Source organism: Crassostrea angulata, chromosome 4 (genome assembly GCF_025612915.1).
Source record: "Crassostrea angulata isolate pt1a10 chromosome 4, ASM2561291v2, whole genome shotgun sequence".
In the NCBI taxonomy this organism is placed as follows: domain Eukaryota; kingdom Metazoa; phylum Mollusca; class Bivalvia; order Ostreida; family Ostreidae; genus Magallana; species Magallana angulata.
The window spans coordinates 15,821,581-16,048,438 of record NC_069114.1 but is presented as its reverse complement, the minus strand read 5'-3'; the positions used below and the strand labels follow the sequence as shown (position 1 = coordinate 16,048,438).

The 226,858-nt window shown below is 33.3% G+C and overlaps 15 protein-coding genes across 18 annotated transcripts; 9 read left to right on the top strand and 6 right to left on the bottom strand.

Moving 5' to 3' along the window:
* The first annotated feature begins 4,921 nt into the window (after window positions 1-4,921).
* Window positions 4,922-16,749, top strand: LOC128180306 (puromycin-sensitive aminopeptidase-like). Its single transcript, XM_052848283.1, has 19 exons — window positions 4,922-5,314; window positions 6,419-6,494; window positions 6,890-6,975; window positions 7,499-7,624; window positions 7,903-8,010; window positions 8,361-8,658; window positions 8,948-9,096; window positions 9,402-9,566; window positions 9,941-10,045; window positions 11,659-11,814; window positions 11,929-12,010; window positions 12,481-12,617; window positions 13,451-13,585; window positions 13,931-14,150; window positions 14,526-14,668; window positions 15,118-15,174; window positions 15,513-15,773; window positions 16,151-16,198; window positions 16,478-16,749. Exons 1-19 carry the CDS (start codon window positions 5,012-5,014, stop codon window positions 16,607-16,609), a joined length of 2,787 nt encoding a protein of 928 aa, XP_052704243.1. The 5' UTR covers window positions 4,922-5,011; the 3' UTR covers window positions 16,610-16,749.
* A 5,272-nt stretch (window positions 16,750-22,021) lies between these two features.
* On the top strand, window positions 22,022-42,347 carry LOC128180654 (delta-1-pyrroline-5-carboxylate synthase-like). The gene is made up of 16 exons (XM_052848791.1): window positions 22,022-22,170; window positions 22,315-22,453; window positions 23,782-24,132; window positions 25,042-25,173; window positions 29,025-29,132; window positions 29,504-29,656; window positions 32,232-32,450; window positions 34,458-34,620; window positions 36,821-36,964; window positions 37,177-37,394; window positions 37,541-37,678; window positions 38,232-38,427; window positions 38,789-38,910; window positions 39,725-39,911; window positions 40,190-40,285; window positions 41,356-42,347. The coding sequence occupies exons 3-16, from the start codon at window positions 23,791-23,793 to the stop codon at window positions 41,562-41,564; spliced, it is 2,427 nt and encodes an 808-aa protein (XP_052704751.1). The 5' UTR covers window positions 22,022-22,170; window positions 22,315-22,453; window positions 23,782-23,790; the 3' UTR covers window positions 41,565-42,347.
* An 11,941-nt stretch (window positions 42,348-54,288) lies between these two features.
* On the bottom strand, window positions 54,289-81,499 carry LOC128179871 (chitinase domain-containing protein 1-like). Of its 3 annotated transcripts, none has more exons than XM_052847537.1 (12): window positions 81,442-81,499; window positions 78,736-78,867; window positions 78,164-78,313; window positions 77,063-77,195; window positions 76,591-76,632; window positions 75,166-75,272; window positions 74,983-75,044; window positions 70,440-70,532; window positions 61,978-62,076; window positions 61,444-61,599; window positions 61,015-61,092; window positions 54,289-54,457 (listed from the first exon to the last, which is right to left on the bottom strand). In XM_052847537.1, the coding sequence occupies exons 2-12, from the start codon at window positions 78,832-78,834 to the stop codon at window positions 54,316-54,318; spliced, it is 1,161 nt and encodes a 386-aa protein (XP_052703497.1). In that variant the 5' UTR covers window positions 78,835-78,867; window positions 81,442-81,499; the 3' UTR covers window positions 54,289-54,315. The 3 variants fall into 3 exon arrangements, with proteins under 3 accessions (XP_052703497.1, XP_052703496.1, XP_052703498.1); XM_052847536.1 differs by lacking the exon at window positions 81,442-81,499 and adding an exon at window positions 80,405-80,493; XM_052847538.1 differs by lacking the exon at window positions 81,442-81,499 and adding an exon at window positions 80,436-80,458.
* LOC128179870 (ankyrin repeat domain-containing protein 50-like) lies at window positions 63,288-67,993 on the top strand. The gene is made up of 2 exons (XM_052847535.1): window positions 63,288-64,012; window positions 64,158-67,993. Exons 1-2 carry the CDS (start codon window positions 63,379-63,381, stop codon window positions 67,451-67,453), a joined length of 3,930 nt encoding a protein of 1,309 aa, XP_052703495.1. The 5' UTR covers window positions 63,288-63,378; the 3' UTR covers window positions 67,454-67,993.
* LOC128179872 (ADAM 17-like protease) lies at window positions 80,891-117,821 on the top strand. The gene is made up of 26 exons (XM_052847539.1): window positions 80,891-81,058; window positions 81,395-81,521; window positions 81,754-81,973; window positions 83,081-83,181; window positions 83,447-83,544; window positions 84,214-84,347; window positions 84,462-84,557; window positions 86,092-86,184; window positions 86,599-86,737; window positions 91,977-92,087; window positions 95,007-95,012; window positions 95,143-95,261; window positions 95,440-95,509; window positions 96,065-96,206; window positions 96,358-96,465; window positions 96,680-96,739; window positions 99,668-99,741; window positions 103,803-103,915; window positions 105,415-105,493; window positions 106,477-106,565; window positions 107,034-107,075; window positions 107,375-108,852; window positions 112,935-113,015; window positions 113,282-113,364; window positions 116,847-116,932; window positions 117,466-117,821. The coding sequence occupies exons 1-22, from the start codon at window positions 81,010-81,012 to the stop codon at window positions 107,459-107,461; spliced, it is 2,157 nt and encodes a 718-aa protein (XP_052703499.1). The 5' UTR covers window positions 80,891-81,009; the 3' UTR covers window positions 107,462-108,852; window positions 112,935-113,015; window positions 113,282-113,364; window positions 116,847-116,932; window positions 117,466-117,821.
* Window positions 117,822-120,040: 2,219 nt separating this feature from the next.
* LOC128182113 (uncharacterized protein K02A2.6-like) lies at window positions 120,041-121,129 on the bottom strand. The gene has a single exon (XM_052850727.1). The coding sequence runs from the start codon at window positions 121,127-121,129 to the stop codon at window positions 120,041-120,043; it is 1,089 nt and encodes a 362-aa protein (XP_052706687.1).
* Window positions 121,130-121,161: 32 nt separating this feature from the next.
* Window positions 121,162-125,103, bottom strand: LOC128182112 (uncharacterized protein K02A2.6-like). The gene has a single exon (XM_052850726.1). It carries the CDS (start codon window positions 125,101-125,103, stop codon window positions 121,162-121,164), a length of 3,942 nt encoding a protein of 1,313 aa, XP_052706686.1.
* A 396-nt stretch (window positions 125,104-125,499) lies between these two features.
* On the top strand, window positions 125,500-128,702 carry LOC128179368 (ATP-dependent DNA helicase Q1-like). Of its 2 annotated transcripts, XM_052846780.1 has the most exons (3): window positions 125,500-125,991; window positions 126,356-126,512; window positions 126,737-128,702. In XM_052846780.1, the coding sequence occupies exons 1-3, from the start codon at window positions 125,658-125,660 to the stop codon at window positions 127,899-127,901; spliced, it is 1,656 nt and encodes a 551-aa protein (XP_052702740.1). In that variant the 5' UTR covers window positions 125,500-125,657; the 3' UTR covers window positions 127,902-128,702. The 2 variants fall into 2 exon arrangements, with proteins under 2 accessions (XP_052702740.1, XP_052702741.1); XM_052846781.1 differs by lacking the exon at window positions 125,500-125,991 and having other exon boundaries at window positions 126,372-126,512; window positions 127,558-128,702.
* A 217-nt stretch (window positions 128,703-128,919) lies between these two features.
* On the bottom strand, window positions 128,920-131,022 carry LOC128182111 (uncharacterized). Its single transcript, XM_052850725.1, has one exon. The coding sequence runs from the start codon at window positions 129,943-129,945 to the stop codon at window positions 128,920-128,922; it is 1,026 nt and encodes a 341-aa protein (XP_052706685.1). The 5' UTR covers window positions 129,946-131,022.
* A 40-nt stretch (window positions 131,023-131,062) lies between these two features.
* On the bottom strand, window positions 131,063-132,906 carry LOC128182110 (uncharacterized; the record flags this gene model as incomplete). The annotated part of the gene is made up of 1 exon (XM_052850724.1): window positions 131,063-132,906. A coding segment is annotated over one exon (1,350 nt), but the record flags the coding sequence as incomplete, so codon positions are not given.
* A 1,457-nt stretch (window positions 132,907-134,363) lies between these two features.
* On the top strand, window positions 134,364-138,305 carry LOC128182109 (uncharacterized protein K02A2.6-like). The gene has a single exon (XM_052850723.1). It carries the CDS (start codon window positions 134,364-134,366, stop codon window positions 138,303-138,305), a length of 3,942 nt encoding a protein of 1,313 aa, XP_052706683.1.
* A 32-nt stretch (window positions 138,306-138,337) lies between these two features.
* Window positions 138,338-139,426, top strand: LOC128182108 (uncharacterized protein K02A2.6-like). Its single transcript, XM_052850722.1, has one exon. The coding sequence runs from the start codon at window positions 138,338-138,340 to the stop codon at window positions 139,424-139,426; it is 1,089 nt and encodes a 362-aa protein (XP_052706682.1).
* A 10,061-nt stretch (window positions 139,427-149,487) lies between these two features.
* On the top strand, window positions 149,488-184,079 carry LOC128180124 (ADAM 17-like protease). Its single transcript, XM_052847988.1, has 19 exons — window positions 149,488-149,616; window positions 149,734-149,829; window positions 150,867-150,959; window positions 157,486-157,624; window positions 161,702-161,812; window positions 164,740-164,745; window positions 164,876-164,994; window positions 165,175-165,244; window positions 165,763-165,904; window positions 166,056-166,163; window positions 166,378-166,437; window positions 169,667-169,740; window positions 171,130-171,242; window positions 173,111-173,189; window positions 176,330-176,418; window positions 176,879-176,920; window positions 177,223-178,408; window positions 182,440-182,479; window positions 184,023-184,079. Exons 1-17 carry the CDS (start codon window positions 149,488-149,490, stop codon window positions 177,307-177,309), a joined length of 1,557 nt encoding a protein of 518 aa, XP_052703948.1. The 3' UTR covers window positions 177,310-178,408; window positions 182,440-182,479; window positions 184,023-184,079.
* A 2,792-nt stretch (window positions 184,080-186,871) lies between these two features.
* LOC128182107 (uncharacterized) lies at window positions 186,872-201,627 on the top strand. Its single transcript, XM_052850720.1, has 17 exons — window positions 186,872-186,880; window positions 187,128-187,224; window positions 187,310-187,406; window positions 187,613-187,682; window positions 187,806-187,890; window positions 188,630-188,723; window positions 188,816-188,882; window positions 189,006-189,090; window positions 189,920-190,013; window positions 190,221-190,290; window positions 191,110-191,194; window positions 192,926-193,013; window positions 193,903-193,981; window positions 194,226-194,358; window positions 195,779-197,830; window positions 198,024-198,146; window positions 199,346-201,627. Exons 1-17 carry the CDS (start codon window positions 186,872-186,874, stop codon window positions 199,594-199,596), a joined length of 3,579 nt encoding a protein of 1,192 aa, XP_052706680.1. The 3' UTR covers window positions 199,597-201,627.
* Window positions 201,628-207,174: 5,547 nt separating this feature from the next.
* LOC128182106 (uncharacterized) lies at window positions 207,175-214,277 on the bottom strand. Its single transcript, XM_052850719.1, is given in 3 exon segments — window positions 207,175-207,240; window positions 207,242-207,927; window positions 214,232-214,277. Coding segments are annotated over 3 exon segments (798 nt in total).
* Window positions 214,278-226,858: the final 12,581 nt, after the last annotated feature.

Genomic DNA, 226,858 nt, shown 5'->3' with positions numbered 1-226,858 from the left:
CACTTATTGATTGCATGTACAATGATTATGTATATTAAGAAGTAAGCTGTAAGGGCCTCTGAATCACCGGGAGTCATGGTCTATCACATTTTCAAATCAATGAAGAAAAAAAAAAGAATTTGTTTCTGTCATTATATAATCTGAAGACAAAATGCACTCTGTCATAAAGAGTTAATCAAATAAAATAGACTTTTTTCAACGATAATAAAGTCTATACTAGCTGTAATGGCAGCAGCTGTATTAAAACTACGAATACAGGATTATGTTGAATGGATAAAGAGAGCATACTGAACCCTGCTTTCAGCTTCATTCAATTGCAGTTAAGTTTTAAAATGATATCGGATTGTAAACAGTGGGGAAATCTTGAGTGGGGGAAACGTTTGCAAATTTCGCAGCAACGTAAAGATCGATCGAATTATTACCATTTTAGCAGAAATTTCGCAGCAATTAACGTAAAGTATTATCACCATTTTAGCAGAATCTAAACATTGATACCATAGCTTAAACATTACAAACACCAAATCTTTGTAAGTTTTCCAATTCCACAGCTAAAATTCAAAACCTAATTCCAAAAATATCTCCGTTCAAAGGAGTAGATGGGAGTAGATGTGTTATGATCAAAGGGCAATAACTCTTATCATTTTTCCTATAAAACACAAAGATATTGATATTTTATAAAATCATTTCCTAATACCAAAGGAGGAATGAACAAAATACAAATTATGATGATAATAAATAGACCATTGAATTGAACCCTTGATCCCTGCATTTCTAGTAAAGTTCCAAAGGATCATGCAACTATCAAATTGGAAGGTCTTTATATATATATTTATTAATTATGTGCCTCAATAAATACAATGGTCCCTAAAATAAACTAAAATTTGCAATAACAGACCAAAACAGTAAAAGAAACCCAACAAAAAACAAGATGAAAAACATCCATGTATTAGTGCAAGTTTAAAAATTAGTGTCATCAAATGTCAATGAGTAATTAAGGCAGCTATTACCGGTAGGTTCTAACTTATCAACAAACTTACTTCGATCTTATCATGACTAAGTAACAAGTCTTGTCATGTGCATGGTTCTTGTAGCCTTACCTTGCGAAGCATCCAGATTTGAGATCCACTCGTCCCTTGCCTAAGTGGCTTAAAATCACATTTTATTAGATTTCTCATGACAAGATTTACATGTTGTCAAAATGTGCAAATTTTAGCAGCTTAAATTGAAATAAAAACCTTAAAAGTTATTATCTAATGTTTATTGCACATGTTAGTTGATAAAAGGGTATAAATACAATCATCTGGTTTCAGAGAATTGAATCGATTTTTTTAAAAGGGGTCGGTAATCTATTTCCAAACCTTTCTATTGACCTGGCCAAGCTTAGTGCTGAGGGTTTATATTGATCGTTTAAACTGCCCTACATTGAAGATCCATTGAAAACGAGTACATTTACATTCAGTTTGCAAATGCGTTTGGTCATTAACTGTTATGAGTTATGAATCTATTTTGATAACTGTATAAACAATGCAGCTCCCAGACATTCGATCAGTAACAAAATGACTTTAATCCAACATTTCCAATTTTATATCCTCTCTCCTCTCTCTCTCTCTCTCTCTCTCTCTCTCTCTCTCTCTCTCTCTCTCTCTCAAAACTGTTGTGTTTAAAATCTTTCTCTTAATCTTGCATGAGACTTGATCTTGTGTCACATCTCTCTTGTGTCACTATTCTCCCTTTCTCTTTACTTAAATTCTTGTCATTCAACTCTTCTTCTTCTTCAGATCTCTCTCTCTCTCTCTCTCTCTCTCTCTCTCTCTCTCTCTCTCTCAAAGATTCAACTATCTACAAGTTAACACCAAATCAATTGATCTATACAGATTTAAATCCTGCTGAATATTGTCTGGAGTTTCTTTAAATACCTAGTAAGTATTTTAGTTTCCAACTCCATTGAACAAAATATACCAACAAAACGGACGCCATTTGTTATTTATTCTTAACTGCAAATTTAATGACAAGTTTCTATATGTCTTCCTCTCAGTGTGCACAATTCAGAAATTAATTGAATAAGTTTGTATTGATCATTCAGACGAAATACGTCCCACAATGACAATAACTCCACATGTTTAATAGAAAGAAGAAGGACTCAAAAAAGGAAAGCTCAACGTAGACCAAATACAACATACATTGACAACCATGATTCACAGAACGTGTTAGTCATTCATTATTTGAACACTCTAAAAAAAAATCAACCCAATTGAAGTCTGCTAGGAAAGCAACAGAATGAAGCAATTAAGTTTAACTGAATACCACAAATCATGCACTATATCATTTAAAGTCTTCCTTAAATAAGCAAATATCTTACACGTTTGCTAAACCACCAAACCCCCCCCCCCTTTCCCCCTTTTTTGCACGTACATAAACACACACAAATGCACACCAAATGTGGTATTCACCTACCTCAAGTGTGAACCAGTCCTTTGCTGGCATCTGTCTTGTTATGAAGAAGTTTATTCACATTTGTAACGTTCTCAGAATTATCTTCACCCTGAAATCAAGAGGCTCTTAACTTTATTTAAATTTCTCATGAAGATTTAAATATACAGATTATGTATATAAGGTACCAAGCACCATGGAAAGGCTGAAAGCATTATAAGCAAATAGAGATATATAGTCACAGAGAGCATTCATGTGAATTTTTAAAAAATATTAATTCAATGTACATGTTTAAAAAGGAAATAAAAAACATTAAGGATCGATCAGCTAAAATCTGAGACAATGCAGTACTGTTGAACCTTTGTAATCTAAAATTAAATATACAAAGAAATTTTTCCAACACTATGTTATGTCGAGTACAATGAACTCTATCATCCACCACATTGTATAATAATAACTGTTTGATGTGACATAATAATATATTTTGAAACTTGCTTATAAAACAAGTGTTGTACAGTTATACCTCTATCACTCGACACTTAAATTTGTACCGTAATAACCAGATGAATGGTCTATAAATTGACTCTGTACCTGGAAACTTATTTATCCAAAACTATGTATTTAGTACAGTTAAACATCTATCATCCTAGTGCACTAATCTGTACAGTAAAAGCTGTTAAATCTCTGACACCATGTTCAATGATATTGTCATTTCTTATGTTATGTACACTATATACAGTGAAACCTGTCTTATCTGACACTTTATAGAGTGTCATCTGACTTACCCGACAGTACTTGTACAACATACATTTGTATAATGATACCTGTCTTATCTGTCGGTGATAACTTTGTTCAGTGGGACTAGTCTTATAATTTACAGCAATTTGAAAAAAATGACTATTAATAGTGACTATTTCAGAGATTACATTTACTATACTCTATGAACTTGAAAACTGTGATTCAAGATAGTCACTGGCCCACACTCTAAGGAATTACAAATCTTGTGCCAATATCTCATCTTAAATAAAGTTTTCTGGTAAAAAAAACCAAAAAACAAAACATTTTAAAGTCACAAACTTCATGAAAATTATATTTAAAGATTCAATAAAAGTTATCTAATCTGCAGCTGGTCATTTTTATTTTCTTTCAAACTTGTAATGCTCTGGAACTTTTTCACTTTGACGGATTTTGTTGAGAGATCGATGCTTGTTATCATACATTTTGGACTCAGACCTTAGTGTTTTAATGAATAAATAGATATATAGGCACTGTGAACTAACTCTCTTGTAACAAATCAACACTTTAAAAAAGTGATTGTGAATATTAGCTTCACTTTCCAAAGTGTCACACCATAAAACATATTTGGTCGGAGCAATTGGAATAATTTTAAAGGGGTACGGGTGGAGATGATCATGGGCTTAAGTTTAGATTAGCTAGAGGTTATATAGATTGTCCCAAGTTATTGCTTCCATCAATTTTTGATGATTTTTAATAAAAATACACGTACCTGAGAAAGAAATACAATTGAAATCGATGAAAGCTAGGGAATATAATATCCAAGATATCTTCATTGAACAATTATCCCTTTTTACTCATAAAATTTCACAGGAACGAAAACAAATTTCTTACGGAGATTTGTAATGGGAAATGCTTACATCTTATCTCCATTTGGAATACACTCGGAATACATCGCGCAATTTTTTAACATTATCATCCGGGCTTATTAATGGCTGAGGCAATGCAAAATCTCCGTAGACTTTCAATTCTTGGATGTGTATTGAAACCTGAAGCGGTAGAGGGGGCGTTTCAAAACAGATAATCTGGACATTTTTCATATTAGTGGATGAAAGTAGTTCGAGCACAAAGGTATTCACTATTATTGAAATATCAAGCAAAAAGTGGTGGAAGCAAAAACTCGGGACAGAGTACAGGAAGCAATATGCTGTTTGGATAGGAGCTAGATGACAATGAAATGATTTATGAACCTTTCCCAACAGTCACACTATAAAACATTTCAAATATCAAACATATCATAAACTCTTTTATAGATAAAGAAAGACAAGTGCCTTACATGCGCAAATCCCACCCCCTGGAAAATTTAATTTTATTAAATTCACATGGTAAAATTATTGCATATATGCATTAGACCCCCCTCCTCCAGGAAAAATTTTCTTGATCCCCGCATACCTTATTGTATGAAAAATGTATGTGCATGAGTGTATTCCATATCTTACCAAAAAACTGTCTGTTTGTTTACACTGTATTCAGGAAGTTGAAAATGCACTATAATTTTAAACTCCATTGTAGAAGAATGAAATTATTTCAGAATTATGACATACTTTCTACTTGAAATTTCAGTACATAATCCTTAGAATGAAAATTCTGCCTTCACAAATTTTTAGGAATAGATTTGAAGCCTATTTTCACGCACTATTCTTTTACGGATTTATCCACTTTAACCTGTTTAATTTAAAGTTTAGTATTCGAAAGCTGTATCCTGTCTAAACCCACGTGAAAATCTTATTGTGTAAGCTTTGGTAGAAATAATTCTTTACCAAGTTTGCAAATTATTTCATGCTTGATGTCATTGTTGAAAGTTGTTTTCAGGTTTAGCTTGCCAAATCTTCCGATTTCAATAGCAGAACCAGCCTATCTAAAACCTACTCAATCACGCGCTTGGTTTTCATTCCGAGCAAAAGCGGAAGTTGTTTTAGGCACTTCCGGAACAAATCGCTGTATCAGACGACATACATATTGCACCATGCCAGAGAAAAAAGAATTTAAAAGATTGCCGACGGACGTGAAGCCCGAGAATTATACTCTTCGGCTTCAGCCAGATCTTGATAAGTTCACCTTCAAAGGACAGGAAACAATTGATGTCAAGGTAGATAAATTGCATTGTTTCTATCGCAGATGGACCCGAACCGGCTTTTTAATTTATTGGATTTTTTAAATATATAATACTGTAATTTAAAGCAACATTTAAAGCAATATCGGCGTTTAGATTCCAAATAAGGTTGCAAAGAATCTTACTTCATTAACACCCCCTTTCCCTTCCCTATCAGAATTCCTAATTTTCCATGCAACATAGATATTTTATCAATGGTTGCAAAAATGATTGCACTTTAAATGCATTTCTCAATTTTAGGAGTTTTCCCTTTGATAGGTTTTTTGTTACACTGAAATTAATTTCAATTTAGAAAATTACAACAACCCCTCCGAATAGAAAAATCAATGTGATGTGTAGTTTATGTGATCCTCATGGGTTTTTTTTCGTCTATCAACGCCTCGGAATTTTTGCCAGAATTAACTTCCTCTTTGCAATTGCCAAGTTGATTTTAAAAAACTTTAAAAAAAGATAAGTTGTCAATGTGGTGTTTAAATTTAACTATGTTTATAGGCATTTGATAGAAAGCAGTTCAATACCTCTTTTATTTAACATTTGGTACCTGCAGATCTAACAAACTAAAGAATGAAATAAACAATTTTTATACACAACTTTTGGCACAGATTGAAATTTGAAGAGACAACCTTTCTTTCTTTCACTGAGCAATTTAATCTGTATGTCTCTCTCTATATATAGATTTATTCCCATATCATAAACATGATATTTGGCTGTGTAATCAATCTGTAGTGTTTACTACAGCTACTCCTGCTATATAATGTAGCAGCTGGAGCAGCTTTCAATATATAGCCCATATCAAAAACCAAAAATGTACATTGGTTGACTTATATGTATAAGAATATTAAAGTACATTTAATAAGAAGCTACTGCAATTTGCAGATCCTTGCTAACTTGTTGAAAATGAAAAACTCAAATATATGTAATGTTCATTTAATTTTTTCCTTATGTGTTAATGGTTTTTTTTTTTTTGGGGGGGGGGGGGGGGGGGGGGGTTGCACTTGTGATAAATCCCAGCGATTTGTGCCCTGTTTTTACTAAGTATTTTATGATGTGTTTTACATCTAATTATTTGTATTTTATCAGGTTCTCTCAAGCACGACCAGTATCACCCTGAACAGTGAGGAAATAGAAATTCAGTCCGCTTGTTATAAAGCTGCAGGTATAGTATAATTTACAATATGACACATAAGCCAAACAAAAATCCCAAAGTAAAGAGATATTTCCTCCTTTTTGAAAAATAAAATGTTAGTGTAGAAAGATATTGAGAAGTTAAAATGAATTTTAAAAAGGAAATGTCTGGGTCTTCAAATTTAGAATGTTTGAGACAAGGTAATGATGACTTTTGACAGATGCCTCATAAATCACTATGAATTTCCTCAGACTTTTGGATAAAAGTTTAAATTTTTGGGTAAAATTCTTGAAGAGCTAGATGATCTTCAATTGAGTCATCATTTCAAAAATTTTAGATGTGGTAAGCTGAATCTTCCAAGATTATTACAAATTCTGATTTTAAAATTGCAAACCTATGCTTATTTAATATCTTCTGTTGTACAGATGCTGGAGACCAGAATTTAAAAGCAGAGGTGAAATTTGAACCAGAAAATGCTTCAGTGGTTTTGTCATTTCCCAGTGCTCTTCAGGTAACTGTTCCTGTTCAAGTCCCCATTTTATCAAACATCTGTAGATGATGATGGAGAAAATGACATTATGGTATTGCTGGATTTTAGGGAAATTAAATAGTTTGGTAAAGAAATTGGGATCAGCAATGAATACTGGAAATGAAATATATCTCTAACATGAATCTGCATGCACAATATTTAATTGGGAATAACTTTTCTAAAACTTTTGAATATGAGAGACATTTAGAACCATTCTAACAAGAGCTTGGACTTTTGGAGGTTGTGTCAAACAGCAATGTGATGTAGGCCTGTCCATTTCATTGCTGGCCACTCAGGCATGGCTGTATGAAATCAACGAGATTTGTCTGACTTTTGAGCAAAGACTGCATAGTCTGTGTATATTACACTTGAAACAAGCATCATTTTTATCAGCCAAACAAGTTTCATAGAGTATACATCTGCATGTGTTATGCCTTTTGTGGTTGGTTTAATGATTGCATATGGACCATTATGTTAAATTGTTGCCATAACCCTGTGATTGTAGCCAGGAAGTGGGCAGCTGTGCATTGACTTCACAGGAGAGCTGAACGACAAGATGAAAGGTTTCTACAGAAGCAAGTATTCCTCACCTTCTGGAGAGGAGAAGTATGGAGCTGTCACACAGTTTGAGGTTCATATTCATTTATTTATATGTTTCCTTTGTATAAATGTTTCAAAGATCTTAAGAGGTTTGAAACAACAAATATTAGAGAAATTCTTAAAATTTGCTAAATTTAATATTCAAAGAGGCTTGTACTTATACATGAATGTACAAGGCCAAAATGTATCAATTAAACAAAAACTTTTTGTTTCAAATTCAGTACCTGTAATTTCAATATCAACCCAAACATCTGGCCTGAGAAATTAAAAATTATTTTTGGCTGAGCAATTTGATTTTGCATTTTGTAGGCCACAGATGCCCGTAGAGCTTTCCCTTGCTGGGATGAACCTGCTGTCAAGGCCACATTTGATGTTACCCTGGTGGTTCCAAAAAACAGAGTAGCTCTCTCCAACATGGTGAGTCCACAATTCCTATGTAAAGGCTTTGTTGACAACATTCATTAAAAAATATATTTGTTGCTATATTTGATCTGTTTGATGAACTGGAGACAATGCCTTGCCGACAACATTCATTTGAAAAACATTTAATGCTATTTTTTATCTGTAGAAGAATCTAGAGAAACTGAATTTGCTGTAATTTTTTAATACACTGTAAATACATTTACCTGTACTTTTTCAATAAGCATGATATGCTATACTTTTCTTTATATATTTTCTTTGATTACGAGAAAGAGTGCGCTTCTGTATTTGTTTTAATATTGAAATGTTGACCTAATAGCATGACATTGATTGATTCAACATTATAGCCAGTGAAATCGGAGAACGATCTGCCAGAAGACAGCACCTGGAAGGTGGTCACCTACGAGCGGACCCCCATCATGTCCACCTACCTGCTGGCCTTTGTTGTTGGGGAGTACGATTATGTAGAGGACAAGGATTCGGACGGGGTGCTGGTCAGGGTCTACACCCCCGTGGGCAAAAAGGAGCAGGGACAGTTCGCCCTGGAGGTGGCGGTCAAGACGCTGCCATTCTACAACAAATATTTCCAGATCGCCTACCCCCTCCCCAAAATTGACCTCATCGCTATTGCTGACTTTGCTGCAGGTTTTCTGTCATTTATTGCACACATTTAACAGAAATCAATATTTTTTCAAGTTTGACAAAATTATTGAATTTATTCTGAGAATGAAATTGTTAGAATTACCATAGCATCAGATACAAAGAGTTAATCATGAAAGGTAATTTGTTACACAAGTTTTTATAATAAATGCTAGTTCTCTAAATAACATGTGAGACTTACTGAATAATTATATATCTTTTTATTGTACCAGTAAATGGAAACTTGCATGTGATACATGCAGAATTTTGACCAATCAGATTGAATGTTTATTAGGTGCGATGGAGAACTGGGGCCTGGTGACATATCGAGAGACAGCTCTGCTGATTGATCCTAAGAACTCCTCCTCCAAATCCAAGCAGTGGGTGGCGCTGGTGGTGGGGCATGAGCTGGCTCACCAGTGGTTTGGGAACCTTGTCACAATGGTAAGTTTGAGTGACTGGACAGTAATAGGAACATGAAATCAAATGTTTCTCTGCTTGATGATGGACATTTAGTTGCATTGTATTACCCTTTGATTTTAAATATATCTGAAGGTATGTTCTTTTGTTGATTTCGTCGTTTTTCTAAATTTGTACAAAAAATTAATTTCTGTGCAAGTAAAAAACATTTACATCAAGAGTTCTGCCTCACAAGACAGATTATTATCTCAAAACATGGTTGATTGTAATATGTTCTTGTTCAAAAAATTATGCAGTAAATTGTACTGAATTTATTCCTGTGTTTCTAGGAATGGTGGACTCACCTGTGGCTTAATGAGGGCTTTGCCTCCTGGATTGAATACCTCTGTGTGGACTACTGCTTCCCCGAGTTTGACATTTGGACACAGTTCGTGAACTCTGACCTAGGCAGAGCTCTGGAGATGGATGCTTTACACAATAGTCACGCTATAGAGGTAGGGAACCAGTGAAAGCATTGTAGGCATTAAAATACAAAATCTAGTAAGTTTTTCCAGCTTTGCCTTGCCTTCTATGGATGTTACCAACCAGACACATTTCCGTAGATAGTCAGTAACACATGTACCTGTATTATGGTGCTTAGGGAGAAGTTTGGTTGCTGTAATATTTACCTGCATACTTAAATGAGAAAAGATTAAGGAAATATTGATGTACAAATTGTACATGTATTTAATTGACAGAAATACACATGTTGTTCAAAATGATTCATTGTTGATAACATCTACTTTATTTTAACCTTTGCATTATGATCAATCTGGCTTTATAGCAGGTCAACCAATTACAAATTTAATTGATTTGATGCTCCCTTCAGATCCCAGTGGGGCATCCTGATGAGGTGGATGAAATTTTTGATGCCATTTCCTACAGTAAAGGAGCCTCTGTCATCAGAATGCTGCACGACTACGTTGGAGATGAGGTATGTACCGTATTTTTCGGGGCATATGCCGATGTGGGGCATAGGCCGAATTGCTCATTTTCAGACAAAATTCAGGAAAAATCCATAGACTAGCCGAATTGGGGGAGAGGCCGATTTTCAATCGATGATTACTGTGGTGAAAGTATGACCGCTGCATGATGAAGGAATTTAAGTTGTCGTATTAAGTATATACTTTCAGAATATCGATGTAGAAAGTCAAAAGAGTAATTAAAGTTATTAAATTTGCTTAACATATGTATTTTAAACATTTAAAAAAAATATAATTGTGTTTTGTGGTTGTTTGGTCTCTTCCGTATTCGTCGTTATACATCGTTAGGTATCGTAAATTTACATAATGTAAATTTAATTGCAACACCAACCTCCGTGGTACTGTCTGATAGAACTAAGTATGATATTTTACCCAACCTTTTATATTTTATTAAAACCTTACTGCTCAATTTCATTTAATCAAGTAATACTTTGAAAGCTACTTGTAGATCGGGGTATGGCGTCCATTAGCTCAACACGTGGTTTCATATTCAAATAGAGTTATCCCCCGTAATCGCATGAATGAGAAAACGAAATACCACACATAAAATATTTAATTTGTGTTTTTTTTCATTAATAAATTAAAAAGTGACTTGCCGTTATGCAAAGAAGTTGTAATGTTAAAAACACAATTAATGCGGTGAGGTGTAAGGGTGTACACTACGTGCCCCCAGGCTGTGTAAATAGTCACGGGTTTCACACCTTTGTATATACACACGACACCAGAATACCGTTATTTCATCCAACAGAAAATTAACTGTAAAAACACAAAGCATTGATATATTCTGCACCCAAGACCAGTGATTCCCACGAACGCAGACAAGAAGAAATTCACAAAAGTTCCGTCATATTTCATTCTACCCGGTTCCGTTTTTTTTTTTACTACGCATTAATAGTTTCCAGGGTTCATACATGAACGTGGGGGAAAAAATTCTTTTGATTGGGGTTGTAAAGAAATACCTCGTACAGTACTGTACATTTTATTACTCGCAATGTCATTACAAAAATTATCAACGGGACAACTATCAGAGACGTATATACTAACGGGCTCTGTTATATCTATGTATCTGCAACTATCGAACAATAGTTCAAACGGACGAAAAAAAAAACAACAACCCTGATGATAAACTGCTAAAAACAGTGGATTTTAAATTTGACTGTTTAATTTTTTCAACTTTGAGCCTATGATTAGCCGATCCCGGGGGATAAGCCGATGCTCGCGCATTGGAGAAAAAAAATACCGGCCTATGCCCCGAAAAATACGGTAATAATGGGACGAATCCTGTTGTATGATAAAGAAGTGCTTGTCTGATAAGGTGGGTAATTATTTACAAGGATGTTACATACCTGTGTTGAAGAGAACATACTAAGTGGTACATTTGACATGCATTGTGAAGGCGTTTGTCAAACAAATACAGGAGGTAAGTAATTAGTAAGACTACGTCGGAAATGTGGTTAATACATACAATGAATTCCCAAAGAAAAGGAGGGGGCAATATGTTTTAATACATGATATAATTCTTAAATCACCTTTTGGTATACCAAAGCTTTTTATTGTTTTTCAGAGCTTCAAGAAAGGAATGAACCAGTACCTGACAAAATTCAAATACAAGAATGCAGTCACTGAAGATCTGTGGGAGTCCCTTGGGAAAGCCAGCGGAAAACCGGTCCTTGATGTGATGACAACCTGGACCAAACAGATGGGGTACCCCGTGGTGAAGGCAAGGAGCTTACATTGTAGATTTTCAGTTTCATAAGTCATTAAGTGAGAGGTGCAATGAACTTTGAATCAATTTTTTTTTTACATATTCTGATGTAGATAATTCTATTTTTAGGTCAGTGAGAAACAAGATGGCAGTAACAGAGTTTTGACCTTGACCCAAGAGAAGTTTTGTGCTGATGGAGTACAGAAGAAAGGTAACACTGGAGTGACTGTATGTTGTGTGTGTTGGACATTGTGACAAAAGTAGAATGTTTTTCCCAAGTAATAGAGCTGTCCATTATGTATGAGATAAAATTACAACTGAAAGAATGATAGCAAGTTAAGAATTGTGAATCCAAGTTATCAAATAGTTACTGTAGTCTACATATAATTTATTAGATATACTGTGGAATCATTAGAATTCGCGGTGGCTCAATTTTCATGGTATTCGTGGATAGCCCACCCCCACGAATTTAAATCCTCAACGAAAACAATTTTAGAAAGAGTTATCTTTGTTGCTGAAACAGTAACCGACGCATCCACGAAATTACATCCCCACAAATCAGCAAAAAAGTCATAATCCACGAAAATTGGCCCCCACGAATTTAAATGATTCCACAATATCAGATGATAGTTTCACTTGGTAATTTGTGTAAGGTTACATTCTGTTATGACTGTATTTTAGAGGGCTCTTTCTCCTGGATGGTGCCAGTATCAATCAGCACAGCCAGCGATCCAAAGAAAGCTGCTGTAGTTACTCTGCTGGACAAAACCTCAATGGATGTCACAGTTCCTAACGTCACCCCAGACCAGTGGGTTAAGGTAGGTCACATTTCTCATTATCACTCCGGACCAGTGGGTCAAGGTAGGTCCCAGTTCCCAATGCAACCCAAGATCAGTGAGTCAAGGTAGGTCCCAGTTTCCAATGCAACGCTAGACCAGTGGGTTAAGGTAGGTCCCAGCTCCCAATGTCACTCCAGACCAGTGGGTTTAGGTAGGTGACCGGTCCCAATGTCACCCAGACCAGTGGGTTAAGGTAGGTGACAGTTCCCAATGTCACTCCAGACCAGTGGGTTAAGGTAGGTGACAGTTCCCAATGTAACCCTGATCAGTGGGTCAAGGTAGGTCCCAGTTCCCAATGCAACCCAAGCCCAGTGGGTCATGGTAGGTCCCAGTTCCCAATGCAACCCAAGACCAGTGGGTTAAGGTAGGTGACAGTTTTCAATGTCACTCAAGACCAGTGGGTTAAGGTAGGTGACAGTTCCCAATGTCAGCCCAGACCAGTGGGTTTAGGTAGTTGACGTTTCCCAATGTCACTTCGGACCAGTGGGTTAAGGTAGGTGACAGTTCCCAATATCACCCAGACCAGTGGGTTAAGGTAGGTCAAAGAGTCTAGTGTAGCACCCCAAGTTAGTTTGACAATAGTATTTATGATATATATGATAGTTGAAATTTAATTACTTTAAGTTAGCATGGATAGCAATAATTAAATTTTACGTTAAAAGAATTTGTAATTCAAATGTTTACATTGATATGCTCTGATTTTGATCTAAGACTTGATATTTCACTTCATAAACATTAAAGAAGAGAAGGTTTTTCTTGATTTACTACCTATTACCTATCCAGTAGTAATTGACCTCCTTTATCTATTTCAGGTAAACTGTGAGTCTGTGGGTGTGTACCGGGTCCAGTACAGCTCAGAGACCCTTGACAGATTCATTCCTGCCATCAAGAATAAAACTCTGCCTCCCAGAGACAGGCTTGGTCTGCAAAATGACCTCTTTGCACTTGTAAGTGGATGTTTTGTAGACCCCAGTAAAAAAATGGCTTTTGAAATTATAAACTTGTAAATTCAAAGTATCATACTGTGGGGATTCCCCATTATAAATCTCCGTAAGAAATCAGTTTTCGTTCCAGAGAATTTTTCTGAGTTGAAAATATTAATGCGTGAATGGAATTATCTTGGATATTTTCCCTTTCACCTATTTCAATTGTACTTCTTTCTCAGGTGTATGTATTTTTATCAAAAATCATCCAAATGTGCTGCAGAAATATCTTGGGACAGACTATAGTACATTTCACTAAAGATTGATTTAAACTGTAAAAGCATAACAATGCCTTCCACTATATTTCAGGCTAGGGCAGGGATGATCTCTACTGTGGATGTTCTGAAGGTGGTGGGAGCCTTCGTCAATGAGGATGACTACACGGTGTGGAGCGATCTCACGGGGAACCTAGGACAGATCAGCATCCTGTTACAGAACACGGACGGATTCGAGGACTTCAAGACCTTCAGCAAGAAACTGTACAAACCGGTGGCCCAGTCTCTAGGCTGGGACGCCAAGGAAAGCGAAGGTTTGTCTGCCATCTATCTGTAAGATCTGTAAATAGCTGTTTATCGGTCCATCAGATTATATTATTTGTTTGTTTTTACTTGCTTGTATGCGTCTATTGATATTCTTACTGCATCTTCAGATGATGCATTTGAAAGTAATCTGTTGTGATTCCTAGGGTGTTTTTAATTTTGATATTGGAAGTGCCCTCTATCTATCTACATGTATTATACCATGTACACTATAAGCATACTGGTCATATTACTAAACAAGATATTAACATGTACTAATATGTATGATGCAATACTAAGAATACTTCATTGTCATACTGAGAATAATGACGATAAACTAGATATTTGCCTGAATGTACATGTACATGTATAAACTTATGTTCCAGGTCCGTTAGCGGCCATGCTTCGAGAGTTGGCTCTGACACGGCTAGGCAAGTACGGTGATGAGGAGACAGTAACAGAGGCCCGCAAAAGGTTCGAAAATCACGTGTCAGGAAAGGTCCCCCTCCCTGCAGATCTGAAGGGACCAGTAAGTACTGGGTAGATTAACATAGATACAGTAAAATTTTCTTATTGTTTCTAAATGTTTTTTAAACCAGTATATATACTGTAGAATCCTAATTAAATGCGAGGAATTAATATGCGTGTAAAATCGCAAGAAGCACATCTCGCAGATTTTAAAATCTCGCTTTTATTTTTTTAACAGATGAAAACTAGTTAATTTGGGGTTCTCGATATTATTTTATAGCGATTTGATGCAAAACTGTCGAATCGCGGAATTAAGTACTCGTGAAAAATAAGGAATCTACAGTATTAAAAGTTAAAATGTCTATAAAATTCAACACAAAAAGTTTGTGTCATAAAAAATAATATTGATATCAGATTGGTATGGCTCCATACCATCTCCATGTTAATTGTTTGTCCTTGTTAGAATGGAATTTGTAAACAAATTCTCACCTGTCCACATATCATTTACAGGTGTATTTGACGGTGATGGTCAATGGGGATGAAACCACATTCAATCAAATGATGAAGGTAAGTAAGAAATAAAGTCTCTCTCTCTCTCTCTTTCTCTCTCTCTCTCTCTCTCTCTCTCTCTCTCTCTCTCTCTCTCTCTCTCTCTCTCTTTGAGATTGTACAATTTAAATATTTTGCACTATTCATTTTCAAATTAAAAATATCACTCTTATTGGGAGGTGATTTTCTTAACTAATTATTGATTAAATCACACTAAGGATACACTTTACACATTAACTAAATCAAATTCACCAAAAAAAAAATAATCATTGCACAGGAGATAACTTTACAAATAGGGAAAACTTTGCAAAAGGTGGGGTTGTTCCTTACAAATGTCTGAATTTTTCTTTACTTAGTTGTACGACGAGGCAGACATGCAGGAAGAAAAAGTTCGCATTAGCCGCTGTATCGGATCCATCAAAAGTGACGAACTGAAGAAGAAAGTGCTTGACTTTGCTATGTCTGATAAAGTTAGATCCCAGGACACAGTGTTTGTGATTGGCGGAGTTACGGGAACTGTTCAAGGCAGAGAACTCTGCTGGCAGTTTGTCCAGGACAAGTGGACAGAGCTACACGAAAGATACAAAGGAGGATTCCTGCTGTCTCGACTCGTGGAGGTAACATTTCTTTGTAATATATTGTACCGGTACTCTATTCTCTCCTAGCTGCTTAATACTTTTAATCAATTTTATTATATTCTTTTTCTTTGTCTTGTTAAATTGGAATTTTGTTTATTTGTGACATTCATTTTCTGATGTTTGTTACTATTTTTTTTTTTAAATCATTATCTGTTTTTTTTTAAATTGCTGAAACAGATTGTATTTTCAAAACAAAAAAAAACCTAATTTTTTATATCACCTTATGATATTTACTAATGGGGACATAAATTTCTAAAACAATATCATCAAATTCCAATGCAATCATATTTCTGACACATATTAGTTTTTTCTTTTTTTATCAATAATTGAATGAATTTTGTGTTTCATCTTGCCAGGTTTCCACAGACAACTTTGTAACAGAGGCTCGTGCTAAGGAAGTAGAGGTAAGCTTCACAGTTTTGGGGTTTTTTTTTGTTTTTTTACCAAAAAACATGTTGAGAATTGACAAGAAACATGTATTAACTTAATAGATTTTACATTTGATGATAAGATTATGGTAATTAAACTGATGTCTCTCCGATCCCCATTTACACCAATGTTTTATTAGGCATTGGACTCATTAAAATGTTCAGTTAGATTTTCAGATAAACTAATGCATGTATTGTCAAGTGTACATTTTATATTTTGTCTATATAATCTAAATTGCTTTAATGTCTTTGCAGAAATTCTTTGAGACCCATTCTGCCCCAGCAGCTGAGAGAAAGATCCAGCAGTCCGTCGAAAACATTCGACTGAACGCCAAGTGGATGGAGCGCGAGTCCACGAGTGTGCTGAAATTCCTGCGCAGTCAGTGAAACTGAAATTGTACAGGGCAGCGACCAAAGGACCAAGATCAGAATTAGTGGAGTTATTTATGAACAAATAGTCATGTGAAATTTCATCTTGTCTTTTCTTTTCTTTACAATATTAAAGGAACATTTATAATTGTTGTGCAGTCCTGTAGTTTGTTGTGATTTTAAATCTACTTCAATACAAAGTTAAGAAAATATTTAAGGTGGTATAGGACGTTTGTCAATATTAATGTGGAATATAGTACATTATCATAGAGATACTTTCACTGGTTTGAAATTTTTAAATTTTATATTAATTACCCCAAAAATACCTTTTAAATAAGAAAATATTTAAGGTGGTATAGGACGTTTGTCAATATTAATGTGGAATATAGTACATTATCATAGAGATACTTTCACTGGTTTAAAATTTTTAAATTTTACATTAATTACCCCAAAAATACCTTTTAAAAAATTTTTGGAAAGGTAAAAATTTTAAAATCCTCAACGGGAATCACTCATGGCTTACAGATTGGTAGTGATCCATCTAACCCACCGTTGTTACGTGTAGGTAACAATTTTGCGGAAAAAAATAAAAAATTACGCTTGATTGTTTATTTCGATAAATAGTACATCACAACATGGAGGTGTCCCATACCACCTTAAACTGATTGAGAAAGATATTTGAAATTTGATTTTGAGATTTTACTGTATTTAGGCGTGATGGGCCACTTTGTTTTATATGAAATTAAAATTTGTAAATCAAGTGTGAATGAATAAAGTGGATTTTTAAAAAAAATAATTTGATTGGTTTACTGGACAGATTTCATTCTTAATCATGTTCTAGAATCTATGAAGCTGAAAAATGTTGCAAATAAATATTGCTGTACATATCTTTTATAGATTCCAATTGATCCAAGTTAGAACGTACACAATATTTTTAACATTTTCTGTGGCTTTATCATCAAAAACTATTTTGTATCCGACTTGGTGTATAAAATATTTTTTATAACATCTGCAACTAACTTGAAGGATACCTGCCTGGTGTGGAATGGATTGACTGTAGAGCTATTTGGATCTGAATATAGAACATTAGATTCATCCAAGCTGTTGGTTTTTTTGTTTTGTTTTTTGGGTTTGTTTTTTTTTAATTTAACTTTTGAATTCATCTTGATATTATTACCATATGCGTATCGGCACGTCTAAACTAAATACACCTCTTAAACGAGTATTTCCGACTCAGAGTATCAGTGGGCTATTCAGAGATATACATGAATGTAACTATTCCTCGAAGCTCGTTTCCTGTTGTCGACAAATTAAATGTATATATACATGTAGTTGTCACAGGTACAGGTTCATTCCATTTCGCCAGGTGTATCTATTTTTAGAAAAGGGTACTTCCCAAACTAACAATAAAATACCTGAAACCTATTTGCCATCATACTATCATGACAGCAATGTTATCTGGATAGGTCCGGTGAGATCTGCTTTGAATTAATGGGCCAAACGCATTACTTTAAATATAGAAACAAAAACTATAATTTTTAAATATATATGTTGAGTTATGCAAATACGGTCGGGAGATCAAATCCAGTTGGGGCGAATTACATTACAGTCATTACTTTCAAAATTAACATGTTGCCGATATGCATTGCAATGCTTTATCATTACATTTAGCATTACCGCTAAGCCTGGTCGGGGTGACCAAAGGGCTTTATGATAGATTTGAACACCCCGACTGTATCATGGTTTTTTTGTTTACTTACATTTATATAATTTTCACCACATAAATTATTAACATTTTGACGTTATTTTTTCGTTCATTTCATATAATTTATGCTACCTTGATTATCACAGACTAAGACAAAGGGGGAAAAACATAATATATTATATTTTCCCCCGGTTTCTTAGTCTGTGATAATGTAATGAATTACGAACTTTACCATGAAATTATAATTCGCCCCAAGCCTGAAATGATGTTATTATTTAAACAATAAAATGCTTTCTTTGACGGGGTATGAAGGTCGCGACATTGCAGAAAAAATACATTATGCGGGTTATGTAATTTTTGTCTGCAATGATCGCTACCTTCATAACCCGCATGAATCATCTAAGAAAGCATTTTATTGTTTATACAAGTATGTACACCTTTGTTTCAATAAATTAAAATTAATGTTAATGTACACCAATATGTCAGCTAAAAAGAAACAGCTAGCCGAATCGTCTCCTATGGGAATTTGACTCTGACATCATCATGATTATTTCGTGCAGTCCGTGATTAGGCGGAGGCGCCAATTTCAATTGCTTTTATGACCTTCTACGTCACAGGTCAAATTCCTCCACCTTTTTAGGGTACTTCTAACGATGTTATTTAAACTAAGGGCATGCTACTTGTCAAACGACAACACTCCCCTTTTCCAGAGGAACGAACGATAACTCCTCCTTTTGTATGCACAGGGTCTGAAGCATGCTGTTGAAACATTACATGTATATATGTGTATGAATAATTAATAGATGCGCTGGTAATGAATGTTTTAAGAACAACGGCAATTGTATACTTTTATTTGAAAAAAGGAAGATTAGAAATTAAGATAAATTTAATTGATTCGCGCAATAATCTAATACATTTTAGATAGTGGCTAATTAAAACAACAAGTGGGTGTGAGGTCTTGTTTCATAGGGACCCCAGCAGCGGTTTTGTGTAGGCTCAAAATACATAAAATTATGTCAATTTGATATTTCTAAAGAAAACGTTATAGAACACTTAAAAGTATATGAACGTTCTGTAGAATTGATGAACGAAGATTATCTTCTTGTGTTACAAAAGACGTAAAAATATTATTTCTGATGTCTTGAATATCAATGAGGTTGCATTCACTCTTTCGAAGCTTCCGAAACACGACTTCTGGTGAGAGAATGCATGGGTTGCATAATGAAGTATCCCGCGTCCTCTGAAGAATTAAACTACTGTACTCGCCCGGGTATAATTACCGCATCCGTTCTTCAGATTCTACATGTAATTAACAGTTTGATGGCTTCGATGTAAATTTCAAATGTTACCGAATAGTTTTGGATAAATTTTAAATATGTTGTAAAATGTGAGCAACCCGTTAAGCTTCTTTGTACAGAAAGTCTACTCTGTGTGTATTGCATATTACCATGAAAGTACGGTTCCATTTTCCCCCGGCAATACTATTTCGGCTCTCATGTACTCAGACTTTTTGTCATTTATTGAGTGTATAGTTATGAATAGTTTATTCCTCTTAAACCGCTGCACAGAATTTCCAAACCTTTGTACGAAATGTACATGTTACCTGGATAATCCGGTTCCATTATTTTTCTGCGAAATTTTGCACTTCTGAATGTTGTTGAAGACAAAATTATATTTGCATATTTGCTGACATACTTATCTCGTGAATTGCAATCAACTTTTCGTAAAAAAATAGAAGAAATCATACCTGGTGGATGTTAATTTATCAAAATATCTCTAAAAAAATTTTTTTTTCCTTTGATCATTTTGCTTGAAATTCATAAAACATAGATGGTTTATTGGATTCATATTTTACACGTACCTAAAGATTATTTAAAGTCATAATTACTTCAATAAATCTTCAGGTACGTTAAAGGCATACGATTAATTTTGGGAAAAAACGCATGCTTTTTTTAATCACCTTTGTATATATCCTTCACTACTTTTTACACACAAATTCCATTTGCCACATTTGATAAAATCTAGTAAACATGCAATTATCCACCCCCCCCCAAAAAAAAACAACAACAAAAAAACCCTACATTTACGTTTGCATCTCATGGGGTTAAAAACAACTTACTTTTCGGAAAGAATAGTGCCTTTTTTTAGGCAATTAAGGTGGTATGGGACATTTTCATGTTTGACGTATCTTTGATCATAAATGTTTTCTCTCCTGAAATTCTTGCCTAACATTTAACAGTGTAGAGCACTAGGTTAGATGGTTAGCTATACGAATCTGTACGTCGTGAGTTCGAAACCCGCTTAGGCTTTTATAACTTAATTTTACCTATCAAAAATTATTCAAAATTAATTCTTTGAGCAAATATTTTCTACCATAATTTTGTTAGGTAATTTAAATAATGCTTCCACCTATCAATACTCTCAGGACTTTGATTTTTTTCTTCCGTTGCTGTAAATAGGTGCTTATATGTCAAAACATTTATCATATGAATTCGTGTACATATATGGAGGCACCACCAAGATAATAGACCTAAAAAAGACCTTGGGGAAGTTACTATATATATATATATATATATATATATATATATATATATATATATATATATATATATATATATATATATATATAGATATAGATAGATAGATAGATCGTTAAAAATTCGTATATATATAGATCGTTAAAAATTCGTATATCATTGGAGGTGTAATATATCTTTTCTTGCATGTCAACATACTAGTTTGAATATGTTACATGTTCACATAATTATCTTGAATGCAAACATATTATCTTGCATGTTGACATGCATGCACATTTAATGGTTGCACACAAGGGGCAGATTTAAATGCGACCATAAGCGACAATGGGAAAGATAAGATTATTGATATTTTTTCTATAAATAAATATGCAAATCTTTTGTTTTTAATGAGATCCTACTATAGCGAGTATTGGCTTTAGTTGGTTCTTGAAACAGGCACGTAGCATCGTTTTTGAAAGTGGGGGGGCCAGACTCATCCAAAAAATCTTGACAAGCAAAAAAAAAGGAAATTCAAAGTTTCCCAAAATCTTCAAAATCCTAATCCGTGGGGGGGGGGGGGGGGGGGGGGGGGGGCTAGCGTAGTATATAACTTCAATTTCACTCCTCATTTCCTTATTTTCATATCATTTTTTCACATACTCCCAAAAAAGTGAGGGGGCCAACTCCATGATAATTCAATTTTTTATATGTAAATTTTAAAAAATTTGTTGCTGCGAGAAAAAGTGGGGGGGCCAGGCCCCCCCTGGCCCCCCCTGATGCTACGTGCCTGTGAAAGTGATCGGGTCAATGAACTGAGAACAGCTATTGACCTGGGGGGGGGGGGTATCCGAGGTCACTAAGGGTTAATAAACAACCCGTCAATCCGGACTAGACAGGAGCTAACGTATATTCATGCTTGGTCAGTTTGAATTCAAGAGGAAACTGTGTTCAAATCCCAAATTTGCATTAATAAAAAAATAATTCTTTAAATATGCTAGCTCTTGGTTAATATATAATCAATGAAAGGAGAATTAATATATTAACGTTAGGCCTATATAATTGTTGTATTTTGAATTTTGTTTCCCACGAATTAATTACGCGTCTGAGAACAAAAATTATGAATTTTTGGTTGCAGGATTTATGCACCTCTCTCTCTCTCCTCTCTCTCTCTCTCTCTCTCTCTCTCTCTGTTTACAAACTATCATCAGTTGTCTGCCCCTTTCACACTGAACCGAGTTCATTCCGGTGTCACACCGGTTCTAGGAAGAAAAAGCCAACCAGTATTTATACGAAAAGTGCCTTGTTCTTTAAGCAGTGGATATTATTCCATCGCAGGGGCCAATAGACTAGATCTATAGGTATGCATTTAAATATTTACGCACTTTGATAATAGTCTACATCACAAACAATGAACAGCTGATTGCGCGGTTTTGTCTGTGCGCATGAAAGTTCATCGCATTGCCATATGTAATATGCATTTTGATTTTATTTTAAATTTCTAGACTGGAGAGTTACTTGGTCAATTGGATGCTAGATTTACGAAACAGAAAATTTGCAACAGACATGGTTGATCGTATAGAGTGTAGACTTTAGCAGTAATTTAATTTGGCGTCATCTTTGAACAACGGAATTTTCACTGCGGTAAGTGGAAAATTCGATATAATTTCTTTCGCGGAAGATCGATTGAAAGATTGCACTTAAAACGAGACAAGGTTGGATTAAGACAAGCTGTCTGCCATTGTTGTCAAATTGTTCATACAGTTGTACATTGTTTGGACGACTGTACAACATCAGCAAATTACGCATTTACAGGGCCTGAAACTGGCACACATGCAATCGTCGATGGAAAATTTTTGCATTAGTCACTTAAAAAAAGAGTCGAACTTTAAAAAATATTTATGAACTTATATTTAACACGACAATCACAACTTGATTTAATTTTTTAATTTTATTTTAATTATATAAACTCCTGATCTAATTAAGAATGTTAATTATAGCCTTAATTAGGCTATGACCCCCCCCCCCCCTTTTCAAAATTCACCGACCAAGGAAGAATGGTGTGTCATCTCCAATCCAGCCCTTCGATTAACTCATAATCACTAGCTTTCATCATTCAATGCAATTTTCAGCAATTGACATAAATATTAAATTAATTACTATGATATAATCACTATTATCATGTCCATCCGTAATATCAGGCGACCATTACTGTAACTATGTAAACAATCACTCGGTGCTGTCAATTTGGGAATCACCTTTCCCCAGGTACAATATCATGAGAAGAGTGAATGATAGGAAAAATGGCTCTTATCTTTTCGGACTTGCAGAAGAAAAGATAACCCTTCTCTCTTCCTTTTAACACAGGTCTCCCTTAGACTGAGGTTTAATATTGATCATTTGTCTTGACATTTTACAATTTTTTTAACAATATTATGAATGCAGCAAATTTCATAGAACTTAAAATTGGCAAGATGAGTTGAACTTTCAAGGGGTGGATCCAGGCACATTTTCTTGAAGAAGAACTACCTTGAATGCACTAATTTGTGATCATCACATTTAATACTAATCCGAGATTCCTCTGACTCTAACCCCCGCTTTTATATTAATTGGGACGTGCAATAAAAGCGGGGGTTAGAGTCAGAGGAATCTCAGATTAATTTAATACCTGATTACTTTTACATTGATGAAGTTGCATTAATAAAAAAATAATTCTTTAAATATGCTAGCTCTTGGTTAATATATAATCCGTGCATGTTTAGTATAGTAAGTAATAATTCTGCAGAAGCATACATGTACTAATGTACATGTTAAGACACCTTTAAAGAGATTGTGCAGTCATAGACACCCTGGCCAATATGTTTTATTGTAGGAGGTGGTTTTGATGGGAATTTTAAGTCAACACTTGAAGGTACCTGAGTTAAGTTTGTGAAGATTTTGATAAAGATATACATCTATAAAGTTTATTGCAGGCGAAAATCATGTACTACAAAACACTCCTCAGTAAGTCTGGCCAAAGACTGTGTCAGGGTTTGAGCACCAGGTCTCTGGTCTTGGCCTCTACAAGTTCATCGTCCAATCAAATCTCAGCTTTCTCCAGTCTCGCAGGGGGCGCCTCTCCATCTTCCCAGTCCCTTCAAAGGAAATGGCGTCTGGAATCTCGGGCCAACATCTCGACGTCTCAGGTCATGCCGGCTCAGGCCATGTTCCGTTCGGACCTGGTGAATTGTAAGCGAGTGGTCATTAAGCTGGGGAGTGCCGTCATCACCCGTGAGGATGAGTGTGGGCTGGCCCTGGGCAGGTTAGCCTCCATCGTGGAACAGGTAAGAGACATTTAAAGAGCTGTTTTATAAAAAGCTTGGACTTTCGTTGGGATGTAACTGTTGAAATTGACAGTGTTTCAACTGAAATATACAGCCCTTAATAAATTCGGATAGGTCTCTTAGTGTTAAATATATTCGTATCATATCTATTAGCCAATGAATTGACAGTTGACCTTGAGTAGATATGGCACTCATCAAAGAGTTTAATTAACATGTACTGCCCAAATTCAATGCTCTGCTAAAAAAAATGGTTATATTAGACCTATTACCCACAATAACAGCTGTACCCCTCTTCCACGGGGTAAACTAATTTAGTTTGATGAAGTTTTCATCAGTATTCATGAATTTAATAAAGTATCCCATTTTTGAGGATACAGTTCTTCATGGACAATGTTTCTGTCGTGACAAAATGATGTCAGATATTGGACATTGATGAACATTTGATTTGTTAGATATTCTGATCAAAGAAATACAGTCAAACGTCTATCTCAATCTAGATGGGACTGTTTAAAACTTTGGGATATCCAAGTATTCAAAATATGGAGGGTGAAATAGTTGAAAAAAAGGTGGTTGGGACTTACAAATCTCTTTGAGATATCAATTGTATTCGAGAAATCAGCTAGACTAGTGTTCGAGATATCGAAGTTCAACTGTAATGGAAATTGATGTGAAATAAATACCGATGAAACCACAATACAAGACTTTAATAAAACATTTGCTGTTACTTAATTTTTCATCAAACTGTGTCAACTTAACCTGCTGAAGGATAATATTTAAGTTACATTCTGGGAAGAGGTTTATGATTTCATTACACGGGCAGTCATATTAATTATTAGTTTTAATTATTACTTGTAAAAATGGGGGACAGATTAGCAATGAAGATCAAATGTTTTTTTTTTGTTGTTGCAGGCTTGCGAGTTGCACGCCATGAATAAACAGGTGATTATGGTGACTAGTGGTGCCATCGCGTTCGGAAAACAAAAACTCCATCAAGAAATGCTGATGTCCATGAGTATGCGACAGACTCTACATACAAGTAAAGTAAGTGTCCTAGTTAAAAAATCGCAATTAACAGAACTTGCCTTTTTTTTTTCTAATGCTTGGTTTGATTAAGGGTAAATATGTTTTAATAGCTAGAGTTTGATAAAACGTATGATTGTTTTAATATATATAGTTATTGCAAGTTAGTGATTAATTTTATAGGGTACAACATATCTCCTTATAGACATATTAATTCAGTTTGAATATATTATATAATCCATCTTGAATTGATAACTTTAGATCATTTTAATCTCATACAGTTTTATCATTCTTTATCGGAAACCAACAATTAGACTTGCATAGGACCAGATCAAGAAAATTAATAAGAACTTTTCTCGTTTTTATGAACATTTATAATTCTCATTCCACCATTGAGAAAACAACTTCAGTATACTGTTTAGTTTTTGTTTCGTGGAAGTATGAAAAGATAAACCATGTAATAAAAAAAAGCAAAACATGCAGCTTTTGATAGATGCATGCATATTATAGACATAATAGATTTATTAATAAAAGCCATATTTGACCTGCATTCAGAATTATAATCCATAAAGTATTGCTTACCAGTAGTATTTCTAAAATTCTTCCAGTAATCATTGTAAGTGAATGACATGTATATATGTGTGTGTGTATATTTCTTTCAGACATACGTAAGTACTGGGTTTCATTTTCTCAGTGCTAGAATTGGGCATCTTTTCTGCAATCTGAGAATACTGTGAGTGTCATTAGTCTAATTATAGCTTAATTGAGATGATAAAAGAAGAAAACAACAACTTCTAAAAAATAAATGATATGTGTCCTTGATTGCAGAATCTGTTTGCTTCTCTGTAATTGGTGAAAGCTTGCATGAACCAAAGCCTTTATAGGGGTGATTAAAATTCATCACTCAAGTCTTTTGAATAAAATTAATAGATTTGACGGTTTCGAATTGAAAGGTCAAAATAATGCATGTTGGGCATTTGGATCTATAGAGTAGAGATTACATTGTATGTGAACATATATAACTCTCTCTTATTTATGACCTTGGTATAAGAATGAATTTTTAGTTTCTCAGGAGCCATTAAATGCTAAAACAGTGATAAATTTCACTGTCACTTGGAAAAAGGGGAATAACTCATTTTTTTTGTAGTGGTAATTTAATGTGAGGTACAGCTCACTATATTGAACGCAGTACATATTTTAAATTAAACGTAATTGATTATTGTTAAATTTCCAAATACATGTAATATGAAGATTGAATAAAAATTGCCTTGTTTGGTTTTGAATTTAATATTACATGCAGATCAAAACTGACTCTTTTAGATGTACAGTAATATTATACTGTTAAAGTTAAATGTTGACTAATAATGGCTTGATTCCTATATTCCTCAGTACAAAGGTATGTTAATGAAGAAAATTGAGTTACCTCCAAAAACAGAAGCAAAAAAAAGCCCAAAATAAAACCAAAAAAAAAAAAAAGAAAAAACAAAACAAAGAAACAAAAAACCATGTGCATATTTTATTTTTTGAAATTTACTGGTAATTAATTACTTAGTCTCTGCCAGGAAAAAAAACTTAAGATTTTTTCTTTGCTTCAGAATATAATTATCCTAAAACTTAATTTGTGACTGTGCACACACTAGAGTATCTGAATGTCCAGCATATTTATAAATTTGCTAGATTCTCTTGGTGCAATCTAATTAAAATCAGCTGTTCTGATACGCTACCGCTCTCGAGAGCTGTTCTGATCGTGTATCAGCAGTCTGATTTTAATCCGATTGCTCATGGAGTAGATATTTGGAAAATAAAATTGTAGTTAGGCCAAAACAAAATTATTGTATGTTTGGAATTGCCTCCCCCCTTACAACCCCCCCTTTCTTCCTGGCTATTAAAATCTTATAAGCAAAATATAAAGGATTAAAAAAAAAAAAATTAGTAAAACTTTAAATTTGAAAAATACCCAAAAAAAATTCCCCCCCCCTCCCTCCTTGGTCAAAAGACCTCTAGGAGGCAATTCCAAACAAATATTTTTTTAAGGATGGACTTCTTTATTTGCACAAGTTTAACCTTTATTCTACATTTAAAGAAAACAGAAAGTATTATTATCAACTTATTTGGAATAAAATCTTGAGAAAAAATTTCCACTGGCTCTATCATTGCTAAAACACATACATGTATTTATCTTCAAGTTTTCCTCTAATTAAGCTATTTTGTATGTATATATGTAATCCAAAATTTTGCAATTTCTCAAAATCTTAAGTGAGATTCAATGCAAAATCATGAAAAAAAGTTAAAAATTTCCTACAACAAATACATTGTAATTTCATAATTGAATAAATTCATTTGAATCCCCTTTATCTTATTTTAATGGTAGACTGAAACATTTAGATTTCATTGTAGATGATTTGTAAGATCCATGTTAGGCTAAATGAAATTAATGTTTTGTTTTTCAGGTAAAACATTGATTAATAAGGATCATTGCAATATTGTAAAGGGGAATTGCTCATTAAAATTAAATTATCAATTTATGACCATGACCAAAATATTCCCTTTTGCAATTCTTGCAATAAAAATAATAACTTGACTGTTGCATGAAATTTTTGGCCCAAAAAACTAAGGATTAATTTTTTAAAGCCTAACCTGTCTTCATTCAATCAATAGCACCAATCATCAAAATACCCTAACCATTAATTGTACCATCAATTGTATCATCAAGCACTTTGCACTTGATCCTTCCATCCAATTATTAGTGATGTCACCTCCCCCCCCCCTCCCCCCAACCCAATCCAATCAATAATTCACTGCACAATTTATTCTTTGAGGTATCGGTAGTCTTTTATTTTTTAACACAAATAGCTGTACATACAATATTTCAGTCTGATAAAAATGTATGAGTGGTTTAAATGTAATCAAAATTCATTGCAATAAATAATCTTCTTGGTGTAATTTTGTTGTCTCATTAAAACCAGGTTGTATGTTAAATGGAACATAGTTGTAATTTTGAGACATTTCCATCATTTACAAAGAAGCCTCCATCAAATTGAATGGTGCATACTGATACATTTGTGTGAAAACTTCTGAAGAAAAGTGTATACTGTAGATTCTTAAAAAAAAATATTGGGACAGAAATTTTCATGAATTTCTTATCCAAATTATGTATCCTTAAAACTGTGAATTTTACTAATAAAATTGATGCCCACAAATTTAAATAAAACTGCAATTCAGTTATCACAAGAAATACTTCAGCTTTTAGGTTGACTTCCTTGATTGGCTGTGAATGTATTAAATGAGATCTTAAAATCAAAATGACATGCATGTGTATTATTTGCAAACTGTGGAATCATTAGATTTCGTGGTGGCTCAATTTTCGTGGAATTCGTGGGTACCTCTCATCCATGAATTAACAACTTCCACGAATTGATAAATTAGGGTAATAAAATCATATTTCCTTTTGTAGGTATAAGAAAATACACAAAATTACCTCCCCACGAACCTGTAAAATTTAAGCCATCCACGAAAAATTGGTCCTCACGAAATTAATGAGTCCACAGTAATACCTGGTAATGTGCATATAAAAATAAAGTTGAACGTTGATATATCTAACACTGATATCTCGAATACAATGGACATGTCAAAGTGATTCGTAAATCCCAACCACTTATTATTTTAACTATTTTACCCTCGAAATCTCGAATACTTCGAATACTCGGAGCGTTTAACCAGTACGTCCTATCTAGTTTGAGATAAACGAAGATTGACTGTATCTTCATTTGACGTCCAGCATTATGGTTCCATTAGCACTAACCAGTATATATCACCCACCCACAACCTTCTCTGTGACACTGTATATATAAGGTCTGTCGTTTGTCTTCCAGAGGCAGGGATCCCTGATCGAGCCCCGAGCCTGTGCTGCCGTCGGACAGAGTGGTCTAATGTCGCTCTATGAAGCCATGTTTAACCAGTATGGAGTCAAAACTGCCCAGGTTACGAACATAGTTTACATATATTTTATGATATGCTCGACTACTCATTTGTATGTTTGATAATTACAGTAACTCTTATCAACTAAAAGTCAGTTTGACAGGAATACATTTTGGTTTAGTTATGACAAGATGCACAGGACTTGCCATGTCAAAAATTGCAGAAACTTTGTTTTTTTATGAACAATACTTCTCATTAAGTCAACTTTAATCGATTTATTGGAATACACTATTCATGCAATGCAACTCAATAATTAAGTCTAGAGCTTTAGATATTTTAACGCTTTTGAAAACATCTTTTTAGGAAATGACAGAGTAGATGTGTAGAAATTCGTCTTTTAAAATCAAATTTTTGGTTTTATTATATTTATTAGGTTCTCATCACCAAGCCAGATTTCTTCCATGAGGAAAGTCGAAGGAACTTGATAGGGACGCTGAAGGAGCTGCTACAACTGAGCATTGTTCCCATCCTGAACACCAACGATGCTGTCGCCCCACCGCCCCAGATAGACAAAGACTTACAGGGGGTGAGTGAAAGATGGAGAGTCAGCTCAGTACTCTCTAAGTTGTGATGTACATACTTTTAGAATAAATGCGATCGGTACTGAATTTATACAAGTATAAACTACTGGGTTGAGCATTTTTCCCCTTACAGACTGGCCGCTATTCATTCGTAATAATTCAATTTTCTTTTTTACAAAAAAAGTTTAAGAAAGAAAATGTGCTCTCATATTAAAATATGTTGTACTAATTGATACTTACATTGTTGCAAAAAGCAAACAAGCGTACAGGTATATATATATACTGAAGACGTACTTTTGTCCGCGTGGTATTAATTTACGCTATGAACGCAGGCACAAATTTGCCGCGGAATTTTTTCCCAGTGTACTTAAAGTGCATTTTGGAATGAAATTTTGAAATTGCGTTTACATGAATAAGGATAATCGGAAGTTACTACATTATATAACACTTGCATATACGTGTACCCAATGTATATAGTTTTTATCTATGCAAACTGTCAAACAATTTTGTTTTGAGAATTCACATGATAAATAATTTAGTCTCCTAAAGATTTGAATTTTCTGTAAATTTACTTGCATGAAATTTAAACTTCTCCCAGCTTGAGATAACGGCACGTGTCAAACGACATATAGCCCCAAGCGGGTCTGTCTTTCAATGACCCAATTAACTAAACGCTATGACCCGTGTTTTTACTGCAACTTTTAGATCCCGTTGTGCTCTGACTTTTAATTGATAAAACTGATCAACTCATAATTTAACGACATGTGAACCCATAAATTGACAGTTAATAAAGATCACAAGACGATTTTAGCCAGCGTCGTAACATCTTGACGGCTAACTATTGACTACCTACAATTGTACAACCGATAATTACTGTTCATTGTGAACAGTTCTACAATTTAAGTCCAAAGTTCGACAAATTCTAGGTAATGAAAATCGCTCAGAACTAAATTTAATAATAATTATTCAAATGATTTTTTTTTTTTCATTTAAAGAATCCGCGTAAATTTTTACCCGCGGATTAAATTGATATTGTGATTCCGCGGAATTATGACCCCGTGGAAAAAAATATGTCTACAGTATATATATATAATAGGTCAATTGAGTCACTCAGTAACCTATTGCATTTGGTCTTTGTCCATCGTCGTACATCGTTCTTTATCAGCTGCAGTTGTCAGTAAACAATTTTACATTTTTAACTTCATCTAGAAAACTACAAAGTCATTTGTTACTGTTTTTGGTGTGAAGCACATTTTCAAAAATCTGGAGTTAAGGTATGAATAACCCAAGATTCCTCTGACTCATGACCCACAACCCCCCCCCCCCCCCCCCCCCTTCCCATTTTCATGAAAGAATGTTTTTCAAATATCAATTAATGAAAGCGGGTTAACAATCAAAGGAGTCTCAGATTAGGTTTTAGAATTAAAAATGAAGCTTAAAATGCGAATGTGAGACTCTCTCACGTGTCAATCTAATGGATATGGTACTCAGGTGACTGTCAAGGCCTGTGGGCCTTTTGATTTCTTACCAATCAAATTACTAATGCATTGAAATATTATAAAATAATTTAGGTTCTTGAAGGCTGATTTTTGGGGAGTGTCAATAATTTGGTACAAGGGGATGTATTTTGAAATTCAATTTTCTGAAATAATTCCTTTTCCAAGTGAGTGTGTTTATGAGTATTCCCTTAAGATTGAATAGAGTACATACAAAAGTGCCACCATTAAATAGAATGATTCCAATTTTGAGTATTCTTACTATCTTTACCACAAAGAAACTTATATTGCTACCTACTTTTATTTGCAACAACTTTATTTCATGATTTACTCGTGATAAGGGCCAGTTTGCAGTGATTAATTTTTGCAATCAAGCCTTTTAATCAAAATCAATGCCAGGAATATTAAAGGATTGGTTCATAGCAAGAAAAACTGGTACATGCATTAGGAACAAAAACTTTTCGCGAACCAAGGAAAATTTTCTTGCACACGAATAGAAGATAGTTTATAGTAACTTGTTTTATTATACTTTCATGTTAAATACTGAAATCTGATTGGTTTAGACGCAGTTGGTAATCCGTTCTATTACCCTCAGCATTAGCAACACACTTGGCAATGGGTAATACAACGAATTGTTACATGCGCGTAAATTATGCGCGTACTGTTCACCGTAGAATTCACTTCATTTCTATATAAAAGCAGTTAAATTTTCTTTAAAAATTAGACATTCAGTATTATTAAAATAAATAGTGCCTGTTTGGGAGGGTAACTGTTGAAATTGACACCCCTCGAAAACCATTGTCAACCTCCGCTTCGCGTCGGTTGACAATGTTTTTATTGGGGTGTTAATTTCAACAGTTACTTTCCCAAACAGGCACTATTTATATGATGGCAGTTAGAGGAATAGGCAAATACAACTTAATATATCTCTTTAATTAGATTAAGTTATCGGTAACTGAATACTATGAAAAAAACAAAATTGTTTTTTAATTGTATGATTCTGTATTCTATAGAAAAATTACTCATTAAAACAAAACACTTTTAAATATAAACCTTAAATGTAAATATCAAAAATGTTTTCCAGGTGATAAGTCTGAAGGACAATGACAGTTTGGCGGCCCGCCTGGCAGTGGAAGTCGACGCTGACCTGATGATTCTGATGTCAGACGTTGATGGCCTCTACACAGGACCCCCAGGGCAAGAGGGCTCCCGCCTCCTCCATACTTACTGTCCGGAGGTCGATGAAACCTCCGTCATCTTTGGAGAGAAATCCCGCGTTGGACTGGGTGGGATGGATTCTAAGGTGCAGTCTGTTGAACGATTTTGATTTTATCATGTGTACATGTATTTGTCTTCACCCGTTGAACTGAATAAGGGATTTTGATATGTTATGATGTGTGTTTATTTGTCAAGTGATTTTATTGCGTTTACTTTATTTCTCGTAACAGTTTTTTTGTTACATTCAGAAAATTATCAAGAGAGCGCTACTGTAAACCAACTTTTATTCGCGTGCGAGAAATTTTCGCAAGGTTAGCGAGAGCCTTGTCGTTGCGAATATTTCTCACTGTGAACCAATCCTTTGTCAATAGTTTTTATAACAATACAGGTGTGGATAAGGCTTGGTCGCGAACATTAGTCGTCGTGAACCAGTTTATCGGCAGTTAATCACGAAATAAAGTCGCCGCGAAAAAAAATTTGGTTTACAGTATTTTACAGCAAAATGAAATTTTGAAAAGAATACTTTATATATTGATTAAAACTTTGATATCCGTAATCTAGGTCTACATTTCTATATTTTTATACCCCCGCAAACGAAGTTTAGGGGGGTATATTGGTTTCACCCTGTCCGTCTGTCTGTCCGTCCGTCTGTCCGTCTGTCTGTAGACGCAACTTTGTCCCCCCTATAGAATTTTTTATTACTGCATGGAACAGTTTGAAAATTTGTGCATATGTTGAACACCATCTGAAGATGTGCACCTGCAATTTTTTTTAAGATCAGACAAGATTTAATGATTTTATGACTGTTTTCATTTTCCTTATTCTATATATTGTACACTAATGTTGAAAAGTAAGGGAGGTAATCCTTACAGATTTTATTAATTAATTAATAGAAAACACTCTAAAATATATTTATATAAATACATCCAGATGGAGTTTTTTGTCTTTATGTCTTAATTAATAAAAAAAAATTATTTTTTATAAGTATTCTATCAACTGACAATGCAAAGTTTTTGTTTGTCAATGATAAATTCTAAGGAGCTAATAAGAACATCAAAGACAAGTGTGGCTGAATTCATTTGTCCCAAGGGAGCCATTATCTGAGCCATGGTTCAGATGGAGCATGTGTTTAGGGGAAATTGATAATCTGTAAAGTGGGTGATGGTTTTGGGGCTATTTTAAAACTGTTTCATGTAAACCAAAAGGTCTATCATTATAAGGAAATAAATAATATAATTATTAATAAAGAAGTTAAACTATTTTTAGAGGTTGTTTAAATTTATTTGTCAAGTAAATTAATGAAGTGACCCTATTGGGCATTAATTTAAATGAAATTCAAAATTACTGATATGATTGTAGTGTTTTGGCAATTTTAAAATTGTTTGTAATATTAAATTTTCTTTTTTTACATATTTTTACATAGTATGGTAATTATGGTAATGTTTTGGGAGTTTATTAAATTTAACAAGTTCATCAAAGAAAATCATAGTCCTATGGGATCAATTTTCTGATATGGAGTTCCATTGTGCCATAGGAGAAAGTGAGGAAAATTTGAAACAACTAATTGCATCTGTCAAGACTCTTATTAGAAAGATATTGAAAGTTTTATCAACAGAAGAGCATTGCTTGGCTACCGGTATTTCTATTCACTGCAAAGGGAGGGGTTATTGTCATTTTGTTGGTTTTTCTTTAAATCAATTAAATTAAAAAAATATATCATCAAATACATACATTTGTAAATGTATTACTGTTATAGATATGTATTTACAGTGAAATTCTGACAATTTTGATTTTAATTTTTCTTTGTTAACTAATTTTTTTTTTTTTTTACAATTCTAGAAATTTTTTTTTGTATGTGTTCCAAACCTTTATTATTCAATTCAATTATTTGTCCCATTTGAAAATAGCCTAGTGGGGGTATTAGTCCCATTAGGACAGTTCTAGTTGTTGTTGCTTATCCCTCTATAGGAACTTTGACTGGGATATTGTGTCCTGCTAGCAAAACTGTGTTAAAAAGCCCCGTACAATCTTTTTGAGCATTTGAAGATCTTCAATAAGATTTGTTCTAGACAAGAATCGTTTGGTTTTTCAGGTGAGAGCAGCTTCCTGGGCCCTAGACAATGGTACGACTGTGGTCATTTGCAATGGACATGAAGACCGAGCCATCCACAACATTGTGTCAGGGAAAAACATCGGGACCTTCTTCACCAAGTCCAAAGTCCAGAATGCACCAGTTGAACTGATGGCCATGCAAGGTAAATTTTACAACTGTTAATTAATATCTCACTTTTGATCTTCTCACTTTCAATCCATATACTTGTATGATTTTGGGGTGGGGGGGGGGTGCTTCTAATATTACATTTACATAGAAATACATTGAAAAATTAAAGTTCCTTTGAGGAAAATAAGTACTGTAGGGTGTGAAAATGGTACTGAAGCAAGCTTGTATTTAATTCTTAGATTCTCATCCTAGCCCGCCCCTCTGAAAATGGCCAGACCCAATGCATTTTATTTTGTTTTGAAAAAAAAAAAACGAAAAAAAAATTTCGGGCAAAAAAGTTTGGCTCGGTACACAAAAATTTCAAAAAATTTTAAGTGGCTGCCTAAACATGTGCAATGGACTACCGTGTCATTTCAGTCATGTTTGTTATCATAAGGAAACAAATGTCTTCATGCATCAACAGTTAAGTCGAAATAAAATGGAATTAAAAGATTACAACTGGGTTTGTGTACTCATATGAGCATTTACAATTTTTAAAAAGAATAGAGCAGTTGTTATTTCTAGAACATGAACGGTGAAAAAGGTGTTTTTTAAAAAATAAAAAATAATAAATAAAATCTGCCCACCCGCCCCATATTTTTTGCAAATTAGAATGAGAATCTAAATATTAATTTTATTAACCGGGTTTTCCAACGGAAAAATCCGGTTATTAAAATGGTGAAAATGGCGGGCGGGCGGGCGGATGGGCGGGCGGGCGGGCGGGCGGGTGGGCGGCTGCCAAAAGGGTACCCTCATTGTACGGATAACTCCTCCTACAGTTTTCAAGATAGGAAGTTGTTCTTTTGCAGATCAATTGTACATATATTAGAGGTGTGCATATTGCTAGGATTTTGATTTCTGATAATTTATCGAAAAAATACCAGCTTTTGAACTTAGTCATTTTTTGGCAAAATGTTGCATATAGGGTACCCTCATTGTACGGATAACTCCTCCTACAGTTCTCAAGATAGGAAGTTGTTCTTTTGCAGATCAATTGTACATATATCAGAGGTGTGCATATTGCTAGGATTTTGATTTCCGATAATTTATCGAAAAAATACCAGCTTTTGAACTTAGTCATTTTTTGGCAAAATATTGCATATAGGGTACCCTCATTGTACGGATAACTCCTCCTACAATTCTCAAGAAAGGAAGTTGTTCTTTTGCAGATCAATTTAACATATATCAGAGGTGTGCATATTGCTAGGATTTTGATTTCTGATAATTTATCAAAAAAATACCAGCTTTTGAACTTAGTCATTTTTTGGCAAAATATTGCATATAGGGTACCCTCATTGTACGGATAACTCCTCCTAAAGTTCTCAAGATAGGAAATTGTTCTTTTGCAGATCAATTGTACATATATCAGAGGTGTGCATATTGCTAGGATTTTGATTTCCGATAATTTATCGAAAAAATACCAGCTTTTGAACTTAGTCATTTTTTGGCAAAATATTGCATATAGGGTACCCTCATTGTACGGATAACTCCTCCTACAGTTTTCAAGATAGGAAGTTGTTCTTTTGCAGATCAATTGTACATATATCAGAGGTGTGCATATTGCTAGGATTTTGATTTCCGATAATTTATCGAAAAAATACCAGCTTTTGAACTTAGTCATTTTTTGGCAAAATGTTTCATATAGGGTACCCTCATTGTACGGATAACTCCTCCTACAGTTTTCAAGATAGGAAGTTGTTCTTTTGCAGATCAATTGTACATATATCAGAGGTGTGCATATTGCTAGGATTTTGATTTCCGATAATTTATCGAAAAAATACCAGCTTTTGAACTTAGTCATTTTTTGGCAAAATGTTTCATATAGGGTACCCTCATTGTACGGATAACTCCTCCTACAGTTCTCAAGATAGGAAGTTGTTCTTTTGCAGATCAATTGTACATATATCAGAGGTGTGCATATTGCTAGGATTTTGATTTCCGATAATTTATCGAAAAAATACCAGCTTTTGAACTTAGTCATTTTTTGGCAAAATGTTGCATATACATGTAGGGTACTCCATTTCACTGGATAAGGGTTGACATGGATTATGGATACAGTTTACATAAAAGAAAACCCGGTTTGCTGTCACATTGACAGCTTTTCACTTGTATGGCCTTAACCCCATTGCGTCACTGATGGGTGCCAAGCAGAAAAGAATTGAATTAATTATGATTACTGATGTTCATTTCTTTAGCACGAGAGGGAGGTCGAGTGCTACAAACAACCACACCCAATCAGAAGCACCTGATCATCACAAAGTTGGCCAACCTTTTGTTAGAGAGACAGCGAGACATTCTTGATGCCAACAGCAAGGACATAGAGATGGCCAACAAGTCAGGTATGGAACACATTACAAAAGGCAAGCCAGAAAAACTCAAATTCTGATTAAGGTTTTGAGGCATGCAAATTATTACTTAACCGTTGAGGTGTTAAATGATTTGGAATGAAATTGTAAAATGTCATTTAATTATTGCACTCATTTACAGTACAAAAATGAAGATGAAAATATTTCTATCTCTTGTGTTTAAAAGAAACAATTTTGATTGATAGGTCTAGAGTCCACCTTAGTGTCTAGACTAGTTTTGAGTGAGAGGAAACTTCACACTCTTTATGAAGGCCTGAAGCAGATAGCCGATCAAAGCTCAGACATTGTTGGGCGTGTCGTTAGGAGGACATTGCTGGCAGATGGCCTTGAATTAAAACAGGTCACGACCCCTATAGGGGTTCTTCTTGTTATCTTTGAGTCCCGTCCAGACTGCCTACCTCAGGTGAGTGCTGATCTCTGTCTGTGTGTCTGTCTGTCTCTCTTTCTCTCTCTCTCTCTCAAACACAATGAGACTCACAAACATGGTGATTCTCAGGAACAATGAAAATCAATCTCTCTCACTGTTCAGATTTTTTGTTTTGTACACAGGTGGCAGCTTTGTCTATCGCCAGTGGTAACGGTCTGCTGCTGAAAGGAGGGAAGGAAGCGTACCACAGTAACCAGATTCTGCACTCGCTTGTCCAGGAGGCACTCGAACCGTTCGTTCCCAGGGAAACCATTTCACTGGTATATTTCTACTAGTTTGTCTTTGCTACAGATTTGTGAATACCAAGTTAAATTGAAAATTACATTTCAACGAGTGAAGGTGCCTAGACAAGCCATGTAAAGGAATTGAAAATATAACATGCAGATGTTTTAGGTGATTTGTCATAAATGGAATTCCTGTTTATCGTAAAACATTTCAGATACCATAACTTGTAAACTGAATCTGTAAAATTTATAGAAATCAAACTTGATAATCTTATTTTGGAAGGATAATTAAAAAAGAATCATTGGTAGGATGAAATAAGTATAAATTGGATACATTATAGGGCTTTTAAAGGCGACAAAGGTGGTTGATTTCTAATCGCTTCATTGATAGAACAAGCGGGTTCAAATTTCTTCATTGGCTAATAAACTATAAATTGAAATAATTTTTAAAAATCCTCTTCAACAGTGTAATTTATCTCCACTTCCAAATTATTAAACTATCATTATTATAACACCCCCTCTTCATTTTCTTATTATGCTTTGAAAATCTAGTCTGCTCTTGTATGATGTAGAACTGTCTGTTCAATAGGTAAGCACACGAGAGGAGATTGAGTCTCTACTTGAGATGAATGAGTACATTGACCTAATTATACCCCGTGGGTCCAACGAGCTGGTCAGCATGATCCAGAAACAGAGCCAGGGGATCCCCGTCCTGGGGCACAGCGAGGGCGTGTGTCACGTCTACATCGACAGGAACATTGACCAGGATATGGCTCTAGACATAGGTAAGCCTGATTCATAAATAACTATAGGGCCTTTATCTGAAAAAAGTAGAAACCTTTGTTTGATATTGATTTTCTCAATAAAATTAATGTGAGAAGAATATGGAAATAAAATTAAGTTTAAATCTTAGTTTGATATCTGTAGTCAGAAAATCTTTTATTAAAAAAGGCAAACCTTGGTCCAGTTGATTCCAAATCTTCATAGCAAAAATGTACTGTATCTAAAAAGGTACAAACCTTAGTTTGATAAACGTGTGGGTAAAATTTAGAAAGAAAAAAAGAAAATACAGAGAAAATGGAGATGCAAATTCTGTGTACTTTCTTCCAAATTGATATCTTGTTACGTTTTTGCCCTGATTTTCAGTGCGAGATTCAAAGACGGATTACCCAGCTGCTTGTAACGCCGTGGAAACCATACTGGTCAACAAGACCCACCTGAGGGCTCCATTTTTTGAAGATTTGTTTGACATGCTGAAATCCGAAGGGGTAAGTGCTTCAAATTATTTTGCATAAGTAAGAATATCATAGAAATTGATATAGAGTTGTATGTTCAATAGACATTGGGTGTATTCGTTTGGTCGATTGGAGAGCTGCAAGAGTAATCCTGATTTGCTCGTTTGCAGTATGGAGATCTTCAGTGGATCTCCATTGTCTACTTTCTAAATAGCAGGTAGACAATGGAGATCTGCTAGAGATATTCAGGTCCAATTCTGGAGGTAGCAAACGAATACACCAATTGTTTGAGCCAAAGTAAACAGAGAAATCCTATTATTATATTTAAATGGTTTGCATCGTTTGAGATTTCAATCTATATTGTATAATTAATTCTTCAAAAAATTGTAATTTTTTTGTATATGAAAATTTCAAACTATAAACAAATCACATTGATTATTGTGATTAAGAATAAAACCAAGAAAATCAACTGTCGACAAACCATGATAAGATTGTCAAAATATTTAAATATAGTTACCAAAAAAATAAATTTATTGGTTTTCGGGCTCCGGTGCATTCGGTCAAATGCTGAGACATTCATTAATGTTATTGCAATAATTAATGAAATAGGGAATATCACAACTTCCATTTTGACTGAAGATAAGAAAATTGAGTCATTATTCTTAGCAATTTATGCAATGAAAGTAAAAATGAAATACGACCTAACCTGTTCCATTACATTTTGAAATTTTTGGCCTGTTAACTAATACATTAATTTATTTTGGCCATAGAGCATTGTGAGTTATCAAAATTGTAATGAAACTTGCCGTGTCTCGTGCATATTACCATCTCCATGATTTTGATGTAGGTGAAGATTTACTCTGGACCCCGTCTGGCCTCGGCCCTGAAGTTTGGCCCCCCACCGGCCCCCTCACTCCACACAGAGTACGGAGACCTGTCCGTTACCGTGGAACTTGTAGACGATGTCAAGGACGCCATTCAACACATCAACAAATACAGCAGTAGCCACACCGACGCCATTGTCACTAGTGATGGTAAGTAAGACTCATTAAAAGAATTTGATAAAAAAAACTTTTTTATTGAGAACATTTAATTTATTTTTTTTTTTTTTTTTTAATGATGTGCACATTTTTTTTTTTACCGCCAACTGATGTAAACAAATAATTAAGGAAATTTAACATTTGTTTTTGCATGGCGGTAGATGTGAAAATGAAAGACTCAGTTTATAATTAATATTGGAAAGTAATCTCTAAATAGATGTAGCTTTTCAGCCAAAAATTGTAGGAATTAAAATCGATTTTTAAATGTTTAGATAACGTGGCAGAGGTGTTCCTCAAGGGCGTGGATAGTGCTTGTGTATTCCACAACACAAGCACTAGGTTTGCTGATGGCTACAGATTTGGACTTGGTAAGCACATATTTCCAGGGATGTATAAACTAATGGAATAGGCAACTTCTACATTTGTCATGTCTACTTCCCAAACTATCATGCGAGCCTTGACAAGTTTTTAAAACTCTGTTCAAACCTGGCCAGTAAAAAATGTCGCTTTTTATTAGATTTTTTCCACCTCTTAAAAGGCATATGTTTTTCATACAATTTTATACTCCTGCTCTAAAGGAGAAGGGGGTATACTGGTTAACCCTTGTCTGTCTGTTTGCATTTTTCTCAGCAACTATTCATTGCAGATGCTTGAAATTTTAACACACTCTTTGTTTAGGTATGCCATACATTGGGATATATTTTTGTACCAATCGGATGTCAACTTCCTGTTAAATGACAAGTTGAACTTAGTTTATTTTTGCCATAATTTCAAAACAAATTTTCGTCTAAGATTTCTCAGCAACTATTTACCGCAGATGCTTGAAATTTTAAAAGTCTTTGTTTAGGCATGCCATTTGTTGGTATCCATTTTTTTTTTAATACATGTGTAATTGGAACTTCAAATTCCTGTTAAATATCGACTTTGCTCAGTTTGTATATATTCAAATCAGAGCAGGGGTACTAGTGAGCATTCTCACAAATATCTTGTTAATCATACGTTGTAAACCAATTTAGACAACTAATAACTAAATGTTGTAAACTAATTTAGATAAAAAGAAAATAAATATTGATTTTTACTTAATCTTTGAAATGGGTCAAAAATGGGTCTTGGGGATTTAAGAACTTTAGCTTATGAAGTACAAATAACAATTCTAGAATAATTTTAAGATTGTTTTTTAAATTTTATAATGATATACCAAGTGATTTTGGCGAGACTTGCCTATACTGTTATTATATACGTCCCTGCTTTTTTAAAGCTTAGTAAATATGCAACAAATTATCAATTATATTGTTATCAAGCATTTACCCTCTGTGGTTCAAAAATCAGTCCCACTATGATCAATAATGAAAAAGCCACAATTTTGTTAAAAGCACGTAGCTTGTTTCATGGTTGATATATGAGGTAGAACAATATCAATTTGTATTTCTATATTTAGGTGCTGAGGTAGGAATTAGTACCTGCCGAATTCATGCTCGAGGCCCAGTAGGGGTGGAGGGACTACTGACCACAAAGTGGCTTCTTAACGGGGAGGGTCACATTGTGGAAGACTTCAGCAAAGGGAAGAAGGAATACATACACAGACCCCTCCCTCTGCCACAGAACATGATGGAGGAGGAGGATGTCAATGTAGAGCTCAAGGACTAGAGAGACAAGCTCTGATTGGTCAGCTGTTCATGTTTGAAAGATCAATAGATCCTGTGATTGGTTAAAACTTTAAAACACAGCATCTCTATCAAAGGCTGTGATTGGACTATTTTTTCCATGCCTGTCAAGATTTAAAAAGACAGCATGGGTAGTTTTTCAAATTTGTCTTCTGATGCTTTGTAAATGGTTCTACTTACTTTGTACCAAGGGCAGTTTTTCCAGCTGATATAAAGACACACTACACAAAGAAACAGTTGTACATTTGTATCTGTCTCTTTATCAGGATTAAAACTTACCACAACTTTATAAGCCACAGAAAAAGCAACCGTTTTTTTTTTCGCTTTCACTGACATTTCTTACTTTGGTAAATTTTCGTTGTCAAACTGAGAAAGTGCTATGTTTAGTATATTATATTTTGTATTTAAAAGAAAGTAAAACCTGAAATATTTTCAAGTTTAAAAACACACTTTCATAATAATTGCCTGTTTTGGCATGTGTTGTTGACAACAGATTTGTTTACCTTGGTTGTCAGGTTGTGCTTGTACACACACCTGTCTAGATCTGGATTGTATGAGATCTGAATCTCTGTTACGTTTTGTATCGTATGTAATAATGATCACACATTTTTTGGTCGCATTTTCTTATCAAAATTAACGCATTTATTGCTTTACAGGGTTGATTGATAAGGATTAAAGGAGTGAGAGTTCATTAAAGACGATACATTTTTTTGAAAATAAAGCCATTCTTTTGCTATGTATACTGAAAATAAAATATATCAGTATTGGTATGTTTTTTCTTCTTTTACAATAATTATAATATGTATACTTTATGCCTGCTATATAAACAGTTAGACTTGTGAAATTGCTTATCTGTGATGTTTAATGAATTTAACAAGGCTAATTATAACTTGATTGTTATTTCCATGTACACTGTGATAAAACGAAGTCCATTGAAATCCGGGTCCAGTTATTCATTTTGAGCCGTTTTTATAAAAAAAATATTTGACCCAGTACTTGATATTGAAGATCTTGTATTTAAATATATAATCTAAAAATTAAATACTTTCTTTGGGGATATGAAAGTAGCGACATTGCTGAAAATAAATATATTGCTGTCCTCAGCGGGTAACGTATTTTTTTTTCTGCGATTGTTGCTACATTCATATCTCGCATGAATCACCAAAGAAAGCATTTTGTTGTTTTATATTTACATCTACCAAGCATGATTCCCTCTACTTCTTACGGAAACTTATAGTCAATTCATATCGATTGGTCGAAATCTACAGCGGCTAAAACTGACGGGACTGAAATCGACACGTCCTGTTTATCGATTGGTCGTAACTTATAGCTACCTAAAAAAAAATTAACGTGACTGCACGAAACAATCATGATGATGTCAGACTCAAGGTCTCACAATAGACGATTTGGCTGTTTCTTTTAGCTAACGTACATCAGTACGTTAACAGTGAAATAACGAATTTTACTTACTTTATATAAACAATTTATCTTAAAATTAGTTAAAAGAAAGATGTAAATATAAACCCCCCCAAAAATGCTTTTTTTGATGATTCATGCGGGTTACAAAGGTAGCGATTATTGCAAAAATGGGTTAAGAAGGTAGCGATTATTGTAGAAAACATAACCCGAATGAATCTCCAAAAAACCCATTTTATTGTTTAAATGACTTTGAGCTCACCTTGATCAGGTTAGGAGAGGTTATACCCTCGGTGTCGAGCAAGTCCCTTGTTTCAGTTGATTCACCAAACTTGCTTGGATGGTGGATCTTGGCTTGCGAAAGAACAAAGAAGACTGGGTGCAGGAGGAGGTTAGTGTTTTTTGTGCAGGTAACTGTTTTGGAGCCTTTTGTAAACAACATCGATGTATCTTCACCAAACTTGGATGATACATTTAAACAATAAAATGCTTTCTTTGGTGATCCATTCGGAAGATGAAGGTGTCGACATTGCAGAAATAATACATAGTCCGCGCGTAAGTGGGTTGTGTAATTTTTTCTGCAATGATCGCTACCTTCCTATCAGGCTTTAATAGATGCTGAATGTGAGCCTTTACCTTTGGATGCTGGAGGAGATAACGATGTTTGGTGCAGGTTAAAGTTCATGGAGCAGGTAACATATCTAGGTAATTTAAAATTTTGGCCCTGGAGGTAACGAACATGTATTTGAATATGGTTGATTAATCTGGTTTATGCTTTAATGATTGATGCGTTCCAGAATTCTATCACATGGAATTGTGTCATATGATATCATAAATCATATCATGCTCTATCTAACAAAGTATGTAATATGATACAATTTCGTATAAATATTATCGTTTTATCGTATAATATAATGTCATATTGTAACATGATACAATATTGTATAATATGATACAATATTGTATTGTATGATACAATATTGTTTTATATGATACACTGTTCTTTACAAAATCGTATTGTATGGTACATTATCGTATAATTCTGTTTGAAGCAATATTGTATCAAATGACTAAATGTTGTAATATTAAGGTATAATATCGTGTCATATCATTTTGTACAATATCGTCGTATCATAAAATGCACTGTCCTCTCATTAGACATTATACAAGATCGTTTTGTTTCAATTGGTTCTGTTTTTCATTATATCATATTAAACAAAATCACATTGTATGTCTTGATTAAAACTTTTAGATCTAGTTAAATATTTTTCATTTTTTACAATACAAGTAAAGCGTGAAGAATGTTATATTCCCTTTACACAAGGATCGCATCTTTTATACTTCTAATCAAAAAATCTTCAGGGTCTTTTCTTCTTTCTGTGTTAAAACTTCGTACATTTTCTTGAACAAGAACATCGCACCATACATACACTTCATTACCTGCATGTTTTAGTCACTTTATTCTTTCTAAGATCTGACACTTGAGAAAGCAGTCGAAACTGCGCGGCAATCAGAAATGGTGAAATCACAGATCAAGGACGAGAGTGTGTCAGCTACAAACGTGGAGGCAGTTCGCAAGCACAGCGCTACAGGTCGCAGAGCAGAACAGCCGAGGCAGAGGTCGAGGTCGTGGACACAGATATACACATAGCCGTGGCAGAGGTAACCATCACAGGAGACAAGGTCAAGGGAAATGCAACAAGTGTAACCTACACCATGCAAGGGACAATTGTTTTGCTAGAGGCAAACAGTGCAGACGGTGTCACCAATATGATCACTTCGCCGTGTGTTGTAACCAGAATAGCATAGCAATCCGAGCCGGAAGAACCGTATGAGGAAACAGGATTTCTTGGATCTGTCACAACCTGTATTGACGATGAAGCAGCGTGGAAAGTAAATCTGAAAATCTGTGGAAAAACTGTTACAACTAAGATCGACTCAGGAGCGGACACCTCAGTTATGGGTGAACAGACTTACAGTGCACTCCAAAACCGACCAAAACTGGAATCTGCAAACACAGCTTTATTCGGACCAGGAGGACGTATCAACTATCTTGGAGTATTTACAGCTGAGACCAGTTGCAAGGGCAAAAACTTTGTATTTCCAATTCATGTTATCAAAGGAACAAGTAATCTGTTAGCACGATCAGCTGCATACAAATTTGGATTAATTCAGAAAATCTACAGTATTGAACCAAGTTTGTTTGGAAGTTTTGGACTTGTAGAGTGTGAGCCTGTCAGTATCACGCTAAAAGAAGATGAAAAGCCATACTGTCTAACTACTGCTCGTCGTATTGCATTCCCACTGATGCCAAAGGTTGAAGCGGAATTAAACAGATTAGAGAAGGAAGGTATCATCGAAAAAGTGAAGAAACCAACGAATTGGTGTGCTCCTATGATGCCAGTGTTAAGAAAGAATGGAAATGTGAAGATTCGTGTAGATTTCAGGAAGCTTAAGCTTAATGAAGCCGTGAAAAGAGAACATTTCATGCTTCCAAATCTTGATGATATTTCTCCGAGATTAGCAGGATCAACATTGTTTTCCAAACTCGACGCATCAAGTGGATTTTATCAGATTCATTTGCATCCAGACAGCTGACAACATTCATAACCCCGATGGGACGTTACTGCTTTAGACGAGTACCATTTGGAATTACATCCGCCCCAGAACTCTTCCAGCGCAAGATGACTAATTTACTGCATGGAATTGAGGGAGTGGAAGATATCATTGACGACATCCTGATTTGCGGGAAAACACGCAAGGAACATGACAGGAGGCTTGACACAGTGTTGTGCAGAATTCATGATTCAGGTCTGAAATTAAACCGGTAAAAATGTGAATTCCGTAAGACTGAGATAGAATACTTTGGACACAACATTTCATCTGAAGGTATCCAACCAAGTAGCAGTCGATTTGATGCCATCAGACAGATTGAAACTCCGCCCAACTACGCAGATTCATTGGTATGGTGAACTACCAAGGACGATTCATTCCTGATCTAGCCTCAATAATGAGCCCAATGACAGACCTACTGAAATCCAGAAATGCCTGGTTGTGGGACCAAGCGCAAGCTAATGCATTCAGTCGTGTTAAGGAATTACTTGCCTGTGCTCCAGTGTTGACATTCTATGATCCACAGAAGCCTATTGTCGTTAGTGCAGATGCTAGTAGCTATGGCTAGGAGCAGCACTCTTTCAGAAGGAGGGAGACAAATACAAGCCAGTGGCATATTATTCACGTAAAATAACTAGCACTGAACTAAATTATGCGCAAATTGAGAAAGAATGCCTTGCGTCCTTTTGAGTTTGTGAAAAATTCTTGCGCGCTGTGGTAGGACTGAAATCATTTAAGCTGCTCACAGACCACAAACCCCTCGTTCCTTTGATTAATACTAAAGATTTGGATAAAGCACCTTAACGTTATCAGGGTATGCTTATGCGACTACGGGGATTCAGCTTACATGCATAACACGTTCCAGGAAAACACCTTATTGTTCCGGACGCACTTTTAAGACGTCCGATAGGTAGATAATCAGAGTGATACCTATGCGGAGGAAGTCCATTTTTATGTTGATTCGCTAGAGAACTCAAGACCATTGACCTACAAGCTATTAGAGCAAATACAGAAATCCACAGGAGAAGACAGCATCCCACAAGAGGCAATCAACCACACATGAAGTCCATTTACAGAAGTGAATTGCGGGACTACTTTGCAATACGCAGTACACTTTCAGAGTCGAGAGGGCTACTTTTGTACAGAAATCGTTTTGTAATACCTGAGACACTTAGAAACAAAATTCTGAGGAACATACACGAGGGACACCTCGGACTTACACAATGTAGCTCAGGATTCAGCTTGGTGGCCTGGTATCACACAGGAAAATCGCAGTTTTGTTAATTCTTGCGAATTTTGCCAAACACACCGTCAATCGCAACAAAGAGAACCATTGAAGTTTACTCCATTACCTGTTAGACCATGGCAAAAAGTCGCTGCAGACCTTTGTGAGTTGAACGGAAAACACTTGTCATTGACTATTTTTCCAGATTCATTGAAATAGCTTTCCTACAGTCTATCACCAGTGCACATGTTATCGGGAAAATGAAGAATATATTTGCTCGATGGGGAATTCTAGAAGAGTTGGTATCTGATAACGGTACCCAATTTACCTCGGGAGCTTTTCACGAATTTGCAGAAGATTACAAATTCTGACAGACATTCACGAGTCCTCATTATCCACAATCCAACGGGGAAGCAGAAAGTGCTGTTAAGATCTCAAAACGAATTCTCCGCCAGGATGATATCTTCAAATCATTACTATCGTACCGCAATACCCCTATTGAAGCGACGGGTAAGAGTCCAGCAGAACTTTTGATGGGGAAAAAGCTACGCACAATTCCCATGATACCGGAAATGCTAGACCCAGAATGGATGGACCGTGATGACGTTTTCCTTCGCGATCAACAATACAAGGAACGGTACAAATGTAGTTATGACCAACTTTACAACGCGCAACCGTTACCCGAACTAAGCCAGGAGATTCAGTCAGAATCAAAACAGACAAGGACAAATTATATATGGCTTACTCAAGGAACCATAAAGGAAGGAGATACAAAAAGGCGAGCGTACATGGTTGAAACTCCCAGAGGAACATACTGCAGGAACCGCTGACATCTCCAGAAAACCGACAGACCTGTACACTCTTATTACAGTGAAGTGGTAATACCCTCCAAAACGTTCGTCCCAGATGCCGATCCAAATCCACCGGTCACCGATGAGGAATAGCGACCGCAAAAACAAAACGCGTGTGATATTCTTACGGTTCCGCAGTTGCCTGGAGTCACTCAAACGTGCAGCTATCAGACGTCCAAAGAACCCGGACGATTATGTTTGTTGAATGACTATTGTTGTATGAATGTCACACTGTTAGCCAAAAGGAACTTGTTTGAAATTTACTGTCTTTTCTTAACTGGGAGGGGGAGGTGTTTCATGTTTCATTCATTTTTTATGTTGAATCAGCTGTCTGTGTACCTCTGTGGTATTAAATGTCAAAAAAGGTACTCATTGATAGTGTTTTGTTTGCATTAACAACTTGTTTATACTTCTATATAATACCAAAGAATTTATCAGTGCAATTGGCATGTCATATTATTGTAATGTTGGAGTACAAGGTAAATGTATCATGTATTTCTTTTAAAAATTTTCAATCATTATACAATCAAGTAATAATTTACACAGATTTGTAATTTAACCAATATCTTGTGCATCTTCAAAGGACTTTTGGATTGGACTGTTCCTGATCTCCAAAATTATCTAAGTGAATCGTACATATATTGTGTACTTGAGAATTTCATTATTAGTAGATTCATCCTTTATATAACTGCAAAGAAATTTGGTAGTTCTTTAAACTCAACATTGCATTTAAAATACCGCCTTTTTCGAGCACTTTGTTTTATTTCTGTTGAAATAGATCAATTGGTCGAATGTCAACCTTTTCATTTTCCATACCCTCCTTTTTGTTTTTCAAGCTGTCTTTTTGCCTGATCCCTCCATGAGATCCTCAGATTTACCTCTCTGAGTAAAACAAAAAATTAATTCTCAGTAGTTTTCGTTTGTTCTTTTAAATCTGAATCAATCACTACTACAGTTTTGATAATCCCCTTTTATACCACTTGACTTGATTTCTATGTCTGTTGCAATGAGACTTATGAAGTGTGGATCAGGTTCATCACTTTGCTCCACTCGCGGTTCCTCCTAAATTTTAAGCATAATTAAAGGCGTCATAATTTGTAAAACCATCCAGAACAGGATCAAAATTTACTTTTTGTTCCTCGGACAAATTTAAATTGACTTCACTTGTGCCTCTTGCCCTGGTTTTCTCGCTTCGTTGGCTTTGAGCCAGTTTCTCTTTTTTTCCTGCCCCTCATTTTTGGGTCTTTCACTCGAAGTTTCCTGCTTGAAATTTTTAAAAAATTATTCATCTTTTGTATAACTGCAAAAATTTGAGTATAAAATGTAGTTTTTGTTTGATCTTTAAAATATAAAACAATATCTCTTTTCTTGTTTTACAGTTCTTCAGTGAGGTTAAGACTTTCTCGCATTATCACCGATGTGAGATTGGTTTGTTAAGTAATTGTTTTTCTGAATTATTAAGATTCAACATATTTAAATTGAAAAAAATGTAGCATACACTCTCTTCTTGACTTGACAATAGTACGCAGAGGGATAAACCGATCGTTAATTTTGAACGTCATAACTAACGTTTTTCAGACATCGTCTTCGATGGAAAAAAATCATTAATCGTGGGATAGTAAATTCACATCGGGGCCAAAATTTATGGTCTAGGACTCGGCACAGCATGTCCTAGACCGCAAATCTTGTCCTCTCAATGTTATTTCACCATCCCACACTCATTATAATGAATGATGCCCCCCCTTGTCTTCTCTAGCAGTCCCTCCTTTGTAGTCAACATCTTTCTTTCGTTTCTGAAGTTCTACGTGGGATTGTAGGTTTATCTCTATTCTTGATCTTTGCAATTTCTGGTTTCTTCCTATTGCACCGGAATTATTTTTTCCTTTTTGTCTCAGCAGTGGTTTTACAGTATTCACTGATCGAGTTTCAATTCTCGTCTTTCTTGTACTTTCATTATATTCATAGACATATTCTTCCTACTAAAAGTTTTGATCCTTCGCTTTAAATCATCCTGCTGTTTCTTTGCAACTCTGTACTGGTTTGCATTACTTTACCCTGATTCATTGTCGGTCTCTTCTGATCTTGTTATTCATCTTTCACCATTTTATTATTTGGATTCTTAGTTTTCTTTTGCTTTCATATAGTCACCTTTCATCAGCAAATCAGTTTCTAATCTAAAGCACATCTCTTTTAGTTTCTGTAATAATTTATCTGTTTTAAGAACTTTCTCATCCAATTCTTCTTCCGTCTTGTAAATATACACTAATTTTATTACATACAAGTAATTTAATAGTTAAAATAGTTCCTTTAAAGTTCTGTTGGTTATATGTGTGTGTGTGTGTGTGTGTGTTTGTGTATTATATATGGGATATGCGTTGGCTGTACTATATATGTATCACGTTCACAATACTTAATCCTATAATCAATTGTGAAAAGGGCCTTAGTATAGAGAAAGGATTGTAACATATTGCGCTGATAGACAGATACTTTTGTTTAAAATTTAATGTATAGTATAGGGCTAGATGTTGAGGAGGAGTGTAAACAACTGTGTCTTCTTATTGATTGTTAATGAAGAACAGATGGAAAAATCTCCCACCAGACTGTCTTTCATTTCAATGAATACAAACACACGATCCATGGTCAAAATATGAGGTATTTATCGATACTTTTGAAACCTCATTGTACTATTAATGCTGAGGATAACAACAAAAGGAAATAAAAGTAAAATTTTATTATGCAAAAGTCACAGCAAGTCATAAAAGTAGTCCAGTCCTTGTCCTATTTCCCAGATGGAGATTCCCGTCCCCAGGCGTTTGGACAGATCCAGCCTCCTCTGTAAGGATTGTAGTGTGGGGTAGTACACCAGACCGTGCCCTCGGTCCGTTCTGAAACGACCACGCCCATCAAAATGATTGAAATAAATGAGAAATGAACTCTGGCATAATATCACTGACAAAATCATACGCGGCTTAATCACAACATTATAAGTTATAAAGAAAACTGCAAATAACACAACAACGTAAAAAATTATTCGAAATATAAATATACTTCTTACAATATGATTCATTATTTTGTAGCAACATATATGCATAATTATATTATCATATTGCACTTTTTCATTAAAAAAAAATCTATTGAAATAAAAAACATAGGTAATCACAGATTACAAAGCTCACCGAGACGAGACACCACCCTTATGAGACTTCACCTTTAAGAGACCACCTTAATCATATTAATTGAAAATCATACTTTATGATCTTGGATATTCATGGATTCTGTTTTGACACAATATCATATATCATCTGTTAAAAAATTGTATGATAATCATATGTTCATTTGTTAATCAATACAATAATATAACATTAAATATTGCATCCTATCATATTTACAACATATATCATATAATACAATATAATAAACAGTGATGAGATATGATATTGTAACGTATGATATGACATTGTATTGTGTTATACGTTATTGTATTTGATAAAATAATACAATATCATTATATATAAAACAATATAGTATTATATTACAATATCATATTACATAATACATCATAACATTGAAACATATGATATTATACTGTATAATATAGTATGATATTGTATGATCATACTGTATTGTTTGTAATACATAATATGATATTGTATCATATGATACAATATAATTTGATACAACATTGTATCATATCAAATGATACAATATTATGTGATAAAGTAAAATATTATATAATACAAAATTATATTATACATATTGTATCATATAATACAATAATTTGTTTTACGATATCATACAATACAATTTCATGTGATGTGATAGTATATCATATTATATACCAATATCATATTATACAATATTGTATGATACAATATTATATAATATTACAGTATCATATTATACAATTTTATGTGATATAATTCTATATTACAGAAACTAATATCATATTATTCAATATCGTATGCTACAATATTATAGAATATACAATATTGTATCATAGGATACAATATTATATATTGCAATATCTACTGTCTTTTCTTAACTGGGAGGGGGAGGTTTTTCATGTTTCATTCATTTTTTATGTTGAATCAGCTGTTTGTGTACCATGTGACCTTTATGTGTACTTATGCGTATGACGTCACGTTTTCTGTAGGTCTGGAATAAACGTTAGAAATTGACGCAGGTGTTTTCTTGGTGCTCGTCTAAACAGCTCTGTGGTATTAAATGTCAAAAAAGGTACTCATTGAAAGTGTTTTGTTTGCATTAACAACTTGTTTATACTTCTATATAATACCAAAGAATTTATCAGTACAATTGGCATGTCATATTATTGTAATGTTGGAGTACAAGGTACATGTATCATGGATTTCTTTTAAAATTTCTCAATCATTATACAATCAAGTAATAATTTACACAGATTTGTAATTTAACCAATATCTTGTGCATCTTCAAAGGACTTTTGGATTGGACTGTTCCTGATCTCCAAAATTATCTAAGTGAATCGTACATATATTGTGTACTTGAGAATTTCATTATTAGTAGATTCATCCTTTATATAACTGCAAAGAAATTTGGTAGTTTTTTAAACTCAACATTGCATTTAAAATACCGCCTTTTTCGAGCACTTTGTTTTATTTCTGTTGAAATAGATCAATTGGTCGAATGTCAACCTTTCCATTTTCCATACCCTCCTTTTTGTTTTTCAAGCTGTCTTTTTGCCTGATCCCTCCATGAGATCCTCAGATTTACCTCTCTGAGTAAAACAAAAAATAATTCTCAGTAGTTTTCGTTTGTTCTTTTAAATCTGAATCAATCACTACTACAGTTTTGATAATCCCCTTTTATACCACTTGACTTGATTTCTATGTCTGTTGCAATGAGACTTATGAAGTGTGGATCATGTTCATCACTTTGCTCCACTCGCGGGGTTCCTCCTAAATTTTAAGCATAATTAAAGGCGTCATAATTTGTAAAACCATCCAGAACAGGATCAAAATTTACTTTTTGTTCCTCGGACAAATTTAAATTGACTTCACTTGTGCCTCTTGCCCTGGTTTTCTCGCTTCATTGGCTTTGAGCCAGTTTCTCTTTTTTTCCTGCCCCTCATTTTTGGGTCTTTCACTCGAAGTTTCCTGCTTGAAATTTTTAAAAAATTATTCATCTTTTGTATAACTGCAAAAATTTGAGTATAAAATGTAGTTTTTGTTTGATCTTTAAAATATAAAACAATATTTTTTTTCTTGTTTTACAGTTCATCAGTGAGGTTAAGACTTTCTCGCATTATCACCGATGTGAGATTGGTTTGTTAAGTAATTGTTTTTCTGAATTATTAAGATTCAACATATTTAAATTGAAAAAAATGTAGCATACACTCTCTTCTTGACTTGACAATAGTACGCAGAGGGATAAACCGATCGTTAATTTTGAACGTCATAACTAACGTTTTTCAGACATCGTCTTCGATGGAAAAAAATCATTAATCGTGGGATAGTAAATTCACATCGGGGCCAAAATTTATGGTCTAGGACTCGGCACAGCATGTCCTAGACCGCAAATCTTGTCCTCTCAATGTTATTTCACCATCCCACACTCATTATAATGAATGATGCCCCCCCCCCCCCCCCTTGTCTTCTCTAGCAGTCCCTCCTTTGTAGTCAACATCTTTCTTTCGTTTCTGAAGTTCTACGTGGGATTGTAGGTTTATCTCTATTCTTGATCTTTGCAATTTCTGGTTTCTTCGTATTGCACCGGAATTATTTTTTCCTTTTTGTCTCAGCAGTGGTTTTACAGTATTCACTGATCGAGTTTCAATTCTCGTCTTTCTTGTACTTTCATTATATTCATAGACATATTCTTCCTACTAAAAGTTTTGATCCTTCGCTTTAAATCATCCTGCTGTTTCTTTGCAACTCTGTACTGGTTTGCATTACTTTACCCTGATTCATTGTCGGTCTCTTCTGATCTTGTTATTCATCTTTCACCATTTTATTATTTGGATTCTTAGTTTTCTTTTGCTTCATATAGTCACCTTTCATCAGCAAATCAGTTTCTAATCTAAAGCACATCTCTTTTAGTTTCTGTAATAATTTATCTGTTTTAAGAACTTTCTCATCCAATTCTTCTTCTGTCTTGTAAATATACACTAATTTTATTACATACAAGTAATTTAATAGTTAAAATAGTTCCTTTAAAGTTCTGTTGGTTATATATGTGTGTGTGTGTGTGTTTGTGTGTGTTTGTGTATTATATATGGGATATGCGTTGGCTGTGCTATATATGTATCACGTTCACAATACTTAATCCTATAATCAATTGTGAAAAGGGCCTTAGTATAGAGAAAGGATTGTAACATATTGCGCTGATAGACAGATACTTTTGTTTAAAATTTAATGTATAGTATAGGGCTAGATGTTGAGGAGGAGTGTAAACAACTGTATCTTCTTATTGATTGTTAATGAAGAACAGATGGAAAAATCTCCCACCAGACTGTCTTACATTTCAATGAATACAAACACACGATCCATGGTCAAAATATGAGGTATTTATCGATACTTTTGAAAACTCATTGTACTATTATTGCTGAGGATAACAACAAAAGGAAATAAAAGTAAAATTTTATTATGCAAAAGTCACAGCAAGTCATAAAAGTAGTCCAGTCCTTGTCCTATTTCCCAGATGGAGATTCCCGTCCCCAGGCGTTTGGACAGATCCAGCCTCCTCTGTAAGGATTGTAGTGTGGGGTAGTACACCAGACCGTGCCCTCGGTCCGTTCTGAAACGACCACGCCCATCAAAATGATTGAAATAAATGAGAAATGAACTCTGGCATAATATCACTGACAAAATCATACGCGGCTTAATCACAACATTATAAGTTATAAAGAAAACTGCAAATAACACAACAACGTAAACAAGAGGCCCATGGGCCACATCGCTCACCTGAGGAACAAGAGGTATGATAAAATCACCTCAATGGAGTCATAATACAAACTATCTGGACAATGTACAATAATTCATGTAAATCCTGTCTAAATAAAATCCATTTTCCCCTGGATATTCTTATGTTTATAATCATTACCGGCAGTCCCTTTTCTAACAGGATGATTTTATAGTCATATCATATGTTGAGTATTGCAGATCTAAAAAAGATCCCTAACAATAGTTTATATATGGGATATAAACGTACATCAAACTCTGAACCTTCTCGTGAGGCCAAAGAATTGTCCTGGGGCCAAAGTCTTAACAATTATAAAGAATCATATGGCTGATTAGTTTCTGAGAAGATTTTTAAAGATTTACCCTATATATTCCTTTGTTAAACTTTGACCCCCCCATTGTGGCCCCACCCTACCCCTGGGGATCATTATTTTCACAACTTTGAATCTACACTACCTGAGGATGCTTTCACACAAGTTTCAGCTTTCCTGGCTGATTAGTTTCTGAGAAGAAGATTTACTGTATATAATCATATGTTAAACTTCGATCCCCCATTGTGGCCCCAACCTACCCCCAGGGGTCATGATTTTCACAACTTTGAATCTACACTACCTGAGGATGCTTCCACACAAGTTCCAGCTTTGCCGGCGAATTAGTTTCTGAGAAGAAGATTTTTAAAGATTTACTGTATATATTCCTATGTTAAACTTCGATCCCCCATTGTGGCCCCACCCTACCCCCGGGGGTCATGATTTTCACAACTTTTAAATTTACACTACCTGAGGATGCATCCACACAAGTGTCAGCTTTCCTGTCTGATTATTTTCTGAGAAGAAGATTTTTAAAGATTACTGTATATATTCCTATGTAAAACGTCGATCCCATATTGCGGCCCCTCCCTACCCTCGGGGGTCATGATTTTCACAAATTTGAATCTTCACTACCTAAGGATGCATCCACACAAGTGTCAGCTTTCCTGGCCGATTAGTTTCTGAGAAGATTTTTAAAGATTTACTTTTTATATTCATATGTTAAACTTCGACCCTCCATTGTGGCCCCACCCTACCCCCAGGGGTCATGATTTTCACATCTTTGAATCTACACTACCTGAAGATGCTTCCACACAAGTTTCAGCTTTCCTGGCCGATTAGTTTCTGAGAAGAAGATTTCTTAAGAGTTACTCTATATATTCATGTTAAACTTCGACCCCCTATTGTGGTCCCATCCTCAGGTGAGCTAAAAAGGTTAAGTTTACAATTCAATAAGTGGGTTTCTGGAAGAACAGATTTTGAAAATTTTCGTAATAAATATTGACAATTTTTTATACTTTTTTAATCTTTAGCTTTTAAGATCTGTGTACAAACATAGAATTGTGAGCAAATCTCTGTATCTTGCTTATAATTCGAAGCTTAACACTCAAATATGGTTAGTAAATAGAAATTGTAAACAACATGCACTACATGTATAACAAATAAAGAAAACAATTTATTTTTTCGAAATGAATCATATATATATACATGGATATACCTACATATTTCCGTTAGCGATATCAAACTCTATTTAAACTGAATAAACTAGAGAAAATGCCGAGCATCTCAACAATTGCATTAATCTACCATTACGCAAAAGATAATGCCGAATTACCGATAGAATGAATTGTATTTCAGTACCCCTACATCAGACTTTGCTTAATATGCGCAGGTAAACAGTTAACGTAACTGTTTGATTTACCGAAGTCTCTGATTGATTTGATACGAATAATCACGAAATACAGACGATAGTTTCCAGGTTACAAAACATAAATAATGAAAACGAAACGAAAATCAGAACAAGCTAACACCAACGTCATGTGTGAAAACTGTCAACGCATTGAAATATTTAGCCTCAATTTACTTCACAAAATCGGCACCAATATATTTTTCATGTTTCAAAACTTCCCTTCATACGCGAACTGTTGCACAACAAGCAAATTCATCATAGTCAGATCGACCCTTTTTCGTATAATGTCATGGCTGCTTTAAACAAAGAACCTCGTTTTAGAAGTATGGAATACGAGTCTTGGTAAAATGGGTATGCAAACCCGGGCCGTGGCAAAATAAATGCCAGGGCAGATCGGCAATCGTCAATTCCAAATACGCATTATTTTGCAGCAATATCTACAGCGAATACAAATATACTAGTCCATCAAATATCCTGAAATTATAATGAGATTGGCAGATTAATAACTGCCAATCTTTTGTTTTGCCCAGGCCAACTCTTGCCTACCCATTTTACCGGATGCCGAGCCCGATTGAAATACGCCTTTCCTTTATTATTATTTTCCTAATAACTTCGATTTGAAACAAAATTACCCCTTAATTTTTGCAATTTATATTTTCCTTCCCATAAGGATAATTTATGCTAAACTACGTTGAATTTGCCTCGGTAGTTCTTGAGAAGAAGATTTTTAAAAATGCACCCCCCTTTTTCTACAGTTTCATGGTTTTCTCCGCTTTGAATACAGATCGGACTTTAATTTTTGCAATTTATATTGGCCCTCCCATAAGGATGCTTTGTGCCAAATTGAGCTAAAAATTATTCGAAATATAAATATACTTCTTACAATATGATTCATTATTTTGTAGCAACATATATGCATAATTATATTATCATATTGCACTTTTTCATTAAAAAAAAATCTATTGAAATAAAAAACATAGGTAATCACAGATTACAAAGCTCACCGAGACGAGACACCACCCTTATGAGACTTCACCTTTAAGAGACCACCTTATTCATATTAAATGAAAATCATACTTTATGATCTTGGATATTCATGGATTCTGTTTTGACACAATATCATATATAATCTGTTAAAAAATTGTATGATAATCATATGTTCATTTGTTAATCAATACAATAATATAACATTAAATATTGCATCCTATCATATTTACAACATATATCATACAATACAATATAATGATATTGTAACGTATGATATGACATTGTATTGTGTTATACGTTATTGTATTTGATAAAATAATACAATATCAATATATATAAAACAATATAGTATTATATTACAATATCATATTACATAATACATCATAACATTGAAACATATGATATTATACTGTATAATATAGTATGATATTGTATGATCATACTGTATTGTTTTTAATACATAATATGATATTGTATCATATGATACAATATAATTTGATACAACATTGTATCATATCAAATGATACAATATTATGTGATAAAGTAAAATATTATATAATACAAAATTATATTATACATATTGTATCATATAATACAATAATATGCTTTACAATATCATACAATACAATTTCATGTGATGTGATAGTATATCATATTATATACCAATATCATACAATATCGTATGATACAATATTATATAATATTACAGTATAATATTATACAATTTTATGTGATATAATTCTATATTTCAGAAACTAATATCATATTATTCAATATCGTATGATACAATATTATAGAATATACAATATTGTATCATAGGATACAATATTATATTTTGCAATATCTTATGTAATAGTATCATGTGATAAAATAATAAATTAATAATACAATATAATATTATTACTTATTAGGTTAGTTACTGACTCACTACGGAAATATATTGGGTTGATCAATCTCATAGATGGCGAGGCGAAGCCGAGCCGTCTATGAGATTGATCAACCCAATGTATTTTCGTAGTGAGTCAGTAACTAACCTAATAAGTGTTTTGTTTTCCCCGAGAACTATTAAGCGACATATTTATTCACAAATAGCGATGATCATGGCACAGCCATGTATAAGATGCCTATCATCTCCTCCAATTTAACTCATTTAAACTCTTCAAAATTTTCAATCTCACCTTTCAAATACTCTTTAAAAATCTTTGCTTCACCCATGTTTACCTACAATGTTTTGTTGATATTCTATTTTAAATGTTTTCTCCCTTTTCTCTGCAGAGATTTGAGCAAATTTCGACGCTGCCATTTTGTTCTGCTCCAGACAAAACAATGTGACGTCAATATTCTAAGGGCAACTACTCTAATTTTAAATAATTTCAAAGGGCAACTACTCAAAATACTTTAAGAACTTACGGCATGCGGTTTATGTATTAAGTACTATGAAATGTCGTAATGATTTAGCGAAGCGTCGACCAATGATGGCCATATTGCCTAACATTAATTCTCACAGAACAAATATAGAGATATATGATGCAATCAAGTGCTATGTTTAAACCAATGAAAATGTGACATTTCAGTCCAAGGGAAAACAATATACAATATTGTATCATAATATACAATACTATACATAACGATATCATGATACAATATCATAACATAAGACATAATTTTTTTTTTTTTTATAATATTACATATGATATTATATTGTGTTATATTAAACAATATTGTTTCATACAAAACAATACTATATCATAGGAATCATGTTATATCATTTATCAACAAACACGTCTATCTATCGAGCAGGTTTGAGTGAGGAAGGAGATTTCTTTAGCATCCTTTATAATGGAGATCAGGCTCTGCATCTGAAGCAACCACTGCGTTTCATTTATAATATAGTTAAATCAACTATGCAAGCTATCATCTATAAAACATGTGACCTGTTCCAAAAAAACTAAACCTCATCCAGCATCCGAAACCTATGGCTCAGATTCAGCATTCAAACCTGTCAGGTGCATCAGTATAAATAAGACGCATCTCCATGCAAGTTTGGTGAAGTTCGAACCAGTAATAACCAAGATATCATCATCAGAGGGCACTAGCAATTAAAACTTTAACCTGCTCCAGCATCCGCATCCTATGGCTCAGATTCAACATCCATGCCTGTCAAGTGCATCTGTATCATAAGACACACCATCCATTCAAGTTTGGTGAAGTTAGGACCTGTAATAACTAAGATATATTTTTTAGCATCCTTGATAATGGAGATCAAGCTCTGCATCTGAAGCTTCCTCTGTGATTCATTCATTCTACAGTTTAATCAACTATGCAAGTTTGAAATAGTACTATTATCTATTAAACGTGTGACCTGTTCCAAAAAACTTAACCATTTCCAGCATCTGAAACCTATGGCTCAGACTCAGCATTCAAACCTGTCAGGTGCATCAGTATCATAAGATGTACCATCCATGGAAGTCTGGTGAAGTTAGGACAAGTAATAACTAAGATATAATCATCAGAGGGCACCCGTTTCAAAAACTTTTACCAGCTATAAAAACCTTAACCTCCTCCAGCATCCGAAACCTATGGCTCAGATTCAACATCCATGCCTGTCAGGCGCATCTGTATCATTAGACACACCATCCATTCAAGTTTGGTGAAGTTAGGACCTGTAATAACTAAGATATATTTTTAGCATCCTGGATAATGGAGATCAAGCTCTGCATCTGAAGCTTCCTCTGTGATTCATTCATACTACAGTTTAATCAACTATGCAAGTTTGAAATAGTACTATTATTTATTAAACATGTGACCTGTTCCAAAAAACTAAACATATCCAGCATCTGAAACCTATGGCTCAGACTCAGCATTCAAACCTGTCAGGTGCATCAGTATCATAAGATGCACCATCCATGGAAGTACGGTGAAGTTAGGACAAGTAATAACTAAGATATAATCATCAGAGGACACCCGTTTCAAAAACTTTAGCTATAAAAACCTTAACCTCCTCCCGCATCCGAAACCTATGGCTCAGATTCAGCATTCAAGACTATCAGGTGCATCTGTATCATTAGACACACCATCCATTCAAGTTTGGTGAAGTTAGGACAAGTAGTAACTAAGATATAATCATCAGAGGGCACCTGCAACAAAAACTTTAACCAGCTCTAAAAACCTTAACCTCCTTCAGCATCTGAAACCTATAGCTCAGATTCAGCACCCAAGCCTGCCTGGTGCATCAGTATCATAAGACACACCATCAATGCAAGTTTGGTGAAGTAAGGACCAACAGTAACTTAGTATTGCTATCAAAGGGCACCTGCAACAAAAACGTTAACCTGGTCCAACAACCCTAACCTCCTCCAGCATTTGAAATTTAGGACTCAGATTCAGCATTCAAGTCTTTCAAGTCCATAAGTAGGTCCAGATGCATCATCCATGCAAGTTTAGTGAAGATAGGACAAGTAATAGCTTAGATACAGGACCTGCAACAAAAACTTCGACGCCGAGGGTATAGCATAAGCTCCCCCTGACTTCGTCTCGGTGAGCTAAAAATCAGCAAGTTTTTAATGTTATGTTGACATCTCAGATTAACCATAATCCTTGAAAACCGTTTTAGAAATGAAACCATGGTATATTTAAAATATTGGAAATATTTTGATGAACTTTGAAACAAAACAGAAGAAAACATACTTATATTCAGCTATATGCTCTTCAGACTGAGGATCCCATTTGAACTTTGGTTTAAATTTCCTTAAAATGTCTATATATCTGCAAGAAATAAAGGGAAAATGATGCAAATAAGTATTCTTGAAGTAAATATGTCTCTTCAAGATGTTTATAAACCGTTTTTTTCAAATTTAATTTTGTCCACAGAAAAAAGAAATATAAAACAACATTTTGAATAAATACAAACTGAATTTTATTTGGAAAATATAACATACGACATAATTTTACCATGCTCTATAACAATAAAAGTATAAAAACATTCATAACAATTCTTTTTTACAAAGGTTTCTGAACTAAGAAAGATACACGCTAATAGTATTCATTCTTCTACAAAAAACCATTTTCAAAAATAGATGAAGGATTTACGTTAAAAAATTGCGATTAAACACTTACTGGTTCCCCACAATAGGACCACCCCCTCCTGCAGAATATTCATTTCCATAAAAATTCAACCCCAGCAAAATTTTCCGTCTGACTTGAGGATCATCGTCAGGAGCTAGTGCTATAACACAGGATTCCATCCACGACAGCGGGCTGTTCGGTCCTGGTCTAAATAAAACATACAAAACATATCGCGCCGAATTCCGTCATTAAAATTAAATATTAGAATAATATTGAATAATTCTTACTTTGAATTACAACTTGACCTGTATTATTTACGTTTTTTTCACTTGGCAACACAACAAGATTCAATTTGACGATTTATATATATATATATATATATATATATATATATATATATATATATATATATATATATATATATATATATATATAGTGAATTTACAAAGAGTTTGTTGGGGACTCAGTATAAGGTGTTTCTATACAATAAGCCTTCCCTTTTACCCTTTTATGGCTATAAAGGATATATAATATTAACTATGTAAACATTATATAAATCAAAGGCGACAGTATAAACAAACTTACCTTGAAGGATTAGAGAAATCGTAAGTCATTAAACTAAATGCATCCACATACGGAAGAAGCTCATCAAACTCCTTTTTGCCAAACATTCCGTCAACATTCCTACAATTAAAAAACATCATAATATTAACTTGAGTTCGGTTCTGATGGAAATTCTAGTGGCCATAATTCTTTTTTATATCAGAAATTCGTATATCTATGTCTTTTTCATTTACTATCAACCTCCTTTGGGAACAATCTTGAGTCTACTATATTCAATAAACCTAATGCTATTTATATTTATTTCTTGCTATTTGTCTCTGGGAGCGAAAATGCATGTATCCTTTTCCAATCACTTCCTCTTGAAACTGAATAAACCCTTATTTGAACACACCTGAAATGCCTTCACCCAGAAATGATATGATTAAAAAACAAAGTACATTTTCATAGCTTTCATAAAAAAGTCAGAACCACAGAATTGTGCTTATTTACACCCATACTTTTGGATGTTCACAAAAGTCTTCCGCGAAGTTACATTTTGTAATTCTAATAAATACATGACTCATTGCATTTTTTAAAAAAAGGACCGACACGTGAACGCGCACACTTAATGGCAAATTTTTCCTGCCATGCACCTTTGATGATACAATGCAGATAATTGCTGGCATAATTAATGAGTCGAAGATAAGCTTTACTGAGAATCCCAGGCAGAACAGACTTTATCTCTAAACAAACGATAACATCATTAGTTTAAAACAATGACATGAAAATCTGTGTAATCATAAAAAGTGTTGACGAAGATGTAATTACTTTTAATGAACAATAGATGACAATGGTAAGACAAACAATGCAGAAAACCAATTTCCAAAATCTACAAAATGCTTAATATTTTTATCAACATTTAAACAATGTTTGAATAAAGAAAATAAAAATATTAAAACGTGTAAATAAAATTTAATTCTAAATACCAATTACACTAACCTGTGGTATATATACTGATATGTGTTTAGATTTGAATTGAAAACAAAATTTTCCTCAAGACACGAATATGAATCGATTTAAACAAAGCGTTAAAATTCACATTCAAGCCGTTCAAGCATATACTATTAAATATAAATTTAAAAAGACATTTAAACTTCCGTAGCCTCGAACCAAACAGAAAAAATCAAAATGGCGACAACTAAAGAAAAATTTGTGTCAGACGAAAAGTTTAAAAACTACGTTAGTCTTGTAGTTGCCTTGAAGTTTACGAAGGATGGACTAAAAGATTACGTTCAAAATGAAATCAGTAAGTTTTATGAGCGTCTATCCAATAGATGTGCTGGATTTTTACCGTGCAACATAAGCTGCACCAAAACAAACCCAACGAAAGACGCATTGTGGTGCGATTCCTGCAAAAAATGGAGAAGCGAGTTCCGCCGACACATGCGCTATCCTGGACAAGTAAACCGTGTCAAATGGGAAATGTTTGACTCTAGAACATGGGGAAGAGACAGTACACAACAAACCCTCAATCAAATCATGAACGTTTATGTACATAAGTGTCCAAACCCGACAGAGTCAACAATGGATGACATTATCAATATCGTTTCTCTATTTGAAAACTGTTTATATTTTGATATTGGAAATAACAAAGCATTACTTGGGAAGGTCCGTACAGTTCGGAATCAACATTTTGCTCATAATAAGACATCAATGGTTGAGGAAAAAGACTTCAGACAATGTTTGAAAATACTTATTAGTGTTCTTCAGGAAAAATCAATTAAACATAATGAAAAGTGTAAGGAGGCTGTGCATGTACTTCATGATCTAAAAACTGAAAACCGATTTCAAAATAACCATGTAGTAGATCTTCAACAAGTTATAGCAGAGAAAAACAGAGAAAATACATCAACTAAAATAGAAAAATATTTTCAAGAGAAAGATAAAAGACACTTGACAGATAAAAGAATCTCTACATGGTTTATATGGATAGTGACGATAATAAGTGTTTTAATGTTTTTATGTGTTTTTTATTGTAATTTTCAAGAAAACATTTATAGCATATCCACCAATAAAGGTAAGAAATGTGTATTACTTGTTTAACTTGCACTTTTCATTCACGTCATAAATTATATATTTAATCTAGTTTGCAATCCATGCCATGTGTGCCATTTGATATAATGTGTAGCGCATTTGTCATAATTATGCATTTACTATTGTAGATTGCATTACAATGGATTTTTCGTTTCCATGGGAAAGTGACCTTGATTTTTCGTACTACATTAAGACACATGGAACTCTTATCGGCAGAGAATGGCTTATTGAAGATATTAGCTATCAACTACTGCATACAGATTACAGAGGTATTCTGATAGCAGCCGAAATGGGATTCGGAAAGTCGGCAATTGTGTCAAAAATCACTTGTGATAGTGACAAACTCTCTCCTGGATATCCCATACATTCAAAACTTATGTCAGTGCATCTTTGTCGCGTTGACTCGTATATTACATTGAATCCTGGAATATTCGTCAGAAACATGGCGGGGAGCATCGCAGTAAAATTTCCTGAATTTGGAAACATTATACATCTGGACAAAATGGCACAGGAATATCTTTTTACCAAAAGATGTTTTGAAGACCCCCGAGGATGTTTTGATTTTGGAATTTTAGGTCCACTACAAAAAGTACGAAATGTACCTGACACGATGATTATAATGGTTGATGCCTTAGACGAATGTATCGAGAGAGATAAAGACAATATATTTACCTTGTTGTATGAAAAAATCCCGCGTCTGCCAGCTTTCGTGAAATTTTTATTCACATCTCGAAATATTTCTCAAATACGAGAAAGGCTTCCGCCCGGGGTCATACTTTACAATAACCCAAGATTCAAAGAAAATGCGGAATTGGATATAAAACGGTATTTAGAGAAAAGGTTACAAAATGACACCATACGAAAACAATTGAATATAATTATGTTTTCTGAGGCAAAGTCAGAACAACAGATAAACAAACTAGTAGACATTGTTGATGGTAATTTTCTTTTCCTGATAAATGCCTTTGATTTTTGGATGACAAATGGAGATTTTCATCAAATACCCGATACACTTGAACATATTTACGAACTGAACTTAGAAAGAGTCTTTGGTAAATCACAAGATACTTTTGAGAGCGTAAGATCTTTATTGGAAATCCTGTGTGCATCTTTAAATCGGCCAACGGTAAAGGATGTTTATAATTATCTAAATCTGACAGAGCTAGACGACAAATTACATCTTTCTCGTCTTTTGTCTGGAGATTTGTCTCATTTTCTGACACGTGAGTCGGGGAGAATAGGATTTGCTCATAAACGTTTTGCTGATTTCATATCTTCAAATAAGAAATTTCTTAAAAAATATTATGTATCGAAATATAATGGTCATGTTCAAATTTCGAAGTACTTGATCACTAATTTAAAACATCGAAAGGAACACACATCTCGAATCGACTTCATATATATGGTTTATCACGTTGCAAATTGTCAAAACAATGCCCTTCAGAAAATGTTTAAAGAGGAAATTAATTCTCTACGACAAAGTGAAACAGTTCAATTGTTTGATGGACTTTTGCATGAAACGGTTGCTCGGTTAAATTCACATCAAACAATTAAATTGTTGATAGATGTCACTCCAGATCTCCAAGTAGACAGTAAAGACGAAGCGAACTCGCCGGCTTCTTACATTGCAGCCGCATATGGCAATGCTAAATCTCTAGGCGCTCTGTTTGAAAATGGAGCTGACAAGACGTTTGCAAGGTCGTCTTTTCTAATAAGGAGTTTATCACAGGAACTAGATTTGATATATACTTGTAAATATGAAGCTCACTGGGGCTACAGTTTAATTAACATAGCTTCACAAAATGGCCACGAAAAAGTTGTAAAGCTTCTCATACAAAATGATGTGGATCTACTTCATGAAAACGCAATTGGATTGAATTCCTTTCATCTAGCTGCTGAACATGGCCATTACCGCATTCTGAAACTGCTGATTTTATTTAGAGAGTCTCTCTGGATTCCCAGTTTGAATCATTCACTTTACCTTGCTGCAAAGAATGGACATGCTAATGTGGTAGAATACCTGCTTTCTTTAGGAGCAGTCGATGACTGCTTACCGTGTAATGGAAGTCTTTATTGGATACCCAAGGGAAAAGGAAGACTGCAAAGCAAAGGAGCAAGAGAGTTTTACTATGATCGCGATGAACATGATTACGTTCTGACAGATGATCAGCGTTTTCTCTTTTGTGAAACTGCATTAGAAATAGCAACGCAAAACGGTTATTTTGAGGTAGTAAAAATTTTGTTAAAAGAAGAAACAAACGCAATGACGTGCACCGACGCAAGGGGAAGAACTCCAGTCTTCACTGCAGCGGCATTTGATAGGAAAGATATTCTTCTTTATTTTTTGGATGAGTCTAAACATCTTTTTAATGCAAAATGTGAAGATAAGTTGACTATAAAGCGCATGAAAAGAGACCTAGGAAAATTAGAGATAAGAAATTACCATTTTAAATGCTGTAAAAAAGAATTGGCATTGCAAAACTTTCTTGCTTTGTATTCAACTAGTGAAACAATATTTGCTTTGTACAAAAATGGGTTGAGAAATTGGCACACAGAAGATTCTTCCGGTGCAACTCCATTTCACTATCTCTGTTGTAGTGGAGTGGAGCCATCTTTGGGAGGGATATTCGAGGCAATATTGTCTTATAATGACAAGTCACAAAATGGCTCCACACCAATACATAGTGCAGCAATATGCCGCAATTTTATATCTTTAGCCGTATCTTCTATTAGGCATCATAAAATATTTACAAGCGTAAAAGACTCTAACAAAAGAAATGTTTTGCACTATTTAGCATACAAAAATGAACAACAGAGTTTGATTAGTAGACTTCAAGATGCATTTAAAACAATAGGGTTACTTGATTTAATGATACATTCTGAAGATTCTTACAATTCACTAATGGCTGAACCAGACACTGAGGGAAGAACGCCTCTCCACTATTCAGCTATGTCTGGAAATCACTCTATTTTATATTCTTTGAAGTACAAACTTGATAAAAATTTGTTCAAAATAAGGGACAATAATGGAATGACAGTTTTGGATACTTTATTTGAACACATGAGTACAATTACACCAATTGAAAATAACTATATTTTGATTCTACCTCATAGATGCCCCATGTCAGCTATTTTTGAATTAATGGAATGCTTCAGTGAGCGCGTGCAAATTTTAGATTCATTTGAGTATTTTGTATACATGATTTTTAAAGAAACTGTCAATGTAAGTATTTTAACACAGAGAGATATTTTCTTGTATATGGAAACAGCTATTAATAAAAACAGAATATATACGCTTGCATTGCTAAAACATTTCCATCCAAGACTCTATAAAAATGCAATTATTCAAAACGGTTCTTATATCTTTGGACTTATTACTGAAGGACTAATAATTCCCGTTACTGAGACCACTCATTTTGAATGACATTGTGACAATGTTTATAAACAACAACCAGTCTGGAATTAATATGTCAGAGATGTTGATTGACAAAGACAGAAAGTATTGGACACTTTTCACAGAATTTAATCCAGTTGACTCTTTGTTCTTAAATAACACTTTAAATAATTTTCCGAAGTTGCCTACCAAAAAAGATCTGCTTACTTCAATTACATATGGAGGAAACATTGCTGCTTTAAAATACATCAAACCAGACAATAATACTATTTTTAATTTAACCTATTACATAGATATTGCTCCATGCCTTTCTTCTGAGCTGGTTCAATTTAGAAGCAAATTAAATGTAATTTATTATATACCATTTAAGAATGAATGGGTGGTTCAGATGGTAAGTTCCGATCCCTATTCACATGTCTTTTTTGTAGAGAATTTGAAAAGTATTTATTGGCCATCTTCGTATGATGAATTCCTCCTCAATGAAGTAGAACTATGTAATCTAAGTTCAGAGTTAAATTTTCTTCATAAAATGTATGCAAAGGGTTTTATTAAACTAGTAGAAATGCTGCCAGAAAAATCAAACCTTACAGCTTTTTGCATGAATCAATTGTCAGTCAGCCCGGTGTTCTTGGGTGTGTTTTTCAACCATGTTAAAATGTATGGTGGTAACACTCTTTTTTTAAATCAAAATTATGTAGCACTGCTGTTTAAGATAGTTTTAGATTATAAATCTTTTGTATTTCCGAAAGAGTCAGTGGCTTGGCAATGCAACAAAATTAAAAACACCAACAACAGAAAAATTTCCAAAAAATTACACTGTCTAAAGGAATTAGAAAAAGATGTTTTGAACTTTCTTACTGTCATATGTAAATTGAAAAATGAACAGTGCAAAGAAATTTTTAAAATAAAAGATATTCTAAACTTCGTAAAACCTATGACTTGGTATGATAAAGAAATTCTAAAACCTATGACTTGGTATGATAAAGAAATTCTAAAACCTATGACTTGGTATGATAAAGAAATTCTAAAACAAATTAGAAAACTAAAGAAACTGCGATATGCATACAAAGTTCCTTCATATAATGATCTGTACTCTAAAACATTGAAAAAAATCAATTCACTGAACTGTCTATGCTCCAACTGCAAAACTAGTTTTTCAACAGGGAACAGTATCTTATGTCTGAAATATATATCTGTCCTAAATAAAATAAATATCAGAATATCTAGCAAAATACAAGCATGCTTGCAGATGATTTTTCCTTTATCATACCTGATATATCATGAAACAGTTTACATTTTACCAAATCTAGCAAATCGAAACACCGTGGATAATGTTAAAGTAATGATTGCATATGCATCAGTACCAAACTTCCATAACAGTCCTATATTCAAGTACTGGGATGTTCTAAGATCTCAGTTTAATGACCCCTTTCGAGAAATGACAACCACAATTTTATCCTCCAGTACAACAGAAATTCTAAAGTGGGGCACTGTTAGGGCTACTACCAAAGAGGGCTTTTCTTTTGATAAACCTCTAACTGCTTATGATGAGATTTTAGGTGGAGATCAAAAGTAGCTCTCCATTAATTAGTTTCTAAAATAATATACAAATATTTCCAACTGCTCCGTTTTTATTTGAAAATGATTGATCTTTTAAAACACCACAATATGAAGTCCCGCTTTCTGTGCTCAAGCTCCAAATGTGTCACTTTCACTACATGTAGCATTGTATAATAATGCTGACATTTTGTGTTGTATTAGATGTAAATGTAATGTATATTAAGCATTTTAATGTTTTTCTGTTCTTGAATACACTGTGAGACATACTCTTTAATATTTTTCTTCTCTTAACATATTAACTGTGCATATTTTGTTCATTTGTTTTAGATTCATTTGTGTGTTTATCTTTATCAACATTTATGAAGTTTGAATCTAATAACAACAGCAAATTATAAGGAAAATAAAAAAGTAGTGTTTACATGTTGTTTATATTTAGTTTGTTCTTTTTTAAAGTAACTGAGCTTGATAAGCAGGCTGGATGGTCAAAATCCAATTCATTTTTGTTTAAAATTTAGGCAATTAAAATAATTGACGTATTGTCATAAAGGTTCATCTGACTTACTATAGTATGCTGCCAATGTTGTGTTATAAAATCAATTTTTATCATTTCATTTGAGAGGAATAAATAAAACTGTTTTACAGTTTTTCTCTTCACTGATTTGTCACATTTACATACATGAATACATTCAAATCCTTGTAGTTTGCATGGTCTGAAATGTATCAATAATGTTGAGACATTTACAATACGTTTTGGTAAAGCTTCACATATGTTCACAACCATAATGTACATGTAAGTGCAACAAAAATTTGTATTATTTAAGCATATGACAGAGTTAGCTGTGATATGAATTATCTCAAAAAATATTCTACATGAAAAGGTTCACAACATTCATGAGTGTAATGCCCAATGTTCTGCAAACAGTTACATGTGATTGATTGAGCTCTGACCAAAAGGATTTGTCTTGCAGTATACATAACATGCATAATAGATACAGGGATGTTCTTATATAAGCTTTTAAGAGTCTGAACCTAGACCTGAATGCAAATTGCTCTAGATGAACTAAGATTTTATTTACAAAATTATAAATTGGGCTGAGTTTGACAACAACCATCTGTTGAATTCCTGTTGAATATTAAACAACCACTTGTAGACAACAGTCCTGGATTTTTCTGGAGAAGGATAAGCATTCCTATGGATGTTCCAAGGAATGCTTTTGTTTTAAAAGTGGGTTCCAAAGTTTAATTTTAGGATTTTTTTTTAGAAATATAATAAAAAGGACCCCTAACCCCACCCAATAACCCGACCTTCATCCAGGTCGGTGCATTAATTGACATGAAAAAGACCTGAACCTGTTTTGTGTTAAGATTAGGTACACTTGTGAAAGCCAAAGAGACATACAAATATTCATCAGATATAATTGAACTTCTGAATGTATGAATCCTTAAAAACACTTACCCAGGATAAACTGGTGGAGGAATGACCAGAATCAAGATTTTACCCTCATTCTTGAAAAACTCTCCTAAGTGCTTAAGGAAATGAACCAGTTCTCTGAAAATACACAGCAGTTATTCAGGTATTTTGCGAGTGGAGTCCTATCTGTACTTGTGAATTTTAAATTTGATAGAACAAATCTCCAATTATCACTTTTCTCATACGATAGTTTAATTTTCCTTTTAGAATAATTAAGACACAAAATTAGAAACTTCCCCATTATTCCTTAAAACTGACAAAATTCACAAGTTTGGAATAGTAAAATGATAATTATAGTTCACTTTCACCCTGTTTTATTCAAGCAAAATATGTTTGAAAAAAAGATTTTTTTCATTTGACTTTTTCAAATGAAATTATTTGCAGTTATAATGATCTTTGAGCCTCAATTATGCTGGATATCTATAAATTATCCCAATTTTTTAAATTTGTACCATAAATCTGCCTTTTATATTGACAAATGTACTTAGTCTTCTAGTATTGATATTACAATCAGTTATTCAACAAAATTCTTGACTTAGTGGTTCCACGGAGATCTACTACATGTACATATAGGTAAGGGGGTTTGAGTCATCACTATAATTTTTTTGTTGTTGATCTCAACTAATATATCTATTCCATTGTTTCCATCGAGGGCAAATTTACAATAACTTTGGAAAATGCATGGATACCATCAATTTTTTAAATTTTTGTTTCATTTCATTTATTATATAAGTTTGAAGGACAAATAACATTTTAATGATAACAAGAGGCCAAGGGGCCACATCGCTCACCTGAGCAACTATTGCCTTAATTTTGATCAAATTAGCATTACAGTATCAAAATATCTTGACAACTAAGTACAATAGATCTTGGTAAAAAAAAAAAATCTGCCAATTTTTATCCACCTCTTATTTTTGGGTGAATACCAAGCCCTTTTTGTTGTTGTACCTGTAAGAAGATTTTTCTCTATTCCTATATACCCCCCCCCCTCCCCCATTTCGTGGCCCCACTTTTCTCTAGGGAATCATGGTTTCATCAAACTTAAATCTGCATAACCTGTGCTTTCACACTAAGTACTGAGTTTTGGACCGAAAATCCCAGGATATCTTTAAAGATTTTCTCTATATATTCCTATGTAAAAATTGAAACCACCATCACGGCCCCGCCCTATCACTAGGGACTGTGATTTTGCAAACTTGAATTTACACACCCGAGGATGCCTCTACACAAGTTTAAGCTTTTTCTGGCCAAATAGTCTTTAAAAAGAAGATTTTTAAAGATTTTCTCTATATATTCCTATGTAAAAATTCATCCCCCATTGCGGTCTCACCATACCCCTGGACTATTATTTAAACAAACTTGAATCTATTCGACCCCGGGATGCTTCCACTCAAATTTGGGCTTTCCTGGCCTTATAGTTTTGAGAAGATTTTTAAAGATTTTCTCTTCATATAAAAATTTATCCCGCCCTACCCCCAAGGACCATGATTTGAACAAACTTGAATCTACATTATCTGAGGATGGTTACATGCCAATTTGAGCTTTCTTGGCCAAATAGTTGTAAAAAGAATTTTTTAAAAGATTTTATATATTTCTATGTAAAACTTGATCCCACCTCTTGTGGCCCCACCCTACCCACGGTTACAATGATTTGAACAAACTTGAATCAACACTACCTGAGGATGCTTCCATTTTAATTTGAGCTTTCCTGGCCTAATAGTTTTTGAGAAGAAGATTTTTAAAGATCTTCTCTATATATTCCTATGTAAAACTTGATCCCCCTCTTGTGGCCCCTCCCTACCCCCGGGGACCATGATTTGAACAAACTTGACTCTACACTACCTGAGGATGCCTCCATTTTTTAAAGATCTTCTCTATATATTCCTATGTAAAACTTGATCCCCCTCTTGTGGCCCCTCCCTACCCCCGGGGACCATGATTTGAACAAACTTGAATCTACACTACCTGAGGATGCCTCCATTTTAATTTGAGCTTTCCTGGCCTAATAGTTTTTGAGAAGAAGATTTTAAAAGATTTTCTCTATATATTCCTATGTAAAACTTGATCCCCCAATTGTGGCCCCACCCTACCCCTGGAGACCATGATTTGAACAAACTTGAATCTACACTACCTGAGGATGCTTCCATTTTAATTTGAGCTTTCCTGGCCTAATAGTTTTTAAGAAGAAGATTTTTAAAGATTTTCTCTAAATATTCCTATGTAAAATTGATCCCCCAATTGTGGCCCCACCCTACCCCTGGAGACCATAATTTGAACAAACTTGAATCTACACTACCTGAGGATGCTTCCATTTTAATTTGAGCTTTTCTGGCCTAATAGTTTTTAAGAAGAAGATTTTTAAAGATTTTCTCTATATATTCCTTTGTCAAACTTGATCCCCCTCTTGTCGCCCCACCCTACCCCCTGGGACCATGATTTGAACAAACTTGAATCTACACTACCTGAGGAAGCTTCCATTTTAATTTGAGTTTTTCTGGCCTAATAGTTTTTGAGAATAAGATTTTTAAAGATTTTCTCTATATATTCCTATGTAAAACTTGATCCCCCTATTGTGGCCCCACCCTACCCACAAGGATCATGATTTGAACAACCTTGAATCTACACTACCTGAGGATGCTTCCACTCAAATTTGATCTTTTCTGGCCTAATAGTTTTTGAGAAGAAGATTTTTAAAGATTTTCTCTATATATTTCTATGTAAAACTTGATCCCCCTATTGTGGCCCCACCCTACCCCTGGAGACCATGATTTGAACAAACTTGAATCTACACTACCTAAGGATGCTTCCATTTTAATTTGAGCTTTTCGGGCCTAATAGTTTTTGAGAATAAGATTTTTAAAGATTTTCTCTATATATTCCTATGTAAAACTTGATCCCCCAATTGTGGCCCCACCCTACCCCTGGAGACCATAATTTGAACAAACTTGAATCTACACTACCTGAGGATGCTTCCATTTTAATTTGAGCTTTTCTGGCCTAATAGTTTTTAAGAAGAAGATTTTTAAAGATTTTCTCTATATATTCCTTTGTCAAACTTGATCCCCCAATTGTCGCCCCACCCTACCCCCTGGGACCATGATTTGAACAAACTTGAATTTACACTACCTGAGGAAGCTTACATTTTAATTTGAGCTTTTCTGGCCTAATAGTTTTTGAGAATAAGATTTTTAAAGATTTTCTCTATATATTCCTATGTAAAACTTGATCCCCTCTTGTGGCCCCACCCTACCCCCAGGGACCATGATTTGAACAAACTTGAATCTACACTACCTGAGGAAGCTTCCATTTTAATTTGAGTTTTTCTGGCCTAATAGTTTTTGAGAATAAGATTTTTAAAGATTTTCTCTATATATTCCTATGTAAAACTTGATTTTCTATTGTGGCCCCACCCTACCCACAAGGATCATGATTTGAACAAACTTGAATCTACACTACCTGAGGATGCTTCCATTCAAATTTGAGCTTTTCTGGCCTAATACTTTTTGAGAAGTAGATTTTTAAAGATTTTCTCTATATATTTCTATGTAAAACTTGAACCCCCTGTTGTGGCCCCACCCTTCCCCTGGAGACCATGATTTGAACAAACTTGAATCTACACTATCTAAGGATGCTTCCATTTTAATTTGAGCTTTTCTGGCCTAATAGTTTTTGAGAATAAGATTTTTAAAGATTTTCTCTATATATTCCTATGTAAAATTTGATCCCCCTCTTGTGGCCCCTCCCTACCCCCGGGGACCATGATTTGAACAAACTTGAATGTACGCTACCTGAGGATGCCTCCACACAAGTTTAAGCTTCTCAGGTCGAATAGTTTTTGAGAAGAAGATTTTTGAAAAATACCAACAAATTTTCAATAATTCTCAATTATCTCCCCTTTAAAGAGGGCGTGGCCCTTCATTTGAACAAACTTGAATCCCCTTCACCTAGTGATGCTTTGTGCCAAATTTGGTTGAAATCTGCCCAGTGGTTTTTTAGAAGATGAAAATGTGAAAAGTTAACGACGACGACAACGCCGACAACGACAGACAACAGACAAATTGTGATCAGAAAAGCTCACTTGAGCCTTTGGCTTAGGTGAGCTAAAAAAAAAATACTTTTAAGTCTGAGGATCGGATAACCTTAAAAGACATGGAACAATATATTGCCTAAATAGGTACATTTAAAAATCTAACAGTAAGGCATGCACAATTAATGTACAGACACTTGGTATAATAGTAAACTTCCAAATTAAATATTTTTACCCTTGTTCCTTAATTGGCCTTAAAATTGACTGTGGCTCTATTCAATGTATGTCTTATGGGGTATCCGAGTTTGATGTTTGTTTTAATATGGGATCCAAAGACATTGTAACACTTGGTCTACTGACTGGCATACCATCAATTTCCAAACATTTTGTCCATTTTATCGAAGGAAAATAATGATGGAAAGGAGGGGGTGGGGGGGTGGGGTGTGGTAATCAATATCTCATTTGTATACAAAGATTTCAGACACTAAACAAAGTTCTTACTTTCTGTACTTTCCACCAAGCTGTGACCAGATTTCAACCACTATTCCAGGAAATTTCTTTTTCTAAAAAAATGAACATTCAAGTATTCACTTCTGGCAATAACATTTAATGTTTGAAACCTCAAGAAATAAATAAAAAATGCAGCTACTGGTATTAAGGTATTATATGTTAGAATGCACATACTTTGATAAATTTGAGAAGAACATTTGCACAGTCTTCTATGGCACTTTCATCAGAAAATAAGCTTTCATAGTCTGATCTACTCCAGCCATCAAACAGGACTCTAGGAACTGAAATAACAAATGGGAACAATGAAGCCGTACATCGATAAATATCATTATACAATAGTAAGAAAGGGAAAAAAGGTAAAACATTCTGATTAGTGGGTCATTTGGACTATTCACTTAATGTTTTAGTATTCGATAAACATAAGTTCAACTCTACATATCTGACAATTTTTTAAGACAAACCTTGGGCATCACCAAACTGAACACAACAGATATACCTGTACTTAAAATATCTAGTATATTGAGCAAGTTTTACTTGCCTTGGAGAGGCTCGAGCTCTGTATATAGCTATATTGTATAATATTTGTTGAGAATTTAATTTCGTTTTATTCGTTGGCCAATTTATCAACGAAATTAAATCCATGATGAATTTTTAACCCAAGTATTAATAAATACAGAGTTGATACAAAATACAATTTAGAGGTTGTGATATCACGAAATTAAATACCATCGAAACTGTATTTGGTTTAAAAACAATGAAAGTTTAACCCAACGAATATATGTGCTTCTACAGTATGCAAATAACAATTAAAACTTAAAGCTGAACACTGCTCTAATTAGACACTATCCGTCATATTTCTCTTTCATCATCGTATACCTGCAACCCCTATATAAGCTGCAGACTCGTTAACAGTTTAAAGTATTTTGCTGTAGAGGTCTCACCTGTGAGGCTGTTCATCTTGCCTTGTTATGTTACTCAAATTTTATGCCCTTTTTTCAAGCCAGGAGAATACTTACCTGTACATCAAATAAACAGGTCAATGCATTTTTTACAAACAGAATATATGCACATAAAATAAGAAATAAATGCATAAAATCCAAAAACCTCGACAGGAACACTACACGTTTGCTATGATTTTCAGGTGTGCAATCGAGTGTAACAAAATCAAAGATTTATATACCAGTGTGACTGTGCCATTTTACAAGCAGAGTTCAGCTTTTAAGCTAAAACATGGAAGTTTACTTTATTCCCGGTAAAACAAGGTTTATAGCTAAACAAATCATCTACTGTATGCAGGGTTATTTTCGCCCTCGTGTAATTTTCACCTTTTTACATTTGCAAACGGTTTCGCCCCGTCTTGAATTCGCCTAGATGCAGTTGTGTTAACAGAGATATAATTTGCAATGTAGAGTTTGCCCAGTCTTAAATTTGCCTTCTGACAACGAAGGCAAAAGGGGCGAAAATAAAACGGGGCGAATATTTCCCTGTATACAGTATAAAAATATTAAGGTAGATCTGATGTATAATTGGTTGACCACCCAGCCTCCTCAGGTGATCATTAAATGGAATGTACCCAATGGTGAAAATGTAACACCTTACCCATTTCAGTTGATTTTCCTTTTGTAACATCTTCTACCCATCCTGAAAATGATAAACTCAATGCAAAATGATAACTATTAAAACTTCATCTCCATACATTCCTTGATGTTAAATATACTGTAACCACCTCCACAAACCTAATTGAAAAATTTCATTGCATTAATTCCTTCCTAACACCCATTTAATAAGCCTACTCTATTATAACTGAGGTTGATATCATATATATATATATGACATATCATGTTATTACAAAAACTATGTACCTTAAATAACATACATGTATACCCTTAAAGTAGGAGAAAAGCAAACTTAATCTAATGAACTAAATCAATATTACTAAAGGACCATTCAGTTACAAAACTAAATTATAATTAGTAAACTACCGTAATGATTTCATCATGCAGATTTCCTACAGTTTTGCAAATTTGGAAATATTTATAAAATCATTATACATCATTATACATCATTATACCCTGATCTATGTCGTGGTCTCCTTGTACAAAGAAAGTCCCGCCTTTCCTCCGTTTGATCTGTAACCATACCGGCGACACAAAGGAGAATTTTTGAGAGAAAATCTTGGCAACATCATACCCATGATTGTTCCACTGGAAAAAAAATATCACACAATAAAAATAACAAACAATAAATATGTACCAATTTACATGTATATGTGGTTTTATATAGATGTATGAATTGTTTGAAGGCATAAATTTAGCCCAATTAAATTGAATTTTATAAGGTAACTGTAATGTTGTAAGTGTATAACATACAAAGGATGGTTTATTAAAACAATTAAATTAAAAGATAAACTTTTTGAAACAGGTAGCATAATCTTTATATGACATCAGATTTGATGCTCTTCAAGTGTATGAATAAAAACAAGAGAAAGAAACCAACTAAACAAAACTGATACAACTGAAAACAAAAATAAAATGCATCCAATAGTAGGTGCTGGGGCCAGCATTATTTTACAGACTGAAAGTAATCAATTTGTTATTTTTTAATACTTCAAGTTTTAGATCATCATCATTCTTCTTTCTAACTAAAATGAAAGTGTTATCCTCACAAACATCACTTTCAGGCTAATATTAGCAACTTGATATCAGTATATAAATGGCTGTAACATATATTCAAACATAACAATTTCAAACATATAGTCAGACAGATTCAGCAGTGGAAAATTAATTAATTATCCATTTTCGTTTTGAGGAAAGCTTACGTGTACCAAAGCCAAAAAAAATTTCAATGTATTTTCTGAGGCACTGGATCACTATATGTCAATTGCTGCTGTATTGATAGTGAATTGCAATATTGAAAAAGGGGAATAGCCCAATTTAAGTTTAAATCTGTCATTGAGTTATTCCCCTTTAAAAGTAAAAAGAAATAGATGCCTGCAGCCTTATATTTCAAAATCTTTGGTCCGAGAACTATTATATTGATTTATTTGGCCCAAAAAGATACATGATATAAGAATTTCAACCCCCCTCCCCCCAAATTGTCCAAAAAGCCTGAAGCAGCCACTTCTTTATCTTACCTTTGCATAACTGTGCATGTATTTCTTTGGTATACTTACAGGCGTAACGTAGGCCAGAGTGACCCCTGGGAAATGTTTGACCTCTCTGTCCCTGTCACAATAGGATGCATGTTCCTTGATGATGTCTTTAGATTTGAGTTTTTCTGTGACCAGGCCTCTGTCTATGACATTAACTGAACTCAATGTCACCTTGTAAAATAGAAATGAATCTAAACCTAAATTACAAGAAATAAAAATCTATATCAATTAATATCTATGTTATGTTGCCCTCTTGTTTACATTGATTTGAACAGTGATTAATTAACACTGAAGGAAAAAAAGGAAACATTGCCCAGTCAAGCTAAACTTATTAAACTATAAATCAATATCAAAGACAGAGAAAAATTAACCCTCAGATATCATATTAACCAAGGAACACTGGAGACCATTTGATGCAATGGGTATTTATATACAAAATGGAAGTTGTGAATTCCATAGTGAGCCGACTATACATGTATACGTATGTTTTCAAACACTTTTAATTAGACATCTTTAAAAACCAGAGTTAAGATATTTTTTAGATGAGATGATTATAACAGGTAAAATAATTATAGCAGGTAAATTAAATATACCTCTTTTTGTTTTTCTTTTTTCTTGTCATTCTTTGATAGAGTGGCCCCAGTCAAAACCAACTGCATGAGAAGACTAATCCACAGAAAACTTAAATCCATTGTCTAATCCACCGGGGTATCTTTTTTATGCACCTGTCAAAGAAATCAACACATTTTATCATTTATTTCATAATAGAATCAGATGATCGATATCCTTCATTTTATTGTTAAATCAAGAAATTTTATAATAATTAAACTTTTAAAATTTGTAACTATCAGCATAATATTAATATAACAGATACATATCAATAGCATTTTATTTTTCGACCGTTTTAATCAGGCAATAAAAACACTATTAATAGTGTACAAATTTCAACTCCAGTCAAAGACAGCTTTGATCATGATCCTGGGGCCTGATCTAATTTATACCCCCAGTCCAAAAATTTACCAAAAGAAACAATTTGTAACAGCACCTTTGTGTATAACAGGACTGGCTTCTAGGCATCAGAGAAGTCTTAAAAGTAACACTAACTTACAGTATGATACTGTTTAGTAAATTTCAGACAACTCGACGTATACATTAAATATAAATGTTGCTGTAATACATGTACTACATGTTCACACTGATATATTACCAATACAATTAATGTCTTGTATATACCCTCTATAAAAAATGGTTTGATTATTAACATTCAATCTTAAATGCAACTGTTTTATAAATTTAAGAATTAAGTTCTGGAAAAGCTCAAATGCTTATAATATCAACTGAGATTTGGCTCCACGAGGATTGCCTCTCGCGATTTCAAGTGAAAATTCCTCACATTTATATTAGGAATCTACAGTATATAGTGTGTAAATGGATGGATAAAATAATAATGGACCAGTCCGGTATTCAAACCTGGGCCCATGAATCTTTTGCCAAGTGTTCAGTACCAACTGAGCAATCTGGTGCCAGTGACCAAACCAGTCTGAGCATCACATTCCTTCCCCCGTAAATGGTATCTTTTACATCTCCATAGTCTTTCCCCTGGCAGGAGTTAATCTGTCAGTTTCAGGGGTTGGCACAGCACCAAATGTAACAGGATATGGAAGAAATAATGACGGGCCAGACTTAATTTGAATCCGAGTTCCGTGACTCTCAAATCAGATGCTCTACCACTGAATTGAGCAATGATCTGGCGACGTCATGATCGAACTAGTCAGTTGACAGTACGTTACATTTGAAACATAATATTATACAGGCAGAAACAACTTTAGCGCTAGGCACATTCTCTTAATTTAGCTTTATTGCTAAATTTAGCTAAATGTAGCAATTTCAAAAAGCTTCACATTACTTTACATATAAATATAGGTAATTCTAACAAGAGGCTGGAATATTCTTTAGAATATCAAGTAACTTGCAGACATAATTGATTAGTGAAGACATTTTTATTCACTCCTCTACCTACAATTTTTCATTTTTGAAAAGATTTTGAATACATTAGTCAATCATTTGTTATGCTGTAGAACTAAACCATATAACTGTATATCTGATAATCAACTTATCAAGAAATAGTGCCAGACGTTATAGCTGGTTAGCGCATCGGCGCACAACAGGTGCTTGTACTTCTTGAAAGTCTGATTAAGAAGAAACAATTATCAAAGTTTCCCCGTCTTTTGGATTGTAATATACATCTACTATTACTTATACCTGTGATTTATCCCTGACAAACTCTACACACCAAATGAGCGCACCTCGGTGTTGAGTATCGTTTCTCTTGAGCAGACGAACTGTTCAACTATTTACCAGAAATATAGGCCTATACATGTAGGTATAGATCTTATTTGAAAGATAACAGAGCACAAAAAGTGGCCTTCTAAACTAGTATTTATTATAGTATGTGTATTCAGAAGAATTCATAAATATCTCTGTTTTTATTTTAATTTTTAAGTTTTTTTTAATTAAAAAAAAAAGTTAACGTTACATTGTGTGGATGCTTTTATAACAAACACAATAATAATACATGTAGAATCTTACAATCTTATGTATCTTATCTGATTAAATATTTAAAAATACATTCATAAAATAAAACAATTTTATTATAAATCTAATGTTATTTTTTTTTATTGTGAACGATCTGACAATCTGTAAACTATATATAATAAGTTTTGGGGTATTAGGCGAGCATATCAAGACGTGAAAATGAAAGTAGAAAATACCAGTTGTTTTCGTTTTCGTGTTGCGAGTAACAAAAGCAACTTATTTGGACCTTTTTGTGTTTCTGTGTGTAATGTTTCTAAATTCTAATAGGCAGTATGGAATTTTGTGTATATATATATCTACTCTGCTTCTCGTGTGCATACGGTGGGTACAGACAAACGAATCAAGGGTGTGGTCTTAATGGTGTTCTATCACTCAATCACTGTTTATTGACTTCTCAGGAGCACCACAGACCTAACGTCTCCTTTTTTTTTTACTGGGACCGGGGCTGAAAAATTTAGAAAATTAGCTTTTTTTTGGGGGGGGGGGGGAAGATTTAGGTAAATTTTCATAATCAAGAGATGCATGTAACGTTCGACTAAAAATTTTAAGAACTGCATGAACGTTTGAAAATGTGTGCATTTACTATATAAGTTTTGTGCAATTGCCAGGGGTAAATATAGAAATATAATACATATTGAATAATTTTACTTTTTGCAGCCTTTGAAGAGGATTTGTCATACTATGAATTCTTAAAGAAAACTGACCTAAATAGACGCGTTCGCAGGAGCGTTGATCCAAGGCCAAATGCAGCCATCCATGAAGTGTGGTTTGAAAGTTTTGGAAGGTGCATTGATTTTTTTTTATTAGATTAAATAAACTTTATTTAAATTTAATCATTTATAAAACATCTTATGCTCTTAAAATAATTGCTATTGATGAATTATTCATTACATGCAGAAAATTTCACCTATAGATCATGTAGATCTTGGTGACATCTCATTTTTACAATTTCATCAAAAGCGATGGCCAATCATAGAACCCTTAAAAAATAAGGAATCCTCTTTCATTACCAACAGAAAATTTCACCTACTATTGAAACCATCAGTGCCACTGTCCAGTGATTTTAAGGCCTCAGCTGTTCACAGCGATGGTTCAACCTCAGAGTTTGCGGTCAACAAGGACCTCTATTTTGAAGGGACCTCGAAGACAGACCCAGGGTCCTCAGTGCACCTCCAGTGGGAGAACGACCTGGCTATCATCAGTGTCAACACAAAGGAGGAAAAATATTTCTTTGAGGTAATCTAGCTGTCACATGAAATATGATAGTAGACTTTGATTAAATCTGGGAAATAAAGTAATTGGTTATCACTATAATTAACGATTCCCATGTATTTGGTCTATTTGTGAGAGTTAAATCATGTCAGTACTGTTGCAATTAATTTAACTAATTTGAACAGGTACAGTGACTGTATCATAATTTCTACGGAAAGATTGTTCTTTTAAAAATCCAAATTTATGAAAATGTAGGAGCATAGTAGGACCCATATTTCATCATGTTTCTTAATAGTCTACATCTGTCCAACAAAATTAAAGGGAGATTTTAAAATCCGCAAGATGTGCTTCTCACGATTTAACGCGGATATTAATTCCTCGCATTTAATAAGGAATTTGCAGTACATTAATATAGTATACAAATTAACATTGTATTTTACTTGCACTTTATTCTGAAATTCTGAGTTTCTGAAACACAGAGCCATTAGTTCTATACCATTTATAGTGGTAGATAATATTGCACACAATTGTCATATATATAATAATGCTTTACATAGCTATTAATATTACATGCAGTTCTCTAAAGCTCCAAGTGATGAAACCGCGGATTAAAGAAGAATGGTACAGATTTAATCCTATTTTGCACTTGCTGTTTAAAAGGGATTTAATTTTTTCAATAAAATTTTCACCAGAAATGAGTGGCATTTATTTATACAAAAATACCAGAATATTAAGAATTAATGAATATTTATTAATTAATAGATAATTACAAGGCTGATTGTACCTGACATCAAAAAAGTTCTTTTTCCCCAAGTATTTTTCTGAATTAAACTAAGAAGAATGATAAAATTTTTGAGTATAGTTTTTTAAATGGGAAAACTGTGTCCCCCAAAAGTCATTGCCCTCAATAAAATTCCCATCATAACTTTATCATGCTACATGTATTATCACATCGAAATGTGAAAATTTCAACTTTTGATTTTTAGGGCATATATTAAATTTTTAATCCATCCCAAATATCAAGGTGCGCAAATTTGAAGTAGTGCGGCCATTTTGAAGTGGCGAATAATTATCTCCCATGACTGTATCTGCATGACTTTATCATTAACTTTTTTTTCTCTGGGTTTTCAGCCTTCTTGGAGGCATTTGTCAGGACCTTCAAATGACAATATGATAGCGTACCGACTCTCGGACATGAAGTGGAAACCAGAGAAAACGACTATGGGAATTAGGTAAATTAAATTAATTAAGTATCAAATTAAGGGTCTAAAAGATTTTTTTCCAAAACTTTTTTATATTTCGATTACATTTATTAAAGAAGGATGAATAGATTGAAGTGAAAACTAGTTTCAGAAGTATTAATAATCTTACAGATATATCTTATCTTATCTTATCTTATCATGATGATGCATTTGCTTTTAATTAAAAATATGCATACTTAATTTTTCTCTCTATCATTTACACCCGGTAAAATTCTGTAAATCTAATATTTAACAGGGAACCACTGTGCAATGCAACAAGGGGAACAACTTTAACAGGGGCAGATAACTTAGAGGATGGGCTAAGGCTTTTCCCTATTTATGATGAAATGGAAAGTAAGTAAATTAAAGAGGAATTACTTAAAACAATATTTGACACTTTAAACAGGGTAAAGTATGCTATGCTACTTATTTTTTTTTTTTACTCTTTATTGTCACTATCACTGGTGTGTTGTCACAGATGTGTTGATGTAATTTTTATCTCCGCTAGCAAGAATAATTGTCTTGCTTGGTAACTGAGTGATAACAAATTGAAATCTTAATTTCTTAGCAGATTACAGTGACACTGTGACCTGTTTCAATTTTAAAATCTGGCTGGCAGGATTGGGTTGTTTTTTTTTTTATTATTAACAATAAAAAATTTGCATGGTCTCTTTCATACATTATTAATTTTTCTAGCTAGAGTTTTGTTGTTTCCATGTCGTAGGAAGAGTTATTGAGGGCTCTGATATCATGGATTTCTCTTATTCTACCAAAAAGTACAAACAGTAAATGAAACCTTAATGCAGCCAATTGTACATGTAGTAAACCGGTACCTGTCCAAATTACTTTGATCCTAAAACAAGTGTACTTGTCTGGTATATATTCTTTAATCAGACTTTTTATACAATTCAAACTCTTTTAGACAGCAGTTGTCTTGTTTCATTTGAAAAAAAAAAGGTACAGTATTCATAATCATTTTGAGTAATGTAGAGGATGAGAACGTTGTTCTGCGATTACTTGTAGGTCCCATGAGGCAAAAACGTCGGGCAATGTCGTACGTAGGAACCCACACTGTTTGCCGATTGGTCGTTGTTGCCGATTATTATTTCTTCCAAAATCTTGGACAGAGTGATCGAAGAACAACAGGAGAATATATTGTAACTAATCTTTTTGATAATTTTTTTGCACTGTGTTTTAAAAGAAATAACTTGAATTTAATGTATTTCAAACTATAGATACCAGACACATATTGATTTTACTATTATGTTTAGATTGGGATAATTGGCAGAGTAAATGCAATTTATAAGGTAACGAACTGGCCAGATTCAAACTCAAACATCAGGAATCTTGGATTTGAAATTGCAGAGGTAAGCTCTATATATTCTTAGATTTTAAAGTATTTAGCTTTTGCACACACTGATATATATGATTAATCAATTCAAAACTTAAAAGTATTGCATATAACATATATCTGCAAGTTAGGCATTTAAAATTACTAGTATAGAATGCAATGGAAGGTTATGTATTGCATATGAATTGTTTTTTTTTTTAATATAAAGAAAAAAGAAGAATATACAATCGTATATGATTGAATACTACATGTGAAATCGACAATATTTGCAATTTGATTATTTTAAAATATTTACATTCTACTGTGTTTTTCCATTAAATTCTGTGATCTTTAAATGCCTCTAAATAACTGTGTATTAATTAACATGTAATTTACATAAGTAGTTCCCAAACAGTGATTTCTATGTTATCAGTTAAAAAATATGTTTCAAACATGTTGTCAAAACACCATGTTTTACAATTATTCAACAAAAAAGTGGATTTTATTGTTTTAAACAAAACCTCAAGAGTTATTTTCCAGGATTATATTTTGAAATTCATGCTTATCGACTTCAAGTCAACAGTCTATGTTATAACCAGTTTTAACTGGATAATTATATAAAACAGTTGCTCATGCTGTTACTAATTTACTTACTTCATAATCTGCAATTTGTATCAATTTATCTAAGTAAATAATTGATTTCATCAGTAAGGGAATGTAAATATAAGCATTAAATGATTTATTTTCAACGTCGTCCTGTCAATTAATAACTGCCGTCAGTGAGCAGACAAGTTATCATAATGCGCTAACGCGTGTTTTTCAATTTGACTGCTATCTGACGGCAGTTATTGACCCGACGACGTCAAAAATAAATCATTTAATGCTATAACAATGGCCTTATCATTTAATAATTTAGACATTTTTTCAGTGTTTGCAACTTTAATATCATTATGTTATTTTGACATGGTTACAATTTTTAAAATGCATAGAGCATCAGGGGAAAGTTGTCATTTTCCTTTTAAAGGGACTTGGACACGATTTGAGATCAAAAATTTTATTTTTATTTTTTATGTATAAAATGGTGCATTTTAAATGATTGACTAAAATATTGAATGTTAAAGTCAAGTTACAAGCGAGATACTGATTGATATGTAAACAAAGCTCGAGTCTTATAGCTGTTTACAAAAAATGTAATGTAGAGAATAACCATTTCTTAGACAAAATGGCATGTGAAAACAATTTAAACTTATCCAATATCTTCATAAATACTATTATCAACAAAAGAAAAGTACATTTGATTGAAACTCACGCCAATACAACACAAATGTAAAAAATAATAATATTCGAGCTTTGTTTACAAAACAAAGAATTAGGAACTCTGTATCTTGCTTATAACTTGATATTTGACTTTCAAATTTTGACATAGCATTAGAAACTTCCTTATTCATCAGTTTAAACATTGAAAATGGAAAATTAAAATTTGAAAATTTTAAGTGAAATCGTGTCCAAGTCCCTTTAAATATTAATTCACACATAGGAAAAAAAATAATCTCGGTTTTCTATGGTTTCAGCTGATTGTGCACGACTCCTACACATATGTTCCTCCCCAAGGCCGCCATTACAACATGAGGAACCGACCCCAGGATATGGGACTCGTGCTAGATGTGAGAATCCTCGTCTATTAAACTAAACTAAACTTGGCACAATACGCCCTTTGGTAAAAGGGATTCAAAATTGTTAAAAAAAATTTGTGGTTCCTGGGGTCAGATAATTTCGTTGAAAGCAAGTTCGGGAGAATTTTAGTAAACATTAGACAAATTCTTGCATATATGTTCTTGGGGATGTAAATTCGTGGGCAATTAAGGGCTACCCATGAAAGCCGTGAACATTAATTGGTCTCCCATGAACAATGATGTTTCCAAAGTTTTATACTAATATAGTATTAATACTTAATTGTCGAGATACATTTTTTATTTGTTACTATAAAGCTGAGCTGATTTGATCAGAGTTGTGTGCGATGTGGCTACAGGGCCTCTTGTTACCGGTATATATCTATATATATTTTTTTAACTTTTCAGATGTTTGGTTGGGAGTATCAGAAGTTCTACGCTTTCTGTTTAGCTCACTTATTCACATATCAGTCGTTCCCAGGGAAACTAGGCTTGGCATACATAGCTTCGTGGAGGAACACTGATTTGGGGGGAATGTGTTCTCCGGGTAAGTTCTGTCTACTGTAGATTCCTAATTTAACGCGAGGAATTAATTTCCAGGTTAAATCGCAAAAAGCAACCCTAGCGGATTTTAAAATCTCGCTTTTATTTTTCAGACAGTTATGAACTACAGGAAATTATAATAAAATATTGCTGATCACGATTTTATATTCTCTTGATTTGATACAAAACACCAGAATCGCGGAATTAAGTACTCGCGTAAATAAGGAATTTACAGTATTCCTTTAGTTCTGTTTATTCCTTTAATTAGTACATTACAGGTGACCATAGCTCATGAAAATTGATGATCTCTAAGTTAAATTCCAATTTCGGTCAAATTTTATCTTTTATTTTCTTTTTTGTTCTTTAATAATAAGAAATTCTTTTTGTCAATGTATTGTATTGTAAATGCTATTTGTTCACCTGAATTGATTGAAGTTTGATGTCTGCTCATCCATTGTAATTAAAAATAAATTACAGATAAATTAAATAATTGAATTTCACTGCGGCTTAATTTTTTTGTATTTTTTTGTGATGTAATTTTTTGTATATAATAAGGGTTACTAAAAATCAAAACCAGTCTTAGTAAATATGTTTTATGTACACCTGATCCTTAATTAATAATAATTGGGGATGCTTTGTCTTACCTAATTTAAAAATATGAGGATTATATATATATGCAGGCATACTTGCATATGGTTTAGCAGTTGACAGTTTATATATATTGTTGATATGTAAAACTAATTAAATTGATAAAAAAAAGTATTGACCAAAAAAAGGAGTTGGAAAGAAGTTACACATGTAGCATCTCAATTTACTAATTTAAACATTGATAACATTAATTGACATCTATAACAGAGGGTTATCTTTTCTATTGATTTTTGGGAGTTGATTTTAATCAACTCTCCTATGTAGTTACTCAGACAAACCGAAAGTGAAACAGTGTTTGGACCTCAGCACAAATCATTGCTGCTGACAAGACTTAGTTATTGAAAATAATTGATAAATTCGATGTAATGTATGCTGAAGCATTGTTTTTCAAGGAAACTTATTTATAAGTACCTTGAAAATAGTCAGATTTTAAATGGTTCGAACAATTTAAATATTTTTTGTAGTCGTATGTATTCCTACGCCAGAGTTTAATATAGTCCCGTTCAACTCGACACTCGGCCGTCTCCGTAAATCCTTGTCGGAGATATACGGTGTCAGCCGAGCGTTTGGTTGAACGAGACTAGAGTTCAATATTGCTTGGATCCATACAATTTTCGAGAAATATTTCTATTACTGATACATAGTCTGATTGAATTAATTTTATCTTTAAATATTATTTAACATGATTCATATTGGGGGTTCTCGACATTCTTGTCGAAAAAGTCCAAAAATTCATATTATAAAAATGTGCGTAATTCAAATTAGAAACTACATGTACTTGTCATGCAAAATAAAATCAACTCCCGTCAGTTCTTCAGTACTTTGATTTTAATGTGTGCTATGATTTTGGTATGTCTTGCATAGTGTAAAAAAATTTCAGTATTCAGATTTGATGATAACTTCCTTATTGATGTATATGTGTACGATATTTAGATAGAATAAGGTAAGATTTCTAAGAGTTGCCTGTTTCCACTGTTTATGTATGGCTGTAATAACTCAAAGTAATGAAAAAGAAAAATCCTCTTGCTTTCCAAGGGAATTAAAATTATACCAATCTCACTATATATAGGTTCAACAATTGTTATGTAACTTTGCATGGGTAAAATGTCTCAGAAATCTTAATTTTGCATGTAATTTATGCACCTCTAGTACAACTAGAATCATGCATGAATGCACATTGAGCATCAAAATCCTTCACTAATTATCAATAATAATGTACTCTAGCTAAATCTTTAACCGTCCTGGACCTATCAAGTTCTACCAGTGTATCTCTTACCTTGGTTTTCAGGCAAATGAAACTTATTTATGAAATATGAATTCAGTATTTTGTAGTTGTATTATTTCTTATTATGTCACTACATGTTCAAAGCATGCCATGTTTAATGTTTAAAATTAAATTACTTGATTATTAATACATGTATAATACATGTAAGTTTTCGTAGGTTTTTTCAATAAAAAATTGAAAAAGAACTTTTAAATTAGTATGCATTCTACATCATACTGTCAGTGCGCAAATTTAAGGTTGTATAGGACATTTGTTGATATTAATGTAAATTAATTAATGAAGTAGTCCATTATAATTAAAATTCTTTTCTCGGTTTACAATTTTCAAATTTTACAATATTTATTAAAAAAAAAAGTTTTTAAAAATATTTGGAGTCAGAGTTAAAAATTGTAAAAACCCCAGCGGGATTCCAACTCATGACTTACAGATTCATAGCAAACCCTCTAACCCACTGCGCTATGCTGGTAGGTGACAAGAACGTGAAAGAAACTACTAATTACGCTTGGTTTTGTTGTTTATTTTGATAAACAATGCGTCACAATATGGTAGTGTCCTATACCACCTGAAGACTGTGTGTTTTTCAGAGTCTCAAATTATCATTTTTTTGTAAAAGGAAGAAAATAACACGGGGCGAAAATAGCCCTGTATTCAGTAGTTTTTTGCTTTTTTTATGTAATGATCGATACATATATTGTAATTTTTGTGGTTGCTTTTACTTTTCAGCTCACCTGAGCTGAAAGCTCAAGTGAGCTTTTCTGTTCAAAATTTGTCCATTGTCTGTCCATTGTTGTAAACTTCTTCTTCTCAAAAAACATTTGGCCAGAAAAGCTTACACTTGTGTGGAGGCATCCTCAGGTAGTGTAGATTCAAGTTTGTTCTACAGAAAAGTTGGGAGAAAATCTTTCAAGATCTTTTTCTCAAAAACTAGTAGGCCAGAAAAGTTGGGCCACAAAGTGGGTTTTAATTCGATCAGAGTTAGTGTTTGCTGCTCCGGTGAGCGATGTAGCACCTAGGCCTCTTGTTAATTTCCATGTAAATAGTCTTAACAGGATAAAAATTTTACTGATCAGTATCCAAATAGAAATACCATTTCATTTTTTAGCTCACCTGAACTGAAAGCTCAAGTAAGCTTTTCTGATCACTTTTTTTCTGGCGTCCGTTTGTCTGTAAACTTTTCACATTTTCAACTTCTTCTCCGGAACCACTGGGCCAATTTAACCAAACTTGCCACAAAGCATCATTGGGTAAAGGGGATTCAAGTTTGTTAAAATGAAGGGCCATGCTCAATTTCAAGGGGAGATAAATAGAGTTTATTGAAAATTTGTTGATATTTTTCAAAAATCTTCTCAGAAACCATTTGGCCAGAAAAGCTCAAACTTGTGTGGAAGCATCCTTAGATAGTGTAGATTCAAGTTTGTTCAAATCATTGTCCCCGTGGGTAATATATAGGGAATATATAGAGAAAATCCTCTTCTCAGCAATCAATCAGCCAGAAAAGCTAAAATTTATGTGGAAGCATCCTCATATACAAGGTAGTGTAGATTAAAAGTTGTGAAAATCATGACCCCCAAGGGAAGGGAGGTGCCACATTGGGAGGTCGTACTTTTACATAGGAAAATATAGTGTAAATTTTTTAAAATTTTCTTGTCAAAAACCATTTGGAGAGAAAAGCTGAAACTTGTGTGGAAGCATCCTCGTGTAGTGCAGATTCAAGTTTGTTAAAATCATGGTTCCCAGGTGCAAGGTGGGACCACAAATGGGGGGGGGGGGGGGGGGGTGGTTGTTCAAAGCTTACATTGGAATATATAGAGTCAAAATTTAAAATTCATCTCACTGCCAGAAATAATCAGCCAGGAAAGCTGAAACTTTTATGGAAGCATCTTTATGTAGTGTAGATAGTGTAGGAGCAAAACTTTACATTGGATTATAAAAATAGAATTTTTTTTAAAATATCGTTACATAGGATTATAAAAATACACAAACTAAAATATCTTTTTCTAATAACCACTTGCTTTGAAAAGCTGTAACTTTACTGAAAGCAACCTCAGATAATGTAGATTTAAATTCTTTCAAATCAAAATCTTGAGGAGTAGGGTGGGGCCACATGGGGATTCAAATTTAACATGAAAATTCACAAAATATGAAATGTTATAATGAATGGTTTAACCTAAATGGAAAAAAAATGGAATTTTATTTATACAGGATCTACTTGTATTATAATACATTGTTCAGATAGTTTGAAATATGACTCTGTTAAGCTGATTTTATCATACCGTTTGTTGCTCAGGTGAGTGATGTGGCCCATGGGCCTCTTGTGTTATATTTCCATACAGTTTTTTGGGAGTTGATTTTAATCAATTTTCCTATGCAGTTACTCAGACAAACCGAAAGTGAAACAGTGTTTGGACCTCAGCACAAATTATTGCTGCTGACAAGACTTAGTTCTTGAAAATAATTGATGAATTCGATGTAATGTATGCTAAAGCATTGTTTTTCAAGGAAACTTATTTATAAATACCTTGAAAATAGTCAGATTTTAAATGGTAAGAACAAGTTAAATATTTTTTGTAGTCGTATGTATTCCTACGCTAGATTTTAATATAGTCCCGTTCATCTCCACGCTCGGCTGCTTCCGTAAATCCCTGTCAGAGATTTACTGTGTCAGCCGAGCGTTTGGTTGAACGAGACTAAAGTTAAATATTGCTTGAATCCATACAATTTTCGAGAAATATTTCTATTACTGATACATAGTTTGATTTATTTAATTCTATCTTTAAGTATTATTTAACATTATTCATATGGGGGTTTACGACATTTTTGTGGAAAACATCCAAAAATTCATATTATAAAAATGTGCGGAATTCAAATTAGAAAATACATGTACTTGTCATGCAAAATAAAATATTATTGATTTTAAAATAAATAAACATCGACAAAATCATCTCCTGTCAGTTCTTCAGTACTTTGATTTTTACATATTGTTTGGAAAAAAGTTTGACACTGATGTGTGGCTGTATCAAAGTCAACTAGCAATCAAAGTACTGAAAGTACTGAGAGTCATCTCTTTTTGTGCAGTTTCATATCAGAACCTTCAGTACTTTTGAGTTTTTTTGTGTAAAGGATACAATCCTTTCTATTAAATTTTCTCATTTTTCATCTCATTTCTTAAAAACCATCATTACTCTTAAGTGACTCATCTGTGTACATCATGCATGAAGTTTATTTACAGAATTACAGAGTGACAAAAATATTCTATTGTTTAAGTTTGATCATGTGCATATCATTAACAGTGATACTGTTTTTTCTGCAGTGGCATTTAAGGACGGTAGAAAAATGGCAGCAAACACTGGACTCAGTACCTACCGTAATCCTGATGGAAGCCAAGCTCTCGTCCACCAAGCCACCATCACTACAGCTCACGGTCTGTCAAGCGTTTGTTTAAATCCATGAATGCATTAGAAATACATTAACTTTGATATCCCTTTTGATCTTTTTTTAATAGTAATTTCCCAAAATAAATCTAAATTGACATTGAAATGCATTACCTTTTTAGCTCACCTGAGCTGAAAGCTTAAGTGAGCTATTCTGATCACATTTTGTCCGTCTGTTTGTTTGTCTGTCCGTCTGTGTGTATGTCTGTCTGTCCGTCTGTAAACTTTTCACATTTTGAACTTCTTCTCTAAAACCACTTAACCAAATTCAACCAAATTTGGCTCAAAGCATTCTTATGGAAAGATGAATATAAATTGCAGAAATGAAAGAAAAATTTTCATTGAAAGCGGAAAAACCTCAAAACTGTAAAAAAAAAAAAAAAGGGGGGGGGGGTGCATTTTAAAAAATCTTCTTCTCAAGACCTACTAAGGCAAATTCAATGTAATTTAGCATGAATAATCCTTACGGGAAGGAAAATATGAATTGCAAAAATTATGGGCTAATTCTGTTTCAAATCTGAGTTATTACAAAAGTAATAAGAAAGAAAAGGCGTGTTTCAAGCAATTTATAGCATCCATGAGTCTTGGTAAAATGGGTAGGCATGATCGGGCCAGGGCAAAACAAAAGATTGACAGTTATTAATCTGCAAATCTCATTAAAATTTCAAGATATTTACTGACCAGTATATTTGTATTCGCTGTAAACATTGCTGCAAAATAATGCGTAATTGGAATTGACGATTGCCGATCTGCCCGGCTTTTATTTTGCCCCGGCCCGGGTTTGCTTATCCATTTTACCAAGACTCGTATTCCATACTTCTAAAACGAGGTTCTTTGTTTAAAGCAGCCATGACACTATATGATAAACGGGTCGATCTGATAATGATGAATTTGTTTGTTGTGCAACAGATCCTGTACAAAGGGAATCTTTGAAACATGCAAAATACATTGGTGCCGATTTTGTGAAGTAAATTGAGGCTAAATATTTCAATGCGTTGACAGTTTTCACATATGACGGTGTTGTTAGCTTGTTGTGATTTTCGTTTCGTTTTCATTTATGCTTTGCGTTAACCTGGGAACTGTGTCTTGTATTTCCTGATTTTTACGTATCAAATCAAACAGAGATTTCGGTAAATCAAACAGTTTACTGTTTACCTGCGCAAATTAAGCAACATCTGATGTATTAAGAAAGAACTAAAATGCAATTCATTTAGGCTTTCGGTAATTCGGTATCATCTTTTGCGTAATGGTAGAATAATGCAATATGTTTTGTTGAGATGCTCAGCATTTTCTCGAGTTTATTCAGTTTGAATAGAGTTTAATATCGCTGACGGAAATATGTAGGTATATACATGTATATGATTCATTTTGAAAAATAAATTGTGTTCTTTATTTGTTATAGTTAATGTTTCTTGTGTTTAATTGTTTACAATTTCTATATACTTACCATATTTGAGTGTTAAGCTTCGAATTATAAGCAAGATACAGAGATTTGCTCACAATTCTATGTTTGTACACAGATCTGAGGCCATTCATTTTTTTCCATTTTAAATGCCGAATAGGACATACCAAGTTAAAAATCTTAAGCTGAATGTAATAAACTCATGTGAACAAAATATGACTCAAACCTAGCAAAATTTTGAGCTCATCTTGCTTATAATTCTACGATTGACGCTGAAATTTTGGTTGATCATTAGAAATTCTATATGAATGAGAGTATGATAAATACTTGTACACAAAAAAAAAATAAAGAATGATTTGCTGTATATAACTACTCTCTGGGGCCCCCTCTTTATACAATGAATAATGTGAAATGTGAGTAAATAAAAAGGACATCGTTAAAACAGTTTCCATAGTTCTGACACATTTCTGTTGCGGGGATAAAAGAATTATCCCTATTCCTAAGAAAATATTACAGCGGAAAATTATCCTGGTTTGTAGCCATTTGTTATTTTTGAATAAAAATTAAAATAATGGGTGGGCCATAGTAAATTAGAGTGATGTGCCTGTCAATACGGTAACATTGATTTTTATAGCTCTTTAACATGTCACATGACAACATTTTTCATTCCAGTGTATTCATCAATCAAGTGTGAGTAAAGTTATAAAAGTCATGAGTTTACGCAAGGTAAACAACAGTCATTTAATTATAATGGAGAAGACAAATTAAATTGTTGAATATTTTTAATTTGAGAAATTGAGCGCATTGAGGTGCAATTTTCTTCTTCACATATATACATGTAGGATTTTTTTGATAAAATACAGTCAATAACTATTATATTTAAAAAAAAAATACAATAACTACTAGAAAGTAGTTGAGGAAGAAAATGTACCTATATGCTCTCATATATTTTGATCGCTTTATTAAGTGGGGGGGGGGGGGGGGGCAGAACGAAAATACAGGGAATTAGAAGTTATATAACAGTGTACCCCTACCAAATATTTAGTTCTATATCTTGCGTAGGATTTTCTTATTCTGTGTAAAAAGAGTATTTCATGAAGGTACAATGTCAAAGATTACGTGTATGCAAAAATAAGTGTAAAATTGGAATACTTTACAATATTTATTTTTTTGTTATTCTACCGAGGGCCATATACCACAATATCTTTTGAATGCTCATTGTTGCTCAGGTGAGCGATGTGGCCCTATGGGCATCTTGTTTACAGTACAAACTCTGAAGTAACTATATTTGTTTGAAGTTTTAAACCCATTATTTCCCATGGGTTTTCTGTCCTATTAGACGGACTTAACTATACCATTCTAAAATGTACTCTTGAATAAATTTGAATAAATAAATTTGTAAAAGCTAGCTGTTTTCAGTCAATTTGTACATGTATTTGTACTTAGAATCTGCAGTTATCAAACCTTTTGTATGAAAATAATTTTTTCTTCTTTTTTATATTTTCAGAATTTGGTGAGTATATCTGTTAATTCTTTTTATCACTAAAACTAAATAAAATACACAGCCAAATGTAATATCTTTACAGTATCATTCTGTTGTAGCCTAATACACAGATTTTATGGCTTAGTTGTAAAATTTGTAGGTCATAATTGGGGGAGTGAACATGACCCGGACACTGATAACTGCGCCCCCTCCACTTCAGACGGTGGCCGCTTTATCATGTATCCTTCCGCCGTCTCTGGATACGAAAAAAATAATCAGGTAGATCAGACTTGTTGAACATTTCACACTTCTACACTCCATTTCTCTAATGCATCCACATTTCCTCTGTCTTCTTTTTCCCATGTCAATTCATTTGATTTATTCTACTCCAACTGAAGCAATCAAAGAAAATGTTTTGTTTGCAAAATGTATGACATTGTACTATATTTTTTTTTAGCTCTTTTCGCCATGTAGTAAACAGTACATTTACAAAGTTGTAATGATGAAAGGATATGACTGCTTTAAAGGTAAACTATGTTAGATGTATGTGTTTTATTCTTTGCTGAGCAGCATTTGTATGTTAACATACATGTACATTGTTTCAACAAAAAAGCGTGGCATATTGGTTTGCGCTTGTCATTTTATCTGCCATTATTTGGTTGATTGGTTATTACAATTGAATAAATGACGCATAGTGATTTTGAGGGATAGAGGTAACAAGAGAAAATTAAAACTACTCATTCTGATATAACGTGTTTAACTAGTCTGTCATTCAAAAGGTGCTCATAGTCTGAGGTTTGAGCAGGAACCTGACATTTATTCATTAAATGCAGCAACATCTGTCCGACTGTGTACAGGACTGTATATTTCTGTTGAAACACCATCAATTTCAAAAAGAGCAGACCTCTGATAAAAAAACCACTTTCCAATTTTGACAGTCTATGAATATTTGTAAGCTTCTAATAGCAAATCAGAAAGAAAGTACACACTATTTGTTTTGATGAGCAAACTAGGTAGCTACATCCCACAGAAAGTCCAAGGTCTATTTGCTTTTTATTAATTTTTCATAACATTATATAAAGAGGCATCAGACTCAGGACAGGGCTTATGTGGTAATGGCCGTCTGGACAAGAATGAAGAATGTGATGCTGGCTACACAGGCGACAAATGCTGTAATGAAAAGTGTGAGTTCAGGGTCAAAGTTCGAGGTCAAATTCAATGCAGGTAAGGTTCGTTATACTAGTACTTAACTGTGATGTTTGAAAATCATTCATTCAATAGATTTTACTTTGTTTTGCAAGTATCTTTGTTGAATATTGAATTATTGCATGTTAATAAGATTTATACTTACCGAGATGTTCTTCTGACTTTTCAGCCCCATGAACTATGCTTGCTGTGTGAATTGTACTGTTGCACCGCCCGGTTATCAGTGCTTAGACCAGTTTGACGACAACTTTGATTGCAAGGGGAAATCCCATTGCAAGTATCCTTAGCAACGCAAGTCATTCGTTTTCTTGTATTTTTAGTGAACGTACTTAAAAAAAGAGGCATACATGTATTTCCTTTTAATGTAAAGGGTTTAAGAAGGCGTTTGGGACAAAATTACCTTTGTAATGCAACATTGGTAACAAGTGCTTGTTGCATTAAATGCCATTGTTGGTTTCAATATCCATTACCTTATCCTTGACCCTAATCAGTGGAGGCCTTACCTGTCCAAAAGCCACTTTTAAAGTCGACAATACCTCCTGTCTAAATGGGTGAGTTTACATCTACTCCAATTTTACATCATGTCATTGATTGGTGTCTAACATTATGCATTGCATTGATTGCTACCTTTGTTTTACATGTCATTTATTGCTACCTTTATTTGTCATACATGTTGTTGATTGTTGCCTTCATTTGTTTTACATGACATCACTGCTACCTTTATTTAACATGTTATTGGTTGCTACTTTTATTGCACTTTTCATTGATTGCTACCTTCATTCTACATCATTACATTGATTGCTACCTTCATTCTACATCATTACATTGATTGCTACCTTTGTTCTACATCATGCCTTTGATAGCTACCTTCATTTTCACGTGGCATTGGTTGCTACTTTCATTGTACATTACATTAATTGCTACCTACGTTCTTCATAATTACATTGATTACTACCTTCGTTCTACATCATTTCATTGATACATACCTTCATCTTTACATGCATTGATTGCTACCTTTTTTAACATGTCATTAATTGTTACCTTCATTTTACATGTCATTGATTGTTAGGTGAACATATGGTCAATGATTTATCGTTCTTTTTTTAGCATGTCATTGATTGCTACCTTCATTTTACATGTCATTGATTGATACTTTTAATCTACATCATGTCATTGATTGCTACCTTCATTTTACGTGCCAATGATTGCTAGTTTAGTCTTACACATCATTGATTGCTACGTTCAAACTACAATAGTCATTGATTGCTACTTTCAATTTACATGTCATTGATTCCCACCTTCATTTAACATGCTTTGAGTCCTTCATCTTTACCTTCATTTTACATGTCATTGATTGCTACCTTCAAATAACCTGTCATTAGTTGCCACCTTCATTTACATGTTCTGATTTCACTTTCATCTAATGTCATTTATTGCAACCTTCAAATAACAAGTTGATTGCTACGATCTTGTCACATGTCATTGATTGCTACCTTCATTTACATGTCGTTTGATTTGTCAGTGATTGTTTTTTTCGTTAAACTTGCCATCGTTTGCTACTTTCATTATATGTCATTGATTGCTACCTTCCTTTGCATATCGTTGAATACTACCTTCATTTGACTTGTTATGGTTGTTATTTTCGTTTAACATGCCATTGTTTGCTACTTTCATTATTTATGACATTGATTGCTACCTTCGTTTTTCATGTCATGGATTGCTACTTTATTTTTTACACGTCATTGATTGCTACCTTTGTTTAATCCGTCATTGCAATTGATCGCTACCTTCATTACACATGTCCGGGAAAGCTAGTTCGTTTTTTGCAAATCTCGCTTGTAAGTATACACTACTGCCGATATAGCATTGCTTTTCTAATTGGCACTAATACGACACTTTCTAATTGGTGTATATTTCAAAGATTCTGATTGCCGCCCATTTATCAAATTCATGAAGACTAACACGTAGAAAAAACATAGGATAAAGAAAGCTTAAAATAAAGTTGTGCTTGTTAGTTAAAAATACGTTTAAACGATGTTAGTGATACCCCCCCCCCCCCCAAAAAGTTTTCTAAAAGCAGGGAAGGGCGCATATAGTTAAAGACCACACAGATTGTTCTTCGCGCATCGAATGAAGTTATCAGTTTTTGTGAAGAAATTCGTAGGAAACTGTTTAGTGAACAAATATATTTTATGTTACTATTCACAATGTACAATATATGGAATATCGCATGAATTGAACAAACTGTTATCTGGCGGCAATAGTGCTAATTTTTGCCTCACAAAAAAAACTTGATTCAAAATGTAGATCAATTCTGGTTGACATGCCGTGAAATCCATTAGACGTGTTACACTATCTCTATATCCCTTCTCCTATTCACTTTCAATAAATCTGTACTGAAAATCTTTGAAACATCGCCATTACCTCCATAAAATAAAGAAGTGTGGTTTGTATGCATGTAAACCTGTGTAAAATAGCGACCCAATCTGCACGTGCATTTAACAATCCGAGGTGGGTAATTAAAGCGACAATCCGTCAATATCAATATTATATTCTTTTTCTGATGAATTTTGAGGTAAATTAATATTCCTACAGAGTAAGTTACAAAATACGGTTAATCACAGATTAGACTAAAATTGCGCCATAAATTACAAATTGTGCAGGATTTAGGGCACACATTTGTAAAAGTGAGTGTGCCATTGATCGATTGGTGTTATATAAAACGCAATTTCTGTAATTATTGTCAGTCTCTGTTGTGAATTTCGTGGAATAAGATAAAACAAAATAACTACTGCATCAAATTCAATTGATATGTTAAAAATGGTTGAATTTATCAAGGAAGCACAATGCTGAAAAATTAAATTGGGAACATGTTTAATATATTGATGGAGAGCGGTGTGTTTTTGTTAACACCATAAAAAACAAGAGTTGATTAATGGAGAACTCGGGATGATTTATTAAATATTTTGCAGTCCTGATAGAAACTTTTTAATTTTAACGTCAAAGTGGCACTTAGGAAATAAAATATCATTATCGCGTAAAAGTGGTCGGGTACCAAATCGGCCTATTAAAACGCTTCTATATTTAAACTGCAACCTGTGATTCGTTTAAATGTTACATCAAATAGACTGTCGTGATTCAACGCATTGCTATATCAACCGAAGCATATAGTATCAAGTGGGATTTTTGCAATAACATGTCATTGCAATTGATTGCTAACGTCATTATACGTGTCAGTGATTGCTACCATCAATTAACATGTCATTGATTGCTATCTGTAGTTTACACATAATTGAATGCTACCTTTGTTTCTTGTTATTGTTATTTTAGAAAGCACAATTAAATATTAATAAATAGTTCCTTTTAAATTTTTCAATTAATTTCTATCAAGTATTAGTACAATAATAATTATTGTATTTAAAAAAGGAAAACACACCAAAGGCCGTTAGCTGTGTTGATTGGTGTGGTTCTCATTGTAGATATGGGAAATGTAAAAATGGACAATGTTTGGACCCATGTAAAGATGTGGGCAGATATCCATGTCTCTGTTCAGGTGAATATACATTATTTGTTTTATTAGGGTCCCGCTCTGCGTGCGCCCTGTAGTGATCAGTCTGTCCGTCTGTCCACCAATCCGTCCGTCCTTCCGTCCAATACCCTGGTCTAACAAATTTGATGTTGACCTGACTGAAAGTCAATGCTCAGTTATACCCAATTAATAATTATAAAATATTCACCAGTTCATAATAAAGTAAAATTGAAATTTAATATACTATAAGGTCAAATGAGTGACGCAGGTAACCTATTCCCATTGGTATTTCGTCGCCTATAACAAGAATGATATATTTCTAAATTCTTGAAAATCGTTACCATTTTTTATTTGAAGCCTTTCTAATATAAGAGAAATTAAAACATAAATTTTATGACCTTACCTACACTGGGTTCACATGAGAGGAGCCAAATTTGCAAACAAAAGGCCAAATCTTCTTCTCTACTCCCTAACTTGTGGGACTAACTAAATTCGTGGTTATGAGATTCATGAAGCCTTCTACCAAAGTTGTTAATTTCATGGTCCTTCGGTCAGGGATTGAGACCCCATGGCTGGGACAATAATATCCATATAGTGAACATGTGTTTAATCTTAGAAAATACAATTCTCTTCACCCATAGTAATTTGTAAGGAACTAAATTCATGCATATGGTCATGATGTCGTAAAACCCACTACTTAAATGGTAAAATTCACGGTCTTTGGATATTGGGTTCAGGCACTTAGGCGGAGCCGTTATGAATATGAAGTGAACATGTATTTAATCTCAGAAAATCTTCTCTACTTCCATAATAGGAGAGGAAAAACTTAATGAATGCATGGTTATGATGTCAATGAACCTTTTAACTACCTTTCTTTTACCTATATAGCTGTAGTATTCAAGTGAATGTCAAAATCTGTTAATATTCTGAACTGATTCTTCACCTGCCCAGGAAGTACCTCAAGTACATGTATATCATAAGTTTTCCATTTCAATCCATATTGCTTGCATGAACTATATATATATATTAAAGAGAACGTAGCTGTTTTACATAATAAATAATGATGATTAAAACAACTTTTTAGCTCACCTGAACCGAAGGTTCAAGTGAGCTTTTCTGATCACCCGTTGTCCGTCGTCCGTCCGTCCGTCCGTCCGTCCGTCCGTCCGTCCGTCCGTCTGTCTGTCTGTCCGTCCGTCCGTCTGTAAAATTTTCACATTTTTGACTTCTTCTCAAAAACCGCTGGGCCAAATTTAACCAAACTTGGTACAAAGCATCCTTATGACAAGGGGATTCTAAATAGTTAAAATAAAGGGTTCAACCCTTTTTAAAGGGGAGATAATTACAAAACAGTGAAAATAGAGTGCATGTCTTTAAAAATCTTCTTCTCAAGAACCACTCCACCAGAAATGCCAATATTTACACAAAAGCTTGTATATATAGTGAAGATTCTAAATTGTAAAAATCGTGACCCCTGGACCAAAACTGGGGCCCCAGGCGGGGTTCAAAATTTAACATGGAAATACATTATAAAAATGTTTAAAAATCTTCTTCTCAAGAACCACTGCACCAGAAATGCCAATATTTACACAAAAGCTTGTATATGTAGTGAAGATTCTAAATTGTAAAAATCGTGACCCCCGGACCAAAACTGGGGCCCCAGGCGGGGTTCAAAATTTAACATGGAAATACATTGGAAAAATGTTTAAAAATCTTCTTCTCAAGAACCACTGCACCAGAAATGCCAATATTTACACAAAAGCTTGTATATATAGTGAAGATTCTAAATTGTAAAAATCGTCACCCCCGGACCAAAACTGGGGCCCCAGGCAGGGTTCAAAATTTAACATGGAAATAAATATGATAAATGTTTTAAAATCTTCTTCTCAAGAACCACTGCACCAGAAATGCTAATATTTACACAAAAGCTTGTATATGTAGTGAAGATTCTAAATTGTAAAAATCGTGACCCCCGGACCAAAACTGGGGCCCCAGGCGGGGTTCAAAATTTAACATGGAAATACATTGGAAAAATGTTTAAAAATCTTCTTCTCAAGAACCACTGCACCAGAAATGCCAATATTTACACAAAAGCTTGTATATATAGTGAAGATTCTAAATTGTAAAAATCGTCACCCCCGGGCCAAAACTGGGGCCCCAGGCGGGGTTCAAAATTTAACATGGAAATACATTGGAAAAATGTTTAAAAATCTTCTTCTCAAGAACCACTGCACCAGAAATGCTAATATTTACACAAAAGCTTGTATATGTAGTGAAGATTCTAAATTGTAAAAATCGTGACCCCCGGACCAAAACTGGGGCCCCAGGCGGGGTTCAAAATTTAACATGGAAATACATTGGAAAAATGTTTAAAAATCTTCTTCTCAAGAACCACTGCACCAGAAATGCCAATATTTACACAAAAGCTTGTATATATAGTGAAGATTCTAAATTGTAAAAATCGTCACCCCCGGGCCAAAACTGGGGCCCCAGGCGGGGTTCAAAATTTAACATGGAAATACATTGGAAAAATGTTTAAAAATCTTCTTCTCAAGAACCACTGCACCAGAAATGCCAAAATTTACACAAAAGCTTGTATATATAGTGAAGATTCTAAATTGTAAAAATCATGACCCCCGTACTTAATCTGGGGCTCCAAACGGGGTTCAAAGATTAACATAGAAATAAATATGATAAATGTTTTAAAATCTTCTTCTCAAGAACCACTGCACCAGAAATGCCAATATTTATACATAAGCTTGTATGTATAGTGAAGATTCTAAATTGTTAAAATAGTGACCCCCAGGCAAAAACTGGGCCCCCGGGCGGGGTTCAAAGTTTAACATATATAAAAAAATGTTTAAAAATCTTCTTCTCAAGAACTACATTGCAACAGTTTGGGATATTACTATGCATACATCCTTGGCAATTGTAGATTCTAAAGTGTTAAAATCATGACCCCCGGACTAATACTGGGGCATCAAGAGGGGTTCAAAGTTTAACATAGAAATATATAGGAAACATGTTTTAAAAAAATCTTCTCGCGAACTACAATGTCATTTTTTGTGAGATTACTTTACTTGGATCCTCAAATAATGAAAAATTTAAATTATAGAAGCGATCTAATACTGGGGCTCCAGGAGAAGGGGTTCAATGTTTCACATAAAAAGATAGGAGGGAACATGTTTAAAAATCTAATGGAGGAGAACTACAATGCTTCAATTTGTGAGATTACTATGCAAGCATTCTCAAATTGTAAAGTTTCTAAATTGTGGAAGCCGTGACCCCCAGACTAATATTGGGGCCCAAGAAGGGGTTCAAAATTAACATAGAAATATATAGGGAACATGTTTAAAAATCTTCTTCTCAGAACTACATTGCAACAGTTTGTGAGATGCAAGCATCATTGGCTATTGTAGATTCTAAATTGGTAAAACCGTGACCCCCGAACTAATACTGGGGCCCAAAGACCCCCAGACCAATACTGAGGCTTCAAGTGGGGTGTAAAGTTTAACATAGAAATATATATCGAAAATGTTTAAAAATTTTCTTCTTGAAAACTACAATGCTACAGTTTGTGAGATTACAATGCAAGGGTCCTCAACTAGTGTAGTTGTTAAAGCCAACCATAAACCCCGGACCAATACTGGGGCCCCAGAAAGGGGTTCAAAGTTTAAAATAAAAATAACATATGCTAGGAAATAGAATGTTACAAGGAACTGTTGTTCAGGTGAGCGATGTGGCCCATGGGCCTCTTGTTTAAAGTTGTTATTTTTTGTCATTAGCTTTAAATCTTTGATATGTCTATAGACATTTTTTAAGGTTAATGAATGCAAATGAACATATAATGTCTTTTAAAACTACAAATCTCGTTTGTAGTCAAATGATGTCATTGTTGTATCTCAATCCCAACCTATCAAGAATACAATGGACTTAGTCCTTGTTGCTTAAATCAAGGCCAGCTCAAGGTTATAATATAATTTAGGCATCTTAAAGGTTTATCAAAGAACCAGAAAAATTATTACTGTTAATACAAATACCTTTTTGTTTAGATTGGATGTATATTGATTTGTTTTACTACACAGGGGATGATGCATGTAAAACATGCTGCTACAAACTCAATACACAGCTTTGTGAGCCTTTATCAGAGAAAATTCTGGAGGATGGGAGACCATGCTACAATGGATTTTGTAAACAAGTAGGTTCACCAGATTCGATAAGTCAGAATGTGTTGTAGTACATACTTGTACTTTACTTTAACTTTGTGCAAGTAGCTAAGTTCGACTTATAAAATAAAAAGATAGAATAAATCAAACTGTATAACAGGTGTGTCACAATTAACCCAAAGTAAATGTAAGTCACTGGCCTCATATTGGAATTGTATAGCTTAACATCTTACAAATTTTGGATCAGTGTCATCAAAACTTGGCGGATGTAGTGTGTTTATGTGACCTGCACTTTTAATAGGTCCCTGTGGAATATTTTAGGAATCTAATATGTATTCCTTCTCAAATTGTGTCCAAATCACGATTAGGAAAAGGTGTGTTCAGGCTCAAAAGTATGTTACTATAGTGGTCTCTTGATTATTTACACACAATGTATTTTCTTAAGAAATAAAAAATCATCCCTTGACCATTATGAGGTGATAATTTTTTTCGGGGCATGGCCAAATTCAATAAATCCTGAAGGGCCTCATGATAGATATGACCACACTCCGACTGAAATTATTACCTCATAATATTCAAAGAATGAATCATCCTTATAACTTATATTTATATAGTTTTTAGCAGTGGTAGGTCTGGATTAAATATTTGAATCTTGACCTTTTTATGTGATTTCCATGTCATTATGCAAACCTTCTTGCGTCCCCCAACTATACGTCATTTGAATTTAATGGATTGTAAATACAAAATCGAGTAGTGTTATCATAAACAAAGACACTGTATTAAGTAAATATAATTATATAACATATCCAATAAATGTTTTGCATACTGTTAGACTGCACCATATATTCTATATGCAACTTGCTGATGAATCTTGGGTAGAAGTTGTGCCATATGATTCAAAAGTAGATTTCATTGACCTACTCAAATTTTGTAGTTTAAAATCTAAGCATCAAACTGCTGTAAGCCAACTTTTATTGGCGATTTCCCGATTTACCTGTGTTTTAACTAATTCGTGACAGCTTATTTTAGCGAACAAAACGAGATTATCCTGACAGTAACATAGCAAAGTCATCGCTAAATTTTCTCGCACGCAAATAAAAGTTAGTTTACCGTAAACTTGAAACTTGATAAGGATTAATCTATATCTAAAGTTTTATGTATAAATTTAAAGCAGACTTATCTGTATTATTTAACTTTTGTAGAAAACACAGATATTTTTATGTTAATATGTATAATGTTTGAAAACAATGTGGATTTGCTAGATGCACACCAGCAAAATACCAACACAACACATTCTTATTGCCCGATACATACGAGTCAAATGTGTTCATAGTTTTTTTTGTTTTCACTTATTCATTAGTTGCTATTGTACATTCACCTGCATTGGGATCAAATGGGTCCGGTAACCTTCTATACCAGGTGCCCTTTTCCAATCAGTTTGGGCATTGAAGTTAAACATTAATTTTGATATATTTTGATAATTGATGAATGTCTTTTTTCTCATTACTACACAAAGTCTTTACTCATTTAGGGAAAATGTAGAAAATCAGAGTCCAAACTGGTGCAAAGGCTGTATTCCATAATTCAGTCTTTGAGTATTGACTTTGTGGGTAAGTAATGTTAATTTGGCTCTGTAATTCCATTTTATTGGACGAATAATTTATATCTTAATATCTCTTTAGGAACATGGTTTCAAAAAACAAAGCATTGTAAATGATGTTTTAATTCTTATGTTAGTTTTTGTGTTTTTCTTTTGAACAAAAAATTAAATAAGTTGTAATTGTTTAAAAAAAAACGTGATTTTGCTCAGTGACGTACCTCAATACATATTTTTGCCTGGCCCTGCTGTCACCAAGTTTCCTCAAGTGAATATTCAACCTCAAGTCTGAGTTTTCACCTCAATACGTGTACATTTGTTTTGAGTATTTCAGTTGAAGACTGAGTTGAGGGATTAAAAATTTGGTGACGGTAGCATCTGATCTATTTTTACCCCCCCCCCCCCCCCCCCCCAAAAAAAATCACATCCAAAGTTTTTCTTTGAAGCAATGTTTTTCAATGATGAAATTTTTTTTGCTTTATTTGCTAAATGTACTATTTACATCTAAATTCAGTTTTTATTTAGAGAAGCAATTTCAGTGTTTCTATTTCTCATAGTTTCTCTTTTATATGTGTTGCTGTGGAATATTATATTAGAAGAAACATTTTTAAAAAGGGGTTGGGATTAACTTGAATGTGAAAACGTGAGCAAGGAAAACAAAGAAAAAATGTGGAAGTCTTAAGAAAAAGGGGACAATGCACCAATTGCTTTACCACTTTTACTCTAGAACTGTTGATGATTCACGCTAATACAAAACCCGCCAACAACATAAATCACCAGATTTGTTTTAATTCTTGATATATCTTATGAAATCTTCCCTTGTTTTTGTTAATATTTAATAATCAGCAAAAACTTTAAAGCGTTTTTGATAAATTAAACTGACTTTAATGAAAAAGTTGAACCACGCGTAGTATTTGGATAGAACCGATTTGTCCAAAATGTTTGAGGAGATATTTTTTTTGAGATGGTTCATTAATGAAGACAGGCCTTTTTCAGCTGAGTTTATGAAGAACAACATTGTGTGGACAGTGCTTATATTGGCGACCCCATTGTGGATCGTGGGTATTGCAATCATTAATAAATTGGTAAGTTTTCATTTGATCAAAAACTGATTGTATTATTAGGAATTGTCTATAAAATCCTCATAAAACCTCCAATATATATACATTAATATTAGGGGTGTATTAAGGTCATATATGTCAAAATATATGAGCATATCAAGACATTTTTCCATGATGGCTGCCGTGGGAGATTTTCTTTTTTGCATGCAATGAGGTGAAGGAGGATTATTTTTCTTGTGACCTAACTATCAAATTTAAGGAACATTTTTTTAAAAATCCAAAATTTGACAAATTGAAATATTTATTTTATATAATTTTGTATTTTCAGAATTTCACAGCTTTAAAAAGCTGAAAGAAATTTTGTAATTTGCTAAAATTTAAATACATCTAATTCGATTAGTAAACAAACTCATTCATTCCTGTAATTATTTACATGAACTACTAATAAATATACGGCAAGTACAGCATTGATATTTTACATGTCATTTACAGGATAAGAAAAATGACATGAAATCGGAAGGAGTAGACGATAAGGTATATGTATATGAGTTTTGAATCAAATTCGATTGAGAAACGATATATATTTCTAATTAATCTTTTTATCAATATTAGAATAGAGAAAAGATTTCCAGTTGGTGAGAAATGAACAAGATGTTTGTAATTTCTAATCAATATTTTAATATATCATTTATTGCTTTAAAAAAATTAAATTAATTGTGAGATAAGATTTTTATAAAGAAATTTTGATATGTGATAAATGTTCAACATATTAATGATTTTTAAACAATGTTAAAGTTTATCATTTATTGACTAAACTTTTTGTTTAATTGCAGGATGGAAGGATGAAAGCTTTGATAGCTGACGATGACAAAGTACTTCACGTCAGTCGACGTCCAAAACCTTTAGATTTTAGTACTTGAACAGTGAATCAAGATCATAACAATCAATTATTGTGATAAAAATCCTCCTTCTGACAATTAAGGTTGTTTTACTGAGAGAGAGAGAGAGAGAGAGAGAGAGAGAGAGAGAGAGAGAGAGAGAGAGATGTGCAATGTATGTTGACTTTTACATGTATCTGTATAATACATGCTGCAATTTTTGCTTTCATAAAATCAAATGTTAATTTTGATTTGATGTGTATATAAATTGTTAAATTGTAGGTTTTTTTTATAGATATAACTTAGATATAGATAAGAAATACATTTTAGACATCAAAATTATTGTTGGCTTGGTAGTTGTTTTATGAGGTTTAGTTTTAATTGATATGGATAACCTGTTCTACATTTTACTCTGAAAACTAGTATTTACCCTCAGTGGGCAAACTGGTGTCAACAAAGTTTTTTTTCTTTCAAGTACATTAATACAAAAAAGGTGATATGATAAACAAATCCATGTTAGTAATTGTATCTGTGCTCTATTAAACATCTCATTTTTAAGTCTCTTTTGTTTATAAACAGTCTAAGCAATGCGTGGCAACCAATCATTACTCATTATGCAAGGTGCAAAGGGAATAAAATTGTTTTGCGCGTGTAAGTTAGTCGGTTGGTGTGTCGGACTCTAAAAAAGTAATATCTATATATATTCAAAACGGTGAAATTCTTTCATTTGACGGACTCCAAATATGGTATATGTTTAATGACCCCTATTGATTTTGGGGTCTAAGGTCAAACTATTCCAGAAATCGAATAATAGACGGAGTGTTCAATAAATAACATAAGAACCGTTTGTTGTGCTAAATTCAAACTTGGTAGAGGGATGCCCCCTAAAATGATGATAATCTGCTTGATTATGACGTCACTAGGTCATAGTTCAAGGGTCCAACTTACTCTGGATATAGGCGGATATTAGGATATTGTCATTACTTTTAAGTTATAGCGAAATCATTGTTCTGATAAGATTGAAAAATGTAATGTCTTCCATATGTTAAAATTGTTTGTAATGAAAAGTTAAATGTAACATTATGATGTGGGATGTTTTATGTGTGTGTGTGTGTGTGTGTGTGTGTGTGTTTGTAAGCACCTGAATACCACTACACGAGTATGAATACACACGTTTTATCCCACTACATTTTTTCTTCCCACTACATGCACCCGTGTAGTGGGAAGTAAAATCGTTCGGAAACGTTATTTCTCATCGTACTTGATTCAAAAAATATAAAATTGTACTATGTTTGGGTTTCCGGTGTGTATGTGGATTTTTTGACACTCATCGTGGAGTCCATAAGAGTACTTTACACACTTTCCTCCATTGGATATAAATAGCGCATGCGCAATCGGAACTTCCTACTCGAAGATGGAAATAATTGTTTACAGTAAGTATCATTTTTTCTTCGATATCTAGGGAATTATATCATTCTATTCTAATAGATAAATCTGGTAAACGACTATAACAAGGTCAGGCATTGTCTTTCCTGTTAAGTTTTTCACTGATAAGAGAACACGAGATCTAATTTTGACATCATGCGAATGCCATATTCATAATCAAAGAAGGGATCGTAACTTATTTAGAATTAAAATGTGTCTATTTTATTTCAAGATTTATTTGATTATGGAACAGATTATTACTTATATTTTAAGGGATATATCAGTACCTTCTTAGTGGCCGAAATTCGGCCCCATTCCTAATCAGAAATAGGTGATATTTCCTCAATTTAGCGGTATTTTTCCCAACTGGTTAACACTGAGTCTATATTTAATTCTTTTAAATTAATAATATGTATTAAAAGCAAAATATGTGATCTTTTAACCTCAATCAGCATAGCTTTTATCATAATACCTGTTTAAAAACATTCTGTAAACATTGCCAACTTTTAATCCTAATTTCCTCTATCTTTCTAAAAATCATAATGCTGTGTTCTGTGGAATCGTTATGCTGTTTCCACATACATGTACTTGATTGATATACCTTTTCAATTGTACAATTTCATTAAAAATACGGATGAATTACGTTGCATAATTATATTAATAGAAACATATTAGGAAAAGTTACTTTAAAAAAGTGATTTAGTAGGAAATACTGATTTTTATCATTAAAATGAAAAGTATGAGTTTTCTCATGGGGTAAATTTCAAAATAAATGATATTTACTTAAGCTAATGGTGATTATTTCTTAATATTAGTACGATCTGAGATAAATTTGGGTACAGATAATGATCCAAAAAGATTTAGAGGGTTTCCTAAGTGATTAAGTGTACAGATTGATTTAAGAACGTTAAAATGAAAAGTACAGGTTTCCTCATTGGGGTCTAAGTTCAATAGGAAAGGATTTTTGCTTAAACTCTTGATGATTATTTCTTAACATTAGTGTAGTTTAGGATAAATTAGGGTACAAATATTGATTGAAAAAGATTTAGATGGTTTCCTAAGTGAATAAGTATACTGAATTCGTAACGTTTAAATTAAAATTATGGGTTTCTTCATGGGAGTCTAAGTTCAATAAAAAAGGATTTTTACTTCAACTAATGGTGATTATTTCTTAGTATTAGTGTAATTTAAGATAAATTAGGGTACAGATATTGATTTAAAAAATTTAGGGGGGGGTTTCCTAAATAAATACTATACTGATTTTAGAACGTTAAAATGAAAATTAAGGGTTTCCTTATGGAAGTCTAAGTTCAATAGGAAAGGATTTTTACTTAAACTAATGATGATTAATTCATAGTATTTGTGTAATTTAGGATAAATTAGGGTACAAATATTGATTGAAAAAGATTTAGGGGGTGTCCTAAGTGATCAAGTATACTGATTTTATAACGTTAAAATGAAAATTATGGGTTTCCTCATGGGAGTCTTAATTTAACAGAAAAGGATTTAACTTACACTAATGGTGATTATTTCTTAGTATTAGTGTAATTTAGGATAAATAAGGGTACAAATATTGATTGAAAAAGATTTAAGGGGTTTCCTTAGTGATTTAGTATATTGATTTAAGAGCGTTAAAATGAAAAATATAAGTTTCCTCATGGGGGTCTAAGTTCAATAGGAAAGGAATTTTACTTAAACTATTGATGATTATTTCTTAACATTAGTGTAGTTTAGGATAAATTAGGGTACAACTATTGATTGAAAAAGATTTAGATAGTTTCCTAGATGAATAACAATACTGAATTCATAACGTTTAAATTAAAATTATGGGTTTCTTCGTGGGAGTCTAAGTTCAATAGGAAAGGATTTTTACTTAAACTAATGGCGATTATTTCTTAGTATTAGTGTAATTTAAGATAAATTAGGATACAAATATTGATTTAAAAAATTTAGGGGGGGTTTCCTAAATAAATACTATACTGATTTTAGAACGTTAAAATGAAAATTAAGGGTTTCCTTATGGAAGTCTAAGTTCAATAGGAAAGAACTTTTACTTAAACTAATGATGATTAATTCATAGTATTAGTGTAATTTAGGATAAATTAGGGTACAAATATTGATTGAAAAAGATTTAGGGGGTGTCCTAAGTGATCAAGTATACTGATTTTATAACGTTAAAATGAAAATTATGGGTTTCCTCATGGGAGTCTAAATTTAACAGAAAAGGATTTGACTTACACTTATGGTGATTATTTCTTAGTATTAGTGTAATTTAGAATAAATTAAGGTACAAATATTGATTGAAAAAGATTTAAGGGGTTTCCTAAGTGATTTTGTATACTGATTTAAGAGCGTTAAAATGAAAAGTATGAGTTTCCTCATGGGGGTCTGAGTTCAATAGGAAAGGATTTTTACTTAAACTAATGATGAATATTTCTTACCATTAGTGTAATTTAGGATAAATTAGAGTACAAATATTGACTGAAAAAAAATTTAAGGGGTTTCCTAAGTGAAAACATACTGATTTTAGAACGTTAAAATAAAAAGTATATGGTTTTCCTCAATGGGGTCTAAGTTCAATAGGAAAGAACTTTTACTTATAAACTAATGGTGATTATTTCTAAGTGTTAATGTAGTTTTGGATAAATTAGGGTACAAATATTGATTGAAAAAGAATTAAGGGTTTCCTTAGTGATTAAGTATACTGATTTTATAACATTAAAATGAAAAGTATGAGTTTCCTCATGGGAGTCAAAGTTCAACAGGAATGGATTTTGACTTAAACCAATGGTTATTTTTTCTTAGTGTTTATGTAATAAAGTATAAATTAGGGATAAAAAATATTGACTGAAAAATATTTAGGGGGTTTCCGAAGTGAATAAGTATACTGATTTTAGAACATTGAATGAAAATTATGGGTTTCCTCATGGGAGTCTAAATTTAACAAGAAAGGATTTTACCTAAACTAGTGATGATAACTTTTTAGTATTAGTGTAATTAAAGATAAATTAGGGTACAAATATTGATTGAAAAATATTTAAGGGGTTTCCTTTGTGATTAAGTATACTGAGTTTAGAACGTTAAAATGAAAAGTGTGGGTTTCTTCATGGGGGTCTAAATTTAACAGGAAAGGATTTTACCTAAACTAGTGATGATAATTTTTTAGTATTAGTGTAATTAAAGATAAATTAGGGTACAAATATTGATTGAAAAAGATTTAAGGGGTTTCCTATGTGATTAAGTATACTGAGTTTAGAACGTTAAAATGAAAAGTGTGGGTTTCTTCATGGGGGTCTAAGTTCAACAGGAAAGGATTTTTACTTACACTAATGGTTATTTTTTCTTAGTATTAGTGTAATTTAGGATTAATTAGGGTCCAAATATTGATTGAAAATGATTTAAGGGGTTTCCTAAGTGATTTAGTTTACTGATTTTATAACGTTAAAATGAAAAGAATGATTTTCCTCATGGGTGTGTAAGTTCAATAGGAAAGGATTTTTACTTAAACTAATGGTAATTTATTGCATAGCATTTGTGTAATTTAGGATAAATAAGGGTACAAATATTGATTTAAATAAATTTAGGGAGTTTCCTTAGTGATCAAGTATACTGAATTTGTAGCGTTAAAATTAAAAGTATAAATTTACTCATGGGGTTCTAAGTTCAACAGGAAAGGATTTTTACTTAAACTAATGGTGAATATTTCTTAGTGTTAATGTAATTTAAGACAAATCAGGGTAAAAGTAGAGATCCAAGAATATTTATGAGGTTTTTAGAGTGAATAAGTAAACTGAATTTTTACCGTTGAAATGAAAATCATGGGTGTCCTCATGGAGGTCTATTTAGTTCAATAGAAAAGGATTTTTATTTAAACTATAATGGTGATATAGGTTTTTTTTTTTTAATAATCAATTACATGTACATAATGTATACTGATTTTTTCAAGTTAAAAGCAAAAGATATTGGTTTCCTCATGGGGGTCCAATACTTTACAAAAGGATTATTTTATATACTCACGGTGATTATTTCGTTGCATTAATGAACTCAACATGTAACCAATATTATTCTTCCTTTTTACATTTTCTTTTAGAGACTCAAAACCAAAAATTTTGTTTGCAAATAGTGACTGATGTGCCTTATGATGTAGATGTTGGATATTGTGCTTTTCCAGGTAATGAACAATTTTTTTCTTACTGTAAACAAACACATGCTTAAGGGAAAAAAAGAAAGAGGGATATAGAAGAGAAAGAAGCTTTATTTGTACTTAAGTGTCTATGAGTAATACTTTTACATTTGATCTGAGTGAGCTGAATTAAATTCTTTATATAATTATATATTACTGTATACAATATATATGATTATTAAGAAATTAAGAATGAACAATTAATTGTGAATGATACTATGCATATCTGAAATTTTTCTACATTTTCTTTTAAGAGAAATGGCCCAAAATGGAAAGCATCTGCAGACAATGACTGATATGTTTTTTGATGCAGATGTTTAAAATGATGCTTTTGAAGGTATCAGTATAATTTTTGTTACTTATTGTAAACAACTAACTATTACAAATAATAACAGAAAAAGAGAAATGCTATGTGTGTGTGTGCATGTGAGAGAGAGAAAGAGAGTGAGAGAGAGAGAGAGAGAATTAGATTAAAGGGGAGAAATAGTGAGATGACTTAATACAACTAATTTGTATAAATGAAGTAATTTTTCTATTTAGATATTTTACCTGAATGTCACTACATGCGTGTAAATAACTAAATGTGATGTCAATTTGAAAGAGAGAGAGAGAAGTCGATAGACACTAAGTTTGATTTAAAGGAATTAGATTGGAAGGGAGAGAGGAAGAGAGAGAGAGAGGAATAATTGAAAAAAAAAATGAAGTATTTTTGCTATTTGGATATTTGACCTGAATGTCACTACATGTGTGTAAATAACTAAATGTAATGTCTATTTGAAAAAAAGTCAGAAAACTTGATAGAAAATAAGAAACAAAGGAATTAGATTGGAAGGGAGAGAGGAAGTGAGAGGACTTATTAAAACTTTTTGTTTTAAGTGAAGCAATTTTTTTCTACGGAGATACTTTATCTGAATGTCACTACAAGTGTGTAAATAACTAAATGTTATGTCAATTTGAAAAAGAGAGACAGATAACTTAATAGAAAATATGAAAAAAGAAATCGGATTGGAAGGGAGAGAAGAAGATAGAGGACATGTTTTTTTGTTCAAATGAAGCAATTTTTTCTTTAAAAATGTTTGCCTGAATGTCACCACATGAGTGTAAATAACTAAATGTGGTGTTAATTTTAGAGAGAGAGAGAGAGAGAGAGAGAGAGAGAGAGAGAGAGAGAGAGAGAGAGAGAGAAGTTGATAGGAAATAAAAGTTGAAGAAATTAGAGTACAGGAATTAAGATAGGAAGTGAGATGACAAATTTCAACTTTTTGTATAAATAAAGGGTTTTTTGTTCTATTGAGATACTTTACCTGAATGTCACTACATGTGTGTAAATAACTAAATGTGATGGCAATTAGAGAGAGAGAGAGAGAGAGAGACAGAGAGAGAGAGAGAGAGTTAGAGAGAGAGAGAAAGAGAGAGAAAAAATGATAGAAACTAAGCTTGATTTAAAGGAATTAGATTGGAAGGGAAAGAGGAAGGGAGAAGAATTATTAACATTTTGTTAAAATAAAGAATTTTTTTTTCAATTTAGATATTTTACCTAAATGTCACTACATGTGTGTAAATAAATAAATGTGAAGTGTATTTAAAAAAGTCAGAGAAATAGATATAAATTTAGAGATAGAAGAATTAGATCAGAAGAGAGAGAGAAAGTGAGAGGACTTATTACAACTTTTTGTTTAAGTGAAGCACTTTTTTTCTATGGAGATACTTTACCTGAATGTCACTACATGTGTGTTAATAACTAAATGGAATGGCAATTTGAGAGAGAGAGAGAAAGAGAGAGAGAGAGAGAGAGAGAGAGAGAGAGAGAGAAAATAAGAGAGAAAGAAATCAGTTCGGTAGAGAGAGAGAGATAGATAGAGGATGTATTAAAACTTTTTATTCAAATGAAGCAATTTTTTTCATTTGACATTTTTAGCCTGAATGTCACTACATGAGTGTAAATTACTAAATGTGATGTTAATATGAGAGAGAGAGAGAGAGAGAGAGAGAGAGAGAATGTGGAGAAATGTCAATAAGAAATAGAAGATAAAAAAGTCAGAGTGGAGGGGAGAAAGGAAGTGAGATGACTTAATGCAACTGTTTTGTATAAATGAAGTAATTTTTCTATTTAGATACTTTACATGAATGTCACTACACGCGTGTAAATAACTTAATGTGATGTCAATTTGAAAGAGAGAGAGAGAGAGAGGTTGATAGACACTAAGTTAGATTTAAAGGAATTAGATCAAAAGGGAGAGAGGAAGGGAGAGGAATTATTAACATTTTGTTAAACTAAAGCATGTTTTTCAATTTAGATATTTGACCTGAATGTCACTACATGTGTGTAAATAACTAAATGTGATGTCTTTTTGAAAAAAGTCAGAGAAATAGATATAAATTTCAAGATAAAGGAATTAGATCGAAAGGGAGAGAGGAAGTGAGAGGACTTATTACATTTTTTTCTTCAAAGGAGGTAATTTTTTGTTGTTAATTGAGATACTTTTACTGAATGTCAGTACATGTGTGTTTATAACTAAATGTAATGTCAATTGGAAAATAGAGAGAGAATTTAATAGAAAATAAGAGAGAAAGAAATCAGTTGGTAGAGAAAGAGAAAGATAGAGGAAGTATTAAAACTTTTTGTTCAAATGAAGCAATTTTTTCTTTTGAATTCTTTTGCCGGAATATCACTACATGAGTGTAAATTACTAAATGTGATGTTAATATGAGAGAGAGAGAGAGAGAGAGAGAGAGAGAGAGAGAGAGAGAGAGAGAGAGAGAGAGAGAAAGAGAAAGAGAGAGAGAGAGAGAGAGAGAGAGGAAAAATAAGATAAAGAAATCAGAGTGGAGGAAAGATAGTAAGTGAGACTTAATACAACTGTTTTGTATAAATGAAGTAATTTTTCTATTTAGATACTTTACCTGAATGTCACTACACGCGTGTAAATAACTAAATGTGATGTCAATTTGAGAGAGAGAGAGAGAGAGAGAGAGAGAGAGACTAAGTTAGATTTAAAGGAATTATATCAAAAGGGAGAGAGGAAAAGAGAGGATTTATTAACATTTTGTTTAAGTAAAACATGTTTTTCAATTTAGATATTTGACTTGAATGTCACTACATGGGTGTAAATAACGAAATGTGATGTCTGTTTGGAAAATTCAGAGAAATTGATAGAAATTAAGAGATAAAATAATTAGATTGAAAGGGAGAGAGGTAGTGAGAGGCCTTTTTACAGCTTTTTCTTCAAAGGAGGTAATTTCTTTTTTATTTATTGAGATACTTTACCTGAATTTCACTATGTGTGTGTAAATAATGAAAAGTACATGTTCATTTAAAAGAGAGAAAGAAGTTGATAGAAAATAAGTTAAAGAGAAAGAATTTAAAGCGGAAGAGAGAGAGGAAGTTAGAGGACTTATTAAAACATTTTGTTTAAATCAAGGGATTTTTGTTCTATTGAGATACTTTACCTGAATGTCACTACATGTGTGTAAATAACTAAATGGAATGGCAATTAGAGAGAGAGAGAGAGAGAGAGAGAGAGAGAGAGAGAGAGAGTCAGTGAAATTGAAACAAAGTTAGAGACAAAGACATTTTGCAGAAGGTAGAGAGGGAGTGAGAGGAAATGTGTTCAAATGAGAGAGAGAGAGAGAGAGAGAGAGAGAGAGAGAGATCATGTAGAACATAACAACAGCAGCAATATTTGAACACTTCTATAAAGGTCAATTATACATTTCTAAAAACTTCCTTGTATAACAAAACATAACCTTTTTTTATAAAGAGTAAAACAAAGTAAACAAAATGATTTTTTTATGTTTTTTGTTGTCTTATGCTTTCAGGAAAAATATCCAAGCTAAATGAGGTTTGCTGAGAAAAGTGTTTGTCTCACATGGAAAAGCCATTGTCTAAGATTATACATATTAAGGTAAATGTATAAATTAAATGTTATTTCTTAAAAAGAAATAAGCATGAGAGAGAGAGAGAGAAATAAAGAGAGATAAAGAGAGAGGGGAGAAATAAAAAAAAAAAAGAGAAAGAGAATACAGAGAAAACTGCTTTTAGTTTTCATCAATATGAAGTTGATTCATCATTGATACACGTTTCCTGAATGTCACTAGATGTGTGTAAAAAAGGGATAACAGCATGAAACTGAGATAAGACATTAAAAAAAAATTGAGAGATAGGGAAAAGTTAAAATAGATAGAGAGGGAGATAGTGTGTGAATTTAAAGTGTAAAGTGAATTTTTAACTTAATGCCTCTACATGTGTTTTTCATTGATAGTTATGAGAGAGAGAGAGAGAGACAGAGAGACAGAGAGAGAGAGAGAGAGAGAGAGTGAGTAGTGATACCTTTTAGTATTGCATACAATCTGAAAAAAGTACATTTAAAAGTCTTGCTTTACAGAGATGAAACACATTCTCAGAATTTATATTTTGACAAGTATTTTTGTGTTGCAGCACCAGTGTTCAGACATAGGTTAACTTCCTAGATAGACGATTGAGGACCAATAGTGTCAACAGAAAAAAATCATGCCATGAATATTGCTTTAATCAATACTGGTTTAGAAATGATAATGAAACTCTGGTACATTTTTTATTGATCGTGTGGTTTTCATGTATTCTCCCAAAAATGAAGATATGAGAGAATTAATACACTTTTTACGTGTACATGTACGTGTAAATTCAGTACCATTGAAAGTTGGGTTATACAATGTACATATTTTGCTGTTTTAATGTTCCTAAACGATCATATTGCCTTGTTCATATTAATATTTAAATGTTTTAGTAATACTCAATAAAAAGTCATAGTCTAATGTAATGTCTTGATTACTTTCATAATCATTGATATTCATTTTTATTTAATGTATCAACATCACTACGTCAAAAAATACATGCAATACATCCAAAAAGAATTCCAGGGGGTTTATTCAGACGTTTATTTGAGTTTGTCGGGGGGGGGGGGGAGGGTCCGAGGCATATTTTTGGTAATTTTATAATGCAATTTAAAGAAATCTTAATTTTGCAGGGGGGGGGGGGGGGGGTTCAGACCCCCCTGACCTCCCTCTAGATCTTAGCATGAAATAAGCTTAGCTAATGCATGATCTTGTTTTTGTATATGCCTTGCAATATTATGTAGAAATAATCAATGTGATTGAGCATTTTGGTGTGAATAATTGCATGAATTTTTATATCATAATCTGTATTTTCACCATTAAAACTAGTGCTCTACTCAAAAGTTGTGCGGTTATTCTGTCTTTGAATAACCATACAGCTTTGGCTGAAAATGAAAGATGATGGATGCTTGTATATGCGTGTGATATACATGTACATGTAGGTAGAAGGGGCCTGTGATAGTTTTTCTCTTTCAATAACTAAACTGCCACGGTCCATTAGTTGTTCTAATAACAACATTCGGTTTTAGCTATTCAAAAATCAAAAAAATATTTGAAAAACAAATAATTGGGTTTATCCAAAGATTTATAGGTTTGTTACATGCACTTTGAAATATTTCGCACTTTGAAAAAAATTCAAAGTGTGTTACTAGTAATTTTGGAACCAGTTAAACGCGCTTTTATTTTTTTTTCAAAGTGCGTTGATATCGTCGATATTATAAAAAACTGTTCAGGATTTGGTCCAAATAATTGATACTTTTATTGACATACAATAACTGATTGTTTTAACCTTGGTTTGATATTGTTTAGCTCAATGGGATATTTTAAAAAAAGAGAATCCAATGCATTCTCAGCTTACTTTATAAACAGTTTCTCGATTCGATTTTTTTTCTCATAAGCTTACGTAGTTTGACAATTTACACAAGAACAAATCAGGAGTTTTAAATTATCAAAATATGACATAAACTGCATCGCGTAGAAATTGCCTTTTTCCTTTTTTGTCTATGCAGCAAAATTAATGTACTTCTTATCTGATACATTGGGCTATGTCAGAAACGTTTACTTCAAGTTGGTGAATATCATACGTTTTGGATAGAAAGATAAGGGGTAGGCAACCTTCTTCCTGAAATCAATTACTAGTAAATGATGCACTGGTAATTGACCTGTATGATTGGTTAACCCACACCCACCCCCGTTCTCAAAGACGGTTAATGAGATTTACTAGTGTTAACAATTCATCATACAATCAGCAAATTAGAAATTCAATTCCAGATTTTTCTATTTAAACATATTTTTTTAAAGTGCGTTAAGTGTTTCGATAATAAAAAATGTTGAAGTTCCATCATAACGCACTTTGAATTTTTTTTTTCAAACTGCGTTAGCTTAGTCCTAAGTTTCACGCGTTTTATTTTTTTTAAGTGTGTACTTTTCTCAAAGTTTGTTGCCACATACGTTATTTAAAATCCACTATAAATCACAAAACTTGTGTGCTATAATTCTTTAGAAACTGTACAAAGAATGTATGGTGTATCAAATCATTTGATAATGAGAAGATGGGATAAATAAGTAAAATTAATGTAAGTAGTCAGTTTCATGTGTGTATTTCAAACCTGACAATGTAGTGAGAATCATGTGTGTCTAACTGGTGGGTCACGTGGTCTGATGTAGTGAAGTTCAGGGGAAAACCCAAATTTTTAATATAATGAATTTACGAATTATCAGCCCCCTAGGCTAATAAGAGTAGACAGTCTTTTATAAATTTGCTCAAATTTTTTCTTCACGACCCTTAGAAAATAGTGTAGTGACTTTCTGGTGAAAAGTCATGTGTAGTGAGTTTCATGTCTTTACGAATATGTGTGTGTGTGTGTGTGTGTGTTAGAGAGGGAGAGAGATGCCTAACCAATAGCTTAATTTTTTAGCGACGATATTACAAAATGTAGTTTTTCTGATTCTCTTTTTCTGATTCTCGGGGTGTTAGGTTTTATGTGTTTATTCAAAACTCAACAACTAATGACGTAAGCACTACTTGTGCACAATATACAGGGTGGCACTAAATACATTATCTAACATCCCCCTTTCTTTAAAACGAAAGAAAAAAAAATGCACATTTCAATTAAAAGTTCATACTGTTTGTATGTATCTTAATTCATAATGAAGTCCTTGAACTTTGATGGTAATCTGGCAATTCTTGAGCTGCCACGCAATTTAGTTGAAGCATTCACTGCACAATTATTGTCACTTGCGGGAGATGTGTTAGTCTCTCTAGAAGATCCAAATGCGGTTTGTGGTTCTGGAGCAATAGGCTGCTTCACACTCTCGTACTGGGGAGGTTCATTTGTAATCATGAGTGGATCATCCTCCGGCTTGTAGGGTAAAGGATCTGTTCTTTCTGCATCATGAACCTCCTTGGTTGGGCGCATCTCTCTTCTGTTTCTGCGGTATGACTTTCCATCTAAGTCGATGAGGTATGACCTGTTCCCGAGAGACTGGGTACATGTTCCAAACTGCCAGTATTTATCATTTGGGTGTTTCTTCATTCGAACGTTTTGTCCAATCTGTAGTTCTGGAAGGTCCTTAGTATGTTTGTCATACTGCTGTTTTGAAAGTTGTCTCTTACGCATGATCTTTTCATGGGTATTTGTGCTGATATTTGGTTCAAGTAGAGCAGCAGCTGTTGGTAAGGAATGTCTTGTCCTCCTAGACATCAGTCTTTGGGCGGGACTACAATTCATATCCTTTGTAGGAGTGTTTCGCCAATCTAGAATTGCTTTCCAGATATCAGTCTTGCTAGAAATACACTTCTTCACTAATTTCTTTGCAATTTTCACAGCAGATTCCGCCTTGCCATTAGATTGGCTGTGATACGGTGATGAAGTAGAATGTTCAAATTCCCAATCACAAGCAAAGGTGTGAAAGTCTGCAGATTTAAACTGAGGTCCATTATCAGAAATAACGGTATCCGGAATCCCATGGCGAGCAAACTGTTGCTTGAGACAATCTATTACGGTCATTGCTGATGTGTCTGTTAGGATATCTAGCTCAAAGAAATCACTAAAATAGTCCACAGTAACTAGATAGTCTTGGTTTTGGTAAGTGAAGATATCAACTCCTAACTTTGTCCATGGTATTTTTGGTACATCATGTGTGATAAGAGGCTGCTTTGATTGTTGGTCCTGCATTTTGTTGCAAGTGTTGCACTTCGATATGAAGTCGCGTAGCTCAGCTGACATATTAGGCCAAAAAACTGCATCTCTTGCCTTCCTTAAACATGCTTCAGTTCCAAGGTGACTTCATTTGTAATCATGAGTGGATCATCCTCCGGCTTGTAGGGTAAAGGATCTGTTCTTTCTGCATCATGAGCCTCCTTGGTTGGGCGCATCTCTCTTCTGTTTCTGCGGTATGACTTTCCATCTAAGTCGATGAGGTATGACCTGTTCCCGAGAGACTGGGTACATGTTCCAAACTGCCAGTATTTATCATTTGGGTGTTTCTTCATTCGAACGTTTTGTCCAATCTGTAGTTCTGGAAGGTCCTTAGTATGTTTGTCATACTGCTGTTTTGAAAGTTGTCTCTTACGCATGATCTTTTCATGGGTATTTGTGCTGATATTTGGTTCAAGTAGAGCAGCAGCTGTTGGTAAGGAATGTCTTGTCCTCCTAGACATCAGTCTTTGGGCGGGACTACAATTCATATCCTTTGTAGGAGTGTTTCGCCAATCTAGAATTGCTTTCCAGATATCAGTCTTGCTAGAAATACACTTCTTCACTAATTTCTTTGCAATTTTCACAGCAGATTCCGCCTTGCCATTAGATTGGCTGTGATACGGTGATGAAGTAGAATGTTCAAATTCCCAATCACAAGCAAAGGTGTGAAAGTCTGCAGATTTAAACTGAGGTCCATTATCAGAAATAACGGTATCCGGAATCCCATGGCGAGCAAACTGTTGCTTGAGACAATCTATTACGGTCATTGCTGATGTGTCTGTTAGGATATCTAGCTCAAAGAAATCACTAAAATAGTCCACAGTAACTAGATAGTCTTGGTTTTGGTAAGTGAAGATATCAACTCCTAACTTTGTCCATGGTATTTTTGGTACATCATGTGTGATAAGAGGCTGCTTTGATTGTTGGTCCTGCATTTTGTTGCAAGTGTTGCACTTCGATATGAAGTCGCGTAGCTCAGCTGACATATTAGGCCAAAAAACTGCATCTCTTGCCTTCCTTAAACATGCTTCAGTTCCAAGGTGACTTGAATGAATTCTACTGAGCATCTCAGGGCGAAGAACTTTTGGTATCACGACTCTGTTGCTCTTATAGATCAATCCATCCTGAACCGATAACTCATCACGTATGTTCCAATAGTCTCTGACTGCTATTGGGACATCTTCTTGACGGTCATTCCAGCCGGTAAGTATGACAGTCTTGAGTGTTTGTAGTACTGGATCACTGTTAGTCATCTCTCTGATCTGCTGAAATCTTGCATGGCTGATCTTTGGAATCCATTCACTTTGATTAATCTGTGAGATTTCTTGCGAAAATGCGTTGAAAATGTATTCAGTATCTGTCACAAAGGCTCTGGACAGAGTGTCTGCTATGTAAAGTTCGCTTCCCTTGGTGTATGTTACTCGTAGATTGTACTTCTGGAGACGAAGTAGCATCCTTTGAAGACGTTTTGGAGCTGCTAATAAGGATTTCTTGAAAATTGTCTCCAAGGGCTTGTGATCAGACTGGACTGTCACAAGGTCTCTGCCATAGATGTACTGATCAAAATGCTCACATGCAAACACTATTGCCAAACATTCTTTCTCAATTTGGGCATAGCGTTGTTCTGTCTGAGATAACGCTTTGGACGCATACGCAACTGGTTGCCCTTGCTGCATTAGAGTTGCTCCTAAACCAACTTCAGATGCATCACATTGAATAGTCACTTCCTCATTCACGTCATAGTACTTTAACACTGGTTCGGTGCTGACTAGTTGCTTTATTGCTTTAAATGCATTTTCTTGTTGTGACTCCCAGTGCCATAAGGTATCTTTAACGGTAAGTCTGCGTAGAGGTTCACAAGTTTCAGATAAGTGTGGTAAGTATTTGGATAGGTAAGTCACAAGTCCAATAAGTCTCTGAACATCTTTAACATTCTTGGGTCGTGGCATCTCGACAACAGCTTTCACCTTATCTGGATCAGGGCACATTCCTTCAGAGGTAAGTATCTGACCCATATACTTGACAGAAGTGAGTCGCAGCTTTAACTTCTCCTTGTTGAGTTTCAGACCTACTTCACGTGCTCTTTGAATAAGCGCTTGTAGGTGAAAATCATGATCCCTAATTGCATCTTCCATAGTCTCACCAGATCCATAGACCAAGATATCATCCATAATGACCTCTGTATGTTGAAGGCCCTCCAATACTTCATGCTGCTTTCGTTGGAACTCTTCTGGTGCTGATGAGAGTCCAAATGGTAAACGTGTCCAGCGGTATCTTCCAAATGGAGTCCAGAATGTGGTGAGTAGACTGGATTCCTTGTCCAGCTTCACGTGCCAGAAACCTTCTTTAGCATCCATCACAGTGAACACTTTGGCCTTTGATATCTTAGGTAGAATATCATCTACAGTTGGCATTTGGTAATGTGGTCTTTTAATAGCAGAGTTTAAGTCTTTGGGGTCGATGCACAGTCTCAGTTTACCAGGCTTTTTGACAGCAACCATGTTACTAATCCAATCTGTGGGTGATGACACTTTCTTGAGAACACCTCTTTTGACTAGAGATTCAATTTTTTCCTTAATTTCTCCCTTAAGAGCTTGTGGTACCCTTCTTGGCTGTCTCTGTACTGGCTTCACTGTTGGGTCAAGTTCAATGTGGTACTCGCCTTCAAACTCACCGAGTCCCTCAAATACATCCTTGAACTCACTAAGAATTTGTTCCTTGGACATTGGCTTAAATTGTGATGACGTAGTTGTCAGCTTGTGAACTACATTGACAGTCAGTAATCCAAGTTTTTCACAAGCTTCTGCTGAGAGGATAGGTGTCTGGTCCATCTCGACTACATAAAAGTCAAGATTTTCTGTTTTTCCAGACTGGATCACCCGGCATTTCAAGGTTGCAATGCCAAGTGGAATGAGTTTCGATTTCCCTCCATAGAGCTTTAGTGTCTTCTCGGTAGGTTTCAGTGGGGGGTCGCCTGTTTGCATGATTTGAGCGTACTGCCTAAAATTTATTACGTTGCAGGTAGACCCACTATCCAATTGACAGGTAACATTAGAACTGTTTCCACTAGCACTCATGTGGATTTTTACGAACCACTGTTTTCCAGACGAAGAATTCACAGCATATAGAGAATCAGAGTCCGAGTCACTTGTGTCTTCATCTTGGATACTGTTCACAGTAGTCTGTTTACAAACTTTTGGAAAGTGATTCTTCTTCTTACATTTCCAGCATGTATGTCCGAAAGCTGGGCATTTGTCTCTGTCTCGTGGATGTGTGCCTCCACAGTATTTGCACTTAATAACCATTGCACTGTGCTTTGGCTGTACTGTCTTCTGCTGTTTCTTCCCTTGACCTTTGAATGGATGTTTTCCTCTGGGTTTATAGGTTTTGTCTCCTTTTGAACTGACATATTTCACTTCTGCTTGTTCTGAACTGGCTGTATGACTGGTGTTGTGTTCTAACTTCTGCAGCTGTGATGAAGTTCTTTCGCTTGTCAAACACATTGTTATAGCTTTGTCCAGTGTTAAGTCGGCTTCTCTTAACATTCTGCCTCTTGATGCTGTGTCTTTGGTCCCTAACACTAGACGATCACGTATCATATCATCAGTCATGTTTCGAAATTCGCACGACTTCGCGAGTTCTCTCAGCCTGCAGATGTAGTCATTTAGTGTTTCATTGGGCAGTTGATCACTTGTATTGAAGATATATCTTTCATAGATAACATTTGTCTTTGGTGTAAAGTGTTTTTGAAGTGCTTCTATAACTGCTGCTATATCCTGTCTCTCTTCTTCCGTGAGGTTTAAGTTCTCATAAATATGATAACAATCTTTGCCAATGACTGTTAATAATGTTGCTATCCTGATTGCATCATGTTTCTTGTCCAGGCCTGTGGCTATTTCATAATTCATCCATTGTGATTTAAAGAATTTCCAGTTCCCTTTGAGGTCTCCCTTCACATTCATAGGTAAAGGAATCGGTAATTCACTTCGCACTACAGACATTTTGAAATGTCACAAACTGCACACCGTAGTTTTTTCCCAGAATCGATCGTTCGGTATAAAAATGCAAATACTGCTGTCAATACACTATAATGCACGGTTGATATTGTATTTCTGATGCACACTATCATAAAATGTTGTCAAACACTCAGACTTTTCTGATAAACAAATAAGTTCAAATCTGATTGCAAATGGCCGCCGTAGAAAACGTGCTCACCAGCGTGACAAACTTTAAAGCGAAATTTCAGTGTCGTTGGGTAAATATGCAACGTTACCACTTTAGCCTGAGGTAGATATGAAGCTCTTTCGACGAAATAATCACTCGGTTGGTGTTGTCTTGCTTCTGTTTGTGGAAATTGTGGCTTCGAATACGCCAGCTTCTGACACCATGTTAGTCTCGTTCAACCAGACGCTCGGCTGTCTCCGTAAAACTCCGACGAGCAGAGAGTCTGGTAAAGCGTCACGTAAATGTTTGTAACGTCAAAACGAGGCTTACCAAAATACCGGTATTTAATTTGATTGGTTGAAAGAAACACACCTCCTATTACATGTAAACAATGACGGAAGAAAACTCTATATCGGATATTTGTGATGGAATGAATTTGCCATTTAAACTTAAAGAACTCCAACTAGAATGTTTAAAAGCGGTTGTGAATGGAAAGGATTTATTTGCTGTGTTACCTACGGGTTATGGTAAAACCGTTTTGTATTCAATTTTACCAAAACTACTGTGGGAAACAAAAGTGAAAGTACGTTTTCCAGCTGACTGTGATCGAAGTTCTTCGGTTGTGGTGGTGATCTCTCCGTTGATATCTTTAATGAAAGATCAAGTCATTAACATTCAAACTTTTGGAGTTGACTGTGTCTATATCGGAGAGAATCTGGAAGAAGGTGAATATCTTTTTAATAGCTTGAGATAAATTACAAGTGACATCGTACATAATAAGTAGAAGTAATCTCAGGAAAATTCAAGCTTATTAAATTTACATATTAGAGTTACCATATGCATCAGTGTATCACCCCCCCCCCCCCCAATCACACATATTGAAAATTATTACATGTACTCTTTCACCCACCAATATCCCTATGACAACCTAGCTACAGCCAGAGACATATATATGAGAGTAGTTAGTTAGTATATATACGTCCCTTTGGAAGACTTTTTTGAGAATGAAATCAAGTTACTCAAAATAATTGAATTGATTAAAAACATATGAGGACATTGCTGAATAATTATCATTAACAATTTTTTCAGGAGTATTAGAGAAGATAAAAAATGGAGAGGTACCAATTCTAATGATGAGTCCCGAGAGCCTCTTTACTGGGTCATGGAGAAAACTCTTTGAGACAGAAATATTTAGAGATATTGTCTCTGCAGTTGTTGTTGATGAAGCTCATTGTGTGGACCAATGGTAAGGATAGTTCTATTTATAATTTCTGTTGATTTTGTAATGCCATCGATGACTAGCTTAAATTATGAAATTTGAAGAAAAAAAAGTATTTAGTGTGATATATGTAAAATAATTTGTTTGAAAATAATACATTAAGAAATTCATTTTTAATTTATTTACATTCTAAATTAATTCTCGATCACGACAGCAAGAAATGATTTTCATGATTTCTATTTTGTCCACAGGGGAGATGAATTTAGAAAAGATTATAGCCGGATTTCTGAGCTGCGTAGTCTCCTCCCACAGGCCGTAATGGTTGCTTTAACAGCAACTGCCACCAAAGACGAACGGAATCGAACATCAAAGCTCCTGGGAATGAATAATTATGAAACCATCATTGGATGCTGCAACAGGACAAACATAATGTATTTTACCAAGCGGGCGTCTAGTGATATTGAGGAAAATTTACAGTGGCTGATTGATGAACTCATCACCAAAAAGGAAGGTACACCAAAATCAATTATTTACTGCAGAAATATCAAATCATGTTCTCAAATTTATTCACTATTTCGAAGAAAAATTGGAGCCCAAAATTCATATATAGGACAACCTTCAGCCCAGAAATGTTTATACGCAATGTTTCATCATTCCACGCCAGAAAAAAATAAAAACATTGTAGCAGAAAACTTTAGAAAAAATGATAGTAAACTGCGTGTTGTAATTGCAACAAATGCCTTTGGAATGGGAGTAAATGTTCCAGATATCCAAAAAGTCCTTCATTGGGGTGCATCAAGAAGTGTTCAAGGTTTTATGCAAGAAAGTGGTCGAGCAGGTAGAGATAACAAGTTTGCAGTTTCTGTCGTTTACTACCATCCAGTAGATATAAGTGCTACAGCAACAGATGATCATATGCGGCATTACTGCAAGTTGACTTCTTGTAGAAGGCAATATTTGTTGAATCATTTCTCGCCAGAAAATATGAGTACCGGTAATTCTGACAAGATAATTGAACACTTCTGTTGTGACAACTGTGCAAAACTTTGTAAATGTGGAAATTGTCCTACAGACTTCCAAATTTTTATCTCCGATGAAGACGACAGCATTATGCTGGCAGCGGCTGAGGAATATGATGGTGATGACAGCAGGCCTTACAGAGCAATGAGCCCAGAGAACAGGGGAATTCTTCGTACATCTTTGGAAAAACTGAGAATGGCAATGGTACAAAAAGAGAACTACTCCCCAACTATGTTACCCGTAAATATATTAACTGGTCTTAGTGATGCTGTGATCAGCAACATTGTTAGCAATGCACATTACTTCTATGACCCTGCTGACTTATTTGGTGAATATGTTAATGATGAGAGTTTGGCCATTGACATTATCAAACTTATTGAAGAAATCTGTGAATAAATCAAGTAAATTAACAACACAAATTTGAAATTATTATTGTGATATTTATTAAAGTAAAGCCATAACTTCTTTATAATGAAATTATTAATTACAAATATTACTTATTCAGAAACACAACTTTGCCAATCAGTTTACAATAATTCACATATCATAATATAAACGTTAGACTCTTTGATGTCTTTGGAGTCAAAAATGGGGGCTGAATACCCTGAACAAGTGTTCTACAGTTACACACATTACATATTAGTAAATTAAATGTGAATTTGCATATATACCAATTTGAATTACAGTTTTGAGTCAACAATCATTACACAAAAGTAGTTTCGTAGTATAAATGCATAACATATGTCACCACACAAGAGAATATATTTCTTAAATATACATTGAATGACTTACATGTAATTTGGCAAACAGTAATTACGAATTAATAAAGCACATTCGATATAATTAGCAAGACCAACCAAGGCAGCCATGATCTGAACCCAACAACTGATGTAATTTAATTGGAGACTTATAATAATACTTGCTTGAATATATATTTTCTTATTTTATATTAGTTTGGACACAATGCTATAAAAATATATACCGAAATTTTCCTTTAAGATATGCTAGTCAGTGCCAGGCATTTGTTACAGTATTTAATATCAGTAATCATATCAAACAATTGTAATCAACCTTCAAATTTTATAACAAAATGTATCAATGCACTTTCAATAGTTTATGGAGCATGAACATTCAATTTTTTTTTGTATCATTTGATTCATTAAAAATAATTTTCCATAGAAAAAATCAATAAATTTATTGAAAAAATATGCCCAAGTATTCCAGTACAAAAACAGCATCGAGGATAAGACTTGCAGTGATGGCGCCCATAAACAATTTAAAAAAACAAATTATCAATTTTGTTCCACACTTAAATAATTTGCAGACCATTTCAAAAACAATGCAATCCTCCACATGATTATTTACCTGGAACAGTATTAATAAAGAACATTTTGTCACCGACAGTTTTTTTCTTTCAAAATGCATTTTTTCCAAAAGAATACTCCCTTTTCTTTTGATTTAGCCACTTATGAACTTCCTGTACATCTACATTACTAAAAATATCTACATTTTCCATAGAAAAGGTTTGGTGAGATCTGCCTGGAATGAGTTGAAAAACACAGGAATTTTTTAATTGCTGAATGATGGTATTCCTATCATGATGTAGGCTTTGAGGAGTGTGTTTTCTGGATAGCGGTGCAACGCTAATTTGTTGCTCAAGTTTGTCTTGGATTTCATGGCAAAACATCATTGTTTTGCCAATGCGTTCTACACAAGTCTCATTGTGGTTTGGTCCAAGCAACTTTATTCTAGATTTTGCGTACCTGTTTAAAAGTTCCATGACATAATCACCATCAAGGTTGTGGCCCTCACCTCCTCGTAGGTTGATAAACCTATTATGGATGACCTGATGTTTTTGTCTTGGGGTGAGTAGTGCGTTCACTCCAGCCAGCAGCAGGAAACTTTCTAAGCGGTATTTAATTTTGTGGCCCTGGTGGTAGACTAACATGGCATACTTCCAGTGCCGCAGCATTCTATTTCCATCACCATATCTAGTGGCATTAACAGCAACCTTTCGTAGCAGCCCCAATTTTGTAAAATTGGTTGCATAGTTGTAAACTGCATCATCTTGTGCGATGGGTGCTACATCCATATCTGATGCTGGATCTTCTATTCTGTCAACATTGATTGTTATTGCATTCAGAAAAAAAGTATCCACTATTTCTCCAACCAAATGACGTAGTACTCTTCTTTTTACCGTGGAATCTGCTAGATGTAATGCAGTTGGTATTTTCTTGCATTGGCTCTCTAAATTTCCCATGCCACAGTATTCTAAACATGCAGCAATCACATGACAGTCTGTAACTAAATCAATAAACTCACTAGCAGCATGATAGTTTGAGGAAACGTTTTTCGAGACATTTCTGCGATTTACAAGATTCTTCAATTGGTATAGAGTCCCTTGTTCCCGGCAACTTTCAGGCTTGAAGTATTTGTCCATAAGCAACTAAGTAAATGAAGCAAACTACATATTAAAGATTTTCTGAAAAATTTATAATTCACTTTGTTAATGTCAATTTGAAAAAGTTCTAGTGTGTCTTAGTTTGTATTTTTTTTTTATTTAGAAATGTAGACTTTTTCATCATAAGTTTAAATTCACAAAATCTATAACACATCCCATATCAACCCAAGACTCCAATATCAGCTTGTGGGCCAAAGATTGTTTTTATTATATATTTGAATTTAGAAAGCTAATTTTCATTTCCACAAAAAAAAACACAACAAAAATGCAACAGACGGTATATTCTGAAATGGCATAAAAATTACCTGTAAGAAATTCATTTTTTCATGAAAATCTTCCACCATGCAAAACAAGCCCTCCAGTCTCTCTTCTGGTGTATCTCCATCAAATCGTGCCATATGAGCTCCTCGAATTCTTTCACATGTTAACTGATCACCTCCTACAGGTATTTGTCGCATTTCAGCACTTGTGTCATCCCTAATTTATAAAATACACAACTAAACACAGTTTTTTCAATAAATACTGGTACATAATAAAAGAACAGCAACAAACAAATGTGTCCGATTCATTATCTCTAAAATTGCTTATATCTTTCTATGCATGTTTACCGCACATCCACATTGTCTAATTCCTCTAAAGTTCTTGCATTTGGGACATATTTTTGTAGATGACTGAGTATCTCGATCATGTCATTCATTTTGTTTTCATTCTTGGCCAAGATCCCTAAAGGTAACTACATAATAAAACAAGTACAAAAATTATCATAAATCATATTTGAGCATAATTCCCTACCCTCTTGATAGATTTATTAATTTTCAAATTAAGTGCATATTTTCAAACTAATCAGTGAAATTGAATTGGTTATGCAAAATATTCATTTATCATTTTTCTTGGCTCTTTCATTGTAATATAATAATATAAGTATATAATTTAATATTGTGTTAAAGAGAGGAGTATGTGACATATTTATACTGGAAATAAAACATGCAATTTTTATCATGCCAAGTAATAAAATAAAACATGCATTTTACTCATTCAATGGATTTTTTTAACATCAAGGGTCCTGTGCATATACCGTAATTATTATTTTTTTCTAATTCATGCAAAATATGTGCAATATTAACATCATTCAAGTCAGTCACATAGAGTTGCCAAACCGTTAGATGAATATTTTCCCAGCAAAACCATATCACTTAATAATGATAATGATCATGAGTAGTAGTACAGACAATGATATTGAACAATTACTCACAGAACTGAAATAGATGAGAATGTGACTTATCTATTTCCAACACACAATGTATATTTGGCTTTTTGTGAACTGTTTTCAGAACTTGAGTACACCATGCCTTGTATCCAATGATCTGACGAAAGCTTTGTTTCAGAAGTAATTGCAATTACAATGGCTTTTTATCATTACCAATTGCATTTGCAATACTACTGAATCATTATAAACCAGTCTTCAACTAACTCTAAAATATAAAAAAAGGAAATATGCAGCCAATTATAACATTTCTGATTACTTAAAAACATTTGTCATGTCCAAATGTTGAACACTTTAAGATATGTTGTATCATTGAATAAATCTTATTAAATTTTGTTACAGAAATGTATATAAACTGCTGCAATTGAATAACAATTAAATAAGCAATCAACATGATCAATGCAAAACACTATTATGATTATGACTACTACCACAACAGACTTTTCCTTCATCTCTTCGGAATATTCATGCTCAAACCCATGTGTAATGACACCCTTGAATATGGAGAATGCAGGAATATTCTCTATCAAAATATGGCTAACTACAGTAATTATATCATCTCTAAGTGATGATATGTCCTCTCCGTTTGGCAGAAAGTCAGCATTTGGCACATTTAGCAGATTCCCCATGGGTCTGTCATCTATCAGGTCTTCACAGTAGACACGGTCCTTGATGGCCATAAGCTGTACATAATGCTTTGACTGGTTTTGGTGATCCTGGGTCATATTTCTGACTTGCAGTAGGAAGTCTAAATTGTCAATATTAAATCTGTATCCATGATGTCTTTCAGAATCATTGCTGAGCGAGATCTGTTTCATGTAGTCATGGTCCATTTCAATTGCGGATCCAGAACTCCTAGCATACTCGTGATCCGTTATATTTTCATTGTAATTGATTTTTCTACTTCCATTTTCAACACCCAGTCTCAAGTCTAACATTTTTTTGTCAACATCTCCTTTCATTTTGTTTAGAGAATTATTTAAGGTAACATGTGATGTTGTGACACCAAGTCTTGACAAGATCATAAATCCTTCCTTTTGTAGCTGGTTGTTGTATAAACACACAGACACACAATGCTGCAATGCATTCAGACTAATTTGTCTACTGTGGAATAATGTACAACATGCAACAGTAGCTTTAATTTTATCACACTTTTTTTGTTTGTTTGTTGCCACTGAGCAAAGAAGATTCCATGTTGTTGGTATTTCTCTTTCAAACTCATCTTGAAGATTGTTAAATTGAAAGCTGGATAAATCTGCAGGTCTTGTCTTCAATAAAGAATCTGACTTTTTACATAACTTTGAACATTCTCTATGTACAACTCTAGTTATACCTGCCAGTGCTTGGTTCCTTATGTGACTTGTTTTATCCTGCAACAATAACTCAACAGCTGACTGTACACTGCCATTGCACAGTTTACTTAAAACCGGTGACAGAGAATTTTTTAGGTTAAGAGACCTGTATGTAACCAATGATTGTCTCCTTCCATCTAAATGTGGATTAAGTCTTGGAGCTTGGATATCTGTCTGAGTAAACTTATCCTCATTTTTTCCCCCTGATTGCTTCCATTCATCTGAGGTACTACATATGTGAATTGATGAACCCTTCTCAGAGAACAATGCAATTTTGCTTTTTGGGGTAACTGACTTCAGCCCTTTATTAAAAAAACAACAATTACACTAGTTTTGTAAATGTATAGTCATCTTTTTTAGTTTAAATTTCTCAAGTATTCTTTTTTGAAAACACTAGATTTAGCTTCAAATGACCATCGCCAGCATTTGTCTACTATTAAAATCCTGTTCATGCAAGTGAATAACTACTTGTAAATGCTCATTTTAATACATATAATAATTCAAAACTTTCAAAAAGAGAAACGGAAAGTGTTATAAACTTACTTGGAATTTTAGATGGACATTGAGGAGATTTTGGAAGTGTTTCACATTGAAATGGGTAGCTTTGGCTAAGATGGGATGTACGCAAAGTCACAGATGGACTTGTATCCCCGAAACAAATATCATTCTGATTACAGTTTGGTGTTCTGTTGATCAATGAAACTTTGCCACTTGGACTTGCTGAGTTGAGCCCTTTAATTGATTTTTTTTTTTATAAATTAATCGATTGAATAACAATAAAAAAAAAGTTTCTGTAAAGTTCAAAGCTTAAAATTACACTTGTAATGTACAAACTTACTTGGAATTCTTGACGAACGTTGGGGAGAAATTGATTGAGGCGTAAGCAAGGTACCCGAGGAATACAGGCAAATCTTCTGTTTGCTGTTAGGCGTTCTGTTTATGACTCTTTTCTCTGTCTTACGAATTTGTAATGATTGTGAATTTTGATAAATACGTACTGAGAGTCTGTCTTGGGTTTTTTTGGTTTCTATAATTCTGTCAAGAAGTCTATAACAAGTTTTACACACGTAACTTCCATAATTTTCACAGCAATAAAATGAAGTACTGTATATTTCACTTGCTAAGGGATAACCCGGACCTTTCTCTCCAGATTTCTTTACAATATAATACCTTTGGTTGGAACTGACGGAACAAGAAACACACAAATCCTTAGACGGCACAATTGATGCAACATTTGTTTTTAGCGGGGTAGCCATTAAACAGCTGTTAAAACTCAAACTGAAACTAAATCGGCGCCCCCTATCGGTAGCGGTTATCAACGTGACGCTTTACCAGACTCTCTGCTCGTCGGAGTTTTACGGAGACAGCCGAGCGTCTGGTTGAACGAGACTAACATGGTGTCAGAAGCTGGCGTATTCGAAGCCACAATTTCCACAAACAGAAGCAAGACAACACCAACCGAGTGATTATTTCGTCGAAAGAGCTTCATATCTACCTCAGGCTAAAGTGGTAACGTTGCATATTTACCCAACGACACTGAAATTTCGCTTTAAAGTTTGTCACGCTGGTGAGCACGTTTTCTACGGCGGCCATTTGCAATCAGATTTGAACTTATTTGTTTATCAGAAAAGTCTGAGTGTTTGACAACATTTTATGATAGTGTGCATCAGAAATACAATATCAACCGTGCATTATAGTGTATTGACAGCAGTATTTGCATTTTTATACCGAACGATCGATTCTGGGAAAAAACTACGGTGTGCAGTTTGTGACATTTCAAAATGTCTGTAGTGCGAAGTGAATTACCGATTCCTTTACCTATGAATGTGAAGGGAGACCTCAAAGGGAACTGGAAATTCTTTAAATCACAATGGATGAATTATGAAATAGCCACAGGCCTGGACAAGAAACATGATGCAATCAGGATAGCAACATTATTAACAGTCATTGGCAAAGATTGTTATCATATTTATGAGAACTTAAACCTCACGGAAGAAGAGAGACAGGATATAGCAGCAGTTATAGAAGCACTTCAAAAACACTTTACACCAAAGACAAATGTTATCTATGAAAGATATATCTTCAATACAAGTGATCAACTGCCCAATGAAACACTAAATGACTACATCTGCAGGCTGAGAGAACTCGCGAAGTCGTGCGAATTTCGAAACATGACTGATGATATGATACGTGATCGTCTAGTGTTAGGGACCAAAGACACAGCATCAAGAGGCAGAATGTTAAGAGAAGCCGACTTAACACTGGACAAAGCTATAACAATGTGTTTGACAAGCGAAAGAACTTCATCACAGCTGCAGAAGTTAGAACACAACACCAGTCATACAGCCAGTTCAGAACAAGCAGAAGTGAAATATGTCAGTTCAAAAGGAGACAAAACCTATAAACCCAGAGGAAAACATCCATTCAAAGGTCAAGGGAAGAAACAGCAGAAGACAGTACAGCCAAAGCACAGTGCAATGGTTATTAAGTGCAAATACTGTGGAGGCACACATCCACGAGACAGAGACAAATGCCCAGCTTTCGGACATACATGCTGGAAATGTAAGAAGAAGAATCACTTTCCAAAAGTTTGTAAACAGACTACTGTGAACAGTATCCAAGATGAAGACACAAGTGACTCGGACTCTGATTCTCTATATGCTGTGAATTCTTCGTCTGGAAAACAGTGGTTCGTAAAAATCCACATGAGTGCTAGTGGAAACAGTTCTAATGTTACCTGTCAATTGGATAGTGGGTCTACCTGCAACGTAATAAATTTTAGGCAGTACGCTCAAATCATGCAAACAGGCGACCCCCCACTGAAACCTACCGAGAAGACACTAAAGCTCTATGGAGGGAAATCGAAACTCATTCCACTTGGCATTGCAACCTTGAAATGCCGGGTGATCCAGTCTGGAAAAACAGAAAATCTTGACTTTTATGTAGTCGAGATGGACCAGACACCTATCCTCTCAGCAGAAGCTTGTGAAAAACTTGGATTACTGACTGTCAATGTAGTTCACAAGCTGACAACTACGTCATCACAATTTAAGCCAATGTCCAAGGAACAAATTCTTAGTGAGTTCAAGGATGTATTTGAGGGACTCGGTGAGTTTGAAGGCGAGTACCACATTGAACTTGACCCAACAGTGAAGCCAGTACAGAGACAGCCAAGAAGGGTACCACAAGCTCTTAAGGGAGAAATTAAGGAAAAAATTGAATCTCTAGTCAAAAGAGGTGTTCTCAAGAAAGTGTCATCACCCACAGATTGGATTAGTAACATGGTTGCTGTCAAAAAGCCTGGTAAACTGAGACTGTGCATCGACCCCAAAGACTTAAACTCTGCTATTAAAAGACCACATTACCAAATGCCAACTGTAGATGATATTCTACCTAAGATATCAAAGGCCAAAGTGTTCACTGTGATGGATGCTAAAGAAGGTTTCTGGCACGTGAAGCTGGACAAGGAATCCAGTCTACTCACCACATTCTGGACTCCATTTGGAAGATACCGCTGGACACGTTTACCATTTGGACTCTCATCAGCACCAGAAGAGTTCCAACGAAAGCAGCATGAAGTATTGGAGGGCCTTCAACATACAGAGGTCATTATGGATGATATCTTGGTCTATGGATCTGGTGAGACTATGGAAGATGCAATTAGGGATCATGATTTTCACCTACAAGCGCTTATTCAAAGAGCACGTGAAGTAGGTCTGAAACTCAACAAGGAGAAGTTAAAGCTGCGACTCACTTCTGTCAAGTATATGGGTCAGATACTTACCTCTGAAGGAATGTGCCCTGATCCAGATAAGGTGAAAGCTGTTGTCGAGATGCCACGACCCAAGAATGTTAAAGATGTTCAGAGACTTATTGGACTTGTGACTTACCTATCCAAATACTTACCACACTTATCTGAAACTTGTGAACCTCTACGCAGACTTACCGTTAAAGATACCTTATGGCACTGGGAGTCACAACAAGAAAATGCATTTAAAGCAATAAAGCAACTAGTCAGCACCGAACCAGTGTTAAAGTACTATGACGTGAATGAGGAAGTGACTATTCAATGTGATGCATCTGAAGTTGGTTTAGGAGCAACTCTAATGCAGCAAGGGCAACCAGTTGCGTATGCGTCCAAAGCGTTATCTCAGACAGAACAACGCTATGCCCAAATTGAGAAAGAATGTTTGGCAATAGTGTTTGCATGTGAGCATTTTGATCAGTACATCTATGGCAGAGACCTTGTGACAGTCCAGTCTGATCACAAGCCCTTGGAGACAATTTTCAAGAAATCCTTATTAGCAGCTCCAAAACGTCTTCAAAGGATGCTACTTCGTCTCCAGAAGTACAATCTACGAGTAACATACACCAAGGGAAGCGAACTTTACATAGCAGACACTCTGTCCAGAGCCTTTGTGACAGATACTGAATACATTTTCAACGCATTTTCGCAAGAAATCTCACAGATTAATCAAAGTGAATGGATTCCAAAGATCAGCCATGCAAGATTTCAGCAGATCAGAGAGATGACTAACAGTGATCCAGTACTACAAACACTCAAGACTGTCATACTTACCGGCTGGAATGACCGTCAAGAAGATGTCCCAATAGCAGTCAGAGACTATTGGAACATACGTGATGAGTTATCGGCTCAGGATGGATTGATCTATAAGAGCAACAGAGTCGTGATACCAAAAGTTCTTCGCCCTGAGATGCTCAGTAGAATTCATTCAAGTCACCTTGGAACTGAAGCATGTTTAAGGAAGGCAAGAGATGCAGTTTTTTGGCCTAATATGTCAGCTGAGCTACGCGACTTCATATCGAAGTGCAACACTTGCAACAAAATGCAGGACCAACAATCAAAGCAGCCTCTTATCACACATGATGTACCAAAAATACCATGGACAAAGTTAGGAGTTGATATCTTCACTTACCAAAACCAAGACTATCTAGTTACTGTGGACTATTTTAGTGATTTCTTTGAGCTAGATATCCTAACAGACACATCAGCAATGACCGTAATAGATTGTCTCAAGCAACAGTTTGCTCGCCATGGGATTCCGGATACCGTTATTTCTGATAATGGACCTCAGTTTAAATCTGCAGACTTTCACACCTTTGCTTGTGATTGGGAATTTGAACATTCTACTTCATCACCGTATCACAGCCAATCTAATGGCAAGGCGGAATCTGCTGTGAAAATTGCAAAGAAATTAGTGAAGAAGTGTATTTCTAGCAAGACTGATATCTGGAAAGCAATTCTAGATTGGCGAAACACTCCTACAAAGGATATGAATTGTAGTCCCGCCCAAAGACTGATGTCTAGGAGGACAAGACATTCCTTACCAACAGCTGCTGCTCTACTTGAACCAAATATCAGCACAAATACCCATGAAAAGATCATGCGTAAGAGACAACTTTCAAAACAGCAGTATGACAAACATACTAAGGACCTTCCAGAACTACAGATTGGACAAAACGTTCGAATGAAGAAACACCCAAATGATAAATACTGGCAGTTTGGAACATGTACCCAGTCTCTCGGGAACAGGTCATACCTCATCGACTTAGATGGAAAGTCATACCGCAGAAACAGAAGAGAGATGCGCCCAACCAAGGAGGCTCATGATGCAGAAAGAACAGATCCTTTACCCTACAAGCCGGAGGATGATCCACTCATGATTACAAATAAAGTCACCTTGGAACTGAAGCATGTTTAAGGAAGGCAAGAGATGCAGTTTTTTGGCCTAATATGTCAGCTGAGCTACGCGACTTCATATCGAAGTGCAACACTTGCAACAAAATGCAGGACCAACAATCAAAGCAGCCTCTTATCACACATGATGTACCAAAAATACCATGGACAAAGTTAGGAGTTGATATCTTCACTTACCAAAACCAAGACTATCTAGTTACTGTGGACTATTTTAGTGATTTCTTTGAGCTAGATATCCTAACAGACACATCAGCAATGACCGTAATAGATTGTCTCAAGCAACAGTTTGCTCGCCATGGGATTCCGGATACCGTTATTTCTGATAATGGACCTCAGTTTAAATCTGCAGACTTTCACACCTTTGCTTGTGATTGGGAATTTGAACATTCTACTTCATCACCGTATCACAGCCAATCTAATGGCAAGGCGGAATCTGCTGTGAAAATTGCAAAGAAATTAGTGAAGAAGTGTATTTCTAGCAAGACTGATATCTGGAAAGCAATTCTAGATTGGCGAAACACTCCTACAAAGGATATGAATTGTAGTCCCGCCCAAAGACTGATGTCTAGGAGGACAAGACATTCCTTACCAACAGCTGCTGCTCTACTTGAACCAAATATCAGCACAAATACCCATGAAAAGATCATGCGTAAGAGACAACTTTCAAAACAGCAGTATGACAAACATACTAAGGACCTTCCAGAACTACAGATTGGACAAAACGTTCGAATGAAGAAACACCCAAATGATAAATACTGGCAGTTTGGAACATGTACCCAGTCTCTCGGGAACAGGTCATACCTCATCGACTTAGATGGAAAGTCATACCGCAGAAACAGAAGAGAGATGCGCCCAACCAAGGAGGTTCATGATGCAGAAAGAACAGATCCTTTACCCTACAAGCCGGAGGATGATCCACTCATGATTACAAATGAACCTCCCCAGTACGAGAGTGTGAAGCAGCCTATTGCTCCAGAACCACAAACCGCATTTGGATCTTCTAGAGAGACTAACACATCTCCCGCAAGTGACAATAATTGTGCAGTGAATGCTTCAACTAAATTGCGTGGCAGCTCAAGAATTGCCAGATTACCATCAAAGTTCAAGGACTTCATTATGAATTAAGATACATACAAACAGTATGAACTTTTAATTGAAATGTGCATTTTTTTTTCTTTCGTTTTAAAGAAAGGGGGATGTTAGATAATGTATTTAGTGCCACCCTGTATATTGTGCACAAGTAGTGCTTACGTCATTAGTTGTTGAGTTTTGAATAAACACATAAAACCTAACACCCCGAGAATCAGAAAAAGAGAATCAGAAAAACTACATTTTGTAATATCGTCGCTAAAAAATTAAGCTATTGGTTAGGCATCTCTCTCCCTCTCTAACACACACACACACACACACACACACACACACACACACACACACACACACACACATAAAACATCCCACATCATAATGTTACATTTAACTTTTCATTACAAACAATTTTAACATATGGAAGACATTACATTTTTCAATCTTATCAGAACAATGATTTCGCTATAACTTAAAAGTAATGACAATATCCTAATATCCGCCTATATCCAGAGTAAGTTGGACCCTTGAACTATGACCTAGTGACGTCATAATCAAGCAGATTATCATCATTTTAGGGGGCATCCCTCTACCAAGTTTGAATTTAGCACAACAAACGGTTCTTATGTTATTTATTGAACACTCCGTCTATTATTCGATTTCTGGAATAGTTTGACCTTAGACCCCAAAATCAATAGGGGTCATTAAACATATACCATATTTGGAGTCCGTCAAATGAAAGAATTTCACCGTTTTGAATATATATAGATATTACTTTTTTAGAGTCCGACACACCAACCGACTAACTTACACGCGCAAAACAATTTTATTCCCTTTGCACCTTGCATAATGAGTAATGATTGGTTGCCACGCATTGCTTAGACTGTTTATAAACAAAAGAGACTTAAAAATGAGATGTTTAATAGAGCACAGATACAATTACTAACATGGATTTGTTTATCATATCACCTTTTTTGTATTAATGTACTTGAAAGAAAAAAAACTTTGTTGACACCAGTTTGCCCACTGAGGGTAAATACTAGTTTTCAGAGTAAAATGTAGAACAGGTTATCCATATCAATTAAAACTAAACCTCATAAAACAACTACCAAGCCAACAATAATTTTGATGTCTAAAATGTATTTCTTATCTATATCTAAGTTATATCTATAAAAAAAACCTACAATTTAACAATTTATATACACATCAAATCAAAATTAACATTTGATTTTATGAAAGCAAAAATTGCAGCATGTATTATACAGATACATGTAAAAGTCAACATACATTGCACATCTCTCTCTCTCTCTCTCTCTCTCTCTCTCTCTCTCAGTAAAACAACCTTAATTGTCAGAAGGAGGATTTTTATCACAATAATTGATTGTTATGATCTTGATTCACTGTTCAAGTACTAAAATCTAAAGGTTTTGGACGTCGACTGACGTGAAGTACTTTGTCATCGTCAGCTATCAAAGCTTTCATCCTTCCATCCTGCAATTAAACAAAAAGTTTAGTCAATAAATGATAAACTTTAACATTGTTTAAAAATCATTAATATGTTGAACATTTATCACATATCAAAATTTCTTTATAAAAATCTTATCTCACAATTAATTTAATTTTTTTAAAGCAATAAATGATATATTAAAATATTGATTAGAAATTACAAACATCTTGTTCATTTCTCACCAACTGGAAATCTTTTCTCTATTCTAATATTGATAAAAAGATTAATTAGAAATATATATCGTTTCTCAATCGAATTTGATTCAAAACTGCTCGTCGGAGTTTTACGGAGACAGCCGAGCGTCTGGTTGAACGAGACTAACACCATGTTAGGTTTTATGTGTTTATTCAAAACTCAACAACTAATGACGTAAGCACTACTTGTGCACAATATACAGGGTGGCACTAAATACATTATCTAACACGGGGCATTTTACTTGTTCAATAAACATGTGGTATAAATACGTAAAAACATACATTTTTTCCCATCAATTTATTTCTTATGTTTTATATATGTGTGTGCGTGTGTGCGTGTGTGTGTGAGAGAGAACAAGAGAGAGAGTGAGGAGAGAGAGAGAGAGAAAAAAAAAGGAGAAAGATATACAGATAAAGTGATGTTATAAATAAAAATCCATGTAAGTAATTGTATCTGTGCTCTATTAAACATCTCATTTTTAAGTGTCTTTTTTTATAAACTGTCTAAGCAATGCGTGGCAACCAATCATTACTCATTATGCAAATTGCATAGGGAATAAACGTGTTTTGGGCATGTAGGCTGGTCAGTTGGTGGGTCGGACTGTAAACAAAGTATTGTCCATTGAAAACGTTACAAATCGTTCAATTGATGGACCCCAGCCATGGTACATGTTAGAAGACCCCTATTGATTTTGGGATCTTAAGTCAATCTAAACCAAAAATCGAATATAGACGGAGTGTTCAATGAATATCACAAGAACCGTTTGTTGTGCTTAATTTAAACTTGGTAGAGTGATGCCCCCTAAAACAATGATGATTTGCTTGATTATGAGGTCACAAAATCATAGGTTACAACTACTATGGATACAGGCGGAGATTTGGATATTTTCATTTCAATTCTAAAGTTTGATTATAACTTGAGTTATTACGAAACCATTGTTTTGTGGCAGAGTGAACTTTAAAGTCATTTATGTGTTAAAATTGTTTGTAATGAAAATGTAACATTAGGATGTGGAATATTACCACCATGTCCTGAAGGTTTCTAGGGCGCTTGAAAGCTGCCATCGGTTTTTTTTGAAAACCTCAACCATTTTATCATTGCTGTAAAGGATTGGCAGGTTCTTCTTTAGAACTGCATTTAGACCCCTAAGGATAGGGTGGTAAGTAGTGACAAATGGGACTTTGTTGTCTTCGTTTTGGGGTTTTTTTATTTCAAAAGGGATCAACGATCCTCTTTAGCTAAATCATCAATTGCATCCTGTACAGAGTGCGATCTGTAGCCCCTGGTACATAAGTGGGATTTTAGGATTTCCTAAAACCCACCGATGGCAGCTTTCAAGCGCCCTAGAAACTTTAAGGACATGGTGGTAAGAACCAAACTAAAGAACCCTCTTTAAAACTTGTTCTGACACCAGATGTCTGTTGTGCAAACACAGCTCTGATGCAGACTACTTCTCTAGCCCGATTACTGGCCGTACTTACAAAATGTTTGCAAATACTTCTTCTCGTACTGACAATTGTATATACCTCATCAATTGTAAATTCTGTCAGAAATAATACGTAGGGGAAACAGGAGACCTCCGCAGGCGCATTAATAATCATCGTTCCACCATCAACACTAAGAAAATTAAAGAACCCGTCGGGGAACATTTTAACTTAGATGGTCACAAATGGGAGGACATGATGGTTTTGGTTATTGATCCCAGCCCAGACTGGACAGATGAGAGAAAAAAATAAAGAAAAATTTTGGAAGCATAGACTGAAATCATTCCGCCCTGACGGCATGAACAAATTATGTGACTTCACCAAAATGAATATCAACTAAGTACTGATTTGTTTTAGCAATATCACCACCATCATCCTTTTGGGTCCATGTACAAACTGTCATTCATGTTAATTATTCAACTTATTATCTCTTTCCTTAATCGGTTTAATCTGTACGGGTTCTTTTTGGGTTTTTTGGTTATTGTGTTATATTTAATTGTTTTCTCTCCATTTTATTTAACTCTTATTAGTTTTTACACTCTTATGTATACCCACGTAACATAACAGCGTTGTAGAAATGTTACTAAAACATTTTTAGAAACGTTATTACAACGTGAATCTGTGTGGGTTTTTTTTACGTTATAATAACATTTTCTAAAAACGTTTCTAAGAAATGTTTACATGTTCAAAACATTTTTAAAAACGTTATTACAACGTAAATCTGTGTGGTTTTTGTTACGTTATAATAACATTTTCTAAAAACATTTCTAAGAAATGTTTACATTTTCTAAACATTGTTATCATTTAGGGAACGTTGTTTTTATAATAATTTTCATTTTCTTATGAAATTTTCTTTCTACTTTTCAAACCTAAGGTTTTTAATACAATAGTTTTAAATGCTAAAGACATGAGCCTTAAACATTTTCATAGACAACAAAACAACATCATTTAAAATTTTCCAACTGTATTATCACAGAACTATACTTCACAAAATGAACCATATTAATCCACAGTATAATCCATAGTCATTAGATATCAAGACTTCACAGCATCCCAATGGTCACAATTTCACAATTGTCTGAAAGGTTTTCCCACATTTCGATTGTTATAGTTGCAACAGATGTGTTAAACTGAATGTCGTATCCCTAAACAAAAAAAACAACAACAAACAAAACAAAACAAAACAAAAATACAAAAATCTAGTCAGTGGAATTGAATCATTAAAATTGTTTCTCCTGTGATGCATTTAGCAAGTTCAATCAACAATTGCATGTAGTTTATATAATGCTGGGGAATACATTTCAAATATCTATATGCTTGATACTCCATGAAAATCATACCTTCGGCTAACATCAACACAATGAAACTAAACTTCTCACTCTGGTATGGTACACTGTAGTCAAGCTCTGGGAGCAACCCCTAGTAAATGGTAAAATATAAGAAGTGTATTTAAAAGTTGAATACAACATGGTATTGGAATTACCACAAATGAGTTGCATATTGCTAGCATATGTACATATACACATGTATTGTCAATTAAATAACACAATCAGTATACAGATATGATATGGCTTAGCGCAAAGCAGTTAAATGTACATGTGCACACTAACCAAGTTACTATTCTGCATTGAAAGATAAAAAATACTTACATTTACCAAAAATATCCCCCCTTCTGAATCCTTGCTCTTTGTAAAATGGCGCGGCTTTTTCAAAAATTCTGACCCACTTAGATAACAAATAGCGCGGAAACTGTATAACTGGGATCGCCTGCTTTCACCCTGGCCAAGGCATCCCGCTGTGACATTCAATTAACTCGCAATAAACACATTGAAGTATTTTCATATATTTTCCACAGTTAGATGCCTGTTTAATCAAACTGCATGTTTATCATGCTCTGTATTTTTAATATTTAAATTTAAAAAAAATACAACAAAAAGTATAAATATCAAAATCAATTATTCGGGTTTTTTTTTATAACGATATTCAATGTACAGTGTTCTAAAATGTAATTATTGCTTAACTTTTATTTTGTCCGTAGCATGCATAACTGAGGTATACTAATCTTTAGCATTTAAAAGAGAAAAAAACAATTCGATTATTTAGATGTTTTAAAAACGTTCTGCAAACATTGCCGGGTAATGTTTTTATTATGCTGTTTTATATCATTTTCATTCTGTATGATAAGCAGTTTTCTGACGATAAAGAAATGTACATTTGAAATACCAATAAAATGAAAGCAATTTTGGTCAGGCATTTCTAACTGACAGTGTTATAAAAATCACAAATAAAACATTTTTTTAACATATTTTAGAAATGTTTTTATGCTAAATAACCATAACATTTTTCATAATGTTTTTACAACGTTGTCAAAATTAAACGGAAATGTTTTTAAAATGTTGTATTGATAATGTTTCCTAATAACATCCTTAAAACAAAAATAAAAAAAGATACGCTCTAAAAATGTTTTTATGAAAACGTTCTTTGAAATCAACCTTACAACCTGAATAAAATGTTATGTAAACGTTTTGTGCTACCTGGGTATTTATGTGGTCTTTTACAGAGCCTATCTTCCCTACAATCCTTCATTACGAATTATCTTACTAGTACAACTTAATTAACAGCAACCCCCAATTAGCAAATTTATTCGTTCGCGTTATCTTTCTTTCTCGGGCTTGATATCTTTAATACAAAGATGTAGCTGCCCTGTTTCGATATAGTGTTAATACATTATTTAGTTTTTATATATATTATTTAGTTTTTAGTATAGTGCTAGTTTTGTAGATGATTTTTTTCTTTCATATGTAGTTTTTATTTTGTTGTCCTGAAGAAGTGACGGGTTGTCCCGAAAATTTGAAAATATTTTACTTTATTGTTCGTGTCGTTTGTTATTTTTAGTGCTTTTTAATATCTCATCTTATAACCGTGTATCTTTTGATCCGACACTATAGATCACGAGTGTTGTTGGTTTGTTAGTGCTTCATATATATATATATATATATATATATACATATATATATATATATATATATATATATATATATATATATATATATATATATATATATATATATATATATGAAACCATTTACACTAGTTCTTAAATATCATTCTTTTCACTCTTTCCACCTGACATGATACAAACAGAGAAAAATAGGAATCCGGGTCGTACAAATTATTTTGAATGTTGTCTTTTTGCGTCAAAAATACCACTGTGCAGTCTTGTTTATCAAAGCAATCAACCAAGGCAGGATTCACTTCCCATCCGCAAGCTAAGCCAGACTATTGTCTGCACTATTGTTAAGTAAAATATTTACAATTTTGTAACGTCTCCAAAGAAAACCAATAAATAAAATACTAACTCCATCATTCATACAGAAATTAATGTCTGCTCCATTATTCAATAAAAGTTGTACAGTGCTATCATGTCCATTTTCACAAGCTATATAGAGAGGACTGGCTCCGTTTTTATTGCATAAATTAATGTTTGCTCCATTACTCAGTAAAAGTTGTACAGTGCTATCATGTCCGTTTTCACAAGCTGTATAGAGAGGACTGGCTCCGTTTTTATTGCATAGCTGAATATCTGCTCCATTCTTCAGTAAAAGTTGTACAGTGCTATCATGTCCGTTAAAACAAGCTACATAGAGAGGACTGACTCCGTTTTTATTGCATAAATTAATGTCTACTCCATTACTCAGTAAAAGTTGTACAGTGCTATCATGTCCGTTTTGACAAGCTGCAGTAAGAGGACTGGTTCCGTCCTCCGTGCGTAGCTGAATATCTGCTCCATTACTCAGTAAAAGTTGTACAGTGCTATCATGTCCGTTTTCAACAGCTATTTAGAGAGGACTGGCTCCGTCCTCCTCACATAAATTTTTATATTTTTTTAAATATTTTTTTTATTGGGTTTTTCTTTTCACAACATATGTACATATGTAACATAATAATGATTGGAACATTTATATAAACATATTACATAGTCTTTTTACTATTTCTACTTAAAAGTACAGTTTTGTATATTTCATATGAAGTGAAGCTGATTTTGAGAGAGAGAGAGAGAGAGAGAGAGAGAGAGAGAGAGAGAGAGAGAGAGAGAGAGAGAGAGAGAGATTATGCAGGCGGATTACAATACAAGTATAGACTATGCTATACTGCAAACAAATGAAATGATATGAGGGTTCACAACGATAAAAAACAAAACAAAAAAAACCCAGAAAAACTAAACTTATCTCTATAACTACAATTTTTCACAGATATTCTGCCAATGGCTTTCGTATTCCTTATAATTACATCTTTTCAACAGCAAATGTTTTTCAGTTAAGATTCTTTCTGTTATGACCTTTTTCAAGGCATGTATATTTGGTGTCGGATTACTTTCTTTATTTTTGTATTTTCCAAAAAGAACTGATTGAATATCAGATGTAATCGAGATTTCAAACTGTGTAAAAATCCACTCTTCAACATCACACCACAATTCTTTTACTATATTACATTCATAAAATAAATGACTAATACTTTCTTCATCTTTTTTACAAAAGGTGCAAACAGCAGATTCTGCTTTTTTTATATTAAAAAGATATTTATTTGTAGGGACAATCCTATGAAGTATTTGATATTGCAGCCAATATAGTTTTGATTCCTGTGTACACTTAAAAGGGAGTTTAAAAATTCTATTCCAAGAAGTTTGTGAATAGTTATAACCCTTTTCTCTCCATTTTGATATCGATGTACATATTTCTTTTTTTTTGTCTAATAGTATGTTGTACATGGGTTTACAACCTTTACAAGTATTAATAAACTATAGAATATGATTAGGGACAATTGGTCCATATTGTAATGTGTTCTGTAGGTTTGGTAAGTGTATATCTTGTGTATGTAGTCTGGTTGTAACTGCAGTTCTTAAACTTGCATACTCTATGAAATTTGTCTTTGGATTAATGTGTTTCAATTCATCAAAGTTTCTAAATGTTCCATCTATATTAAGCAGATCACTAACAAAAATAAATCCTTTATTAACATAACTTTTGATAAATATTGATTTATTATCTATGGTGATTTTGGGATTGTGCCATATATTATCATTTATAATTTGGGGTTTACTCATTTACAATAGTGGCGTTTGTTCAATTATTTTTAACCAGCTGAGGAGCACTTCTTTCCAAAAAGAATTTTCTAAATTTTTACATAGAAGGTACGAATAATCAGGACCATTTCTCCATATTTCAGAGATACTAATTTTCAAAATTGATTCTAAAAGCTTTACCCATTTTGTATCAGTTTTAATTAGTCTTCTCATCCAAGTAGCTTTGAGTGCTGTGATAAAATTTCCATAATCAACCATTTTGAGACCCCCATGATTATAATCTTGTATGATTGTACTTTTCTTTACTTTATGAACTTTACAGCCCCACAGGAAATGAAAAATATCATGTTCAAAAGTTTTTACTAGGTATTCAGTTTTTGGGTTGGGTAATGCTAGTATCAAATGATTTAGCTTTGGTATTATTAGTGTCTTGATTATCGTAATTCGACCAATTGGTGTTAATTTTCTTAACTTCCACTGATTTATCAATCTTCTATTTCAGACAATTTTGGTAAATAATTTAATTCTTCCATTTCATCTAATGTAACTAAAAATATGATACCTAGAAGCTCAAAATTTAAATTGTTCCAACTAAGTTTCCATCGTGAATGATGAAATACATCCTTTGAAAATTTGTTGCTACCAATCCAAACCATTTTTGTTTTTGTAAAATTTATTTTTAAGCCTGATACTTGTGCGAAAAAGTCTAAAACCCTAAGAATGCCATCATATGATTGTGGTGTACCATCCATTATAATTGATATGTCGTCTGCATATTGAGATATTTTGTATTCTTCCCCATCATTATTTATACCTTTGATGTCTTTTTCATTTCTTATTAATATTCCTAAAATCTCAGCGCAGAGAAGAAAGAGATATGGAGATATTGGGTCACCTTGTCTACAGCCCCTTTCTGGATAAAAGTATTCTGAAATTATACCAGTTTGAATCACACATGCCTTAATTCCGTTATAGAATATTTCTTCACCTTAATGATATTTTGACCTTTTTGCACTGAAAAAATACTATTTTTATTCATAAACGATTCAACATGCAATTAAATAATTTAAAAGTCTCAAACTTTTTCTCAAATTATGACACACTTGTCAAAAGAAACTTAAATATTCAGAAACTAAAACCAAAAGTATGTGTCTATAATGTAAATTTTGAGATATGGCATGAAATAAGCTAATTTTAGGGGAAAATTGGAGTTGATTTTTTCTTTACTTTTATGAAATATCACTTAAATATGCCAATATATGTCGATAGAAATATTGAAATATTGTTGAAATATGTTTTTTGAAACAACACGAAGGTATCCCAATGCATAAACTATCTGAAAATTTGGTCTGCACGGAAAATAAGAAAGCTAAAATTACGGTACTCAACTGAGTTATGAAAAATGTTCATTTTCTTCTTAAAAACCTTCCGCCACAAAATATAGTCCCTTACTATACTCTCTAAATATGGAATTTTTCCTTCACTATTTTATTCAGTATAGTTTATTTGGCATTGTAAAAATGGAATTTACAAGTAGAATTCATATATGACACAGCATTTACAGACTAGAGGTGACCCAAAATGGCTACCCAAAATAAGAGGATCAAACCTCTTTAATGCAGCCATGTAGTAAACCGGTACCTGTCCAAATTACTTTCATCCTAAAACAAGTGTACTTGTCTGGTATATATTCTTTAATCAGACTTTTTATACAATTTTAACTCTTTTAGACAGCAGTCGTCTTGTTTCATTTGAAAAAAAAGGTACGGTATTCATAATCATTTTGAGTAATGTAGAGGATGAGAACGTTGTTCTGCGATTACTTGTAGGTCCCATGAGGCAAAAACGTCAGGCAATGTCGTACGTAGGAACCGACACTGTTTGCCGATTGGTCATTGTTGCCGATTTTTATTTCTTCCAAAATATTGGACAGAGTGATAGAAGAACAACAGGAGAATATATTGTAACTAATCTTTTTGATAATTTTTTTTGCACTGTGTTCAAGAAGAAATAACTTAAACATATAATGTATTTCAAACTATAGATACCAGACACATATTGATTTTACTATTATGTTTAGATTGGAATAATCGGCAGAGTAAATGCAATTTATAAGGCAACATACTGGCCAGTTTCAAGCTCAAACATCAGGAATCTTGGATTTGAAATTGCAGAGGTAAGCTCTCTATTCTTAGATTTTAAAGTATTTCGCTTTTGCACACACTGATATATATGATTAATCAATTCAAAACTTAAAAGTATTGCATATAACATATATCTGCAAGTTAGGCATTTTAAATTACTAGACTAAAGTATAGAATGCAATGGAAGGTTATGTAATGCATATGTATTGTTTTTTATTAATATAAAGAAAAAAGAAGAATATACAATCGTATATGATTGAATACTACATGTGAAATCAACAATATTTGCAATTTGATTATTTTAAAAAGATATTTACATTCTACTGTGTTTTTCCATTAAATTCTGTGATCTTTAAATGCCTCTAAATAACTGTGTATAATTATTAACATGTAATTTACATAAGTAGTTCCCAAACAGTGATTTCTATGTTATCAGTTAAAAAATATATTTCAAACATGTTGTCAAAACACCATGTTTTACAATTATTCAACGAAAAAGTTGATTTTATTGTTTTAAACAAAATCTGAGTTATTTTCCAGGATTATATTTTGAAATTCATGCTTATCGACCTTAAGTCAACAGTCTATGTAATAACCAGTTTAAACTGGATATATAAAACAGTTGCTCATGCTGTTACTAATTTACTAACTTCATAATCTGTAATTTGTATCAATTTATTAAAGTAAATAATTGATTTCATCAGTAAGGGCCGGAATGTAAATGTAAGTATTGAATGATTTATATTCCAACGTCATCCTGTCATTAACTGCCGTCAGTGAGCAGACAAGTTATCATAATGCGCTAACATATGTTTTTCAATTTGTCTGCTCACCTGACAGCAGTTATTGACACGACATCAAAATTAAATCAATTAATGCTATAACAATGGCTTTATCATTTAATAATTTAGACATTTTTTCAGTGTTTGCAACTTTAATATCATAATGTTATTTTGACATGGTTACAATTTTTAAAATGCATAGAGCATCAGGGGAAAGTTGTCATTTTCCTTTTAAATATTAATTCACACATAGAATAAAAGTGAATCTCTGTTTTCTATGGTTTCAGCTGATTGTGCATGACTCCTACACATATGTTCCTCCCCAAGGCCGCCATTACAACATGAGGAACCGACCCCAGGATATGGGACTCGTGCTAGATGTGAGAATCCTCGTCTGTTAAACTAAACTAAACTTGGCACAATACGCCCTTTAGTAAAAGGGATTCAAGATTGTTAAAAAAAAATTGTGGTTCTTGGGGTCAGATAATTTCGTTGAAAGCAAGTTCGGGAGAATTTTAGTAAACATTAGACAAATTCTTGCATATATGTTCTTGGGGATGTAAATTCGTGGGCAATTAAGGGCTACCCATGAAAGCCTTGAACATTAATTGGTCTCCCATGAACAATGATGTTTCCACAGTTTTATACTAATATAGTATACTTAATCAGGCACGTAGCAACGTTTTTGAAAATGGGGGGCCAGACTCATCCTAAAAATCTTGACAAGCAAAAAAAAAAAAAGAAAAAAAGGGAATTTTAAGTTTCCCAAAATCTTCAAAATCCTAATCGGGGTGGGGGTGTGGGGGTGTGGGGGGGGGGGGGGTAGTAGTATATTTCTTCAATTTCACTCCTCATTACCTGTTTTTTTTTTTAATATCAATTTTTTTTACATACATGTACTCCCAAAAAAAGGGGGGAACTCCACGATCATTCTATTTTTTATATGTAAATTTTAAAAAATTTGTTGCTGCGAGAAAAAGTGGGGAGGGGGGGGGGGCCAGGCCCCCCTGATGCTACATGCTTGTTAATTAATTGTTGAAATACATTTTTTATTTGTTACTATAAAGCTGAGCTGATTTGATCAGAAGTGTGTGCGATGTGGCTACAGGGCCTCTTGTTACCGGTATATATATATTTTTTTAACTTTTCAGATGTTTGGTTGGGAGTATCAGAAGTTCTACGCTTTCTGTTTAGCTCACTTGTTCACATATCAGTCGTTCCCAGGGAAACTAGGCTTGGCATACATAGCTTCGTGGAGGAACACTGCTTTGGGTGGAATGTGTTCTCCGGGTAAGTTCTGTCTACTGTAGATTCCTAATTTAACGCGAGGCATTAATTTCCAGGTTAAAACGCAAAAAGCAACCCTAGCGGATTTTAAAATCTCGCTTTTATTTTTCAGACAGTTATGAACTACAAGAAATTATAATCAAATATTGCTGATCGCGATTTTATATTCTCTTGATTTTGATACAAAACACTAGAATCGCGGAATTAAGTACTCGTGTAAAATAAGGAATTTACAGTATTCCTTTAGTTCTGTTTATTCCTTTAGTGCATTACAGGTGACCATAGCTCATGGAATTTGATGATCTCTCAGTTAAATTCCAATTTCGGTCAAATTTTATCTTTTATTTTCTTTTTTGTTCTTTTTATAATTAATAATAATAAGTTCTTTTTGTCAATGTATTGTATTGTAAATGCTCTTTGTTCACCTGAATCGATTGAAGTTTTATGTCTGCTCATCCATTGTAATTAAAAATAAATTAAATATATATTACCGATCAGACCCAACCTAACAGAAAGTGAGCCCCAACTTAACACTGGGTTTACTTTCTGGGTTTACTCTGGATTTACTTCGAGTTTACTAGAGTGGACCCAGAGTAAACCCATTGTAAACCCAGATTAGACACAGAAAGTAAACCCAGTCAGAAGTATACCCCTAAAAGCAGACGCTAACTGTGTACTCGGAACATACAAAGGGTAGGAATTACAGACAGTGGGATGGTAAGATAAAATACTAGTCTGCTTCAGACTTCAGTGCATACAGTTGACCTCAAAAGCAATTTCAAAGTAAACCCAAAGTAAACCCCGAGTAAGCCCAAAGTAAACACCAAGTGGACCCACATTTTCAAAAAGTTAACCCAGAGTTAGCCCAAAGTAAACCCAAAAAGTAAACCCGGGGTTTAGTTGGGGTTTACTCAGGTGTTAGGTTGGGTCTGTTCGGTACTGTAGGTGATGCCCCATAAAGGTGATGCCTTGTCTCGGTGAGATTTGTTATCTGTAATTACGTATGTTTTTTAAAACCGCAATGGCTTTGCAAAAGTAGCAACACTTGCACATAATCTTATCACACACGGGTAGATCTGGCAATTTGTAGCCGATGCAATTGTTACATCACGATAAAATATATTTACACAAACTGTGCATTTATTTTGTAAATCAAATATCGTTTTCAAATATTAAAGCTATGTAAAATATTGTTAAGAATCAGAAGCGCCGGAAGCAAATTGAAAGTGTGTGTGTGGGGGGGGGGGGGGCGAGACTCATCAAAAGTCTTGACAAGAAAAAAAAACAAAACTTTTGTATGCATAAATTGAGGGGGTGGAGGGGGGGGGGGGCTAAACCCCCGCAGCCCCCCCCCCCCCCCTCCAACCACCGGTTACGACGCCTATGAGAATTATTTATTGTATCAAGTACATTTATTATTTATTTATTTTAAGTATCATGTACAGTTCAGAAATTTCTACACATGTGCAGCGTCATTTTCCAGCCATATGTAGAAGCTTGCAGCCAATAAGGAATATCATCAAAGTACCGTGAGAACTAAAAAAAAATTATATTTTACTTCATCGTCGGAATATCTTAATCTATATTAAACATATTTATGCATGAATAATTTGTATGAGCATTGTAAACTTAGAGGCAGTAAAGCTCGCCTGGACAAGAATAATAAATCACTTTAAGATAAAGGAAATTCAACTGAAAAGTGGTATTTGCTTATGGGTGTGCTTATATTTGATCACCCCGAGAAAACCATTGTCAACCGACGCGAAGCAGAGGTTGACAATGGCTTTCGAGGGGTGTCTATTTCAACTGTGAACCCGCCTAAACAGGCACTATTTATAGTGTCAGCCATGTTTTGACGTGAGCTTTCTTGAAAAAATTGCTAAAATATATATAAGATACCGAGTTTTAGGATTTTGTAGCATTTCACAATGATATAGGGGTAAAAGATAGTCCATTATCTCTCTTATCTTTAAAATATGCATCAAACGGATAACAAGGACAGTGTAAGGGACCTATAGAGCTATTATTTCCCGGTCTTAAATTAGGGTTGAAGAGGTTCAACCAAGTGGCTCCCAGGGGTTCGAACTAATTTTAATGGTTTATATCTCACTTGAGACCACAGAATAATAGGCATATAGGTCCCCTACACTGCACTGGTATCCGTTTGGACCACACTCCAAAGATAAGGGAAATAATGGTCCACTTTGAACCCCCTATATAACTGTGAAATACTAAAAAAATGTCAAAATTCGGATGAGCTCTTTGTACCTCGGGGTCATAACGCTTGTTATGAATCCTTTTTGAGGTTCTCTCCTTAATCCCAGTACTAGTGTTACCAAGTTCTTGTGATCATACTCAAGTGAGCTATAAACCCTTGAAATGAGCACGAACCCCTGGGAGCCACTTGGTTCTACCCCTACAGCCCAAATTTGAGACCGGGAAATAAAAGCCATATAGGTTCCCTACACCGCCCTGGTATCCTTTTAATGCACACTTCAAAGATAAGGGAGATAATGGTCCAGTTTTAACCTCTTTATCAATATAAAATACTAAATAATGCCAAAGTTCGGGTGAGCTAAATAGTCTCTTGGATAAATATAAGCTATTTTTTTTTCTCAAAGGTTCACGTAAAAACATTGCTGACACAAAATATTCCCATATTTACTTCTGGATTTCTCTTGCTATGGTTTTAATATGTGACAGAGGCTAATTTTTTGAGGGAATACAATCACAGTGTAAGATATCCGATAGTCCTATTTTTGTAATAATTAGACTACTTTTCTGAATTTTCGATGCAATCATTTCCGAAGAGAAGTAAATAGACCCGCTGATCAATTTTTAAGCACAAGCATAGAAAAATACTTATACTGTATAGCGGGAAATTAACTCACGTAGTTAATGTTTGCTAAATTCGCTAAAAAAAATCCGCGAATTTAACATCTAGTAGTAAATAATTATTTGAATATAATAATGATGATAATTTACTAAATCAACTAGCTTAGGATGAAAACACACAACGAACGCTTAATATGTTTCCGTCTTAATGGCATAACAGTATAGTTGACCACGCTTAATATAATAGTTATTTTGTCAGGTAAATAATGGTATTAAGATGTCTATCATAATAACCGGCCATGGCTATTGCTAATAGTAACTATTAGAAGCTGGAGAAATTGCACGATCCACCGATAGATCTTCGATTAGCAGACATGTTTTCATTTTGTTTTGTTTTTTCCTCTATTTCCGGTTTGACTAAATCCAACAAGGCATACACATGTCTATTGAGACAATTTGTTTTTTTAAAATGACTTCGTTAAAAAGAATAATAAGATTACCCACAAGAATTGTGCAAAACATTTCTTTATTAAGCGCATTCATTCTATTACATAAACTTTAAAAAAGAAATACAGTAATCAAACATGACATGTGACAGGTACCCAAGCCACGTGCGGTGATGCATGACTAATTCTGTCTGTCGAGTGGAATCGGTAAACAACAATTTGATTTGGGGGCTCAGAGTGTTTATATAAGCTATGCACAAGTGACTAGCACATACAAAGTTGTAAACTCCAGTGACAGAAGCAATCTTTCCATTATAGAAATGCAGTCTACTTAAAGAAACGGATATATTAACCGGACAATAATTATGAACGGGTATTACACAAACCGGTGTTTTTATCGAGAAGCATTTCATTAGATATCAATATAGTTGTTTTTCGACAAAATATATTTTGAAAATGAAACCCAGATGAAAATAATTCCTTTTTTTAATGTGAGTCAATATACATGTACCATTATATAAATAGTGCCCGTTTGAGGGTAATATAACGGATTATCAACTGCGTATAAACCAATCAGATTTCAGTATTTAACATGAACGTATAATAATTACCAGTAACCATAATCGGTTTTTGTAAAATCAAATCGGCTTTGAATTTTACGTTTTACAAATTATTGTTTTCCGCGAATTCAACCTAACGCGACTTGCTGCAAAATGAAAACTTGGCGATATTTTCCAACAGCGATTTTAACCTGCTATACGGTAATCAATTGCATTTTATTAAGCATAAACGCATTTATAAAATCCAGGCGAGCTTTTCTGCTTCGAAGTTGTCAATGTTTATACAAATTATTTATGGATAAATCTTCTTGTTATGCCGATAATAAAGTAAAATAACATTTTGTTTCAATCTCTCAGTTCTTTGATGATTTTCCTTATTGGTTGCTAGCTTCTACGGGCTTGGTGGGTGCTGTTAGTGGCTCCTAGCTGCAGTCTGGTATATGTCGACTGGATAATAGGCGTAACTGTTAACAATCAATTTTTGGCAATGTAAGCGTAATGTTTGTGTGTGTTTGCTACGGATATGGAAACACTCTAAACAGCGATTTCTTTACAAATTCGGTGTGTATAACTTTAAAATCATCTGAACAGAGTGAAATCAAATCAGTCAATAACTGCCGTCAGTTGAGCAGACAAATGATCATAATTCGCTAACGGGTGTTTTTCAATTTGTCTGCTCATCTGACGGCAGTTATTGACTCGACGACATCAAAAATAAATCATTTAATGCTATAATAATGGCCTTGTAATTTAATAATTTAGACATTTTTTCAGTGTTTGCAACTTTAATATCATTATGTTATTTTGACATGGTTACAATTTTTAAAATGCATAGAGCATCAGGGGAAAGTTGTCATTTTCCTTTGAATGTTAATTCACACATAGAATAAAAGTGAATCTCTGTTTTCTATGGTTTCAGCTGATTGTGCATGACTCCTACACATATGTTCCTCCCCAAGGCCGCCATTACAACATGAGGAACCGTCCCCGGGATATGGGACTCGTGCTAGATGTGAGAATCCTCGTCTGTTAAACTAAACTAAACTTGGCACAATACGCCCTTTAGTAAAAGGGATTCAAGATTGTTAAAAAAAAATTGTGGTTCTTGGGGTCAGATAATTTCGTTGAAAGCAAGTTCGGGAGAATTTTAGTAAACATTAGACAAATTCTTGCATATATGTTCTTGGGGATGTAAATTCGTGGGCAATTAAGGGCTACCCATGAAAGCCTTGAACATTAATTGGTCTCCCATGAACAATGATGTTTCCACAGTTTTATACTAATATAGTATACTTAATCAGGCACGTAGCAACGTTTTTGAAAATGGGGGGCCAGACTCATCCTAAAAATCTTGACAAGCAAAAAAAAAAAAGAAAAAAAGGGAATTTTAAGTTTCCCAAAATCTTCAAAATCCTAATCGGGGTGGGGGTGTGTGGGGGGGGGGGGGGGTTAGTAGTATATTACTTCAATTTCACTCCTCATTACCTGTTTTTTTTAATATCAATTTTTTTACATACATGCACTCCCAAAAGAAGGGGGGGGGAACTCCACGATCATTCTATTTTTTATATGTAAATTTTAAAAAATTTGTTGCTGCGAGAAAAAGTGGGGAGGGGGGGGGGGGGCAGGCCCCCCTGATGCTACATGCTTGTTAATTAATTGTTGAAATACATTTTTTATTTGTTACTATAAAGCTGAGCTGATTTGATCAGAAGTGTGTGTGATGTGGCTACAGGGCCTCTTGTTACCGGTATATATATATTTTTTTAACTTTTCAGATGTTTGGTTGGGAGTATCAGAAGTTCTACGCTTTCTGTTTAGCTCACTTGTTCACATATCAGTCGTTCCCAGGGAAACTAGGCTTGGCATACATAGCTTCGTGGAGGAACACTGATTTGGGTGGAATGTGTTCTCCGGGTAAGTTCTGTCTACTGTAGATTCCTAATTTAACGCGAGGCATTAATTTCCAGGTTTAAACGCAAAAAGCAACCCTAGCGGATTTAAAATCTCGCTTTTATTTTTCAGACAGTTATGAACTACAAGAAATTATAATCAAATATTGCTGATCGCGATTTTATATTCTCTTGATTTTGATACAAAACACTAGAATCGCGGAATTAAGTACTCGTGTAAAATAAGGAATTTACAGTATTCCTTTAGTTCTGTTTATTCCTTTAGTACATTACAGGTGACCATAGCTCATGGAATTTGATGATCTCTCAGTTAAATTCCAATTTCGGTCAAATTTTATCTTTTATTTTCTTTTTTGTTCTTTTTATAATTAATAATAATAAGTTCTTTTTGTCAATGTATTGTATTGTAAATGCTCTTTGTTCACCTGAATCGATTGAAGTTTTATGTCTGCTCATCCATTGTAATTAAAAATAAATTACAGATAAATTAAATAATTGAATTTCACTGCGGCTTCATTTTTTGTATTTTTTTGTTGTTGTAATTTTTTGTATATAGGGTTACTAAAAATCAAAACCAGTCTTAGTAAATATGTTTTATGTACACTTGATCCTTAATTAATAATAATTGGGGATGCTTTGTCCTACATAATTTAAAAATAAGGATTATATATATACGCAGGCATACTTGCATATGGTTTAGCAGTTGACAGTTTATATATTGTGGATATGTAAAACTAATTAAATTGATAAAAAAAAGTATTGACCAAAAAAAGGAGTTTGAAAGTAGTTACAAATGTAGCATCTCAATTTACTAATTTAAACATTGATAACATTAATTGACAACTATAACAGAGGGTTATCTTTTCTATTGATTTTTTTAATGTGTGCTATGATTTTGGTATGTCTTGCATAATGTAAAAAATTTCAGTACTCAGATTTGATGATAACTTCCTTATTGATGTATATAATATATGTACAGTATTTAGATAGAATAAGGTAATATTTCTAAGAGTTGCCTGTTTCCACTGTCTATGTATGGCTGTAATAATTCAAAGTAATGAAAAAGAAAAATCCTCTTGCTTTCCAAGGGAATTAAAATTATACCAATCTCACTATATATAGGTTCAACAATTGTTATGTAACTTTGCATGGGTAAAATGTTCCAGAAATTTTAGTTTTGCATGTAATTTATGCACCTCTAGAATAACTAGAATCATGCATGAATGCACATTGAGCATCGAAATCCTACACTAATTATCAATAATAATTAAGGATGTCAACGAGTACCCGGTTAACCAGGTACTTGATCAAACGTCAGAGTATTGAATACTAAAATCGGTACTCGGTTACTCTGATGTATATTTTTTTAATATTTCTAAGTTTATTTAATAATGCATTAAAACATCGGTTTTAAAACTTAAAACGTCCATTGCACTTGTACATACAGTTATTAGGATTTCCTACGCCTCTAAATATGCTAAATGACCGTTATCGCCTGTGGCAGTGTTTATATAGTAATTATCGTGACCAAGCACCTGTTACCTAGCTTTTCTCACCTTTGGCTGTCTTCGACCCTTATTTTTTGGCTTACTTTAATGATTTGTTTTCACTGAACATCGTCGTTTATATAGTCTATTTTATAAATTAGATAGCACACAGTTGAGAAATTGAACAGACCTAAACTTCAAAGGTCTGGAAATATTTTAAAAGAACTGAAGATTCAAAAAACGTAAAATATCAGCTGTGCGAGTAAACTAGCTTATTCTATGTGGGGGGAACGACAAACATGTTAAATCACATTTGTCTTAAACATAAGGAGGAATTTCTATAAAAGTGACCAAATATTTACAGTTATCAATGTACTTGTTCATATTTATTTACACTCTTACTGAGTACCCGGGTACTCGATCGGAAAAACGTCCGAATAACCGAGTACATGTACTAAAAATTGACCAATTTGACATCCCTAATAATAATGTACTCTAGCTAAATCCTTAACTGTCCTGGACCTATCATGTTCTACCAGTATATCTCTTACCTTGGTTTTCAGGCAAATGAAACTTATTTATGAAATATGAATTCAGTATTTTGTAGTTGTATTATTTCTTATTATGTCACTATATTTTCAAAGCATGCCATGTGTAATGTTTAAAATTAAATTACTTGATAATTAATACATGTATAATACATGTAAGTTTTCGTAGCTAGGTTTTCAATAAAAAATTGCAAAAGAATTTTAGTATGCATTCTACATCATACTGTCAGTGCGCAAATTTAAGGTGGTATAGGATATCTGTTGATATTAATGTAAATTAATTAATGAAGAACATTATAATAAAAATTCTTTTATCGGTTTACAATTTTCAAATTTTACAATATTTATACAAAAAAAAAGCTTTAAAAATTTTGGGAGAGTTAAAAATTGTAAAAAACCCAGCAGGATTCCAACTCATGACTTACAGATTCATAGCAAACCCTCCAACCCACTGCGCTATGCTGTTAGGTGACAAGAACGGGAAAGAAACTACTAATTACGCTTGGTTTTGTTGTTTATCTGGATAAACAATGCGTCACAACATGGTAGTGACCCGTACCACCTTAAGACTGTGCATTTTTCAGTGTCTCAAATTATCACTTTTTAAACACAACTGTGTCTGTGCAAATTCAAGACAGGGCAAAACTGTTTGAAGTGTAAAAGGAAGAAAATAACACGGGGCAAAAATAGCCCTGTATTCAGTAGTTATTTGCTTTTTTTATGTAATGATCGATACATATATTGTAATTTTTGTGGTTGCTTTTACTTTTTAGCTCACCTGAGCTGAAAGCTCAAGTGAGCTTTTCTGATCAAAATTTGTCCATTGTGGAGGCATCCTCAGGTAGTGTAGATTCAAGTTTGTTCTACAGAAAAGTTGAGAGAAAATCTTTCAAGATCTTTTTCTCAAAAACTAGTAGGCCAGAAAAGTTGACCCACAAAGTGGGTTTTGATTTTGATAATGTAATGCTTATTCGATCAGAGTTAAGGATATTGCTGCTCCGGTGAGCGATGTAGCACCTAGGCCTCTTGTTAATTTCCATGTAAATAGTCTTAACAGGATGAAAATTTTACTGATCAGTATCCAAATAGAAATACCATTTCATTTTTAGCTCACCTGAACTGAAAGCTCAAGTAAGCTTTTCTGAATACTTTTTTTCTGGCATCCGTTTGTCAAGACTTAGTTCTTGAAAATAATTGATGAATTCGATGTAATGTATGCTAAAGCATTGTTTTTCAAGGAAACTTATTTTTAAATACCTTGAAAATAGTCAGATTTTAAATGGTAAGAACAAGTTAAATATTTTTTGTAGTCGTATGTATTTCTACGCCAGAGTTCAATATAGTCTCGTTCATCTCGACGCTCGGCTGTCTGCGTAAATCCCTGTTGGAGATTTACTGTGTCAGCCGAGCATTTGGTTGAATGAGACTAAAGTTAAATATTGCTTGAATCCATACAATTTTCGAGAAATATTTCTATTACTGATACATAGTTTGATTTATTTAATTCTATCTTTATGTATTATTTAACATTATTCATATGGCGTTTACGACATTTTTGTCGAAAAGGTCCAAAAATTAATATTACAAAAATGTGCGGAATTCAAATTAGAAAATACATGTACTTGTCATGCAAAATAAAATATCATTGATTTTAAAATAAATAAACATCGACAAAATCATCTCCTGGCAGTTCTTCAGTACTTTGATTTTTACATATTGTTTGGAAAAAAGTTTGACACTGATGTGTGGCTGCATCAAAGTCAACTAGCAATCAAAGTACTGAAAGTACTGAGAGTCATCTCTTTTTGGGCAGTTTCATACCATACCTTCAGTACTTTTGAGTTTTTTTGTGTAAAGGATACAATCCTTTCTATTAAATTTTCTCATTTTTCATCTCATTTCTTAAAAATCATCATTACTCTTAAGTGACTCATCTGTGTACATCATGCATGAAGTTTATTTACAGAATTGCAGAGTGACAAAAATATTCTATTGTTTAAGTTTGATCATGTTCATATCATTAACAGTGATACTGATTTTCTGCAGTGGCATATAAGGACGGTAGAAAAATGGCAGCAAACACTGGACTCAGTACCTACCGTAATCCTGATGGAAGCCAAGCTCTCATCCACCAAGCCACCATCACTACAGCTCACGGTCTGTCAAGCGTTTTTTTTAAATCCATGAATGCATTAGAAATACATTAACTTTGATATCCCTTTTGATCTTTTTTTAATAGTAATTTCCCAAAATAAATCTAAATTGACATTGAAATGCATTACCTTTTTAGCTCACCTGAGCTGAAAGCTCAAGTGAGCTATTCTGATCACATTTTGTCCGTCGTCCATCTGTTCGTCCGTCTGTCCGTCTGTCCGTCTGTGTGTACGTCTGTCTGTCCGTCTGTAAAACATTTTGAACTTCTTCTCTAAAACCACTTAACCAAATTCAACCAAATTTGGCTCAAAGCATTCTTATGGAAAGATGAATATAAATTGCAGAAATGAAAGAAAAATTTTCATTGAAAGCGGAGAAAACCTCAAAACTGTAAAAAAAAAAAAAGGGGGGGGGTGCATTTTAAAAAATCTTCTTCTCAAGACCTACTGAGGCAAATTCAATGTAATTTAGCATGAATAATCCTTATGGGAAGGAAAATATAAATTGCAAAAATTATGGGCTAATTCTGTTTCAAATCTGAGTTATTATGAAAGTAATAAGAAAGAAAAGGCGTGTTTCAAGCAATTTATAGCATCCATGAGTCTTGGTAAAATGGGTAGGCATGACCGGACCAGGGCAAAACAAAAGATTGACAGTTATTAATCTGCCAATCTCATAAAAATTTCAAGATATTTACTGACCAGTATATTTGTATTCGCTGTAAACATTGCTGCAAAATAATGCGTAATTGGAATTGACGATTGCCAATCTGCTCCGGCTTTTATTTTGCCCCGGCCCGGGTTTGCTTATCCATTTTACCAAGACTCGTATTCCATACTTCTAAAGCGAGGTTCTTTGTTTAAAGCAGCCATGACACTATATGATAAACGGGTCGATCTGATAATGATGAATTTGTTTGTTTTGCAACAGTTCCTGTACAAAGGGAATCTTTGAAACATGCAAAATACATTGGTGCTGATTTTGTGAAGTAAATTGAGGCTAAATATTTCAATGCGTTGACAGTTTTCACATATGACGGTGGTGTTAGCTTGTTGTGATTTTCGTTTCGTTTTCATTTATGCTTTGCGTTAACCTGGGAACTGTCGCTTGTATTTCCTGATTTTTACGTATCAAATCAAACAGAGATATTGGTAAATCAAACAGTTTACTGTTTACCTGCGCAAATTAAGCAACATCTTATGTATTAAGAAAGAACTTAAATGCAATTCATTTAGGCTTTCGGTAATTCGGTATCATCTTTTGCGTAATGGAAGAATAATGCAATATGTTTTGTTGAGATGCTCGGCATTTTCTCGAGTTTATTCAGTGTTTGAATAGAGTTTAATATCGCTGACGGAAATATGTAGGTATATACATGTATATGATTCATTTTGAAAAATAAATTGTGTTCTTTATTTGTTATAGTTAATGTTTCTTGGGTTTAATTGTTTACAATTTCTATATACTTACCATATTTGAGTGTTAAGCTTCGAATTATAAGCAAGATACAGAGATTTGCTCACAATTCTATGTTTGTACACAGATCTGAGGCCATTCATTTTTTTCCATTTTAAATTTCGAATAGGAAATACCAAGTTAAAAATCTTAAGCTGAATGTAATAAACTCATGTGAACAAAATGTGACTCAAACCTAGCAAAATTTTGAACTCATCTTGCTTATAATTCTACGATTGACGCTGAAATTTTGGTTGATCATTAGAAATTCCATATGAATGAGAGTATGATAAATACTTGTACACAAAAAAAAAAAATAAAGAATGATTTGCTGTATATAATACTCTCTGGGGCCCCCTCTTTATACAATAAATAATGTGAAATGTAAGTAAATAAAAACGATATCGTTAAAACAGTTTCCATAGTTCTGACACATTTCTGTTGCGGGAATAAAAGAATTATCGCTATTCCTAAGAAAATATTACAGCGGAAAATTATCCTGGTTTGTAGCCATTTGTTATTTTTGAATAAAAATTAAAATAATGGGTGGGCCATAGTAAATTAGAGTGATGTGCCTGTCACTACGGTAACATTGATTTTTATAGCTCTTTAACATGTCACATGACAACATTTTTCATTCCAGTGTATTCATCAATCAAGTGTGAGTAAAGTTATAAAAGTCGAGTTTACGCGAGGTAAACAACAGTCATTTAATTATAATGGAGAAGACAAATTAAATTGTTGAATATTTTTAATTTGAGAAATTGAGCACATTGAGGTGCAATTTTCTTCTTCACATATATACATGTAGGATTTTTTTGATAAAATACAGTCAATAACTATTATATTTAAAAAAAAATACAATAACTACTAGTAAGTAGTTGAGGAAAAAAATGTACCTATATGCTCTCATATATTTTGATCGCTTTATTAAGTGGGGGGGGGGGGGGGGCAGAACGAAAATACAGGGAATTAGAAGTTATATAACAGTGTACCCCTACCAAATATTTAGTTCTATATCTTGCGTAGGATTTTCTTATTCTGTGTAAAAAGAGTATTTCATGAAGGTACAATGTCAAAGATTACGTGTATGCAAAAATAAGTGTAAAATTGGAATACTTTACAATATTTATTTTTTTGTTATTCTACCGAGGGTCATATACCACAATATCTTTTGAACGCTCATTGTTGCTCAGGTGAGCGATGTGGCCCTATGGGCCTCTTGTTTACAGTACAAACTCTGAAGTAACTATATTTGTTTGAAGTTTTAAACCCATTATTTCCCATGGGTTTTCTGTCCTATTAGACTCACTTAACTATACCATTTTAAAATGTACTCTTGAATAAATTTGAATAAATAAATTTGTAAAAGCTAGCTGTTTTCAGTCAATTTTGTACATGTATTTGTACTTAGAATCTGCAGTTATCAAACCTTTTGTATGAAAATAATTTTTTCTTCTTTTTTATATTTTCAGAATTTGGTGAGTATATCTGTTAATTCTTTTTATCACTAAAACTAAATAAAATACACAGCCAAATGTAATATTTTTACAGTATCATTCTGTTGTAGCCTAATACACAGATTTTATGGCTTAATTGTAAAATTTGTAGGTCATAATTGGGGGAGTGAACATGACCCGGACACTGATAACTGCGCCCCCTCCACTTCAGACGGTGGCCGCTTTATCATGTATCCTTCCGCCGTCTCTGGATACGAAAAAAATAATCAGGTAGATCAGACTTGTTGAACATTTCACACTTCTACACTCCATTTCTCTAATGCATCCACATTTCTTTTGTCTTCTTTTTCCCATGTCAATTCGTTTGATTTATTCTACTCCAACTGAAGCAATCAAAGAAAATGTTTTGTTTGCAAAATGTATGACATTGTACTATATTTTTTTTTTTAGCTCTTTTCGCCATGTAGTAAACAGTACATTTACAAAGTTGTAATGATGAAAGGATATGACTGCTTTAAAGGTAAACTATTTTAGATGTATGTGTTTTATTCTTTGCTGAGCAGCATTTGTATGTTAACATACATGTACATTGTTTGAACAAAAAAAAACGTGGCATATTGGTTTGCGCTTGTCATTTTATCTGCCATTATTTGGTTGATTGGTTATTACAATTGAATAAATGACGCATAGTGATTTTGAGGGATAGAGGTAACAAGAGAAAATTAAAACTACTCATTCTGATATGATGTGTTTAACTAGTCTGTCATTCAAAAGTTGCTCATAGTCTGAGGTTTGAGCAGGAACCTGACATTTATTCATTAACTGCAGCAACATCTGTCCGACTGTGTACAGGACTGTATATTTCTGTTGAAACACCATCAATTTCAAAAACAGTCTATGAATATTTGTAAGCTTCTAATAGCAAATCAGAAAGAAAGTACACACTATTTGTTTTGATGAGCAAACTAGGTAGCTACATCCCACAGAAAGTCCAAGGTCTTTTTGCTTTTTATTAATTTTTCATAACATTATATAAAGAGGCATCAGACTCAGGACAGGGCTTATGTGGTAATGGCCGTCTGGACAAGAATGAAGAATGTGATGCTGGCTACACAGGCGACAAATGCTGTAATGAAAAGTGTGAGTTCAGGGTCAAAGTTCGAGGTCAAATTCAATGCAGGTAAGATTCATTATACTGGTACTTAACTGTGATGTTTGAAAATCATTCATTCAATAGATTTTACTTTGTTGTGAAAGTATCTTTGTTGAATATTGAATTATTGCATGTTTATAAGATTTATACTTACTGAGATGTTCTTCTGACTTTTCAGCCCCATGAACTATGCTTGCTGTGTGAATTGTACTGTTGCACCGCCCGGTTATCAGTGCTTAGACCAGTTTGACGACAACTTTGATTGCAAGGGGAAATCCCATTGCAAGTATCCTTAGCAACGCAAGTCATTCGTTTTCTTATATTTTTAGTGAACGTACTTAAAAAAAGAGGCATACATGAATTTCCTTTTAATGTAAAGGGTTTAAGAAGGCGTTTGGGACAAAATTACCTTTGTAATGCAACATTGGTAACAAGTGCTTGTTGCATTAAATGCCATTGTTGGTTTCAATATCCATTACCTTATCCTTGACCCTAATCAGTGGAGGCCTTACCTGTCCAAAAGCCACTTTTAAAGTCGACAATACCTCCTGTCTAAATGGGTGAGTTTACATCTACTCCAATTTTACATCATGTCATTGATTGCTATCTAACATTATCCATGCCATTGATTGCTACCTTTGTTTTACATGTCATTTATTGCTACCTTTATTCATTATACATGTTGTTGATTGTTGCCTTCATTTGTTTTACATGACATCATTGCTATCTTTATTTAACATGTTATTGGTTGCTACTTTTATTGCACTTTTCATTGATTGCTACCTTCATTCTACATCATTACATTGATTGCTACCTTCGTTCTACATCATGCCTTTGATAGCTACCTTCATTTTCACGTGGCATTGGTTGCTACTTTCATTGTACATTACATTAATTGCTACCTACGTTCTTCATAATTACATTGATTACTACCTTCGTTCTACATCATTTCATTGATACATACCTTCATCTTTACATACCGTGGATTGCTACTTTAGTCTTACATGCATTGATTGCTACCTTTTTAACATGTCATTAATTGTTACCTTCATTTTACATGTCATTGATTGTTAGGTGAAGATGTGGTCAATGATTTATCGTTCTTTTTTTAGCATGTCATTGATTGCTACCTTCATTTTACATGTCATTGATTGTTAGTTTAACATGTGGTCAATGATTTATCGCTTTCCTTTGTAACAAGTCATTGATTGCTACCTTCATTTGACGTGTCATTTATTGATACTTTTAATCTACATCATGTCATTGATTGTTATCTTCATTTTACGTGCCAATAATTGCTAGTTTAGTCTTACACATCATTGATTGCTACGTTCAAACTACAATTGTCATTGATTGCTACTTTCATTTTACATGTCATTGATTCCCACCTTCATTTAACATGCTTTGATTCCTTCATCTTTACCTTCATTTTACATGTCATTGATTGCTACCTTCAAATTACCTGTCATTAGTTGCCACCTTCATTTACATGTTCTGATTTCACTTTCATCTAATGTCATTTATTGCGACCTTCAAATAACATGTTGATTGCTACGATCTTGTCACATGTCATTGATTGCTACCTTCATTTACATGTCGTTTGATTTGTCAGTGATTGTTTTTTTCGTTTAACTTGCCATCGTTTGCTACTTTCATTATATGTCATTGATTGCTACCTTCCTTTGCATATCGTTGAATACTACCTTCATTTGACTTGTTATGGTTGTTATTTTCGTTTAACATGCCATTGTTTGCTACTTTCAGTATTTATGACATTGATTGCTACCTTCGTTTTTCATGTCATGGATTGCTACTTTATTTTTTACACGTCATTGATTGCTACCTTTGTTTAACCCGTCATTGCAATTGATCGCTACCTTCATTACACATGTCCTGGAAAGCTAGTTCGTTTATTGCAAATCTCGCTTGTAAGTATACTCTACTGCCGATATAGCATTGCTTTTCTAATTGGCACTAATACGACACTTTCTAATTGGTGTATATTTCAAAGATTCTGATTGCCGCCCATTTATCAAATTCATGAAGACTAACACGTAGAAAAAAACATAGGAGAAAGAAAACTTAAAATAAAGTTGTGCTTGTTAGTTAAACATACATGTTTAAACGATGTTAGTGATACCCCCCCCCCCCCCCCAAAAAAAAAGTTTTCTAAAAGCAGGGAAGGGCTCATATAGTTAAAGACCGCACAGAATGTTCTTCGCGCATCGAATGAAGTTATCAGTTTTGTTAAGAAATTCGTCGGAAGCTGTTTAGTGAACAAATATATTTTATGTTACCATTCACAATGGACCATATGTGGAATATCGCATGAATTGAACAAACTGTTATCTGGCGGCAATAGTGCTATTTTTTGCCTCACAAAAAAGCTTGATTCAAAATGTAGATCAATTCTGATTGACATGCCGTGAAATCCATTAGACGTGTTACACTATCCCTATAACTCTTCTCCTATTCACTTTCAATAAATCTGTACTGAAAATCTTTGAAACATCGCCATTATCTCCATAAAAAAGAAGTGTGGTTTGTATGCATGTAAACCTGTGTAAAATAGCGACCCAATCTGCACGTGCATTTAACAATCTGAGGTGGGTAATTAAAGCGACAATCCGTCAACATCAATATTATATTCTTTTTCTGATGAATTTTGAGGTAAATTAATGTTCCTACAGACAGAGTAAGTTACAAAATACGGTTAATCACAGATTAGACTAACATTGCGCTGTAAATTACAAATTGTGCAGGATTTAAGGCACACCCATTTGTAAAAATGAGTTTGCCATTGATCGATTGGTGTTATATAAAACGCAATTTCTGTAATATTTATTGTCAGTCTCTGTTGTGAATTTCGTGGAATAAGATAAAACAATAACTACTGCCTCAAATTCAATTGATATGTTAAAAATGGTTGAATTTATCAAGGAAACACAATGCTGAAAATTAAATTGGGAACCTGTTTGATATATTGATGGAGAGCGGTGTGATTTTGTTAACACCATAAAAAACAAGAGTTGATTAATGGAGAACTCGGGATGATTTATTAAATATTTGCAGTCCTGATAGAAAATTTTTAATTTTAAGTCAAAGTGGCACTTGGGAAATAAAATATCATTACCGCGTAAAAGTGGTCGGGTACCAAATCAGCATATTAAAACGATTCTATATTTAAACTGCAACCTGTGATTCGTTTAAATGTTACATCAAATAGACTGTCGTGATTCAACGCATTGCTATATCAACCGAAGCATATAGTATCAAGTGAGATTTTTGCAATAACATGTCATTGCAATTGATTGCTAACGTCATTATAAATGTCAGTGATTGCTACCATCAATTTGCATGTCATTGATTGCTATCTTTAGTTTACACATCATTGATTGCTACATTGTTTTCTTGTTATTGTTATTTTAGAAAACACAATTAAATATAATATAAATAGTGCCTGTTTGGGAGGGTAGCAGTTGAAATTGACACCCCGAGAAAACCATTGTCAACCGTACGCGCATAATTTTCGCGCATGTAACAATTTTTAATGTTACCCGTTGCTTAGTGCGTTGCTAACGCTGAGGGTAATAGAACGAATTATGAACTGCGTCTTAGCCAATCAGATTTTAGTATTTAACATGAAAGTATAACAATAATAAATAGTTCCTTTTAAAATGTTTCAATTAATTTCTATCAAGTATTAGTACAATAATAATTATTGAATTTAAAAAAGGAAAACACACCAAAGGCTGTTAGCTGTGTTGATTGGTGTGGTTCTCATTGTAGATATGGGAAATGTAAAAGTGGACAATGTTTGGACCCATGTAAAGATGTGGGCAGATATCCATGCCTCTGTTCAGGTGAATATACATTATTTGTTTTATTAGGGTCCCGCTCTGCGTGCGCCCTATAGTGATCAGTCTGTCCGTCTGTCAACCAATCCGTCCGTCCTTCCGTCCAATATCCTGGTCTAACTTTGATGTTGACCTGACTTAAAGTCAATGCTCAGTTATACCCAATTAATAATTATAAAACATTCACCAGTTCATAATAAAGTAAAATTGAAATTTAATATACTATAAGGTCAAATGAGTGACGCAGGTAACCTATTCCCATTGGTATTTCGTCGCCTATAACAAAAATGATATGTTTCTAAATTCTTGAAAATCGTTACCATTTTTTATTTGAAGCCTTTCTAATATAAGAGGAATTAAAACATAAATTTTATGACCTTACCTACACTGGGTTCACATGAGAGGAGTCAAATTTGCAAACAAAAGGCCAAATCTTCTTCTCTACTCCCTAACTTGTGGGACTAACTAAATTCGTGGTTATGAGATTCATGAAGCCTTCTACCAAAGTTGTTAATTTCATGGTCCTTCGGTCAGGGATTGAGACGCCATGGCTGGGACAATAATAGCCATAGAGTGAACATGTGTTTAATCTTAGAAAATACAATTCTCTTCTCACATAATAATTTGTAAAGAACTAGATTCATGCATATGGTCATGATGTCGTAAAGTCCTCTACTTAAATGGAAAAATTCACAGTCTCTGGATATTGGGTTCAGGCACTTGGGCGGGGCCATTTTGAATATGAAGTGAACATGTATTTAATCTCAGAAAATCTTCTCTACTTCCGTAATAGGAGAGGAAAAACTTAATGAATGCATGGTTATGATGTCAATGAACCCTTTTAACTAACTTTTTTTTTACCTATATACATGTAGCTGTAGTATTCAAGTGTATGTCAAAATCTGTTAATATTCTGAACTGATTCTTCACATGCCCAGTTAATACCTCAAGTACATGTATATCATAAAATTTCCATTTCAATCCATATAGCTTGCATGAACTATATATCTATCAAAGAGAACGTAGCTGTTTTTACATAATAAATAATGATTAAAAACATCTTCTTTTTTTAAAGTTGTTATTTTTTATCATTAACTTTAAATCTTTTATATATCCATAGAAAAAGTTTGAGCTTAATGAATGCAAATGAACATATAATGTCTTTTAAAACTACAAATCTCGTTTGTAGTCAAATGATGTCCTTGTTGTATCTCAATCCCAACCTATCAAAAATACAATGGACTTATTCCTTGTTGCTTAAATCAAGGCCAGCTCAAGTTTACAATAAAAATTTAGGCATCTTAAAGGTTTATCAAAGAACCAGAAAAATTATTATTGTTAATACAAATACTGTTTTGTTTAGATTAGATTAACATTGATTTGTTTACTACACAGGGGATGATGCATGTAAGACATGCTGCTACAAAACCAAAACACAGCTTTGTGAGCCTTTATCAGAGAAAATTCTGGAGGATGGGAGACCATGCTACAATGGATTTTGTAAACAAGTAGGTTTACCAGATTCAATATGCCAGAATCTGTTGTAGTACATACTTGTTCTTTAACTTTGTGCAAGTAGCTAAATTCAAAATAAAAAGATAGAATAAATTAAAGTGTATAACAGGTGTGTCACAATTAACCCAAAGTAAATCTAAGTCATTGGCCTCATTTTGGAATTGTATAGCTTAACATCTTACAGATTTTGGATCATATTTTAAGTACTATAAGGTACAGTGTCATCAAAACTTGTCGAATGCAGCGTGTTTTTTTTTACCTGCACTTTAAATAGGTCCCTGTGGAATATTTCAGGAATCTAACATGTATTCCTTCTCAAATTGTGTCCAAAACACGATTAGGAAAAGATGTGTTCAGGCTCAAATGTATGTTACTATAATGGTCTCTTGTTTATTTACACAAAAGTGTATTTTCTTAAGAAATAAAAAAATCATCCTTTGTCCATTATGAGGTGATAATGTTTGTCGGGGCGTGGCCAAATTTAATAAATCCTGAAGGGCCTCATGATAGATTTGACCACGCTCCGACTGAAATTATTATCTCATAATATTCAAAGAATGAATCATCCTTATTACTTATATTTATATAATTTTTAGCAATGGTAGGTCCGGATTAAATATTTGAATATTAACTTTTTTTTATGTGATTTCCATGTCATTATGCAAACCTGCTTGCGTCCCTATCCTATACGTAATTTGAATTTAATGGATTGTAAATACAAAATCGAGTAGTGTTATTATAGACAAAGACACTGTATGATGTAAATATAATTGTATATCATTTCCAATAAATGTTTTGTATGTTGTTAGACTGTACCATATATTCTATATCTAACTTGCTAATGAATCTTGAGTGGAAGTTGTGCCATATGATTCAAAAGTAGATTTCATTGACCTACTCAAATTTTGCAGTTTAAAATCTAAGCATCAAACTTCTGTAAGCCAACTTTTATTGGCAATTTCCCGATTTACCTGTGGTTAACAAATTTGCAGTGACTTATTTTAGCGAACAAAACGAGATTATCTAGACAGTAACATAGCAAAGTCATCACGAAATTTTCTCGCACGCAAATAAAAGTTGGTTTACAGTAAACTTGAAACTTGATAAGGATTAATCTATATCTAAAGTTTCATGTATAGATTTAAAGCAGACTTATCTGTTTTATTTAACTTTTGTAGAAAACACAAATAATTTTATGTTTAATATGTATCATGTTTGAAAACAATGTTAATTTGCTAGATGCAGACTAGCTAAATACCAACAGAACACATTCTTATTGCCCGATACATATGAGCAAAATGAGTTATTAGTTTATTGTTTTCGCTTATTCATTAGTTGTTATTGTACATTCACCTGTATTTGGATCAAATGAATTCTGGGATGGTCCGGTAACCTTCTATACTAGGTGCTCTTTTCCAATAAGTTTGGACATTGCAGTTAAAGATTTGATATTTTATTCACAGGTGCTTGAGGACAGGATCGACTCCCCAATCCACTTGTATCCACTGGTAGATGTAGTTTGATAGTACATTTTAACAAATATTCATCGGCAGTACCTCTCGGCTGGCAGACGAAGTTAGCAACCTTCTTGTATTATATGTACAGAGGGTCTGATTTTTTTTCAAAAATGTTTGTTTTATGTAATTTTGGGCAATGGATGAATAAATTAGATTAGAAATATGTCATAAAAGGATAATTTAATAAAAAAAGAAAAATAAAGTCCCGGGGTCTATATATTGGGGCGGGGGGGGAGGGGGTGGATGGAAGGGGAGGGGGTCGATCCTGTCCTCAAGCACCTGTGATTTTATTGATATTTAATGATTTTTTTTCTCATAAATACACAATGTCCATACTTATTTAGGGGAAATGTCGTAAATCAGAGTCCAAGCTGGTGCAAAGGCTGTATTCCATAATTCAGTCTTTGAGTATTGACTTTGTGGGTAAGTAATGTTAAGTTGGCTCTGTTATCCTCATTTTATTGGACGAATCATTAATATCTTAATATCTCTTTAGGAATATGGTTTTAAAATACAAAGCATTGTATATGATGTTTTAATTCTTATGTTAGGTTTTGTGTTTTTCTAATGAAAAAAATAAATCAAACGAGTTGTAATTGTTTAAAAAAATGTGATTGTACTGAGTGACCTCAATACATATTTTTGCCTGATCTATTTTTACAAAAAAAAATCTTATCCAAAGTTTTTCTTTATAGTAATGTTTTTCATTGATGAAACTTTTTTGCTTTATTTGCTAAATGTATTATTTTCATCTAAGTTCAGTTTTTATGTTGAGAAGCAATTTCAGTGTTTCTATATCTCATAGTTTCTCTTTCATATGTGTTGCTGTGGAATATGGTGTTGTAAGAAATTTTTTCAAAAAAGGGTTGAAAATATATTAGATGTGAAAACTTGAGCAAGGAAAACAAAGAAAAAATGTAGAAGTCTCAAAAAAAAGGGGACAATGCACCAATTGATATAACACTTTTACTCTAGAACTGTTGATGATTCACGCTAATACAAAACGCATCAACACCATAACTCACTAGATTTGTTTTAATTCTTGATATATCTTATGAAATCTTCCCTTGTTTTTGTTTATATTTAATGAGCAGCCACAGGGCGAAAAACCATCTTTAAGCAAGTCCTTAAAGGTGGCTTAAAGGTGACTTAAAGGAGCTTAAAGGCTATACAACCTTTAAGCCGCCTTTAAGTCACCTTTAAGCAAGTGCTTATAGGTCCTTAATGTCCAAACTTCTTTAAGTCACCTTTAAGCTACCTTTAAGCCACCTTTAAGCATCTTTAAGTGGCATTTACGCTCTCTTTACACTGCCTTTACACTGTCTTTAAGTGGCCTTTAAGTCAATATTGATCAAGCTGAACAATAAAAACATATTAAATGCTAAAGCTCTTTTATAGCGATAGGAGGGGGTCATCCGAGTAATAATATGATTTCCAAGGAAGGGGGGGGGGGTTCTAGGCAACTTTAATCGTCGCTCCATTAAACACAGATCGCTATCATCAGCACCGCTCCGATGGACACAGATTGCCGTTATAAAATTCTTTATAATTTTTGGGGGGTTTCAAAATTATTGTAGGGATGAGCGCAGTCTCTGTATCTTTATATGTGCATAAAACTAATTAAAGTATGTTTGTTTCCTATTATAAATTAATCGGTGAAAAATCTCTCTCTCTCTCTCTCTCTCTCTCTCTCTCTCTCTCCCTCTCTCAGTTCATCCGGTTATTAAACAAAATAAAGATAATTAACCAAAAATGCATGATTTAATTTGATAATCGGTTTAAGGTTTGTATTTTTTTTTTCAATTTTCATTATTTCTAACTCTAGATCTGCTAGATACATGTTAAAGATGAAAAGACTCTCAACTGCCTTTGTTATATCGGGCAGGATATTACTGCTTTGTTTGTCTAGACATAGTTTTGTTCGTTTGTGTATATCTAATTAGAGTCTATTGTTTGTCCAACTTAAGAAAACCCCTGGAACTAACACAGAATATACAAGATATACACAACAGTTGTGTCGTGTGCCCAGGTGCATGTTTGTGTATATCTAATTAAAGTTTATTGTTTGTCCAACTTAAGAAAACCCCTGGAACTAACACAGAATATACAAGATATACACAACAGGTGTGTCGTGTGCCCAGGTGCACGTCAGGGTTTCTAAAGGCGTTGAATCTTAGTATGTACGAGTATACGATAAGTCTAGTGAATAAAAGTTAATTTACATTTGTAATTCATTTTCAAAGTATTATTTCCTAGCTCTGGGTTTCAAAGATGTTACGTCTACAAATTAACGATTCATGTATGTAAGAGTAAAATCTTGAGGCTAATTAATTAATGTACCGGTGATCATAAATAGGGGTTGATTATTTAAATATATTTATAAGGGTAAATATGTCAAATATACCGGGCCTGGCACATCATACAATTGTATGTACAAGTCATTTGCAATTGCCACATGCAGTAAATACGTCACCGGTAATTGGAAATTTTGTTTGTTATAGAATTGATAGTTTAAAAATCATGTACATACAATTACATGTAAATATTTAAACATATTGGAACGGCGCCGCGATCATGAAAACCGGGAAATTGCGGGAAATTGAACAAATACCCTAATAGTATCAATGCATTTAATAGAAGGAATTATTTCATTTTCTTTCTTACATTTTATAGCTATAAATTAGATGAACGTATATCTACTCGGTTTAAATTTATTAACTAAGAAAGCCTACTATAGTGAACCTAACGGTTTCCATTTAGGTAAAATATATTTTTGTTCACTGAAGACCAAGTTCCGTATTTCATTCTAAATACATGCATGCATGTAATTTATAAATTAGATATAATTGATTGTTACAAACTGAATGGTTTGTCAAAATCTTTTCAAGTAAACACATTCAATACAATGATTCAATATCCACTGATATATAGGATAAAAAAACGCTGATACATATGTAAGTTGCCGTGGCGCAGAGGAAGTGTGGTGATGCTAGTAAACTAAGGGTCCCGGGTTCAATTCTCGCCGTGGCCGGTTTTTTTTTTCTCTAGAACAAAAACCGTTTTAATACCTTTTCTTTCATAAAGTTAATACATCTTGTTGGAAATCAAGCACACTATTGAATTAAAATTTTTTTAATGGCTTAAAGGTGGCTTAAAGGTAGCTTAAAGGTGGCTTAAAGGTGGCTTAAAGAAGTTTGGACATTAAGGACCTATAAGTTGTCCTTAAAGGTGGCTTAAAGGTGGCTTAAAGATAGTCTTTAAGCTGCCTTTAAGCCATCTTTACGCTTTCTTTAAGCCACCTTTAAGCAACACATATAGCTTAAAGGTGGCTTAAAGATCGTCTTTAAGCTACCTTTAAACACCTTTAAGCTATCTTTAAGGAGGACTTAAAGATGGTCATTCATCCTGTGAGCTAAAACTTTTTAAGCGTTTTTGATCAATTTATCTAAATTTTATAACATAGTTTTACCACACGTAGTATTTGGAAAGAACCGATTCGTCCAAAATGTTTAAGGAAATATTTTTTTTGAGATGGTTCATTAATTAAGACAGGCCTTTTTCAGCTGAGTTTATGAAGAACAACATTGTGTGGACAGTGCTAATATTGGCGACCCCATTGTGGATCGTGGGTATTGCAATCATTAATAAATTTGTAAGTTTTCATTTGATCAAGAACTGACTGTATCATTAGGAATTGTCTATATAATCCTCATAAAACCTCAAATATATATACATTTATATTAGGGGTGTATTAAAGTCATATATGTCAAAATATCTGTGCATATCCAGACATTTTTCCATGATGGCTGCGGTGGGAGATATTTTTTTGCATGCAATGAGGTGAAGGAGGCTTATTTTTCCTGTAACCTAACTATCAAATTTTTTAAGACCCAAAATGCAATACTGTTTGAAAAATTGAATTATTTACTTTATATAATTTTGTATTTTCAGAATTTCACAGCTTTAAAAAGCTGAAAGTGTAATTTGCATAAAATTTACTTACATCTAATTCGATGAGTAAAAAAACTCATTCATTCCTGAAATTATTTACACGAATTACTAATAAATATACGGCAGATACAGCATTGATATTTTACATCTGTTATTGACAGGATGAGAAAAATGACATGAGTTCAGAAGTAATAGATGATAAGGTACATGTATATGTATATGTGTTTTTAATCATATTTGAATGAGAAACGGTATATATTTCTAATTAAACCTTACATCAATTTAGAAATAGAGAAAATATTTCCAATAAGTGAGAAATGAAAAAAATGTTTGTAATTTCTTATCAATATTTAAGTATATCATTTATTGCTTTAAAAAATTAAATTAATTGTAAGATAAGATTTTTATAAAGATAGTTTGATATGTGATAAATGTTCAACATATTAATGATTTTTAAACAATGTTAAATTTTATCATTTATTGACTATATTTTTTTTAATTGCAGGATGGAAGGATGAAAGCCTTGATAGCTGACGATGACAAAGTACTTCACGTCAGTCGACGTCCAAAACCTTTAGATTTTAGTACTTGAACAGTGAATCAAGATCATAACTATCGATTATTGTGATAAACATCCTCCTACCAACTGAATTAAGGTTGTTTTACTGTGTGTGTGTGTGTGTGTGTGTGTGTGTGTGTGTGTGTGTGTGTGTGTTCGTCTATATACACTTCTGAGGTATTATCTCTGTTTACACACCAACAGACTGAGGTATGTGTTGATTAGCGAGGTACTTTTCCCGTAACCTCGGAATGTATACCTCATTTTTTACGTGCTCAGCTTGTGAAGATTGCGTGGTTTAAATTTAGCATATACCTCTTTAAGACGTCAGATGGTTGGAAGGTGTGTGTTCTACAAATTTCGAATCATAATTTGTCATTTTTTACTCAAGCACACACTTTCTCAATCGAAGCCTCTGATTGGCTGAAATTTTAATTGGTTGTTCAACATTATTCGGAAACTATCTCGCTTTACTCGAGAGTCTCGGCCATTTTGATTTGATAACATGGTGGCATAAATGACATTTAGCAGGTAAGCATCAGTAAAATACCTAAACTAAAGTTTTTTTTCAAACAGAAAGATATTCAATGTATAACATGTAGGCCGTAAATGCTTATATTAATGAAATGAAAATGATTGGCAAGCAACAGGCATATCTATTTTACCGTCTATTTTACCGTCAAAATTAGGTCAAATTACGTTTTCTAGATTTTAGGTAGTTATTTATAGGTAATATTGATTGCGGTTTTTTAAGAATATGTCTGATATTGGATAGATAGATATTATCAAAATGATTGAATATGTTAAAGATACTAAATAGAATTCATTATCGTTTGTTGGATGTATATATTTTTGGAGACCGGTTTGAAGTGAACCAAAGTTGACATAGTCTGATGATGGTATGAGTTATAAATTGTGAGGTATTGAGTCATGTGATTTATTTTTATCCAATGGGATTTTCATAATGGAGGATACTGTACTGTTTCTGATACTCATATTTTCTGTTCTTTGTCTTTCATTTGGAACTTTAATCGGTGTTTTTCTCCTATTATTTACAGTATCTAGAAGGTGGACTGCTTTGTTTTTATCTTGGAATCGTGATTTGCAATAGGGAGCAATCTGATTGGTACTGGTATGTGTTAAACTATTTATTACCCGTGAACTTTATTTAATTTTAAAACAGGAAGTTTGCAGGCAAGGCAGCCATTAACCATGTGCTTTGCATTGAAGATTAATTTGATCAAAACTATCCACTAAAAATGGTCATATATGTATAGATGATGGCTTCTACAAAGTTTGCCAAGTCTGTTGGCTATATTTTGACCAAAAAATATTGCGTATACAATGAAGTGAATGTATTTAGCCTACACAAAAAGATTGATTATGTGCCAGTCTTTGATGTTTATGATGAAGTTTTCAGAATATATTTGTTTTCATTAGAGGATGCTATGAAAATTATTGATTTTATTAAGAGTAGAAATTTTACTGCAGTATTTGTAAATTTTGATTGAAGCTGTAGGAATCTGAAAGGTGGGTTAAAATATCTTCATTTTAGACATTTTATTGATGATGTATGGTACACATAAGGATATGATATGCGCCCTCCAATGTTTCATAAAAATCTATCAAAAACACTATTTTTATGTATACTATGCATTTATAATTTGACAAAATGGAATGTGGTTTTTTTTTTAAATTTCAACCTGATTATGTGTATCTAGACAAATTATGTTACTAATCAAGCTTATGTTTCTAAAAGCATATAGTTACGTCATTTGTATCTTTCTCCTATAATATACTGTGTCAAGAGATGGACTGCATTGTTTTTATTATGGAGTTGTAACTTACTATACATTGTATTTGACGTGTTGAGGAGAAATGCTTACCAAGTTATCTACCCCTCAATTTCTTTGATATTACAAGTATATATCACAGAACGATGCTTGCTAGCAGCCATGAGGCATGTGTTTCTGTGTTTGAAAAAAGCAGGGGGATCATGATGAGTTTTAAATGTTCTTCTGGCTTTGCTTTTTTTGCAAAGTTAGACTTAACCATTAGGCACATACAGTGCTGCTATCCTGAAAGTTGACAAGGATAGGATAGGATAGGATGCAGGATGCACGATACATGATAGAAATATAAAAGTTAAGTTCTATCCTATCCTATCCTATCCTGCATCCTGTAGCCAATCAGATTCGAGTATAAATTTCAGAGTTATTTTGCGAAACGAAAATTGGCTTAACAATGTATTTTCAATGTCAATTTAATACGTTTTACAAGTTAAACCATTCAAGAATAATTATTATATCAAGAACGCGGTGCATAACATCGATCCGCGCTAAAATGTCGGCGCTACATCTTTGTCAATTCGTACGCAAGTACGGAGTTACTGCGAGAACTCGATGCAACATTTGACAACGTCAGAAATAGATTTCTGTATTTACTTCATTTAAAGTCTGCAAAGTAATAAAAAAAAGTAATAAAAGCTTGAAATTATAAACGACCAATGGGCATTTTAAAAGATAAACATGTATACAAGAAACATACATTGCTTCACGTTTCATATAATTTCTTCGATGCCCAATAACAAGGACGCATATTTCTGTCCGATATTAACCTGAACATATCGAATTAATAAATGTTAGCTAGCTATAAATGCTTAAGAATTTATACTTTTAAAGAAACTCCGAGTGGTTTAACTATAAACGATATAAACTTCCTAAAAGAATTATTTATTTCCAGATCGTGTTTACATTTATCGCCGAACGAAACGCTCGAATAATGATAATTACGCTCAGTTATATGTGATAAGAAAATAATTTGATAAAAATATGTGACTAAACAGTTCCTCAATAAGTGCATCGAAGTTATTTATCTGTTTTTTTATGCATAAATATAATCAATTCAAAAATCGAATCGCTTACCTGTTTGTTTACGTTATTGTATCCATCCCGCGTACGATTTAATTCTACCGTAGCACACGTTAGTAAGTTATCCCGCTCGGGGAATATTCGGTTTCAAGATTTAATTATTCATTTCGAGTACTACATTAATTGATAAAATCATTTAATTCTTAAATTTCGTTTCATTCAACTTGCATTCCTATATTTTGAAGGTATGGGATAGGATAGGATAGGATAGAGCTTATTTGCAGGATAGGATGCAGGATACAGGATATAGGATAGGATAGGATAGTTTTGTCAACTTTCACGATAGCAGCACTGTAGCATCATAGAGGGTTAAGCCCCCCCCCCCCCCCCCCAGACACACACTTTTTCTCGCCGGAAATGTAATTTGTAATCGTTCCTAAATTTACCTTGAAAGAGTAAGAAGTTTGAGTAATAGGCATACTAGCCCCCCCCCCCACCCCCCACCCCCCCCCCCCCCCACGATTAGGAATTTGGGGGGGGGGGGGTTGGGTAGGGAAATTTATTTTCGGAAGTATAAGTTTACCCCCCCCCCCTCCACGGATTAGGATTTTCATGATTTTGGAAATTAGGTTTTTCCCCAATATTTCTGAGGATTAGTCTAGCCCCCCCCCCCCCCCCCACACTTTCAATTTGCTTCCGACGCCAGTGTAATCTAAATTTTATTGGATATAATATTTACTCACTCGCATTTTATTCCAAATTTCTTTTAGTTAGACAAAAATCGGGGGTCAGGTAAAAAAAATCCCATAGAAATTCAATGGATTAAATGATATTTTGTTGTATAAATTGCATACTGTTACATGTAATTGTAAAATTTTGTCTTCGGCTCATCATCCATGCGCGGATCTAGAGAAGGGTGGGGGGTCCGGACCCCCTCTGAAATTTGCAAAAATAAAAACATACTTTACATTATATCACGGGTTCGATTTTTAAATAAATGGCGCGAGCCACCCCACCTTCACTCCGGATTTTTTTTTTGGATCCGTGCCTGTCATTAATTTATTTTAGAAAATCACAAAAGTCCAAATGACATGGACCGAAAAGGCCAGAGGTAGAAATAACTCACCACCAATTATGTCTGGATATCATGTTTGTTTGCATATATATATATATATATATATATATATATATATATATATATATATATATATATATATATATATATTAAAAAAAGATTTCATCTTGATATGATTTTGTGATAGACATGATAGGGGGGGGGGGGGTCATCCGGGTATCGACTCGTGTGATTTTTTTTTATCCAATGAGATTTCTTGTAACGGAAGATAACTTTAAAGGATGACATGAGCCTGCTCGAGGTCTTTTGAGTTTTCCTTCTATTAAAAAGATTGACGTTGGATACTTAGTTTTATAGGTAATCATAGCATATACAGTGTAATGTAATTAAAGTACTACATATATGCAGTTAACTCTTTATATAGAAATTATTACATGTTTTAACAGGAATCAACCATGTGCTTCTTCGTGTGTTTGATTTTTTTTTAAATTTATTTTGTGTCAAGGATTATAAGGATGTCTTTAAAAGCCTTTCCCATTTCCAAGTCTGTTGGATTTGTGTTGACAAAACGATATTGTATATATGATGAACTTATTGCCTTTTGTTGTCAAAAGAGAATTGATTTTATGCCAGAATGCGATGATCATGGATATTATGGAGTTTTTAGAATTCATTTGTTCTCATTGGAAGATGCTTTGCATGTCATTGAATTTATCCGAAGAAGAAATTTGAATGCAGTGTTTGTAAATATGTTATGAAGCTGCACTATGCCTAATGGAAAAGTATAACTTGAAAGGTGTGTTCAGCAGACTGATCGCTAGAGAGCACATGCCAAAAATTGTTTTGCATGTGTGGAAATTTTGGCAAGTGCTCTGAGTCTCACTGTGCTGATAGTGGGTGTCTCAAGATTAATTTTGTGAAATCATATCGGTAATATGAAGAATAATTTAAATGGATTTCTCTTTAGAAGAAATATATTTTTTTACCTCTCATTGTAGACATGAATTTATTGTAAAAAAGTCATCTAAAAAACATAATTTGCAGCTAGGTTAATGACGGAAAGAAAAAATATTTTCTGTGCAAAAAAACTGTATTTGAAATTTTGGCTGCCAGCTGGGTATATTTGAACTGAACTTGCAGTAAACACATGTTATTATGTAGTTGGTATTACAAGGAGTGATTTAAATGTAATTATTTTTAAATTTTTTATCTTTTTAGAAATTGAGTTTGATAATGGAAACAAGAAGGAAAAGAAAAGGTATGCATAGCATGTTGTATTACGTACTAGCCGATGTTATCGATTAGTAAGCTTATTAAAATTGTGTTTGTAAGATTTCAAATGCGTGGATCTTGAAAGGGGAGGGGGGGTCCATACATTTGCAAAAATAACAAGGATTCTGAGAGTAGTGCATAAGCAATACACGTCCCCTTCTGCAGGACTCGACATTAACGCTTGTCCGGTACCAGTTAAAAAAATATACGGACAAGTGAATATTGCTTGCCACTTGTCCCACTGGACAAGTGCATTTTTATGTAAAGAAGTCTCCAATATTTTTAAAAGTAAAGAAAGTTTTGTGATAAGTTTATCCGTAGTCCCGTTATAAGTTTATCGATTAGTTATTTTGAATTTCGATCCCAACTTCAGATTGAAATGCAATTTAGTTACTCTTGATCAGGATTGAAGTTCACTAATTACAAACAACTTTCAATATTGAACTGTAAAGGTGTGGATCTTAGTTCTTACAAAGTACCAAACACACATGTTATCAAAAAGAAAGCAAACGGAAGAACAGGTAGCAAATATAAACTTAAGGAAATGTAATTTGTTTTAGGTTTCATTCATTATTGATAGACTATGATGACTTTCCATGTTTAGTTTAAAAAACAGCTGAGAAATCAATATAAGTGTTACATGTATTTTAAAACCTGATGCTAAATTTACAATGTCTTGTAATTTGCCATGACAAAGCTACAGCTGACAAATCATGTTTTATTAATGTTATATGGAACCAATATATTTAGGAAAGATCGACACTTTAAGTTTCCATTTAAGAAGTCAGGTAATTAATTATGGCAAGTCTCATACCGGTAATCAATAAATGACTTTATTTTAGTAATACAGAACTGTAGTTGACAAGTTGACAATATTTGATCTTTAATATTGAACATTTTTTGGATAAGTGAAGTTGAAGTTTGGACAAGTAAATATCTTGGGCACTTGTCCGAATGGACAAGTAGGAAAAAAAGTTAATGTAGAGCCCTGTACTGGTTTGTGTAAATTGTGAAAACAATGCACTGTTATGCAGAATATTGAACCCGAACATTAAAAAATTGGAATAAAAAATTATTTCTCGAAAATATGTCAACCAGACGCTACCAAAGTGTAAACTTGATCTGTAGTTGGACATTTTGAAGCTGTTCAGCAAATTTCATATTATTCCTCAAACGCATAAAGAAAAAAAGTGTGGAAAACTGAAGTGGGACAGACGGACGGACAGACAGATGGACTGACGGATGCAGAGGAAAGCTTATAATAGTCCCTTCCGGTGAAAACCGGTAGGGGACTAAAAACAATTACTGTACATTATGTCACAGGTTCGATTATTTTTTTTGAAAGACACAGGAAAAAATTTGGATCCGGGCTTGTTTCAGCTGTTCAGGCATTTTAGTTATTTATAAAATGAAGATTTAATCTAGTGCATAGGAAATATCACATTTAATTACTTTGATACATAAACATGGCAAAAAATAAATGAAATCTTTATAAAGATGTATCATGATGTATTTATAAATGTTTGTAGAGGTAGAGAGCCAAAAGACTGAGTTACATAAGTTGGTTACTTATGTTAAAGGTAAGTAAAGTGTAGATTACTATAAACATGGCCGAATTAATCTCAATAATTTTTTAAAGTCTGGAAAATAGATTTTCTTTTAAAGAACTGTAAAATTTATCCCTATATACTGTTTCGGTGCCACCATGGGCCTTTATCAATATGCAGTGAATAATTAAGGCTCGATCCCGTCTGATTACTTCATTATATTAATTAGAGTTTTTGCATGGTCTCTCAGTTTATGTTAAAATTGGTGCATGGTTCCGAAACAGTCGTTTTTGTGTGTCACTGTTTAATCTTGCCACCTTAATATTGTATCTCTACTGTCTTTGATGTTACTTGAGAATTGGGTTTGTTTCCATGTCAGATTGTTTTTTGCAAATGGAAGCATGGAATCTGGTGGCCTGGTTTTGTAGAAGAGGTTTTTGGGGAAGATGTATATAAAATTTCCTTCTGGGAAGAAGATGAAATGTAAGATTTTCTTTTTCTAAAGCAATATATATACATCTTTTTTTTATTATTAAAAATATACGTTAAAATTGGGTTTTGTTATCTGATATTTCTAAAATAAAAAAAATTATTTCAGACAGTTATATGCTTAGAAATTCATAATCCAATGCACCAAGGAAAATATAGACTGTCAAAAATTGTCTGCATATTAAAGGAGCATTGTCACAATTTTCATCAAAATTTTCGAATGCAGGAACAGGGTATTTTAATTTCTCAACCTAATTTCAAGAGTCGGACGTTAATTAAGTTATATGCAAGATACACTTTGAAGTCTTTGTGATGTATAAACGAGGATTTGTATGAATAACCTGATTTTAACTTAAAAGCAATTAATGGTCAAAAATGCAAGAAATGTACATTTATGTTGAAACAAATAAGTAGATAAATAAATTCTGCTTAAAAGAAGGTATGATTGGTATATCAAAATATGTCAACAAAAACATGGCACAATGGATCAAGGCGGACTTACTTTATAAATATTTATAAATATTTTGTTTTCCATGTCTGTAGGATTACTTGTAATGGCAAGCTGAATCTTCGAGAGTTTCAAAGCAATTCAAATTTAATTGCTTCAAGCTTGAGTAAATATCTTTGGATTATTATTAAGGTTGTTTTTGTTCAAAACATTTTAATTTGAAACAAGTCCAAGAGATGGATTTTCTTAAATGCTTATTTAAGGGAGTATGGGACACTTCCAAAGTATTTGTGATGTTTTTCCTAACAAAATGAACATAAAATTATTTGTTACTAAATTATAAATTTTTTTCTTTCCAATTACATATACCTAACGGCATAGTGCAATCGGTTAGCGTGTAAGCTGCGGAACTGGAAGACATGAGTTCGAATCCCCGCTTGGATTTTTGATTTAATTCTAAAATGAAATTTTAAATGAATTATTTTGGTCAAAAAATGTAAATTTTGAAAATTTTAAACCAAGGAATGTAATTAAATTATAATGTACCTTTATTCACATAAACATTACCTTGTGTCCCATACCACCCTTAATAGTGATAAATACTGTAATTACCAAAATAATCCAATTAACAAAACTCTTCTTTAATTGCCTTGAAGGGATTTCTAAATTTTAGAAGAGTTTTTACAGTTATACTTAAGTTTCAGTTTTCTCAATAGCCTGGGAATTATGACAGTTCATCACCACAACAGGACATAAATTAAACAATATTCATTTTCATTTTCCAATTACAAATTAAATTAACTTCAATGTTCAACTAAACTGAAACATTGAAGTTAATTTAAATTGTAATTGAAAAAAGAAAAAAGAAATATGTAGGCTATGGGGTACAATTTCATTTCTTTATATCAAGAGTGGTACATACTGTAAACCGATTACCGGGTATTACCTTTTTATTCCAGGATTATTGCTTAGAAACCTAATTATAACTTATTTATCTGATTTGTATAAAAAAATCAGCATTAATTTAGTAAAAATATAAAATTAGTCACATCATATCTAAGTTTTATCAATATATTATTTTTCTTAAAAAAAATTTATTTGCTGTCTAATATAATAAAATAATAGTTTGCCATCTGATTTTCTGCCAGTGTACCAGGATGATTTTAATGATATTAGTGTAACCTCATATTTCCTGCTATTAGCCTAACCCGCATAGGAATGGTGTGTCAACAATGCTTAGCATGATCAACTTTAGCTCTGTAAAAATCAATGCAGAATATTTGTTCAATTTTAACAATTTAGGGGTAGAGTTTTGCGAAACGCAGGAGGGTTAACAGGTCAGCTGATAAACTGTTTATCTATAATAACATGATTAATGAACAACTAGCTCATGACAAGTAAAATATTTAAGCAGGGGTTGCTCGCAGATACATGTATTTATTCCATATTGCTGATAATGCTTTACAGTATATACCATTCTTGAGTAAACTTTAACACATATTACAGTGTATTAAGAGATACGTTATTTGAATGTTGGTAATATATAACCCCATACACTGTTTTGTTGTTGTTGTTTTTTTACTAATGCATGCTTTGAAAAGACATATATACACTGTTTTGTTGTTGTTTTTTTTCTAGTAATGCATGCTTTGAAAAGAAGGCAAGGTTAAGGACAATGATCAAGAAAAATTCAACTGAAGTGTAACAGCAAACTTAATTATTGTCTCAATCAGCTCATATATTCGATATTCAAGTTGTAAAACTGTAAAGCAACATAAATTAATTTGTACCGGGTAAGTGAAATTTTCAGTAGAATGATTAAAACCATCATGTCCTATGCTGTTCTTATGGGAATGTGGTAAATTAAGAACTGTGAAATTGATCTTCCTAAAGAATGATACATGTAGATTAATGATATGACTGATCGAGTTTAAAGAAAGTGCTATTAATTGTTTAGAACTGATTTTTTTATAAAGATTAATTAAAAGAAATTTTTAATGCATGAAATGAAAACACATTGTTCACTTTTGTTTCTTCAAGCTTGATTTTAGTAATCTTTGTTCACTATATACATGTACACTCAAACTAAAACAATTTACTTTTCCTCTGTATATGTCCTTATGCACATGCAAAAAAAATCATTACAATAGGTCTTAATCATTTCAGAAAAACTAAGAAGTCCAAGACACTTAAAAGAGAAGTATTTGCAGGACATTAAGCAAGCCAAATCAATACAAAACAGTAATAGTATGTGCATTCCTTTGGAGACTGATAATGCAGATTTAGAAAGTACAGTTTTGTTTACTACTTTGCTTTCTATTTTGATTGATAGGTCTGGATACATCACCTGCAAAAATTAGTGTTGTTGAAGATGCTTTGAAGTTGATAGATGCTGACTGTGTGTCTGAAGAAAATTATACTACTCAAAGGTAAATTCTTTGTTTTAAACAATGTTTGATTCCCAAAAATTTGATCAATTAACTCTTTTAAAATTACGAACAGAATATTGATTTAATATCCTAAGAAGACAGTTCTAATTAATTTTCAGCAAAAAAAAAAAACTTGGAAAAAAATAATTACTTTAATACTTGTAACTGTGAAGCATAAAACATTGTATATTTAATTTTTGGTTTAGTAGGGTAGAAGAAGTGTCCCCAGAAATTGTTGACGGTGTTGAGGAAGTTGTGTCAGACGACGGATCTAAGGTCAGCACAATAGACGACATCCATTTGTTTGTTTTAAATCTTTGTATTGTGTGTTTGTATGTCAAATGCTTTACAGATAATAGAATGGAAACTTTAATCGCATTAAATTGATTTTCTTGTTAGAATCTCTCCGGTTATTCAGAGCACAGTAGAAATTCTTCAAACACAGCAAAAGACAAGGAGAAGGCAGAGAGAGGTGAACATGGAAGTAAGTATTTTTACTTAGTGTACATATTAAAAACTGATAATGCATAGTGAATACATGTGTGTGTACATTGTAAAAGCTAAGAATGCATAGTGAGATACACTTGTATAGATAATGGATTGTGAGGTACATGTATATATGTATGTACATAGTACAAAAAGATAATACATAGTGAAGTACATGTATATATGTGTGTACATAGTACAAGATGATAATACATAGTGAGGTACATGTGTGTATACTTAGTAAACTGATAATACATAGTGAGGTACATGTGTGTTTACTTAGTTAAACTGATGATACATAGTGAGGTAAATGTATGTATACATAGTAAAACTGATTATACATAGTGAGGTACATGTGTGTATACATAGATGAGATGATAGTAAAAATTGTTTATACATAGTGAGGTACATATGTATACATATTAAAACTCATAATCCATAGTGATCGAGGAACATGTGCACTTGTACACAGTACAGTCCTATTAGACATAGTAGGAAGTATTTATAGGTACATGGTGTAATCTGATCATAGTCATAATGAAGTACATGTAGCTATTTGTACATAGTTTAATCTGATATCCAATTGAGAGGTACACATTTGTTTGTACTTGGGTAAATCTTGAGAATGCATAGTCAGGTAAATGTATGTGCATGCAATCTTATGGAGACTGATAAATAAATAAAAGCAGATTAAGAATATAGTATTTTACTGCATTTCTTTCTACGTTGATTAATAGGTCTGGATACATCACCTGCAGAAATTAACGTTGAAGATGCTTTAAAGTTGATAGATGCTGACTGTGTATCTGAAGAAAATAATGCTACTCAAAGGTAAATTCTTTGTTTTAAACAATGTTTGATTGCCAAAAATTGGATCATAATTGTAGCATAAAACATTGTATATTTAATTTTTGGTTTAGTAGGGTAGAAGAAGTGTCCCCAGAAATTGTTGACAGTGTTGAGGAAGTTGTGTCAGACGACGGATCTAAGGTCAGCACAATAGACAACATCCATTTGTTTGTTTTAAATCTTTTTATTGTGTGTTTGTGTGTCAAATGCTTTACAGATAATAGAATGGAAACTTTAATCGCATTAAATTGATTTTCTTGTTAGAATCTCTCCGGTTATTCAGAGCACAGTAGAAATTGTTCAAACACAGCAAAAGACAAGGAGAAGGCAGAGAGAGGTGAACATGGAAGTAAGTATTTTTACTTAGTGTACATATTAAAAACTGATAATGCAAAGTGAATACATGTGTGTGTACATTGTAAAAGCTAAGAATGCATAGTGAAATACACTTGTATAGATAATGGATTGTGAGGTACATGTATATATGTGTGTACATAGTACAAAAAGATAATACATAGTGAGGTACATGTATATATGTGTGTACATAGTACAAGATGATAATACATAGTGAGGTACATGTATATATGTGTGTACGTAGTACAAGATGGTAATACATAGTGAGGTACATGTGTGTATACATAGTACAAGATGATAATACATAGTGAGGTACATATGTTTAAACATAGCAAACTGTTGATACATAGTGAGTTACATGTATATATGTGTTTACATAGTACAAAATGATAATACATAGTGAGGTACATGTGTGTATGCATAGTAAAACTGATAATACATAGTGAGGTACATGTGTGTATGCATAGTAAAACTGATAATACATAGTGAGGTACATGTGTGTATGCATAGTAAAACTGATGATACATAGTGAGGTACATGTGTGTATACATAGTAAAACTGATGATACATAGTGAGGTACATGTGTGTATGCATAGTACATGGTGTAATCTGATCATAGTCATAATGAAGTACATGTAGCTATTTGTACATAGTTTAATCTGATATCCAATTGAGAGGTACACATTTGTTTGTACTTGGGTAAATCTTGAGAATGCATAGTCAGGTAAATGTATGTGCATGCAATCTTATGGAGACTGATAAATAAATAAAAGCAGATTAAGAATATAGTATTTTACTGCATTTCTTTCTACTTTGATTAATAGGTCTGGATACATCACCTGCAGAAATTAATGTTGAAGATGCTTTAAAGTTGATAGATGCTGACTGTGTATCTGAAGAAAATAATGCTACTCAAAGGTAAATTCTTTGTTTTAAACAATGTTTGATTGCCAAAAATTGGATCAACTCTTTTAAAATTACAAACAGAATTTTGATTTATTAATATCCTAAGAAGACAGTTCTAATTAATTTTCGGCAAAAAAAAAAAAAAACTTTGAAAAAAGGATTACTTTAATACTTGTAACTGTGAAGCATAAAACATTGTATATTTAATTTTTGGTTTAGTAGGGTAGAAGAAGTGTCCCCAGAAATTGTTGACGGTGTTGAGGAAGTTGTGTCAGACGACGGATCTAAGGTCAGCACAATAGACGACATCCTTTTGTTTGTTTTAAATCTTTGTGATGTGTGTTTGTGTGTCAAATATGCTTTAATAATGATAGAATGGAAACTTTTATTATGTCTCCCAAACAAAGTTTGGACACTTATTGTTTTTGTAGTGTTCTTCTTCATTTTCTTCTTCTTCTTCTGGGTTTGTCAACCAATCTTTGGGGGGTCAAAGGGGGTTGGGTCTAACATTGAATCCTATGGGAAAATTTATACACTATATTGTAAATGACTATAGCTTGAAAACCAATGAAGATATTGACATGGAGTCTTCAGATGCTTATATTGAGTGGTTTAGACCATATGTGGGGTACATTAGGTCTGGCTCCTAGGGTTATCCTCACCCCCCAGGAATGGCAAAATACTTAAAACTGTTGACATCCCTTCCCCTCCACTTTATGTATTCTTGTTTCCTTTGCAATGGAGCATCAAATGGTATATAGGTCATGACCTGCTGGGGTGGTTCCGTCCTACTTGAAACAGGAAGTGCCCTAATATCTCTAAAACCGTTTAGATCCATGCCCACAAACCATATGTATTCTTGTTCCTTGTGTATAAGGGCATCAAATGATTTATTGATCAACACCATGCAAGGTGGTTCCGTCTCACCTGACACAGGAAGTGCCTAAATATCTAGACATAATGAATTTAGTCTTATTCTTCTGATTGCCATGCTTTGTTTGGAGACTTTATAATTATAGCTCTGCCTTGCTTTGTTCGGGAGACTTTATAATCGCTCTGATTATAATTACATCTTGTTGTCATTAAATTTATTTTCTTTTCTTATTAGAATCTCTCCAGTTATTCAGAACACAGTAGAAATTGTTCCAACATAGCAAAATACAATTGGAAGGTAGCAAGAAGTGTATATAGAAGTAAGTATTTTTAATTGGTGTAATTTGGGGGAAACTTTATTTACTTACACCGCTTACACTGTGCACTTCTTTCTTAATCAAGCGCATGGGTGTAGACTTTCGGTGTACACCCAGTGTACACTTTCCTTACACCAAATTTAGGGCATGTATTGAAAGATGTAACACTGTTTCCAATATGGCAGAAAGATAATGTGATTGGAAATTTGACAGATGAATTTATGTAATATAATGAATATGAAAATGCATTTTATTATTTAAAGTTGATTTCTGTATCAGAGCAATGATGTTTGATAAAATTATGTTTTTAAAGTTAGTTCTTGACAAGTAATTTCTTGTTCTTTTTAATTTTTTCTCATTTTTGAAACAAAATCTGTATCAGAACGACAAGAATGAGATTTCTATAAAGTAAAGACATAAAAAAGAATCAAGCATACCTCATAATTTTATAGCTACAAACTTGCCGTCAGCATTTGGTCAGATTTATTATTTATTTACATGGTTTTATTAAATGCATGTGTTTGATAACCAAAAAATATACAGAGGAATATTGAACAAAAAAGCAAATCCTTCCTGAAAACTGCATTTGTGTCAGCCATATTTAATCTAAACTACACCACAAAATCCACTTGATTATATAATTACAACTTTTTACACCGGTGTACACTGATGTACACTTACTTTGGCTCAATCAAGTTTGCACATCAAAAGCTGATAATGCACACTGAGGTACATGTGTGTGTATATAGTAAAAGTTAGCAATGCATTGTGATGTACATGCGTGTGTGCACATAATAAAAACTGATAATAAAACTAATAATCTTTCTCTTAGCTTTATTATTCAATCTTTTTTTTTTTACATTCAATCGTCAATCCATGGCAAGTCCAGTTTTTAAGGTGTCGAGCTAATGCTTGGCAGCCTTCTAGCAGTCGTGTGGATTGGCAATGGTCCAAAAATTCATGCTTCGCACCGCCTTTTAAATACGCATAAGAAAAAAGTTCCTCAAAGTATTAAACATATTACAGGATGTTTATTTCATTTATTCAACTACATTGTGTACAAAAACCCAACTTTCTGGTTATTGACAACTCATTGCATATTAAGCATAAATTTGCTTAATCAATAAATGGCGGATGAATACAATGAGGTGTAAACGTTCACTAAATATTATTTTCGTTTATCGCTTACATTTGAATTGGAGACAGTGCCCGATAAAAATAAAATTTGATATGTAAATTTATTTGTTATCGGGCATGGTCTCCAAAATAAATGTAAGCGATAAACGTATATTGTGATCTTGTTGCAATAAATAAACACGATTATGAAGTATTTTAGATAGCAGGTGTTGTGGATTTATTTGTAAACAACCATACCATAGGTAATCTTGTTTCAATCGGGAATTGAAATTAATAAAAGTATGTTTTATTATTTCAATTAGGGATACACTGTTAATGTATTCAAATTATGAACATTTTAAAATTGTTCAGACTATTTAAAGCAGAAAGAAAATCATTTATTAATTTTGTTAACTTTGAATTGTTTTTGATTTTTGTAATCATTATGAGTTATTGATTTTTAAACTGATCACTACCTATTTTATAAGGAAATATAATGATTTTTTTTTTGTGTCCGTTCCGGCCTTTGATTATTTTTTTTACAGTGATCACTGAATACTACAATATTTGTGAATATACATGGAGATCTATTTTGATTTTTCTATTTTTGGTTGATAGATATTGGAAAAATTACTGTGATTAAGAAGGATAACAATTTAGGAGCAACTTTTTCTTTGGAGGATGATGAAGAATGTGTCATTGGAAGGTATAAAATATGTTGATTTGACTGTTCAGCAATTTAAAACATTTTTAAAATGGCTAACATTGGTTACAGTAGAATTTTTTCCAAGCCAACAATAAATGGAAAGAAAATGTGTTGGATTAGGTACTATAATGCTATACTTAAATTTATTTGTATGCGGTCAGTGATTTGAGTAATATGTACTTTACATTTTAGTGCATAGAAATACTGACTTAAAGCAGTTTAAAGTGGCACTACAGATCAGGTTGCCAAAAGTGATTTTAAAATAATTTCCTCAAAATGTTTGCTAATTTTGTTGCAATATTGAAATTATAAACTTTGTGGAATTACCATATTTTCAAAGTTAAAGATTCCCATTTCATTGTTTAATTCAATAATAAAAACAGTCTGGCATGTAAATATTGCAACATACGTCAACACATCCTATGTAAATATTTCAGGATGACTTGTACCCATTAAGCACAGGCTTGTCATCTATTTAAAAACCTTGTCGTTCACCTTGATATGATTGGCTACTCATAACGTATACAAACATAATTCCGGACACCTAACACGTAATTATGGGCTTATCATTAACATTTGATGGTTCTAACCTTCATTACATTAAAATTTTCTATATGCTTATCAATCTGTACATTCAAAACTGATTGACAAAAATATGGTAAATTTGTCTGTAGTGTCTCTTTATTTTAGATTTTTTTCAATACAGTCCAATCTTGTTATCTCAAACCTCACTGGACCAATGAAGTGTTATATATTGAAAAAAAAATCTAAAAAGTGATTGGGACTTTAAACTTCATTTGGATAATCCATGGTAAATGAGATACCATGTTCAAGATAATAATTAAAGTTTAACTTAATTGTAGTTTAAATAATCTTTATTGGTTTGCAGTGGAAGAGAATGCGATATTGAAGTGTCCCTCAAAAATGTTGACAAGATTCATGCAGTTGTTGCAGTTGGAAGATCAAAGGTAATATATACTAATACATGTCAGTTTATCATTGCATGCATATTTCTAAGTTGTCTGATTTGACATACATGTTTTTTTTCATAATATTTTGAGCAGTAAGTTTTGCCTTAAGTTGATTTTTTCTATAAGTTCACTTCTTAAAGAAATAATGTGATCTACAAATTCCTCACCCTGATTGTGTCTCAAATTCTTTATCTGATCTAATTATTCTTTTTTTAAAGTATCAACTTTTGCAATTTTTCAGGCTTACTTAACAAATTATAGTAAAAGCTTTCCTGTTGTTGTCAATGGAAAACCAATTGAAATTGGCCAAGAATTGAATGATGGAGATATGCTGATGATTGGTGGCAGAAAATTTCTGTTTAATTATGAAAAAAGTGAGTGCATTGCTATTTTCATTCTTTTCAATATATGATAATCACTATGAAATCATGAAAAAAGTATTAAAAATGAATTTTGTACAATATGGCTTTTCTAAAAGTAGTTAGTACTTAATGGGTAATTATAAACTGGCAGTATAATGAAACTGAGGTTCTAAATGAGTGTTTATTTAGGAAACGCTGTCAGTGTATAGTGAGATACATTGTTTGTATAGGAATTAAGTACTGACTGTGCATAGTGAAGTACATGTGTATAAATATGGTAAATATAAATGTCTTTCAGTGCATAATGATGTCCAAATGTAAAACTGTTTGTAAATATATCTCAATTTTAAGTCACCAAGACACAAATGATATTGTCCAACTATCATGTATTTAAATATCCCCAGATTCATGCTCACTTTATTGATTTATATTCTATAGTTAAATTTAAATAATCATATATGAAATCTGAACAGTAAACAGCATATGACTTGGCAACTACAGAGAATAGGAGCATGAATCACTTGAACAGTCTGATGAGTATTAAGACTAATTCTATGTAAGAATCAAGGAAATGAGAAGGGGTCTGGCCACTCAATGTCACAGATTACCTTGATTTTCATTGTGTCATCTTCAATTACACTATCTTACACAATTTTGACCTTTGAACCAAAATTCTTAAAAGAGGTCATGTTAATGTAAAACTGAACTCTTAAATAGGCATGTACGATATTTTTTATAATACATGTACTATCTAGGATATTTGCACTGGGAAATTCTTGTACCCTTGAAATTTGCAATCATAAGTTTCAGGTTAACTGCATAGACCTGTAAGTTTCTTTCAGTTGGTAGCTTACTTTCCCGCATTTAATGTAAAGTCATTTTTTCGCTACCAAGAGTTGCATAGCATATGCTCTTGTGTAGACAGACTGGTAACACTGAAAAGGGACTAAGTGACTTACTATATATAGGGGCCCCCAAATAAAGAAATTGCAATTTAATATGGCAGATACCAAGTGTGTTCAGCTTTAACAAGCTTATGAAATGTGCCATGACCTTGTGTACATAGTGAGACTTACGCAGTATGATATAATTGATATTTAAGGTTTTAAAGCTTTCAATATGTGATCAAAATATGTTAACATGTTTGTTATGCATATAAACAGTTGAACTTCGGTATCTCGAACACCGATATCTCGAATACAATGGATATGTCGAAGTGATTTTTAGGTCCCAAACACTTAAACTTTTAGTATTTTATACTTGATATCTCGAATACTAGGATATCTTGAAGTTTTTAACCAGTTCCATCTAGTTCGAGATAACGAGGTTTGACTGTATATGATATATTTTGCAAGTTTATGTTTGTTTTGTATTTGATATTTAATAATTAATAGCCACCAATTGCTTACTACATCCTCTTCATCATTTTTAGGACTTGAGAATTATTCAGAAGATTCAGAGGGTTCAGAAAATTCAGAGGGTTCAGAAAATTCAGAGGAATCAATGGAGTGGTCAGACCCTGAAGATCCTGATTATGAGATGGACAGTGATGCAGGCAGTATGACATCTGAAGAGTGTAGTGAGAAAAGACAGGAGGAAGAATATGAATGTGTTTCAGATTCAGAATCTGATATTATCCCTTATACAGCATCTTTTCAAATCATAAACCAGGATGAAAAAGTTAGTTCAACATCTGACTCAAATTCAGCAACTAAACAACAAAAGCGAAAAGTTAAGGACTCAAAAACTGAAATTATTTCAAGCAGCGTTGATGAAGAAGTAGATGTTCAGCACTCAAGTAACAAAATGGGGATCCGTGTCTGGGACAAAGTACACTATTGTTTTTACTGCCAGAAAGATTATACTAACATTACAAAACATTATTTAGGAGTGCATGCAAAAGAAAAAGAAGTACAACATATCGAGTCGTATCCATTGAAATCAAAGGACCGAAAACATGCTCTTCTGAAACTAAGAAACTCTGGAGATTATCAACACAATTGCAGTGTTTTAAAATCAGGACATGGAACTCTTATAACGTATACGAGAAACTGGAACGATGCATCTGCTGAGAAGTTCTTGCCTTGTCAGTATTGCTTGGGTTTTTTTCTGAAATCTTGTCTGTGGAGGCACATTAAAAATTGTCCTTTTGCCCCTGATGAAAGAAAACCGAAATATAGAAAGATTTCATCCCAAGCCTCACTTCTTCTTCCAACGAAAACAGAGGTTAGTAATGGGCTGCGAGAAAATGTTTTGAAAAGAATGTCTGCAGACGAAATTAGCATCGCAGCTAGAAATGATACAATAATTGTGAAATTTGGAGAAAAATTATATCAAAAGCATGGACACTTGACTCACTTATACACACATGTTAGCCAAAAAATGAGAGAATTAGGAAGGCTTATCATTTCACTGAGAGAACTTGATGAAGACATTCATTCACTTGAAGATGCTATTCTACCTCAGAAATTCCCAGCTGTAGTGAAATGCACAAGAACATTGTGTGGATTCAATGACAATACAAATTCATATGCAAACCCATCATTGGCTCTTAAGTTGGGTCATTCTTTGAAGAAATGTGCCAAAATAAAAACATCTATGGCTCTGATTGAAGGAAGTGAAGATATGAGAAAAAATGCAGATGCATTTTATACTCTTTGTGAAAATGAATGGAGTGATTCCATTTCAAGCAGTGCTTTACAAACTTTAACGGCAAACAAAATGAACAAAGGTCAAGGACTTCCTTTAACAGAAGACATCAAAAAACTTCAAAGCATGTTAAAGGAAAAAAACGAAAAACTAGTTGTTTTGTTACAGAAATCTGTAAAAAAATCCATCTGGGATGAATTGAATCAAACGACATTAGCAAGAATTGTAATGTTTAATAGAAGGAGAGGAGGTGAAGCAGAAAGAATAACTGTTCAAGCTTTTTGTGAAAAGAGATCTAAAAATGACTCGCTTAAAGAAATTGAAGATTCTCTAAAACCAGTGGAAAAACTTTTATGTAAAACTTTCTCCCGTGTTGAAATACGAGGGAAACGAGGCCGCACTGTTCCTATCCTGCTAACTCCAGCACTTGAAAAAAGCATTAATTTGCTTATTGAAACAAGAAAACTGGCTGGCGTGAATCCCCAAAATCCGTATGTCTTTGCAAGATCAAGCTTTGATTCTCTGAATCCTATTCGAAGTTCGGATTGCCTTAGAAAATTTGCAGTAGAATGCGGCGTTACAAAAGCTACAAATATAACAAGTACTAAACTAAGAAAGCATGTAGCGACAGTTTCCCAAATCCTCAATTTGGAAAAAAATGATCTGGAAATCATGGCAGGCTTTCTTGGGCATGACATAAGGATTCACAATTCCTTTTACCGACTTCCAAATGACACACTGCAGATAGCAAGAATGGGAACAATTTTAACAGCATTTGACAATGGTGACATTTCAAAGTATAGTGGGAAGTCTCTGGATGAAATTGCCTGTGAAGGTATTTTTTTTTATTATGTGTAAAGGGTAAAAAGGTAATTTGAAACAGAGACTATAATAAGGAGTACAATAAGAAATGTTTGTAAATTTAGTTGTGAAGGAACATGTCAAAGAAGGTAATTATTTTACATGGATGGTATAAACATGAAAAAATATGTGCAAATTATATGGCAATGTATTGCTGTGCATTGTAGAAATAAACTTGGGTGAGGATGAGGAAGTTGAAGATGATGAGGTTGAAAATGATGATGAAAATCCAGATGAATATGAAGCAGTCAGACAAAATGAAATGGAACAAAAAGCTAAACACCCAAGAGGTAAACATATATTAGTATTTGATAATATTTAAGTACCATGAATGTTTGTACTTTCTATACCTCTATATGCTGACTTCTTTTTCTGTTGAGATTTAAGACACTCTGACTTAGTTTCCTTATATAATAAAATAGTCACACCATGTAGTTTTTTGATATTTCGCAAAAGAGATTTTTCACATCTGTAAATAACACTTGAGAAGAGTATGGTCAGAACTTTCAGCTATAAAATATTTTTAACAGGTTTAATTCAATTTTTAAACATATTTGAATTAAATAATTTAATATCTACAAAATGTTATGTAAAAATCAAAGAAACATTAGATTTATGGGGAGTATTTCTTGTATTGGAAGGATACTTGTATTGGAAGGATACTTATGCAGTTCTGTAATTAATATCTATAAAATCTACTGAACAGATTTTGCTAAGAATATATATTGAAGAAATGAAGATAAAATTTGCAAATTGATATATAAAAAGAAAAATGCATGGTGAGGTACAAGTGTTGTTAAATATAGTAATTTCAAACTGTGCAAATGGAAGTACATGTTTATTTAAGTGTATAAAAACACACTACAGTTCAAGTGCACAGTAATGTAATTTTTAAATGGGAATATCTAACAGTGCGAAGTGAGGTGTGAGTGTTATATATAGGGAACACAAGTAGTGCATAATGAGGTATATGTATTTATATAGGGAGCACTGACTGCATAGTGAGGTATGCAATGTGTGTATAGTACACAGTACATAATGAGGTAGATGTAGTCAATTATGTGTTTATATGTAGGAAACACTTTCTATGCATAGTGAGGTACATGAGAGTATATTAAGAAACACTGACAGTGCATAGTGAGGTTCATCTGTGTTTATATATGTGACTGTGCATAGTGAGGTATTCATTAATCTTGGGAACTCTAACTGTGCAAAGTGAGGTACATGCTGTCTTATAGGAAACACATGGAACAAATAGGAAACCATGCTTATTAGTGCAAAAAAAAGTATGTGTGTATATTAAAAATCTTTTACGATGCTTATTGAAAATCATTTGTGATAATATAGTAATCTAAAAATGCATGGGGAGGTTCATTTATATTTGATATCAACATATAGTTATGTTTGTAGATAGGAATTCCTATTAGCGCATATAGGAAAAACTAAATATGAATTTATGTACCAGTAATTTTGTTGCATTTTTTTGTAGGAAAAGATTTGTGCCGACTAAAGGAGGAAGAAGTTAACATTATAAGAAAGATTTTTAAAATGAATATTTTAGAACGCAAAGAGCTACGGAAAAGAGAATGTGAGAAAGCAATGGATGAATATAAAGAGTTGAGAAGATTAAGCTGGAAAAAAATTAAAAATACTGTGCACAATTTCATTACACTGGAGAAAAGAAAAATTAAGAAAATGCAAGCAAGGAGTGGAAAATCTTGCATTCAGATGCAGAATTAACTGATTGAGATTTCCCTGTTGTGTGGATAGTACTCATTTGTTTTGGGTTTTTTTTTAAATGTAAAATGGAAATACTTGAATTGGGAACAAATGATGGGAACAAACTTTCAGATATCAAAAAGATAACAAATTGAATATAAATTCATTATTTAAACAATTTGAAAAGGAAAATAATTCAACCCAGGCATTATTTTTTTTGTAATATCTGTAATGACTCTTATTTTCCTGTCTTTTACATGTATTAAAAACTTTTTGAAAGAATGTCAACATTTTAGTCAGTAAATACTGTACCAATTGTCCTAAATAATTATAATTATTAATGACTCATATTTGTATTGATTTTTTTGAAATTTTAAAATTACCGGTACATTTTTGTCTGCAAATTCTTTTACATATTAGCAAAATATTGCATTTCATTTGCATTTCTGTAGCATATTTTGCAAAATAGTGCATTTCATTCACTGCAGAATTTTGAATAAATATAAAGGGGTCAAATTAAAAGTTCACTGACTTTACAATAATAATACTTAAATTTACTTTCTGTTTTCATTTACCAGGATTCTCTTTAAACAATTTAATAGCTAGATTGCTAGTTTTTGATTTAGATTGCACCAAACAAAAAGTCTTGGGGATAAATTAACTGTACCGTTAAGGAGGTAAAACTCTACAGTAGTTCTAAAAAGCAATTTGAGCATAATATTGTGTTGAGAAAGTGTATTTTATGAGATGGAAAATTGAAAATACATGGTTCTTTGTTGTTTCATTTTGTAAAACAGAGGTTTGTAATTTTTGTGTATTCAACAGTTATCTGTACTTCAAAATACAGTCAGTTTAATTTTAGGTGTCAGAATGACGTTTCACAATGTGTGACTTGTTTTTAGTTAGATAATCTGTAGACTGGTCTGATGCATATGTTTGCTTGATAAAGGGACCATCTTATTTGTTTATGCTTACAGTTGCATGTGTACCAGTAAATTGGGCATAGATCTTTCTTTCTTTTTAGCTCACCGAGACAAAGTTGGAAAGTTGGGGGGAGCTTATGCTATACCGGCGATCGGACCTGGTTAAAGTTTTTGTTGCAGGTCCTGTATCTAAGATATTACTTGTTCTATCTTCACCAAACTTGCATGGATTATGCATCTGGACCTACTTATGGACTTGAAAGACTTGGATGCTGAATCTGGGTCCCAAATTTCAGATGCTGGAAGTGGTTAAGGTTTTTAGAGCAGGTTAAAGTTTTTGTTTCAGGTGCTCTTTGATAGCAATATCTAAGTTACTGCTGGTTCTGACTTCACCAAACTTGTGTCTTATGATACTGATGCACCTGACAGGTTTGAATGCCTAACCTGAGCCATAGGTTTCAGATGCTGGAGGAGGTTAAGGTTTGAAGAGCTGGTTTAGGTTTTTAAAACAGGTGCCCTCTCATGATGATATCTTAGTTATTACTTGTCCTAACCACCAAACTTGCATGATACTTATGCACCTGACAGGCTTGAATCTGAATCTGAGCTATAGGTTTCAGATGCTGGATAAGGTTAGGTTTTTGGAACAGGTCTTATGATTGATGATACAAAATCTTGTATTTTATATTATTGTATTGATAAACATTGTATCTTATAATACCGTATGAAATGAACATATGATCATATCATACAATATTTTTAACAGATGATATACGATATTGTGTCAAAACAGTTTCCATGAATATCCAAGATCATAAAGTATGATTTTCATATAACATGATAAAGGTGGTCTCATGAAGGTGATGCTTCGTCTCGGAGAGCTTTGTAATTTGTGATTACCTATGTTTTTTAAATGAATTTAAATATCTCGAACATTATTTTCTAGAATCTCTTTTTGAACTGGTCATTGTTTATTTCTTTTTCTCAGTAGAGAAAGTATATACTAGTATATTTAGTTGCATTTTGGTTCTTAAGAGTGATAAGGAAAACTGCTGTACTTTGTTTTTTGAGTTGACATATTCACGTAATAAATTAATAATAAATGAAAACAAAGTTTTCTTTAATTACACTTGCTGTCCTTCATTTTTACATGTACTTAGTTTTGTTGATGCTGGTCCTTTTCTTTTTGCCATTATGTTAGGGAAGGGCATCTTCATTTGGCAGCAGTTAACAAAATACGTTGTCCGAAATTATATTTATTTGATTAATATTTACATTTACCTTCTTTCCCCCTATCAAATTGCATTGATTTATTTGAGTGATATTTACGCATAGCACAGAAGTCAAAATCACCAAATTTGGTGCGTATGAATACAGTCTTCCTTTAGTATTTCTCGAAAAACATGACTGACTCTCCTCGCGACTTCAAGCCAGATCACGACCTGATATTATGCTTACGCTGATTAATATTTCTTGATGTAAACATTTTTTAACAGTAAAATGAATTCAATTGATTAATTTCTTAGTATACCAAAAGTGAATTCATAAAATTAGTGAATGAAAAATAAAATTCTCTTACAAGTTATCAAATTTCTGTGCGCTATTTTTGTCAGCATGATTCGGCTGTTCCAATGGCTCTTCCATAAATTGCACATTACTAGCTGATTAAGGCAGAAATTTTAAAAAATAATTCATTTTTTCGGAAAGAGAATGAATGTTTAAAAACATAAAAATAAGCATTGAATCATTATTTTTTGAAAGACATAGTCTTATAATTGCAACGGTGTGTACAAAAAAAAATAATCATCATAACGCGCTTGCACGCGTTTTTCAAATTGTATGCACACACCGTTGCAGTTATGTGGCCACATCTTTCAAAAAATAATTATTCAATGCTAAAATATACTCAAGATATAATGTACGTGTCACAGAAATTTCTCCCTATTTTTATTGACTGCAGCGTGTTAATAAGTGGGTATTGGAAAATAAGACGGCATTTTTACTGATTTGAAAGAATCTGTTTTATTTTTAACATATATACAAAAGTCATCAACAAGTATTGAAAAAATAGCTATTTGCATAATTCATGAGTTATCAGTAAATAATACTCGTTTTACGTATACTGAAACATTAATTTATGATTCTTGATGCACTTTCGTGAACAAATAATGCTCCCGAAACTAGGAGTGTATAAAGAACTAAGCAACTCGCTCTACGAGTAGATAACATTTTTCTTTAAAGTGTTAAACGTTTATGGTTAAGTTTAGGTTATAGGGGCTTAGAAGTGATTTCAACTAAAAATTATTATTTCAAAGTTAATGTCCAGAATGGTTTATATATGCATTTCTAATGACTGACCACAATTTCAACGTCAACTGTTAAGTTACAAGGTAGATAGTGTCAAGAACTCTTAGTAATATAAACAAAGACTTGAGTCATTTTATTGTTTGTTGCCATTTTGGTAAATTAATGAATTTACAGTAAAAAAAGTGGTTTGTTCCGCTTTTTATACATAATACGAATAATTTATCTAGTTTGTGAAGAGAATTATTGATTAAACACAGATATTTCCCAAATTCGTATTTTTTGTAATCGAAAAAATGTCACAAACATTGATTACATAACAAAGATTTTTGGCTATATATTTCATTCTTACTTCTTAACATCTTCATTCATGAACTGTGTGTTAAATTGCTAATTTGCGGGTAATCAACACATATTCTGCAAATACGTTTGCTCGTTTAGCATATTCAGCTTAACAAAGTTATTGCATTATCCAAAGTTTGGAATCCCGGGCTGTTGCGCTGTATTTTCTACTCTCCTGTTACACATGAATCTTTTTTCTCCTTAAAATGCTCATATAAAAATTATGAGAGCTATATTTGTCTTTGCTTGGGCGAGTTAATTGTCCAGTTCCTCCCTCATTTATTTGACCCCCCCCCTCCCGGGAATTTTTTTGCGTTTTTTGTGGGGGGGGGGGGCGCTACATCCAAAATATATTTCAGAAATCCAAATTAATCCACTAGGTTATATAAATTTTGATCCCCTTACTCCTGATTATATCCAAATGAGACTGCAACAAATGTAAACAAAAATATGATATAAGGGTAGATTGAATTATGAGTTTTTTCATTATTAATAAAACAGTTATTGTGTTTTTCATTAATGTGATAATTTAGCCCTCTTTAGTAAAATATTCAACTCGCCATTCGGCTCAGTGAATATTGTTTTCCTCGAATGTCTAAACCATTGTATCAACATGGAAAACACAGTAACAATTTACAATTCGCTAATAAGATTATTACCATACTGAGGTATATAGCATATTTGGATATAACCTTAAAAGGAATACCTCGGATAGTGAACAAAAATTATATTGGTATTGCGAGGCACCTATAAAGAAACCTGTAAAAAAATGGATGATGAATGGTATCTTAAGTGTGAAGTAAACATAAACTGCTATGCCATTTTACTAAAATGGAAGAATAAAGCATATACCTCTGAGTGTTTTTATGGAAATCTATACCTCTTTATGTAATATAAACCAGTATGTGTGTGTGTGTGTGTGTGTGTGTGTGTGTGTTAGAGATAGAGAGGAAGAGAGATGCCTTACCAATAGCTTAATTTTTAGCGACGATATAACAACATGAAGTTTCTCTGATTCTTGGGGCATTTTTCTTGTTCAATAAACATGTGATATAAATACGTTAAAAAATACATTTTTCCCCATCAATTTATTTCCTCAATTCACAAGACATACATGTTACAAGTAATATGGTTCTGCTAAATGTGAATTGATATTATTTACGTCGATAGCTGTAAATGCAGATAAACTCTTCGTGAGACAATTTTATATAATACAAAGTAGATGCCAACACTTATCGGCAATGATAGGTATACTTATCAGAGACTTTTCACTCATTCTAAATGAGAAATAAAGTCAACCAGAAAAAGAATATCTTTTTTGGGTCATTTTTTCTTCAGTTACTGTATTTAACTTTCCAACACGGAATCCGAGGCTTTTCAAATGTTTGTTTTCAGCGTGAAGAATGCAGAAATATGCTAAATTGTGTGTGTGTGTGTGTATAAATATATATATATATATATATATATATATATATATATATATGTGTGTGTGTGTGTGTGTGTGTGTGTGTGTGTGTGTGTGTGTCAGCTTTATCAAACAATTTGAATATAATATAACTATGATACCATTTACCCTTTTTTTAAAATATCATTCTTTTCACTCTTTCCACCTGACATGATACAAAAAGAGAGAAATATGAATCCGGGTTGTACAAATTATTTGAAATGTTGTCTTTCTGCATCAAAAATACCACTGTGCAGTCCTGTTTATCAAAGCAATCAACCAAGGCGGGATTGACTTTCCATCCGCAAGCCAGACTAGTGTTTGCGCCATTATTGAGTAAATTTTTTACAATATTGTAACGTCTCCAAACAAAAGCAATAAATAAAATACTGACTCCATCATTCATACATAAATCAATGTCTGCTCCATTACTCAGTAAAAGTTGTACTGTGCTATCATGTCCATTTTGACAAGCTATATAGAGAGGACCTGTTCCGGTTTTTTGGCATAAATCAATGTCTGCTCCATTACTCAGTAAAAGTTGTACAATGCTATCACGTCCGTATTCACAAGCTATATAGAGAGGACTAACTCCGTCCTCCTCACATAAATTAATGTCTGCTCCATTACTCAGTAAAAGTTGTACAGTGGTATCATGTCCGTTTTCACAAGCTATATGGAGGGGACTGACTCCGTTTTCATAACATAAATTAATGTCTGCTCCATTACTCAGTAAAAGTTGTACAGTGCTATCATGTCCGTTTTGACAAGCTATAAAGAGAGGACTGGCTCCGTCCTTTGTACATAAATTAATGTTTGCTCCATTACTCAGTAAAAGTTGTACTGTGCTATCATGTCCATTTTGACAAGCTATATAGAGAGGACCTGTTCCGGTTTTTTGGCATAAATCAATGTCTGCTCCATTACTCAGTAAAAGTTGTACAATGCTATCACGTCCGTATTCACAAGCTATATAGAGAGGACTAACTCCGTCCTCCTCACATAAATTAATGTCTGCTCCATTACTCAGTAAAAGTTGTACAGTGCTATCATGTCCGTTGATACAAGCTATATGGAAGGGACTGGCTCCGTTTTCATAACATAAATTAATGTCTGCTCCATTACTCAGTAAAAGTTGTACAGTGGTATCATGTCCGTTTTGACAAGCTATATGGAGGGGACTGGCTCTGTTTTCATAACATAAATTAATGTCTGCTCCATTACTCAGTAAAAGTTGTACAGTGCTATCATGTCCGTGTTGACAAGCTATAAAGAGAGGACTGGCTCCGTCCTTTGTACATAAATTAATGTTTGCTCCAATACTCAGTAAAAGTTGTACAGTGCTATCATGTCCGTTTTCACAAGCTATAAAGAGAGGACCGGTTCCGGTTTTTTTGCATAAATCAATGTCTGCTCCATTACTCAGTAAAAGTTGTACAATGCTATCACGTCCGTATTCACAAGCTACAAAGAGAGGACTGGCTCCGTTTTCATAACATAAATTAATGTTTGCTCCATTACTCAGTAAAAGTTGTACAGTGGTATCATGTCCCTTTTCACAAGCTAAACCGAGAGGACTGACTCCGTCCTCTGTACATAAATTAATGTCCGCTCCATTCTTCAGTAAAAGCTGTACGGTTTTATCTCTTCGTTCTGCACCTGATTCTCTATGGTTATAGTCCCCGTTTTCAGTATTGTTACCAGCTGCTAACATAAGAGGCGTCCAACCACCGTAATCGTCAATTTTTTCATTGACTTTTACGCCTCTCTTAATCAACTCAACAATTAATTCATAATTATGGAACGCAGATACAATGTAAATAGGGTATAAACCTCTCCATGTTTTTTTCAAAGATCCTTCCGCATGGTCTTTAAAAGCAGAAGAAAACAATTCTATTGAACCATTGCAACACAATGCAGGAATATATTCGATAAAATCAGTTTGCATTTTTTGAAGATTGTTTAAGCAATATTGTGATAGTTGCGTATGACAAAATGCAATGAGAGCAAAGAGTGGCGATATCTTACTTTCTAAACTCAAAATAAAAAGTTTAGTCAAAAGTAAGTTCTTAGATGTCTGATCAAGCTCTTGTTTATCAATTGTATGTTTCTTGGTTTCTAACAACATCTGTAGATTCTCGGGATGATCTGTTATCTTCTTTTTCAGTACTTTAATTACTTTTTCATTCCTGAGACACGGGTTGAGTACGACATCTACCAGGCGTTCTCCATACAGTTCAGTATAAAGCCTTTCTCCAAGTTTTTCAATGTATTTGTCACTTAAATAGATAGTGAAAGAGTCGCCGTGTTCGTCACAATTTCCTAATTTTACTCTTTTTCTGAGGAATCCGATATCAGCGTGTTTTATTGTTTCAGCGGGATAATCTGTTCCAAATACACAAGTTGTAACTTCCATCACAAAATCATGATAAAAATGATACGTATCATCAATTTTTTTGACATAAAAGCCTTTTATGGAGTTAAGAATGTCTTCAATTTCTAAAGGTGGTGTGTTCTCTGGTAATCCACAAAGTTTTAACGTATGTTTAAATTTGTTTTCCGTGTCTTTAGTTTTTAATAACTCACTTACACAAAGATCATCGTTAAAAAGTACAAGAAGAGTCAAAGCACAAAATTTACCCTTGTCTTTTTTTCTGAACCCTAGTATTTCCTTTTTCAGCACTGTTACAGGTTCTGTAAAAAATTCTATACCTTTATTTTTGTATTCCTCTTTGCTAGAATACAATTTACACAATAATGGGAAATACCTTTCAACTTCAACGATCTTATGGCGATCTTTGTCGGAAAAATTCATATCGGAGGTATATTTGTTTAAAATCCGCCGTTTTTCCTCAACAGATAATTCATATTTGTTTTCATTGATGTTTAAAATATCTGATTGATCCACGAGATAACGTGTCACTCTAGTGTCAGATATAATGTGATTTCTACATGACATTACGAGTTTTGCCGTTTTTAGGTACAAATTAATTTCTTCCTCATTTGTTTGCAATGAATTATTCAAAATTTCATCAAAATATTCTTTTCCCAATGGATCATTAAAAACACAAATAGTTTTATCTTTTTTAAATCGACTTGAAGAATATTCATCCACGATGTCTTGTACCTTTTTTATTCGTCTTACGGTCCAGCCCTGTTCTCTGTATTTGAGCGCAATATGTTGAATGATGGCTGACTTTCCGGATCCTGAGTGACCAGCAACAATTACCAGATTCCTGCTTTTTATATTTTTTTCTACCTCCTCGCACGCCTTTGTTGAAATGAAATTAATGTCGTCCTGTTTCCATTGGTCAAATATTGCCTTTTGAATTTGTGATTCTATAATGAAAAAAAAATCGTTTACGTTTAAAACAGAAACAATTCTTGAGTTTAGGCTTTAAAAAAGTAGATCCATAATATTCAAAGATATATATACAGTAACCTATTAACACACACAGGTTCCAAGGCTAATCGAGTAACAAATCGTGCCCTTTACGCCACGCTCTCTCTTAAACACCTCTTCATTAGACTTTTCAGATGTACATCAGATGAAGAGAATGCCTTTCTCTTGGGTCGGAGTTGTTTGGCCCCATCCCCACCCAATGTTCTTTTAAAATGGTTTTAAATGGTTTTATGGTATGTAAGTGGATTGTTTTCTCCTTTTTTGACCTATTTTAGTCACAGTTTAAAACACGATGTTGTTTTGCCAGGTGCCCCCCTCCCCAAAAAAAATTAAAAAAAATTGAAATGTTCTTGTGTGACTTCGCCACTACGAATACGTTACGTATTTTAAAGAAAGAATGCTGTTTACAGTAATTTAATTTCATGTTTCAAATAATCAAATACATATTTTCTAATTTTGCTCTGAATGAAAAAAGGTCCTTGTATTTACTCTTCAGTAAGTCACTCCACGTGCAAATCTAAATTTTTTGCACATTTATAAAGACATCGCTGGTGCGCTGTCCTAAGTATATTCTTAATCGTCGTGTGTTCTTTAAAAATTTCTTTTGTACATCAAGAGTCTTTGTAAAATGTAAAACCATAAAATGTGAATCCGCCCCATTCACTAAAATCTACTTGTATGTAAGGCAAATGCGCAGGTCTTTGCAATTGCAAAAGTAAGAAGAGGTTGGTCGCGCCCTTAGCATACGATTTCGCCGAAATAAAGCGCTTTTGCAAACGTCAATTTTTTATTATTATACAATATTAGGTTTAAATATATCAACAGAAAACCAATTACACAATTACCAGGTAAAAATAGTCTTAATTATCAAGCTTACTCTACATTATTAAAATCTTCAGCTTTCTAAGGGATATATAGCTAGTATGCATGTAAATAGTTGGATATGTGAGTGTTTGAATTTTTTTAATCCAAGACACCGGTCAACAAGGGATACTTACTTCTCCTAGGCACCTGATCCCACCTTAATCTTAGTATTTCGCTTTATGGATTTTTCAGATGATTTTTCAGATGATTGACAGTTTGTTATTGTCATTTTTCATTTTGTACAGTTTTGAGTATAAGCATAAAAGATCTCTAAAATAACCTACATTCATTGCATTTCGCAGGAAGTAATTACGGTTTAGAATATCAACTGATTTTATACACAGAGTACTATATGTTTGTTTATTAGATGCAGGTTTAAATGTATGACAAATCAGTGGTAACAGACATCATTATAAAATCAGTACCCAGGTTTCGACAATCATATTGCGACAGATACCTTAAACTTCTTTTTTTTTTATTAAAAGGTACTTTCCGTTCAAACACGGGTGTAGCCAAAATAACGGGGAAATGGTCCTACACCTATTTATGCCAGATTCAAGATCTAATTGAATAATTAACACAATAAGGAAAATAATACTTTTCAATTTGAAAAATTAAGCAAGATACAGTGTTTAAAATATATAAAACAAGGAGGTCCTTTACCGATTTGCCGGTACAAAAGCTGAAAATCGGGTCGAATAAGTATTATATACTTAATCATATGAAAACGGTCCCTTTTTATACAATGAATTAAAGAAAATCTACCATGGCATGATACTTGTGAAAATTTTAAAACAAGCGTGAATAAATAATGCACATTTTGATTAATGTTGATAGCTTGAATAGCTTTATTATTGTAATGATTGACGCATTATCGATGATTTTGTGCACCCTGTAACGGCGATTTTTGCTCTGGTTTGTGACCTTGTCTTTTCAATGCAAACAAATAAAATAAGTGGACCTTGGATTATTAGACAATTATCAAGGAATTTAGCATGTCAGAAAATATTCCCTTACATATTACGTGACTTTATTTATCGCCAAATTCTCATCATTTGAGGGAAAACCTATAGCAATCAGAAATAAAATCCGAGTACATTGGGTTAGGAGAGTTCAAACCTGTTCAACAACATCAGTTTATATTTGCATATCCATTGTTCTTTCCCACTGTAAGCCCATACGGAGGAGCTGCAATTATTACTCTACAATTGCAATTGCTCTGTCTGTATGCGCAATTGCTCTGTCTGTATGCGCAATTGCCCCCCAACGGCTTTCAGGTAGCGAATTCTCAACAATCTTACAATGAATTTTAATCATATATATAGTGAATATTTCCAATAAAAAACATATGTGGTGTTTAATATAAATTATCTAAAGTTTAAAATAAAATACAAGGTATTATAGTTTTATTCATATTTAATTTTAATCAATTACAAATGTTATTTATTATTGTATGAAAAAAATGTGCCTAAATAAAACGAAAGTGTTTGATTTTTATATTTTCATGTACAAAATTCAATGTATAAGGAAAGATAACTCTTCCGATCTATACCATAATTTATGTACCTAACTGTTGGCGTACTATGACGACATAAAGGTGTGACGTCATATATTATCAATGACGTTATAGCGGACCCGCGTGAAAACGTTCTACTATCCCAGTGATCCTTTGCGGTGCATAGCAACTTGGCGGAACAGGAAGCGTTTCTAAGGAAAATTCTTACCTGTAAATCGCATACATCATTTTCATTTAACAATAAAGAATCCTTTTAAAAACATTAAAGTAAACAACACATATGCTTACGTAAAAAACTGTAACTATGACGTCATTTCCTTCCCCGAATTTGTCCGACAATTTACGAAAACTGTCGAGCGCAAAAAGTTAATTATGACGTCTCAGTGATCTGGCGTTTTATATTCCCGCGATACATTTAGAGGTGGATCAAGCATCTGTACTGAATGTAACGTGTAGGAAGTACACAGTAGGGAGTCACCGTTAATACTGATACTGCGCTCACTATTAACGGTGACTCTTTGGCTGATTAGTTTTGTTTTAATGATTTTTTTTTTGCTCAGTAAATACGAATGCAAGTTACATGCTAAATTTATTGTCATATTGATCCAATCATTGTATACGTTAGGTAGGTGACAAAAACTTATTAAAAAAGAAAAGTCTAATTATTATTAAATCTACGTGTAGCCACGTCATTTTGTAATGAATAAATAAAAGAAAAAAATTAAATTGTTAAAATATCTACATGTATTTGTTATAGTTGCATATGTGGTCAAACCTTTCAATAATATTGGATATCACACACTAAAAAAAGGGGGAGGGAACATGTCTACAACGTATAGCGTACAAAAATTAAAAAGATTAAAAACAAAATTAATGTCACAGAGGAAAACTAAAACACCGGTAACAACAAGGAACAAAATGAGAAATAACACAGACACACAATTTATTGATTTTAATGATCATTATTAAAAGGTAAAGAAGAGATAAAAAAATTAAAAAAAAACCGGCTTTGTGTTTATCAAAATATTTTAATAAGTCTGTTTAACATTTTATTAATGCTCAGTGGTATTTTTGTTTAAGTGTATAAACCTAGGAAGGGACCATTGGAATAAAAGTTTGATATCTTCCGGTTCCTTGCGGTGGTAAAAGTTTTCGAGACAAAGCCAAAGTTTTTTGGTTTGGTTAAGTCCACGGGTTGCATTTAACAATGATGACAGCTGTGTGACTCCTTCTGCGCTCGCCCCAACGGTCACACCGTAAAACATATTAGATTTAAACCACTATACGATACATCATGTGTTTTTTTCCAACTGCCTAAAATTGATGTATTTAAAACATGTCTTATATTAACATTTTAAAGGAATTACTGTTAAAACATATCATTGATTTTGTAAACAAATCTATGTGAAGAAAAAAAAATACATTTACAGTCTGAACGTTTATCTTTTATGCAATAGCTAAATGTCAAGGTTTAGGCTAATGCAGGGTATTTGCGAGTGGTAAAATGCAAATATAAGTAATAAACAACGATTATTTAGTGAACATGGCGTTATGAATAGCAACTGCTCTGCTGGCTTATTTTCCATGATGCGCGCTAATGCCAGTAGAGCAATTGCTATTCATAACGCCATGTTCACTAAATAACGTTGTTTATTTCTTAAATAATATATTAGACCCACTGGACTTTTGCATTTATTTTAGACGTTACATATGAGCGCAGTGAAGTACATGTTTTCCTTTTACATTTATTTTTTAATCTTAATTGACAAAATGTATTGACCAGATGAAGGAGAAAATTTTACCTATAAATGTACACGTTTATTTTAAAGACTTTCAAATGTGAGGCGGAGATAAAAGTCCATGGAGATTGAATGTAAACAGTGTATCTTTACCATAGATAATGATTTATATAATATCTCCCATTTGTTTGTTTTTCTTGGGTAAGAAAGAAACTCTATAAGAGTACGTATATATCAAGGATTAAGTACATGCAAATTTAAAAGAGAAATTCCGAAATTTATTTTTCCCTATCTACTTTGGGCTGTATTTCACATCATTCTTTATAATAGAACCTTTTTGTAAGAACTCAGTTTTTTCTATGATTCATTCTTTAGTTTAAAGAACATTCTTCAATGTTATATACATGTAGGTATTGTTCTCCCTACTTGACCCAGCACTTGTTTGTTATAAACGTATTGAAAACAATCGATTGTAACGTAAATATTAACGAAATTCTGGAAAAACCAAGCGTCTTTGGATAAAACGCGTGACGTGATAGCCGGTTATATCTCTAAAAACGGGAAAATGATAACAGTAACATCTTGATAAATATATTTCTTACACTTTTTGCTGTTTAACATTAAATCAACACACGAAAGAAATATTCGCTATTTTCCGCGAATTCAACTTCCAGCAAAGAAAATCTATAATACATGTACATGTATAATGAAAATACTATGAATATATATTAATCTCATTGTGGTAACGCTAAAACTACATGTATTACTTTTATGTTTATTGGATGCATCAGCCTTAATTAATAAAGAGGAGTATGACACTGTTTTATTTATAAAAGTATTAATATAGTTAATACAAGTGATTGGACGTTTTAATCTATTTTATATGTGTAAAAAATTCGCGGGTATGATAAGGCAACTCTCAGCGATCAAATTCCTCTGATCGATATGACGTCACAATAAGCAGCATGATGTCATATTTTACTCAGAAACATGTCGATTTTAACTTTATCTCTGGTTTAAATTATAAAAACTACAGGCATAAAATATCACTAGAAACTCTACTAACTGAATATAGCTTCGATTTCTCTCTATTACGTATAATTATCATTGATGACGTCACAAGCATGTTTAATAGAGAAGATCATGTCGGGAGACAAATCATCGGAATGCAGTGTAAACAATGCCTTAATAAGACTTATTTAATACAGATACCTAAGATTTAGATGAGTGTCAGCTAGGATATAATCAGGATAATACAGGCATGGATATTTTGTTTTATCAGCGAGTGTTTTAAGGTAAGCAGATCGACATTTATATGGCTTGACCATCCTTTCCTCTGCCAATGTGTACAAAGAAAGGCAAAAGTGTAACACTACCCCAGATATTATAAAAGATGATTAAATATCAACGGTATATGACCTAAACTACTTGAAAAGTGCTGCTAGAATCCTGTACTTCGTTGTTCTAAATGAAAAATACGTAGTATTTTCAATGAAATTATAGAAGTTGAGAGGGTTTCCGATAAATATTTACAATATCTTTTTTATGCGATTAACAATAGGATTCTAGCAGTAATACCAATAAACATGAACTAATTGCCGATCGAATTATAGTAGCAAATATACAAATGAACTTCGGGGTAGTGTTACACTTTTTCATTTTTTTTAAGGTAAAAAAGTGATCTATTTTTAACGGTCACGTGATACCATGGCTCGGCAGCTTCAAAGATCGAGTCGATTCCGAAGTAGAAAAATGATATCTTTGGGAACACATTCACTTTGTATTCATATTCAGCACTGTTTTCATAAAAATAAACAGTTTTTAAATTGATCATAATTTTGACGGTCATTAAACTCGGAGTTGCCTTAACCTACCCGCGTTGTGATTACACAGAATAAGTAAACAAAAAAATAGTGTGACCTCTTAAAGTGCTCGAGCTGTTGCATAACATAGTGAATTATATCAAGGACAAATAGACATAGTGGTGTCAGCCAAAAATCTTAATTGTAGAATAAACTAGCATAAATTACAGTGACACGTCTATGTTCTGTCTCTATTTGTGCAAGAAATATTAAAGATAAGGTCCTGATTGCAAGCATGCTACGTTTGAAATAACTGTACCTGCCATGGGAAGAGCCTGGACCTGATTTGTGAGGATGAAAATCATTTAAAGGGGAGGAATGTGACAGTCAGATCGGTTCAAATACTGGCAGCAAATAGCTCAATTAATAGAGCACCTGAGTAGGGATTCCGGACGCCCGAGTTCGAATCCCGATCTAGTCCGTCGTTATTTCTCCAATTCCATTACTGTATGCAAAGCCATGCTTTATAAATAAAGATAATTGAGTGTCTGTTTCGTTTAAAAACTTTTAGTGTATTGTGCGATGTTAAAGGAACATTCTGCATGAAAAGGTATATGTTGTTTCAAAATTAATGCTTTTACTAGGTAATGCGCAGATCCAAAATTTATTCTTAAAGGAACCTTTAAAATGGGGGAAAATTAAATCTCTCACTTTTTTCTCTATCTCTCGAATAAGATCTTAAGATTTATAATGAAACTATAACACAATGTCAAGAATCAGCCAGTAAAGAGAGTGTTTATGTTTTAATACAGGAACTTGTATTATTATTTCTTTTTTATTCATTAATTTTGGTAGATGAAAGATAGGCTTATGGATTCAACACAATTTATTTGATGAAATGGTTCATAACATTTACTGTCAAAATGAACATTAACAAAATACTGATAGCACCTTAATAAAATTGCAAGTAAAGTGTTTATCTTATTCCAGAACGGTTTTAGCTTGGCTTTTCTGACAACATGATAAGTATACAATAAAAGTTTGATATTTGAGTATTTAAATCACTTAAACCAAAAAATTTGGATTACAAGAATTTCTTACAGGCAATATAGTATCTGTTTACATTATATAAAATTAAATTTGCTTTAACGTGGTCTATTTACTGAAAATTAGACAAATAATTCAGTTAAATTAGATGGCTTTCCTAAAACATTCATGTACACAGTGTATAAGCCACAAAAATAGAAAACACAGTCTATGAATGTGTAATGTGCATGGCCCGGTGATACCACATAGGACTTTTTTTGTCGCTGGATCGAGTCCATCAAATATTGTTTTCCCTCAGACTGAAATGTCACACTTTCATTGGATTAAACATGGCACGTGATTGCCTCATATATCTCTATGTAGGTTCTTTGAGGATTAATATTAGGCAATATGTCCGTCATTGGCCGCCGCCTAACCTACTCATCTCGATAATTCATACTATTTAACACAGAAATTGTGTTCAGTAAGTCCTTAAAATATTTAGAGTAGTTGCCCTTTGGAATTATTTTTAAATTAGAGTAGTTGCCCTTTGAATATTGACGTTTCATTGTTGTGTCTGGAGCAGAACAAAATGGCAGCGTCGAAATTTGCTCAAATCTTTGCGGAGGTTTAAAATTTTCAATAACAACAAAACATTGTAAGTAATATGGGTGAAGCGAAATTTTTTAAAGCGTATTTAAAAGGTGGTATTGATAATTTTGAAGAGTTTAAATGAGTCTAATTGGACGAGATGTAAGGCATCTTGTACATGGCTTTGTGTAGATCACCGCTATTTATGAATGAATATGTCCTTGATAGTCCTCAGGAAAACAAAACACTTATAAGTTTAGTTACTGACTCACTACGGAAATATATTGGGTTGATCAATTCTAGACGGCTCGGCTTCGCCTCGCCATCTATGAGATTGATCAACCCAATATATTTCCGTAGTGAGTCAGTAACTAACCTAATAAGTAATAGTATTTTTCTTCATTGAAATCATGATCAAAAGTTTAACGAGGCCGGGTATAATTTTTTCTGCCCTAGATTTTTGAATGAATTTTTATTACATGTATATTTACTGATATAATTATTATTTTAAAGCAAATAAATAAGACATTTACCACACCGTTTGTTTAAGGGGTCATCTCAAAGTTTGTTAATTTTTAACATAGGATCCTATGGGATTTTGCTTGAAATGTATCAATTTTGCACGTTTTTTACAATTTTCTTAAACTTCTGCCCTAGGGATTTCTTTTTCTATTCTAAATATTAAAGTTATTGCTAAAAGGCATCAAATGGTCAAATAAAAAAAAACCTTTTACCTCCTGGTTTGTCCCAGGGGTCTTATCAAATTTGTATTTTGTATGCCCAATTTCCCAGTTTGTCAGATAATGGCTATTTTTTATTTGACAAAGACGAAAATGGTTATTTTTATAATATTATTGAAACATTCAGACAAATTTTAGTAATAAATAAATATATAACATCACACATTAAAGGTCATTAATATAAAATACATGGTTACTATTTTGAAATAATTGAATTAAGCTATATTTTGGCGGGTTAAGATAACGTGACAAAGGGCTAGGCTTGCTGAACCCTCTTCACGTTTTCAACCCGAGCCAAAATATAGTTTATACCTCGAAACATTTATGTTTATTCCACAATATAATATCAATTTTACGCATCAAACGAGCTATTTTCAACAAATTTCGCTGAATATTTGCAGTTGAAACTATCACGCCATGGCGTCAACAAAGTAAAAAGATGACGTCACAATACAAATGAAACGCTGCGCGAAAGCGTGCGTACTCGTTCTGTACTCGGCCTCGTTAAGTTACATGTCTATCATCTGCTGTATTTTTAAAAAAAATATCATGTATAATTCTGAAGATGAGCATATCCAATATGATAAGAATATCTTAGTTCTTCTTTGAGAATTATTATTTTCTTTTGGGATATTAATTTGAAAATGTAAATAGCTCACTCGTCTATTATTAGGTATATATGGATATGTACGAAACTACATCTAAAGCGGGTGCAAACACGTAACTTTGAAAATGGCCTTATTATCCAGCAAAGTGTTATATACATTATGTAGGCATGTATGAAGTTTTCTACTCCAAATATTGGGGATAATTATAATCAATTATTATTAAGAGTTTGTCTTTATTATCACTTAATTGTAGAGGTCTAAGGAAATAATGCACGATAGAACATGTATAGTATTTTACTTATTGCCTTTATTTCATCCTCTTCACGACTATCTGTGCCCTTATTACCATGTTTTATATCACCAATCAATGGTTCAGTTTCCTCTCTATAAATTTCTAAAAACTGATAAGTATTAATTGCTTAGTAAAAGGAAAATGCATGAATCCATTTTAAAAAACGTAATGAATGTAATATGAAGTACATACCGTCGTTGAATTGATCAATATTTTTAGCTGCATTGTTTGATTTTATAAGTGGGTCCAGTTCGTGGCATTCTACATCGATATGACCATTAGTTTCGCATATTTGATATCCTGATAACAGAGAAAAACAAAAACATTTTAGTGTTAGAGTTTACCTCATCAATAACATGGCAAAAGTAAAAATTGACAAGCGTGATGTTATCCAAATTTTTTATTTTTTTATCAATATTACTCTGTCCTAAGATATACTCGAATCACATTTTACTTAATCATTCGATGTTCATAAATGCCAGGATTGTCATTTTGTAATACACAGCTTAAATTAAAAAAAAAGTCTACTGAGATTTTGCAGTACAGAAGACATTAAAGAATTTTTGCAAGATGTCCCATGTACTTTTAAATGGAGAAAAGATGTAAACATTTCTCACTATAAATACATGTAAGGACTTTTTGCTCATGTTAATTTCTCTTGATTAAAATAGGTAATGTGTCAAAGAAAATTAAATTATTGTAGCTTTCCCCATGTATCGATTTTAATAATACATGTACTGTAACCAGACAGCAATGCAATGAGTTTGACGAGTACAAATTATTATTTTGACACATTATTCATTAAAACCATGATACCTATATATGCACACTTGTTGTTTTAATGCAGAGTGACAAAATGAACTTTGCGAACTGATATTGACTTCGGTATTGCACAGCAGACGCAAATGATTTATGTAACTAGTGCTGGATTCTGGCACAATAATATCAAAATTGAGAGTTTATGAATAAGTTGTCATATTTGGCGACCCTGTATCTGCATCAATAGCCCTGATACTGTATATTAAGGCATGTATTGAATGTTTTATGGACGGATATAACGAATTACGCTTATAACGAAGTATAATTGCCCGTCCCTGGGACTTCGTTATGAGCGTGTTTTACTGTACTCGTGTATATTTCTATATATGACCTTTCAATATTGCACGTAAACCATGCCTCAAAACAAAGTGGGAGGCTCACAACCCGCATCCTAATACTATATGATAGACAGTTTTGACAGACTTGTTACTGTATTTAATAGTAAAATTAAGCCCTTAATGTTCACTCATGTTCACCACAGGTGGATAAATTCAATCAAAACTGTCGGTCATAAGTAAACAAAAGGCCCATGAGCCACATCGTTCACCTGAGCAACAATGGCTTTATACAGACGTTCAAAGGATAATGTGTCATATGGCACCTCGGTAGATAAACATAGATTAACAAAACTTAACAAAAATTAAATTCATGAAAATGAACTGTTTGACAACGAATTGATCTTTGTCAAGTTGACCCTTTTATCATGCGTCCAGTATGGTAGATTGTTCCTCTGTCTCTATCCTACGAAAGAGGATATATTCCGCGCATATCAGACAGGCATTGCCAGTATACCAATTTGCTTCAAATACAGAGCATTGTTTTTTTTTTAAATATGGATTAACGAACTCGAAGGATTCATAAGAATGATTTCTGCTGAATTATGTTGAATTTGACTCAGTAGCTCTTGAGAAAAGGATCTTTAAAAATGCACCCCTTCTTTTAAAATTTCAAGTTTTTCTCAACTTTGAGTTATAACTGGCCTTTCATTTCTGCAGTTTATATTAATCTTTTCATAAGGAGGCTTTGTGCCAAATTCGGTTGAAATTGGCCAAGGGGTTTAAAAGTCTACAGACAGACAGACAGACGGACGACGGACAAAATGGGATCAGAATAGCTCACTCACTTGAGCTTTTAGCTCAGGTGACTTTCAGGTCAGGTGAGCTAAAAAGTACATAGACCTGTAAAACGATGTTAGACAGATTTTGAATAACAACATGTAGATATGGAATTTGATATCATGACATAATTGCGGTAAGAACTGAGGTTATAACTGAAAAACCTATATGATCACGCTATAAATAAAACTTTTTGTAAAACTACGATTGGACATAGCGGTTTATAAGTTTTGAAAATCGATGCAATTTAATTTTAAGATTTAAACGTGTTTCTAAATATTAATACAGAGCTCCTTTTTTCGATGAATCTTAAAATTGACACGACCATCAAGCCCTCCAAAGATATTGATTAAGTTTCGGGACTAAATTTGGGTTTAAATCTACGCCTGCTAATGGGTAGGCGTAAGTCCTTAGTCTGTGCACAAAAATTGCGAGTGTTTTGTTATTAAGGCAAAATAAACAGAGAATTTTAATTGTTGGTTTGTTGTACGTGTTATTAAGGTAAACATTCAAATTTATTGAAATATTTGTACATGTACGTACATATATATGTATAACCAAAAAAATACCTATTGCTCGATAACTGTTCCTATTTCTAAATAAATTAAGATTAAAATCAATTAGATAATTAATGGGTTTACCTTATTGAACGCATATACATGTAATATACATTACTACTCGTTAATGAAATCTACTTTAAGTATGAAGAAAAGATTGGCATACCCCGATGAATGATATAAACACAATAATTAAAAAGATACTATAATTCTAAATTAAACATGTATTCCCAAACAAGATAGATATATACATAAGTACGAATAGATTATTGGTTTTTAAATAAATACTCAGTAAGCATAGACTAGAATTTATTGTTTCTAATCATTTGAACATATGAAACGAAACTGATTTCAAAATATTGAGAATACTCCTTTAAATAGGAGCAACTCAAAACGTTTACAGTTATATATATATATATATATATATATATATATATATATATATATATATATATATATATATATATATATATATATATATATATATATATATATATATATATATGTGTGCATATACATATGTGTTGTTTATTTGTACTAATTACTTGAATTCATGATAGTTTTGTTTCATCATATTTAAGATGTATGTATATCACGGGATGTTTTTTTATTTTGAAGTTGTCGACTTGCAATACAAAAGCGTTGTTTTAGCAGTTTTACAACAGTGTGCATTATTTACAAATTTAGCTAGCGTGAATTTGTCACACTTATTTTAATAAGATACTGTATACAGGGTTATTTTCGTCTCGCGTAGTTTTTGCCTATCTACGTTTGCAAACATTTGAAAATTAAACGGGGCGAATAATTCCCTGTTTACAGTATATATTATTTTCAACCCCCCCCCCGAAAAAAAAACAACAAAACAATCAATCGATTAAACCAAAACCAGGAAAGGGAGTTGGTGAGACCCCGGCCACAAATGTTGATAATTTCTGTCATAATTGTTGACAATATCTTTCAAAACTAGTACCATTTGAATCGCAGAAAATCAAGAATCGTTTCCATGTCATTGTCTACATTATTTCAATATTGGAACAGAGGATGGAACTGCTCTTCCTTCTGTAGACATGGACAAGGTTCATGTAATGTTAGTTATACAGTAGATATTTTCGATTTCAGTTGGTTGCTGTTAAACTCATGGTCATTTTATTTTCTATAAATACTATAGTGAATTGATAAAAAAGAATCAAGTTTTATCCCAGTATTTGAAAGTGTTTTAATATCTATATGAAGCATACTTATCATTCTGCAGATGTATGCGGGCATATCTACAGTACCCTGTCCCTGTATTCTACACTGAAATATTTGAAGTTTACAGGAATATTGGAGTTAATTTCTATGTATTGTTTCGTTCAATTAATATATACGATTGTGCCCCAACATCATCTGCAATGCATTGAATTGTCATATATTTGGTTTCTGAAACCTCTTTTATATGCCTTTTTCATATCAACTGTTTTTTTTTTCTCTAAAATTTCATTATGTTAAGAAGTGTATAGGCATTTGTTCTTCTTCATAAATATGCACTGTTATGAACGAATTGAACTATGCACAGTGGTATAGAATAACCTTCGTACTCTCGGGTACATGTACAATACATATAAATTGGAAAATTGAGCCACCACATATAATCATAACCTCAAAGCAAAACAAAATACGATATGCGCATGCTTAGCAGTCTAGACGGACTCTCAAAACGGAGTCAACGGAAGTTAATTTCTGCAAGTATTTTGGACTCCGTTTTGGGAGTCTATGCATGCGCACTTATACAAAAAATGGCGATTTTTCGATGAAAACATGGGGTCCACGAGAAATCATCTTGCAAAGTGCTGCATGTGTTGGCAGACTTATAACATGTTTTAAAAGACCCAGAATATAATATACTATCGATCGTATTTGCACGAAATAGGTGTTTATTTGCACTTAAGAAAGTTATTTATCCCCGAAGTTGGATGTTTGGATGATACTTAAAAAGTGATATTTTTGTGTTTTTCATGGAATTGTATCGTTACTAAAAGGTAAATTGCATTAAGTTGTACTTTCTTCGTATTGTGTAACAATTTAAAGTCACCAAACACACCAATTGATAAGTGCTTAAACGAAAAGGGCCCCGACTACTACCAAAAACTGGCTGCTCTAGCGATGGTTAAAAACGTCTTATTTGTTTTGAAAAAATAGAATTGATAGTTTAAAAACCCAGAAAATTAAACAAATTGTCACTCTAAATACAATAACTCTTTAAATTAAACAGATAATTATCATCAAAACAATTATAATCGCTCGCTGCGTTTCCGATGTTAGTTAACCAAATTAAATGCATACTTATTCAAGATAATTAAGTAATTAAGCCTGAAAATGATGTAAAAAAGACTATATTTCAACAAACAATGATAAATAATCATATCCAAGCATTTAATTTATTTCTAAAAAGTTATAGTTATGCGCGATCGAAGTTATGGGTGAATTTGTCATTTTTAAAATTAATCTTACGTAATACAAGTAAACAGTTATGAAAATTTGATATAAATATGACATATAAACGTTCAGAAATGTTTTTTATACTCAGTATTTTAAAATTCATTTTTGTCGTGTTTTTGGCCAATTTTAGAGGTTTTTGTAGAACTAAGGGGCATAACTCATACGTTGTTTACATTAGAAACGCCTTTTAACCGCAATGCATGATGGAGCCAAAGACTCAGTTTTGGGAGTCCCGTCTAGACTGCTTAGTACTCAGCGGAGATGTCTAAGTTCTTGTACATTTAAACCCTAACTTACGCCTCTTTCAGAAACGCAACTTAGACCCGACTAAATTTTGGCGTAACTTTATAAGTGGGACTAATTTAGGCCCAAATTTAAGCCTTTTTGAGAAACTAGCCCCAGAAGCGTACACCGGTGCGTAACAAAAATATACGCACATTGATGCATACTCAACGCGCTACCTATTTTCACACATATTTCCACTGTTTACATATGTTCATTCAGGCACATATAAAGCGTTTATTTCAAGATTCCAAAAGAACATAAAGAGAATTTAATAACTCTAGATTATCTTTAATTTAGAAAAAATGCGTAAAAGTGTCAATATATAATATTATATTTTATGATTTTTGTTTTCTTTATTTCTGGAACCAATAATTTAAAAATCGTGAAATTCCACAACTATTTCTACTGACCCACGTACATTTACTCAGCTATTTTTGGTATTGTGACATTGTATATTATTTGAAAGTAAGTTTCTGTCTTTTTACACTCATTTGTCCTTGATGTTACTGACTTCTTTGTTAGCTAATTTTCTGTCCAAAGAAAAAACGCTTTATATGTGACTAAAAGAAAATAATGTAATAATACGTAAACAATAGAAACGTACATGTAAGTGTGACAAAAGGTAGCGCGTTTTTATACCTGCTACTCTTGTAATTCAAGCCGAGTCTTTTTAGCAAGAGTAAATTATCATTACGCGTTTATCGTCTTTTTTTACTTTGTTTTTTTTTACTATACTCAATTTTAGTAAATTTCACTTGTCTGTTTTTCACGACCTACATTTTTACGACAGACAAGAGTTGGCTTTGCCACTTACTTAATTGCACTCTCTTCATAAACACGTTTTTTTTATGTCGCACACTCTGCTTCTTAATCTATACTTGTAAGTTGTTCAATTCTAATGTTTTGTTGCTATACTATTTTAACCGTTTTCGACCTTTCGTCCGCAGAGGTTTGAGCAATTCTCGACGGTGTGCTACCATTTTATTCTGCTCCAGACACAACAAAGTTACGTTATTTGAAAGGAAAACTCTAAGTCAAAAGAAATTTCAAGGGGCATCTACTTCACATATCTTTTTTAGCTTCCGGAATGCGTTTTATGTATTAAATTAGAAAAATTTCAAGAACAGTTGGTGAGGCGTTGGCTACCTTGCCGAATATAAATCCAACAAGCCGGACGTATAATAAGTGTGGCAGTCACGTAACATGTTTAAATTAATGAAAATGTAGCATTTCGATGTCAGGGAAACGAGAAAAATAGTGTTAGAATATATCCCTTTTTACTACCCTGATCATTATCGCATACACCCTGACCCCTTAAGCTTGCAGGTAAAAACTAAAAGTCAAATAAAAGCTTCTTGGCAGTTTTTTTTAACATATGTATGCTAATGAAATTTGCAATGAATCGACTTTGTTGGGGGAAAATGGATTATAAATATTAGATCTCTTTGTACCTTTTCTGCTTCGTATATATAAGCATTTATTGTACTCTAGCAGCAGTATAATTGTTAGCTTAAATTTCAAATCTATCAAAGTAACATGAAAGACTTGTTCATTTATTTTCAACCAGCTTGCGAATTCGTATTTTTTATTTGAATTTTCAGCATGTTAAATAGGATAAATCTAGATATTAGACATATTTAAAGAAATACGTTTATTTTAAAACAAGTTATAAAATCGTTGAAAAATACGATAAACTTATGTTAAAAATGTTACAAAGTGTACTTAACATGTAAATCAGGGTCAGAAATAAGACGCATCAAATAAGGTATGTAGTTACGCTTAGTGTTCATATTATTTAGTTTGCTTTTAATTGAAAAATTTAATGACCGTAACAATCACTTGTCGAAGATTTGTATTGAAATGTATTAATAGAACACAACCGTGGAAGCTAGTATCCAACAGCATATTTTTGAGGTTTGAGCAAAATGCATGCATGAACAATACTTTATATTCAGCAATTGGGAATTCAAGGTTGAAGAAAAAAAACTAAGTAAAATTTAAAACGCAATTGTATTAATCAGGCTGCAATTATTATCTACATCTGTGTTGATCTGAAACAAAATTAATGCTTTAAATACTAATTAAAGCAATAACTCTTTTATTATATCGACTTAGTGTTCATTTACACATGTAACATTCTAACATTAAAAATAAATCAAAAATTAAGTGATCGTTAAATAGGAAACGGCTAAAAATTACAATTAATGAATAAATCAAATAAAAATTGGCCATATATATAAAATTACTTACTGTAACTATCAAATACAGGACTGATGATTTGGTATGAGAAAGTGAATATAAAAGCCTTGAGGGTTGTGGTCAATTTCATAGTTAATCAATTTGTAAATCTTTTAATGAAAAAAGCTCTGTAGAAGAATATGAGTTAAGTAAGCTAAATATATGATTTTTTTCTTTACTAGACAACACTTCACGAATACAAAATCACTAAAATGTTCAGGTAACATGTTGACCACCAAACCTACTTGATCTGAGAAAGTATTTGAACATTCCTTTAACATTTTCAGTGTAAACTTTATTTTAAAAGTTCTTATTTTAAATGTAAGGTCAAAAATGAAACTTTTAAACTATGTCTTTATATTTTCATTTAAAATAGCATTTTAAAACCAACCCCGGAAAAAACAGTAAGATATCAATGACTGTAATTATTATAGGAGGTAATTCATGCCTACGATAATATTTTTTTAAAGTGAAGACTTGAGAATTCTTACTTCTTTTTATGTAGTAGCCGCACAGCAAAGAGAGAAAACAGAGAGGAATGACTATTCCTAAAAGTATTGGAACAAATAAAGCGTCGTCATTGTCGTTGATCGGTACATTGTCTAATTGAGGATGTTCTGACGATTGCTGAGGGTGTGTTGTTGTACTTCCATTCCATTTGTTGACACTCTCAAATTGCTGTGTGGTACTTTGAATATGAGGTGGCGTTATGCTGTGTAATGAACATGTTTCAAAGATACACTTAAATATATTGTTTTATTTACTATTTGTACAAAAACGAATGAATCACACTAAAGACATAACAAAAGTATTTCCACACAATATATTATGTTAAAACGGGTTCCTCAAGTGTGAAAATAAAAATACTACATGTTTTTGATGTTGTGAACGAATTTTCAGGCCGATTTTACCAAATGTAAAATTACCTTTTACAAGATTGTTCAGCAAGAAAACATCTATTTCCAATTGAAATGCAAGCCGGGTCTGTCAAAATTAAGGTTCTTCAATAAAGTTACATGTGCATGTATATAGCTCAATGAATGTCAAAACATTTGATACCTACACTATAATGCTGTTGCTGTCTCAGTAGATAATATAATTACTTGGATCCAATTATATATTCAGTAGTTAGGCCTAAACATGTAATATTAATTACAGAATATCATTTTCTTTAAAAGTAGTTGTACTTACGTTTGAAAAATTCACTGCTGAAGAAAGAGTGATCAGGACATCCTTGCTCAAAACTACTGCAGTTGTATGATTGAACCAGTGAAACGCTTTTTATTAGATATAAACAAATACCTGAAAATAAGAATAAAGCAAAACGTAACTTAGATTCTCAATAAATCTCATATATATATATATATATATATATATATATATATATATATATATATATATATATATATATATATATATATATATATATATATATATATATATATATATATGAAACTGTGAATGGATTTAATGGAATATAAAAATAAATCAAAACGTAACTTAGATTCTCAATAAATCTGAAGACCTAATATATATATATATATATTTCGGTGTTGTGATTTATATATATATATATATATATATATATATATATATATATATATATATATATATATATATATATATATATATATATATATATATATATATATATATATATATATATATATATATATATATATATATATATATATATATATATATATATATATATATATATATATATATATATATATATATATATATATTAGGTTTTCAGATTTATAGAATTTAAGTTACGTTTTGATTAATTTTTATATTCCATTAAATCCATTTACAGTTTCATATATATATATATATATATATATATATATATATATATATATATATATATATATATATATATATATATATATATATATATATATATATAGACTGTCAATGAATCCATCTCCCTTTTTTTAATACATAAAAAGTAGTCATCATTAATAATGATTTGATGAAAGCAAAACGTAATTTAGATTCTCAATAAATCTCATATATATATATATATATATATATATATATATATATATATATATATATATATATATATATATATATATATATATATATATATATATATATATATGAAACTGTGAATGGATTTAATGGAATATAAAAATAAATCAAAACGTAACTTAGATTCTCAATAAATCTGAAAACCTAATATATATAT

What these genes read in the sequence shown, in the direction of transcription:
- LOC128182113 (XM_052850727.1), bottom strand. Translation starts at nt 121,129, where the DNA reads ATGTCAGCTGAGCTACGCGACTTCATATCGAAGTGCAACACTTGCAAC.
- LOC128182108 (XM_052850722.1), top strand. Translation starts at nt 138,338, where the DNA reads ATGTCAGCTGAGCTACGCGACTTCATATCGAAGTGCAACACTTGCAAC.
- LOC128180654 (XM_052848791.1), top strand. Translation starts at nt 23,791, where the DNA reads ATGTACTACAAAACACTCCTCAGTAAGTCTGGCCAAAGACTGTGTCAG. An exon ending in CCAGGGAAACCATTTCACTG is followed by an intron (nt 37,679 to 38,231) that starts GTATATTTCTAC and finishes TCTGTTCAATAG; the next exon opens with GTAAGCACACGAGAGGAGAT. An exon ending in GGATATGGCTCTAGACATAG is followed by an intron (nt 38,428 to 38,788) that starts GTAAGCCTGATT and finishes CCTGATTTTCAG; the next exon opens with TGCGAGATTCAAAGACGGAT.
- LOC128179872 (XM_052847539.1), top strand. Translation starts at nt 81,010, where the DNA reads ATGGAATTTTGTGTATATATATATCTACTCTGCTTCTCGTGTGCATAC. An exon ending in AGGATATGACTGCTTTAAAG is followed by an intron (nt 95,510 to 96,064) that starts GTAAACTATGTT and finishes CATTATATAAAG; the next exon opens with AGGCATCAGACTCAGGACAG. An exon ending in TTGCAATCATTAATAAATTG is followed by an intron (nt 106,566 to 107,033) that starts GTAAGTTTTCAT and finishes TGTCATTTACAG; the next exon opens with GATAAGAAAAATGACATGAA.
- LOC128180306 (XM_052848283.1), top strand. Translation starts at nt 5,012, where the DNA reads ATGTCATTGTTGAAAGTTGTTTTCAGGTTTAGCTTGCCAAATCTTCCG. An exon ending in ACAATAGTCACGCTATAGAG is followed by an intron (nt 9,567 to 9,940) that starts GTAGGGAACCAG and finishes TGCTCCCTTCAG; the next exon opens with ATCCCAGTGGGGCATCCTGA. An exon ending in TGATGGAGTACAGAAGAAAG is followed by an intron (nt 12,011 to 12,480) that starts GTAACACTGGAG and finishes ACTGTATTTTAG; the next exon opens with AGGGCTCTTTCTCCTGGATG.
- LOC128179870 (XM_052847535.1), top strand. Translation starts at nt 63,379, where the DNA reads ATGCGCTATCCTGGACAAGTAAACCGTGTCAAATGGGAAATGTTTGAC. An exon ending in TAGCATATCCACCAATAAAG is followed by an intron (nt 64,013 to 64,157) that starts GTAAGAAATGTG and finishes TTACTATTGTAG; the next exon opens with ATTGCATTACAATGGATTTT.
- LOC128179368 (XM_052846780.1), top strand. Translation starts at nt 125,658, where the DNA reads ATGACGGAAGAAAACTCTATATCGGATATTTGTGATGGAATGAATTTG. An exon ending in CGGAGAGAATCTGGAAGAAG is followed by an intron (nt 125,992 to 126,355) that starts GTGAATATCTTT and finishes CAATTTTTTCAG; the next exon opens with GAGTATTAGAGAAGATAAAA. An exon ending in GCTCATTGTGTGGACCAATG is followed by an intron (nt 126,513 to 126,736) that starts GTAAGGATAGTT and finishes TTTTGTCCACAG; the next exon opens with GGGAGATGAATTTAGAAAAG.
- LOC128180124 (XM_052847988.1), top strand. Translation starts at nt 149,488, where the DNA reads ATGAGGCAAAAACGTCAGGCAATGTCGTACGTAGGAACCGACACTGTT. An exon ending in AATACCTCCTGTCTAAATGG is followed by an intron (nt 166,438 to 169,666) that starts GTGAGTTTACAT and finishes TTCTCATTGTAG; the next exon opens with ATATGGGAAATGTAAAAGTG. An exon ending in ACAATGGATTTTGTAAACAA is followed by an intron (nt 171,243 to 173,110) that starts GTAGGTTTACCA and finishes ATACTTATTTAG; the next exon opens with GGGAAATGTCGTAAATCAGA.
- LOC128182107 (XM_052850720.1), top strand. An exon ending in TGTCAGACGACGGATCTAAG is followed by an intron (nt 188,883 to 189,005) that starts GTCAGCACAATA and finishes TTTTCTTGTTAG; the next exon opens with AATCTCTCCGGTTATTCAGA. An exon ending in AGAGAGAGGTGAACATGGAA is followed by an intron (nt 189,091 to 189,919) that starts GTAAGTATTTTT and finishes TTTGATTAATAG; the next exon opens with GTCTGGATACATCACCTGCA.
- LOC128182111 (XM_052850725.1), bottom strand. Translation starts at nt 129,945, where the DNA reads ATGGACAAATACTTCAAGCCTGAAAGTTGCCGGGAACAAGGGACTCTA.
- LOC128179871 (XM_052847537.1), bottom strand. Translation starts at nt 78,834, where the DNA reads ATGGATTTAAGTTTTCTGTGGATTAGTCTTCTCATGCAGTTGGTTTTG. An exon ending in CTTGGTGGAAAGTACAGAAA is followed by an intron (nt 70,533 to 74,982) that starts GTAAGAACTTTG and finishes GTGTATTTTCAG; the next exon opens with AGAACTGGTTCATTTCCTTA. An exon ending in CCTCCACCAGTTTATCCTGG is followed by an intron (nt 62,077 to 70,439) that starts GTAAGTGTTTTT and finishes TTTTAATTGTAG; the next exon opens with GAATGTTGACGGAATGTTTG.
- LOC128182109 (XM_052850723.1), top strand. Translation starts at nt 134,364, where the DNA reads ATGTCTGTAGTGCGAAGTGAATTACCGATTCCTTTACCTATGAATGTG.
- LOC128182112 (XM_052850726.1), bottom strand. Translation starts at nt 125,103, where the DNA reads ATGTCTGTAGTGCGAAGTGAATTACCGATTCCTTTACCTATGAATGTG.